The sequence below is a fragment of the Scatophagus argus genome, chromosome 7 (assembly GCF_020382885.2).
Source record: "Scatophagus argus isolate fScaArg1 chromosome 7, fScaArg1.pri, whole genome shotgun sequence".
Lineage (NCBI taxonomy): Eukaryota > Metazoa > Chordata > Actinopteri > Scatophagidae > Scatophagus > Scatophagus argus.
Window position 1 is genome coordinate 5,588,365 of NC_058499.1, and position 224,100 is coordinate 5,812,464.

At 41.6% G+C, this 224,100-nt stretch overlaps 10 protein-coding genes and 2 long non-coding RNA genes across 28 annotated transcripts; 10 read left to right on the top strand and 2 right to left on the bottom strand.

Annotated features, from left to right (window-relative positions):
• Nucleotides 1-14,450: 14,450 nt before the first annotated feature.
• Nucleotides 14,451-23,139, top strand: hmg20a (high mobility group 20A). Of its 4 annotated transcripts, none has more exons than XM_046395001.1 (9): nt 14,451-14,590; nt 16,724-16,813; nt 16,937-17,146; nt 18,139-18,271; nt 19,394-19,431; nt 20,597-20,672; nt 20,951-21,166; nt 22,297-22,429; nt 22,652-23,139. In XM_046395001.1, the coding sequence occupies exons 2-9, from the start codon at nt 16,748-16,750 to the stop codon at nt 22,653-22,655; spliced, it is 876 nt and encodes a 291-aa protein (XP_046250957.1). In that variant the 5' UTR covers nt 14,451-14,590; nt 16,724-16,747; the 3' UTR covers nt 22,656-23,139. The 4 variants fall into 4 exon arrangements, with proteins under 4 accessions (XP_046250957.1, XP_046250961.1, XP_046250960.1 ...); XM_046395004.1 differs by having other exon boundaries at nt 14,473-14,590; nt 16,737-16,813; XM_046395003.1 differs by having other exon boundaries at nt 14,506-14,590; nt 16,701-16,813.
• A 6,402-nt stretch (nt 23,140-29,541) lies between these two features.
• Nucleotides 29,542-124,495, top strand: peak1 (pseudopodium-enriched atypical kinase 1). 2 transcript variants are annotated; one of them, XM_046392965.1, is made up of 7 exons: nt 29,542-29,743; nt 49,359-49,468; nt 79,121-79,197; nt 98,661-102,172; nt 110,215-110,462; nt 115,853-116,670; nt 120,192-124,495. In XM_046392965.1, the coding sequence occupies exons 4-7, from the start codon at nt 98,796-98,798 to the stop codon at nt 121,632-121,634; spliced, it is 5,886 nt and encodes a 1,961-aa protein (XP_046248921.1). In that variant the 5' UTR covers nt 29,542-29,743; nt 49,359-49,468; nt 79,121-79,197; nt 98,661-98,795; the 3' UTR covers nt 121,635-124,495. The 2 variants fall into 2 exon arrangements, with proteins under 2 accessions (XP_046248921.1, XP_046248922.1); XM_046392966.1 differs by lacking the exon at nt 79,121-79,197.
• A 1,833-nt stretch (nt 124,496-126,328) lies between these two features.
• Nucleotides 126,329-148,791, top strand: syt12 (synaptotagmin XII). 2 transcript variants are annotated; one of them, XM_046395082.1, is made up of 8 exons: nt 126,329-127,365; nt 137,015-137,075; nt 137,830-138,023; nt 139,098-139,502; nt 143,151-143,366; nt 144,272-144,392; nt 144,827-144,960; nt 146,059-148,791. In XM_046395082.1, the coding sequence occupies exons 2-8, from the start codon at nt 137,030-137,032 to the stop codon at nt 146,230-146,232; spliced, it is 1,290 nt and encodes a 429-aa protein (XP_046251038.1). In that variant the 5' UTR covers nt 126,329-127,365; nt 137,015-137,029; the 3' UTR covers nt 146,233-148,791. The 2 variants fall into 2 exon arrangements, with proteins under 2 accessions (XP_046251038.1, XP_046251039.1); XM_046395083.1 differs by lacking the exon at nt 126,329-127,365 and adding an exon at nt 134,043-136,152.
• Nucleotides 148,792-149,404: 613 nt separating this feature from the next.
• cat (catalase) lies at nt 149,405-161,810 on the top strand. The gene is made up of 13 exons (XM_046393192.1): nt 149,405-149,562; nt 150,748-150,919; nt 151,714-151,824; nt 153,708-153,838; nt 154,144-154,248; nt 154,514-154,639; nt 154,744-154,935; nt 155,719-155,871; nt 156,350-156,488; nt 157,288-157,418; nt 158,397-158,504; nt 159,905-159,988; nt 160,308-161,810. Exons 1-13 carry the CDS (start codon nt 149,497-149,499, stop codon nt 160,371-160,373), a joined length of 1,584 nt encoding a protein of 527 aa, XP_046249148.1. The 5' UTR covers nt 149,405-149,496; the 3' UTR covers nt 160,374-161,810.
• Nucleotides 153,016-153,575, bottom strand: LOC124061419. The gene is made up of 2 exons (XR_006843753.1): nt 153,252-153,575; nt 153,016-153,074 (listed from the first exon to the last, which is right to left on the bottom strand). It is a non-coding gene; the product is annotated as an uncharacterized LOC124061419 (long non-coding RNA).
• Nucleotides 161,811-162,590: 780 nt separating the features above from the next.
• LOC124061417 (dispanin subfamily A member 2b-like) lies at nt 162,591-163,953 on the top strand. Its single transcript, XM_046393199.1, has 2 exons — nt 162,591-162,923; nt 163,591-163,953. The coding sequence occupies exons 1-2, from the start codon at nt 162,711-162,713 to the stop codon at nt 163,783-163,785; spliced, it is 408 nt and encodes a 135-aa protein (XP_046249155.1). The 5' UTR covers nt 162,591-162,710; the 3' UTR covers nt 163,786-163,953.
• A 2,567-nt stretch (nt 163,954-166,520) lies between these two features.
• On the top strand, nt 166,521-171,374 carry LOC124061415 (dispanin subfamily A member 2b-like). 2 transcript variants are annotated; one of them, XM_046393197.1, is made up of 2 exons: nt 166,521-167,285; nt 171,294-171,374. In XM_046393197.1, the coding sequence occupies exons 1-2, from the start codon at nt 167,073-167,075 to the stop codon at nt 171,357-171,359; spliced, it is 279 nt and encodes a 92-aa protein (XP_046249153.1). In that variant the 5' UTR covers nt 166,521-167,072; the 3' UTR covers nt 171,360-171,374. The 2 variants fall into 2 exon arrangements, with proteins under 2 accessions (XP_046249153.1, XP_046249152.1); XM_046393196.1 differs by lacking the exon at nt 171,294-171,374 and adding an exon at nt 167,835-168,219 and having other exon boundaries at nt 166,533-167,285.
• Nucleotides 168,680-169,932, top strand: LOC124061416 (dispanin subfamily A member 2b-like). Its single transcript, XM_046393198.1, has 2 exons — nt 168,680-169,056; nt 169,605-169,932. The coding sequence occupies exons 1-2, from the start codon at nt 168,844-168,846 to the stop codon at nt 169,800-169,802; spliced, it is 411 nt and encodes a 136-aa protein (XP_046249154.1). The 5' UTR covers nt 168,680-168,843; the 3' UTR covers nt 169,803-169,932.
• A 16-nt stretch (nt 171,375-171,390) lies between the features above and the next one.
• On the top strand, nt 171,391-176,762 carry LOC124061413. Of its 11 annotated transcripts, XR_006843744.1 has the most exons (5): nt 171,392-172,353; nt 173,767-173,859; nt 173,982-174,092; nt 174,226-174,502; nt 174,729-175,098. XR_006843744.1 is itself a non-coding variant. In XM_046393194.1 (4 exons), exons 1-4 carry the CDS (start codon nt 171,635-171,637, stop codon nt 174,974-174,976), a joined length of 534 nt encoding a protein of 177 aa, XP_046249150.1. In that variant the 5' UTR covers nt 171,394-171,634; the 3' UTR covers nt 174,977-175,098. The 11 variants fall into 11 exon arrangements, 2 of the variants coding, with proteins under 2 accessions (XP_046249150.1, XP_046249149.1); XR_006843745.1 differs by adding an exon at nt 175,863-176,762 and having other exon boundaries at nt 171,391-172,353; nt 173,767-174,502; nt 174,729-175,340; XR_006843747.1 differs by having other exon boundaries at nt 171,391-171,690; nt 172,227-172,353; nt 173,767-174,502.
• A 1,877-nt stretch (nt 176,763-178,639) lies between these two features.
• LOC124061418 lies at nt 178,640-183,013 on the bottom strand. Its single transcript, XR_006843752.1, has 7 exons — nt 182,926-183,013; nt 179,914-180,120; nt 179,681-179,756; nt 179,350-179,580; nt 179,162-179,247; nt 179,021-179,061; nt 178,640-178,873 (listed from the first exon to the last, which is right to left on the bottom strand). It is a non-coding gene; the product is annotated as an uncharacterized LOC124061418 (long non-coding RNA).
• Nucleotides 183,014-185,043: 2,030 nt separating this feature from the next.
• Nucleotides 185,044-188,365, top strand: LOC124061421 (interferon-induced transmembrane protein 5-like). Its single transcript, XM_046393200.1, has 2 exons — nt 185,044-185,457; nt 187,071-188,365. The coding sequence occupies exons 1-2, from the start codon at nt 185,251-185,253 to the stop codon at nt 187,290-187,292; spliced, it is 429 nt and encodes a 142-aa protein (XP_046249156.1). The 5' UTR covers nt 185,044-185,250; the 3' UTR covers nt 187,293-188,365.
• A 4,351-nt stretch (nt 188,366-192,716) lies between these two features.
• Nucleotides 192,717-203,048, top strand: LOC124062101 (uncharacterized oxidoreductase YjmC-like). The gene is made up of 11 exons (XM_046394612.1): nt 192,717-192,950; nt 197,373-197,521; nt 197,801-197,989; nt 198,441-198,502; nt 198,674-198,727; nt 198,822-198,920; nt 200,003-200,138; nt 200,596-200,714; nt 201,506-201,601; nt 201,758-201,868; nt 202,401-203,048. Exons 1-11 carry the CDS (start codon nt 192,943-192,945, stop codon nt 202,464-202,466), a joined length of 1,089 nt encoding a protein of 362 aa, XP_046250568.1. The 5' UTR covers nt 192,717-192,942; the 3' UTR covers nt 202,467-203,048.
• The last annotated feature ends 21,052 nt before the right edge of the window (nt 203,049-224,100 follow it).

Sequence of the window (224,100 nt, forward strand, 5' to 3'; positions counted from 1 at the left end):
AATGAACTGCTGTAGTTTTAATGTAATCGGTTTTACCTTGATCAAATGAATTCTCAAAGTCCAAAAGACTTAATTCGAGCATGTTCCCAATGTCATACAAGAAGCAAGTGTGTCCCATGCGTCCTCCAGGCTCGCCCGTCCACTTTCACCAAACTGAGAGCACCTTGTGGACTGAAGTAGGGCAAGCATGTAGGCCTGAGGCACAGGAAGAAATGGAAAAGAGCAGCCCAGTTGCATATTGGACTGGGCACATAATGTAGCTGGTCTGACCGAGTCCCGGAGGAAACGTCCCTTAATTAGCCTTCTTCATGTTAGCCTGTGCCAGCACCTGAAGAAAAGGCAGGGAAGAAAAGGCTTCTGTGGGGTTTCAGAGGTGCTGGCAGAGATTTTATCTGTAGGGCCGTCCTGTGACTCCATTTGTGTTGGCTGGCAATATCCTCCACCCCCTGATTTATTGTTCCTCTGGATGAAGTGGATTTCCTCATCAGGTTCCGACTATATGCGTGCACGGTAAAGGACCAGATAGTCAACACTTTGTGTGTCTGTGTATTCGAGCACAGGTAAATGCTTGCATCACCCGTGCTTGTGTGCGTGTGTGTCATCACTGTGTGGGTGTGTTGTGTATGTTTGTGTTGAGGCTGTGAGTTGCTGTCAGTAGTCATCCCATATGGGGGAAAAAGCCAACTGATTTGCCTCCTGCTCTCCAATGTTTGATCCCACTGCTTGCTCAGCCGTGAGCTTGTTTGGTAACCTTTGACACGCCAATGATAGGACCATATTGACGAGAGGCTACGCATGACAGGTGTTTACAGAGAGGAAAGAGTTGAACATGAACACACGCACATACTCATGAAAAACTCATGTACATCCATCTAATATATAACCTGCAGAGCTCATTTGTGCATTATTTTTTGCCTTGTCCGTGGCGAAAGCTGGGGCTGCTCCTGCATCCGTCGGGAGCGGAACACAACATCTTCAGTTCCAGTTCATCCAAACACTCCTCTCCAGGCCACCACCTTGATTAGAGCACAATCCAAGATCCTGTAGAGAGAAAAGAAGAGGGAGGAGGGAGGCATCTGAGTGATATCAAAAGACTGACTGTTGTACTTGTTACATACACACCGAAGCATCTGTCTCTCTCGCTTCCTGCGTGCCCTTAAAGAACCCTGGACGTCCAGAGTGCACAAGTCCGGTCCTATTCGCCACCTTTCATTCTGTCAAGTGGCAACCCCTCTTTTTTAATGACCCTCATGCTGTGTTTCCACTTCTTTGAAAAGTTAAATCCGGCTCCCCTCACGCACTGTCAGCTAGTCCCTGGCTGTGATAATTGAAGCCCCTCATCTTTGGAGATGGGCTAATTTGCTGTCTTTGTGCCATTTGTTCTTTTCCCTTTTCAGGGCATTATTCGCTCCACCTGCCATACTTCAGAATTCCTTGATGTTCCACAGCCCTCACTGCCCTTCATCTGGACAGCTCTGACAGTGATGTGCCACCACTACTGTCACCTACTGCCCTCTGCTGGCTGCCTCATGTACCACATTGATTTGCAACACCACCAGAGTCTCGCTATGAAAAGGAGATTAAATGTAATGGTTGATTTAGCAGTAATAGTTTGGCTTTCACTCGGTTGTAATCTTTAATTCCACCAACTTGTAAGTTTGTAGCTGTGCTTCCTTATTGACTACCCTGTGAGTAACAAAAAAAAATCATTTGGCAGAGGATTCTCAAGGGGACAGTGGCTTCCGATGTAGCAAGTGTCATTCTCACACAGCTTGTGGTGGTTTATCATCCATCATTGGCACATTTCTCTGTGCTGGATGAGTAGGCATTCTCGTTGAGTGTAAGTTTGCTTTTCCAACACAAAAGTCCCAGAATGAACAACTTGTGTCCCGTCAAGATCTCAAGCTCTATAAACTTCAAAATAGCATGCAAAAACAATTAAATACCATCATTTGAATACTGCATCGCGCAGGTGGTTCACCCCATGTTTGAGTCCACTGCAGTAATTTCCAGTGTCGCGTGTCACCATTTTGAGAACAAGACTCTTAAAATAGCTCCAACCATTTTGGACTTGGCTACAGTCAGTGAAGGGGAGGATGTGCTGCAGCTGGCAAAAAGGTTTCCAACAGTGACTATTGAGCCTCCCCGGGTATGTGTGTGCACACATACACACTTGTAGGCAAGGACAACACACACAGACACACTTATCCTCACAACTTGGCAGGCCTGCCCACAGACCTGGCCAGGGAATGCAGGCCAGAGAATGACTTTGCTTCTCTGTGTCAGCAGTGGCCCCCCCAGCACAGAGGTGGGGGATGAAGGAAGGACTGCTGCTACCCCTTGCTTGAGTGCTACTAATAAGAACAGGAAGCCCAGATAAAGGGCGCTCTTTCATGCTGTACCCACAGCACATAATGAGGCCTGGCATCTGATGGATTACCCAGACTTATTTCGTAAAGGCTGCCTCATTTTTCCCATCGCCCTCCGCTACCCTCGACTCTCCCAGTCAGTTGAACAAAGGCCAGGCTTTTTAGTGCCCTAATGCTTTCATCGCACAGCCATCACGTGTGTCTGGACTTTGTATCTCCCGCTCATTAATTGTTCAGCGATAAGTCTGACATGATTTCCTCGGAGCTACAGAAGCAATTGTGAGAGTGCTTGATGACGATACTGGACATAACAGCCCACTTTAGTCAAAATAATGAGCAGCCATACGTTGCAAACAAATGTCATGTAAAGCCAATGCTCTCACTTGGAAGATCTTTTAAATAACTCTTGCCAGAAGATGATGAGACAGATCTGGAGCCTTGAGGCCTTAATTCAACAAAGAGGAACGTCAGTCACTATAAAAATTCAAAGTGACCTCTCTGCAAGCTGTGCTCCACGAGCTTCTGTGTCTCAATCTTTCAGTGAACATTGCTTTTTTTAGCTCCTGCAATATTCAAAAGCCTACAATATTTGGACCTACAATACTAATTTAGACATGTCTAAACTACATGTGGCCACTTGATTTATCAATATGGACTCACTTCATTGTAAAGCTGGTGTTGTCCTGAGCTTATGGGATTTTTTTTGTGTTTGTTTTTGGGAGCTAATGTTGGTATTGGTCCTTTAAGTTGGATAAGACTTTGTTCCAAAGCTGGATTTTTAGTTATCTGTGGCATTACTTATGCCAATGTGATTTTGAAGGAATGGAACCCATTCATGAATTCAAGTTTGACTCTCTATGGCCTTCTTCCAGTCTAGTCCTGTGGTTGTTTGCTTCTTTCAGGAGATGCAAAATGTGTTCATTGAATTCAAGTGATTACCGTACTTACAGTCCTGCAATAACAGACTGTTTTTAGTCCATTGAGGGCAGTAGAATAAATAAGCTTTGAACACAACATTGACATGACCTTTAAAGTTGATATGGTGAACTTTTAGCCCACAATTGCTTACTTACTTACTTTCACATCCAGCAGTTACAGAACAACATTTTCATTAATCTGCTGGAGTCATTAGATGGTTTTAAATCCAATATTCAGTCTCTTTTAGCTCTAGTTTTGGTCTCAACCAAACAGGTAAGGTGGGTTTTTCGGTTTCTTTTTTTCTTTTTTTTTGTTTTTGGCTGTCTACAGCAGCCAAAAACAATGCTCTGAGAATGGTGAGATGCACCCACACACTGAAGGTGCAGGACAGACAGTTGAACAATAAACTGAAACTTGCTGTAAAGCTAATAAGCTGAGGGGAGCTGCTGGAGCTGCTGATGATTCACTGTAGATTCATCATGAATGATCCTTTTCACATCTTTTTTTTTACATTGTTTATAAATTGTGATTATAAAAATATTGATTATAGCTGCTTTAAGCAGATCTGATGAATGAATGAGGGAATTTTGGTGATGTTGTGGTTTTTGTTGGATACTTCTACCCACAGAACCACCCAGCGGCTTTGGGATGACTGTTTAGTCTGAAGGAAGTCTGTCTTTCAGTCACTTCTGAGGCTTACATGAAAATATTTTGGAGTGTACAAGAGTTTTATTCATGAGCCACATATTCACAGGAAGTAGTTTTATGTTTGGCTGGATGGTAGAAAAGAGTGCTCACGCCATGAATCATCGTCATTAGTAATTCACTGTAAAAGAGGCTTTCTAAAAGAAACAATTACTTAAGATCCTCAAAGAGGCTGTTTGATAGACGAAATGCCTGTGAAGGACTGCTCACCTCTGAAACGCTTCTCTGATCAGCAGGAAGTGAAACACCAAGGACAAACAGGATGGGTCCTTGGACTGCTTTTGCAACCACGTTTGTTCTGTGCGCTTGTGTGTGAATGTGTCTTTTTGTGTTTGTGCGTGTGTTTGTGGACTATTGAAGTCGACTCTGTGTTCTCTCCCTGGTGCTTCCTGGTCCTCAGCCAAAGCCAGAGCTCTGTAACAGGAGATAAAGCTCGTCTGTTACGAAGACAGGAAGAAATGGAGCTTGGCTCTTTGGAGAGGGCCACTCACAGCTGTATTTACATCATTTCGGAGGGGTGCTCGGCCACACTAAACTCGTGTGCGCTCATCAGTGACGTGTTGTGTCTGCACGAGGGGAGCTGTGGTTTGTTTAGAGAGCCCTCCCTATAGGCCTAAACAAAAAAAAAAGAGGATCTGGCTTTTAATTGCAGGGGTAATTAATCGCCTGACTTGCTAATTAAATTGCGTCTTCAACCAGCCTGCCTAACACCATGACTGCACAAAGCCAACATTCAAGCAAGGCATGAAGTGGAAGACTTTGCTGCAGGCAAAAAGAGAAGGAGGGAGGGATAAACACAAGAGATGTAAGGGGAGGACAAAACACATGCATACGGTTAGTCCATATGATTCTCAGACATAAACCAGTAGTGTGCGGAAATATCAGTACTTCCAATTCTTCCAAGATTTCTGTTCTAGGATGCATTTATTTATTAAAATATTGATATGTAAGCTTAGTAGTTTGGAGTAAATGTGTATTTTATCATCAACAGGAACTCAGTGGAAGGTAAACGATAAACAAACAATACCTGGTGACAGGAACGCCGTCTCCTCATGTTATTTAAACCCATCCCTTTCACTTGACTGGAATTTCTTTATGATCACAGCAGGCTGCGTTTACTTGAGTGTGATGTTTCCTGCATATCTTGATGTGATTTACGATATCGCTGTCTCAAGACACAGCTGATAAGACTGTCATCACAAGAACTGACCATAACAAAGATCCTATTGACCGCACACGGACATACAGCATGTCCAGATACATCACAGTGTGAACATAAAGGAAGATTATGAACTGGTAAAGGAGTCAGGATGCAGCTGCTGTAATGCCAAAGGTTACTGATGTGGAGGGTGTTCACATGCTCCAGTAAGGCTGAAGAAAGGCCGCACAGTGGGACACTGCTGGACAGTGGACATGCGTTTTAAAGGAAAATTTAGTCCACTTTAGGCCAATTACTTTTATTATGCAGTCTTGGTTTCCACACATAAAACCTCATTTTCAGTTTTCCTCATGTTTATACTGAATGAAATATTGTCCTTTAGCTGTTTTTGCAACTAAGCTGTTTTAGTTCACCTGCACTAGCATTTTCAAGTAAAAGAGGTAGTTGTTTTCAGTGAAAAAGATTTCAAAAGCGTTTGCAACCCACCCTGCACCGAGCAGCATAAACACAAAGCTGGCATCTATTTTCTTGTGGAGCATTTAGCCACTAAAGAGCCAGATATTTCCCTCGGGAGTTGGTGGTAACCAGACAGAGCAAAAAGAAGCTTTATTGTATTGGACTTATGAATCTTATGGCCAGAAGTGCAACTAATTTAAATCCTCCAGGTCCACATAAAGCACCTAAACTAGTATGAACAATTCTGCTTTTGTTGCAGCAAGCTGTGCACTCTCACATGATGGTAAAAAGCAAGTTCATCACAAGCGTAAAAGTCGGTGTTTGAGATGTGCTCCAGTGCTGCTGGAGCCGATGAACTACAAATGCACACACTGTATACTCACATGTGGTTTGGCTTTGCATCAGTGTCACATGTATTTCACCAGCTTTGTTGTGTGACCAGGTTATCCAGTAGGAAAAAAAAAAAACATGTCTTGCTGTCCTACACCCATCATGTGCATTAAAGGACATGATGGACATGTTCAGCTATTCCCTGAAGGCACAAGTATGTTTGCCTTTGCTGCAGGGGTACAAATACATATAACGCTGCAAAGTGCAGATACATGTATGACAAAAGTAGAAAGCTGGTGACCTTCCCGATGTCCCATAACCAACCTGTCCATCACTGTCTCCCGAGGGAGAGGAGTGAGTGAGGACATCCACAGGTTACAAAACACCTATTTGCACGGCTGCATATCGAGGCTGTGACAATTCCCCTGATGTGCTCACATCCCATCACGCAGGAAACGGTTGGCTGTAACAGTTCAGGTTGTGTTGTTCAACATAATGCACACATGAATAAACACCAATGCAAAATGCATCAGAAATGTAATCGTGTCTTTGATCCAACATGACATCCATGACTGGAATTTGTCACAGCCACAATAAGCAGCTTGTTGCTGCACAGTTAAAAAAATATGTTTCTCCAGTAACATCATGAATTTATTAAACTAAAGCTGTTTCACGCTAGTCCATTTACATGAGATGCTGCTTGTGTAATTAAGCTGAAATACAATGATTGAAGGTAACTCACTGAATTTTAACAGTGGTGTTATATCTTACCTTTGTCCAGCTTGTATCAACGACGAAAACAAAAACATAGTGACATGCCTTCTGTCAGCTCATTTTATGTCACGATATATTTAACATAAAAAATTACATAATATTATACACTAATGAGCTTTGTCCCCTCACTTAAATTCTCCACTGTCAGCTCATCTTTTTTTCAGCCCACCAGGTTTGAAAGTCAAACAGCAGTTACACTGAATTTATTTGTCACGTTTACATTGTTGATGACCTGTCGGTGTTAGCATTGAGCAGTTTTAACCTTGCCACTAGCTTCTTAATATCTAGATAGATCCTGAATGGAACAGCATTTCATCTCCAAGATTAGTTTTTTTTTTTTGTTTTTTTTTTAGGTGTAAATCGACACCAGCTAGACATAAGCGGCATAAGAGTCCCCTTTTACATTTTATCATAACTCAGTGGTCCTGCGTTACAAAATCTCAGCACTGATTTATAGTTTTTAGAAATGTGGGACTATGCTCAACAAAAGCTGCATGTCCAGCCAATGTCACGAGTGTGGTCAGGATGAAGTTAAGAGGCTGTGTGTTGTGGGGGATCCCCACGTCAACATCTAGTTTCAGGGTTTATTATTTCACATCAGTGTGTGCTGACATCGGGCGTATTCCACAATTCATTTGTGGTTTCTGTAATTACAACACATCAAACGTGGGATTATTATAATTATTATACACCATGCATGCTGAAGGGGAAACTGGGAGATTCATAAAGGCCCGATCAGGATCCGGGATGTTGCCCTGTGTTCTCCTTTGTTTTCCCTTCCGTAGTGTTTTGGTTTCGTCACCCGTTTTTCTGTGTTGTCTGTTATTGTATGTGTGTGTCTGGATCTGGGCATGGTGACCTACTTTCTCTTCCCACAAACTCACCTCCCCAGCTGCTTCTCATCGCCTCCCATCAACTCCAACCCAAGCCACTCTCCGCCACATCACACAGTCACCTTAGTGGTGACTACATTTCAGGTTAGTGTTTAGTTTACATTCTCTAAGCTTTCTTATCTCTGAGAGTGATTCTGATTTCGCTGTGCTTCACCTGCATACCTCACACTTTCCCTGGATCAACCTGCCTCCCTGGATCTCCATGTCAGCCACACGTATGCCCTCTGGACCCCTGGATCTTCTGCTACAATTCATTCTACCAGCTAAGAAATCTGAACACGATATTGAGCAGTTTGTGTGTAGTAAAACCTGTTATGCTTTTATTCCCATCTCTGAGTCGTGTGTGTCTATAAGTCATACATTGTGGCCCAGCAGTTCATTTTCCACCACGGCTCCCCCTGAATGTTAATAAGTCCGTGGCTCTGGGAATATCTGTGTTGTCATTTTCTGACTTTCTAAAGCTAAATTCCTGCACTTGGCCTGTTTTTGTACAGTAAATAAGGAATTTCAGAAGTTATTTTCCTGTCTTCAGCTTCCCGCTTTTAAAGATGCAGCATATGGACAAGCAAAGAGTATTGCATTCTTTTGTACATTTTGTGGGTTGTTCTTTTTCTTTCTTTTCACCATAACCCAATGCAAAGTGTTGAATTAAAAGCTGCATAATCCCTCTGACTAAGGCACAAGACCATCCTCCACAAAGTCAATACAGTGTGTGTCTGAATAGAGTGCATTCATCAGTGTGCGTTGCTATTGCCCTGTGGTTCATTCAGTGAGATTTTCTTACTTATTGATTTTCTTTTGTCCATTATCTGCCAGGCGGTGCGACGAAATGATAAACGTGACATGGCTGTGGAGAAGCGCTGTCATTCTGTATGAATTTAGATAAGACATTTAAAGCTCAGTGCTGAAGCATCATACATCAAATTATTATCCATTTTCAGCTCCGGTTGCCTCTTTAGCCGTTTACAAAGGGCAGTCTAGTCGCTTTCAAGACATCATTTGAAATCTGGGTTGCTTCACATTAAAAGGGTCATCTGGTTTATTGAATACGCCTCTGTTGTGTGTGCGTGTGTCGTGTGAAAACGTGTGCTGCCAATAATATACATGTCTTTAAAGCTAGCTTAGTGTTGCGCCGCAGCTCTTTTCATAAAAGTCACGTGCAAGAATGAACTCTGTGTAAATCATCAGTGCTGGAAAGAGATTCAACATGTATCATGTTCACTAATTTACAGAATTCTGTTTTCAGATGTCTTCTGTTACATTTTTATCTTCTTTATTTGGACAAAGTACGAATTGCACTTTGTTTATTCTTGGCGTTGTGTCTGAATACCGAGAAGCTCTCTGCTTCTGCTTTCCTTACAACTGTGTGGCTCTTCTTGTGCAGCATCTCTGTTGAACTTTTGCACCTGTTTCAAATGCTAATTTTATTGCAGTGGTGATTAGCAGGGCGTCCTTCTTGACTCAAGATTCTGATGCTTCTGTATTGTTCATCATGTAAGAAATACACACAAAACAAGATCCTTAGCGAGCTGCGAAATAACGCGCATCATACGGGGCAGTGAATCAGGGCAAATTTGCATTTCAAACAGCAACGTCTTCATAACATTAAAGGCCAAGTGACAGCAGATAGGTAGGTGTAGAACCACACAAAGTGATTTGTGCACGTTGGTATGCACATTGGTAGACTTGTGAAGGGTTTTGAGTGCAGAGGATTCAGTGAGATTCACACAGGGTCCTGCAGTAGCTGCTGATAATTTGATGTGGACCACAAAACCACAGATCTTTAATTATTATGAATTATTTAAAATGAATTATTTAATTGCTTTAAAAGAAATAAACAACATTTTGGGATATGCGCTTATTTTCTGTCAGAAAATGAGAAAATCGATACCACTCATGTTTGTGTGTTTAGTTCAGGGCTGGACTATTGGAGGGCAACTAGCATAGCTTAGCATAAAGGCAGGAAACAGCTAGCCTGGCTGTCTGCCTGTAAATGAATAATAAAAATGTGATGTTGTTGAGGTTTTAGGTAGTGGTGTATGTGCTGTAACTTTCAAAAAGACTCCAGAAAGTCATGGCTTTTGTGGATCATCAACTGACTGAAGAGAGATGTAGTTTTTGAAGTTTGGAGTCTGCCAGGCTGGCTTTTTCCCCCGTAGTGTCAGTTGTTATGCTAAGCTAGGCTAATCCACCCATCCCACCCCTCCCCCTGTCCAATACTACCTTCATACGCACAGACATGAAAATTAATATCAATTTCATTTCACTCTTGGGAAGTGAATAAGCATGTTTCCCTAAATTTAGAACTGTCCCTATAAGAGGAAGAAAAATAACAAAATAACAAAATGTTTTTCATTACATAATGCAACCTAGTATTTGCATTCTACAGAAAACCAAGTCATTTAGGATTCATGTGAAATGTCAACATAAAGTCAGAGGTTATTGTTCCACTGGGTGAAAGGAACCTTCTTCTGTGGGCTCCTCAATAAATCCAAGCTACGTGAGCTGAAAGAGGGACAAAACTGTCCTGATGAAAAGGGATCTGGGGATGATAATGATAATGACAGTTGTGAGACATTTTAGCTTTATGCACCGCTAGAAGTATCTGAACCTTTTTTTCCAGGTCGTATAACTGATTATGTTCAACCAGAGAAAAGGTACTAATCATTGAAATCGCCTGGCACAGTTTTCGATTGGAATTAAATCCTGTTTAATTGTCCCGGTGCAGCACATGACTGCCCATCCCTGCCACAGTGACGGCTCTTGGAAAAGATGAGAAAAATGCTCCACGTTGTGTTTTTCCAGTGAGGATAAAATCTACCCACATTCATCCGTCTCCATCCTATTCTTATTTTCAACAATGCATCATTTTGATTCTCCAGGTTAGCTTCCTAAGCCTAATTAGATGGTTGCCTAGCAACAGGATGATGCAACAGTCCCTGTGCCCTTGTTTTCTGTGATATTAGCAAAGCTCATAGCTGTGCTTTGAGAAGCAAGAGACACTTGAGCTTACTAATGTCCTACCATATTCACCATCATACACTAATCCAGCAGGTATGTTGATTAGGCCATTAGCTTAGCTAATGAGTGCACATGTTGATGTGCTTGTTTTCAAACAACACACAGTGATATTAATATTAACTACCTGTATTAAGCATAAGGGCATGAAAGGGCTGCATCCAATTTATTCTCATTAATATCCAAACGTATACAACAAGATTCTAAAAATCAGTTGTGCTCTATATTGCATGACTGTGGTGCAAGTGTGATCTTTATTTCATGTGGTATTTGTTCCACCTGTACAGGTACGAGAGTACGTCTGGCTCTGGTGTTGTGGAACACACTGGGTTGTTTGCTGATGAAAAAGTTCATTTTCTGTTCATCATCAGGCATTTGAATGTTGTGTCTGTTTATATCTTAATTTCATTTAAATGCTTGATCCATAAAATAGAAAAAGGAAATTCTCCCAGAATAGCAACAAAATAGCAGTTATGACACAGTTGTATTATGTAGCTTTAATTTCAGTGAAGGATGGTATTATTTTTAGAGAGATGATGATCCACTGATTCACTAACTTGACCACCTTTTTTCACCCGACTGGCACTCCGTGTGACATTATCACCGTGGATATCCTGAGGCGTAAGGAGGGCTCGATGCGTGCAGTGTGGGTGTCACAGTGAAGCCACTTTCCAGGCCACACAGGCCAAATGGCAAGGACATATGAGGGCCAGTAGCTGGAAACCTTTCTCCTCTCAGGCTCGGACCACATGATTCGACGTGACTTGACAGGTGGGTAATGGTACAGGGGACAGCTGGATGCTGTGCCCCGCAGGCCTGCTGGGATCTGAAGAGTCTCCAGTTCAGAGCTGATTGAACCTAGCTCGCCGTTCCCTGGGCTTTGTTTGCTGTGCCGCTGCCCACAATGCAGTGACCACTAATGCTGAATGACAAACAGCGAAAAATGAAAAAAAAAAGAGTAAAGACCGAGCCAGACATGTTTCTGCTGGGAGTTGAACAGTTGGCCTGCATCATTTGTGTGTTCCAAGTCAGCCAATTAGTGACAAACATGAATCCACAGACAGTGTGACCTCTTATTAATTCATGACTGTTGGAGAATTAGAATATAAGACGCCCGCTCTTAGAGATTACCATATCATAGGCACATGCTTTTTCTCTGTTCACCTCAGCTAAGAATTATAATCATAATTTGTGCACCTGTTATTGTAATTGTTAGCAAATCTCCATGGGGGGGGGCAAACTTTAATTTCAGGCTAGGTTACATTGTGGTGATATTTTTGGCAAACAATTTTACAGAGCAGCTTCAGTTAAGTCTATCACAGATTTTTCTTTGAGTCACATAAAAGCGCCAAATGTCACGTTTTGTTGGGGGCTCCTGTGGACTAGCTAATTTGCACTAATGTTCCCAGTGTTACAGGGAGAATCTCAAAAGTCTGACATGTTGGCTTTTCTGCTGACGGCAGCCTCTGAATGCAGTGCAGTCACAGGACATTTGACTAACGGCTGTTCCTGCGCTTTTTTTTAAACTGGGGGGACAAGATCACTTACTATAATTAACTATAACTGAAGTAAATGCAATAGAGCTAGACAACATGGGATGTGGGAATGTGAATAAACCAAACAAGGAAACCATCCATTTTCTATACCGCTTATCCGTCAGGGTCGCGGGGGAGCTGCAGGGGAGCTACGGGGGAAAGGCGGGGTTCACCCTGGACTGGTCGCCAGTCAATCGCAGGGCCAACACACAAAGACAGACAACCACACACTCTCACACCTTGGGGCAATTTAAAGTAGCCCATTAACCTAATGTGCATGTTTTTGGTATTGTGGGAGGAAGCCGGAGTACCCGGAGAAAACCCACGCAGGCACAGGGAGAACATGCAAACTCCACATAGAAGGGCCCAGACCGGGATTCGAACCTGGAACCCTCTTGCTATGAGGCGACAGTGCTAACCACTGCACCACCATGCATTTATTTTACCATAAATTATCATAGTTGATTTGTGTTATACATTTTGTGACAGCCTCACACGCATTGTCAGCTTGTACAAACGTTAACATCAGACTGATGATTCGTAGCGTTTAGATGTGGGATGGTTTTCCTAAACCTCACTGCCTCGTGGCCGAGTCATCACAGGTTCATGTTGTGCAGCCCCACAACAGTTGTTCCAGTGGAGATTCAAGGGTTTTCAAAGATACTAAATATATCAGGCTGCGTTTTGGATAAATGTCTGTAAAATGAGCCATACAACATTTGACACAATACATAGGATCTGACAGAATGAGGAGGCCATCAATACATGCAGTGTTTGTACTAGTTGATATTGTGTGTCACTGTCAGACAATATTCAATAAGAATTTTTCCTCAATGTAAGGGGAAACAGAAAGATACTTTGGGCTTTAATCACATAAATTGTGATTGTCTGTTGTCAGATCTTGTGTGCTGATACCGGAAGCTTTGATCTCTTGATATTTTCTCCTGAAACTTTGGAAATCTTTGGGAAGATGTCTCTTGTGTCCCCAGCGATTGATTTGATTATCTACAAGACATGGAAAATTTGAGGAGCGTTCCTTGTTTGTGATTTTATTTTCTGAACTCTGGATGTACCTGACCTGTGTATAATGAGCCTGAGAATTGGGTTGGATTAACTCTGGATAACTGTGATGAGATTGCAATCAGAGTTTCAATTAGACTGCAGCTACAGTGAGGTTACTCCCGCCTGGGTGTTGATTTGATCTGTTAATTTGGAATTAGAGTATTAGTCTTCTCACTCTCACTTTCTATCTCTCGGGTTAGGGGAGGTTTTCTGAGCTGAGACCTTCATTATTAATCCTGTGTATTCTGTCCACAAAAGGACAGTAATGTGTTACTGAATTATCTGTTTGAAGAGGCTGTATTAGCCCACCGAGACAAGGCTGCGCTGAAAGGGACGGATTTCACAAACAGAAGAGCAGAGTTTGTGTGTTTGTCTCAAAATGAATACAACTGTTTATCGATGCATGTGGGATACTCAGTGCAATATGATGATCTGATTGTTCACTGAAGTTGATCGTACCCCAGGGTTGCCAGCACTCTAAATTGTGCTCTTATTGAGCTGTGTGTGTGTGTGTGTGTGTGTGTGGCAGTGGCAGAGCTCAAACACTCGCTCACAGAGAGAGGAGAGGAAATAAGAGATGGTGGCAGCATTACAAGATGCAGCTGCTACATAGGCAAGGATGCCCTAGAAACTAAGAGAAGATTGAAAGCTAGCCAGCACTGCATCATTTTGTGTGAGTGACCTCCAAAAGTCCACAGCAGATGAAAGAATTCCTCATCCATTTACTGCTTCTTACAGCCCTGATCCGTAGCCTACTTTTATGTCTGATAAATAAAGCCTAAAATTTCTCAAGGGAGTCAACTCTGAAAATCCTTTACATCAAATTGAGATGTGTGATATGTAAAATCAACAGTAGGGGGAAGCAACGTCCCAAAAGACATTCGTCTACGTACACGAAGAAAACGGTGACCGGTAAGGAAGGGAACAGAATTAGACTGTCTAGAGCAGTTTGCTATGATGGAGATTCAGTTATTCTGGCTTTTCTTTCAGTTGATTTTCGTTGACGCTTAAAATTTCAAAATAAAGTATCTTCTTTTGTAATAATACTAGATCTGGCCTGTGTCTGCTTTATGTCTGTTGTGTATGTGACCTGAAATCTAACAATGTAGTTACAGTCAACATATAACATGTCTTATCTCTTTACAGTTTGATTCAGAATTTATATATATATATTTCAACAATATTCCTAAACCGTACAAACTACAAAAACAAATGCGATAAAAAGATATTAAAACATAGCAGTCTCCCGCTGGGTCAGTCTGGTGTTATGCTGGTCTATCTAGCATGATTCTATAGACTGGCTGCTGTATTGTTTTGATTAGGAAAATCATTTAGACTCGAAGATTACAGCTACGGATTACGTTATCAAGGGTTAGTGTCTATTGTATGGTTTTACTACATTTATATATTGTTAGATATTTCTTTTTTCGTTGATGTTTCAAAACGTATATGGCGAATCAGCGTAAACTAACGCAGGACGTTACCTTCCCGTCTGCTTGCTAACAGCTTCCTAACGGAGTGCTAACGCTAGCAACCAGCACAGCTAGCTAGGTATTGGCGTACCGTTTCACCGTTTCTGTTATTGATAAGTTCAGTAGTTCGTTGATTGATAAGAGTAAGGTTACTCGCCTTGAGTGAACTGACACTCAGCGGTCGTACAGCACGAGTTTATGGTGTTGTAAACCGCATTTCGTGTACCGCTGCTGCCAACGTTAGCGTTAGCATGTGCGAGTGAGCAGAAGGCTAGCTAGTAACAGTGCAGTTTGCCAGCTGGCTATACGTTATATCTGAATTTTGTCAATATATGAGTTGAACGTTACATTTAAGAAGCCCATATGAATGTGATCCTCACTGGCCAATGTGACGATATTTGAACAGGCTGACCAGGGGACATGTTTACATTCATGTAGCTTGACGTTAACATTGATTTTAGCCGACGCTTCCAGCAGTTCTGACTGGGGGGGTCATACAGAGGTGTTGTCTGCCACATATTGATATAATGTTATTTACGAAGAGCAGAAAAAAACCTCAGTGTTAACAGAACGGCCTACTGTGACATTTGATGCTATTTATTTATTGGGAGGGGGGCAGTAAAAATACAGGAACAATCCAGTTCTAATTCTGTTTTGGCCTTGGTTCCTTTGTAGCGTGTTTAGTCTTTTCTTGGATTGACGATGTTTGTTATAATGAACAGTAGTCACACACCATTCACACAAAATGGTGTTGTAGACGTTTCAAAAGGTGAGTGCAAAAACATGTGTAAAAACATAAAGTATGAAACATCACACTTTGTCGTCCATAGTGTCGTATTGTTCTCCCCAGGTAAAACCCCATGCCATTTATTATCGACCCGTGCATTTTGTGCCTTCCTCCAGCAGAGGGCAGTGTAACACAGCCCTTACTTCTTATGTTCAGAAAGAAGAATGCTGAGAACAATCCTTACACTCTTTGTTCGTTGTTGAGTGTTAATATTCAGTATTTTCAAGTCCTACCCGCAAGCTCCTTCAAGTGAAGTTTTTTGCTTGCTAGGATGGTCTTCACAGATTAGGTTTCACACAGACCCCGCTCCTCGCGTTTGGAAGCCTCACTAGAAACTGTCTTCAGGCATCACAGAAATGTTTGAGAGAACATGTCTGCCCCCCACATACTCTCTTCCCATATGAGCTTTTTTTTGGTGTTGACTGGATTGGATTGTGGACTGGATTATTACCCTGTGACTTTTTCCGTAGTATTCAGGAGCACCTACATCCGGGATATCGAGACTCACTGTCTGTGTAGAGGGAATTTAGGAGGTATCAAAGGTTAAAACACAGTGTTCAGAGCTCATATATTTTAAAAGTAGTTTTTAGTTTCAAGAGTCAGAAATATTGCAGTTCCATGGTTGGATTTAACACTAATAAACAGACAGTGATACTTGGACCATAAAGTTTTAGTTTAAGAGCAGAAGTTAATCTAAAGAATATTTTCTTCCCCAGTAGGCCTTATATCATTTTGGCATTCTCTTATCTCTATTTACAAGGCAGTACCATAAGACGACTTCCTCCTGTTGAAAATAGGCTGCATTAGCGTCTGAGGAGTGGGGATGGTGTGTGTTTTGTTTTTATTCATTTGCGCAATAGTGATTGATAGCAGCAAGACATTTCTATTAGAGGAAATGTGGCCGGCCAAGAGGAGGTTTGGAGCCAAGAATGGGAGGAGTTTGGTCGAAAAGCTGAAAAGGCGATACTGATGCATTAGGAGCAGTCTGCTGTCTATTTCCTGGCTGGGCAGCATCCCTTGTGACAATGCTTCATACCCCAGTCCAACCATGTGTCAAAATGCTTAATCCACCTTCATCAGACAGCAATGTGTGTTCCCATTGCGTGTTTTTTTTTTTTACCTCAGGCTCCCTCAGATTATTCACTGGCCTTTCCAGATCATATATTGATACCAGTTGGGTGTGTATCTCTTAATGTACTGGCATGACATTTCCTATTCTCAGCATCTCCAACTGGTTTCCTTCAGGTTTCCCCTGTAGTCAGCAAAGTGATGGAGGAGCAGACTGGCTCTCCTGGAGCCAACACCGAAAACAATGGCCAGAGAAACGGAGATGAGGTAAGAGCAGAACGCGCAGATTTTTCATTTATCCCGTTCAGTTTCCAAGAATGTGCTGCTAGTGTATGTTATGGGACACTGCTACCTGAATCTTCAAAACATGTGTTTTTGTTATCTTTGCAGAAGCCCCGACGTGGCAGCTGGACCAAGGGGAGGAAGAGGAAGAAGCCAATGAAGGACAGCAATGCGCCCAAGGCCCCCCTGACAGGCTACGTTCGCTTCATGAACGACAGACGGGAACAGCTACGGGCAGAGCGTCCAGACGTTCCCTTTCCAGAGATTACAAGGATGCTGGGCAATGAATGGAGCAAGCTGCCCCCCGAGGAAAAGCAGGTCAGTGAAGAAGTTTCAGACAGGATTACACATGGAGCTTAGAACTTTAAGAAAAAAAAATGTGCTAAAGTTCTGCGTTTCTTTTCTTTCCAGTTTGTATGTTTTTTTTTTTGTTTAATATGACTTGCGTAATGCTTAAAATTCCATCTAAATATTATCTAAATTAATGCAGCAATAGTGAATAACAAGGGTAGAGCAGTGGAAGAAAATAAACAGACCACAGCCAGGAGAGTTCAGCCGACTCTGGTCTGTCTGTGGTGGATTTTTAATTGCCATTACTTTTGGCTTTCAGTACTTGCACCAACGGTTCCCCTAAGGATGGGACTAAAATATTCATTTGCAGCTTGCCAACACTTAAGACTATACCCAGCCAGAATTAACACTCTGTCAAACAAGCAGAGACTTTTATGTAATCTTTCAAGGGAGTGTAGGAACAGAAGCCTGTCCAGAGTGTCAGTGTTGTGGAGCTGACACACATACTTACTCATGACTGTGTCTGGGATTGTGCTTCAACCAACAAAAACCATGATTTCATGATAAGGTAGAATATTAATGGAATCATAATTACTTTCCTCTTCTTTTAATATCAAGTTCATGTGACAGAAATCATATCACATTTATGATCTGAGTACTCTTGCCCACCCCTAATATGTACCATGTCATTCTTTTACAGTTTAAAGCTAAGACAGACAGGCTAGTTTCTCGGGACAAGGTCTTTGCATGAAGATGATTTTATTATTCCTTTAATCCCTAAAGTAATTATTTTAAAAGATGCATTATTCATTCCAACCCTTGAGTGAATGTGGGTTATTAATATTGGATATTACTGATTTTTGTCCTTTGAAAGGAACTAATCCTGATTAGGAATAATTACACCCACTCATCGTGCCATCTCACCCACAATCCTCCTTCAAATGCCAAATCTCATTTTCCTTTTTTTTTTTTGGCTGAGTAGTCCTTGCTCTTCTCACCTTTCTTTCTTCTCCCTGCAGCGATACTTGGATGAGGCAGAGCGAGATAAGGAGCGATACATGCGGGAGCTGGAGAAGTACCAGAAGACAGAAGCCTACAAACATTTCACCAGGAAGGTCCAGGAGAAGCAGAAGGGCAAGCGGCACAGGGGAGGTGAGATCTGCTTAGAAAAGCAGCAGGGTGACAAGATGAAATCAACCACGAAAAGTCTGGCAGTCAGAAAACTCATTTTGATGTACTACTTTTTTATGTTTGGTGAACTGCTGTCTGGAAACTTGTTTAGAAGCTTTTGTGTTGTTAATTTCACTTGAAACAGGATGTCAGTGTATATACACTATATATAGACAAAGGTATTGGGACACCTAACATTACACCAGCAGGAACCGTAATGGCGTCACATTCTAAACACACAGACAGCTTTGCAGCTCTAACAGCTTCCACTCTTCTGTGAAGGCTTTCCACAACATGTTGGAGTGTTTCTGTGGGAATTTGTGCCCATTCATGCAGTAGAGCATTTGTGAGTTCACACACTGATGTTGGACCAAAAGGTCTGGCTCACAATCTCCGTTCCAGTTCATCCCAAAGGTGTTGGATGGGGTTGAGGTCAGGACTCTGTCCAACCATGTCTTTATGGAGCTTTGCTTTGTGCACTGGGACACAGTCATGCTGGCCTTCAACAAACTGTTGCCACAAAGTTAGCATAGCATTGTCCAAAATGTCTTGTTATGCTAAGATTTCCCTTCACTGGAAGTGAGGGGCCGAGCCCAAAACCTGAACAACAGCCCCATTAAGATGTCTGTCTGGATACTTTTGTCTATGTAGTAACAAAAGGAAAACACAGGCAGTCATTTGAATATATTCGATTATTGGGTTTAGGAATTCAGAACTCTTTGTTTGCTTTGCTCAGTCAATGGAAATTTGGCGAGGAAAGGGGATACTTTTCAAGTTCGAAACAGTAGTCCAGGTTATGAGTTCATGGCGAGGCCAAGGAGCCGTTCCCGTGCTCACACAACACATGGTCTACATTAATTGTCCCTATTATGTTACTGTGGATTAATCTCAACATCAAAAGTAGCTCTGACTTGGCAAAGCATTCTGAGAAATGTCAGACATGCTCCACTAAAGCAGCTTTGTTTCAGCTGATTCACAGCAGAGAGTGCAGAGAAAGGATTTTCTGGGGGGGTTTGGTTTGATTTCTTGTATCACGTCATGCTTTGCTGGGGAAAACATGAATAATCTGCTGACTTCTTTCTTTACTCTTTCCTTCCTTTGCAGATGGTGGGCATCAGGTCGCCAATGAGGCTCTTCACGAGGTCAGCAACTTTTTCCTGCCCTATCAGACTCACAGTCTCTTCCCTTAAGAAAGTAAATACCAAAAAATTAGTGATGAAACCCTCTTCTAACTAGTTGGACAAAATTGTATTTGCATCACATCAGTTCTCATCCAGACAAAGAAAGCACAAGGTCTTGTTTGTTACTTCGGCAGTGAGATGTCAGGTAAAGAGAAAAGGGACAGTGGAAGTCACTAGCAAATTATGGTATTTATGCAGTCAGCGTTCATTTCAGGCACAATCGCATGCAGTGTTGTTACAACCGGAAATGGTGTGACGCCCTGCCAGCACACCACGTTCTTGTGTTCAGGCGAATAAATAGAAATAAGCTCCAATTCTCGTTTTGTCTGTCAAAACGAAGCTAAGAAAAACTCATCCTTGGTTTTTATCATTTTACATCAAAAACTTAATAAGCAAACTTGTGCAAAAATCTGAATTTGTCGTCCTTCGTGACTTCGTGTTATCATCGTTGACGTCTGTTTTTTGCTATTCTGTGTCTGTTTTGTGCTCACCCAGGAGCTTAAATCTGTTGTGTTTGCCCTCCACTTGCACATTACATGCTCATTGTTGCATGTCTAAGCTGGGTCAGTCTGCTGTGGTGCTGTTTGTGATCCAAGCACGTGGCTTCTAATAAGTGTGTAATTCGTTTTTGTGAAGTTCTATACGTAATTAAGAGATTTCCTTTGTAAGCCTTAGAGTATACTCCTGAAGGGTTATGGCCAAGGTGACTTCCTGGGAATTTGCGTTCCTGTGGGAATACCAGTGTTTCTCCTGTGGATTGAAAGGACACAGGACTCAGCATGGATTTCATTATGTTATGAAATGAGAAATGTTGATGCATTCTTTAGGATGAAGGAATATGCAAGTGAAGCTTGCACTGTTGTGAAGTACATTTTTATTGCAAATGTACTGCTGACCATTTCAAAGCCTTTGATATCTTAGCGGCACTACTGATGAAATTAGTTCTCCTTCCTCATTTCTTAAACTGCATCACTGTATTCCTCCTGTGGCCAGGTTTGAAATCAATTACCCGCCCACCTACTGCACAGCTAGATAAATGACCACCTCTCGCTGGCAGCCTGCGTGGCCAAATGTTTCCGCTGTTCAGCTCATCTTCTTCCCTCTTGCTGTCTTTTGTTGTCAACAGAAAGATGCAGAAGGGAAGGACAGAACTGTGTTCGACATACCGATCTTCACAGAGGAGTTTCTCAACCACAGCAAAGGTAAAGAGCTTGAACGCCATCTCATTGAGAAATACTTTTTTAAACCTCCATTTGTCTAAGTGTTTCTAAACGTGTTCTTCTGCTACCTCAAGAGAACGTGGTGTGATAGTGCTCTATCATCCCAGAATAGATCCACAGTCTGCTGAACTTAGTGAACCCCTAAACTTCTCTGAGCAAATCAAAAATTAATGATGGCACCAACTGCTTCATCATCTCTCCGGGCTTCTTCTCTGATCCACTGTTTCGGTTTCTCGTTGTGTTTGTGTTTCCCTCAACAGCACGTGAAGCCGAGATGCGGCAGCTGCGTAAGACCAACATGGAGTATGAGGAGCGTAACGCAGCACTGCAGAAACATGTGGAGAGCATGCGAGGGGCAGTGGAGAGGCTGGAAGGCGACGTGATGCAAGAGAGAGGACGCAACGGTCTGCTCCACCAACACCTGGAGACGCTGCGCCAGGCGCTCACCTCCAGCTTCTCCTCCGTACCTCTGCCAAGTGAGAAGCTCTGTCTTTTTGTCAGTAATAATCCCAGTTCCAGACACACATCAAAAAGTCCATATAGCAAGTGAATTCCTCTAAAAATCTGGACCTGCAAGTCAGACTGTGAAGCCCTCTTAATTTTAACGCAGTTTAAATTGAAGGAATGTGGTCCCTCGTTGTTCATGCTTGTTTTAAACGCATACAGAACCTACACTGAGCTCACACACACAGGCTTTCTCCTGCAGTTTCAGTTTCTTGCTTGTACAGCGAAGACATGGACTCTGAAAACAGCGCAAATCGACACAACGGCGTTCGAATTATTTCATATGAGCTTGACCCTGAAAGATGATTGCAGAATAATCACGGTTACAGATGACTTTACTGGTTCTGTCATAATAAACATACTTTATGTAACATGCTTAAGATGCTACGCTCACATTGTCATGGCACACATTTGAACTGCAACTCTCCTGCTCCCAGCCTTTCTGTTAGACCCAGTCTGGTGACGCCCTCTGATGATGCGTGAAGCAGAAACAGGTGGTGGCTGGTGTTGTTGTGTTCATTGATATTCTGATTGTTCATGTCACCTAGTCTTAGTATTTAGCGCTCATCCCTGTCATTGCTTTCACCCTAATGGTGCAGCCTGTGGACTGACATATTTGGCCGCTAGTAAAATTTAAACTTCAAAGGTTTGTGCAAGGATGATAGAACGTCAACGTTACACCGTGTTGCAGACAGATAGGGAAGATAAAGTTCAGATAAATCCACTTTTTGATCCCCGAAGTTTCTAATAATAAACTCCGAGCCCTCCTCCCGCTTGTGAACGAACGGCTCAGTGTCAGAGCACAATCCAGTTGTTTATTCCTCAAGAAGCCCCAGCTCTGCCAGCTGCCTCCGACCCTCCCCACACAACACTCTGCAAAGCCCCACTAGATGCAGCCCTTTCGCGCAACTCCAGCTGAATATTTTCAACATGTGCTGATATATTTTGTACATGTAACTGGCCACAACTTCATATTTGTTGTGAACACAAGAGAATCGTTTTGGGAATAATTTCACTTGACAGGCTGCTTACTGAAGTACAGTAAGTACAGTGAACTTAAGAAATGTTAAAGTGCTGACATCACATACCTGTTGTCGTACAGCCAGTGGAGAGACGCCCTCGCTCGACACCATTGACTCCTACATGAAGAAGCTCCACAGCATCATCGTCAGTAACCCCCAAGAACACGAGAATCTCATCAACACTGTGAGAGACGTGGTCAACCGTTTGGACAGGTGAGAGCAGCTTTGCTTGGATGCCTTATGGATGACTTCAGTAGACTTTAGAATAGCAACTAATGGCTTCCTAATCCTTAGTCCTTCCTTTGAAGAACAAATTAATCAGGTTAATTAGCAGTTTCACCTCAAGGTCCAGTCGTTCAACAGGTTGTTTAACTGTTTCAGCAGTATTTGATTCTGTTTTTGTTTCATTTATGTCTTTTGCTGCCTTTCCCCCAGATAATTGGATGGATTGCGATTCACAGTGACGTTGAGTAGATGCTGCTCCCTGACGGTGAATCTTCCTGTCGCTCTGTCGCCCCACTTAGTTTTAAAACATCTTTTATTTGTCTGCTAAGGTGATGTAGGTGAAGGTAATGTAGCGTCTCATGTTTATTTATTACTTTTTACATATTTTTAAAATCCTGTTCAAACTTTATTAATGCGGCTGTACTTTGTTTTATAAAATGATCAGATGAGAAAACAAGATGGTTTTCTGTCATTCATTGCTCCCGTTCTGTCTTCACTGTCCGTTATAGCAGCTGCTTCCACAACAATATCAACTATGTTCTGATCAAAGAAAAAATGTGTCAGTGGGTTTGTATTTACCGTATCCAAAAGATGTTGTTGCGCAGACTTTCTTTTTTAATGCTCTGTCAAAGGAAAACTTTTTTTTTCCCCCTGCGTGAACAAGTGTTTGTGTTTTCAATAAACGTATTTCCATCATGTGAGTTTGTTTGGATGGCTTCATGACATGTTGGGAATATATTTGTACTGAAATGAAAATCAAAGGGTAGATACACCAGGCACTGCTGCCCTAGATTTCTTATTTCTCATCCAATTCAGGTAATCTTTCTCAAAGTTAGCGTAGCTTGTATAACAACCACACTGTTAAATGTCTTGGATGGAGTGTTTAAATTTTGCAAAATGAATATTAATACAGAAATTCCAACTATTTGGAAAAAAGGGGGCAGCCGTGAGGTTGGAGAATGCGGCTGATCTGAAGGTTGCTGGTTCGATTCCCCCACCGACGGGCAGGAAAAATTTGAGTGTGGTGGAGTGATAATGTCCTCACCCCCGGCTGATGAGCCCTTGAGCCAGGCACTTAACCCCCAATATATGCTCCCCGGGCGCTTGATGCAGCCCACTGCTCCTGTGTGTTTCACTGCATGTTGCATGTTACATGTGTGTGTGTTTCAATCAGTGATGGGTTAAATGCAGAGAAGAAATTTCCCAGCTTGGGATTAATAAAGTAACTTAAATTAAAAATTTAAAAAATTAAAATAAAATGCTGCATATCAATGTCTGTTATCTGTCACACTAGGATAGCTGTTGACTTGTTTCAGTATATCATATACAACTCTGCAGCTAATCTTCTGTAATCAATCAGCACCTAAGCTTATGGACTTAGAGTAGATCTGGAGTCAGAAAGATTTGGATGAAGTTAATTGAGCAGCTTAGTTCTAATTTAGTGAAACACGGGAGAAAGTGACAAATTACTTTGCACTCTGTGGCTCACTCAAAGCCCCCGAGCTGCAGATACGTTGGAGTGTAAATTCATATTTATACTCCAAGTTTCTTGGAAATATGAATTATATTCCCAATTTGTATGATCAGGAGTTTGCCAACTGGCCTGGATACAAACTATCACGTTGCTCACAGAGTACTGTATTTGTTTCTCACTTGATGTTATGAGCTCTTCCTGTTTCCACTCACTGATGCCCTTTTCCTTTTTGCCAGCTGAGACTTCCTGTTCACAATGGCTGCATGTGTTACATTCAACAATATCCCTAACAGATGTTGTGTTCCCACAGGAGAGTATGCTAGATGAGACAGGGAACTAATAATACACAATAGCTGACTGCTGCGGCGCTGATTATATCTGCAGACATTGGGGGAATCCATTCATCTCTTTTACTTGCACCTCACAAAGGTTCAGCCCCTCCTGTGCCATGTGATGCGGTGTGCAGAGATCTTTGGCAATTCAGTTTTTGAGTTTTGTGGTAATCTGTCCGACAGATGTTGCAGCCTATCACTCAAATCCAGAAATGTCTCATTGACATTATATAAGTCTGTTCTAAATTTTGCGCCAGTCTTGTTGATGTTGAGTCGTTTGTGAAAAAACTGATCCATCTGTGGCAGAGGGTCATGAGAGTTCATCCACTGGGCACAGTGAATATCTGTACCAATTTTCACGTGATGGTTGTTGAGATATTTCACCAAAAAATGTCTTCCTCATGTGGCGGTAAAAGGAAATGCCAGAATCACCAAAGTAATTATAATTCATCCTCTGTGGACCGTGTCTGTACAAAAAGTGCTGCTGACTTGGCTAAGGAATGATAGAAAAGAACAAAAGGAAATCCTAGCTTGGGGCCAGCCTTCTGGCTTTATGTTAGACGATCTATGGGACATAAACTACATTCAGGGGAGCTTGTGTGACCACTGGTGTACTCGCTACCTTATTAGAGTTGTTTACCTTTTAACTTCTGGGATCATCTTTCACATGTTCACTGCTCAGTGTGTGCAGACGGCCCCAATGCTCATTTGTGTAATGAGCTCAAAGTCTTTTTTTAGCTTTGATGTCTCCCAGAGCTGTGAATTTATTCATTTTTTTTCTTTTTTTAAAAACTTGGAAAAGTGAGGGCAGGGGTTGAAACGCTTGGTCAAGAACGACGGCTCTTACGTTGTTATCACATTTTACTTTGAATTTTACTCCTGACGTTGCCCGCCTTTCACCCGCCTCCAAGTAGCCAGTCCCTCTGGGATATCGAGAAACTCCGTAAATCTGTTTTAAGACATAAGAGAATAACTGCAACAGAAACGCAGCATTGCGGTGTCCTAGTCCCTCGTGATGTCCCTCAGCTTGCCCTCTTCTCACGTCAAGTCTTTGTCCGCACAAAGAAAAGACCGACTGGAATAGAAACGGTCCCTTCCTACTCAGCCTCGCCGTGTCTTCATCTTTGGCCAGTTTTCTGCCCGTGGAGTGGTGGGTCGACATTGGAAGAGAGGAGCGAGCTCCAGCAGAGAGCCACAGATCCTGGACCAGAGGAGGGAGGGAGTGACTCAGAGCAGAGAGGATGAGTCAGGCGTCATGTGCTGAATTGGCACTCAACGGTCTCAGTGTCCTCAGTGGTTGCTTTTAGCACTGTTATGGTCAAAATGAGCTACCTTTTGTTTGTGTATTGGTGCATGGTCAAAGCCGCCTGCAGTCTGGCTTTGCTTTGTGTGGGCCAATAAACATTTCAGGAAATCTTATGTGTCATCTGCAGTCAAATGCGACAGTGATAGATTTTTTAAAAATGTTTTCTGATGCCGTCCCTCCTTATTTAATCAATAAAGTATTCAGACTAGTGAGTCATTACTGAATTTCCCTGTCGACTTTGTGGAAACCGTTTCTTTCTGAGTATTGGATTATCTATTATTCAACCCCTGTTCAGTTGATAACATTTCCTCTCCGAACAGACTCAGAGGAGAAATGTGGCTTCAGAGGAATAGTTCTTATGATTCTCTGTTGATTTTCCAAACAGAACGTTAAGGTCAGACAACAGTCAGCCGCAGAGCAGCCTCCCTGCAGCTGGTGTCTTGCTTGTATTCTGTGGTTTGCTTAAAGATACAGGACGCACACTTGCTGTAACAAAGGCTTAAACCCATGTCTGCTTCATGAATGCTATCATGGAAAAAAAATTGAAAGTGAAGTATGAAAGGAAAGGGAAAATCAGTTATTACAAGTTTCCTTCAAATGCAACCAAAGCTTTATATGCTACAGTAGGTAGAAATGGTGTTTGTGATAGACTGAGAGTGATGTGGGATGTGATGTTTTGCTGACTGCTCTTCACATCGAGACTTTTGTGTAAGCTCTGGCTTCTTCTTCTGCTTCCATAATAGGAAGAAAAGTAATTTTCTTACATCATCGGGGGCAATGTCCTCATTTCAACTCTGCTGCTGATATGAGTCAGTTCAAACTTTGTTGCGTCTGCTCCAGACGACCCTGACTCATGCCACCTTTCCCAGATCTTTAGGACTGAGCTCCAGCTAAGAAGCCTAAACAGTGTTTTGCGATAATGTGCACTCTACTGATAATATCGTAAAGAAGAAGGACATTTTTACGTGGTGGTGTTTCTTGGATTATCTCCGCTGTTTGTAACTTGCTTGCATCAATGACCTTTTGAAATAGGGAGTGACTTCATTGTAAAAATTGTTTTTCACAGCATTTCAGGCTCAGATTTTCATTATTTGCTGTAGCCAGTGTTCCACTCTGTTTAATTTTCTTGAAAGTTCATTTTCCTCAAAGTGTTGGATATTGATTACTTTGAAAAGCGCTGTGACACATTTGATAATTAAACCTAATGCTAAAGGAAAACACAGTCATACTGCATGCTTTACAAAAAACTCTTGCCTTGTGCACGTTGATTTATTTATTGACTTCTCTTTCTATTATTTCAAAATGAAGTGGCCGTACACAGAAAAATTTGTGAGGGCACTGAAAATCATCTTGTTGCTACCACAGTGAAGGAACTCACTGGACATAAAACATCTCAAAATAATGCTAATAGCTACACAGATTAGCCACCGCGTTAAAACCGCCTGCTTAATATGTTGTAGGTCCTCTTTGTGCTGCCAAAACAGTTCAGACCAGTCAGGGGAGGGGACACAGGACCTGTGGGGGGATTTGGTGGTCACTGGCATCAGAATGTTGGATCCTTTGGGTCCTGTACACTCAGGGTGGAGACTCATGGTGGCAGGCCTCACCTGGTGGGAGTGTGGATTTGGCTTATTCCGGTGCATCCCATGGATTCTCGATCAGGGTGGGATCAGGGCAGTCTGCAGGCTGTCCTTGTGGTCCTTGAGACATTCCTGAGCTGTTTTCAAAATGTGACCGTGAGTATTGTCCAGGTGGGGGGAGGCTGCTGCCGACAGTAAGAGCCATTGCCATCGGGAGGTGTAGAAGAAAGCCAAGGCTTCCCCTCACAACACTGCATTGTAAACAGATGACTGATGTCATTCACTTCACCTGTCAGTGGTTTTAATGTTGTGGCTGATTGGTGCCATGTCAAGCTAAAAATGTGTCTGAAACCATGATCGTGATTTGTCATAAAAATGACTTTTTAGCCCTGCGATTGACTGGTGACCAGTCCAGGGTGAACCCCGCCTCTCGCCCGTAGTCAGCTGGGATAGGCTCCAGCCCCCCGTGACCCTGACGGATAAGCGCTATAGAAAATGGACGGATGGATGTCTTTTTAATCAAAAGACTTTACTGACTTTACCTTGACTTTACTAACAACTTCATCCCCTTAATACCCCTAAACATTAAGCCTTGCAAATAAGGCAAATCTACACGCCTTAAAATAAGCACTTTAGAATTGCGGTTAGTCTCACCGTCTCCTCTACCTTCTCAAGACAAGCTTGATTTCTGCTGCAGCTGAGGGATGCATGACACGAAACCCAGAGAGACATCTCAAAAGTATGCAGCAATACCCCTCTAACTTCTATTTATTCAGCTTGAGTAGGAGAGAATTACTCTTTTAAAAAGCAAAAGAGGAAAAACCCGAGTCATCCTTCCTTTTGGTGATCCATCATCTGCTCCATCTCCCCCCACCCACCCTGCCCTGGAAAATCCTTGGCCTCAATGCCAGGGAATGGGGCGAGGAGGAGGAGGAAACAATGTTTGGAATTTGTAAAAAACTTGAGTCATTCCCACATGTCAACCTCTGGCTCAGCTCCTCCTCCTCTTCCTCCTCCTCTTCCCAAACGTATGTTGCCTTCAGGTTCTCCTCACGAGGTCATTCATCCAAGTTCTATAGTTATAAAATGTCACTTGTTCAAATTAGCTATTGCTGCTGCTGCTGCCTGAAACATACAATTAATTGCCTTCTTTACCAGAGGTTTACTCAAGGAAAAGACTCCTCTTTGAAGGAAATGTCAAAACTTCTACAAACTGGGTGCAAATAAATAAATAGATAAATAAACAAAAAACCTGAATGTATGATTAATCACATAAACTGTTGGTACCCTAAATTAAACATCCTCACAGTTATTTTACACTCGTTACTAGCCCCGATTGTCAAGTGAACTTGGTTTTAATTATGGAGAGAATATTTCCAACTGCGCTTGAAGGCAGCAGGAGAGGAGGGGATTTCCTCTCCGGCGGTCATTATCCATTATGAGAAGCGTCACCTCAGTAAAAAAAACCCAAAAACAAACAAACACTCTGCACTCAACGCTTTTCAATAACCGTAACATACTCACAGTCACTGTGATCACTTTGTGATGAAGAGCTGTCTGCTTCCTCCTGATGTCAGCTGTCTTTTCCAAACAAATTTTTTTTTTGTCATCAGTGAATGAGGCTTTTCGGACAGTGTGATGACAAATGTCAGAGTCCCTGTAACCATTTGTAATATATTACGACACGCGGTCTTACATGTGCAGATCACAATCATTTCCCGGTATAATTAGATGGTTAAAGCATGTTAATCAAACATTAAAGAGAATATTAATATTCTTCTTATTGACTTACACACATATTGATGACGAATTGGTGAAGCCTTGATCGCATTAATTGAACCTTTGTTTTAGGAGATATTTGCCATGAATAAACAGATATTATGATTTTGTGAATCAGTGCGACACAGTTAAGTCAGTCTCCACTTTCTGGCTCCTTCTGAGTCTGCGCATTAACTGATTGTAATCAGACAGTGGAGGACGAAGTAGATCCTTAATCCCACTTAAATAAAAGAAGCAACCCTGTGAAAATACTCAACTACGAATGAAAATCCTGCAAATCCTGTTGTGTCAGGTAGAAGTAGTTGCAGTAGAGGTATCTGTCAGTTGCCTATTTTTCACTCATATATGATGATATTTTGTAATGCACAAGTAAATGTACTTAGTCACATTGCAACACTGTAATCGACCAGTTAATGTTTGTTTTTTTTAATTCGAATAGCTGCAGGAGAGGAAATTGAAAACCCTTGTCTCATAACGTGATGAAATAGTATAGTGTTTTACCTGAAACACAACACAGAAACAGGTTGAACTGTGCAGGCTTTTTTCCTTTTTTTTCCTGTCTCGTAAATTGCGCGTTCACGCCGCTCTCCCGGCCTGCCCAGTATCCCAGTGCACTCGCTCCCGCGCCGGGTTTGTGGAAAAAACTGCAGCGGCTGTTACCGGAGCCACGCAGTGAGGAGCTGAGTGCGAAAAATCACTGGCTCTGGCGAGAGTTGAGCCACACACACTCGGGTTTTTAGTTATTCGTGCCGAGGACGACCTTGTCAAAGCCGGGATTTACTGCTGCCGAGAAGTGGTTGAGTCGACGGGGGGATTTTCGGCGCCCGAAAGGTATGGAAAAGTTAGCTAAGGGCTCCTTTTTTCCCTAAATTGAAAGTGTCTCAGCCACAAGTCTCGTCAGGTTCCTTGCTAAGTTCCAGTTTGTACACACGGAGAATGTCGTGTCTTTACCAACAGGCTAACGGTTGTGTGAGTTACGTTGGCGCTAAATGTAAAACGTGTGCAGTTCGCGTCCGGTGATGCGGAGGCGTCGGAGAAGTTTGTTAGCCGTTTGTTTCGTTCCGGCGACCTGAATGAGGGCTAATTACCGACTGCGTGCTGACTTCTCGGTAACGTTGCGCCCTAACTAGCCGCTGCTGTCACAACTTGAGTGACGGCTAACATACCGGGGAGCAGCTCGGGTTTGTTCAGAAATGTGATGCTGCTTGGGTTTTTGTTTGGTTTTGCCCAAAAGTTAGTTTAGTGTACGCCTGGTTTGGAAACGAGCCCACAGCAAAAGACAGCGTCTCAGTGTTTACGAAATGGGACCAAAACAGGGGTCCGGCATGGACCACCAGCGGTCGCATTGGAAGAAGCAGTGGGAGATGATTTTATTTGAGGCTAAACTCACCACCCGAGACGTTAAGGGATGAGTTGGATGACGAGGACGTTTTACTGTTAGCAGCATTGTTACCCTCCTACCTGCGGAACAGACGTTTAGCCTACTGCTGTACGAAGTTATTGGCCTGTACGACAACAATAAAACAGATTCTTTCAGCACACTGTCAGCAAGTTGCAGTCTTTGATGTAACACCTACATGCTGTGCCCCTTAGAGTTATATTGATCTGCTATGAATAATTAAATGGATAAATTCCTGTCCTGATGATTATACTATTTGATTGGCGTTATTGTGAATTGAGTCTTTATTTAAAGCTGTAAAGTGAGTGTATTCCTGGAATTTTCTCCACCCTGTGTGTAAACAGGTGTAGGGGATTGTCATGTCTTTTATTCCTTTTCCATCAAGGACCTGTCTTCGACTTGTGGTTCCTAACATTAGACTGACTGATGTATGAAATCTTTTTTGCAAAACACTCATCACCTATATTTTATCCATGACAAATCATTTGCATGAGGCCAAAAACCCAAATAGCACACTCCACATTTGCATTTCTGCTGAAACTCTAAATAACTTTAATTTTTTTTGCAATAATTAGTACTGAACCCTTCTGTTTATCTGAGGAATTCTGTTTGTGAAAGTGAAACACTCTTCAGTTTCAGTGTCAAAAGTTCAGGCTGGTGAAAAGTGAAGTGCGTTGCTGCAGTAAGGCTCAGGCAGGCACTGTGCTTTTTCTTGATAAATGAGATGTTCTTTGTGCGTTCACGTGGGACCATCAGTTCTTGTTTTTACTTGCTTCTTGTGCTTGTTTTGATTAGCACTCGTGCATTGACGATGTCAACAAAGGCGTCTGGCATTGTTACTTAGTCACCTGTTTAAAGCAGATGGGGAGGTGGATTTGCAGAGATTTCAGATTTGCCCTCTGATAAGGGCTCTGCGGATGCCTGCCCCCAGAGTGTGTGGGATAAATATTTTTTGAATTATTTCCTACGTTTCTGAATTGTGAGCATACCTGACATTCCTCGCGGGGGAACAACAGGAAGATATTGTTTCGTGGTGATCTCAATCTTTCATTTCACAGGATTGCAAGAGGGTCTGTGATCCACATTGACAGATAAAGCCTGACAGTTGTGGGATGTACGCCTAAACGATAAGAACACTTTCTGACAGACGTTCAGCTGTGGTATTGATCCACACTATTAGATGAGATGACATAAATGTGACATAAATTACCTTTTCAGTCACAGTAGGCTCTTTTTGTGTTGTAAAGGAATGTCACTGATGACTCACTGGCCTCGGGGCATATTGTGAAATGGTAGTGCAGTGAAACATGCAAAATCTGTCCCTTCTCTGTGAGCTGGAACGAAAGTTGCTTCTGTTTGCCAGAAAAATCAGTCGCCCAGGAATTCACCTGAGCTGAGGTTAATTAGTATTTGTTTAGCAAAAAGGTTGCAGTAATTGTTTAGGGAGGAAATTTAAGTGTCATGTATGGGCGAAACCATTGACTGTATGAGCATGTATGCCTTGATACTTGTGCAAAATGTGAAGCCAAAACATCTTGATTGTCTCCTGTTGGCTGGCTGAAGTGTAGGTCTCAAATCCCGCCTTTGTTACCAGATCCAAAATCAGTCAAACTGAAAACCGAAAGTACATGTCCATCTACATGTATGTCAGTAAAAGCAGTCAAGAATAATAAACCCTGTGCTGGTTTGCCTCTGTAAAACAAACAAAAGATAAAATACTCTATTAAACTTTATAAGCAAGTGCTGCATGCTTAAACATCATTTTGCAGTAAATCTGAAAGCACTGAACATATACTGTTTTACTTTATATCTGTCAGCTCATAGATTTCCAGTGAGCATCTTGAGGCATAATAGTATTTTAGGATGAAAACACAGAATTGCACACTCTAGGCCACTTCAGATTTGTGAAATCATGCATTGTTCTTCTAAATTAAATTGCAAAAAGCTTTACTGTTTTTGTTTTAATTACTAGAAGAAAATGTGTTCCAGAAATAAGGGAACATTCAGCACAATGATGCACTTCACATCCTAACATGATCACAGTTATGCTTTTATTATTATTAATATTATCTCTTTGTTTTTTTTTTTTACTGGTATCACACAGTAAGGCCAAATGACACATACTTAACCTGGGATTAAAAGCATTTCGTTTGTTGGCCAGTATGAACCCAGTGACATAAACAATATGTGCACAACAAGCACAATGTGCAGGCTCTGAAACAGATATGTGAAGGAAATGTCATGTGACACCATGACCCCTGACCTTTCCCCCTTGCCCTGAGCCAGGACTTGAGCTAGGTAACAGGTGTGACCCAGAGGTTAAGGAGCAAACACACACACACACACACACTGCCCAGTGATTGGCCTATTAAAAATGTATAATTAAAGTGGTTAGTGATTAGGATCAGTGTCTGAAGTTCAGCACAGCACACCAGCATAACTTTTTCATCTCCCAAATTGAGGTCTTCAGGTTAACAAAGTTCAGTCCCACTTCACTCTGTCCAAATGTCACAGTCTTTGTGATAGACGGCATTGTTCTCATTACACACCATCACAGATGTGGCTGTGCAGCTGCCCCTTGAATAAAACACTTCAGGTTTTATAAGGTCAGTGGGGCCTGATAAAGTGCACTTTGTGCTGGAAGCCATATGTAAAAAAAACTAACGCCCTGCCTGCAATCAAGGCAGAGCTGGAGCCCAGTTGTGTTTTGTTTTGGGTGTCTGGTCTTCATATAATTCGTTTTGGCAGCTCCGGGTCGTGGCTTATGCTGAGTACATTTTGCAGCTATCAGGCAATAACATTGCATCTACCAAAAGTCAGTGCAGTGTTATCTGAGTCATTCAGGTGGGAAGATGTCAGAGCAAATTAAAGTAATCCTCTGCACTCCAGAAGTCACCCAGATGACTGATGAAACATTTTTCAGTTTCACAATGTGTTGAAATCCAGTTTTTATGAATGAGAAACATTATCCAGTAATCGAGTTACATTTCTTCATGAAACCAAACATTTTTTGAGGGTTTAACGACTGATTATGCAGTCTTATCAGTCCTCTTGCTTGATTGCACATTGCATGATATCAGTGTTCTACCAGGCCGACCGAGCGTCATCAGTGTTATGAGTCATTTTTGTATCAGTCTTCGATCTGTGACTTGTTGCAAGGTGTTGGATAATAAAGGTGACTGTGACTCTGTGATCTTATATCAAACCAGAAGGCATCTACTCCTGTCAGTGTATTTGATTTGTGTGAGAGAGAAAGAGAGACAATCACCAGTGTCGCACCAGCAACCTGGTGTGTTGTTGTTGTTTTGAGTACAGGTGGTTAAACATGCATTAATGCAGCTTTAATAAGTTTTACAGATTTGTTCCTGTAGTATGCATGTTTCCATATAAACAGCGAAATTGCAATGTACAGTGATGCATTAAATATGAATATTTTTTTATGTTTTATCTTTGGGATTTACTTGTATGTGGTCTAATGAATCAAAAATGAATTATTGATCATCAGAAAATGATTTGCAAATACTAGCGCCTCTAAAATGTGCAGTATTGTCTTAGTTTTCTGTTTCCACGCCAATGAGTCACCGTTTCAATAGAGCTGATGAATTTCAAACAGTTTAAAATGTTTGACCTTTTAAGGAGTGTTGAGTTTGTAAACATTTGTGATTATCTGTGAAACTCAATGATGTGTAGCTTCACTGATAAGCTATTAGCTGAGGTGTTGACCTTGAGAATGCAAGTGTAATGAGCTATTAGCTAACTTGAGGTTTACAAGATAGTATATGTGCATATGAACGCTGTAAAATTAATCAAAAGCTATTTATGATAAGTGCAGTCCAAAAGCAGTTATTGTAGTTTTTCATTAATGAGTTAGAATGCAGTATTGTGATAAGCCTCTCCACCACAGCAGTTTTGCTTTGCACACATATGAGGACTCTTAGATCTTACATGATCACCTTCATGACTTAACTCTGGCTAAAAGCTCTATGCTGCTGCGCATCCCGAATCAAACTTTGTCCTTTCACCAATGCGTGTGAATTCAAAGTGTCTCCTTGTCACAGACCAGGCAGAGTTCAGCTATTCAGCATACCTCAAAACAACTTGATGGGCTAAAGATGTTGGATTCAGTGATTTAATGGTGTCAGAGATTCTCCTTTTGAACTGAACAGTGGGTGTGGGATAGACTACTCCCACCACCACCACCACCATCATCATCAGGTCCATAAAACAAAGGGTGAGCCAGTGGTGATGTAAGACCTTTTCATTGTTGATTCTTCCAGACCTCTCACCTGCGTCCCCGCTTGTAAAAAACACTGCAGTGTGATTGATGTGAGTCATGTCAGGCATTACATTGGCTGTTACTTTTGGCCATCAGTTGAGCCTTACAGACGATGACCGAATATACTGCAAGTGCTCCACCATTTTTTGTCAAATGACCTGATGTGGTACATCTGTCTTAGCCACTTCAAGGGCTTTGGAGACCATCCTCAATCCTGGTTCTAACAGCACTTAGATGGGTTTAGATTGAATATTTCTGATGGAACGCTGTGGTCCTTGGCCATAGGCAAAATCAGCTCTCTCATTTTATTCAAACCTCTCATAACAGCATTAATGATTAAAGCCTGGACACATTTGTGTTCTTTGCATGCGGTTGTTCATGCACTCTGGCCTCAGGTAGACTCTCTGACCCTGAAACCAAAATCTTCATCTGGAGATTCCCTCAAGAGTCTGTTTGTGCTGTGTTGCATTCCAGGTTTGATGTGTTCTGTTGTTTCTCAGGCTTCCACTTACTAATACAGCAGTGCACTGGGAATAATGAGTGATATTGTGGCAGTAGCCCCCTCAGTAGTACTCAAGAGATTCAAAGGGCTTGACACACACACACACACACACACACACACACACAGACACACGCACACACAGACACAGACACACACACACACACAAACACACACACACACACACACACAAAAAAAAACAGTAGGCAGGTTTTCCTCACTACTGTCGCCAAGTGCTTACCCATTGGAGAATGCTGGACCTCTGTATATTTGAGAGTATGGTCTAGACCTGCTCTGTATTTGGAAAGTGTCATGAGATAATTTTTGTTGTGACTTGTTGCCAAATCACAATAAAATGATGTTGAATATATACAAATAATAATGAAAATAATGATGATGAATATATCCGAATAAAATGCACTTGCACAAATTTATCTCGAGTGAAGGCAGCAATGGGAGTGGCTCAGATGGCTCTTATACACATTATTTTTTGGACTCTGTTTAATCTTATATGAATTTTGCTCAGTTTTGAGTGTTTTCTGCGTTGATTCTTACTTTTAGACTTTTAGACTCACTAACATGCCCACGGGGCCATCCAGGCTATCAACACAAAAACCAGGGAAGCTCAGATTTCTAAACGCAAACTGGCAGGGTGATGTCATTCTTTGTTCTGGATGTCGTTACTCCACCAAGTAGTTTGTTGATATAGTTTGCTTTTATTTTAATATTCAAAATGTTCTGTATTTAAGCTTAAGCTTTAAGCTTTCCTGCAATTTGCCTGAAGTGTAGATTGTGGACCACTTCGAGACTGATACTTTTCTAAAATCCTCAGATCTCCTTCTGAGAGAGTGTTACAGTTATTGTTATAAATCTTGAAGACTAAACTACATGTAGCCATAGAAAACATAGTTACAGCCCAACAAATCTTCATCTCATTATCATGTAAAATGTTCAGTGAAATGTTTTTCCTTGTGCGAAACAGTAGAAAATTGTGACAATGACTGGCATAAATTGGCAGCAGGACTTATGCTTACTTAGTTGTGCAACTTAGCAAAAGTTAGCCAGACTTCTCCCCATCTAGAGTATAAAATCAACTTGGCACTAAAACCTAAAACAAAATTCTTATGTGACAGCACCACGGTTCCTCAGGCATTGTTTTCATTGATTTGTGGAGACTTGATCTCAAAGTCTCAAAGCAACAACAAGAAATATGTCACGCAATAATTTTGATAATGTGGCCTAATTTTTCTACCATTTAGTGCTATTGACTTGAAGTAATATTACTGTAAATCTTGAACAGCGAGTTCTCAGGAGATTAATCTGTACTTTTTTATTACCATAAAATGTAGAAACTGTGACTGAATAAAACATTCTTTCTTAGAGTTTTGCAATCCGAGCTTCTAAAACCTCCCTCAGTCTGAGAACTAACACAGCTTACAGCCTGAGGCTGGAATGAGAGATGGCCAATAAAGACCTAACAATATGTGGTGGGAGATCAAAATCCAGCTGAATCCAGCTTCCAATTTCATTTAGGAGCAAAATGCCTTCAGGCTTGACACCACAGTTCTTCTGCATTTCTGGTGATTAAATCTGGGTGTGAATGGGGTAAAGCAAATAACTAAGAAATACAAATAAAATTCAGCGTCGGCCCTGCGAATAAAGTGACATGCAGTCACATGCATTTGAGCTCACTTGCATTTAACATTTCCAGTCCTGTCATCATGTGTCTGTGGAGCAGGTGGAAAATATCCTCTGCATCAGGAGTGTTTCTACAGTAAGACTTTTGATCTCGGAGAGTGTCTGCACCAGTCGGACTGTGTGGCCACTGCTCTCAGGCATTTTCCTTGAATGATAGCCTGACTATCGAAGACTAAATTACACTGGAAATGTCACCAAACAGGGAAACAGAAACTGTCCTGACAAGCCCGTCCAAAGAGAAATGATTTTCTCTCCAACATCTTGGGTATGCTTTTATTGTGAATATTTTAACTGTGTGCGGTGTACTTGTTTCTGTGTTGAATTTTGGATTAGAGTTTCAAGCAGTGTAAATCTTTAAAAAAAAATCCCATGAACTGCCCTGATACTGTATTGAACTCCATATATGGAAAGATAATCCTCCCTTGTGCGATCTGTGGTGATCTGTCTTCACAGGCATTTGTGTGAGTTAGGACAAGGCCTCTGATTGGTTGTGCGTATGGTGAGGCCAAAACAATTTTGGCTTATTCAGATGTGTTGAGAGCACACATGGGGTACTTGTTTTTGGCCAAGTTTTGACCTCACAAACTCTCCTGGACTCAGCCTGCATCTTAAAATAACATGCTACGTGTTGTGCGAAGTCTCTCAGACATACCTTGCTGCTGTTGGACTTGTTTGCCATGGTGAACCTGAGCTCTGTCTGCTATTGGAGATTACAAGGATGGGGGCCACTTACATGCCTCAATACTATCTTGTACATTAATCTGAAGCTCTTTGGGATGAAGTATGGTGGGTTTTTGGAGTTGGGTAGTAGAAGTATGTTGTTTGCTGTATATGAAACACAGCCCTCAGTGACACAGCTAGGTAATATTTTATAAACTGTTTTATTGGAGCTTGAATCTGCAGTTTCCTTTATTTGTGTGGAGTATTCTATATGGTCTAAATATTCATTATGTTCCTTGATTAGCATTTTTACAAAGCTCACTGGAATATCGAAGTCTCATAAATTACAGATGAGATGGATGGAGGTGGTGGGTGTGGTGCCTCTCTGCAAATCCACGCTTATTAAGGGCTCTTCCTGACACTGCAAGTGTATGAAACCTTCCTCCACTGTTCTCAATTCTAAACTAGGTCATCGTGACTCACTCATTCCCATCCAAATGTGAGATTTGGAATGTGAAACCCTCTGCTTCTTATCTCTTCTTACAATAAGTCCACTTGTCTTTTTTATAGTTTCTAATCTTGTCCTAATTCAGTGATAGACGGGGACGACTTTAATACCTCTGTGCATTTGACCTATCAGGAACGTCTTGTTAAGGGTTGTCTTGAACCACAGTAGTTGACAAAGTAAATGCTCCCAGTGTCGTGTGGCTGCTATCTGATCACAGTTTTATTACCACAACACATAGACCAAGCAAAATGTAATGACATATGACCCCAAATTTAACTTCATGTATACTGTAAGACAATGTTGGCACTCTTAAATTTTTATCAGAAATAGTAGTCCTTTCTTTGAATTGAGACAGTGCAGTAATTAGGTCACCAAAAGCCATCGCAGGCTGACAGGAAGTTTTCCTTTGTCTGTTCACTGAACAGAAGACTACTGTTGTGCATTGGTTGTCTTCTTTAACTCATGAGGAGCAGTGATCACGGAGAGGCGGCTTTGCTAGATGTGTGGTGCTTAAAAGCAAAACTTGCAAATGGACGGTGGGTGTATTGCCGGAGGGGTGTGTCTGTTGAAAATATCTGAAGGAATTCTCCACTACTACTTTAATCTGCTCACCTTGCGTTTCCCCTTATGCTCTGTGTCCACCTGTGGTCTCTCACTGCACACACACACACACACACACACACACACACACTCACTCACTGGCTTACCATGCTCCACCTCTTTGTGCTTCTCTCTCACTGTATGTGTCTGCTCTTTTAACTTTCTTTGTCAGCAACATGTTTTATAAAGTTGCCTAAGTTGCATTTTGGATTTTTTCACACGTGATTCCATTTTCAGTCCAGCTCAACAGCTGGTGAACCACATGTGAGGAGGCTTGTCGTTGATCACATCACAAACCATCCATCCATCTTCTTCCGCTTTATCCGGGACCGGGTCGCGGGGGCAGCAGCTTGAGCAGGGATACCCAGACTTCCCTCTCCCCAGACACTTCCTCCAGCTCTTCCGGGTGGACCCCAAGGCGTTCCCAGGCCAGCTGAGTGACATAGTCCCTCCAGCGTGTCCTGGGTCTTCCTCGGGGCCTCCTCCCGGTGGGGCATGCCCGGAACACCTCCCCGGGAAGGCGTCCAGGGGGCATTCGGAACAAATGCCCGAGCCACCTCAACTGGCTCCTTTCGATGTGGAGGAGCAGCGGCTCTACTCCGAGCTCCTCCCGGGTGACAGAGCTCCTCACCCTATCTCTAAGGGAGCGCCCCGCCACCCTGCGGAGAAAGCTCATTTCAGCCGCTTGTATCCGAGATCTCGTTCTTTCGGTCATGACCCAAAGTTCATGACCATAGGTGAGGGTAGGAACGTAGATTGACTGGTAAATTGAGAGCTTCACCTTGCGGCTCAGCTCTCTCTTCACCACGACGGGCCGGTACAACGACCCCATTACTGCTGTCGCTGCACCAATCCGCCTGTCAATCTCACGCTCCCATCTTCCCTCACTCGTGAACAAGACCCCGAGATACTTAAACTCCTCCACTTGAGGCAGGAACTCTCCTCCAACCTGAAGGGGACAGACCACCTTTTTCCGGTCGAGAACCATGGCCTCGGATTTAGAGGTGCTGATTCTCATCCCAGCTGCTTCGCACTCGGCTGCGAACCTCCCCAGCGCACGCTGAAGGTCCTGGCCTGAAGAAGCCAACAGGACAACATCATCCGCAAAAAGCAGAGATGAAATCCTGTGGTTCCCAAACCAGACACCCTCCGGCCCCTGGCTGCGCCTAGAAATCCTGTCCATAAAAATAATGAACAGGACCGGTGACAAAGGGCAGCCCTGCCGGAGGCCAGTATGCACTGGGAACAGGTCCGACTTACTGCCGGCAATGCGGACCAAGCTCCTGCTCCGAGAGTACAGAGACCGCACAGCCCTTAGCAAAGGACCCCGGACCCGATACTCCCAGAGCACCTCCCACAGGATGCCACGGGGAACACGGTCGAATGCCTTCTCCAAGTCCACAAAACACATGTGGACCGGTTGGGCAAACTCCCATGAACCCTCAAGCACCCTGCGGAGGGTATAGAGCTGGTCCAGTGTTCCACGACCAGGACGAAAACCGCATTGTTCCTCTTGGATCCGAGGTTCGACTATCGGCCGGATTCTCCTCTCCAGTACCCTGGCATAGACTTTCCCGGGGAGGCTGAGGAGTGTGATCCCTCTGTAATTGGAGCACACCCTCCGGTCCCCCTTCTTAAAAAGAGGGACCACCACCCCAGTCTGCCAGTCCAAGGGCACTGTCCCTGACTGCCATGCGATGTTGCAGAGTCGTGTCAGCCAAGACAGCCCCACAACATCCAGAGCCTTAAGGTACCCAGGACGAATCTCATCCACACCCGGAGCTCTGCCACCGAGGAGCTTCCCAACTACCTCAGTGACTTCAGCTTGGGCAATGTATGGACCCGCCTCAAGGTCCTCAGCCTCTGCTTCCATAACGGAAGACACGTCAGCAGGATTGAGGAGGTCCTCGAAGTATTCCTTCCACCTTCCGACAATATCCCCAGTCGAAGTCAGCAGCTCCCCACTTCCACTGTAAACAGTATTAGCAGGGCACTGCTTCCCCCTCCTGAGGCGCCGGATGGTTTGCCAGAATTTCCTCGAGGCCGACCAATAGTCCTCCTCCATGGCCTCCCCAAACTCTTCCCAGACCCGAGTTTTTGCTTCCGCAACCGCTCGGGCTGTCGCACGCTTGGCCCTCCGATACCCGTCAGCTGCCTCAGGAGTCCCACAAGCCAACCATGCTCGATAGGACTCCTTCTTCAGCCTGACGGCATCCCTTACTTCCGGTGTCCACCACCGGGTTCGGGGATTGCCGCCACGACAGGCACCAGAGACCTTACGGCCACAGCTCCGAGCAGCAGCTTCCACAATGGAGGTGGAAAACATGGTCCACTCGGACTCAATGTCCCCAGCCTCCCTCGGAATCTGGTCAAAGTTCTCCCGGAGGTGTGAGTTGAAAACCCCTCTGACGGAGGGTTCCGCCAGACGTTCCCAGCAGACCCTCACAACACGTTTGGGTCTGCCAAGTCTGTCCGGCTTCCTCCTCCACCAGCGGATCCAACTCACCACCAGGTGGTGATCGGTGGACAGCTCAGCCCCTCTCTTCACCCGAGTGTCCAAGACATATGGCCGAAGGCCAGATGACACAACCACAAAGTCGATCATTGACCTCCGGCCCAGGGTGTCCTGGTGCCATGTGCACCGATGGACATCCTTATGCTTGAACATAGTGTTCGTTATGGACAAACTGTGACTAGCACAGAAGTCCAACAACAGAACACCACTCGGATTCAGATCAGGGAGGCCGTTCCTCCCAATCACGCCCCTCCAGGTATCACTGTCGTCTCCCACGTGGGCATTGAAGTCCCCCAGTAGAACTATGGCGTCCCCGGTCGGAGCACATTCCAGTACCCTTCCCAGGGACTCCAAGAAAGCCGGGTACTCTGCACTGCTGTTTGGCCCATAGGCCGAAACAACAGTGAGAGACCTATCCCCAACCTAAAGGCGTAGGGAAACGACTCTCTCGTTCACCGGGGAGAACTCCAACACATGGCGGCTAAGCTGGGGGGCTATGAGCAAGCCCACACCAGCTCGCCGCCTCACACCATGGGCAACTCCAGAGTAGAAGAGAGTCCAGCCTTTCTCCAGGAGTTGGGTTCCAGAGCCCAGGCTGTGCGTGGAAGTGAGCCCGACTATCTCTAGCCGGTACCGCTCAATTTCCTGCACAAGCTCGGGCTCTTTCCCCCCCAGTGAGGTGACATTCCATGTCCCCATAGCTAGAGTTTTTGTCCGGGGTTTGGGTCGCCGGGATCCCCGTCCACAGCTGCCGCCCAAACCACATTGCACCGGCCCCTTCTGAACCCTCTCGCGGGTGGTGGGCCTACGAGAGAGCGGGCCCACGTCGCTTCTTCGGGCTGTACCCGACCGGGTCCCGTGGGCGGAGACCCGGCCACCAGACGCTCGCCTGCGAGCCCCAACCCCAGGCCTGGCTCCAGGGTGAGGCCCCGGTAACGCCAATCCGGGCGACGTACACGTCCTTGCTGTTTTTTCTTTCATCTGGGGCTTCTGAACCGCTCTTTGTCTGACCTGTCACCTAGAACCTGTTTGCCTTGGGAGACCCTACCAGGGGCTTAAGCCCCCGACAACATAGCCCCTAGGATCACTCAGGTACTCAAACCCCTCCACCACGTTAAGGTGGCGGTTCAAGGAGGAGATCACATCATCACAAACATGATGAACATCACAAACCGAAACAATCAAATCCAACCTGGTGCCGAATGACTTTGCATTTACAAGCTTAAAATAACAGCCCATGTTGGCCTGTACTTAGCAGGAAAGGTTGCATGAAAACTGGTACATTTACATGAGGGAGCACGTTCAACTGTCCACTAGTTATTCCATTGCGAGTGGCGTCATTCTCTCAGACAGATAAAACAGTCAATGTAAAAAGAAAAATGCAAAAATGAGTCGCTAAATCAGCTTTGGCTTCCCTAAATGTACCAACTGCAGCCTGCCTGTGAAAAAAAGTCTGTTTGTAGAAAACATTGAGTATAAACTGAGAGAAAAGTAAAGGCTGGGCAGCCATAGCAAAAAATTTACAGGCAAACGCAGAACAGTTAGACCTTACAGTATTTGTCACTTTTGCCTTTATGCAACATTCACTGTGAAAATGCATTCACACCTCACGACTTGTACACAAACAACATCGGCTGCCTGACCTTGCCTGACACAGTAAGACTCTTTTCTGCAAGTAATCCTGTTGGTATCGCTCAAATTAAATTTGCAGACTCACCTCATTTCCATGTCACCCAGCTGAGTGAGGACACATCTCAGATTACCTGTTCAACTCTAGACCCTCCTGTTCGTTGCTGCCTCACGCACACACTCAGCCACACAGCCCATCCATGTTGTTATCTCATTAACAATATTAGTGCACGGTGACTCTCCCCGCCCGCCCACCCCACCCGTCGTGTAAGTGGTTGCTATTTGGTGTGTGACAGGATTTAGATGACATAAAGATCAGAACAACAACAGTACACACACTCCCATTCCTTCAGGCCGTGGCCCACACCCGGGCCCATACCACAGCTATATCAGACTGACTGGCTGACAGGGGCTCCCGGATGGTCATTTGCAGGGGGTGAGACAAGAGTGACGTCTCCGTCTGAGAATGGTCTGAAAGAGAGCATGTAGCCTGCTGGTGAAAAAAGGAACAGAAGTCCTTATTCTGACCGAAAAAGCAAGTTTGTGCATTTGGTGTTTGAACTGACTGCTTGCTTGTTAAACTTCCTTGTGCATGAGTGTATCATTATGATGGCAGGTGGGTGTCTTGCCTAGATATTGGCATTCAGCCAGATCTGGGCCATGGGAGGAAGAAGAAGAGGAGGAGTTGGAAGCGCCGTGATCCAAGGGACTGTTGACTGACAGGAACAGTGGCTGTGCACAAACTGGCCAATGAGCAAGACTCTGGCAAACGGGACTGGAGCACAACAAGCGCCAGTATTCAGTTAATTTTATACGTCTGGGCTCAATTCTGGGACAGCTCATTGCAAGATCAAAGAGAAAATGTGATGTTTAAACATGAGAATTGGTTTCTCCCTTCTGGTACTGGTAATGCACATTAAAGTACAGTAAAAATGTTGATAGTGAGTTTGCTTTGCTGAAGAAGACAAGATGCAAATGGAGAATATATATACATGTGTTTATTCTGGCCTGTATTCTTTCCCCTGTGCGGGCACATCTTCTTCCCTCTGGGCGAGTGCTGGAGTAGAACACCTGCACCAACACGTGACAGGGACTCTGCAAAGATCAGAGGAAACTCTTTCCATGTTTTGCTTTTTTTCTTTTCATGTCGGAAAAAGTAAGGTAGGATGGAAAAAGAACCCGAGAGAGAACTGAAATAGGGAGGAAGATCCAATTTCTTACACTGTGAGGGGTCCCCTCGTGTGCTATCATTTCTGTTTAATGTGCCATTGAAAATGTGAAAGGAGCTCAGTTGTTGTGGAATAAAAAAAATTGTGACTTAAGATGTTCCAGAGCACTTAAAGAGACTCAGGGTCCTTGTGAACTGCTGTTTTCAGCTGGCTTGTTTATTTAATATTTATGGTTAAGTGTAAGTTAAGAAACCCATTTGGACAAGATTCATTTAGCTAGGGATCATTTTATTGTTGTATAAACAGGTCAGTGTGTCATGTAATGCATGGTTTCATAAAGTTGAAAGGCATAAGTCCTTGGACAATAGATTTTTCAATTAAAAACTATTAACTTATTATAATTCAATTTAAGTGTCACAGATATATAAAAATAATGGTTCAACCTAAGTTAGTTTGCTAATTATTTAGGTCTGTCCCTTGTGCAGCAGCATTAGGTGCTTTCAGACACAACATAACAATGGCACCACTGCTGTCTGAAGCCCGTTATTTCTATTAGCACTGCTGCTTCTTGCTGCTTTGAGCAAAGCGGCACATGGTGCCCAGCACACCACTCGGCACACTTGCTTTGTGACTGCGTTGAAGCCAACAGCTCAAATTGCAATGTGTCTGAAAGACCCATTATTCAGTCAACCATTTGGATCCACATGCTCGATACAGTATATACAGTACCAGTTCTCTCCTTTTATTTAAAAGCTATCTCATGAGTCCTGTTAAATCACAGTCAGTCAATCAAGACATGTTCATTTCCTTATACTGTATAAGCAAGAATTAGGCTTGGTGTGAGAGCATGACAGAAAGGAGGACATGCATGTCAATTAGTTTGACTTTCTTTTCACAGTTTTGTACAGCAAAGGGCATACTAATAACAAATAGAGCAAATATACTGAACATAAAATGAGGTGAGCGACTGTGTCTCACATGCGTGTATGTATGGTTCTATATGACAAAACATTAAATTTGTTCTCTGTTGTTTCTTAGTCACCATCTGGTGAGTTTCTCAAGAAAAGAACCAGTTTTTTAAGGATGTCGTGATTAGCATTCAGCCAAAATAAAATGGTAGGTAGTTGTCATTATGTAAGTACAAGGGGCTCCACTCTGCCCAAAGCTGAAAGGAAGGTCAAACATACTAAAGCGTTTAATTTCGAAGCAGCGGGCTTCTGTGTTTATTTCAGCATTCCTGTGCATTGCACATTTCAAAGGGTCTGCATGCTGAATTTCCTCGATTGACACGTGATGTACTTCTTTTATTCAGTTCAAACAGGCATCCATCAAACTGCCTCTTCTCATCCACAGGTTTTGGCTGTCATAGTGATTCCATGTGTTGTGTCCCTTCATGTGTGCATGTCTGTGCTATCTACAATTCACATACATGCCCACCTCCTGTGTGTGATGGGCTATTAACTTGTCACTCAAAGCTTTGTGGTGAATAAAAATTATACACCCACAGTTGTCAAAATGGTGTTTTGGTGTTGTAAAAAATAAAATAATAATTAAAAAAAACGATGAACATAAAAGCAGTAGAGAATTACATGTAATACAAGTGTCAAAATACAAAATTTACATCCACCTTTGCATAGTGAGCTGCTTCTCAATATTAGTGTTTATTTTACCTGTTGAATGTAAATATTACAAAATTGTTATTGGCTGTGTGAGGTGATGCCAGCGCTGCAGGGACCTCCACTATGAGTTCTGCTAAACTGCTAAGTGGCTGGAGTTTTTGAATCCCATTATTGACTGCACCTCTGAAATGGGTCTTTCACAGATCTAAGACATATTGCACTGGGGTTTCCTGCAAAAAAACTCTGTTACAAAGCACAGCGCAACTCTTTTGCTGCCACTGTAATGATCGAAATGTGAGACAAGGAGCTTGGAAGAAAATGATCTTAATTAGCTTTAGAACAGCCTGTAGTGTGGATTCCATTCTGTTTATACATAGATACTCCATATGCAGACAACATCACGCCTAAGGGTAGCAATAAAACTGCAACATTATGGCCATGCACAAGTTAATAGACTTCTCCAGGGAGCACGAGTTTGGTCCTGAGTGATGTCTTTAAGCCTCCCTACTGAGTTTATACCACTCCATGTTTTATCTGACTTGCTCCAAGTGGAGACAGTTTTAATGGTCAGTCTGTTTTTCTGTCGAGACCAGTTCGGTGTTTTCTTTATACCAAGTGTAGAGCTTGGTGGGTCTGACAATCTGTAATTAGTGCCAACCATAAACAACCGGAATCCCACTGAGCACTGCCACGGGTGGCTGCCCTCACCACGACAATCTGGAGTTTCCCTTTTGTCCTGGGATGTGTCTGATGTAGAGCCAGCTGCTTGCCCTGTGAGTTCCACAGTGGGCCTACCGTATGGAGAGTGGGGGGGCGGGGGCTGAGAGGAGGAACATGGATGTAGAAAATAAAGATTTATACTATAGCAAGAGTGCTCTGTCTTGTGATACTAAAAAAAACAAAAAAGTCTTGTTAAGGAAACTGTATCCAGCACATGTCCGAGTCCTTTCCTGTCTTCTTGCAGAATCATATTTAAATATAGAGTCTGATACCATCTAAATGTGATGCAAGTCCTCAGCTCTTGGATCAGCACTGATGCTTTTTCTGCCCTGGCTCCAAGATGCACAATAATGACATCATGTCTAATGTACTACAGGGTAACTCTCCACTCCCTACCTCATTTGTCTCTTTGTCTTCTTCTGCAAGTATTATATCCGCTCAGTCACTTGTCACAGCCTTCCCAAGCCTCAAGATGTTTGAATCATGACATAATCCCTTTTACCATGGAGACGGAGTGGCTGGATTATGTTGGGTTAGTCTGGAATTGACTTGTTTTTTGTCTTTTGTTGATGCTGCCAGATATTTTTCAGATGGTGGTCCAATTGTTTTGGTTCATAAACCCCACAGCAAATTATTTATAATTAGCAGTCTTTCATATAGTACTAAAATGTATCATATAAGTTCATCATATCATAGAGAAAATATTGCAAATTCTTTCCTTGCAGACCAACTGCTTTTCTTTTTATCTTAACTGCCCAACTTTCCAGGCCCTCGTAAAGGTCACGGTGAGCTCTCGGTTTTTGTTGTTATGGGAACAGGGTCTTGGCCTGAAGTCATGCTCCATGGACCATTGCAAACAGTCAGCCAGCCATCCTGTGGCCTCCCAGCCCACTTAGTCTGGACGAACAACCAATTGAGGTACATGGCTAAGAAGTGGACACATCTAAAAGAAAGTCTGGTGAATATCAATGGGCACAGTGTTCCTTTCTGGTTATCTGCACAGAATTTTGTGTTGTTCACCACAAAAACAGAAGCAGTTTTAACAATTGTATCTTGCATCTATCTGACAGTTTTCTTCCATCGCTGTCTTGGTTGTTATAAGTTAGCGTGTAATTGTCTTTTAAACCTTCACTTGACCTGCATGTTTCCAGAAGTATACAATAATGGCATATGTGGCTTCAGGGCTAATATCATGTAAAATCTTCTGTTGAGGTTCTGTTGATCTTGGCATGTTTCCTTCTCATAGAGATCTGATAGTCCTAGCATGAGCTGAAGATCAAAAGCCCATTGTGTATGTGTGTGTGTGTTGTCCAAGGTTCATGTCATGAAAATCTCGGTTCTCAGATGCTCGGTTTTGGTCTCAGAGTGATCATTTCCCAAACTTTATGCATGGAAGTTGTCCATAGTGGGATCATAATAGCAGCTTGTAAATCAACGTTGCCTGTGGAGACATTATTATGCAAGAAGAGCTTAACACGTGGCTTCAAACTGCAGTAGTGCTGCTGGGATGCCATAAAACAGTTTGCATCACAGTAGCAATAGCCTGACGTTCTCCGCTCAGTATCAGTCCTGATTGCCATTGCTTAACTGCCATAAAGGCACATATGGGACTGTTTAGTTATCTGCCTACGTAAAAATACTGTCGTGCACTGTCAGTCAGAGCCAGAGGAAGTTGTCACGGTTGACACCGAGAGTATGGTGAGCCTAGGAGAGAATTTGCTGGACAGTACTCATACTTAAATTTTTAGACTTAGAGTGCAGTTCAAATTAAAAGTGTTGTTTCTTTCATTGGGATGTATAGTACAGTTTTCCCTTGTACTTTATCTTGCACTATGTCACAGCGTCGCTCTCTGTGTCTGATTGCTCTTTATTAACCCTTTTACTCTTACTAATTCAAGAGTCCAAATCTCATTTTAATACAAGATCATGCTTTCATCATTGCACAATAAACACATTCACAAAATGTATGGGTACTCACCCGAATAAGGACATGAGCACAACTCACACCTGCATGTGTTCACACAAACATTCTTTTCACTTCCCCCAACCTCTCCCCACAGCCAATATTAGTGTTGGATTATACATTAAAGCGTCAGTCGTGTTTAGCAAGTGGAGCCTCTTAAAAAATAAAAAGGCTTTCAGTGTAAACAGACTCCCCAGCTCTAAAACCCTTGGCTCTAATAGTTCAGAGCCACTAGCTGTGCTCTACACTAACAATTCCTTATATAGCTTGGTTTCTTGCATGAGCAGACTACAGTATAAAGAGGGCAAAACCAGAATGCCATGCCTGCAGGGATGAATTTAGGGCAGGGGAGTGGTTCATGTTTAATTTCTGTTGACTCAAAGCTTCTAATGAAAATTGGGAGGTGACAGCGTTGTGGAGACTTTGAAATGGTTTGTGAGTCTGCTGGCATTATTAATGCACAGTGCCTTTTTGGCTGGGTCATATGAATGTTTATGAAGATTATGGCACATCAGTTGGCACCGCAAGCAGAGCTTGGTGCCTTGCAGAGAGCCATTTCCCATAAAAAAAAAATTATTTTTAACTCGATGTTGCACTGCTAGACCTGTTATTAAATACTTAAAAGATAATGTGAGATAATGTTTCTGTTGAAAAGGAGGAGAGCTCTCTTTGTTTTCTGACTTTTTGCCTTGGTCACATATTATGTACTGAAGCTGTTCCTAACAAAGCAGGCTACTTTTGGTTTCTTTCTACTTAATCCACCTCAGCTTGATACAAAAAGGTGCTAACTGGCCTCAAAGCCTTACAGGTAGTTTTCTTTTTAATAACGATAAACGAACACTTCACTATCCCAGTCCCTTTGGTCATGTGGAGGTCATCTTCAGCCATGAAATGTGTTTGTCCGTGTCAGTTCTCATGCAAATACCACAACTCTATCTGTTGTGTTTTTAGATCCACCTAAACAAGTAGTTGGAACGTTTGTATGTACTATATGCATTATAAACTGTTCTGTGCTTCTCTTGAGTAAAATGTTCACACAGAAAAAGGTTGTTAGTATATTCTTTCCAAACAAATATCCATTAATTGTATTTAGCCTGTATCTGTGATTTCTCAGGAGTGCGAGGTTACAAGCAGCACTTGATGGTGACATTAAGCTGACATCTGCGCTCTTGTCTCTTGCCTTATCTTCAGGAAAATTGGTTGGGGCCTTTGACTACCCTGTGGCTTTGTCTGAACGAGAGAGTTCTGGTGCTCTCAGAACGACAATCTTGAAGACAACAGGGAGTCGCATAGCCTGACAGGTAAGCAGAGTCAGAGCTTTGTTTTTTTGTGTATATAGTCTTTCTGTACATGACAGTAGTTCTGTCAGTTTTTAATTTGCAGGGAGATTTGTTACATTAAACTAAGCACTCCTAATTTCTCTCCAAGCTACCGTACACCACAAAAGACAGTGTTGTTTTATACCACTTTATGTGCTGCAGAGGTTTTCCTTTTTTTCTTTCTTTAAAAGCTTGGGCTGTGTTGGCCTGTAAAGGCCATTGAGGAAACACTGCAGCACCACATGGTAATATAACATCACATATTTAAAGTACAACCACCTGCAACATCACCACCAAGAGGGCAAGGATAAAGGCATTCTTGACTGAAAAATCTTTTTTAAAATTGTTTGCTCTTCACAAACAGGCTGGTTTTAGTGTGTTATTCATTCTAATAGCTTTGACTTCACATATTTGAAGCAGGCTTACATTCTACTCCAGGGAGACCAGAAGGTCATATTGTATCTTTAAGTTTCTGCCGATGCAGTCTAAGCTGATATTTGTTAGTTCTTTGCCTTTGTGCCTGCCCCACTATAAATCTTCCTTTTTGTGACTTGTGTTCTCATGCTTTGGCACCGAAGGCCAAACACAAAGCAGTCAGATTTGTCAAAGTGTTTAACAACCTCACCCTGTTAACTTTGCTCTTGTGGTAGTGGATGTGTGTCTCTCTCTAACTTAGTGTAGCTAAGATAGATAGATGCATGCATGCATACTTTATTGATCCCCAGGGAATTCGATATCACAGACGCATCAGACAGGACAAGAAGGAAAAGACAAGACAAAAAACACATGGCAGCATGCTATAAAGTATTTAAGGTATAAAGTACTAAAATACAAAGTTTGAAGAAGTATAAAAGATAGAATATATCAAAATTTAGAACAATACTAGAATAAAAAAATAAGACCATTTGTATTTGAGCACTGGGAGGCCCTAAAATGTGTCATGTTGTGTCGTTGTCGTGTCTATGACTGAAGCGAGGGAGAGGTCATAAACATGTCTAGGTTTGAATGCCCCAGTACCACAATGATAAGATGTGTAATTTTGGGTGTAATCTAAGTGTTAGTCAATGAAACAATGTTTCTTTAGTATACACCTCACCTTCTCTTGCTGGGAAATGATTTCATCTTTTCTGACTTCACAACCAAGGTATTTCAAAATTGTAGCTTCACGTCTCCTACAAAAGCTCAGCAGCTATTTCTGGCAATGTTTTGTTTTTGTTCTGTTTTGGTAGTTATTACCACCTCTACTTTGATGACTGAGACTGCTGTGTTGTGTTGTCTCAGTAAGTCCCTCTGCATTTAATGCCAACGTGGTTGTCATTTCACATTCTCACTACATATTTTCCATTCCTTTTCTCCTCCTCCCCCTGACACATTTGATCTGTCTGGTTTGTTGTTGTGTCTTGCAAACATACTGTGCCCTTTTGCTACAAGGAGAAAGTTTCAGCAGTAGATGTCAGCTGGATTTTCCTTTGTTTTTAGTACTGAAAGTGATCATGTGTAGTATACAATACATACAGTAGCACCTCTTTGTGTTTATTTCTGTGTAAATATTTATGTATGCTGTATATGCTTTGATTTATTTCTGTTTTTTAGGGTATTCAGGTTTAATTTTTAATTTTTATGGATGTTTTGAATGTTCTTCGTGTATGAAAATGGTTGTGTAAAAGAATAACGGTTTCAGTGACTTTCAGAAGTTTTAAAAGTGCTGAATCCATTAATGATTGAGATTTATGATGGTATGATGGTGTTATTTTGTTGCTATGGTTTTTTTCCACTAAAATATTGAAAATGAAATGATAACTAACTATAGTAGTTCAGTGTTTCAACATGTAAAAGTTTAGGTTATCGGTGCACTGCGATCCAGCAATTGTGCCAGTGTCATGTGCCCTATGAGGTCTTTGATGATTCCAAGGTCTAATTAGTGCCATAGTAAAATCCACCATTTGTCTTTAGATGGACTTTGAAATGGCTTGAGCATAATTGGTCTTGCCAGCTCTTTGACTGAGGTCTGGTCAAGCACCACACATTGCATGTTCACAGGGTCCCTTTGATAGACCCTGCGCTATCCAGTCTCATGGAGTATCAGAGGGATCTTTACAGGGGAGATAATTTGACTGGGTTGTCTTTGCCTTAATTATCTTCTAAATGCTGATTCATTGATAGTGAGAGCAGTAACTTGAATGTGCTCAAGAGGATGTAAGAATGTGGCATCCACATTTCTCCTTGGTTTCCTCTGGGGAACATAATTACTGTGTTTTGGGATGGGGGGAACTGCGGTGCCTTGGGTAGTAATTACCCACAAACATATGATAGCAGCAGAGTTAAAGTCATAGCTGGATTGTCAAAGTCATCATGCGCTGTAGTGCAACGATATTCATTGATGCTTTCTCGTCGAGATTCCATAAAGTAAGCTAAAATTCAAAATGGAAAATATAAGTGTCAATTGACATGTTCAACGATTCAACGTGAAGAGCAGCAAAAATGTAATATATATGCAGTCCATCACTGGTGTCAGTATTGCTACAGTACAGTTTAAGAAAAGGAGAAAATGGTACAGTTGATTTAAAGTTCAGTAAGATAAAGTATGATTTTGGACGACATGCGCAAAATGTATTCCAAGTGGTGAAAGTCTTCAAAATGTCCCTCCAGTGAACATATTTATATATCACACACACTAATCTCATCTGAACATGCTTAAGGAGATAATTCATTAATTTGTCAATTCATTAAGCCCATTAACATCTGTGGCATGTGCAGAAATTGGGGTGCATTTTTGGACTTTTGATACTCGCTGTGCAGCTACGCAGTCGTTACATGCTTCCATCGGTGTTTCCAAAAGTCACTCAACTAGTTAAATTTCCATGTGAGATGCTTATGACTAAAGACAATGAGATTTCATCAGTGTCAGTTGTTATAAATGGTAGAATATCAGCTATGGCTTCAAATAAAACCGGAAAAATTTGTTGTTCACTTGATGTGTTGTGTTTGCATGTCTGTGGCTTTACTACGGAAGCCAAGTGCAGCATTCTAGGTCCCCATGGAGTTTCTAGCCACTTTGAAAGTCAGTGCATATTGACTGGCAGTTTGTATGTATAGATCCGTCAAGATTACACTCTGTTGACTCATGGAAGCTCTTTAAGTTACTCTGCTTATTGATTGCTGCATTTCCCCGCCGTGATTGTCCTCAATAAATGGATTAGGATGTGCCCTGTGCTTTTTGCCTCTAGAGTTACCACTTCAACGGTGCTCACTAAAAGTGCCCTTGCCATCTTTCTCCAACAGTAAACAATGCAAAGTTTTCCCATTAGGTCCCCATTGATAGGGTTTTAAATCAATTAAGCCACAGAATGTATCTAACTTCCAGGAAATGTAGTATGAAAGTGGAAAGAGATATACATTGGATGACGGTCTGTCCTTGGAGCCCATTGTGTCAGTCAAGCCAAGGTCAGCAGAAATCAATAAATGACTGGGTGTTTGAAACATGTATTCCCATCACTCTCCTCTTTTGCACCACCCTCTCATTCCCTGACTTTCCCTGAAGGCTGCACTAAGTGGACTGTGGATACCAGCAGCTGTTGGAGTTCTCATCAGTGTACCTCAGAGAGTGAAAGTGAAATTCACTGAGGGAGTAAGAGAAATCTGAAACATCAATACCGAATGATCTGTGGGTCAGCTGTCTGCTTTAGTTTTTTTATCCCTTAGTCAGAGGGATAATCAACGTCACCTACAAGTTCATTGCAATTTTATATACGATTTTGTTCTGTTTTTTTCAGTCTCAGTTCAGGTCAGGTTATAGATATGGATCCTCTGTGGGCTAAAATCCTGAGCTAAGCAGACGCAGAACAACTTACTGAAAGATTACTTTAGTACACATTAGCAGTTGATTGGAGTTGCTCTTGTTGAATTTTGATTTATATTCCCTTAACAAATGAAGAGTTTGATTTTTTTTTTAAAAAAAAAGTCTTCTCTCCTTCATCCTAAGAACATTGACTACATTTTTGAATATTTTTCTTGCTTTCTCTTGCCACCAAAAAGCTGATGGAACAATGTTGAAGTGGTAAAATGTCATCAGTTTGACGTGACGAACCTTCTAGGTCCAATGGTAGTCTTAGTAGATTTAAGCAGGCTGTTCAAAATGGTTTGTGAAGGGTGGGTTGCAGTCTCCCCTAAATTCCACGAAGCTGTGACCCCCGTCCCCTCCACGCTGTGTGCTATAGTTATCCCAGGCCTGTTTCAACTTAGTTATGGCAGGAATGTGCCATTGCATGAGAAGAGGTCATTGCTCCTCATGGCCTGCCATGGCTCTTCCAAAATCCTTAGTCAAGGCTGCCAAGATATGGCCATGCTTTCCCACGCACACAGCTACCCATCCCATTCATCAAAGAAGAATGTTGATATTTATTATGCAGGGAATTTAACTTTATTTTTTCTGCTATTGAGAGGAAATATCAATGTTATCCTTTTCTTTGAAGCTCTACTTACTCATGCAGCCTGGTTTCTAAATAAACATTTGCTCCAGTTTATTGTTCTCATAAATGAATAACTTGTTTTCACTTCAAATCAGCCTTAGATTTTTTGTGGTCACGCTGTTTTATGTTATATTATTTTACAAGAGGAAAAGCTCCAGAGATGGCAGTGTTCATCGATCGCCTGATCCACTTTGGTTCCTTGGGTTCAGACTTTAAGATCCTGACACCTATCAGATGGTTTGAGATGAAATTTATAATGGATATTCAAGGACCCTGGAGGATACATTCTGATGAGTTTCCTTTCAGCAGGTCAAAGTTTTCACTTATCCTATCAAATATCTCAACTTTTACTACATGGATTGGCAGAAATTATCCATGGCACCCAGTCAACCTCACAGAGCTCCTAGCATGGCAGCTTAGTCTCATAATAATTCTTGAGCTGTGGCTCACATAGAGCTCTACACAGAGCTCTCCCCCCAAAATGCCACCAAATCCTCCCTAATGTATTGCACTGCAGCCTCAACATGTTACGTCATTTAAGATGCTTTCCCACATCCATCTTAACCCATAAATGTGGTGGCAATTTTCTGTGTCTCCCATCATGTGGGATTAGAAGCTGGGGTCAATTTACTGTACAAGATGCTGTGAGTAATTATCCAGCACAGGATATTCCCAGTAAATCTTAAATCATTGGCCCCTGTGGGAACAAAAGCCACAGTCATAGGCAAAGAAAGGGATCAGTCAGTTTGGAGGCAAATTGGAATTCTGTCAAAATTATATTATCTTGATTACTCTGTGTTTCTGAAGTGCAGTGATTGATAATCACTGTAATGATAACAGCCAGTAAAATCACACTGTAGGTTCAGCTACAGTAGCTGGTAGTTTTTGCCCTCTTCGACTTGGTGAATGGTTGTTTCCATGGGTTGCTTGAACATAGACTTTCTCTTATTATAATGACACTGAATGCAATTCTATCATGGACATTGCTTGTTTCACTCTGTCTGCCAACCGCAAATCGGCACTTAAGGGTCTTGAAGGGGGGAACTCCCTGACTTTTGAAAACAGATCTGGTTACTTCAAATTGTATCATGTAATCGGTGTTAAAGATTTATTGGCTACTTGTCTGGCCAAAGACTTTCAACTTGATCTGCTTCAGGCCCTTTAGTGTGACCACCTATTGTTTCCCATTTTCTCTGCCTGGCTCTATAAACAAGCTGAAGTGTCAGCTGTTCAGACTCTGCACCTCCTGTGTGGGTTGTGTATCTGTCTGTACATCACCTGACCACTAAAACTTAAACTTGTATTCTGGCTGTACAGCCATGATGTCTGAGTGTGTCTGACAGAGGAATATTATAGTGTAAGGGTATAATATATTTTTAATAATAATAATAATATATAGTAATAATTTAATATAATATATATAATATAATAATAATTAATAATATATAATTTTGTACATTTAGACTTTGCACATTTACTTCAGTGTTTTTTTTCCACTATTATGCTTCAATTTATGTAACATTATTTGCAACATGAGGGAATTTTTACCTTTTTTTAATTGCCTTAATAATGCTGCAGTTGCTGTAGGCGTGTTTCAGGGCTTAATCTGTTGAATTCAATCTAAAATCTCTATCTTATACTCTCGGGACCTTTGAAAATTTTTTGGTCGCCTTTGACAAATACAAACTTTGGAGTTGATGGAAAACAATTGGAAAAGTTTCACCTAATGATTTCAACATCGTTGATGAACAGACAGCTTGACAGGGTCTTTCACTTACCACCAGATTTGTGTGCACACAGGCATGCACACACAAAGTAATACATAATTGATGTAACTCAGTATTGAAGGTGATGTGCAAGCCCAGATAAGGAAATGATAGAACATTGCCTGCAAGGGATTTATCATCCTGTCAATCACATTATAACTGAAACTAGAACCTTAACACATATTATGCTGCACTGGCTTTATCGACAACCCAGGCGCTATCCAATGAATGTGATGGCTGAAACTGTATGATCCTATTTCACTGGAAGCAGGCTCAGGGCTTTGTAAAAAATTGGTGTATAATGTCATGTAAACTTTTGCCTCCCGGAAGACAACTTTCTTTAAAGAAAGGTGGAGGAGGTGGTTGGTTTAAATAAACGGAGCCTCCTGCCTTCAGAGTTAGTTATTGTATAATCCCTCTGTCTCATTCTGATTAAGCCTTAAAAAATTCTGTGTATAAATCCTGACCATTGTCAGTCCTTTCTTGTTGTGACTCTACAACTGGCCAAACCCTCTGCATCCCACCCTGTAATGCATGTTTTTTCAGCTGTGTTTACATGCCAGCTCCCTGAAACTGAAGGGTGGGGTGAATGCCTTCCTCTGTAGCAGACTTCTGACATCTGTCAGGACTCAACTTCATTCATGTTTCTGTTTAGCTGTTACATGACACATAAAGCAAGCTGCTTGACAGAGTTTAGAAGTATTTAAATCAGTAAAATATGTCTGGTCATTATTTAAGGAAAAACCAAAAAGGTTCAACCTCTGTTGAATTAAAAGAAAGAAAAAAAAAAGTTTTTCAGTACAGTACAGTAATGAATTTCCACCTCATAGCTTAAATCTTGAAGGGACAGTCTCGTAATTGCTGTTTATCATCTAAATAATAGATAATAATAGCTGAGATAGATTTATAGTACCTCATTATTTTGTAAACGAAGCTGGACGTTAATGTATTACTCAACCCTGCCTAAAAAATTGAGTTTGGTGGATAAATAAAAATTGGAAAGGCAATAAAGATATACTCATAATGTTCACCTTCCCCTTTCCATACAAGCATATTTTCTCCATAGCAAATAATACACACTAGTCAGTGAGTTGGCAGGGAAGGAAAGCATCTGCATGCATTATTGATGAGTATGAAAATTGAGCCTCTGAGCTAATAGGTCTGTGGCGTACAGCACATTTTGTACTCTTGATCTATGAGAGTTCACTCCTTGGCTCTCACCCCACACTCCTGCTGTTATTGATCATTTGTGCTCTAATTCGGCCAGTCTCATTCTGAATAATGTGCATTCTGTATGCATGTAATGTACTCAAGCCATGACCTGGGAAATATAGATTTTGTAGGAGAAGGTAATATGTAGCGATAGATCACCTCAGAGGGTCAGGCAACCCTCGCAGTGATGTCAGTATGGTCACCTTTCCTTCCATCTTTTAATATGGCATAAAAAAATTCTATAAAACTATATGTAGACATATATTTTTAGTAGTTTGAAATCTCCCTAAAGGTTGCACTCAATCCCTGGAATCATGCATAGGTTTACACATGTGATTTTTAACTTGTTTAAGCAAGCAAGTAAGTTAGCACTCTAGTTCACAGGCTTCTGTGGACCGGCAGCAATTAGTCGGTCACTGTTTGTTTTCAGCTTTGTTGGATATGAAGTTAAACTTAAAAAGAACTTTTGCATAGGTTGTATTGTAAAAATAAATTATGCATCATTATTATTCTTTCAAAATATTCCTTTTAGTTTGTGCAGTATGAAGGGGTGAAAGAACACCTGTGTTAGAGAGCAACAGAATACAGATTGTTAGTGGTGTTTGATTTAACTTTAAACGTCAGTCTTGTGTGCAATACAAATTACTTAGGTAAAATTTGGAATATCAGTTGAATGCATGCAATGCATTTGTTGAAAATGTTTCTACATTGGAGTTGCACTATAAACCAGTCACACAGTATCTGATTACAGTGACTGAAAGAGGAACCAGAAGAATAGCACATAAGATAAAGTCAATTCATCAGTCGTCTTTTAATACAACCATTTAGTTCAAGCCATCATGACGTGACTGGCTGTTTTTATAATGAAGACAGACAGTGTTGGAAAATGAGTGTACCTCTGACAAAGGCAGAAACCACATGAGGGCTCAAACTGCTAATGCCATCAAGATGTTAACACTGAGCTATGTCACTGAGGAAGAATGAGGGATGATTAAGACAGACTTATTACCCAGGGAGAAGTGTACCTTCTTTGTTTCTGTTCTCATACCATGAGGTAACGTTACAAAATCAGTCTCATTAGGATTAAAGCTTTGTGTGTAAGTTATTGTGATTGCAGTTGTCATTCAAAAAGAACGTTTCTGCTGTCAGTGATGTCTTGTATGACCTCATTGTGGCTCAGTCAGCGTGAGAATAAACGAAATCTTTATTTCCCAACATGCACAGTCTAGTGATGCCTTAGTTTGCCCATTTGAGTTCAAATTCTCAGGCCTATTACTTTAAGGTCTGTAATTGCAGTTCTTTCCGTGATATTGTCATGTTTAAGTGAATAGCCAGAGTCAGAAGAATTTAAATGAACTAAAATATATTTTGAACCTGTGTCAGTTGAGGAATACAAACAATGAAAAAGGCTGCAGCTCGTAATCACATATCCCTGTGGAGCCCTGAGAGAAAGTTGAGCCCAAAGAATGCTTTTCTTGTCTTGAGGGATGACTTATCTGCAAAAATATTACGTGAACTTAGTTCTGCATCTCATAAAAGCTGAGATTATGATTTTTCCTTGCAGTGTCACAAGGTAATAACTTTCTGTCCATGGATTGATAGTCTGTCCCTTTTCTTTGGAAACTTTGTGTGTTACCCCTTGCCAGAAGGCCCTCAGAGCCAAATCTGTCTACGGATGCCAAATGGCCAAAATTAAATTCGATTTTAGAGAGCTTGGCAGGGGTACAGGAAAAAGTGGAAACTATTTTAGGAGAGAAAAGTGGGGCAGAGTTAGAAATTGAACAGAAATATAATATCTCTCTCAATATCCTATCAAGGTGAAACTTAGTGTCAAGTAAGGTAAGTCTGAGAAGCAGTATTAAATCCACTACAGGGGTTTTTTGTTTGAGAAAGTCTGAATGTGACCCAATCTACACATTATAAAATTAATTCAAACCATCCAAGTGTAAGATCATATCATTAAAAAAAAAAAAAACTGTTGTCACACCCTCCACCCCACCAAAATACCTCGGTTTCCCCTCCCGCTACTGAACTAGTCAGGAAGTGCATACCTCATGGAGCGAAGGAGAACAGAAGAGAACGAACACTGGGAGACTATGATCATCAAAAACGTTTGTGCTATTTAATTTTGGGAATATCACGGATAAAAGGGTGTGAGGGCCATCTGGTGTGCCGTCATGCACTTCTGTGGAAACTAAAGGAATATCCAGAGGCAGTGAATTCATCACATCCTCTTATATATCAGTTTCCAGATAAATTCTGGAAATGGCAGTTCACATATCATCACTGTGTTTTTCATCTTGTCCTCAGAAATGCACACATTTACATTTGGCCACCTGGTTGTTTTGTTGCTCAAGGAAATGAAACATGTTTGAGGATCATTAGTTGCAGTTTTACACTGCAGTTTGCAGCAGCAGCCTTGTTTCTTCAACTACTCAGAATCTCTGACTAATGCTACAGCATGGCACATAGCTTGCTAAGAAGACACGGCAGTCACAGTTTTTGCATTATTTTCCTTACTTTTGTCAGGATTATTTTTCAGCACTAAATATTTAGTCTATACCTGTAACTCACATCTATCTTAAAACCTGATTCATCCTAAAATCACACTCAAATCTGGTGTATTACTGGTTTTAAAAAAAAGTCTGATTCTCATTCTAAATGTTGTTGGTCTCGTGTAACATGATGGACTGCACTGGTTTAAGCTCATCATGACATTTCAGAGAATAAAATTCACCGCAGCCCAGAGCTGCATTGTTATGAATCCCCAAACCCTGTCAAGTTGCAATGTGATACGTCTCTTAAAGCCTTCGTCGGCTGATCCATGGTTCTGGTGTTGTGGTGTCCTGTTGGTGCATGTCTTCCACAAGCTCAGCTGTTGATGGAATGCAAGGCTGGTGGAGTTGAAATATTTCTCAGCAGACTGGCATAGATATGCAACATTAGAGTGCACCACTTCAGGCCAGAGCAAAGCATTGAAGCATGTCTACAGGGTCTTTAATAAGCTTCCCAAAACAGAATTTGCACTGTGTTGGAAGCTGCGATAACAGTGCTTCACATGTGTAAATGGAGGATTGGCACAATTATAGGGAACTTGAATAACAGGGGTTCGATTCAGAATCAATTCTCAATTCTAGATGATTATTGATTCACTAGAAAGAATAAAAACGGCACTAGATAGAAATGCCTCAAGTGACAGCCGCGGCATTATGTTTTCAGGTCGTCTGTCCATCCGTTCATCCCATTCTCACGAACACCATATATCAGGAACACCTTGAGGGAATTTCTTCAAATTTGGCATGAACTTCCACTTGGAGTCCAGGATGTACTGATCAGACTTTGGTGGTCAAGGTCACTGTGACCTTGAAGTGATGACATTTTGTAACCAGAACAACATCATCTTTCTGTGAAGGAAGTTTCTCAGACTTCTATATTGTCTCACTGCACATACGTTATGTAAAAGAATCTGCCAGTGTCTTCCTTTGCAAACTAGTCTTTAGCAAGGCCTCCGTGCTAAAGAAAATACATACATGCAATTTCATTTTCCACACGGCTTATTAAATTGTATCTACAGTGCTTCACAAATCCAGTTTTCATGGTGATCTACAGTGGAGCTACCATGACTTTCCTCATTTTTGGGTAGCTGGTGAATATTACGAATTACACATCAAAGGGCTAATTTGGGCCTGACAGTCTATAAATAGAACTGAGCGACACAAGGCTATAACATGCAGCAAGGATTGCCTTTGCTCACTGTTCTAATGACTTCATTTCTATGCATTAGGGGAGCAGCACTGATGGATTTTGATGTCTTGCTGAGCCTTATGATGACTCAAGTCATCACATCAAGAGCACTCATTGTGAGGGTAGAAGTATTTTGCTTCAAGACAGCCCTGTGCCTTTACAAGTACTTCGAAATTGATATAATGACTTTCACAGACAGTCTCCAGATTTTTCTCTTCCACTTAACAGAATAACTATGCATTGTTATTTAAATGAAAAAGGCAGACCCATCTTTCTGACATCCTATCCAGAACTCAAGCTGATAGTTGAGATTATTCAGTGTATTCTTATTTCTAATGTATTTTTTAGCTTGAAATTCGGACCTGCAAACCACTTTCTTAATAATAAAAAAATGTCACTGGCATAAACACGTAGATCTTGTGGCATATGAGCTGAATCAAAACGCTTATTGTTTTCCCCAGCATTGACATGTAGCTCTTCAGAAAATTCCCCAGCGTTTTCTTTCCAGATCACAACTTCATGTTGTGTCTAATACGTGTGTTAATGGATGTTGAGTGATATGGCCTGTGTGTTGCACTGAAGTTACAGAGATTCACGACTAGTCATCCTGGCATTCAGCAGAGAGAAATACTCAACTCAGAAAAAGTGAAAAGAAACACAAGGACACCAATGTAAAAGTTGCGAGGACAAGCATTTGTTATCCCCTTTTCTTTGACAGGAAGCGGGTGGAATGATGCTCTTAAACCTAATTCAGTTGAGCTTAGCTACACAGTGTTGCTCAGTATGGTGGATGAGTGGATGAGGATTATGCCTTTTGCAGAGTACCTGCAACAGCTGTAATGAACAACATGTATATTTTCCCTCTTTTAACACAACAGCGTGCACGAGAGTGTTTCATTTACATGTTGAAAATGTTTAAGTGATCCCCTTAGAAGGATTCACTTTCAGAAATATCACCTTTTTGTCTAATTTTTTTAAAGATGTGTGCACCGTATTATTGGATAGGTTTTTCCCTTTTCTTCTTTTTGGATATCATCCATCCTGCAATCTATAGTGGAGACAGATGGGAGAGAGAGTCTCGTCTTAATGGCTTTTGCCATTCTTTGTATTCTCTCAGTGCATCTCCGCCTCTTTCTGTCTCTCTCTGTTTCTCTCTCTCTCCCTCTCTGTCTTTATTTCTCAGAGGATCCTTCACAGGTTTTTTTTTTTCATGAATATAGTCCAAGACAGGCCCTCAGAAACCTGCGGCAATCAACCTGGAGCAGGAAGCCAACACAAGGAGGCTATACGGAGGGCATTATTCTGTACTTAATAGTCATGACACACTTCTGTCTTTCTTGTCACCCCTCCCTCTACTTCTGTTCATCTCCCCTAACTGCTGTTGATAGGAACTCATTGCTTTTGCTTGGGGTATTCGTTTCTCTCTCCAGACAGAGTATTCGATTCCATTAAATGCAGTGCCAGAGATTTCTTTTGACATGTTTACAGCTTGTAGAGAAACAGAGTGCTCAACTAATGTGCAAAAATGAGAAATTCTGTGGTGAGTAGAAAATCTTCAGATGATGAGAGTTGTTATACTTTGAACATAAGGAGGATTTGAAGTTTGTAATGAGGTGATTTCTCAAATGTGTATATTTAATGTCTACTAAATGGCATATGTTTATAGTCAGCATAGTCTTATCAAGAAGCACCCTGCTAATTTTGTTATGTGAAGGCGAGTTAGTAGCCAGAAACAAGCCCATTAGTGACACAAAAACAAAAAGTAGAGACTTTCTGTTATATGACTATTTTGGTATAAACATTTACCTGCCAGTGTGGTGGACAGCCTTGCCAGAGTTACTCACCAAATGAGAAATTACATTTCCTTGAATGCTCTTCTTCTACTCAAACCTATAGCCCTATAATGGAAAAGTAAAAACTCATAGCAGTGTCATGTATCAGATTCATCAGTAATAGCTGATTGTACAGTATTCCTGTAGAGTATTTCACGAAAATCATCTCATATCAGTAGTATTATATGACACATTATTAGCACAAAAAAATAGGTAACTGAAAACAAAATGTGTGTGTGTGTCAATCACTCACATGTCTAAAAACAGACACAGCAGTTGAAACTGGAAAAGCTCAAACTTAATGTCGTCTCACTTGTGAAGGCAGATGAAGTTGTGATTTAAAATAGATTATGAGAAGTGGAACTTTGACAGTCTGTTCATGTGTAAAATGTAAGTAAGTCTTTGTTTCATAGTGCGTGTTGGTTATGCAGAATAGAAGGCACATTTAAAAGTCAGTAACACACATGCAAAAAAATTCCCCTACTGTGAAAAACCTCGTGTATATTCTGATGATGATGGAACAAGCTGTGTAGTAATGTGTTCTGATTGTGAGATGTAAACACGCTGATCTGAAGCGGATGAACTGCTGACAGGATAAAGGATGAAAGTGACAGTATCAAGACCTGTAAAATCAGTCCTTACAAACTGATAAAGGATTACAGATCAAATCTGGACCCGTATGCAGGAATCAGAACTAAAGCATGCCAGGCAGGATGGCGATAGCACACTGTGTTGATTCTGGTCTTCTGGTGATACTGGTACTGTGCTCTTGACCACTCACAGATTTCTTCTGTGTAGCTGTAGGATTGTTTGTATGATTCGCATTCAGCCAAACTGTTGTTAATCTCGCTCTGACTGAATAATTCCAGCTTATTTTTCTTGTTTATATTACATTTTTTAGCTATCATAATATCTCATCTTTATGTAGATGAAAGGAAACTGAGCTTACACTGCCTACCCTGGTTTCATTTTTGTACGTTTGTGTATTTCACATCATTTTTGCTGTCATAGAGATGAATCTTGAGGCTGGACAAGGAAAAACTAAAGTGCACTGCATAACAATGATTTCAACAAATTTACATTTTTTGGAGGCTGATGTTCCTAAACAGTTAGGTACTATTTTATGCTTGAGAGTCAGCTCTTGATACTTCACCTGGATGTAATAAGACTTGAATAAGAAAGAGAAACACTTGGCCTCACTAAATTTGTCATCGTGCAGTATATTGGAAAATGAATTACGATCAAGTGTGTGAATGAAAAACATCACTTTGTGTCAAAGTGCAGACTGACACTGTGAATGAATTGCTTTGCTTTATCCCCAAATTAAGCAACCTCTAATGAGGCTCAGTTGGTATTACTATGAAATGTCACTTCTGTTGACACGATGCAGGTGTGACAGTCAAATTTAATTTAATTAGCGGTGCTCCTGTGGCCAAATGAGGCAGAGATATATCACATTGGTTCCTAAGGTAACGGTTGCATGGTGCTCTCCAGTATTTCAGCCATACATTTGTATTGCTTGCTGCCTCAGTCCGCCTATAAATTCACAAGCATATAAAGAACTAGTTTTATAAATCTTTCATCGACATTGCTGCTTTTCTTTTTCTGCTTTTTTAGCAAAATTACAGATTACTGAGATGTTTAATTGCATTCACCTGATCTATACAAAGTTGTGATTTGTTTGCAGAAATTAGTTCAATATACAGCCAAGTTAAAAAAAGCCTTCCTGTTTTGTTCTTCAGCTTCCAAATGATTTTGAATAAAGAATCCCCTAAATTTTAGGTTATTAAAGTACACATGGTAGCTTAATGTAAGGAGGCAACACAAGGGAGAGGGAAGATAGGGTACAAAACATGTCTAATATCTGGACTTCGTGGTCCCCTCATTTTCTCATAGGGCAGTTGCCCTTTTAAAGGATGAGTTTTTTAGCTTTTCCACATGTGTGCATACTTGAACTATTTTGAACTATGTTTGTGTTTCATCAGTCTCACCACTTTATATTCTCTCCTTGGTATCAGATAAGCCTTCCTTCTTTTTCATGACATGATGCCTTCCTCTGGTTCAGCGAAATATGTTAAGACTTATCTGTTGTGATTGCTCTGAGATGCTGGCCTTTGCCCTTAAAGTAGGAGGGATTCTGTGAGTTTGTCAGTTACTTTTTAATAAGATCAAAAAGCCATCTGAAATATTCATTTTAAATCATTTCCATCATCTTGTAGAGTTAAATTACATTGTCAATGATTTATAATGGTGACACACATGTAATATGTATATACTAAAAATGATTCGCACTCCCTCAGATGTATCTCATCATCAACATTGTTTAAGACATGAATGGCTTTAAATTTGCATTTTATTCTACAGCTGTAGTGTATTATTAAAAAGATTATTAAAAACAGTTAAAGGAAGAATGTAAATGATACCATAAAATGAAGGTGGGAGTTGTAATACCATGAAGTTGTTATTCCTATAGTCAAGCATAGTTCAGTTACTATTTCTTTACAAGAACACCTCGCTTGACAGCAAACAAGACTCAAACTTTGAATATCACTAGACTGTAACATCCACAACATGTAGCTTCTTGAATATGCAAACACGACAGCCGTGACACCTCTTTTTCTCTTTTTGCTAGTTTTCTCTTATTCATGAGCACACTCCATATTTGTTTGTGTTACATTTTCAGGCTTACCTCTTATTTTCCTCCAAGTCGTCTCTTTTTTTTTGTTCCCTCTGTGCCTTCAGCTCATTCGGACACATTTGGTAGCCCAGTCTGCACAGGCTGGAGTGACTCCATTCACATCTGTCACAGGACTTTATTAGCATTTGAGACATTTCTAATTTTTGTCTTGCTTTCAGTCTAAGTTAACTGTAACCGTATATATTTATCCAACCTGAGGGATGATGTGTCTGTTCAAGGAAAATAAAGAACATTAATAACATGTGAAGTTATACTTAGACAATTATGTTTATTGTTATTTCATTTATTTGTGTTTCTTGATTTTGACTAGACCTTATTTAAGATGAGGTCAGGGTGTGTTTTTAGGCATGCTAACAGTTTTAGCGGACCTGTTTTTAGAATTTAAATATATTTACAATTCAGTTTTAAAGCTGAGTGAGTTTGCCATTTGCCCTTTTGGTTCAAGTGCACCTCTCAAACCGTTCACAGATGCTGTCTTGTTTGAATCATGTGAATGCTGTGCATACTGTCCTTTATAATCTTATCCTGGAGTTCTTCATCCTCCCCTTGGTCTAACAAACCAGTCACCCACTCAGTGAACTGCCTCTTATCTGTTATGGTCATGGTGATGTACAGCATGTGGCTGGTACACAGTGGCTGTGCATGTCAGCAACCTTTTAGCTTGATTGCAAGACTTAACACACAAGTCCATGCTCACCACTTACGGGAAATACAAACCAGTGTACATCACATTTATTAACTGTCTTGAGGCTCTTACACACTCTTGTCAAGAACCAAATTCCAATTTTGAAGCATATTTTCAACTAAGCCATGGTGCTTTTAGCGATTATATATTGTGTTTTTGCAGCATATATGTATATGTGTCTGTACATTCACTGATGAGAATCTGTTAATGGACAGAGACTTACAGCGGGTTATACAACAAGCTTATTATAGTAAATAGTTTTGCTCGAGGAAAGATATTTTCACAGGACACACTGCTGCTGTTTATGCCTTTCCATGCCGTTATCTTGGATTGTATATCTTCATTTTGTTTTTCTAAATTGCCCAAATAATATTTCAGTTTTTACTTTGATTTCCATGAATGTGATGTGGCTCAGAGAGTCTTCCTAGTCAAAGATTCCAACTGCAAAGTTTACAGAAGGTGTGAATGCATAAATCTGGAAAGTAATTGTAATATCATAAAAGCCCCAGGGTAAATGGATTTACCTTAGAATAATTTAGACAGCTTCTCATTTCTGCCCGTATTACTTGCAGAGCTCTAGCACTCCAACACTGCATAGAGAGGCTGAAAACAATCCAGTGCTTTGCCATTATCACTTTCAGTCACCCAGCTCCCCAAGCTCAACCTCACTGACGCAGAAGCCCTTTCATATGCTTTGATCCTGTTAATAATTATTTGCCATGCAGCCGAAGAAGGAGGGCAGATTGAAAAAGCACCAGAATGCTATTCACTGATAATGGCAATGAGAGAGGGAGCATAAGTCTTGGAACATTTTGTGGAAGGAGTTTCACCAACCCTATTTTGTCCATTTCCACTAAATATGACAAAGCAGAGAATGGCCTCAGTGCCTCATCTGAAACTGTCGGTATACGCCAAAAGGCAACAATCCTGCCCTAGATAAAGAATAGTTGAATTTATAGTCGAAATAGTCAAAAAAAGGTGAGGTTACAGTGAAGTTACTGATATTATAATGCATCACTCACTGTCCTTCTCCTTTCCATCATTTATTTTCTTCTGTTGATGATGTCTTTTTGATGAATTCTGAGTGCCTTATCTCCTCCCTGCTGTCCTTTGCTGTTGGAAAATTTTCTCTCCCGGATGGGCGCCTTATCTGGCATTTCCCTGAATGGGCTCAGACCATCCCTACTGGTCTGCTGGCAAGGTCGGAAAAGGAAAGCATTGGCTGGGGGGCGAAAGCGAGCCAAGGAGCTCAATGGCTTCTTCATCCTCCTCTTTCCACTGGGGTTGAAGATAGATTACTATGACATTCTTACATTTCTCCATAGATACTGGAGCTCATATTGGCCTCTTGTTGGCTGCTGGGGCCATGATCAGAAAGCGAAAATGGTTGTCAGGTTTCCAATGAGAGGCATGAAGCTTGCTGTTTGATGTAGGAATTTGCTTGGGAAAACATGTAAAGTATAACAAAGAGCTTAACTATCACCCGTAGCCAGACATTTGAAGGTGTTTTCTCCACTCAGACAATCCGCATACCACAAAACCTCCTAACCACCAATGCAGCGTTGACTGACAGGATCGTAATGCAGTAGGACACAGTAATTGCAACTGTGACAGCACCTCACACCTCATTGGTTCATGAAACTTGTGAAACTTTCATCTGAGCTGCGGTACATGCCGCGTGTCCCTTCAGTTTATGACGAGAACAACCCCCCCCCCCCCCCCCCCCCCCCCCCCCCCCCACTTAGTTCACAGTAATTTAAATCATTGATTGATAGCCTAATCTTGTTTCTACTTTAATAATGCTGTTAAAATGGACTTTTACGATCCCTGAGCTCAATAAGAAAATTGATTTATTGAGATTGTCTGTAAATTACCATTTAGAAAGAAGAGTGGACCAAGACTCCCATCCTTACTTTATCGCTGCAGAGACAACATGTAAAAGGAGGTCATTTTGGTGCCAAAGCCGTAATTGCCTCCCACCTGCAGGTAGGGCAGCTGATGGTGAAGGACAGAGGGATATATATGATCCTCTTATAGTCCTCATCACTCGAAGATGGGAAAATAAAAATGGGAGTGAGGGATTGTCTCTCTGATAAACAGAGGATGACGAAGTGGGTGATGTGCTAACGTGCGTGAGGACGGTGATGAAAAACAGCTGTTAGGTGAGGATTCAATGGTGTTTGTGTGTGAATGCACGCTTGACAGCAATATTTATGCACGGAGAAGCACCTCACATACAAACAGCTCACATTTACAGATGAAAGGCAGTAAACCTTAATGGCAGGTTGGCCATACATAATGGTGTCTAACCACAGGCACTTTTCTTGGAAGCCGTCTGATATTAAGTGTGGTCACAGCCTGTTTGTAACTGTTGACTCATAGGATTTAAATGTCTCTGAAGATTCAGAGCTCACTGTACATTAGACAGTAAACAGATAGTATGCAGTAGCCCCCAGAAACAGTTCTTTATGAGCAATTGAGCATTTCAGGTTTCTTGTGAATGAAATGTACTTTAAAAAATTTCTTTAATATCCTTTCTTTTAGACCTGTTTCACCCTGCGTGTTTCGCAGTGAGCGGTTTGTCTTTTTCTTACTGCACTCTACCCCACCATCACTTAGAGTGATCACATCAGTAACATTTTCAAGGAGCTGTGCTTAATCTGATCCCTGAGATAGAGGAGCGTGAGAGACCACAAAGTCGTTCAGTGTTATTTTAATCCATCTCCCTTGGATCTCATGCTGGTGTTGGCTATCTGTTTTTCATGAGGACATTCAGATAGATAATTACTGGCAACCCAATGGCTTGACTTCTCCCCATGTCCCTCCTTTACTTTTATCCTACTGACTTCCCATGCCTGACTTCATCCTTCCTTTCACTGTTCTCCACACCGTCCTCCCCAGAGATCATCCTCAGAAGCTAATGGTCTAAGAAATGGCAAGGTAGGGTTTTGGTTGGCTTCCTCCTTTTGCTCTGTATCAGTTTTCATTTTCTTGTCTTTTCTTACATTTGTAGCGTATTTGCGACAAGATGAAGAACCTGCCATAAAGTGCACATTTCACTGATTCTCATGAACATCGTCGCTCGTCATAAAAATGCCCGCAGTTAATGCTGCACTCTTGCTTTTTAATGAACTACCTACCAGCCTTATTCTCTCTTTAAAGCCAGTGCCCTTGAGGGTCCTTGGACTAATTCCACCCCACAGTGCCCTGTTTTTATTCTGAATCTAGACCCTGGCCCTTGAGTGTAGAAGACATATGGTCCAGATGTCAGCACAGATGATGGGGCCACATAGACCACACCACATCATCTGCCCACTTCACTGACATCTGTATGTATAGAATCGGCCTCTTTAAGCTAATTTAGTACCGCTGGGCTGCTGAGACTAAACACTTAAAAAAGCTGGTAGTCATTAAGTGTCTCTATACTCATCAATGGAAATACTGCATAAAAACTGAGAGGCCCTCAGCACAAATACCTCAGATTTGTTTTGGTTGTAAAACAGTCACTCATAGTGCCCAGCTAATTTCTTGTAAGTCTAGCAAGAGTGAGTAACTGTGGAGGCAGCCTGAGAAACTAGGTATATTATATGTGGACACTGATGGTTTTGTTTAGGTTTGGCTGTTTTAGACAGACTCGTGTTGACAGCCATATTGATGGTATTGCATCCTCTCAAAGCTGTTTGAGTTGGCAGGGAATGCTGCAGTAATTACTACTGATTGCGGTGACATAGATGTCATTCACACATGGGAAACAGTTGCTTTAGGCACATAGTTTCACGCAGAATCAGAATCAAAATCTGATCTGTTGATTTTGTTGTCTTTAAGTCAGAAAGATTCACTGGAAGTATTGTATCTTTTTGTTTCTAATGCGTAGTGATTAACATTTTTCAACTTTGTTACATTACTCTGCTGCATTTCTTAGTAGCTATACTACTGAGCATGTATCCCTTCATGATAAAGCATTTTGTTTTTAGTGTCGTCAGTTTACTTAGTTGTCAGACCACAGCTGTTCCAATAAGACCAAAGGAGTTTATTTGATAACATAGTTATTGCAGTGATTTGATAATCACTTTCCTTGACCTAGAAACTCAGTTTCTAGCAGAAACATGTATTTATGACAGGAAAACAGTAAGTGGGCCATTAACTTTGAAGGCACGAACAAGGCCGGTGAGGCTAATGTACTTAAGGCTACACTTTTGCAAGGGAATAAATTAAATTCACTTTGCTTTGAGTAACAGCACTGCTGTGTTTAACCAATGCAAGTTTTTTATCTCTGTCTGGGAAAGTAGGCTATCCTCAATAAGAGCATTTTAGCTACTAATTAAATTTTTTCATGGCAGACATTTTAGCATGCCACAGCATGTCATTGTAACATTGAAGACGACTGCATTCCCTTTAGGTGTGTTAGTTCCATGGTCCTGGTTTCGTGCATGCTGGTTCGCTGGCGTGGCTCGCTGAGACATTTAATGGAACTGAGCTGTTGTTATTGAGACCTGTACCTGTACCTTTCCTGCTCTAAAAAATCAAAACGTTTGCTCCGAAAAAGATCCATTCAGATCCAGAGTCAGCGTTCTACTGTTAAACAAAATATTCGCAGTGGTTACATAAGCTGACTACACTTACACTAGCCTACATAATTATGCGACTGCAGATGTGGGTTTGATGCTTTTCCCCATTTTTTCATGTTGTTTCATAAATAAACATGGACAACCCTGTGAAAAATATTACTTCATCAGGGGATTTGAGGGGAGCCCATAAAACCAGGAATTATAAAACCATCAATTGATTAAAAAAGTGTGGTGCAGACTTGCAGCAGCGAGAAAGAGAGACGGAGAGAAAATATAGACAGAAGTGTCAGTGTGATATAAAAACCTTCTCTGAAGCCTAATGTTACTCTATAGTCTCTTAAGATTGTTATCTTAATGTAAGCTTTTCTGTATCATGTAGTTTAAAAACCACCACATCATTCAGTAAACACTGGTTCTGCTTTGAAATTATTATGGCCAATACTGGTTGTGGATATGTAAAGTGATATGTTGATTTGTTTTTGAGAATGGCCAAATGCTGCACCAGTTTAAATGTTGCAGCTGCATGGAATTGTGGGATGGCGTGATTGCCTAATCATTTGGATGGACTGGTGTGCTCCATGCCAAAGGAGATAGGAAAGGAAGCTTTGAAGCAATTTTCCTTGGCATTTAGAGAATTCAGACAGCGCTTATCATGGCTGCCACTTAACTACTTCGGGGTCATTTCACTCAGAACCTTTCTATAGCTGTTTGACAGTAACCACTATTACTTGGCAGATCCCCAGAAAAATGAAAATCCTGCCCTTTTGCCTACTCATTTTCTTCACTGGTGCATGCCCTGTACTTGGATAGTAGTTTTTTTTTTCCACTGTCTACACACACTCATTTTACAAACCATTAGGTTACTGAAACCTCTGCTACATTTGCACGAAGCAGAGCAGAGTTGCTTCTACTTACGTCCATATCTATGGGAGGTTGACAGCTCCTCGATCCTGCTCCTGCCTGCAAAATGCATCGTTAAGAGGCATCGTGATACTGATAGGTCTCACTGGGAATTCATTCCTACCGGGAGAATTCAGCTCTCAGCCCTCTTTCTCTCATTTCTTCTCTTATTTCATTCTCTTTCTGTTCACCATGAGAAGCTCTGAATGAGCCTGGATGACGTGACTGTTGAAGTGAGTTGGTCAGACATGGAGACTTAACACAACAGGCACTGCTGAAGAGAAGTGAAAGGCCAGGTCTATGTCTTTTTTTCCCTCTCATAATCTTTTCCTACTTTTTCCCTTTTTTATTTTTGTTCCTGGACTAACTTTTACTCTACCGTTCTCCCTTCCTCTGTCTCTTTTCTGTAATGTTTTTGCTTCCTCATCATGAACCACTTTCATGCTTGTTCCCTCCCCCTCTCATGTAGTGCTCAAGCTCTTCCTCCCTCCCTCCCTGTCTCTCATTCATGCACTAGCTCCACATGGACTACGTTTGTCATGTGGCTCTCTCTGCCACTCGCCTGCCTGGCCACTGTTGGGATACGTGCCGCTGCTTTGTAAGTAGCTAGCCACGTTTTTTCTCTCACTCTCTCTCTTTTTCCGACTCTTTGAGGCTCCAGCAACTGTTGCTGTCTGCTCACTGTGGCAGCAGCTTGTCTTGCATACTGACAGGCTCAGACACAGATGGAGGGGATGATCACACAGGACTTAAGGGATCCACAGAGAAAAGGTTGTGCATAGGGACAGATTAGATGAAGTCAAATTGGAGAAGTGGAGGAGATGAAGTCACAAGACAGAATATGCATTGTTATTTTATCTCCTGTCTGGAGTGTCAAGTTCTCGGAGAAGGAACTTGGGGCACGACTCCCCTCTAATTAAACAAGATGCGTGTCTTTGGACAGGCAGGCTCACATTAATGAGAAGTCGGAATAGCTGCACATTTTCAGTGTTTTGAGACAGCAGTCGGTGTGTGTCATTGGTCAGTAATACTCAGCCTACTCATACACTTAGATGTATTTTATCTGTATCATTTTATCTGTTTGTGTAAGTTAACCTTTTCAAGACAAACATCAGTGTTTATATTTTGTTGTCCTCTTCAGTCCTCGAGTTTAATATGACATTGTAGCAGTTTGTGCTTCTTTTTCTTTTTCTTGTTGATACTGAATTTGTAAATGGTGTATGGGTTTGCTGTGATTCTCCCCTCTGCATTCTCAGCACAGTCTTTTACTGTCTGCATAGAAATTCCATGCACTTTAAAAGTATTTTTAACTGACTGTAATTGTGAAACCTGTGAGTGCAAAGAGAGAAATGCACGATGAGATTGAGATCAGCAGCGATGTATTTGGTGAAGCTTTTACTCATTGTTTTGCTCAGATGTAAAGGAAGATAGTACATGCTCTACAGTGCCTTGTACTACAGTCAATACAACTTGGATTGTGGCTTATCTGTGACTATTTTTGCTATGTGTATATTGGATAATCTCACCCTTCCTCCAACACACTTTTTTCCAATGAGCTCAAAGCAGGAAGAGATGTTTTTTGGGGTTTTTTTGTTTGATGATTTTGTGTTGTTTAAAGTCCATCAGTGTTTTCATCAACGCAGAGTTGTAGTTGTCAGTTCTGTCTTAATTTAAGTCTATTCATGTATTTCAGTGGAATTAGAATTTGTGATTCAACCTTACATTGACTTGTAGGTGAATTAAAAGCATTTGTCGATGTAGTCAGAGGAAGAGCTTGTTTAATGTTTTTCTGGATGGTTATTGTTCTTAGTCTGGCAAAATCCATACAGCTGTCAAATTTAGAACCATCAAATCAGTAGACATGTTTGTTTGAGTCCTGTACCTGAAGCAGTTGGAGTTGGTGTCATGTTTTTGTTTTGTTTTTTTACCTTGGTGCATGTTTGTCTGTGGTCTCTTTTTCAGATAGTGAAATGTTTTACTGCAAGCTAAAAAAAATGAAATAAATAAAGATAAAAAAAAAACATCCAGGCAGACTTTCAAGCTTAGGTGTTGATTGGCGTGTCTCTACATCTTTCCTCGTTTCCCATTTCGCCCTCCTGGGAGAACTGAGGGCAGGTGACAGAATAAATCGACTGGGAAAACAAACGATTTGGAAGCTGTCAAGTTTCTACTCAAAGGCAGTCTTTATTTGAAGTAAACCAAAGTTAGAAAAATATATCACCGTGCAAGTCTCTCACAAGTAGGAGGCTTGTTTTCTGTTTTGTCCACTCCAACTCACCTATATTTGTTATCTTCACCAAGTCTGTTGCAGAATATGCGTAGCAGCTGTGGTTTGGAGATTCTTGTGGATTCAAGGATGATGGCCAGGAAGGACAAAGTGTGTGCATATTTGTTAAGATGCCAATAGGGCTGATGTGTGTGTTCAGTGTTAAGCTGATAGTGACAATTTCCTTGTCTCTGTGGCGTCCACTCTTCCACTAAGCTTAGGATTTTCAGTGATGATTTATCTGTGGTCTTCCACTGAGCCCTGTTGTTGTGTAAACGCTTCCTGTGTTTCTCTGTAGTCAACCACAGACTTATAGGCCTATTACATCCAACACACCATATTTAAGAAAAACACAGGTCTTACATCACAGGACAGACCTGCGTTGCAATTTGATGGAGGATGATGATCAAAGTTTTGTTTTGTACTTCAGATCTAGTGTTTTGTGATGTTTTCTTAATAAACCAGGTACATTATGTGCCCTGGATGATACAGAACTGCTGAAATGCCCCTAAGAACGACAAATGAGTTGACGGTTGACATCATGTTGTGTAAATACCTCAGAGAGTAACCTCCAAACAACATGTGCAATCATCATCAGCTTAGCGACTGTAGTCAGTTGGTATGTTTTGCTTTACAGCCATGTATGTGATTGATGGATTTTAGATTCATTATACAATAATACTGATTTCAGGTAGATGTGATGTGCATTCAAGATTACATTACTGCATCAAACACAGGTATTAATTTTGAATTCTGTTTTTTGTGTTTCCGGTCTAGTTTCTATATATATTTTTTTCTTTTTGTTTTTACTTGTCTTGCTACTTTTGCATTGGCTTCATTGTGAGCTACAGTGGTATGAAAAAGTTTGGGCACCCCTGATCATTTTCAGGATTTTCCTTTATAAATCATTGGTTGTTCGGATCAGCAATTTCAGTTAAATATATCATATAGCAGACAAACACAGTGATATTTCAGAAGTGAAATGAAGTTTATAGGATTAACAGAAAGTGTGCAACAATTACTTAAACAACATTAGGCAGGTGCATAAATTTGGGCACCACAACAGAAAAATGACATCAATATTTCGTAGATCCTCCTTTTGCAGAAATAACAGCCTCTAAACGCTTCCTATAGCTTCCAATGAGGGTCTGGAGTCTGGTTGAAGGTATTTTTGACCATTCTTCTTTACAAAAAATCTCCAGTTCAGTCAGGTTTGATGGTTTCCGAGCATGGACAGCCCGCTTTAAATCACACCACAGATTTTCAATAATGTTCAGGTCTGGGGACTGAGATGGCCATTCCAGAACGTTGTAGTTGTTCCTCTGCATGAATGGCTTTGTAGAGTTTGAGCAGTGTTTGGGGTCGTTGTCTTGTTGAAGTATCCAGCCCCGGCGCAACTTCAACTTTGTCACTGATTCTTGAACATTGTTGGCAAGAATCTGCTGATACTGACTGGAATCCATGCGACCTTCAACTTTTACAAGATTGCCAGTACCTGCACTGGCCACACAGCCCCACAGCATGATGGAACCACCACCAAATTTTACTGTGGGTAGCAAGTGTTTGTCTTGGAATGCTGTGTTCTTCTTCCGCCATGCATACCGCCCCTTGTTATGTCCAAATAACTCAATTTTACATGCATCAGTCCACAGCACCTTATTCCAAAAGGAAGCTGGCTTGTCCAAATGTGCTTTAGCATACCTCAAGCGACTCTGTTTGTGGCATGTGCGTAGAAAAGGCTTCCGCCGCATTACTCTCCCATACAGCATCTCCTTGTGCAAAGTGCGCTGAATAGTTGAACGATGCACAGTGACACCATCTGCAGCAAGATCATGTTGTAGGTCTTTGGAGCTGGTCTGTGGGTTGAGTTTGACCGTTCTCACCATTCCTCGCCTCTGCTTATCAGAGATTTTTCTTGGCCTGCCACTCCGGGCCTTAACTAGGACTGTGCCTGTGGTCTTCCATTTCCTCACTATGTTCCTCACAGTGGAAACTGACAGCTTAAATCTCTGAGCCAGCTTTTTGTATCCTTCCCCTAAACCATGATGTTGGACAATCTCTGTTTTCAGGTCATTTGAGAGTTGTTTTGAGGCTCCCATGTTGCCACTCCTCAGAGAAGATGCAAAAGGGAGAACAACTTGTTACTGGCCACCTGAAATACCCTTTCTCATGATCGGATTCACCTGTGTATGTAGGTCAAGGGTCAATGAGCTTACCAAACAAACTTTGTGTTCCAATAATTAGTGCTAAAGGTACTCAAATCAATAAAACAACAAGGGTGCCCAAATTTATGCACCTGCCTAATGTTGTTTAAGTAATTATTGCACACTTTCTGTTAATCCTATAAACTTCATTTCACTTCTGAAATATCACTGTGTTTGTCTGCTATATGATATATTTAACTGAAATTGCTGATCCGAACAACCAATGATTTATAAAGGAAAATCCTGAAAATGATCAGGGGTGCCCAAACTTTTTCATACCACTGTATATGCTCAGCCTCCAATATTAATGGCAGTAAGTCGAGAAATTTTGCTCACAGACTCTTGTGATGGACCGAGGAAGGTAAAGGTGGTCTGGGAGTCAGGTGAAAACCTTCTGTATATCTATAGTGAGCTTTCCTGCTGGGCAACAATAAACCTTATTTGATAACAACTACAAAGACGCCAGCAAAACAGTGATGATTATTCCCATAATGCATCAAGCAGAAACCATCAAAATGATATGAACATTTTCAGAAGTAGCTAGAGAATTAGATAAAAACTAAACTAGCATTTTTTTTTATTATTTTATTTTTACAGGATAAAGTTCAGCGTCCATTTTACCCAGTTCAGAGTCAATGAGCACCTTGTGGCCTTTCAGTAAACCATTTGTCCAAAAGCTCCTTTAATGCTTTCATTTAATTGTAAAATATAGTAGGAAGCTTGAATCACCCTCATATACTGATATTAAACACAACTTGCAGGCAACAGCCGCAGCAGCAAACAGTACATTTATTTTCAAGCTACTCAGTCACACTTTGAAAAAGAAGCACTCAGACAGTCAATTAAAAGCCTGTTACTGCCGAGTGTGCCAGTCGAAACTCAAACTGTTATTAGGGTGTCAAAACAGCAACACACACTCATAGTGTCGCAGGTTCTCAGAGGAGACAAACCAATAGTATACCAGAGCTGTGAGTCCTGTGGAAGGGAATTTACAGGTAGCAGGTAGAATATGGGAACCAGCTGTTGTTTACTCCGTAGGTGGGAGGGACTGTGGTCACTGAAGTTCAGACAGGGACATGTTTGCCATCAATGGCACCTGCAAACGCCACACTTTAATTTTAAGTCTGCTGAAATGTGCCAAACAAACAGTGTCGGACTAATACTATGGCAGCCTGTGAAGGGGAATACCACAACACAGAGTGGTGGAAAGCTAAAGCTTTGATAACTGTGTTTATGCCTGCAAGGTTGCCACTTTAAAAGTTTAAAATCTAGGCACATTAAATGAACAAAAAGCAGTTTATATTCAGTCATTGTTTTATATTCACTGGTTTTATTGGGCAGCTTGCTAGTATGTATGGCCCTTGAACTGTGTGTGAGGGCAGTGCTGGATGTGATTGAGTCTTAACAGTCTGGGGCATTCATATTGACCCCTCAGCTGTTCTGCATGGCACACATCACACAGCTAGGTCCCTGTTATCTGGGTAAATACCCAGAACCGCAACTTGTTCACGTCAAAGAGCTATTGCCTGCCTTAAATCTGAAGCTGTGACCTGTTAAAGGGACATTTACATTTCTTTGTCCTGGTCAAACAATTGTTTGGGCACTCTTCGAGTTAAATTTAAATGTGCAGAAGCCTGTTACTGAAACCTTGAGTGTGCAGGCCTGTTGTTCCTCCTGCATACAAAGACAAAAAATACATACAGTGCATTCAGCAACAAAAAAAAAGAAAGAAAAGCACCACCTTGAAGATTTGGTGATCATTAGGAAAAGCAGAAATTAGTTGTTGCAAACTCAATCAGAATTATCAACAGTCAGGAGTGTTTTAAATCTTCACATTAGACACACATGAACAACAGTGGTTTTTAAAACAGATTGCATTTATTTACATTTATCTGCTCTCCACATTCCCATTTTCTCATTTTTTTCCTATTCTCAAGCAAATAAATTGGCTCAAGGAAAAAAATAAATAAATAAATAAACAAGCCTCTGGAGATGACGATGTCTATTTTTATACCCCAACAAGAAGCATCGTCTTCAAATAAACGAATTAATGCAGAACGATCTTTAAAATGTAATCCCTAACATGAGGGGATGGTTTTGCATTATTGTTTTCCTTGGTTGCATGGCAACACTCATTGAGCCACCTATTTTGAGCAAATGGAGCAAAAGGAAGATTGAATTCACAAATGGACTGAGCATTTTCAATGCATTGACATAAAATATGTCCTCCCTTCACTGTGGCTGGCATTAAATCCACCAACTGGATTAGGAGAACTGCTACTCTACAGTTTATTTTCAGCACACAGGATAAAAGGATGACATGATAGATGTTTGCTTCTACTCAGTAGAACACTGTGCATAAATTTAAGAATGGAAAAACGTGATCTATAGTGACCTGAGTGTAAAAATAAAGACATACCGTCTGCACATAACTGCAGATTTGTGAAGCTCTGAACCATCCAGACTTCATTTGCTGTCATCACGCTTCGCTGTGATTGACTCAGCAAGGATAAGACCAGTGATGTGACTTACTTGAGAATGTATTTATAAAATATATCATTTATAAAATGAGAATCACAAGTGTCATACAGCTTGTATTAAAACTCAAACCACCCAAGGTCACTACAAAATAAAATCAAATAAAATAACTGCAAACATTTCATTGTGTCTTGTGTTTTGGGTTCAGATGCAAAATATGCTGCTGTTTTTTTTTTATTTTAATGATGCTACTTTTGTTGAGCAGCTCATTAGACTTTTATTTTCTTCATTCCAGACCCGCTTCTGCTTGCAGTAGTTCACCCTGTGGAACAGCACTTTTAGAGAATGTACATTATTAAATTAAATGAACTATAAACTGCAAATTTTCCTACACTTGTTAACTTGCTGCATTCGCCTCGCATTGTATGGCAAGCAGAAAACAAATATGATTTGTAAATAGTATTTGTCTTACTGAAGCTGAAGTTGTGTCCACTGTTGTCTTGGCCTCTAACACAATAAAGCACTCCTATTTTTAGATGAATTTTCTTGGGTGTTAAATGCACCAATGAATCTGATGTCTGTTTTGTAACACCATGCTGGAACAATGACAGGCTCTGAAAATGAGCTGCGATGTTAACAGCTCTGCCTCAGGCAAACTAACAAAATGCTCTTTCTTCTACTCTCCCTCATTTCTGTTTTACTTACTCGGTTTCCCTCTCCATCGCCCTGCCTCTTCGTTCCTCCTCTCATGCACTCTGTTTATCCCTCTGTCTGACTTTCTGTGCCTGTTTCTGTTGTTCTGCCATCTGTAGGTTCCAGACGTAGGTGCTTTCTGCTTCACAAACTGGGACTTCATGGCTGCCAGTGCTGCTGCTTGATTCATTGCACTGTGAGTTCACTCCTGTTTGTGTGTGTGTGTGTGTGTGTGTGTGTGTGTGTGTGTGTGCGTGTGTGCGTGTGTTGATCTGTTCGTCCATCTGTGTTTTTCTTATTTTCTCTTGTTGTTTAGTCAATCTATACTACGTGCTCACAGAAATTAATGACATGTCAGACCTTTGGTTTGTCCTCTGCAGTAGCTGCCTCTCCCTGACTTTACTTGTGGTATTGTTTTGAATTCCAAAGATATATTTTTGGAACTCAAAAACTTGAAGCCAAGACAGTCTGGTTGCTCCCAATGGAACAGAGTCGTGCTGTGATTAGTCTCTCATGCTGTGTTCATTATTATGTTGATCCCACTCCCTGTATTGCTCTAGCACATTTTGGTGGTTAGTATCTAGAAAAATTACCGTGATACCAATACCGCTATAGTACTTAGTTTAATATAATTTTTCCTCTAAATCATTTCATGTGAATGTAAGCATTCTGTATACCGTTATACCTATACCTGTATAGGTGTGTAATATATTATTTTGGTTGTGTTTTCTCGTGTTATAAACAGCCAACTTTGTCAAATATACCGCAGCTTGCTTCATCTTTGGCTGCCAGCAAAGCCATACAAATACTCATTTTTTTTCTGGGTACAACAGGGAACAAATGCAGGTGCCGTTTGACATAAAAAGTTTTGATCTTACTTGTCATCGCTGTCAGTACCTTTAAAGGTGTCAAGGACCAACACCCAGCCACATCAGTATGGCAGTGGTCATTTGATAGTAACTGTTTATTTTAGATATGTCAACTTTTTTAAAAGCTTTTGTTGGCGACTTACATCGACATGCACTTATTGTCTTGCTAATGATCTCTGTTTCCGTATGCCTCAGTGGCAGCTGGGTAAAAAGCAGCCATCTGTGTTGTTGTGTCTCAGCAGGTTTGGGTCTGTTTGTATGTGCTCAGCCTCCACAGCGCTCGCTGCAGATGTTGACGTCTGTGTGTAGTGACAATAGGAACTTTATGTGCTGTGCTTGACCTTTAACAAAGGGACACCAGACAACCTTCTTCTCTTAAGTTTTGACTGAAACATTTGCTTTTCTTTGTTTCTTTGTATTTGAGACCTTGAATACAGACACACTTGGGTTGAAAAAAAAAAACATTATGTGATTTTTCTTCATAAATCAAACAACTTTATTTGGAAGGATGATTAGTAACAGGTTTCCTTCTACAAGGGAAAGAAAGACTTTACTATAGTTACAAGGAAAGTGCAGTTCTTCTAGTTTGGCCATTATTTGCAGAAACCTCATTTAGATTTGAAACCATAGCAAAATAAGTGTAGATACTGAGGGGTGAGTTAAATTTATGATGATAATTCTTAAGAGTTCTTGGAAATACTAAAGTGACAAAACTTTGCATGTGATTGCACATGTCCATTGTGATATTAATGCTTAAACTGCATATTTTTCATCTCTCCACTGTGCCAAGATAAAAAAAAATATTGCATGTAGTAAGTAACAAACACTGGCTGGCAGCAAAACTCCCCCATCACAACCAGGAAGTGTGAGAAATCCTTTTATTTCTTCTTCGTTTCTGTTTTAATGATACCCATCAGGCTTGATTTCACACGCACACACACACACACACACCAGCTCAAATGGTTTGGGGCTAGTTGAAGGAAGCGAGGAGGATGAAATGCTTGTTCAGGGAAAGGCAGAGGCACTGTACCTTGTGTGAGCTCCTGCACAAAGCATACATAGGCTCTCAGTTTCAAAGCTTTCGACCCACAGCTGCTCGCCTTCGTCCCTTGCGCGTTTCACCTGGAAGCGTCAGTGGCGTAGGCTGGCATTAGCGTTATCCTGCTGCCTCTGTCTTCTCCTGTGTGCATTAGTTTCTGCTGCTGTCGGTTTGTTTTGCACTTGGCAGTTGAGAGCAGGGAGGTGTTGTGTTCAGTGTAACTGGATGATGGTGGTATTGTTTGCCAAGCTCTTGGTGCCAGCAGTCGTTTCTTGGCCTACACCTCACATCATCATCCTCAAAGCCTCTAAGAGAAACAATTGCTCACATTGCAAAAATGACATTTTTTGTGTCTGTCCAGCATTGGTTACAAAAAAATATTTTAAACAAGGTTGGGCTTGTAGGGGATTTATTGTTATTTTTGTTGCGATTATTGTCATTTTTAGATGGCGAGCTACCTGGATTCGGTCTCTTCTCTTTCTTCTGTGTATTGCAGGAGTAAAGCCTGCTTTCCTGTGTCACGATGCAGGTCAGCTGTTATCGTTCTTCTACCACTATTGTTGTATAATGTTAATCTTTGATATAAAGCCGAAGCTCATTATGAAATACGACGATTTTATGACCTCCTTTACCTTCTCGTATTGATTTTTTTTTCCCCCATCAAAGTCTGTCACATTTTGGAATAAAAACCCTGATTTCACAGAGCGCAGTAAGACAGCTGTGAATGTTTTTCAAGCTGGTGCCAGGTTTCTGGATTAGCGCAGCCGTTCTCCAGAGAGCACAGTTAGCAGGCAGAGGAACAGACAAAACCATGGTTAAATCATTAGTGAAATAAGCCTGTCCCTTATTACCATCAACCTAATACAGTCCAGCACCACTATGGGAAAAAGGAGTGAATTTCTACACTCACAGAAACACTGCCTCTTTTTATTGGTGGTAATTGGGGATTGTTATCAAATCTGTTCCCTCTTCTCATTTCTCCTCGAGTTTAGCTCTGTGTCAGAAACAGACGACCGTTCTTTGTAGAAAGTAGGACGAGTTTCTCTACCAGCTTTGGTTTTGTCTCGGGGCTGGTTCTGTCCTCCTATATGTTCTTCCTATATATTCTGCTTCTCATGCATATATTCCAGAAAGACTAATTAAGGCCTGGGTAGGCTGGTGTTGAATGGACAAAAATGCTGAGTGTCAGATGTAATTGTGTCTTTGTCCGTATTACATGTTCACATTTACGCAAGCTCTTTATTTCTTCTTATCTTGTATATTGGCATTGTAAAAGAGTGTAAATGCTCACAGAAACATCAAGCTTGTTTAGTTGTGTGTTTGATAGCAGGGAGGATGATCGTTTCAGGAGAAAGGCATCATGAGCTCTCCGGTCATCACAAACCTGCCCCTGGCTAATCACTCTGTCAGTTTAACACCAGAGTGCTCAGAGTGTGAGTGAGACTGAATGAGCGTACAGTGTGTGGGTGCGTGAAAGAGATTATATGCGTGTAGGTAAGAGACAAAAATTAGGAAACTATAAAAAGAAGAAAATTTCAGGATGACGTGCTTGTTATTTTTGCATTCATACAGACCTGCTGCAGTTGTGTTCACTTAGCAGTGACTGAAGATGTTTCAGATGGTTTTTTTCTGCCTTTCCAGCCTTGTGTTACATGTTAACATGAGTTAATGAACACGCTCAAAGAAAGGTGGCTCATGTTTGACCAGGACAAGCAAAATGCCTGCTGGCTTTTGCACTGAGAAGACTCCACATATCTTTTACCACCCTCCTCCTGGCTGTTTTCTTTGTGGTTTATGTTAAAGGCTTCTTTTTATGTGCTCTCCATAGTTTTTCTACCACTGGGGATTTCTAGGGTGGTGTTACTAAGGGATTAGAAGCTACAATAACATGGACTTTGCACATGACTTTGAACAGTCGAGATGTTTTTCCTTTACACAAATGGCTTTCCAAAAGCTAAAAAGCACAGAAACCAAGTGATGATATCATGTTGCACATTTTAACCTGCCCCAGTGACGAGGACTTTGCGAACACCGAGGCTGCACACACACTGACTTTTCTGTAGTACAAGGAACACTCTGTTCCTGTTCCAAATTTATGTGATCAGGTAGAACTTATGCACAGTTTAGTTTACATAAATATGCAATAATTTTGTGTTCAGTGGAGTTGGATGTTGGAGTTGGAGTTGGCCTGAAGTCAGTCAGGCAAGTTGAAATAGAGTATAAATAGTGTAATACTGATGTTTAGCAAGGCAAGTCTAAAATAAATCTCTGCTCTAAAATGAGCAGTAACACTGCTGTGGAGCTCCAGTATGTATTGTATTACGTGTAGTATATTGGAATGCAGTCACAGTACAGTATATATCTTTAGACTGAACACCATGTATTATACATTTATTTTTATATAAGCAGTTCCTGCTACAACTCCAGCTTCCCTCAAACACTCTTTTATGCACTTTCAACGTTTTATGTAAGGAAAAAACGGTAGCACCTTTTAAAAATACTGTTAAATTTGTTGCGTATTCTTAGCTGAGGTGTTATGATACCCAACAGCTTTACGCGTGTTATGTAATTAATTTCACTTTGAGTAGGCATCACATTTTCCAAATGACCAACATTTATTTTTGGAATGAAACTACATCTCGTTTGTGCATGCATGCGTACGTGTGTGCGTGTGCACATCCATGAATCTGTGTGTTGTTTTGTGTGTATATTGAACTCCCACACATCTGGCTGTGTCTGCTCTGCCACTTTACTGATGTTTGTCTGGAGGCCAGCGGGTTGGCCTCCCCAGAGACCTGTACTGGCTCTTTCCCAGGCCAGACAGCAACAACTCTCCCAGAGTTTGCACAATACCAAACACTGCGCAGGAATGTTGCTTTCTTTTTTCTCTTTTCTTTTTTTAGTTTTGCTCTTGCTCGCTCTCTCCTCTGTCACTGACTTTCTGCTGTTGTCGTTCTGTCTTTGTCCCTTTCCATCAACCTTTAACACCTGAATATGTTCACCCCAGTCGACCCAGTCTGTGCTTTGAGCCGTGTCTGCCCATAGTGTAATTGAAAACCAGTCAAATTATATTCTTTTTGTAATGTAATAGTTTAATAATTTAAATGACATTGTAGCACTCTTTAACCCTTTTGCATAAAGTATGTTCAGAAACTGCGCATTGAGCCTTCGGGCTGCTGAGAGGTAAATAACCTCAACAGATTGGACACTTTGGGTCTTACTCAGTGCCTTTCTGACTGCTTTTTATTCTGATTCACGTAATATAAAGATTGGACGACAGAGATGAGGTTGATATTTCTGCCTATGTGCATTTTGATCACAGATGATGTCTGGGATACGAATTTGAGATTTACAGCTACATAAAAACGAATCAGGTCATGTATTGCAGATTTTTCAAAGGGCTTAAAATTGTGATCGCCATTGTTAGTGTCGAAACTAAACTGCATCCTGCCATTATGTGACGTTGTTGAACATCTGAGACTGACAGTTGAGACTGTCAAGGGCTAATGACTGAACATTACTGCTGCAGTGAGCATCATGTTTTGACGGTATCACCTGGCTTTTCGCTGGCTGTTCGACTCCATTCTGTCAGTTAATCAGCTATTTGAGGTGAGCTTGTAATGAGGCTGCTTGGTTGTCACATTACTCAACGCTGCCTGTCAACACGGCTGCTGAAAGGCCCTGTACACTCCATGTATGCAGTTTGTTTACTTTAGGCTTGAAGAAACTAAAGAGGAGGCCTGACAAACTTTGCAGCTAAATGTGCGCTCAGGTTGCACGCAACTGAATTCGCCCCCTCCATATCCTTATGGTTTCACATGGCAGTGAAAACACTAGTAATGAAACAAAAAGGAGTTTTGATTACACACCACAAGTATTCTTTCTGCAGTTTATATGATAGATTGCACAAGGAATACAGCCTCAAAACAATATCTGCACGCCCACCATTCTTTTACATTTAGCTCCCACAAGTGAAAAGCTCAGACAAATGAAGCAGCTGTCTTTTTTTTTTTTTTCCCCAAGCATAAAATTGGCGATAGTGTTTCACTGGCAAGAGGAGAAACTACAGCGGGGGCTTGAAGCTGATCAACTGTGATCAACTTACATGCAAGCATTCCCTGTTGACACTGAGATTACAGGCATTCGTATGTCTGACAACATTCCACAGTCTCTCCCTTATCCCAAACACAGGAATGCCAAGAACGAGTTTTTGTTCTGTAGTTCATCTTCATCGTGTGTTCCATACACATCGAGCACTCTGTCAAAGGCTTTGTGACTGTCCGTTGAACTTGACTCTGAAGAGAAGACTCCTTGTAGACTAAAGCGCACACAACAATTCGTTCACACACACACGACACAGAGCTGTCTAACCACTTAGTGCATCACAGTGGGTCCAGTCCATTACACACAGCCCATCTTGTGTTTCATTAATATGGATGAGCTCTTGATGCAGCTTGAACACTCCAAAGGCCAACCCACAACAAAAACCATTTCTGAAGCGTTTTTACGTCCATCTTATGTATTCATTGCATGGTATCAATTTTTTCATATCGACAGCCGCTGCATATTTATGGTGTGCAGCGTAATAATACTCTGGAGTTTCGAGGGAGCTGTTTGCTGCACTAAAATGTAATTTTGCAAACACAAATGTGACATGACTGTGCTGATAGATGTTTCTTTGTTTCACGTGCGTTGAGTCGTACCATAATGTAAGCCAGCGTGTTTTTCTGGTGATTGCATTTTAAAAGCGGGTCCTCCTAAATATGACAACACATAAATGCTATTACATGTATATGTAACGCACTTAGTCTTTCTTTCTGTTTCATGCAGGCTTTGGATGGATGGCTCTTGCACAGCACTGATGTGTTGTTTACAGGGGATTCAGGATTTGAACTTGTAAAGCTGTTTGTGTTTTATTGCTTCTTATACACAAGATGTGTTTTTTTTCTTCCAAATTTATATTTACCATCCATCATCTGCAGTTAACTGTGATGAGACTGTCCCTACGATCATTACTAACATATCTGGACTTGTACACCAGGTCCTATACTGTAGTATGCAAGAGTACATTAAACCAGAAGGTGGTTCTGAAGACTTTTGTGCCACTATTCACAACTGAGACCGAGCTGAGTCCTCTGTGGCTCCTTTCGTTTGTCTGGCTTTCTTGGTGGTCTGTGTGTTGTCAGCACACTGACTTGTTTGGATTGTAAAAGTAACGCTCAGGGGAAATTCTGTAGATTACGTACCATGTCACTCACTGATACTCATTTGTTGGTACATAACTCTCATCGTAAAGTCTGTAGTCAGAGCTTTGTTTTAACTTGGCTCTGTCTGAGTTGTGAATGTTTTATTTTCCAGACACTTTCTTTTCCCTCTGCAGCATTTGGTGCCCATCACATAAACTTTAATGCTATGATTCACACATCAGTATGTAACCAAATTAGCCAACTCAAGGCACATGAATCTTCTCGGCTAATGAATGTTAATTGCAAACTGGCTGCTTCTAATGGTTGGCTTTTTATCTGTTCTGTGAAGCTTATCGTTTTAATTGGATTCACTCTTCTCTGTGAGAATCCATCTTCTATTTCACTGGCCTTGGTCCAGTCAATACTTGTGAACATGAGCATCTTGCTCATAAAGATAGAAAACAAGCAACAATGACTCGCATTGCCACCATGGACCTCCTCTGTTTGCTATTAGCTAGAGGCTGACAGTTGTAGACACAAAAGAGATTCACTTTATAGTGGGCTTTATATCTGACTTTCAGCACTTGCCCCAAGTCTCAATCTGGGTTCTCTGTAGGATCAGCCCCTTGGCCTTGCCTTCATGTTTCCAGCCAGATTAAAACTCTTTGTTTTAGTTACAGGGCTCACATACATTTCTGTGTCCTCTCAGCTTTCATTCTGTCTGTCTTAATAAAATTTTATTTTAAACAGAATGTTTTTTTCAGTCCGTTAGATCTGCACTTTGCTATGAATTTAGAGAACATGTTTTATGTCAGCTGACTAGATGATTTTACTCAAAACAGAAGTTCGGTTGGGCAGTTAATGAGTCATACTGGTGGAAAATCTCCTTAAAGCTGCGGTGACATACTGTACAGTCACTTTGACAGAATGCGCACAGAAGCTGAAATTTTGTGAAAAATAGGAATTATGAGAACAAGTCAGCTGTGACTTGGAGTAACTGTGCTCCTGAAATTGAAATTGGTCGGCATGTGCCAGCGCTCAAGTACATATACACATTCAAACACACATTCACACCCATGACTCCAGAAGATTGTCATATTGGTAATGTTATTTCATAAAGTTTGCTGAAATGAGACTTCTCTTAAGCTTGTGCAGAGCTTGAATAGCAAGGGGAGATGTTTGAAGGTCATCACTGGATGAGCTGAGAAAATCTGAGGAAAGGAGGCAAATAAGCACCGTCTGCACTTCATTTGCTGCCGTCAGTGTTCTACAGTTGTACTGTATGTACCTCCAACTGTGTATGTTTAAGATAATTCATAATCAGTGTTTCTTTTCCACAGTTGAAAACGCCCAAACTTAAAGGGATCCTTTTCAAAAATATTTGTTTGTCAAAGAAAATAAAAGGTCAGAAAGACTCTTTTGTCCAAAACAGTATGCATTGTTCTTCCCTCATAGCATCATCTCACACACACACACACACACACACACACACTGGGAGCGACTTGGGGTTTACTGTCTGGCCCAAGAACCTTTCAGCATGTGGCCAGGAGGAGTTCAGGACTGACCCTCCAACCTTCAGATTAATGGCCAATCTGCCAATTGGCACTTGTTTATTTTTTTTTTTACATTTGTATCCTATATAATCACAAACAAAGATGTTGTGTATTTCTCAACATGTTTTTGTTCTGCAAGTAAAGTATTCCCTCTAGGGAAATGAAGAACAACAAAAAAACAGTACCAAATAAAAAGTACAAAGTTTGACCAGACCATAGATCGCATGCATACCAAGTGACTGACGCATCACTAACGACAATGCATTGTGTGTTTATTGACCCATTTTACTTTTATCCCAGGAAATCTTGAAGGTCTTTATGATGGTTTATTCTTTAAAGAACTTGTGGTTGAAGAGAGTGGCTTAGCGTTGCCTTAACAAACAACATCCATTTTTCTCCCACCGCCCGCCTTCTCTCTCTGCGGTTTCATTCCGATTTCATATCTGCTCTTGTCTATCCCACTGCCACGGCTGTCTTATCATTCAAGCCCTCTGCCATAAAGCGGCAGAAAATCCCATATCCCATCTCCTCATGGCTTCGGCTTTCAGCCTCAGTTATTCCACTATTATGTACCAGGCTCAGTGAGCTCCCACTCCCTCTCTGTGAACGTGCTCTGGATGGGAAATGAGCCTACATCCTCAGCATGCTGACTTTTCTCAGGGGAAAAGCATTTCCTCTCTGTGGAGAGGTGAGTGTGGTTGAACCTGATTTGAAATCTCTACGTGAGCTTTCTGTCTGGTTTTGACACCTCACTTCTTTACATCTCAGTGTCTCCATCTCTTATTCCTTTTGATGGGCGCCGTTTTCTTTCTTTGTCATCTCTTTTTTTTGGCCTGTTTCACTCGCACAGTGTGTGTCTCAGCACCTCTTATTAAGCTTTTGTCTCCCACATGTGCTCGTAGCTCCCCTCTGCGAGCATCATACTTCAGTGTCACCCGAAATTTACATGCTATGCATACGCTTGACACAAACATGATGTGCACCTTTACATTTGTGGAGGTGGCAGTTCTTGTCTTTTGTTTTCAGCTGCTTTGTGTTTTGCCCATGAACCACTAAGCTTCCTGTTATGTTGGAATCGAAAATCGAGTCACTGTTCAGATGTCATTAGAGTTACAGCTGTATTTTTTATTATAGTTGGCCTTTGATGTTTACACTGGAAGCAGTTGTGAAACTGTAAAGACATTTGATGAATCACAACATATTTATTGACAATGAAAAAAATCAGAAATGTCAAAGTTATTGTAGGATTGCCAGTGAATGAACAACATTAAGTCCCCACAGGAAGCCAAGGCAGAGTCTTGAATAACAGGGTCATTGACATTAAAAACTACACCATAGAAAAAAGTATTGGGACACACCTCTTTATAATTGAATACAGGTGTGGCATGGGAATACTATGTATGTCTATGTATTTAGCATGCAATGCCATTAAAGTCCCTGTCAGTGTAATGGGTGGTGTCCCAGTACTTTTGTCTATAAAACCACTATACCAGTCTAAATAAATAAACAAATCTTCCAACTCCAAATCCAAATTCCTCAAATAATACAGAGCCTGAACAAAAAAGATAAAGCTTTCTGACTGGATGTGAACCCAAACAGAATCCATCACCATCAACAGAACCACAACTTAATTTAATACACCTCAACCACTAACAATAATAATAATAATAATAATGATGCCATTATAATCAAGGTAAATAAAGAGCTGATTATACTACAAAACCAGATTTGGATGGAAACCTTGTCTGGTCTCACTCACATTTAGACATTATTTTCATGCATTCTTTAATCCCTTCATTCCTGCAGTCACGTGTTCCCGTTACTCAGCACCCAAGCACACACTGACATATTCACCTAGGGATACCGTTATCGATTTCCCTTCTGTCCATCTACCCTGTGAAACAGCCTGATGCTGGTCTGTCTGAGTCTGGATCAGTTTAACCAGGTGAAAACGGAGTTGGAGTGGTGCTTCTCCCCTCTGGCTGAACTGTACTGGTTGCTAAATGCGCAGTGACATCTCTGCTTCTGTCTCTGATGGGTCCCGAATGCTTTATCTCCCTGAGAGTGAGTATTTCACTGGCATGTCAGTTCGCTGAGCTGTAACTGATGGGAGAAGTGATGAGCGAGACCATGGGTGTGTAGGATGAATGAAAAATGCACAATATAGAAAAAGATATCCAGACACACCTTTTTATGGGGCTGTTCTTCAGGGGTTGGGCTCGGCCTCTCACTTCCACTGAAGGAAAATCTTAATGCTTCAGCATACCAAGACATTTTGGACAATGCTATGTTTCCAACTTTGTGGCAACAGTTTGGGGAAGGACCTTTTCTATTCCAGCATAACTGTGTCCCAGTACACAAAGCAAAGCTCCATAAGGTCATGGTTGGATGAGTTTGGTGTGGAAGAACTTGACCTCAACCCCATCCAACACCTTTGAGATGACCTTTTGGTCTAACATCAGTGTCTGACCTCACAAATGCTCTACTGCATGAATGGGCAAAAATTCCCACAGAAACACTAAAAATCTTGTGGAAAGCCTTAGACTTAGACTTTCTTTATTTGTCATTTGGATTTTCATCACAAACGAAATTTCGGTACAGTGGCTCAAGCATAGCAGGAATTACCGACATATTCTTTATAAAAGAAAAAGTAAAAAATATAATATATACACAAATAAATATGCAGTAAAAAGTACTTGAAAGTGAGGTAGTTTGTATAAAAGTCAGTCAGCATATATACATATGTAATTATTATTGCACAGTGAGTATTTGTAATAAATAGTACTTTTGTGGATGTACAGAATATAAATATATTGCACAGTAAATAAATGGGCTGTAGAGTTAAGTAGTCTTATGGCCTTCACAGAAGAGTGGGAGCTGTTAAAGCTGCAAAGCTGTCTGTGTATTGTTGGTGTAATGATCAGGTGCCCCAACACTTTTGTCCATATAGTGTGCAAGGTATGAGGTTTAAAAAAAATAGGCTTTTGATATTCAGACTTCTCTTGGTGTTACACGGTTCTGTGTAAAACTAGGGATTAAAGCAAAGACTCTTGATGTTGACTCTTTTCTTAAAAATTTGTGGATTGTGCTGAAAGTTTATGTTAAAGAGTGAAATGTGATTTTGCGAGAGAATGTTTTGTCTGCTGTTAAAATTGTGTAAAACTGTCAGTTAGAACATGTGTTCCAGTTTAACTGGAGGACTCAGTTGAAAGGCCATACTGGGGGTAAAAAGATTTTTTCTGATTTACCCTCTTATTTATTTCCTTTTTGACGGTTGGAGGGAGTAAACACATTCACAGTCTTAGCCGCTCTGAGAGGTTGTCTTTCTCATCTGTTCTCCTATTGCACACTGATTACATTCACCCTATTGCAAATATCAGGGCTGGTTCACTGCATACTAAACTGATTCCTTGAATTATTTCTTCATTTTTAAAGTCGTGCACAGAGGGAAATGTTTTATGCATAAGTCTCACAAGGGTAACTTTCAGTAAATAAAGTTCTTCCCCACCACTCGAGTTATTCCTGTCTCAGTACAAGTCTGGGTCTCACTTGGCAGTCCTGTGGGGCTGGTGTCTTTGTGGTTGTGGCACCCAGCAGCAGGTGCTGTGTGATATCTCGTCTGGCACTAAACCAGACAGTGTTTGCTGCTATCAGATCAGGAGCAGATGGTCGCAGATTGAGGGCCAACGCTGCATCTCATCTGAATGGCTAACTCTGCACCAGCAAGTGAAGTCACAGAAAAGACCAACGAAAACCAGCTCCGATACCTCCCATCATATCTGTCTTTGTTTTGAATGAGGCAAAGCTTTGTTGGTTTGTGTGGTGTTTGTCATCTGTGTTACTGGTTTGTTGTTTTCAGATTTGTCACTGAGAAAAAGCTGCAAGTGGCACCGCTGGATTTGCAGTGTATTAGAGGAAATTGTGTGAGCTGGGTTTTTTGTGTGTTGTGCACACTCAGCAAGCCAGCAGCCTCAGTTGTCTTACGGCTGTCAGATCTCTTTACATCTGCTTGTGGCCGACACACAGATCAGAGTCAGCGCAGCACAGATGGGAACGATCATTTCCACTTAAAACACAAATAAACAAAACTTAAAACAGCAAAATAAACAGTTGCAGGTGCCTTTTTTATGACTGCATGCCATTTGAAACATGCAATCTGAATATGACACTTTGGGCTCTCAATTGACTTATTTGTTATCAATTGTGGCCTTTTATCTTTCAAACAATCCATTTATGAAGAAACTGGCAAATTATTTAACACTGAAAATATTTGTAAGTTGCAGCAGTAATTAAATCACCACGAGTAAATCTTTCAGTATAGCAAATCTCAGTCTGCTAATTAATTGATATGTTTGTGTGTGTGCATGAAAGGCAGGTGCCTCGACACATTAACTGCACACTTGTGCTGAAGTTGCTTGTGAATAGTTCCAAAAATCATTACAGTTTATGGATGGACTGATCTGCGTTAATATGGCGCTTTTAACCGAGGCGCTTTCTGATTTGTCTCTAGTTCACCCAGTCACACCTACACCCAAACACAAATGGCAGCATGCTGTCTATTAAGACGATGGCCTAACCATTCTGAGCAATTTAAAGTTCAGTGTTTTGTTCAAGGACACTTTGACTCAAAGAATCAAACCATGTTATGTGACCACAGGAAAACAGCAAAGCAGTTTACTGACTGAACATGAGCACAAATAAATGATTTGTGTGTGAAATGTGTTTCAGTTTGTTTTCAGGGTCTAGGCAGATTTATATTCAGAGAAAGCCAAATGATGTGTTTCTAGGTGTCCTTGTGGACAAGCAGATGGCCATGTTCTTATTCCTGTTTGTCAAGGCTTGATGTTATTTACTGTATTTGCTCTCTTTTGTCCACTGCCTGCCAGTGTCCATATGGGATGGAACTGCATGCAAAAGTTACACTACAGAAAATGAATGAAAAGTTCCCAAGTGATGACTTGTTTTTGGTGTTGACAGTATTAAAGTTTGAGGGCGGGTGTTTTTTTTGCTGACCGATGCTCAGCAAAAGGGTTTTATCCTTGATTTGTGTGTGGTCACCCTCTAGTTTGGGTCTAGGAGGTGGTTGTTTGCAAAATTTAAGTCTGACAGTCAAGTCGTGTTTGCAGCGAAGAGGGACAGAGGGAAGAGGGGAGACTGATTTACATATCTCAGAGGAGAGTGCTAAAGTGAGAGAAAGCCTGAGGAAGAACAGCCTGAATGTAAGCTGAGTGGGAAGGAACAAGGAGACTGAGAGAGAAGAGAGTGCAAAATTTTGAGCCAGAGGGGAAAAGACAAACAACAAAGAACATTTGAAAGACGAAGAATAGAACAGAGCGAAGCCGAGTTGAGAAAGAAGAGTCTTAGTAAACAGAGAGAAATAGTTAAGTGTGAGAGGAGGAGAGGAGGACAGACTTGGGGGCAGCTGAGGAAAACAACAGGGATATTGAGTCCAGCCTCTGCAACAGTGCAACTGTAACCTCACCTTTCACAGCTGCACCGCTGGACAGAAAGAATGAGATCCATCTCGAAGTAAAGACTTGGCACGTTGTGTTGTTGCATGCTTTTCACGTTTAAGTCTTTCTCAAACTCAACACAGAGCCGAAGTCTCCAAGGTGACCACTTGTAGAATTCCTCCACTCTAAATCTCTGGTAGTGTGAAGTAAGTTCCTCTTAATAATGTTTTCCTCATGTATTCGTTTAAGTAGAATTTAGATTTAGATCTTAAGATTCACATTTATTGAGAAATATGAGGGAAAAGAAAAACATGCACTTGACTTTCTAACACGCTGTGCAGCACAGACCCAGATTAATCATGTAGTAATTGAAAGAGATTAACGCATTTGTAAAGTGATGAAAAATGCTTCCCACTCATTTGTATGATCTTTGTATGTTAATCATTCACAAGTAGTGTTTGTCTTGAGGCAAATGTCTCAATAATGTATTTCAACTATTGACCACATTCACATTCATTGAAAGGCACTTGTAAGACATTTTCAAGAAAGATGCAGCCAGTAAACACAACACATATGGATCCCATTGTAAACAGTTGTAAATTTTGGGGAACACTAAACTGAAATTCTTGCATTCGATCTTGATTGGAACTGGCAGGAAATCTAAACCCGTCCGGTCCCCAACAGATAGATAACAATATCAGTAAGCGTAATAAAGTGTGCTGCCAGGTGGTCTCTGTCAGTGTAATCTGCAAAACAGTATGTTGACACGTGTAATTGACCATTTACAAAACAAAATAACGTCAGCGCAGATGGACGCAGTGTTAAACAGAGTGAACAAATACTGTGCTGATCCACAGGCTCTGTGACTGGTTTCAGCTCCACACTCCAGCTTACATTTCCTAATGAAATATTTGACGAACTAGAAGGTCTACATACTTCCAAGAGATTTCTGGATCTTTATCAGGCCTACTTTGTTAAATGGCATAAAAACACTGCAATCAAACTGCTGCCATAACCTGATTATTGCACATTATTGCACAGTAGAAAGTACTGTCACCCGTCCCTGTCTTAAGGCAGCCGTGGCCTAGAGGTTGGAGAAGCGGCTTGTGATCGGAGGGTCACTGGCCACTGGTTCGATTCCCCCACCGGACAAGCAGGAAAAATTTGGGTGTGGTGGAGTGATTAATGTGAAAAATGCTCCCCCCCTCCATCAGCTGGCTGATGTGCCCTTGAGCAAGGCACTTAACCACCCAATATGCTCCCTGGGTGCTTGATGCAGCCGACTGCTCCTGTGTGTTTCACTGCATGTAATTTGCCGGGTGTTGCATGTGTGTGTTCAACTAAGGATGGGATAAATGCAGAAGACGAATTCAGTGTGTGTATCTAAAAATATACTTACTGTCAATAAAGCTGATTCTTCTTCTAGAAGACAAATCTGGCACCAAAAAAAATAAAAGAAAATATTGCCACAACTCACCCTGCTACGGAAATGTAGTGTGTACATCGGCTTAGGATATTGATGTCTCTGTGTTTATAGTGTGCTCTCTCTCTCACTGAACACAAATTAATCTATCTTTGATGGAGAGCAGTCGTTCCTTTACCTCAGTCATCCGTCTACATCAGTCTACTACACGACAGATCCATTTAAATTATCAACACTAATGCCTCGGCCTCATCAGATATGCATGATAAGTAAGTCAGTGGTGAACAGAAATGAGACTGGGAAGAATAACAAAGCGGACAGCAGTAAGAAAGTTGAACCAGTGTAGTCAAATTGCAGCCTGCTTGTTTTCATGCATTTCTTCATTTTCAAGAACCAACATGCAATGTAAAATTATTATTATTATTATTATTGATTTTTCAAGTTATTATATTTGACAGTTGAGCCAGGGGTAAGGACTGGGCAGAGATCTGAAGGAGGATATGTAAAACTTTTGTTTTCCAGTAACCCCTCCGTGCCTTGTGTCTTATTCCTGCTATGTATCCCTCTTATCAAAGATGCAGCAGAGAAACAGTGTGGACGCATGCAAAGACTAAACAAAAGAGTATTATAGATCTCAAGAAAAAGACAAACCTTATGGTATTGTCTGAGTGTGTGTTGGTGAAACATTTTTGATGTTTATGCAACACACCCCGTGTGTAGTACTGAAAATGTTTTGTGTGTGTATTGAAAGCAGTTCACTGTATTGTAATTCATCATATTCACAACTGTGTTGTGTAATATTTGTTACATAATGATAGTAACACAAAAATAGCAGTCCATTATTTGGCTGATGGCCACTTATATTGCAGTGAGTTATAACCAGAGATACAATCATTTTCATGTTCAAAAATGGAAAAGACGGTTATATAAGCAAGAGGAATTGCTTGTTTCAGAGAGTCCCCGTGTCCCACTGGCTCTGTGGTGTTTGGAGTTATCATATTTTAATGATGGGCCCCACACAGTGAGCTGTGTGAACTGAAAGTGTCAGAGTCCATGGTTAAGAAAAATACTGTTTGGCAGATTGTTGGTGACCCTGGGGCTTCACTGTCGTCCCAGATTAAATGTTGTAGGGTCTTGTCAGTAGCAACGTGGCACTACTGTTTGCCCTCAGCTTAATGAGAAACTGAAATATAAGTACATTTTTCTTGCTAGTGTCATATTAGCCCCCACTGTGAATGGAAGAAGAAATGAAATCAAAACAATAGAATTTTAATGGTGGCTGGGGGAGCAGTAAAATATGCTGTCACATCCACCACTTGGGATTTCTGTGGGAGGAAAAGTGTATGTGACATATAGTGGATATCAGATATTTCTTGATTCTGGGAAGCGTGATCAGAAAGACAAAGGCATGAAAAACTGAATTATCTTATTAGAATTCAGCCTGGGAGCTGCTTTTCATAATTCCATCTAGCTGCTTTGAAGAAAGTAAACACAATAAGGAGGCTTTATCTTGATTTCAAAAGAAAACTGTTCCCTCAGCCTCCCCTTCCGCTATCTGTCGGGAGGGGAGGGGGTGGGGGGGGTGTATTACAATGAAAGTCTGTCTGAAGATGTCATAAAAGCAATTCAGCCTTTTCTCAATACAAAAAAATTAAAATATCCATGATGATGCCACTTGTTTTATGCCTTCCTCTGCTGTCTTCTCATTTGAAATATATTTGTACAACAGCTGCATCACAGCTGTGCAAAACGGTCTTAAATTTGTCTTGTGTTTCGATGAGAACGGGGCATGGAGGTGAGAAAATGACTCTGAATGATGTTGTTTAGCAAAGTACTGACTTCGTTCCATATTTAGAAAGACATAGTGGATTCAGTGGTAGATTTTTCTTTCTTCTCATGATATTTTGAAAGCCTGCCACAAAACTTTCTGATGCTTACATGTCATCATGGGCAGGTTTTGAATAATACTGTTTGAATTACAGTCTTGGTTTCCTCTGAGGATGCAGGCTTTGTGGCATAGCAGGATAAATCCGCCCCACCCACCCACGCATCATGGCTTGGTCAGCAAAGTTTGATTCAAGAGTTCCTGCTTCATTGTGTCTGGCTCTGGGCAGGTACTGGGTGTTGTCATGGTAGCATCCTTCCATACAGGATCTGACACCCATGACCTTGTTAGATGGATGAGAACAGGGATTCACACGCCCCTGTCGATATCAGCCAATGAGTCATAGCCCTCAATTTATGTGATGAAATGCAGGTTTGAGTCACCCATAAAAGGACAGAATCATCACACATGCTGTGGCACAAAGGCTCTTCATATGACACTATGTCAAAAATGTCTGTCATTTCATATTATGCGCAGTCTTCTTTTTTGGTGTGTCATAAATCACACTCATCACACTCTTTTTGGCATTTTTTTTTGTGTTTGTTTGTTTTTTGTCTTTTTTTTTTTTTTTGTCGTTTGGACAGCATTGTGCGTTCTCACAGACAGTATGGATTCAGGACATTTACGTGAAGGCAACACATGGAGGAGAGTGAACAGGGTAAATCTGAACGGGAAGAACAAAACAAGGAGCTCATACCCAAAAGACTTGGTTTGTGTTTGAAAAGCCTGACATGGACCAGTAAACCGTTTGTTATACTTGAAGTGTTTTCTTCTTACCTTTTTATATTTTATACATTAATAGGAGTAAGTACTTTTTTATGGTCGAACAATTATATGTAATGATAGTATATAATTCCAAATGTAATAAGAAATAAGCCTTTCAGTATGGTTATTTTATGTAAATTATTGCTTACTGCTGTATTTGAATTCCTCCTTTCTTTGAATATCTGTTGATAAGAGAATTTACAACTGTATTTACACGTAGATTGAATAGTAAATTAACTGTTGCACCCGCATAATGTTATCCAAAGGTTGATAAATTGGGAATGATTTAATATAGGGTACTTTTGCATTGCGTAATTAAAAAAAACAAAACAAACAAAAATAAATAAATAAAAGGATGTGGTTTCCTGGTGCCACATAGTGTGACCTGGCAGGCCAAAAAAAACAGGATGTGTCTGATATGTATGCTGGTGCTGATAAATTGAGACCAAGCTTGGGTGCAGGTTTTAAAAGGTCAGTCTTTGTTTTCTTACAAAGGCTGAATGGTGTGAGATTTTAAACCTGTTTCTTTTATTTGTAGGGTGATTTGCTCCATTAACAAAAGAAATATTACATATATTATTTAGTTGCCATTTAAAACCATTTTTTATGTCATACGTCTATATTGATAGCTGACAGCTTAGTACCTGTATGTTGTGCAGTAGAAGAAGTTAATGTTTTATTGTTGTTTGGCAATGCACTCATAGACCGTTGAAAGTTGAAAAGAAAGAATGACTACAGGCCAACTTTCAGATTGAAGCTAGCTAAGGAAAATCTGCCGTGTGACCTAAACTTGTCTTTTTTAACTGCAGTTGTGTATAAAAAGTACAGGACAAGTTGCACTTTTTATTCGGTTTGGATGTGAGCATGGGAATAGTACTTAAATTTCAAGTCTAATTTGCTAGAATATAAAGCCAAACTTCATAATATGAACCTGAAAATCTCTGCTTCCGTGCCATTTGTCAGACTTCAGTTCATGTGAGGTCAGCTGAAGCACTTTTGATTTCCATTTTCCATGTAACTGATCTAGTTCGAAGGATTTAGGACATTGAGGTTTTTACTCAATAACAATATCAGTACATTTATCTCACCTAAGCCTGGTTGAACCGACCAACAACAACACAGCACAGCAATTCAGAAATAAGCTCTCTTAATCTCTCTTCTGTTCGGCCCCTCTGCTTTTTGAGTCTTACATGACCAGTTAAGGGTTAGGAGGAGACAGATGACTGCCTCTTTGGATAGGTTTGCTGCTAAGTAGTGAAAGTTTGCCACCTAATGGAGACAATGCAACACTGCCTTCATTCTCTGAGTCACCCAGCTTGTTTTCCAGTTTCATTCTTTCTGCCCTAATTTCTTTACTTTAAGAAATCTTTGTGTGTGATGAGTGCTGTTAAGTCAAATGTTTTGAATTGACATTAGATTATAAGATTAGATTCGATAAATAACAGTGATTGCTTTCGTAAATTGTAAATGCCTTTCTCTTTTTCAGGTCCAGTGACCCCCACAACTGAGTCTTGAATAGTGATCATCATTGGTGTACTACAATCAGTACCTGTGAGCCATAGCTTCATGGAGGGGTTTCCTGTCCACTGACCCAGCAGGCTGCCTTACTGGATCAGCAGCCATGTCTGCCTGCAGCACCTTCACCGAGCACGTGTGGAAACCAGGCGAGTGCAAGAACTGCTTTAAACCTAAGAGTCTGCACTGTCTGGCTCAAAGTGGTGGAAGGACGCCTCCTTCTGAGCAGAGGCCTCCAACAACTCAGCCACAGAATCCGCCCCCTACTGGGGCGAGAGCCAACCCTACCCTTACCAACAACTCTCAGAGGGTTGGCAGCGGGTCTGCTCGCTCAGGACATTTCCGTCCACCGGTGGCTAAGAAGCCAACCATTGCTGTCAAACCCACTATGATGCTGCCCTGCTCCTCTGTGGGACTGGATTCAGATGGCAACCTGCAGCGACCACCCAATGTGATAGAACAGGGCAAAACATCAGCCTTTACGATCTGGAATCGCAATGGGCTGAACCAAAAGAGACCTGGTGGGCCCAGCAACAATAACGAAGGTGAGGATGCGAGTGAAGAGATTGAAGGTTATGAGCAACTTAGCCCAAGGACCCCTAGTGGAAACAATAACAACAGTGGACTGACAGATGTCCTAAAGGAGATTGCTGGGTTAGGCCCTGGTCTTAGCCCCACGCCCCTTTCTGGTTCCAAGGACTTATTTTGGGGACGAATCAGTAGCTCATATCGGCGGTCGTTGGAAAGAGGTCTTCCAGCCTCAAGCTGTCTGGCCATGGGAGGCAGCAGTAGTGGTGGTGGCAATGCTCAGAAACAGGTATTCCTTAACGATAGCAGTGAGATCATCAGCACAGAGGGAGGTCGCTTTTGCTATCCAGAGTTTTCCAGTGAAGGTGAAGATGATGAGGAGGATGAGGAGGAAGAGACTGAAAGAGATGATGATGAACATGAGAGCTGGGATGAAAGTGATGAAGAGTTACTAGCCATGGAGATACGTATGCGAGGCCAACCACGATTTGCAAATTTTCGTGCTGCTACATTATCTCCTGTGCCCTTTGCTGCAGGGAAAAAATGGAATACCGTGCCACTTCGCAACCGCTCACTACAGCGGATTTGTGCTGTGGACTACGATGATAGCTATGATGAGATCTTGAATGGATACCCTTCCCCTTCCATGGATTCCAATGGAGCTCTGCTTCCATATGGGTCCCATGACATGCAAGGTAGTGGTTTCCTATCAAATTCAGAATCTGTCACCTCTCCAGAATCATCATCTTCGCTACCAGAGGATTCTCGAACAACATCCAGCAGTGGGAGCAGTGCTCCCTCTGGTCTTCGAAATGGTTTACAATCACCCACATCTCCTAAGGCACCTGTCATCTGCACTTCCCCTAAAAAAGAGCCTATCCAGAGAGCACTGAGTCCACTTAAGGTGACTGAAACACACAAGGCTGTACTGGCCATTAGATTAGAAGATCAGGATGGCCGAGAAGGGATGCCAATGCCCCAGGCCCTTCCAGGTCAACCAGTCACTATCAGTTTTAGTCCCACAGAGGAGCAAGCTAAACCGTACCGTGTGGTGAATTTAGAAAAATCTCTGATCTGTAAGCCTTACACTGTAGTGGATGTGTCAGCATCCATGGCCAACAAAGAAGAACAAAGTCCAGACTCTACTCCAAAACCAAAAAACCTGTCAATGCCTTCAAGCCCTACATCATTCTGTAGCACTCCTTTAGGTCAGCCCCTGTCTCCAACCTCTCCTGTGTCTTCATCTTCTCCTGTGATGCTAACATCGCCCACATCTGTAGCCGTGTCAGGGGCCTCCCGAAAGAAATCAGGAAGCATACGATACCAAGAAGTGTGGACATCAAGCACAAGCCCTCGCCAAAAGATACCTAAAGTGGATCTAGGAGTGGGAAGTAATCCAGGCCCCTCCATTCCTACTCAACACTGCAGCCACAAGTCAGCTCCCACTTCTCCCATTGCTGGGCTGTCTTCCTCCCGAACTGTACCTGTGAAATCCCCAAATTTATCAGAGATCAAGTTTAATAGTTTCAATAATGCAGGCATGCCTCCTTTTCCCATAATTATTCGAGATGAGCCAACCTATGCCCGCAGCTCCAAGAATGCTGTAAAGGTACCTATTGTTATCAATCCAAGTGCATATGACAACCTAGCTGTGTACAAAAGCTTCTTGGGACTCAGTGGGGAACTGCAACAGCCAAAAGGGGTAGGTAGTAGAGTTGCCAGCCATACTTATGAAGAGATTGGATCCTCTGAGAGTGTCCAGTCCTCCTCAACAGATAAAACTATCTCTGGTAGAGGCACATCAGAGAGAGCTTCTTTTGAAGAGACAAAAGCTCCAGCTGAAGCAGTTTCAAAAGCACCACATTTACAATCTAGAACCACTATAGACTCTTGCACTGTGACAAGCACTGTGATGAGCTCCACAGTTGGGGCCCTCTCTCCCACTACAACAAATCCCCCTGCCATTCTTGCCATTACTGCAAACCTACCTAAAACTAGCCCTACTGCCAATGCTGTTACTCACACCTGCAAGACAAGTGGAGAAGCTACATGTAGTAAAGATGTTAATACAGACTTAGCTTCTTCTGCTGGGACAGCTGTAAGCCATAAGGAGGAAGCCAGTGCTGTGCTTTTACAGATTGTGGCCTCCATTCATCCTCCCCAGTCTCCTCCAGAGTCTCCTTCAGCAAAATCCAAAACCTTTAATTCTGAGGAGCTGTATGCACTCCCACCTGATGCTATGGAGGAGACTCTCACCCGACCCAAGTCTCTCTTTTCCACAACTGATGGCTGTCTTTCCAAGCCCAAGAAGGACACACCCTCAAAAGTTTTGTCTAAATCTCAGAGTGCTTCTGCTGCTGTCCCACTCTCCAGTCCCCGATCAGAACCCAATGCCCCCTTCCCCCCTCCTAGATCTACGTCTTCCCCTTATCACGCTTCTAACATCCTCCAGAGGCACTTTGGCAACTGGGCCAGGAGTTCTGCCTCCAGTTCTCCTGTACGACCCAGTGAAGGTGAAGCAAGTCCAGGTGGAGAGGGGAGACGTGTTTCAGCAGATAGCTCCAAACCCAAACGCTGGATCTCCTTTAAGAGCTTTTTTCGTCGGCGGAAAGATGAGGATGAGCAGAGAGAGAGAGTCGAGAGAGAGAAGGAGAAAGGCAAGCTGGTTGGGCTTGATGGAACAGTCATTCACATGCTTCCACCACCACCAATCCAACAACATCACTGGTTCACCGAAGCCAAGCCAGAGGATCCCACCCAGAAGCCAACCATCATCTTCACCTACAAACCAGAAAGTGGCAGTAACACTGCTGATGGAGAAAGTGAACTGCACATAGAAGAGTCCAAGGAAAAAGCACTCCTGACACCTGAGAGCAAGGAACCCAGACCTTTGAGTCCAGGGCGAATACCAACTTCACAAACCACTGGATGTGATCTCATCAACAAAGACTTCAGGTATTTGTTTTCCAAGTTTTATTCACTGTTCTGACAAAACTATAGTCAACAGTTACCAGAGTAAAGCATGTCATAGTGAGGTTTCTGTTTAAAATTGGGGTTTGCCCAGTTCATAGTATTTGACATCAATGTGGTTTCAGTTTTTCATCAGCATAGTGAGATTTATTTGTACAAAACAAAAGAACCTAAACTAAACTAAACCTGCTGCAGGCAGGGGGGTAGTTTCAAGCATCAAGGCTCAAGGAACTTTTATTGTCAAACCAGCTCACATTTACATGCTTATGGTACAAAATTACCAAAATTACAAAATTTTTTGTTCACTGTTCTGACAAAACTATAGTCAACAGTTACCAGAGTAAAGCATGTCATAGTGAGGTTTCTGTTTAAAATTGGGGTTTGCCCAGTTCATAGTATTTGACATCAATGTGGTTTCAGTTTTTCATCAGCATAGTGAGATTTATTTGTACAAAACAAAAGAACCTAAACTAAACTAAACCTGCTGCAGGCAGGGGGGTAGTTTCAAGCATCAAGGCTCAAGGAACTTTTATTGTCAAACCAGCTCACATTTACATGCTTATGGTACAAAATTACCAAAATTACAAAATTTTTTGAATAAAAAATAGAAATATAAGCTAAGTAAAAATAGAATATATAAGCTAAGGACAAATACAATATAAAAAACTAAACATTCTGAGACAAAGAAATAAATAAAGAAGCCGGTTTTAGAAATATGCAGGACATGGCTAGTGTTCAGCAGTCTGACAGCTTCAGGGAAGAAGCTGTTTCTGAGCCTGGTGGTCTTGCTCCGGATGCTCCTCAGCCGCCTGCCTGAGGGAAGGGGTTTCAAAAGTCCGTGTGCAGGATGGGTGGAGTCCTTCATGATACTGAGGGCCCTCCCCCTGCATCGTGCTGTATTGAGGTCTGAGGTAGTGGGGAGTTTAGTTTAGTTTGTGGCCCTTAGACAGACTGAAGTTATGTTGCTTTTTGAAGTCCTATACCAGAAAACTAGTGAATGACACTATGAGCTGTAAGGTGAATATTGCTTTTACAGAGTTTTTATGCTGCCTTTTACTTTAAGACATGTGGCAGTCTTAAAGACACAATTGTCCTACATGACTCTTGCTGATCTAATGGATTGTTTTGCATGCAGTGCCCGTATTACCATTACCCACATGCATTCCCATCAGAGAATTCATGGGACCCAGCTTAAAATTAAGATCCTCAACCCTTGCCAGCTTCTCCTGCAAAGTGCCAGGGGTCCTTCTCCCCCATCATACAGAACCTCATCACAGATTCTAGAGTTGTTTGATCTTAATTTGGCATGTCTTCTCTCTCGCTCGCTCAGTCGACTGCTTGGGCTGTACTGGGTATGTAGTCTCCTCCCTAATGTCATCCATTACCTCAACAGCAGGCTATGTGCTCAGCAGTTCTCCCTTCAGGAGGAGATCTCAGTGTGTTGCAAGTCATCCAACAGCAGTGGGTCCAACCTTTATTAATAAACACTTTAGATGGTGTATTCTCTTTAGCTTCTCCAACTGCATCAAAGCCTCACTGTCACACAAATACAAACATCAACGTGACAATGTTTTCACTGTATGCTTGCATTATAATTCACAATTTGTCTTTGACTTGCTGTTGCCCATTCTGTTTCATTTCCTGGGATAAGTTTCCTGCAGAGTGAGTAATGGTGTGAGATAAAGATAACCCAAATGTATTTTCTCTTCTTAATTATAATGTAATTTGTGTGCCCACACATGCTCAAAGATGTTATTGAGTCAAGCGGATGCTGCTGTGGCCACACAAAAGCTCTGAAAGCACTGCTAATAAAATGTACTAATTACTAATCATTTTGAAGTTGGGCACTGAAAAGATTGCAATTTTTTGTGTTAATCTATGTTTTAGCACAGTTTTTAACGGGTGAGTGTATGCTGATAGAATGCAAATACATTTTAACTTCAGATCCACCAAACACACAGTTTTATTTAAAATTAAAACCTTTGTACTTTATTTAAAGCAAAACATGCCCCAAACCCCACCTCAAGCCCCAAGCTCTACAGTAGGTGTTTCAACAGTGAATCGTCTGACTCATCTGATGTAAGTTACGTCAAACATGCGATATCTGTGCAAACTGACTAATTAAAATGTTTTACAAAAGTCGCATCACCAACATTATTAATAGGAATAATAGTGTTGAGCTGTTAAGCTTGCAGATGCCACACCTACAAACAGAATAGTTTGGGCGCAACTTTTTCTGCTGTTTGTGTTTATCATCTCACCTGCTGTGTCATATTTTGTCTTCTACCTTACACTGTCCTTATCTGTTTTTTTCTCTGCTCTTTGTATCCCTACCACTCCCATATTATCCACATCTTCTGGGTTTTTTCAAGGTACTTGACCCCCCCCCCATCACTTTCTTTGTTTCATTTAATTATTGCTCCTCTTTTATGCCTTCCTTCAACATTTTCCCCCTCTGAATATATATATATATATAATATTTCTATCCTCCATACTGTCATGAGCTTGGCCCCATTCTGTCTTTTCTAGCTTTGCTGTTTTTTCTTTGCTCCTCAAGCTTCAGCTCTAGTCATCTTTTCTTTTCTTAGAGAAGTTCCTGTCTCTTAGCTCACTTCATAACAAGTGGTACAGGAATCAAGTATGCAACCGGTTTTCTATTAATATGGGATGTCTTTGGTAATGTGCTAAAATTGGATATATGATGGTGTACTGTATGTATTTGAGAGTAACCACTGTGATACGATTTGTTGCTGAAATCTACAAGTCATTAGTGAGAGCTTAGTTGATGTTTTCACTCACTTCAGAGGATGTTTTTTCCCACATCCTTGAAACTAAGATGATAATGTCAAGGGAAATAAATAGTCAGCAGTGAAGATGAAATGATACAGCATCACTCATACTAAATACTTCCTGTTTTTCTTGAGTAACACCCATCTAGGTTGTTTTTGGTTTGCAGAGGTATATGCTATATGTCTGCCTTCTTTCAAATATTTCAACAGGGGTGGCATTTTGGTTGTGCTGCTTAAAGTTAACTTTTTTTAACTTTAAGTTTGTGCTGCTTAAAGTTAAAAAAAAATGCATTTGAAAAATTCAAGAGCAAGTATGATCTGGTTACTGAGGATAATCCACAAACCCTTTTGTGAGCAGTTTCCTGTAGGAACTGTTTTCTTTCTACCGAGCTACTCCTTGTCACCGTGCAGTAGGAAACTTACATGTACTCATGTGAGGGAGTGCTTGTTACAGGGCGGGATGTGAACATTAATGGTGTCGTCCTTGGCTGAGCTGTAACGTTTGTTGGATTAGTGAGGTAGCCTCTCATCCATGTACTCTTTTTGTCTGCATGATGACACAGAAAGAAAATAGTTAGAAACCTCTCACAGTTTTTTTTTTGCTTCGTTGTATGAGACACATGCTCATACTGTCTAGCCATAAATGTATAAACCTGCATGAAATTGTACTTTAAGCAGACCAGATTTGATACATGACACTGAAACACTTACAAGGATCTCACCTTTGGCCCAGTCTACCCTTATTTTGTTTGCACCTGTCTTCTTTTTAGACCCCGCCGTTTACAGCATTCACTGTGAGCTTGTCAATTAGTAACTATTTTACTCACTTGTTGTGTTGGCAGTAGGTTACAGTGTTACTCCACTGTCTGTCTGATGTTTATCTCAGGCATAAGCACAAGGTTCAGAGTTGACCCAAAATCAGGAAATAACGTCTCCTTCTGTGCCTAGGCGTCCTTTGGTGTTGTGTAAGAAGATGTGACAAAGTCTGCAGAAATAATGTGCTGGTGGAATGTGAATAAATGCCTTACATTGCTTTGGTAGCACATGTTAAAGTGAAAGGAAGCTTGTTCTTAAACAGCTAGCTTGTTTGTTTTTAAATGCAAGGTCTCGCCTGTATGCTTTTGTTTTCCTTTCAAATTTCTTCTCCAGTACTTCTGCAAAGTACTGGAGCTTTAAAGCCTTTAGGAAAAGCTAGCAACTAAAACAACATCAGCCAATGCATTTACTATTTACTAAATGCTTGCTATTGAAAATATCTCTTCAAAATACATTTTTATTGCTGACAAATGGTAATTTACCTTGCACACACATACCAATAGCTTTGGTGAAAGGACCTTAAAATCCTGAACTGTCCCTGGGTAAACAGACCAGTACACATGAACTGGTCACACAGGTCATTCTACAGACCATTGGCGGATGAGGGGTTAACCCTGCAGGGCTGGTTTTTGTTCTTTTTTTTTTTTTTTACTGGAAGTAGTTTTATTGGCTCACATGGGCGTGCTCTTCTGTGCTGGCAAACACTCATTACCTGAGGCAGGTAAGAACATTCACATTCAAAGAGGGAGAAGCACAAGACGACAAGAGGAGAACATAAGCAGGGAAAGACTTTTGGATCCTTCGCAAGTAGCCAGTCTGCAATCACTGCTCTACCTAGAATGTGAATTCAGCTTTTCCTCGTTTTCAAGGTTTCCAGATGGGAAGCTGTGTGAGTCAGTATAGTGGGTAAGAACTGAAACCCGTTTCTTTCATTCACTTCTGTAAATATGTGCAACCATCCAGACCTTTAGAAGTCACTTTGACTTATTAAAGAGGAGAAGTTTTTATAGATTTTGCTATGTGTGTTTTGGATTAGAGTTTGTTCATTTCTCACAGTAGAGATCCGAGGCACTGTGAAATGCACTGCGGCAGCTTCATGCTGTCTGAACAAGTCAGATCCTGACACTGAATCGTGTTTCAACCTTAAAGGTATTTATTGTGTCAAGGGCCTCTCAAGGTGTGTATCCACACAGGATATTTTGTCCATAACAGGATTATGTGCTGGAGATTATCTTAATTGTGATTTAATGCTCTTTTTGCAGCTTATTGACTACTAATACTTCTTTTTGTTTTGTTTTCAGTAGGATTAATGTTAGTCGTGTCCTTGTGTAAGAACAGTAAGTCCAGTTAGTTAAAACCAGAACCACGTAATGAACCTCTGTTCACGTAGATAGAACAGGGAAGAATGAAAGAGGAAACTGCATATCTCAGGCCACCCACACTTGTTTTTTTATGCTAAATTGTCTGCATTTTATTATAGCACACTGTATTATACGCTGTTTAATTTGTAATTATACTCAGTCTCTATGCCTCCATCCTTTCACAGTTTACTTACTCTTTGTTTTATAGTTGGCTCTCAATACTGTGATGGGCCTTTTATATCAACTGTCTACTGCTGGCAAGAGCTAAAGTAATGCACTGTGGCAGCTCAGAGGTTATTGATCAACCCTCTTTAAAGGAGACACAGAGGGCTTATGGTCTACAAAGACAGATCATAAATGTGTCAGATGTGATGCTTTCATCAGACACCGAGCCCCAGGGCAGAGACAGACACATGAGCAAGGGCTGTTGAGTTTTCGTCGAGTGCTCAGTTTTCTGGCACATCATGGTCAAAACATAGAGACTGTAGCTGTGTCCAAAATGTTTTCAGATTACCTTCTATTGTAACTGATCTATATTCTGACTATATCAGGAGTCAGTTTTGATTTGAGAAATGTTTAGAAAAAACTTGACTCAGTGGTTCTTTCTGCATCACACCCTGTCAGAACCACACACAAGTGCCTAAAATGATTACTAAGACAAAAACAAACTATAATCAAGGCACACCGGGACGTTTTAGCACTTGATTTTACACTCTTAATCGCCGGCTGTGAATAACTGGCCAGCCTGTTGGTGACAGAAGAATTTCAGTTCATTTAGTTAGTGCAGTGGATGCTGTAAAAACTACAGGTCCCAAACACTGAAATGTTGAAATGTTGCCTCTTGAGCTTTACATTTTCCTGGCAGGGACATTTCCCTGTGATCACATTAATCATTAGTCATATTAGCAACATGTGTAGTCACAACTACAGTCAAAGGAAATGACACGTCTGGTTCACGACAATGAAAACATTAGTGCCAACCTGCCCCACCCACGATAACACCCCTGTCTATGAAACCAGCTCTATAAACTCTATGTGACCTTTTTTTTTATTATAATTTTAAAGATTTTGTTTTATTATTTAGCTAAAGGACAGTAAATGTGAACAGATAAAGATGATTTAAACTCAAAACTGCAGTGCTGGAGTACTAAAACAAAAAGCCACCACAACAAGCCTGTGATATTTAGAACAGGATTCAGGGCCAGCCACTTACACAAGAGGCAGGTAGCTAACATTTTCAGTATTGCAATGGGGGATCAAATCTACAGTAGTGTAGAATGTCACCCAACCTGGGTGGTCACAACACAGGTGGCCTGAGGCTGTAGTGTCCCACGCAGGTCACATTGAAAGGCCAAGACTGAACTGTTATCAGATCAGAGTGTGATAACCGAGTGGCTTTGAGTTTCTCATTTACTGTGATCAGAGACTGATCCCGGATGACTTTTGATGAAATACCTGCTGTTAAAGTTGTTTTCAGGATGTAGCAGTGAGACACAGTCACCGAAGTGACTGAAGACAAATTAGGTCGTGACTTGTAGTTCACTTTAATAAAAATGAAAGGTTTTATTCAACAAAATGCTCCCTTTCAGCTGCAGCAACCAGTTGTCGTATATGACTTTACATCCCGCATACGTCTGTTTCATCGTTTTATTTTGTCACGTCTGCATAGGCTCTGTGAACTGCTCTGATGACTGGACCGTATAACAATTTGACTCTGCTATCGGCTATTGGTAAATAAGCAGCTTTTTTAAAAGGAATGTTTGAATTGAAAAATGAAAAGCACTTGTAGTCTGTGTTTAAGCAATATATTTACTATTATTTTATGTGCTTGCGTTTGCATCCTCCTGCTCATGTACAAGACAAACAACAGTGTCACACGCCATGAAAAACTGCTCTGTAGTGCTACTAGTTGTCAGAAACATTACATGATGCTGTTAAATTCCAACTGGTTTCTGACCATGTTAGCCATGTCAGAAAAGATTTTGTTTTTTACAGTGCGATGATATAGTAATGCACACAGGCCTCTTGGGCAATTGTTGCCCTGTCACTTCTTTAAGAAGACACACATGTGGTGGATCGCCTGTCCAACTTGCATCTCTGATGGTGAGCTACAGTATATGACAAGCCTCTCCCCAGGGCTTTCACACTGTGATTGGAGTCACTGTGCAATCTCAAGTCTTGAGCGATAACGCAGTCTGAGTAACTGTGAGATATGACCCAGATTTCCACTCTCGGGACATAATGAAGGATATGGCATCCTGTTGTTATGGGGAACATTATGTGTTCATCTGCTGTAAATCATTCTGAACAGCAGCTTTACAACAGAGACATAAAACGCAACAAATCAGGCCTTGTGGTTCATAATTCCACACTCCGTTAAAAATGTCTGTCAACAGATGAGGAGATTTCAACTTTGCTTGTTAAGCTTCAGCGTTATAGAAACATAACATCCGCCACCATATCACCAACAACCTTTTGATCCCTCTGCTTCGGCCCTAAAATAATACCATCCTGCTGTTACAGAAGGATTTTCAAAATATATTATCACATACCGTTTTGACCTGCTTTGCCTTTTTCTTCCGCTTTCCCTCAGGCAACTCGTGTGTACTTTCATATGAAACACATCAGGCTTCAAAAGCCCCCCACTTAACGACTGTGTTGACTCTAATTTAACACGCAGACTGATTTGAGTGAGTGAAAAAAAGCTGACCAGATCAAAATATTTTTGCTTTGTGTTTTGTTCATATCCTTTGATGTCAGATACGGTTGACAGACAGATTGAAGCCCTTATCAAAAGCAGCTCGTTTATCACATACAATCACTACTGTCTCCACAATAGAGCTCAGTATCGTCATTCTTCTCTGTTCTGACTTGTTTTGCAGATATTTTCATGCAGAATTAAACCTTATCATCAACAGAGTAATGAACAATCTCAAAGCAGTGGGGAAATTATTATCATAGATTACAAAGGAAAGAAAACTAATTTAATTAAACTGTTGATGGAGCTAGTATTCCACATTTTCATAACTAAACGAAGCATGCGGCTCTGTGTCATCTGCAGCCAGGTACCAGTCAGTGCCAGCAATACCAGGGATCGGGAGCTGACTGGTGCCGCCTCCCTGCCTGCCAAAGTGAATCTGGGGCTGGTGCATGGGGAGGGCGAGGAGGGCCATGCCAACCAGGTTTCCACACCAGCTTCAGCCAGCGAGGGCAGCGCCAGCCTTGGAGATCCAGAGGAGGACGGAAATCACTCCCATCACTCCCACTCGACCGCCTCCAGCCAGTGCAGTGCCACATACAGCAACCTTGGTAAGAGCTGTGCATCTGTGTGTGTTTGTGCTGTAAATGGCTGACGTGAAGCTTATAACGTGTACTTAACTGTGCTGTGAGGGTAAGTGAGTGTACGACGGAAGTCTGGATGTGATAAATGCCATTCCTCTACACATTAACTGATTTACGACTGGATTTTGTTTTGTAATGGTCCAAAATTAATTTGTTTCCTTCTGCAGGGTTTTCTGTTATTTACCAAACATGGTCCTCTTGCTGCTTCTGTTCAGCATTGAAAGAGTAACAGAAGTCATTGGAAGAATATTTCCAAAATGTGTCAGCCCTCAGTGTCTGCACTTTACTTCACTCCTAAACAGCTGAATTTACTTTTCTTCAGCATCAGCACACCTCCACATGTGACAAGGCATAATTTATTCCCTGCTAAAACAGCTGGGGCTCAAAATCTCAACACATTTTGTCACCCACAGGCTGCAACTCAGAATTTAAAATAACTTTAATAATTTTACTTCAGCTAGAGGTGCAAATCTTTGCCCTGATGTTAGTTGCCCGTTTTTAGAGCTGTTTCTGTCCCCATTGGGCCCCATATGCTGTAGTGCCTTTGTTGGACGTGCAGAAATGTACAGAGTAGATCACTCGCTCTGATAAAGAACTGACCCTTGTGCTTTCGTCCTGTGCTTTTTGTTCCTCTGTGTCTCGTTGCCTTTGTCCCCTGCTCTTGGTGTTTTTCTGAAAGCCACGTTTGAAATGATTGGGCTACACTAATAACATGTATTATACTCTCTCTGCTCTCTCTGAATTCATAATTGTCTGATCTGACGCTGCAGTATTTGAGTCCAGCTTGAACAAGCTGTGAACGTCTCTGGCACCTCCGCAGCCCGAATGAGATTACTCCACCGGTTGTAGTACACAAATTCAATCTCTTGTGGCAAATAAAAATTGCTTCCAGTAGGAATTTAAAAATGAGCTGTCGAACCTGAAATTTTCTGTTTAAATGGACACAGTGAGTCGAGTCAGGGGAGCAAAGGCACAGAGAAGATAATTCAGGAAATAGAAACAGACGAGTCTGGGTTGTAATTGTGTTTTCTGTTTTTGTTATCTTATTCTTAATGTCACTGATATGTCAGTGTCAGTCAGAAGCTCAGGAATGGTGTACATAATGGATAAAAAAAAGTCAGATTTTTTTTTTATTTATTTATTTTTTTAAAGGTTGCTTTTTTTTGGTAAAAGCATGATATCAGACAATCCTTAAAAGGCACAAGCCCATCTGTAAATCCTTCGCATTACACTGCTGCAGACTGCAACATTACATCTCCATTTTGGAGCCTGTTTGTGACCAGTTGACGGTGGACTTCTCATCATTACACACTAGACAGTCTGTTGGCGGTGGAACACTGAGCACGTCAAAAGCAGACCTTTTCAGCAGCAGCATTAGGAAGAGAGAGGTTGGCACTTAAAACATGAAGCTCTCTGTGTGTGGGAAATGATCTCGCTGGGATTAAGTGCTATGTGAAACAAGAAGATGTAGAAACACAAAGTGGTAGGATGGAGAGTGCAGGTTTTTGGAGTAGATGCACTGCTGAGATGCTTAACTGTGTCCTTGCACATCTGCTTGTGTGAGGTTTTAAAGGTGTGTAGGTTTTACATTCTTGTTCAAGGATTCATCAGATGCAAAAGTGTTTGTTTTTGTTTGCCATCGTTGCACTAATTTGTTGGGGGTTTTATATACAAGGGTACGTGTAAACAGTGTATCCTGGTTGTCCGCTTGTGAAGCTCAGAAGGCACACTGGCTCAGTGGGCTGATATGTTGTGAATGTCTAAAAAGCTCCCTGGATGACGCATGGTGAGCTGCCTGCAGCCTGATTTTTACTCTTCTGCATGCTGCTAATAAGGAACGAGGCAGAAAGTGCGTGTTTGCTTGCCTTCAAACATTTTGCAGTGCAGTACATCATGTTTGTTTGGAAGAGCGTGTGTGGCGAGATTAATGTCACAGCGCTGAGTGTGAAGCCTGCACCTCTATCTTGTTTTACTTGTCAGAATTGCAGAAATAGAACTAATTGGTCGCCGCACTCTCTTGCTGTCCACTTTCGGCTCCAGTAATACTCCCTGTTCACACATTTTAGTGGAGAATCACATTCACCTAGCGAGCATAAGTGTCTCTCTCTCTCTCTCTCTCTCTCTGGTTATATATACACAGTATGCACACACTTGTGTTTTAATCAGAGCATCAGGCAGTAGGAGGCAGAGCGCTCGCTGTCTCACTCAGTGAGAAATCTCCAGCACTGGTGGGAGTGTTGAGCCTGCCTGTTGGCTCCAGAGGCTCTGCACTGACTCTCAGAGATGGAAGCAAAGAAAGACGTGTCACTCTGCCTCCCTGCGCAGCTGCTGCACCGCGTTTACCTAAAAACTTTGAGGCATTAGTGGAATTGAGGTAGGCTTGTTTTTCTTGCTTTTCCTCCCTCATCTCTCAGCATTCCTCATCTTTTTTGTTTGTATCTGCGTCATCAGGTGTCTCCTGCTCACACCTTCGCCTCTTTGTGTTTCTCTTTATCTGTCATTCCTCTCACTTTCGCCACCTTAAGCCACCCACTTCGCTGCTCACTTCATTCCTCCCCTCAGTTCCTCTTCATTCTGCCCACCTCCTCTTGTTACAGGCTTTTATTGCAGCACAGTGGTTGAACACTAATCACACTGCTACGGCAACAAGTTCCTTCATCTCCACACAAACAAATACTGGTCTCCAGAGCTGTGCGTGGAATGCTTTAGTATGGCGTTTTCATAGCCAGTCATCTCCAGTCTGCGAGGGGATGACTTAAATATTAATTTTGTGTCGTGTGTGAATTGTAGTTTCAGTTTATATTCAAAGAAAGGAAATCATTAATCCAACTCTGCCAGAGAACGTGTGTCACGAGGCATTTTCACCACAACTGCCTTGGTAACTTCTCATGTTTGTATGTGCTTGTTTGATTTTTCATGTTGATGATGTGACAGTTTGCTTGTATTTGCTGATACACAGATTTGGATTGAGGAAATGGAAAACAGCCGCAAAATTGCTGTTTCACCTTAGGTTCTGTGTTGAAGAGGAGAGACAAAATTAGCTGTTTAATCCTGACCAGATTTTGGAGGGTTTGGGATTTTCTGCTGTTTTAATCACCTGCAGGTGGAAACAGATCAAATGACTTTTGGTTCAGAAGCAGTTTGTTTTAAATTACAATAAAATAACTTGGTATTAATGGATTTCAGTCACTGTGCAACACTTTTAAGGAACACTTTCAAAAACCTAAACTCACCTGTTTTGGAATTTTAGTTTTACTATGCACCTGTCACACTGTGCTCTGTTACACTGTTTGTTTAACTGAACAGTTCATCCAGAATTACCAGGCACAGATAAGAATGCAGATAACATTTAAAACTATAAAGGTCTTTTAAATAATGACTGAGAAAGCACACACAAAATAAATAAATTTTGTACTGAAGTACTTTTTTAATTCTTTATCAGGCAAAAGAAGACATTTTAAGACAAAAAAATTGTCTTGGCCTTTTTTTTCCACTGTGTTTAGACATTTTGTAGATTAATAGATCAGTCAAAAAAATAATTGGCATATTGAACAACTTGAATGTGAATTCTGATTAGCCGCAATCCTGATTTTATTATGTTTTTTTTTTTTGTAAGATAATATATTCAAATCAGCCATTTGGTTTCTGTAATCCCTCCATTATAATACTACATATTCTTGTTTTTGAAATGCCAGCCACAGACTGAGTCAGTCTTATGTAATTTAGTTAAATCACAACAACATTGCTGCAAAAGCAGATCCCCATGACTGGACGATGGAGATGGTTGTTTTCTTGGATGGATTACTTCAGAGTGGTGGAGGAACACATTAAATAGACCCGTTCCAGGGAGGATTAACCAAGACTCATTTACTTTATCCTGACTGCTCTTTCTTAAGGCTTCTTCTCCTTTCCTAAGACGATGGCAGCATGACGCACACGTGAGGAGTTGCTCATAGCATTGAACAAGAATTTGCAATCAGCAGCATTTGTACGGTGCAAAGACAGCAACAACGGTTGGTTCGAACCAGTTCCTTTACCTTAGGGAACTGCAAAGGTTATTTGGCAAAATAATATGACAATGAAAGACGTCATCTTATAACACTCAGTAGCCTCTCATCTTGATCTTCCAGGAAATTGGAGTGTTCCCTGGTGAGTTGAAAGGAGGGTCATCCGTGACCTTGTACAGCCTCTCAGTTAAAACCGTTTCATTCCCACCATGAGAGCGGCGCGACTCCTTTGTTCTTTTCATCTTATCAGACACATGTCTTTGACTCGTTTGTCTCTGTGGTTCTCAACCTCAGAGAAGGAAGGAAGAGGAAGTCCAATCAACCCCTCAACCCTCCAGTTTGCCTCCCACCTCCGTCCCACAAAATAAGGTCACTTCAAGCCACCGATGAATGTGCTCTCCACTGCCTCTGTAAGCCTCACTGCAGGGCAGAGCTACAGATTGAGCCGGGCAGCTGGGTGGTTGGAGGTACGACTTGTGCCCAGCTGTCCTGCCCTCTCGCTTCAGTTTGCCTCAGGGACACCACTTCCCTCACGTGCCACAGCAGATAAAACCTCGTGTCAGCCTCTCGACTTCATGAGAGGCAGCAAGCCAGTGGGCGGCTGGAAATGCCATGTGGGAGAAACGAGAATCTCAAGGGGATGATTGTGATGAAAGAGTGCAGCATAATTTCTATTTCAGGTTTCATTTTTATCCCTCTCAGCGTTTAGGAATTGCAACTGGATCTTTATGAAAGTCGCATTCAGTAAATCACATTTGATATGTGTTTTTTATGTTGCTTTATCCCTTCTATCAGATCACCAGAACTGGTCTTAACAGCCAAAATCACAAAAAAGATCTTTCAAGTGTGGAATCATTTGGGTTTTGTTTTTTTTTTTACAGCAATTGATATTGTGCCCACAGTAAAATAAATAAAAGATAAAAGAATGAACCAGAACTGTTATCCAAACAGCAACAAGTGGCTAATCGTCAGAAAGATGAACTAAACAACTGATTTGCTCTTTCATTTATTAGGTATGAACAGATTACAGAGGGCCAAGCGTGGTTGATGTATCCAAATGCTCTAGTGAAGTAAAAGTAGCAGTTGAAAAACAGCATGTTGCATCTTATCACATCCATATTATATTTAGTTACTTCATTGCATGCAAGCAATATTTCTATATTGTAGTTTGTGGATGTGGAACTTTTTTAAAAAAAGTAACACTTTTACAGTTTAAATAAAGTCCAAAGCTGTTTTTCTGCCTGCTGTTAGCACTATGTTCTTCACCCAAGTTTATACAGTTAAATGATGTAAGCACTTTGGTTGATTTTTATTCATGCAGTACACCTTGTAATCTTTCTTGTCTTCCAGGTCAATCCAGAGCCAACATGATCCCACTGAAACAGCCACGGAACATCAAAGCATCTAACGACACCTTGGCCTCCATCGACCTGGACGGACTTTCCGACCTGCCAGCCCCAAAGGCCACACCACCGCCGCTACCTAAGAAGGTTGTTCCTCGCTCAAACACTGAACCCAGTCTTGGAGGCAAAGATCCAGCCCAGGGAGCCCTAAGACCTCGGGCTGAGGCCAAACCTGGAGGTACCAACTTGAGTGTGGCCAACCCTCTATATGATCTGGACTCCACCTGGGAGACGGCCAGTCAGAGCTCTTCTCTCAGCTCAGAGCCTCATCGAGCTCACGACCACGAGAGCGGTGACTCCCTGGAGAGACCAGCTGCCATGACTGCCAGCAAGGGCCGCCCAGCCATCAGTGTATCCTCCCTAGTTGCTCAGTCCTCATCAGCTGCCCCCAGTGTGACCACTGGCAGAGAGAGGAGGGTCTACCCCAGTACAGAGTCTTTGGCAGGAAGGGTTCGGACAACGGGTCGAGGAGCTGCTGCGGGAGGTGGAGGCTCCAAACCCCAGAGACCTGCTCTTTACAGGGGGTTAGACAGCTGGGACGAAGTGGTGGGAAGGATCCGGGGGCTCCACACGGACACACTGCGGAAGCTGGCAGCAAAGTGTGAGGACCGTTTTATGGCTGGTCAGAAGGATCACTTGAGATTTGGCACTGACAGCTGGTCCCACTTCAGGCTGACCACCGGGAAACCCTGCTGTGAGGCGGGGGACGCTGTGTACTACACCGCCTCGTATGCCAAGGACCCATTGGTGAATTATGCCATTAAGGTGAGGTGTCTGGTTCTGGTAATAGATCACTTTGTTCTGCCAAATGAAAACATGGGGTTTGATGCATAGTTCGTGCTGTTTGCTCGTGGCCAGATGAAGGCTATTAAAACATGCTGCCTCTTGTTTTGATTAATTGAAGTCCCTAAAGTTTACTTAAATCGATCACATTTGACCTTTGCAGTCTCATGCTTACTTCTGGGGCCAGGTTTAATATATTTAACGTGGCGAGATCTGTCTCTTCATTTAAAAATACTTCTTGAGGCTCTTGGAAATTATCATTCATTACTTTTTTAAGTATTCATATTAGCAGATGAATCAGTTATGAAAGTGATTGTTAGTTGCATCCCTAGTCTGCTAAATCCATGTGAAATCTTGAAATCTGTCTGTTGTATCATTTTATTCCTTAAATTGATTGAGAAAATCCAGTTGGGATCTAAAAAGGTCTTAACTTGGTCCTATTTGTATGAAGTGATACTTTAATATATTATATTAATATTTGAAATACTCAAACTGTATATGACCCTGAAGCATATACTAACTTAAGCTAGTTTTTCCCCCCACCTTCCAGGCAAAGTATTTAAAGTCTTCACTGAGGAGGGTTTATACTGTATGCTTTTGCCAAATATTGCGACAAGCTTCTTATTTTCAGCATTTTGTTAGTTTGAATTCATTAGCGTGTGTTTGTTTGTTTGCTTGTTTGATTTTGAGTCATTGCTTTGCATTCTCCCTGCATCAGAAAAGACTCAGATAAAGCTGGGGTGTGGAGGCTGCTGTCCTTGCACTGGATTTATTAAATTCTTGTGATTCGTTTTTGTGTTGAGGAATCTCGTCAGCCGAGGTGGCGCAGGAAGTTTGCGCTGAAATATTGGCACTTGAAAACTTGGTGCCTTTAGGGCACAACCTTAAGCAATAAAACCTGTGTCTGCATGCATTAGGGTTTTTTATATATATATTTATATAATTGTATGAGGGTGGCAGTTCTGTCAGCTTGTGGCGCAGAGTGTGTGTGATATGTGGGAGAAAGAAAAAGAGAAGTGGTGGTGGTGGGAGCTGGGGGCAGAGAAGAGTTATGAAGCTAAATACAAAGCAGATATGGATGAAGGTTGCATTATTCACAGGATATGAAACTCTCTGCTGGCCACAGCACTTCAAAGCTTTGCCTTCGTATTAACAGCAGGCTCAAGAGAAAGTCTTGTTTTTTTTCATGATGCTCATCCATAAATAAGGCAACCAGGAAGGAGCAGAATGAGTAACCGAACCCAAACAGGCCCAATTAAACTTTTCCCAGCTCTCCATATTAATGTGGCCCAGTTGTGCGTCTGCCTTCCTTAACCCCAGAAAGTGGAGTTGATCCTGTTGCAAATGAGATTTTACATGGTGTGTTATTTTTAATGTGCTTCTAATTATTCATAATGCACCTTGAGCATGTCTGCGTGAGTTCTTGATTCTCTGAGGAATTCAGCGAGTGAGTCTGTGCGCTTTAAAGCTTTAAAGTATCTCCTAAGTGTCATCATTTAGGAAACAAGAGGGAACGATAAATTAAACTGACTGTTCACTTGACAGTTTGTGCTACAGCCAACAAAATCCCAACACCTGGCATCCAAACAGTGAAAATATGTCCTGAAAGAATGATTGGTATGCAGCTTTAGTGTCGGAGGCAACACAGTCTGTTGAATGTGCACAGCAGTTACACCGTGCATTTAAAAAGAATTCACTGCTGCACACATCTGATGTCTGTGCATAAATTATGTCAAACACGGCTGAGGTTAAAGTCACCTTTAATAGAAGTAATAAAGTGAACTGATTGAGGTTGCAGCAGTAGAAATAGAGACACAGTTTTATTGTACACTTGTTCATGTTCATGCTGACTGAGGTCAAAAAGACAAGTTTTGACAGGACAGCCGAAGAGGAGGGTGATAATTCAGTGTTAACACGTGCTGACTCATAGCTGACTCCTGCTGTAGAAATATTATGATTGTGTCATGTATTAAAAATCAGCTGTCCTAAATAAGATTTTTTGTTTTACACCTGTGAAGAGCTTTGTCTCATGTTAAACATAACTGTGGAATGCAGTTCATTACATTACACGTCTGGGTAATTTTTCAATACTTTATGAGATTTCAGGATTCATACTGGCTCATTTGGCAGAGTAGGTCAGTCAGTAATCATAGGGTTAGTGGTTTGATTCCTGGCTCCCAGTGTGGGGGTTTGCAAGAGACAAAAGTGTCAGTTTATTTTATTTTAATTTATTTTTTTTCTTTGTTTGTTTGTTTTCCTAAGATGATCTGCCGTAAAGGGTCTGCATTCCTAATGACTTCGAATAAACTCCATTAATATGAGAACGTACAACCATAGTTTCATCTAAAAACACCTCAGTAGTGCAGCATGAACTTCTGTCTCTTTGTGGGTGTTTGAGTGGATGTTGTGACGTCTGCACAGGCTGATCGGACCCTCGGCTGGGCTTCTCTTCTCTGGGCTGTGATCAAAGTGTAGGAAGGAAGAGGAGCTGCAGAGGCTGGAACTGAGCTTTAATGGACAGCGATGCCGTGACAGCCTGGACTCTTGCTCTCCACTTCTCACCACTTTATGTTTCATTGACTCCGGAGCTGCAATGCTCGAGAGAAACAGAGCGCGACGGAGAGTTTTGAAACAGAAAACACCTTTAATCTTAGAGTTCTCCTGAGCATTCATTTTTCAAAGTGGTGTATTTTGTTCCTGTGGTTGCAGAAGGTTGCTGTTCGTTAAGAGTCCCTCGTGGCAGTTTCTGTCGCTGGTCTGAGTTTATTTTACTTCATTAAAATTATTAGCAGTCCCTTGATATTCAACAAAGGAAGATTTAGAGGATTTTTTTTTCTAAGGTATAAACATGAGCATTCATCATAAATTTCGACCATGTTAAAATGCGAAAGTAGTTTTTCCAGCTGTGTCAAGAGGCCAGTAAACTTCATCAGAGGTGTTTGTCATGTGAAGCCACAGTTCAGACCCTGCAGAGACAAAGTTCAAACTTAACTTTCTAGCTCTGGTTTTTATTTCTTCACACAACTACTTCTGTCACTTCTCATGTGATCAGCAAAGTCTGTAACACCATGAATGTTTGCCAGGAGAGACTCTTTGAAAGTTCTTAAAACCGGTTGGCTTTTTGGCAAACGCCACTCAGACAGGAGTAAATGGAGCATTTGTTGATGAAATTGCATGCGGGACTGACTCATAATAAAATAAAATACCCATGCGCATAGCAATAAAGGACATTGACAAGATGTGGCTCTTCTGCTCACAACGGTGGAGCTCTATGGCACAGAAGAATAAGACTCTGGATACACAGACAGTACTGATTATTAGGATCTATTCATTGACGTTTCATTGGATTTGTTGACAGTAAGAAAAGCACAGAATATCACCAGACTTTCACAGCAGTATTAATAATTTGGAATACAAATAGTGTCATTATGAGAGGTTTCTCAGCTCAAAAACAAACCCTGCGCTGATGTTAACATTCTCTGTCTTGTCTTTACTTTCTCCAGATCTGTCGGAGCAAAGTGAAGGAGACCCAGCAGCAGTTTTTCCACAGCCTAGCAGTGAGACAGAGCCTGGCCGTGAACTTCAACATCCAGCAAGACTGTGGACACTTCCTGGCTGATGTCCCCACCCGCCTGCTGCCCTGGGAAGAGGGAGCAGATGAGGAGGAGGAAGAGGGCGAAGAGGAAGATGGAAATGGGCTGAAGGAGAAAGGGATTAAGACCGAAACCAAGACGACGGATTCCAAAGCTTCAAATGGTAAATTAGATGAAACCCCCGCAGCAGGCCACATGAATACCGCTGGCCGCTTAAAGAGTCGAGTGGTGGTCATCACACGCGAGGTGCCGTTCCAGACGGTGGCTGACTTTGTCCGAGAAGGCGTGGCACGACACACTCATAACCCGGAGCTGTACGAGCGCCAGGTGTGTCTCCTGCTGCTGCAGCTGTGCTCCGGCCTGGAGCACATGAAACCTTACCACGTGACCCACTGTGACCTGCGAATGGAAAACCTGCTGCTGGTCCACTGCCAACCTGGCAACCCCTGGAATTTGGATGTTCTTGAGCCCAATAATAACAGCAGTAGCAGTAGCAGCAGCAGTTCTGGTGCAACCTCTGCCAGTGCTGCTGCTGCTGCCGCCGCCAACGCCACCTGCCCCGCCCGCCTCATCATCAGTAACTTCTCCCAAGCAAAACAGAAGAGCACTCTCATGGTCACCGACCCTGGTACGCTGCGTGACCAGTCCCGCCTGGCACCCGAAATTGTCACAGCGACTCAGTACCGCAAGTGTGACGAGTTCCAGACTGGGATTCTCATCTATGAGATGCTGCATCGGCCCAACCCGTTCGAGGAGACGCCGGAGCTGAAGGAGCGGGAGTACACCTGGGCGGACCTGCCGCCACTGCCTATCAGATCCCTCTATTCACACGGTCTGCAGCAGCTGGCCAGGTTACTGCTCACCGTCAACCCGTCTGAAAGGATCCGCATGTCCGAGGCCCGGGCCTGCCTGCAGTGTTTGCTATGGGGCCCTCGTGAGGACTTGTTCCAAGCACTGGGCTGCAGCAGCACAGGCCCCATCTCAGGGGCCACTGCCAGCCAGCGCGAGGCCACCCTGCAGAACTGGCTGGACCTGAAACGGACACTGATGATGATCAAGTTCGCGGAGCGCTCGCTGGACACGGCTTGTGGCGTGAGCCTGGAGGACTGGCTGTGCTGCCAGTATCTCGCGTTTGCCACCACAGACAGCCTGAGCCGAGTGGTGCACATCCTGCAGCAGCCGCAGCCGCATCCACATCCACAGCCCCAGAACCAGAACCAGAGCCAGAGCCAGAGCCAGAGCCAGAGCCAGAGCCAGAGCCAGAGCCAGAGCCAGCCGACCCACGCAGCTCAGAACCAAACTCAAACGCATCAAGCACACACCCTCCACCTAACTCAGTCGCAGCCACTCTGAGTTCCTCTACCCAGCTGTTACTATGGCAACAGATCCAACATCCCCTGTGTGGTCCCTTTGCCGATGCTAATGTGTGACGTAAGCTAATAGTCAGCTTTGTTGTTGCAGCAGCCTAGTGCTCACCTAAAGCGAAACAGCTGGTTGTGCAACGTCTGTGTTTTCTGTCTGGACAAATCAATCCACAGAGTGAGAGGCTGTGTTCCCATCAAACAGGCAAGGCTTCATGATCAGCAAGATGGTTAAGAGTCCAGCAAATGAAGTGGCTGTCTCACATTGTTCTCAAATCCAGTCCAGATTTACCAGGATGTGTGAGGGAATTTTAGAGTTTTAGGGGTTTTTTTCAACCGAAGCTCTGCAATGCTACAGAATCGGAATAACTAGTGTATTAGATATAGTTTGCATGGCCGATGTCTCCAAGATTGGTTTGAAGTGTTGTCAAAAGGAATAAATTTGCAATTTTATGGTATTACACATTAATATTCAACTGGAAAGTTTCATCAGACATCTAAAGATATACCAAAGTTTGAATCTCTCAAAGTACTCCGTTTCTGCAAAGAAAACTCGAGAAAGACAGATTGAGATTTGAAATCAACGAAGGCCAAAAGGACAAGCTGAAGGGAATGAACAGTCAAACAATCTTCCAAACCAACTGGATGGGTTTTGTTTTTTAATCTAGACTGATCCAAAAGTGAAATATGTTTTACCACTGAAGCCAAAGATCAAGTTTTTACCAGAGATGTTTGATCGCAAAGTGTAGTCAGACATGATGACAGTAGCCAGATTTATTATTGGTTAGTCCCGTCCCGTCCTATCCTGATGTTTTTGTACACCTGAGACCCACTTCAAATCCGTGTCAGATGTCAAAGCCAGTCAGAAGTGGACGCTAACAAAAGTAAAATGCTTTTGTATCGTACCACGCTTAACGCTTATGCACAGATCTTTGAGGGATGCAATGAACGCTTGCAGTTTTCGGAGCAGAGTTTACAGTTTTTAAATGCTTTGACGTTAAACTGGGACACGTTGACCCTGACCGGTTTGGATTTTTGTCGGAGTTATGTGCAATTAGTACCTTTGTCTGTTACTTCCTGGACGTAACAGTTTCTGAACATTTCTACGACATTGTGCAGTCTTTTATTAATCCTCTCTTCCATTAGTTTTGTGGCACATAAACTGATGCATTTCAGTTAAATCCTGCAGTTTAAGAAGCAAAGTTAAGTTCCGTGTGAAGAGCATCTTCACAGAGGATGGGAGACAGGGATGTTTCAGGGACTGCAAAAAGTTCTTCTTTGTCTACTGTGTTGTTTTTGTCAAGTTGTTTTCGAACGGTTCTGCGTTACGGATGACATTTGCACATTCAGTGTGAACGTTGGGGCTCCTCGACGGAGGCTGAGGACGCGATGATGCAGGACAGACTGAGAGAAGTTCCTGTGGATTTGAGGAACTGGATTTGAGTTGTTTTTGCAGCGTGTGGAATGTAATAGTTTGCCTGGGGCTGAAATGGACGTTTGGACCTGGTCTCATCTGCTTCAGAAACACACTCATCTTCCAACTGAACCACTTTGTTTCACACACAAACTCGTCGTGTAAAAAACCGACAACCACAGCCTTGAAGAGAAACTCAACCACTGAGACTTGCTTCCATTCCTCGCGCCTCGTTTCTCGTCCGCTTTGTTGTTATCCAGCTGATGGGACAGTTGATCCTGCGTTGATGCTCGCTGCTTTTCACTCAACGGATTTCTTCTGCTTTAATGAAATGAGCTCTGTCTTATTGATCAGCATCTACCAGCCTGGAGTCGAGTGGAAGCAACACATGTACACAAGCCTCAGCTTCTCCATAAAAAAACCATGAGAAACTGTTAATATTGAGTTTTATGCACATGGGTTTATTTGTGGTTGTGATGATCCAACACCCCTGATAAAAACATCTTAAACTCAGAACCAAGCAGTACTCGTTGTACTTTTGTACAGAATGTTCCCTTGATATGAATCCTGGTGGACGATGTTTTCAGACTGACACTGCAAAAAGGCTTTTCAAAAGTTTACTTTACTTCTGCTCTGGTTAAGTTTGTGTTTGGGTGGCGGTGGGGTGGGGTGGGGGTGTGCTATTGGGATCAGGATCCTGTGATGGTTTTTACTGCAGATGTACAATACAAGACTTAATGGTCCATGGAGAGCGAGTGAGACAAAGCAGGTGTGAGTTTATCGCTGCGTTTAAAGGGTTTGTGTACTAAAGGAATGTGTGTGGACAGCACTGGTGGCTGTCCTTGTGTCCAGAGATTTAAGCCTTTATATAGTATATATAGTATAAATATATATATATATATATATATATATATATAACCTTTATCTATTTTAATCCACACACTATTTTGTCGAGTACAGAGCACCTCTATTTCTGTCTTTAGAGAGTCTAAACATCATTTCTTCATTTTTAAAGCTTTACTTGACTTTCTTCAGACTTGCTTGTTTTTTAGGGGTTCGGGTGAGTAGCTGTCACTATCAGCCTCCTGAACAAAGGATGAAAACATCTTTTAATCTTCAAGCTACATGATGAGGAGCATCAATGTACAGCGTTTTAGCCCTCTGGTAAAGTTAAGTTGATAAACCACTTTGAAAATGGACGTTTTTAACCCATCGTTCATCAGCCACGCCGCCCACAGCGTGTTTTCTTTATTCTCTCTCTTTGCTCCCTTTGCTCTTTCTCATTGTTAATTGCCACTGAATGGAGGAAAAAAACTAAACAGAAGCTCTCTAAGGCTTTCTGTTCATATGTGTACAGTTTGTCTCCTGGCGTGCCGCCGTTTATTGTTGATCAAGTTAACCAACAGTAACAGAACAATAAATATATGTTTTTATATATATACATTTCGTGCTGCTGTGTTATTGATGTTGTGTTTTCTCGACTTTTACCCTCCGGAACAGAAGAACTGAAACTGATATCTGTGACTGGACAGATTGTAAAAGGGAGGATCTCAAAGTTTCAGCTAATGTTACTGCACTGATTTTATGGCTTTTTTTTTTACATCTATTTCACTGCCTCTCAAGTGTTTTATTACGTACTAGAGTTAGATTTGCAGGATCAAGAGCAGTTTCCTGTCATCTTTGACCTGGACTGATGCTACTTTGTCACTTTTTTGTGCAAATAGGAGCCGTCGTTAAGCCTTGGGCTGCTAATGTGCCTCTAAATTATTTACAGTGACCATACTAAAACTGGAAACATATTCATCTTCCCAGGGGGTTGGGACATAAACCAAATCACTGATTTTTTTTTTTTTTTTGCACACCGCCTGTCCCTTTGCTGGTGTGTCTCAGAGGAGCTCATGTCTCTAAGATAAAGAGATTCTCACTGTGCTCTCAGAGTCAAGAGTTATCTCGTTATTACTTAAATGTCATGTGGGAGATGTTTGTGTCTGCGAGGCTCTGTGGATATTTATAAGAATATTAGATTTAGATTCCAAATTTAAAGGCACGCTCTCTGATTTAGTCGTAGGGCTCATGAGCGAGCGCAAAATTCAGATGAGAAGATAATTGACTTAATTGAATCATTGTTGTGTACTTTCACTTCTGATTCCGGTTACTGAAATTTCATGTTCATCTAAAAGTGACTGTTTGGATTTGATGAATTTTTCCAACAGTATGAGTCATGCACAGCCTCTGGAATGCGGGTGTTGTGTACATTTCTTGTACTGGAACATAAAACATTCGCCTGCGGTACAGCACGTCCACCACCAGATGGCGACGTTCAAAAGGCAAAGAAAAACCAGAGAGCACCACTCTCCTGCTGCTGAGCTGCTTTTAGGAGCTGATCATTGGAGTGTTTACTTGTATTGAAGCCACATTCACTTCAGTGTAGCTGAAAGAAAAGTGAAAACACGCTTTACGAGTCGTGCAGGACAAATCTGAAAGCCTCACAGGGATTTGCTTTTGATGAAACTCGAGCTTGAACCATAAAGATGAGATGATCCTGCCTAGACTGAGATTATATTCTTATCTGACTCCCTACGTCTCACACAGCCGTCTCTCCTCCTGTGGAGGAAATCTAAGTGCACTGAGACTATTGGGATGCTCTGTTACTGTGTTCCTGCGATAATTAATTCTAGATTTACTGCATTTCGTTGTTGCATGTGAGGATCAGAGCATCGTATCTGCTGTAAATGTGTCTCACTGTTTACTGTGTCTGTCTGAGCCTCATCTGCACAGGTAAGGAGAAACATCTCGATTAACATGTAGGCACTGTGCTTCTCTTCCAGGACCCAACACTAACCTGCCATGAGTGTTTCTCACCAGCCGTAATCCTCACATTCATCAGTTTGGATCCAGAGTGATGCTCCACTGGGTTTATTACTGGTATTGTGAGTCATTACTTAATCAATAATCCAGTTGAATGAGGTCAAAGTGGGGGTCAGGAGCCCCCCCACAGTCAGATGAATTTTCCTTTGCTGCCTGAAACGAACTTTTGAAGATGGGCTATTGGTGAAAGTCTTTCCACGTGTTTCCCACGTGGTTAAATGAAGGTATAATCAGGCATTTAATATGCAACACTGTGTTTCATAAGCAGCTTAACAAAGCAGAAATATTTACTGATATGCTGGATAGTGTGAAAGAGCTTCCAGTGTGCATTAGAATTTAAAACTAATGGCTTTATTCATGCCTAATAAATCATTTACGAATGCTTTAAAGATCAGTAATTATTAAAAAAAACAGCTAAATTGTGAAGTTGTGAGAAAACCTTTTGTTTATCACATAACTCGCTTTGCCTGTACTGATCTACAAAGCAATAGGAAGAGTTTCATTAACATGAATGCATCTGTGAAGTGTTGTTAGAAGGTGGCACCTTTGATTGTAACCTCTGGCGTTTTGGCTTCGTACTGCACGGCAGGTGTGATTCAAAAGATTCATTCGAGTCTTCTTTCGCTGGTTTCCCCGCGTCAGGATCAATAAGGAGTGTTTTGTTTTTGCGATCTGCGGCCCACCTGCAGCTACACGTCGTTATGCAACTTCACACTGAATCATCCACAACAGCTGAGATGATGATGATGATGAAGAGGAGGAGGAGGAAGTTTGATCTTGGGACAGAACTGTGGGTCAGGAGGCTTTTGTCGCTTTGAGGATGAACTGAAAAGTTTGGGTGTCCCTGAAACACGCTGGCGCGCCTCCCAGACAAGCCGACCCCCCGTGCGTCCGTTGCATAACACCGCGCCGTGTGTGTGTGTGCGCGCGCGCGCAGCTCCGTATTTCCCTGCTGCTGTGGACCCCTGGGGGAGGTGGTGGTCGTCGTCTTTATTGAGCGGCCCGGCGGTGGTGGAAGTTTCGCTGCAGGGGTGGGACTTTGTTCCTGCAGTCGATCGGTCGGGGTTGAGCTGCGGCTCACGCAGAAATGCCTCTGGCAGCAGCTTTCCACACTACAGCAAGCAGCAGCGCAACCACACGGACAGCACCGAGTGGAAGATAAACCGTCCCCCCCTCCTCCTCCTCCCTCCTGCTCCTCCTCCTCCTGTTCTTCTTCCTCTCCATCCTCCAGCTGGCCGCGTCTGAAAGCGCTGAAACGGGAGGAGAGTGAACGCCGTTTCCTTCCCCTCCTCCACCCCCCCGGGATACACAGGCCGGACCGGCACTGGTGTCATTGGATGGAGAGAGGCGCCTGAAGAAGGGAGAGCGGTGGAGTTGCTCTACCGTCCTCCTCCTCCTCCACCTCCTCCTGCTTCCCTACTGCACCAAAAGAAAACTCCGGGTAAGAAATGCGTGCTCAGTCAAGCCATTCGTCCATAAGCCGCTGCGCTCCTGCACTCCTGTGTTGTGCACGACACGCAACACGCATCATGGCGAGACGTGGGACTTGCATGCGTATTTGTCTCCCTCTGCTCTTTCTGTTGACAGTGAGGGGATTAATTTGGAGCGTGAGGCATTAGCCGCGCTTGTGAATGCGTCTTAGCAGACGGGATGGCAGGCTCTCCTGGCACGGCTCTCCTCTCTTTTCTCTCAGTCGACCCAAATATCGATTCGCATTGCAGGTCGATCTGAACCAGGAGCTGTCGGTGGCTCCCGGGGCTTACAGGACTCATAACAAATGGCAACCCGAGCGGCGGGAGCTGTCCATTCAGCACCACTCTGCTCAACTCCATCCGGAAACTGTGGCCTGGTAAAAACTTAGTGCGGGTCTGCCGAGCAGCTGTGGGGATGTGGTGTGAAGGAGGACAGGTGAAAGTCGGGTATTGGTTCGCAGAATGGAGTCTGTTACTCTGACTGAAGTGTTGGACTCAGGGGTTTCAGGACTCAGAGTGTAGTTTTCCTCAGACTAAGGAGTGCACGCAGGTATTTGAGGCTAATTTGTTACACAGTTGAAAGTTGACCCAACTGTAAGTTTAATTTTCAGTTCCTAATCAATACCAATTTCAAGTCTGGTACCAACACCAGAATCATACTTTTCCCCCACAGAAGTTAAATCGTGGAACACGTGATCAGAGAACGATGAAGATCGAGAGAATGAGCTTTCAACACCGTCTTTTGTTTCTTACTATGTCACTGTACTTTTTTACATAGTTGACACTGGAGAGCTGACAGGAAATGAAAAGAGAGACAAAGATTGTTGCTTTAACCCTCTAGACAAAGGCGCTCCTGCCTTTCGCTTTTCTAATAACATTTTTGGATAGTTTTACCATTTTAGGCATCTATTCAAATGGCACAGTTGGAAAAGATAGCATCACTGTGCTTCCATATGCAACCTGCGACAAGGTGTCACGATTGCACAGGCCGGAAAGGTTGGGGATCAGCGTCTCCCGGATGAAGATGAAATGAGGGGTGTCAGTCCCATAAAGCCATGCAAATAACAGAAGATCTGCTGCTTGGTGTGTGCTTGCTCGCTCCTTCCTCCTCCTGCCTTTGAAGCTTTCAGAGGCTTTAGACTGGAGTCAGCTGTGTTTCCGTTGGCTGTCCGTCCCTCTGATGCTGTCGCGGTTTTACAGCTTCTCCCTGAAGCTTCCCATACGTTCTTTATCTTTTGGCTTCTTTTCTGTGTTCCCTTTAAAAGACAAAAGTTGTCATTACCTGGAAAGCTTGTCTCCTCAATTAACAGTTAAAGGATGAGTAGAGCCAGAGCTGTGATTTTCAAACAGTGAAGCGTATTCAGGATCCAGGAGGACGCTCACTTGATTAACACCCACCTTTAGATGCTTTTAAAACTAAGATGCTTTTAAGAAAAATTCAGAAAAATTCAATCTTGTTAACACGATCTCACACTTTCACACCCTCCCTCATATTTGAGTGTGTTACCGTAGCTTTCCAGTGATGCTGGAGGTCTGCATGAAGTGTGTGTGTGTGTGTGTGTGTGTGTCATTCGGACTCTCGCCTCCTCCCTGCCAGCCTGAAATACAACCTGCTCAGAATTCAATTCCTCCACCAGCACTTGTAATCATCTCAGCCATTCGTTCAGCACCATCTCTATTTTTCGCTGGCTGTCATGGGCTTTCCCTGCTTCGACACACACACACACACACACACACACACACACACACACACACAGGCACACAACACCCCACCTTCCCCTCCCTGTGCTCATGTTGAACTCCTCAGAAGAAAAGTGTTATTACATTAAGAAAACTGGGAGATGAACGGTAGGGACACTTGGGTCTACTGTAACACCTCCAGGCCCACTGCCATTATCAAAATGCTCTTTCCAAAGATTGAACAGTGGCCTACACCCTAATGCATCACCGCTGATATTTCCAGAATAAATCATGTAATGGATTGCTTCGATTTGCGGTGAATGTGGTCACAGCAGTTTGCCGTCAGATGCAGCTGCAGCTTAAGGCTTAAGTTGAGGAGTGAGACGTCGCAGGATGAATCACTTTTATGAGACTGAGACTCTCAGTTTTCAGGAATTGAACTGTGTTGACGTATAAAACTTGCAGCTCTGTTGACAAAACACATCTGTACTTTAAAATGTAGCGTGAGCTGGTTAGCTTAGCTTAGCATAAAGACTGGAAACAGCCTGACTCTGTAGCGGCCAATCAACACATTATATCTTTGGTTGTTTGATGTGTAGCAATTACAAAGTGTAAAAAAATCACAATTTATCTTATTATTTTTATTTCTGAGGGCCGACATTACGCTGAATTATGGTCTGGCTCATGCAAGCACCCAAATTTGTTTTCTTTTCCTGCACGTCCGTATTAGTGACTGGCAAGTAAAATGTAAATATGACTTGTGATGATCCAATAATGATGTGAACGTGTTAATATGCCACCATGTTTAAAACTAGCTAAAAATATCATACGCAGTACAGGCACAACACACATTTCACACAGTTTGCGTCAGATTAATCCAAATGGAAAAGTTCCTCTGTTGTTTCTGCCAGCATTAAAATTCTTTGAAAATTTGAGACTGAGGTTTAGCACAGCATCTCCGCTACCTGCTGCTGTTGGGTTATCAGCTGGTGGAGGTCGCTGCCTGCGCTCTATTTAGGCCCGTTTCTCTGCCATTGAAGTGGGACATCTGCACTGCCAAAGTGAGCACAGCCAGCGCTTAGCTTAGCGAGCTAGGCTATGTAGCTTCTCTCTTCCTAAGAGACGTCGATCTAAATTTGCTTTACAAAAAAAAATAAACAAAGGTCTGCAGGTTTATTGCTAAAAGTATGATTTAACTTACAAAGAAGTGAGGATGCAGAGTAAAAAGAAAAAGAAAAACTGTTCCTGTCCAAATACCTTTGGAACTGACTGCAGTTAATCAATAGGTAATCAATAAAGCTAAGGCTTGGCTTCAAATCACTGCTCTTCCCCACTGTCTCATTACTGAGAGTGAAGAAACCTTTTTCCAAAAACATTAAGTTGGGTCTTACAGACGTTTCTGTCGCACTAAGTGCTTTTCCTGTCCTGTTTTAGCCAAAATGTGAGGTTGTTAATCTAATAGGTGGTAGTTAGCACGCTGGTGCGGCGTAATGGTCACATGATTTAGCTTTTTGGCCATAACATCAGCGTTCCAGACTAAGACTTCGAGATAAAAAAAAAATATATAAAAGACACATCGACAGCATTGGAAAAAGTCCATTCAGGTGTGGAAATGAGTAGGACACACTCAGCAACTTCTTTAATTACCTCGAATTGGTCGAAGTGGGATGCGTCCATGTGTGTGTGAAGCCATGGTTGAGCTCATTCTGGATGATAATGCGTGTTTCTGTGCATTTTAGACGACAAAAACATTACTTTATGAAATTATGCTGTGGTTAAGTCACCTGAGCGAGTCCTGTGTGTCCGTTTGTGTCATTTTGTTGTGTTCGTACAGTTTTGTCCTCTCTGTATGTTACAGAGCTTTTCTCTGTTTCCTGCCAAAGGAGAAGGAGAGGAAAAGCTTAAAATCCAGATCTTTTGAGACAAATCAAATTCTTGTTGTGAGAGTTGTTTGAGTGGCTCTCGACTGAGACGGAGCCCAAACAATTCCCCACTTGCTGTTACACCTTTTCCATTCATTTCGTTTGGAGTTAAACTGACTTGCGTGGATCAGCTTTAACTGAGGAGACTCAAGTCTTTATCTCTGTTAGTTTCTTGGTTGTGTGAAAACGCAAAGATGTTATGGTGGCCGTGCGTAATCAAATCAAAATCTCTTTCTTGTTTGCTAATTCGTGTCAGATGTGTGCATCAATTAGAGCTTCTGAGACGTATTTCTGCTGCATGTTTGCTTTTCAGTGAAATATCTCTGAAGTGTCTGTGCCCAAGTACAGTTTCTCAACACGGTTGTAAACTCTTAGTCTGTTTAAACCGTCTTTGCAGACTTCGAGGTGCAGTATTGTTGTGTTAGCAGCATTTAGACGTTTAGGGTTTGTAGTTTCAACCCTGGGAGGTTGAGCTGATTGGCTGCAGACAGCAGGTTCTTCCCGTCTCTGCTGGCGCCGCCGGTGACATGTCAAAGCTGGCGCCAACCGGCGTGATGCTACTTTTACGTAACCATGCACCAAATGAGCTGCCTAAGCCAGAAGGTGTAGCTGTCGTGCAAAGGCCAGACATGTAAAGAGGCAGGGCAGAGAGACAGACGAGTTGCTTTGCTGCCTGTACAGACTGCTGTGCAGTGTTACATCTGGCCATTCGGGCCGAGCGCGGCGCTGAGGCAGTTCATTTGATTATGAGTCACTCGGAGAGATTTAAAGCAAAGTTGATTGATCAGTTGTTGGGAGAGCAAGCGAGAAGGAGTCAGAGGAGAGCAACTGACAGGCCTGTGATTCCTCCCTCCTTCTTCTTCTGCTTCTCTTCCCAGCTTCCTGTGTGTCTTATTTCTCTTTCTACAGACATGTTCAACTCTTCTTTATTTTCTTCCATCTTGTCTTTCTATTATATCATCCATGTCTCTGTCTTCATCCAACATCTCTTTTTTCTCCTTTTCTTTCCCTCTATACTTCTGTTCGTGAGTGAGTGTGTGTGTGTGTTGACATAAATCAGTGTGTCTGTTCTTATCGATCAGACCTGTTTTAACATGCGGCTCCATTAGAGGGAATTTCTTGTTTTCTTTCTTTCTTGCTGTTAGCAGCAAACTGCAGCAGCTTCGGCATATTTACATCCAGTGCAGGATGTGCTTCTCTCTGAGCGGGTGGGTTTCCTGTTGTGCCAGAGCTGCTTCAGTTGGAGGAAAAAGCTGCCTCGTAGTGTCTTGTTTTTTCCCTGGAGTCACCTTGGCTTTTATTAGCAAACCCTACAGCAGATCGCAGAGAAACCAAATAAATAAAGAAGCTTTTTATACACACGTTTTGTGCAGCTGAGTGAAAGGCAACATCTGAGTTAAAAAATAAACCTATAGCTCAGTTAGAGTGAACGTGACAACGACTGCATTAATATTTGTCGTACTACTATGACATAACTTCCTCATGACTGGAAGATAAACTAGCATGAGCCGATTATTAGCCATTTTTGTCTCCAAAGTTAAAGAGCCAGGATCACCAATTCCAACACCCACCACAACCCAGCACTGGTTGACCTAAAAAAAAAATGTGCAAACGAGCTGTTGCCATGAGGAAAAGGTGAGCTCGTCATGTTATGCCAGCAGAAAGAGATCAGGTGGTTTGTCTTGTAAGGGGAGAATCTTTTACTTAGATAAAGAGGTCATCGGATACGACCAAAAATAGAAAGTATGAAAGAGGGGATTTTTATCAGCGTGTTTAAAAGCAGGATGAAACTTCAGATTAAGAGTTAGAGGTGCAAAAGCTGCCTGATCATGAAGAGGTGTGGGGAGGCCCACTCTTTCAATGCCTCTCAGATTTCACTGAGGTGCAAACAGATCTTTTGATAAAGCAAAATGTTTGAGTTCTGTACAGAGAAGAGATTCTGTACAACCCGTAGGCTTATTGGCTAACAAGGTTTTAAACATAAGGTAAAGAAAACTGTTCCAAGGCAAGCCTCCACCTGCCCACTTAATGCATCAGTTGCTTCATCTCATTTTTCAGACGCCCAAAGCGATTATACAGCCTCCTCTACAGAGATCGGAAAGATGATACTGTGTTCTATTTAAATAGCTGTGATACTGTATCTGTGAAAGGCCAGTATTGGAGGAGTAGATCTGATATATCCAGGTGGATGTCAGCCAACATTCCTGCAGTTTTCAAAGTCTTCTCAGTAACTTAAGCCAACCGGTCTGTGATATTAACCTGACTTTACAGTCTGTGCTGCAGAAGAAAAATATTTGTTTGTTTTGACATTTCATTAGGCAAGAGGGTTCCAGGTTCGAATCCCGGTCTGGGCCCTTCTATGTGGAGTTTGCATGTTCTCCCTGTGCCTGCGTGGGTTTTCTCCGGGTGCTCCGGCTTCCTCCCACAATACCAAAAACATGCACATTAGGTTAATTGGCTACTCTAAATTGCCCCTAGGTGAGAGTGTGAGAGTGTGTGGTTGTTTGTCTTTGTGTGTTGGCCCTGCGATTGACTGGCGACCAGTTCAGGGTGTACCCCGCCTCTCGCCCGTAGTCAGCTGGGATAGGCTCCAGCCCCCCGTGACCCTGATGGATAAGCGGTATAGAAAATGGATGGATCGATGGACATTTCATTAATGATAAGCACACGTGACTGTTAAGTCTCACTTTTCCTTTGTGATGACGTTTCCTGTGGCAGCCTCATTACTGTTGTGGAAAACTGAATTTCACCAGTTCTTAACACTTATCACAGCCAGTTTGGAAAGTCGTCATTGTGACAAGATATTCATTTCATGCGTATCTTCTTAATTAAACCATCCTCCACACAACTACTCTCTGCATGCACCAAAGGAAGACCGTCTTTCTGGGGCTTCATGAGGGATGTTACCAGACTAAGGAGTCCCTGCAGCAGTGGCGAGATAAATCTAAAGACGACATGTGGGCATGAAGATGACACATCAGTGGAAAAGCTTTTATGCAAATCGTTACCTTTCCTTTCACAGCCTTGTGCTAATGAGCTGTCAGCCACAGGAGCCATCTTGCCAACTTTGCACTACTCTTTTCATTTGCACAATACCACTGTAAATATTGTTGTCATTCCTGACATTGTTTATATATATATATTTATTCTGGTAGTTCTTATATTTCTTATATTTATATAGTGCTGTTCTATATTTATAGTAGTTAGTATTGGTTTTTGGGCTTATACCACTACCAGGGAAACTAATTTCGTTCCACCTCATGTTTCTACATGTGTGAAATGACAGTGAAGCTCCTTGAATCCTTGAAAGTCTCCAGTCTGAATGGACATAAAGTACTGCATCACCTGATGACTGTTGATATAACGAAAATAAGACGTCATTGCTTTAATGCAAAAGGTCAGATTTAGCCTGATCTCCATGTTGTTTTCCTCCTCTTGCAGCTGGAATCCCTCTGCCTGTGTTCCTTTTCCGTCCTGTCTCTCCCTGTTTATCACACAGTTTTTAGCATCCTCGTACCATCTTCCTTGTAGCGCTGTCTACACACATCTGGTTAGATTTTATGGTGCAGATGGTGACAGCTGAAAACAGGATAACAAACAGCCAAGGTCTCAAATTTGGTTACATTCTTCTCTGCCAAAGTCTGTGTGCATGGAAGTCCGGGAAACACTTCTGTGGTCTGCACATGAGTGAATACGAATGGGTGGTTATTTTCTGTCATACTTGTGCGGACCTTCAGACCGGACGGTGGATCAAACAGGCAGCAGAGCTCTGGGCTCTGGTGTTTGGACTTGTGTTATATTGCAGAAAAAACATTTCATTTCCTTGGACTAATTTGGTAATTTGGTTTTCTGAATTTGCTGGGAGTAGTGAGTCGTACCAGGGGTACTTGTTAGAGGGCAGAGGGTCTGTGGTCGGCAGGGGCAGATGGAAAGATTGTGCTGTCTCTCGTTTTTAAAAGAATAGAATTTATGATTCAGTAATAAACATGTGCACCCACCAACAGTCAGTTGCCAGTTTGTTAGGTACATCAACCCAACACCACATGAAATTAAGGGATATTCATTCTCTACATTTAAGTCCTCCCTGGCGCAGTGCCAACTACACCTGATCTGGTGCCTTGGTCAGTAGAACTGGTGGGAGAATTTACTGAATATATGTGCTTTTTGTGGGGGGAGAACATGCAAACTCCCCACAGCAAGGTCCTGCCCAAGTCAGGATTCAAACCCTCTGCTAACCACTAGGCTGGTACCAGAGGATAATTGTGCACTTTCAACGAATCAGATGACTTCCAGTCCCTCACATCTACTGGCGCTGAACTCAAAATAACAGTCTTTACAGAACTACAGTGAGTGTGTGCCTTCTTGTTTTCACACGTATTTCTATTTCAGGCAAACTGGACTTCATTGTTAGCATCCTGCCTCCTTAAGCCCACTGAGACACCAGAGCTCCCACGCTGCTCATTGTTATTTACTAAATGTGTCTGTTACATTCTCTCTCGCTCTCCCCATCCTCCATCCTCCATCCTCCCTCCTCTTCCTTTGCTTCCTCTGGACCTCCTCTACACTCATATGTTACCTTAAGCCAAGACAAGCGGATCTGAATGACGCTGGGCCGAGTTTGGAGGGGTGGGGGGGCGTGCGGCGCTCAGAGCTTCCCTCCCACTGCCAGAGATTCCCCCATGCTTTGCTAATGGCATATCAGCAGCTGTCAGTAGACCCTGCACTGCGTCAGCCACTTTAATTGGCCTGCATGGCTGTGGTCTGCAAAGCGCTCAGCAGAATTGAGTCAACACCCCCCTCAAATCCCCCTCGAGCCTTTTTCTATATCATTAGTGTAATGCTCCTGTTTCCTCCAAGCCACTGAGATATGGGGAGATTCCAACAAGCGGGGGAGTGGGGGGGGGGATGAGGATGAGGAATGAGTCACACGCCAGCACCCATCTTTTTTTTTTTTTTTTTTTTTTTGCAGTTTGCAGAGGAAGAGAAGGTCGAAGGAATAAATGCTCTCTTTTGTATCTTTAAAGAACAACCCATTCTGTAATGAAAGAGCCATGAAAACTGAATTGATTCTTCTTGTAAACTAATCAGACCCAACAGCTGCACGCTCTGTGCAGTGAATGTACGATCAGAGAGTTCACCCACAAGCCTTACACGGTAAGCAGAACCGGGGGCGAGTTACTATTTGTCTATTCACAGTAAATAATAGTACGTCTTTCACATGTACAATACCTTTCATCTACACTGTAAAATCAGACCACAGAGGGCCCCAAAATCCAGTTTCTTCTTTCACAGTCTTTGCAGCATCAGTCAATGCAGCTGAAATCTACCGACAAACACGCTGTGTCTGGAAGACAACATACTGTGTTATCATTATATGAGTTTGTAGAGATTTATTTTACTCAATCCCATCCTTCTTTCACCTTCAACATGAAGTGCAGTAAACATGGCCAGATGGGAGAGTATTTTCATTAGACAAATTAAAGCAGCACTAATGTTTTCAGACACTTAAAATGTTTTCCCAATTTGCGCCTGTTGTGCTCAAGCACTCTGACATCCCTTGTTTTGCACATATGTTGTTGTGCATGTTCCTCATCGTGTTCACGCGTATGAAGCAGCAGTGGATGGCAGGAGTCATTAGGTTGCTGTGGGACAATTTGCTCTGTGGCCCAAGGCAGGTTCATTCGGCCATTTTTACTCTGATTCATGCTGAAGGCAAAAGAATTATAATCAAATTTTTAGAATCTTGTTACTGATACTAACTATGAAATTGTTGTTTAGTTACAGAATTATGATTTTTTTCCCTCAGTTGAATATGCAGTAAATTTGTGGGGAAAATAACCCAACTCTACATGATGAACCAAACTGCCATTTTGAATGAATTCTTGGGTTTCTTTTCGTGTAGTTTGTTCTTAGATCAAGTCTGGCAGCAGCTCAGGGTGTGAGACTTTATAACATTATGGCGTCTGACATGAAAAGCTACTTGAACAGATTGGGTTTTTTTTGTTTTTCTTTTCAGGCTGGCTGCAGCACCATGTCTTCGGCTCAGAGTGGGGATATCTCAGGCTACCATCTGAGTGGTGAGTGGACAACGTTGGTCACAGACTGTTTCATCGTATTCCTTTACAAATTCTTCCTGCATGGGGATCCTTTTGTGGATTAATGCTTGACAGCTGCAGTTTTTATCCGCCTTGTTGTAAATGTATGTGAGCGACAGAGAGACTGTAGATTTTCATTCAGGGTGTGCACTGGTGTGCCTGCTCTCAGGTCTACTTGACAGCCGATGACACGTTTATACAAAAGCTTTACAACACCTCCGGCCTCATCTCCTGCTAAAGGCTATCAATGCTACGAAACACTTTCGCTTGCCCTATAATTGGCTTATCTGTTGTGTTAAAGAGAGGCGATAAAGCTGTCAAAGTCCTCCCACCAAAGCAGTTCGTCTTGAGAAAGCCAACACGGGCTCATAATCCCCCTCGAAAATGAAACATGAGATGTTCTGACGTTTGATTCAGAGCGGCGTTTCAATTCTGTTTGCCACGTTTCATCCTAAAACTCTTATCTGATTCACATCAAACTTTATGCATCCTCTCCAAGTCTCCCAAAGTCAGTCCGTCGCTCGGTGCTGAATGACGTGGCTTGAAGCAGTGGCTGTCACTGCTCAAAGACTTGTACTGGTCTTACAATAAAAAGCCTTTCTATACTCTCCTGTCCTGGGTGCCTCCCAAACTTCCTCCAGTGATCAAACTCCTCTGCCAAACATTAATTACTGACAACTAAGAGGCTAAACTTGGAAGTAAGGATATATTTAAACATTTCTCTTTTCGGTTTCAGTGGTACGAAACCCACCTGGCTGGGAGGTGGGGATCTACCTGGTGGGTTTCTTTGTGCTACTTGGAGTGGCTGGACTCAACATCTGGAAGCTGTGGAAATCTGGAACCTTCCCCGCGCCGTCCCCCTTCCCCAACTTTGACTATCGATACCTGCAAGAAAAATATGGAACGTCCTTCTCCGAAGTCAGGCAAAAGGTACTTTTACATTCACAGTCAGAATCGCTAGATATCAGCATTGTTCACAAAATAAATGGTTCTCAAAAAGGATGGGGAGGTGACATAACAAGTGCAGTCATCTCTGAGATCTGGGACCATGCTGGCATTACTACAGTCAAGTTCTGCAGATCAAGTAATTTAATAGATCACCTTTGTTTTCTCCTCCAAATAAGTTTGGCTAACTTGATCACCTGACTACTTGTGTTTCTTGCTCATCAAACTTCGTCTTAGCAATCTTACCTTCCAGTTCACCAAAATCTGCAGCTCCTCTCAGCTTTGCCAGGTTTTGTAGTGAGTTTCAGCACATTTGTTCAGCATCTGCCTCAAACTTTATCATTTTGAATCTCATACTGTTGTTTTCAGCCACAGGAGGCAGCTGTTTTCAGCCCAAAAAAACCCCACAAAATACCGTAAAAAACCTACTGTACCCTACCTGCCAAGCACCAAGCAGCGTACAGACACAATTATCAACCATAGCAGATGAACATAGTGAAGTAATTAGTGGATAAAAGGCCATATATTTCCACTAGGAGATGGTGGGGGCCAAAACAGAGCTAAAAGGAAGTGAATATTGTATGTTATAGGTAAAGAACAGCTGCAAACATCAGTCATACAGTCATATGTCACTGCCGTTACTATAAATGTTGTTAGAAATTTGCTTTGATTAGCTTTCAGTGCAGGACAGACAGGACAACATAAGACACAGGATACTAACAGGACCATTGTATAAATCAAATCCAGTTGTGGACATTAGAGATATCGTGAAGTTTCATGCCACATTCCCTCCTTTTTGGGAGCATTTAGTTTTTGTAGGTTTGCTTGCTAATCCCATATAAAACTTACTATAATAGATTTTGTGGTTTTGTCATCAAATACATGACAATTACATGCAAGAGTAAAGAGCAAAGAAAACCCTTAAAATCCATGCAGACTAGTGACGAACAAACTCTTTGGTTGTACTGCTTTCTGACACAGGACTGAGAGCTGAGCTCATCCTGTAGTTATCAGTACTTTTTAAATGTTCTTGATCCCTTTCATAACTCCTGCCTCAAGAGAGTGGCTGCCAACAATCACAGGAGAACCTCCACCACCTCCAGCCGCAAACCCAGCCTGGCCCTTGGTGACACCCCAGACGGTTTCAGAGACCTGGGCCACCTGGAGCTGATGAGCAGGGAGCTGGACCCGACCGGCATGGCCCAGCTGAACCGATCCATCTCCACTGACTCACTCAGCTCCATCTCCTCCATCGCTAACAACTTCGGCCACGACTTCACGGTTGGCCAGCTGGAGGTGACGCTTGAGTTTGAGCCTTCCAGGCATCCAGGCCAAGGCACCGGAATGCTCCACATCACTCTGCACCAGGGCAAAGACTTGCTGGAGAAGGAGGAGGGAGACTTCCCAGGCTGCTTCATCAGAGTCTCTCTGGGGCCAGAGGAGCTCAATGTTGGAGTCACAAGGGTGAGGAAACTGTCACGTTCTTGTCTTTTTTGTGCTTATATGAGTATGGTAAGATGTAAATGAAGGGATAACATGTGGTTCTTCTCAACATGTTCACTCCAGGACCTGTTTCATGTTTGATTCGGACATGCTAGGATGCACCAGGTGAACTGGCTTGCGTATTTCCGAATGGTAAAGTGATTGATGCATTAGAGTTACAGGTTATTTAAGCAGAGTTTAGGGAACTGATCACTTAAATGTACCCTGTAGTGTTTTTGACCTCTCATGCATGGACCTGCAGGTGGCGCCGGTGGTGTCACGCTTTTTCACTGACCTTCAGGTGGTGCTAACTGACACACAGAAATGCACCAGAATAAAGGCAGTAGTGAGGAAAACTGCTTCCAAGTTAATGTTGCTGTAAAAAAAGCAGGTTTCAGAGTGTTAAATTAACACTTGTGCTAGAGCTTAAGGTTGCAGCACAGTGTATTGCTGCTATCAAGAGTAAAGTGGCTGTTACAAGGCTAAAATGATTGTTTTGTCGTACTAACAGTCCAAAACTCGCAGGTTTTAAGTTCACAGTGATAGAAATCTCAGAAAATAGCAAGTCCTCATGTGAGCCCTGTAGAATGTGTCTGTAAATGCTAACACATGTGAAAACAGAGCTAAACTTACTGTGATGTTTAGTTAAGACAATGCAGGGTTTTTGGTTTTTTTTAGCGTTTCAAACTTGTGATCGATAAAGATGCAGAAGTTCCTCGTTAGCTGCCATTATCATACAAAAAGGGGACGGGAGACATTCAGCATAACAGCCACTAGATTACTAACAGAGCGGAGAATCAAGACTGAAGGGGGGGACAAAATGAAAGGAAGCGCTTCACAGATGGTTAATTAGCAGTTTAAGACATGAGGACTGAAGCTGAGCAAAGGACGGAAGATAAAAGTCACTCCTGACGTTGTGGGAGAGCACTGAAGGCCGTGGCGTCTGAAGGCTTCTTGAACAAGGTGGGAGGGGGGGGCAGCTTGGCTCACTCGAAGCTGAGCTGATGATTTTAGCCCTGGCTGAATTTTAGACTGAGACAATGATTCATCCCACAGGGTGAAAGGCTTGATCCTGCAGCCTGACAAGCCAGTCGTTTCCTGTCTGACCGAAGAGCTCATTTCATTTACTTGAGTGGCGAGCCCGCTGGGAGCTGGACGTAGTCAGGAGAGGTTGATTTCACATCTTTTACCTTCATCAGGAGGAGGTGTGATTGACTTTTAAGGTCACTCACTTTGAACTATAACCTGTGACCTGCGTTTACCTGCAGTTTATGTTACAATGATGATGAGTCGTGGCATCATATTCTTTTTTTACAGTGAGGTTTGTAAAAACCCTTATGATAGGAAGTGATTCCTTTTCAGTTCAGTCAGTTTAAAATGATGATGATGATGCAAGTCACCATATTTGTAAAGGAAGTGGATATTAGATGATAGTGTTGAGTGACGTGACAATCTATAACGTGAGACATTATAAACCAATAGAATATCAAAACACTACCCTGTTAATATCTCCGAAAACAAACCCACGAATAAGACACTGTAATAAAGTACATACTGTAGGGTTTTTTTGGTACTTAATTTTCCAGATTACTGAAAAAAAAACCCAGATATTTTTATACTTTTTCCATAAACTCTTTCCTCAGGAAATGTATTATATCATGATATAACATTTGAACTATTGTTATATAGGATTCATTCCCATTATTCTATTAGAAAATTTTATTTTCTTATTTTATTTAAATTCTGTTCTCTTTTTTGGAGGGGGGGTTGTTTGTTTTTTTCAGTTTCACCTTTCTTTTAAAAACGTAATTATTTGTTTTGTTTTTTCTCTGTAGTCTGTAATTGTCTATTGTTATTATTTCTTCTGTGAGGCATTTTGTAAAATATTTTTGCTGTAGCCTATAAATGCTATACTGAGTTTCTGTCTCATAATTGTGACTTATTCTCACAGCCTTAAAATTTTGTCTCGCTGCTGTTTTTTTTCTTCCTTTTCCTCACAGAAACGTGTTGTTTGTTGCTTTTTCCTTGACATTCTCCGCTGAAACGATGTCGTAAAGAGCTTGAGTCTAATGCGGTGTGACCGTCCTGACAGGACGAGAACAGAACAACATTCCTCCATCTGCTCCACCTGCCACTCGCCTCCTGCTCTCACTGACATTTTGCCAGAAATTCGCCAAAATTCCTGCTTGGCTGTGAGTCATCAGCCATCAGTGCAGGCTTGCCCTCACACGAGCATGTTGTTAAGTTGCATTAATACACTCGTTGTTGGGTGTAATAATCGTGGATGGGGCAGCTTTAGTTGCCTGTTTAGTGTCGAGGAGCGGTGAAGAGCAATGGAAATGCTGACATCAGCTCCTCTCGTCCTGATGGTCAAGGCAGCCTCCGTCAGACAGGAAACGACTGGCTTGTCAGGCTGCAGGATCAAGCCTTTCAGTCTGTGGGATGAATCACTGTCTCAGTCTAAAATTCAGCCAGGGCTAACATTTCTTTGCTGTCACTGCTTCCTGCTTTTGTTTTGCTTGTAATAATGTGTATGCCATCTTCTCTCGCTCCCCCCGTCTATGGTAGCTCATCCACACAGACGCCTCATGCATCCTTCTGAGTTTTTCTTTTTTTTTTTGTTTTGAAATCACCTCGTTTTCACCACACACATCACCGTTGTGATGAGCTCACATTGTGGATGGAGTGCAGGGCTGGCAGGGACATAATGCCTGCTTTGGATGCTTTATGTCTCTGTGTAGACATTTACACAGCGGCAGCAGCGAGGCCTTTTCTGGATTCTGCAGGTGTTGGATGATTATGAGGCCATCCAGCTGCTTGATATGAGACACAATTCAAGGTCGGAATCACAGCTGGATTTGTACACCCTGTGCTCTCAATTCACCATTCATTTATTGTGCAGAGAGTTGCTGATTTATCAAAAACAACTCCTGCTGACCTTGCACAAAGATGCTTTTGTTTGTGTCTCTGTATTTGTGTGAAGGTTACAGTGTTTATTTCAGAGATGTTTAGCCGGAATATTCCTCACTGTATTCACACCTCAGAGAGAAGCACTGGTGTGGAGACCGGGCTTATTATTAAATCCGCTCTCCTCTGCACATTTACTAGTTGCCTGGTAACTTCCGACTGCTTTGTAAACCACCGCTTCACGCTGTAGCATCTGCTGGCCTGGAATCAGCCCCGGCCACAAGTAGGGGAAGTGCTGGTGACTTTGGCTTTGGCAGCTGAGTCTCTCACTCACCAAACTGTCCTCGTCATTGCAAAAGCCATCAGTGCCGCCAAGAAAATAAACTGAACAAGTGAAGGAATATTCCACAGTGTGAAAAGTATGAACTATGTGCTCTTAAAATAATGCATGTTCTCAACAATGCAGACACCAGATGCTTATTAGGTAACGTGGAGAGTCCTCTCTGCAGAGACTCACAGATGTTACGGCCCACACTGCATCTTTACTTGTGAGGCCTTGTGACTGATTGTGTTTATTTGATTTATCTTACAATCAGTGCGTGTTGTGCAGAATGTTTTTGTAGCTCTGTGTTTATTTGTGCCGTAGCAACGATAAGCCGTCATCTTACTGAAAGCTGGCACAAAGTAAATTCCTACATTTCAAATATCTTCTGCACCCCACAGGTCCAGACGAATGCATTCACCGTGATTTTTGACGAGCGCTACTCCATCCCCGTGGACTTGCCCACGCTGGAGGAGTACAGCCTGCGTTTCGCCGCTTTCGGCATCGATGCTGACGAAAGAAACATCAGCGCCGGGGTGGCAGATCTCAAGCTGTCAGACCTGGACCTGACCATCAGACCATTCAACGCCTGGCTCTACCTTCAGGACGTCAATAAGGTGAGTTACAATACATTAACATGTCATGGGGTACAGCTTCTTATCATACAATGCTATAAAGACAAATAATGCTCGAATAAACTCTACAGATTTTAATTTACTAGTATGACGTGCAGTGTTTCTTACAATAAACTGAATACTGAGGACCCCTGCTGGACATTCAGCAAAACTACATGTCATATTTAATAAACAAATCAAGTGGACTATTTCAAGATTATCTGATAAAATACATTGTTATTAATGGAGCCAGATGTAATGCAGACAAATTTAATTGTTGTTTGCAGTTCCCATGGCAACAAAGTTGATGCTATTTGCTATTTTACCTGTTAACTCTCATTCATCGCATTCATCTCATTCAAGTTAAACTGTTGGCAAACAGACTTGAACCGCAGACGTTTTAAAAATCCTGTCTTTCATAGTTTTAGAATGCTTTAATTAAGTGACATTTCAATTTCGAACTTCTTTATTGACTTTATTTTGTCAGTATATTTTTTTACATACACCGAAATTCTTTCTCTGCATTTAACCCATCACTGAATGAACACACACATGCAACATGCAGTGAAACACACAGGAGCAGTGGGCTGCCATATCAGGTGCCATATCAGGTGCCCAGGAGCATTTGGGGGGGGGTTAAGTGCCTTGCTCAAGTGCACATCAGCTGTCTAATAGAGGGGGGGAGCATTAATCAATAACTCCCTCACACCCAAAATTTTCCTGCCAGTCCTGGGTGGAATCGAACCAGCAACCCTCCGGTCACAAGCCGCTTCTCAGACCTCTGATTTAAAAATTGATCTAAAAAGTATTTAAAGTTAAAACCACCCACAGTGGATGTAGGAGCTCTGGAGAGCTGTGTGGATGGATGTTTTTGACATAGTCGGCCATGCTGTGGTCCCACTCCCCAGGCTGTGGATGCAGTAGGGGAGATCCTGTTGTCTCTCAGCTATTTGCCAACAGCAGAGCGTCTCACAGTGGTCGTGGCCAAGTGCAAGAACCTGGTGTGGACCAACAGCAAGACCACTGCAGGTCAGAGACATTTGTATGTTTTTACTGTGGTGTGTATTTTATGTGGAAATGTGTCATTGCACCAAAGAGAAAAAGAGAACACAATAAGAACTGACGCAGTAACAACAGACTCTTAATGTCAACTCCCAGGTGATGCGTTTATTCTCATAAAGAAGGCAGATGGGACTTAAATGACTTGTTCATCATGTTAAATTTCCATTTCTGTGCGACGCTAACGTTGTGCCGATAAAGGTCACCGACTGAAACGCAGATATTATCCTCCACAGAGCTAATTGTGCGTGCAGGACTGTGCTTCTAAGTGATTACTGTTTAATGAGGAATTTATTGCATGCTCTGTGAATGCGAGTGGAGGTGTGTGTGTTAGTGCACATGTAGATTGTGGTTTAGAAACCAGTAACACAATCATAATTTTGTTCCCTCATTCTTGTTATCAGACCCGTTTGTCAAAGTGTATCTCCTGCAAGACGGCAGGAAGATCAGCAAGAAGAAAACTTCAACCAAAAGGGACGACACAAACCCCATCTTCAATGAAGCCATGATCTTCTCTGTGCCGTCCATCGTCCTGCAGGTGACACTTCGGGCTGTGGTTTAAATTACTAAAGCAACAAAAAGCAAAAATCTCAAGTAAACTGATTACTTATGATGTGTTTGCCACGAATGTAGTCTTCAAAAGTCAATCCTTTCTCCCTCAAAAAAAGAAGAGATTATGTATCTCAAGGAAGGTCCCGGTTCAGTACAGATTGGGTATTTAGGGTAAGTACAACTAAATCAGCATGGATGCAGAAGAAACAACAAGACTCAGAGTTTGCATCGACATCGGTGGCTCTGTGAGACTAAACATCTGTGCTTTAAGATAAAAGCTGTTGTCAGCTAACATGCTAATGTGAAGCAGGCATAATGTTTACCAAGTTCACCAAATTAGTATAGTGTGCTAACATGGTAAGATTTGCCGATTAACTTCAACAGAAAGGGGACCTGAAACTCATTAATTTTGCAGGTATGGCCTGACAAATTAAACTTTTGACCTGATGAAGTCAGAGGATCATCAAGGTACTGAGAATTCATCCTTAATGGGACACAGATGTCTGTACCAAATGTCATGGCATGTTATTCAGTAGCTTTCCAGACATTTCATTCAAAACCACAAAAGTCAGCTGCATAGTGACTCACAGTGAAAGTCAGAGGATCGCCGAAGTCCTAAGGATTCATCCTATGGGCCCTTGAATGCCTGCACAAAATTTCATGGTGATCCATCCAGTACAGGTGAGATATTTCAATATTCAGGAATGAAACGGTGGGACAACTGACAGACTAACATTTCTATCTCTAGAGCTACATAGAAATAAAATTACCGGAACATCGCTGATCATTAAAATCTTCCTGCGATAACTCAATATGCCTCTTGAAAGCGTGGATCAGTCGATCGAATGTTTTAAAGGCCAACGATGCTCTTATATTTGCTGTTTACAAAATGAGACAAACAGTAATGAAATTAAATGTGAGTAATTGTGGGACGGGGTTAAAATGCCAAAAACAATAAAAAAAAAAATAGCAAATGCTGTTATCATAGATGTTCTTTTAGCTTATCTGGAAGGACGCTGCTGTAAAGGAGACGCTGAGTCATGCTCACACAGCAGCTTGTGTAACCGTGTTATGCTGTTTGCAGGAACTGTCCCTAAGGGTGACCGTCGCCGAGACAACAGACGACGGCCGAGGCGAGAACCTGGGTCATGTAATCATCGGCCCGGAGGCCAGCGGGATGGGGATCACCCACTGGAACCAGATGCTGGCCACTCTGAGGAAGCCCGTGTCCATGTGGCACCCTCTGCGCAGAGTCTAGGATCCTGTTTTGAGTTAAACACTTGTTTTCTCACGTTCTTTTCACCTCTCTCTTTATTTGGTGCCAATCTGTTACTTTGTTTAAGTAAGATAAGAGCTGTGCTGGCGAGTAACAAATTGGTGTGAACACCTTATCTTAGTACATGAGGGAGGAATCTGAAAAGCCAGTGTTTGACCCTGAACGGCGTGTGTCATTGATCCCTAGATCAATTATACATTGAAATCCTGTCTTTAGTATTTGGCTTCATTCTGCCTGCATTATAGGTGAGGGTGGCATTTAGGAAGACGCAGTGCATGTTATGGTGGCCCTGAGAGATCGACATACTGCAGCTTAAAGCAGAAACAGACGACTTTCAGCTCCCCCCTGCTTTTCCAGATGATATTATTGTTGGCGCCATTGTCATAAAGAGAACTGGATCACTTTCCATTTTCCTCAGAGTAGCAACTACCAACAGAGGACAAAAGCAGGAATTTATGCATTCATTTAGCCTGTAATGGAGACATGAAAGCAGTTAGAGATGGTGCCAGGCTGCCAGTCTGGTTTCATTTTTCCTGGAGATGTCATGCCCGGTGCTTTGTTTAAGCAAGGTTTCTAAACGCTGATGTTGCCAGTACTCTACAGCCATTACACTGTACAGTCAGCCTTTACTTCAAAATGATAATGATAAGAAGTAAGAAAACCTACCAATCTCACAACACAAAACAAAGTGAGTAAACACAACCAAATACCACAAACACCATGGAAAGACTCAAAATCAATAAAACTATGAGCAAAACTGTAAGATTTTTTAAGTGGGACCACAAGTTTGCATTGCATAGCTTTTTAGTGTCCCCGTAACAAACAGCTTCTGTTGTCATGTGTGCAACTTGCAGCATTTTGGTTGTGATTTCTCACTTCACAGTCTTTTTGTCTCAGTGCTTCACGTGTTTTCAAATCGGTGAAGATGTTTTGTGTTTTGTCGTTTGCATGTCTTCTGTTGTTGCAGTGTGTCCTCTCAGGGCCACCGTATCAAATCCAAAATTGCCCGCATTGCATACTGAAAGTAAATTGCATATTAATCTCTTCCTCCTGGCTTAAAAACTTGGGCCAAATCCTGATTCCCCATCACGGTAACAGCAAAGGAAACATGAATATGTGGATACCTTTTCCCTCCTAAGCCATCTTGATCAGAAATTTCAGTTTGCCTTTAAAGTGAGTTTTAATTAACAAAAGCAGCCCAGCCTTTGAAGGCCTCTCAGTCTTTGCATGGTGCCTACTGGTTGTCCCTGTTTTAGCTGTTTAGAGAACGACTGACTGGGCGGAGGGGTGAAATCACTTCTCTATCAGGAAAACGCTCATTTATCTTTTCAAACCAGTCACTGATTGTGTTGACGTGATTGAATTCATAGTGGATTCAGAGCCGAGTTGAATTAGCTCTGTTGGATTTGCTTGTGTAATTTGTTCATGGTGAGACTGACAGATAATAGAGGTTTTGGTATGTTTGGTATTTATTGTGCTTTTGAAAAAAAAAAAGAAAAGAAAAAGAAAAATCCAGGTACTCTTATCCAGGTGAAATAATTGTAATTTGTAGCAGTTGTTACAGGGTGGCAAAATCAGATGTAATTAGCATATAAATATCATATTACATTGTTCTATTTTTGCCATGATTAATGCAATACAACTTGCAATGCATATATTTAACAGTGTAAATATTGTACTGGAACATTTTTCTCGTTACTATTTTTTCCTCTAAATTCTCTGTGCAAATCATGTTTTTCATAGTATTACACTTTCATAACACCAACGTTGTTGCTGATCAATTAATTGTTATCAAAACACCTCTGGGAATTTAACTTGTGATGTTAAGAATACTAACCCTTTTAAATGGGTTTACTTTGGCTCCTTTTGTGTTAAAGGAAGCACCTTGATATTCTGAATTAATCTGTCATTGTCACGCTCGTTTGGCTTCTGTTGTTAAGATACCTGCGAACTTTTCATAAATACTGAAGGTGTTCCAGGTTGAAACCAAGAGGAGCCACTTTGCAACCTGAAGCCTGATTGATAATATTGCTAAAAAAAATTTGTTTTGTTTTGGTTTGGTTTTTTTTTTTCAGTTTAAGTGAAGATAATGTGACATGGTTTGTGAAAAGTCAGAATGTCAAGGTGACTTTTTATCTTTCTGAGATATTCTTTACAACATTGTGCAATAGTGCTGTTTTGTTGTATCTTTTGAATGTGAATTATCATGTGAAATACCTGCTAACTTTAAAAGCATCGTCAGCCTTATGCATTTTTTTTTCTCTTCAAGCAGAACACACTCTACATTTTCGGTCAAATTCTGACCGTATTCCTCAACCCACTTCAGTCCCAAAACAACCCACTCATGGTCGTATGCTACATAATATTTCCTACTGTGCCAAATAACAAAGCAATATTTTCATTTACAATCAGCATTTGATTTAACAAAAGCTGTAGCCTACATTTGACCATGCATGAAATTATTTAGCACTTGATGTGAATGTGCCTCAAGAATACAGTGTATTGTGTGAATGCTGTTTGAAATAAAAGCAATTCAACGACTATTCCTGTATCTTATTGGAGAGGAATTGCTGGAATCTGAGAAGAGGAAAAAGGTAAGATGTCTCACACTTTCCCTTATTTCTGGATACCACAAAAGTCACCTTAAAGTACACAAGTGGAAAAAGAAAATGCCACCAAAGACACCAACATCTCTGCATGTCAGCTGATTTTGTTTGGGAATATGCAGCCCTGAGGCACAATATCACAGGCAGCTTAATCTGACCTCAGATTATGACCTCAGTACTATACGATGACTATATGATGGCCTCAGTACTATAATATAGTTAACATAGATAATGTAGTCTAGAGTCTGATTTAAACACAAAATTATGACGGTGACTATCCCGCGCTGCATCAGTTTAGTCATTTAAAATGTAGTACGCAACACGATTGAGGATGTGTGAAGTGTAAGTATTCTGTGATTTACTGTTTTGCAGCAGAGGTAAAGAATTAGAGGTACGAATTTACCGAGTCATACTTGAGAGTTTTGCGAACTGAAGATAGGTACTGCCTCCTCTTATCAAAGTAGGTCAGTTCCCCCCTCTCAGCCAATCAGAAGAGAGGGGCACGGGAGGGGGGCGGGGCCGCAATGAGTAAAGTCCGGGAAGAATTTTGCAGGCGCTGGAATAAAGCGATAACGCTTTATTGCGCAGCATCGTCCGTCCATTGTGCAGACCAAACGTCCAGTAGCGCTGACCTGCCGAGATGGCTGACAACAGAGATAAAACTACTGATCAAATGAAAACATGGAAGGAGGCCAGAGGCTCTCAGGTCTGTAGATGCCCTGCATTTAATCAAGTGTTTTTGGTGCACAGCGCTGCTTGACTCGGAACAAATGGGTGAGAGGTCGTGCAGGGTAACCAGCTAACGTTAACGGCTAAAGCTAGCTTGTCGGGTGGGCTAATGTTCAGCACCGGAGCCTGACGTATTAATAAACGATTTCGAAGTTTTTAAATATTGAGGAGTGTTATCATGCAGGCTCGTTGGTATACTTGCCACAAGTCGTTTGCTATCGTTACATGCTAAAGAAATAAATTATAATGTTAAGCTAGCAAAGCAGTTCACTCAGTGGCGTTAACCACCACCCGTTTCTCTTATTTTTTTCTTCAGTAACAAAATAAATACGCAAACAGCTTTTGTGTACTTAAAGATATAAAGTAGGTCATTGCACGGAGACCTCTCTGTGGTTGAACTTCACCCGTGTGAGTTGCATAACAAGAGCCCCCACAGAGCAAACAATTGCTATCACATTGCTATCCATATTACAGTCCACAGTTTTCCATCCAGTACATGTTTGGATTTTGTTCTTTCAGAACAGCTGTGCAGCCTTAAAGGAAAGTCTCAGAGATGTTATTAAGCTCACGTTAAGCAGAGTGCACCTACAGCTGTGAAAATAATGAGAAGGGAATGATTTCATTTTGGTGGTCCCGGTTTTTAATATCAGAGGTGCAACTCTGCAAGCATTTGTGTCATTCCATTCTCAGAAATATTCATGTTGCTGCTTGCTTTCAGTTTTTCAAAACTATCAAATTATCTGTTGGTCGCCTCATCTCTTGTGCTCACTAGAGTTGCTTGCAAGAGCAATAATTTTACTGAGGAAACAGTCTGGTAGAAGTGAATCAAATACTGGCTCGTTCTGACCTCTCAGAATGGAATCATTTGTGTTTTCTTTTCAGATTAAATATTTTCGGGCTCTGTCAGCTTTCTTGAAAGAAGAAGACCTCTGATGGCTCTCTGATGTTCATTTTTTCACCTTTATGTTATTCATGAAATAATCAACAAATTTATCAAAAAATATTATCATAAATATATAATATAATACTAGCCGTCTTGCAGAACTTAATTGTTTGTAACATGATTTCAAATGTAGATTGCGATGCATGCACAGACAAAGCGCTTCGTAGTTGTCCTAACTTGATTATGTCTGTTTGTCTGTCTGGACTCTGTTTGCAACAGAGGACGGACATACTGACCACAGGGGCTGGCCACCCCATCGGAGACAAGCTGAACCTGCAGACTGCAGGACACAGGGGCCCCCTGTTGGTCCAAGATGTTGTCTTCACAGATGAGATGGCCCACTTTGACCGTGAGCGAATCCCAGAGAGGGTGGTGCATGCCAAAGGGGCAGGTGAGTGTTCGGGGGTCAGTGATCAGTCTCTGCTGTGTATCTGATTGTGCGTCACCTCTGCGTTATCTGTACCGTTTTCACACTGCACATTGGAATTTTGTATTTTGATCATTTTATTATTGCCAAAAGAATGTTGTTGTTCCTCAGTAAAGAGTAGAAAGCAGTCAAAGTATCCCAAACTGTAAAAAGTATTATTTAGGTTTTCCTTAAAGGAGGAATTCATCCCAAAATCAGAAATACATGCCTTGCTGCCTTCTGTCCAGTGCGTGGTGATATAACACTGAACTAATTTGAGCAATCGGCTGCAAATATGTGACCCGAACATGTTTAAGGTGATATGATTGTGTAAACCAAACAAAGATACAGGTTACAAGATACTACATACAACATACAAGATAGGTTTATTTGCCACACACACAATCATACACGGTACACTGTGCAGTGAAATTCTTTTTGTCCCTGCTACCAAAAAATGGGTAAGTAAAATTAAATGTTGTAAAATAGAAACATTATAGAAATAATAAAAATAAAAAATGTGAAAATGTGCAGTATTTACATGTACAGTACAGTATTTACATCTAGTGCAGGTGGGAGTAGGATTGTCCAGATTAACGCTCACTGTTGAGCAGACGGATGGCCTGGAGGAAGAAGCTTTTCCTCGTCCTCTCCGTGTTGGTTCTCAGGCAGCGGAACCGACGGCCTGATGGCAACAGGGAGAGGAGTGAGTGTCCGGGGTGATGGACGCGTCACCATGTCACCAGCCATGTCTTATTATTTTGCATCCATGATTTCAGGGGCGTTTGGCTACTTTGAGGTGACTCATGACATCAGTCGCTACTGCAAGGCCAGGGTGTTCGAGCACGTCGGCAAGAGTACACCTATCGCCATCCGCTTCTCCACTGTGGGTAAGAAAAACCGTGTCAGGTTTTCATATATGATTCATACCATGTCGTTGTTTACACAGTGGGTTTTATGTCCTCACACAGTGTCATGTTTAGACTAAGAATAAGTTTTCAGAAAAACAAGGGAGAAAGCAGAAATTAGCTGAGAATTATGCAAGTCCCTAAATGTTAAAAGAGGAAAATCAGAAATGTTTTTGGTTTTTTTGTTGGTTTTATTTTTCATCTTAAAATTTATATTACTTAGACTTGTGTTGGAAAAAATCGATTCTCTGATTCTGAATCGCTTCTCGTTGATTATTTTCTAAAGATCAATTCTTACGTCCAAAGATCGATTTTTTTTTTTAAACTTTTTTTTAAAATACATTTTCCCCCGGCGAACTTTAATCCCACTAGTCGCATAATCGAATTCATGCTCCTGCGTAGTATGAAGATATCAAAACAATGAACGTGACGTCGGACACTAGCGATAACGTTAGCCAAGCCCCGGTTTTGAAAACGCCCCAAACGTTCAAAGCTGCTATCTGGCGCCACTTCGGGTTCAGAAACGTCAAAGAGAAAGATAAGCTTGTCGAAAGCATAGCAATTAGCGATTAGATACCCAGCCTTAGTATTACTGATTGCTTTAATAAAGCAGGCACTATTCCGGATTGATAAGATATTAGCTTAATACACTGATGCTCGTGTGGTGTGTTTACTTCATGCCTGCCTTTACCTCATTGTGCTGCCCAGTAAAACTTTTATTTGAATGAACGCCAATGGAGACTCGCTGACTTATGAGAATACATGTGTCAATTATAAAATATGGTGTGATGACACTTTGAGAGCACTGTAACATTGTTATGTGGAAATATGATAATTAGACAGGTCACTTTTATAGTTGCTGGTTGCTTGGTACTGCAGTGGTTATCTCAGCTCAGCAGGTGGGTTGTCCCTCAAGCATTTTAGTTTGGCTCTGTCACTGGTTTGTGTGCTTAATGAGATTAGTGTGAGTGGCACCAGAAGATGCTTGGTGTCGCTCACACTTACACCAACACTTGCGTTTTGGAAACTCCGATCACAAATACAACAACTCCCAACTGGTTTCAATGAATATGTTTCAGAATGACTTGAATGATAGTCAAAAGAGTTGCCAAATATTTTCTGTGGGTCAGCTAATCTGTAGCATACCCTCCGAAAGATGGTGAGAGACTCGACTGATGGTTTTAAAGGTTTATTGCCGATCCATAAACCAGCTCTATGAACCAACGTGAGAACTGACAAACAAACAAAAAACAAACAAAACGATCACATCTCCGTTTCCACCTCTGTCCACAATAAACGGTTAACATTCACAATACGTTTCAATCAAAGAGTTTACATATAAAGTGTATATACATGTATAACAAATAATTAGTTACTTCAGAAATAATTAAAAATCAACACACACCAACCTTGTGCCTCCTCGGGGGGTTGCAATAATCAATTTAGATGTTGTGTCGTTTCTGTTTTGCTGTCTTAAAAAATTTTCTCCTGTAACTTACTTTTCTCGTTTGCCGTTAATTCCTTTCTATCCCAACAGTTTTTTGGTTTCCCCGGCAACGCCACACAAGGAGTCAGTGCGATGTAGTGATTTTCAAAATAAAATCTCCCTATTTACAAAACAACCGTTAACTCAATAACGGGCGTAACATATAATTACATTTTTTACATACATACATACATTACACACACAAAACAAGAAACAACAAATACAGAACAAAAGAAATGGGTTTGCTACATAATCAGTTAATCAACCAATCACTCAGACTCTAATTTACTTTGAATTAAAAACAATGGTTCTATGGTGTTTGTGGTATTCTGACATATTATTTTCCTGATTTTTTTTTTATTATTATTATTATTTTCAGCTGGTGAATCAGGATCAGCCGACACTGTGCGAGACCCCCGGGGCTTCGCAGTCAAGTTTTATACTGAAGATGGCAACTGGGACCTGACAGGCAACAACACCCCCATTTTCTTCATCAGGGACGCCATGCTGGTGAGTGGGTGTACTGTAGGTTTTGTATAGTCATGAAAGGTTTGAGAGAGACGTTTTCTCTCAAACATGCGAATAAATGCAGGGACAGACTGTTCCACCAGTGATAAGCCATTACAAAACCTGCAGTTGAATATATCACAGCAACAAACACAAATGAAGATCAAACCTGTATATCATACTGCAGCACAGTACGTTTAATAGCAAACTTTTTGTGTACGTCAGCCAAGTGTATACATTACATAAACTTAGTAATACTTTATAATACATAATACATTACACTGACCTGCCCTCTTTACCCCACGCAGTTCCCGTCTTTCATCCACTCCCAGAAGCGCAATCCCCAAACCCACATGAAAGACCCCGACATGGTGTGGGACTTCTGGAGCCTCAGGCCTGAGAGTCTGCATCAGGTAGCTGCTGCTGAGTCTGAGGCTGTTGTTGAATACAGGTTGTAGTCGAATGTTTCCAAAAAAAAAAAAAAAAAGTACTTGGATGCTGCCATTTGACATGACCCTTTAATGAAAATTAACAAAGTATTCTTAAGTAATGTAGTCTTGCAGTGTACTGATGCGCTTTCATTATTTTGCAATGTATTTATACTTGCAGCAGTTGGCACGGAAAACTTTGCAGGACTTGTCAATGTCGCATGTCTTCTGTCCCGTTTCTGCTGTACAGGTGTCTTTCTTGTTCAGTGATCGAGGTTTGCCTGACGGCTACCGTCACATGAACGGCTACGGCTCTCACACCTTCAAACTGGTCAATGCTGACGGTGAGCGGGTCTACTGCAAGTTCCACTACAAGGTCTGTCTGAGCCCGGTTTCAGCTTTATAGATTCCCCTCCTGGGATTTCGGCATTGCTCGGTTATGTCATGTCATGTCCTGTGCACATGTTTTTTTTTTCTTAGACCGATCAAGGAATAAAGAACCTGACAGTCGAGGAAGCAGAACACCTGGCTTCCACCGACCCAGATTATGCCATTGGAGACTTGTTTAACGCCATTGCCAACGGCAACTACCCGTCCTGGACCTTCTACATCCAGGTCATGACCTTTGAGCAGGCCGAGAAGTTCCAGTTCAACCCCTTCGATCTTACCAAGGTACCACATCCCCGCACAGCAGTTTTAGAAATAGCTTCAGATACACATTATAACCTGCTGCAGGATAGTTAAAACATTTACATTATCATTCACGGCATTGTTAGCAGCTCTTAATGGAGTATCAAGTAGCACCCATTGGGTTGAATGAGGACGAGTCCTATTTCTGTTGAAGTGAGTCATTGATGAGAAACTATCTGTAATAAGGGTTACAGAAATTGTTAAGACAAAAGCTTATTTTTTAATTTTATTACATTCTTACAGATGTGAATGCCATTATCCATCGATGAACAGAAAAGTAATGTAAAATATATTTGTTGACTAAACTTTAATGGCTGATTATTCACTGATTTGGAGACCCCTGAAAGTTGATGCCAACCTTGAGAAACATTTTTCTCACTGGTGAAGACCAAAATCACAGAAAGTTTACCATTAAATTATACAGGCATTTAGTTAAGTGTAGTTTAATTCCATATTTTATGAGCTGATAGAAAAGCAGTTTATTGATGGATTGCACAACCCTGGAGCAGCTGTAAAATTTGCTTTGGAGTTTGATCATCACTTCTTGGTTAATGAAAGCAGTAAATGTTCAAATCAGATGTTTCAGTGGCCTCTTTACAGGGTTACATTAGATTAATTGCTTTCAGTGTTTATACAGATATAAAATGAGGTGATGTTAAGAAAGGCCTTATGTACGTGACAAATCTGTGCGTCCGTGGACATGTTGTCATGCCCATCCAGCAGTGGACGACTGCATTTCTCAGCTAATGTCATTTTCTTATTCAGGTGTGGTCACATAAAGAATACCCTTTGATCCCCGTGGGCAAAATGGTGCTGAACAGGAACCCGAGCAACTACTTTGCAGAGGTGGAGCAGCTGGCCTTTGACCCCAGCAACATGCCCCCGGGCATCGAGCCGAGCCCCGACAAGATGCTGCAGGTAACACCACAACAGATTTTCTCTTGACATTAATTCATGTGTTATCAGCCCTGTGATTGACCAGCGATCAGACCTCACGTCTTGACTATAGCTGAGATAGGCTTCAGGCCAGCCACCCCACCCGTGACCCTGTACCAATAAAGCAAGTATAGAAAATGGGTGGATGCTACATCTGAACAAGTGCCACACATTCAGTCTATAATGATGAACAAAAGACAGACAAAGATGATTTTCAAAGATGACAGGAAATAATTTAAAAGTACAAATAATTAGTTAAAACATGAATAAATAGAAAGAGCTTATGAGGTATTGCATCTGGTTATTTGGAGATTCCCAAGTTGTTGATGTTTTCACTTTCTTCCAGCAAAAAAAGCTGGAAGAGAATGCTTGTAAGTGAATGTCTCAAAACACGCTTAGTGTGAACTCCCTCTCTGACCGTCCCTACAGCGTAATGATGCTCTGTCTGGTCTTTTTCTAGGGTCGTCTCTTCTCCTACCCAGATACACATCGACACAGGCTGGGTGCCAACTACCTGCAGATCCCCGTCAACTGCCCCTTCAGAGCCCGCGTGGCCAACTACCAGCGCGATGGTCCGATGTGCATGTCTGACAACCAAGGTAAATAAAACTCCATCCAGTATGTCGGCTTTTTGCGTTACTTTGTGCATTCTTAACTCTCTAAGCAGTTATTCTCATGTAATCTGTAGAATTCTGTGGTTTTACTTTTCACAAATTCACACTATTCAGTATTGTAGTACTGAAACAAAGCACACCTCTACTAGCAGTATAAAAGGTTTTCCAAACTTTTAGACAAGAAAACTTCAAAACTTGGGGACAAAAACGCTGTTTTACACAACAGTTGGCATATTTAATGTGTGTGGCTATGGTTTAGGCCATCATCTAATTAGTCCAAGATAGTAGGATGGATGGATAGATAGATTACGTTGAATATGGTCACCAAAGCTTTTTTTGAACAAATATTAGTTATAACTGTAGTGAGCTTGTATCAGACTAACTGCTCACAGTCTTAGATGAAAAGCATAGTTCCACAAATTTTCAAATCTGTCTTAAAGCAGTAGTCAGGTGACAATCTCAATCTGTTTCACTGTGAATTCACATGTAATTTACATGTAAATTTACACTGAAAGATGTTTTTCTTGTAATCATTCCTCCTGTTCAGACTGGCCAGGAAAAGATGCTTTTGTTCCAAAATTTTACACTGAAAAGACAGTAACTTTTGAAAGATACAGATCTGAAACTGTGAAATTTTGCTTTTAATTCTTCCATTCAAATGCAATACCAAGGGTTGGCCAACAGATGTCACCATTTGGACTGTGTCAGTCGTGTGTGATTCAGTACTTCAGCTTCCCCATCACTCCAACCCAACTCAGCAGTGTTTGGTCTGTCCGGCCTCTAGGTGGCGCTCCAAACTACTATCCCAACAGCTTCAGTGCCCCCGAGACCCAGCCCCGGTTTATGGAGTCCAAGTTCAAGGTGTCTCCAGATGTGGCACGTTACAACAGTGCAGATGAAGATAATGTCACACAGGTAAAGACGATCAAGCCATTTGTGCCCACAGGAGATAAATAAGTAGCTAATTAAAAAAAATAAAAATTATTTAAACAATTTTTCTATAAATTAAAGGGTTGTACATCTCACAAGGTTGTTCACAACAGCATCATCCATTTGGAAACGTGCAGTGTGTTTCAATATGGGGACAGCTGTATAATATAAGTTTTTACTTATCAGAAGAAGATGTGACTTAAAGTTAAACAAACCGAGCTAAATGGTTCAAAATGGTCTGGAGTGTGTATCTTGTTATACGTCCTGTGAGAGAAGGCTTCACCCTGAACCGTTTCAGTTATTACAGTCATCTTTTTTTTATTTGTTTTTGTCATTGATTCATTCTGTCGGTGTCATTCTGTTGCTGTGAAAGCTTATTTCAGTTCAGTATTAGTCTAAAGCTGCAGTAATCAATATTTTTATGTCTGCACCGTAACAAATATCAACTGGTGTGTGACAGTGTTGCTGAGTATTGGACCCACAGTGAATTATCATCCAACCCTGCAGTTTCCCTTAGCTAGAAAAAGAAATTGGACTTCCTTGATATGATGTTGTGGTGTTGTGGTGTTGTGGTATTGTATCAGGTGCAAAAATATTCTGTGCTGTTCTCAGTAAGCAGTAACTCTGTTTAACCCATTGTACACCTAGCACTGTGAAATGTTAGCAACTAATCTGATTTATATTATGTTTAAGGTTGTTCTGTTGCCCCAAGTGACCAGTAAAATCAGTTAATGCTGCTTTTGATGAAGATTTATGATCTTCATTAAGTCGATTTCTTTGCTGCGTTTAGAAAGACAGTAATGCAGTTAACGTTATTTAAATGGGGTCACAGATTGTGTAATGTTCTTCTTTTTTTATTTAAACTGCAATTTCTGAAAAGTGTGACTTTAGCTAAATGCACTTAGCTTTGAATGGATTGACTTTGACCAAGTTGTCAAATGTGATTTGTTTGTTTTATTGCAGGTTCGTGCCTTCTACACCCAGGTGCTGAATGAGGAGGAGCGCCAAAGACTTTGCCAGAACATGGCAGGGGCCCTGAAGGGAGCCCAGATCTTCATCCAGAAACGCATAGTGAGTCCACATCTCCTTACATTGTCCACGCAGTGGACGCAATAGAACCTGTGGTGTTTATAAGTGAATGACCGAAGTCTTTTGTTAAAACTGGATATCCACTCTTTCAATCGAGGTATTTAGATTTACACATTAATTGCACAATTTAAACACAGTCATCCTGTATATATTATCCATATTTATTTTACTTATTTTATTTTGTTTTACCATATTCTATTTTATTTTATTTTATTCTACTATTATATGTTACTCGTTACATTCTATGTATGCACCAATCACCAAGACAAATTCCTAGTAATGTGAAACCTCTTCACTTACAGTGGCAATAAAGATGTTTCTGATTCTGATTTAGTTGCGTGTAATCCGAACGTGCTGCTCAGTTACAACCACAGGATGTAGTTAGTTGTGCACCAAATGTGGTTACGTGCACTGTAGTTTCAGAGTGTTTTGCATACACTGAAAATGTTAGTGGTGGTAGCTAAACGAATCTTTATTTGTATTTGGTCCTACTCTCAGTACAGTGGAGTGTTTTTGTTTTTTTTTGGCATTTAAGATCGATCTTTCTTTCTTTCTTTGTCTCTTTCTTTCTTCTTTCCTTCCTTTTCATTTGACTTTAAGTCCCTAACTGAGTAGGAGAAAGCTTTAAGACATACACTCATTAAACTGGTCAATGCACTGAATCCATTTTTTCAAGTCGTCCAGGAAAAGTGATAGGTAAAGTTTCAGTATTGTCTATGTCATTCTGATAGAAAATGTTGCCGTTGTGCTCAATATGACACAGTGCTGTAGCCTCTTGTGGAGCTTAAATAAGTGACAGTGCTTTAATACAAATGTAATAACAGAATTCTTCAAATTCGGACCAAATTGGATGGGTTAGCATGTGTGTTGGTCCATTATGGTATCACACAGAGAACATTTTAAGGGTTCTTTTTGCTCATTTCAGTTCATTTACTTCCACTTTCTTCCATTACTCCCTCGCCCACAGTAACAGTCAACAACAACCCACAACCCTCTGGCTTGATGCAGAAATGGATAAAGGTTGTTCTTTATTTTGCGCTGCGGTCAGGACATTTAGTTTCACTTTACCCTGAAAGAGCCACCAGTTTTCAGAAGCTTCCTCAACCAGTTTGAAAACATGAAGCTGGATATTGAGCCACATTTTGATTGACGGTGTCCAAACAACATGACGCTGTCATTTGACTGTTGCTTAATCCTTACTGGTGCACAGAAGACATCACCCTCTTGACTTCAAACGAGGGAGAAGACCACAGGGGAGCAAAGAAATGCAGAAATCTCTCATTAGAAACGCCTCAAACCTTGGCAGACACCTACAGTAAGAAGGTGATTGAGAAAATATGTTCTCAGGACCTTTAGGTCTCATTGTGTGCTTCTTCATGCAGGTCGAGAACTTGAAGGCTGTGCATCCAGACTATGGAAACAGGGTCCAGACCCTTCTCGAAAAGTACAATGAGGAGGCGAAGAAGGTAAAAATCACCCAGTGTAGTGTATTATTAAGGTTTGGTACAGATTTTCATTTCCCCCAGAAGTATTTATTTCTTTATTCATTTGATAGATGGATAAATAGATAGATACTAAATTCGAGTCAAAATACAGGTTTCCAATTCTCCATTTTCCAGTAGGTGTTGTTTTCCAGGGGAGGAATTAATTAACCTTTGCAGAAAATTTTGATGTAACTCCATGCGAGACACTGAGTTTATTGTTCAATCTGCTGGGCAAATTGTGTGCAGTTAATAGCTAATACCATCTTCCTCCATCTGTCCCTCCCACTTTATCTTTTTTTAGAAGACAAATGTGCGTGTTTACAGCCGTGCAGGAGCCTCAGCCATCACTGCGTCCTCCAAGATGTGATGCATGAGTTTCCAGTGGGGGGGCAACCCCCTCGTCCACTGAAGAGCAGACACCCCAATGATCAGCTGCTACTACCAGTAACAAGATTGAACTTAAGCTTTCCAATGATCATCAGTGATGAGACTGAAATTCTAACCTTGTAGTGTGCGTGTTGTGGTCCGTTTATTTTTAACTCGGACAATCTAAGTGGTTGATTTTGGTGGGTTTTTTTTTTTTCAAATATTCACAAAGCTAGCCATGTTCAGGAGGCTATTGAGCTCTGATAAATAAGCCTGCGAGGTTAATTTGTGTTGAATGAACTGCAGCTTTGAAAAGATTCACCAGGATTTGTTTGTTTTTTACAAATGAACACATATACCACCGCGGTGTCTAAGGTCAACTGATGCCTGGTTATGCCAAAAACATGACTTTGACCACATGGAGCCTTAAAAGCAATTTAAAATAATTTTATTTGCATTTTGAATAGAATACATTGAATGGATTGACCTCAATGTCTGTTAAGTGCTGTGATGGGTGATTATTGTTTCCAATTCCAATTCCCCAGGCCATGTGTGCACCGCCAAGCTGAGATGATCCGACCCTTTTGTTGATGTGAAAATAAAACCAGCTACAGCTTCAAAACTTCAAATCAAACCCAAATGTGTACAAAAAACTATTGTCACTTCTGACATATACTGTGTAAATCTTGAATGTGGCTTTGTGTTAGTAAAATACCTTAATTTTTTATGCAGGATTGATCGCCTTGTGGCTTTGCTAGTATTCGCCAATATCTTTGGCAGTCATCAGATTTGACTGGCTTTTCTTATGTTTTACTGAACCACCGATAATTTGAATGCATTACAAACAATAATAATGAAAACAGTAACAGCAAGGGCTACTATTATTCATTTCCTTGTGGATGTCTCTGTATCTTATCAGACAATTGATTCATGAAGAGGAAGTTTGAAGATGAGCAAATATTTTTAGTACAGCTAAACCTTCATTGTGCCTTTTGTGAACTCAATATATAAAATCCAGGTTACATAAACCTTAAACAACATATTGTTTTAGACTCACCAGAGCCGCTGTTGTGTTGGTCACTTTCATCGTGGTAAGATGCTCGAGAGATCGTCAACAGGATGCAAACAATCAAATGCATCACCATCCAAAATGAACTGTCGATGTGACCTGCTGTTGTTGTATTTGTAACTTCTAAAATGTTCTTGATCATAATGTAAATGATTTTTTTTTTTGAATATTCAAGGTGTAAACCTCTTTCAGATGTTTCTTTAGTGCCTGTATTTAATCTGTACTCAATGCTTATCGGCAGCTTTCTTTGGTCTTTTCATTTAAAGCGTGTTTGCATCTTCATGCATCTGATAACACAGTTTGTGACGATAAACTGAAATGCACTCAGGCTGATTGCACATTAAAATAAAATGCTTTTGTTCAGTTTGATCGAATGGCAGCAGAACAAATGTAATCTGACTTCTGTTTGGTAAACCACTGAACATGTGTTTGCTTGCATCCTTCAGCAGTTACCTGATGGACGGCACAACCAGGTGTCAGCCACTGAACTACTGAGTTCAGCTCTCGTCTCTTTCACCACACGTATCCAGATGTTCATAAGAAAATTAAGGCTAAGGCTGTGTCCCGTGTTCACTCTACATACTGATTCTACACACGATTTGTGCTGCTATCCCATTCATTTCATGTTCCTTTTTTTTCATTGTACATTAATTGTTTTGGCAGGAAAAAGTTTGATCAAGTTGGAGCAGAATGTAGCTGTGATGGAGCTTCTTGCTGTGACTGCAAGACCTTATCCGTTCAGCATTTGTATTAGCCAAGGAGGGACAAGACATTACTGTCTTGTCAGCCTCTGCTTCACTAACGTGTGTCGAGTGTCCACACTGATATCAGCCCATCCACGTTCGGGCTCTTTGATCCACATTGTACTCTTACTCGAAAACATCACTGATACAATTCAAAAGGACACCTACTTCCTACATGCCCTTTTTAAAAATACGTGATCTGCAGCCTGGCTGGTTTTTGGAAGTTAATTTCCCAAAAAATTGAGGAAAATTTAAACTACTGTTTGATTGACATATTGTTAAAAACTCCATATTTTTTAATCTTAAAAAATGTAAAAAAAGCCAAAATCATCAACATTGGTTTCCTGTGGAAACAAAGACGTCTTGTGCTGCTGCCCAAACCCCTTCAAAAGGAAACCAACACTCACAGACTCCTTCAAAAGGAAATCAACACTCACAGACTCCTTCAAAAGAAAACCAACGCTCACAGTTGCACTTGAGTTCTTGCACAGCTTTCTGCAGCTACACTCCAGCTGAGTTGAGAGGGATGGATCCTGTAGGTTACCCAGCTGAGGTTGTTCCATTGCAGGGGAGGCCTGAAGGGATCCCTGGACAGCCTGGAGGAGCTGCAGCAGTTCAGTACACCACTGTGCACATCAGCTCTGAGCCCCCCCAGGACCACATCGTCTGGTCCCTCTGCTGCTTCGTCTACTCAAACTGCTGCTGCCTCGGACTGGCGGCTCTCATCTTCTCTGTCAAGGTGAGTGTTGGTGCGACTGCTCAGACTAGCATATGAAATACATCATTCAAGTGCAAATCTTCTGTTACTGTCTTTTATAAAACTGAAAAAAGAAAAAGAATTAGCAACATCTTGTAATCCCATATAGTAGTTCTTGAAAATGCCACACAGGGATAATTAAAAATAATATCCCTGTGTGTATTATCCCTAAAAATAAAAAAAAGTCTTCACAATAAAAACAAGTTTTACCAATTTTTTAAGGTAAGAAAATCATTTGGAGGTGGAGATGGGGAATGAGGAATATTTTCATCTAAGATTGCAGATATAAATAAAAATACTATTTAACTAATAAGACACATTTAAAAAAAAAAAATTTTAAAAAGTGAGATCAAAGAGCATTGTTGAAGATAAATTCAGAGATTTAAAATATATACATATATATATATACATACATATATATATGTGTGTGTATGTATATATATATGCATAATTTAGGGGAGGAAAAGGACAGCATACAGAAGATGTAAAAACAATCACAAAGTGAATCTCAAGCCTTTGTAGGAAATTTTGAGATTGGTCCTATTCTCATTATTCCCCAAATAATGAGAATAAAATAGAATAGCATATATAGCAATAGCATAATCAGTCACTTTTAAATCCAACAAACAATATGTTTGGGTCCTCACAGGCCAGAGACCGGAAGATGGTTGGAGACCTGGAAGGTGCCCGTCACTACGGCTCCACTGCCCGCTGCCTCAACATCTGGGCCACAGTCCTGGCTTCCCTCATGTTTCTCATTCTCATTATAATTATTGTTGAGATTGTGAAGATTATTAACCTCCACAGAACATACACCAGAACCCCATATTACCCTTGGAAATGAGTTTAGAAAAGGACAGAGTTGTCTGCTGCTGTGGCTTGGTGATACCGCTGTTTCTCTGCTTTATGCTTGTGGCATATTTTGTACCTTTTCTTTAAATACAGTTTTACTTGTATCTTAAAGCAAAAAAGATATGCATTTATAACTCATTAAATAGATTTCCTGTCTGCAGGGCTTGTGTCTCAGTATTTGCTTTAGGAAGACAACGTTTAATTTGTCAGAAAATGAAATAAATTATTGTTCTGTTTCACAACTCCTAAAAACGTGCTCGTGCATGTGCCAGCTAATATAAACACGATCCAGCTGTGAGGTAATGGTGCCAACCAAATGCAGTCTGGTCACAGCTGTGAATGTGCTTTATTACACTGAGTGGTACAAGTCGAGAAAAAGGTCTGCCATGTTCTTTCACCATTTTAATGTAGATACCGACACAAGGTCAGCACACTGTTAGAGCTTCTCCTCTGCACAGACACTAGTTATGGGGTATGTGGTTATGTGTGTGGAGGGACGGTAGCAGGTGTCGTGTGCACTCAGAGCCGAGGCTCAAGGCCACAAAACATTAAATTCTAAATTTTAAGTGCATCTAATTGTTCAGAAAAAAATCTTCTCTCAAAGTCCAGCAAAATCATCAACAGGAGACAGGATTCTGAGCAGCAAAGACTTTAATGTCAACAAAAAGGAGAAGCGTTCACAATATACGCTGAGTACACATGAAGGGCTCTGAATAAAATGGGGCTTGAGGCTTCACCTTATATACCTTAGGGTCTGGACCTTTCCACGCCTGTTGTCCATCCCTTTACCGTCTTTATTTTTACCCCATTAAGTCATCTTCTTGCCCTGGGTGTGATGGGGACTTTCCCACTGGCCTCATTTTTGATTTATCTTGCGCCTATTCCTTGGCTGTTTCAGGGGTTTTTCCATTTATTTATTTATTTATTAATTACTTCTTAAACACATTTAGCCTAAGTTACTGCAGGCCTCAGACACCATTATTTCTAGGCCTCTTTGTATGATATTGTTTTAAAAAGAATTGTTTTATGCAAGATTACAATAAGATGTTCTTTTCAGGCTTACAGTGATTATAATGAGGTTACATAAACAGTGTTTTACTACCATAGACAGTGTTTCACTATCATAAACAGTTCACAACTACACAGTTTTTACCTTCCATAGCTTACAGGCCCTTAAACAGTTGTACCTTTTTAATACAGCTGTATCTTGCTTTTCTTTCAATCATAATCAGAACATAACATGACTATTTCATGCTATCATGTGGGATTGCATACTACTACTTCAGTTCATCACAACTTACTTAGAAGTTATACCATCAAGCCTAAAAAAATTGCAGTTCATAATGAAGTGACTAATGCTAAAATTATACTGTATGTAATGCTGAATACAGTACTGCACATAAACAACTGAAGTAAGTCACTGAAAAAAAGATGTCGGGTTTGAATTCATTTTGCCTTTTGCTTGTTGGTTGATTTTTGTGTTCTTCAACAGTTTCAGCTGTTCCTGCCTCATAGATGTGGAATTCAGGCTTTGACGTGTGTCTCTGCTGCCTCCATTTTGCTTTTGAGGTGCTGACTCATTCAAACAGTAGACAGCTCCGGAGTTAACTGCTTATTTTGGATGTTCTGATGAAATACAAATGGCCAAACACAAAACAAGGTGACAAGAATAGAAATTCACAAGTAAGAAGCTGTTTTGCAATGTTTCACTGTTGCAATTTGTAATTTATAACTCATACAAACATGTAAATTTCAGTATTTCACAAGAAGTAACATTTTTTAAAGTTAGACCTACATAAAGTTATGCCATTGTTCTGATACTCAGTTAGTCTAGTTTATGTCCAATAAATACGATAGACATTTTATTTGTCATATTTACTGTTACAGCCTAGATAAGATAAGGTACTTCGGTATGCAAACCCACAATCATAATTTAATGTGGTATCTTATATAGTAAAAACAAATCTGGTATTTGTAAGAAAAAAAAAGCAAACCGAGTGAAAGTTCAGCACAATAGGATGATTTATATCGAGGCTACAGAAAGGGCCAGAGCCGCCTCAACTTTCTGAGGCGGCTGAGGTCCTTCAACATCTGCAGGACGATGCTGAGGATGTTCTAGGAGTCGGTGGTGTCCAGTGCCATCACATATGTTGTTGCCTGCTGGGGCAGCTGCCTGAGGGTGAGGGACACTAACAGACTCAACAGAATCATTAAGAAGGTCAGCCATGTTGTGGGAGAGGAACTGGACTCTCTGACAGTGGTGTCTGAGAGGAGGATGTTGTCCAAAATAAGAACTATACTGGACTTTCCCTCTCACCCTCTCCACAATGTGCTGATCGGCTACAGGAGCTCATTCGGCAACAGACTCATACTGCCACGATGCACCACAGGGCGACACAGGAAATCATTCCTGCCTGTCGCCATCAAACTGTTAAACTCAGCACTGTGACGGACACACTCACTCACTTTATATATACAATGTATATATTGGATTTTTACACATGTACATACCTGTATTTTTAAATTTTCTTAAAAAATTTGAATACATTGTAAATACCTGTACTTTGAGATTTTAGTTTTTGTTTATCCTATTTTTATACTCCGCACTTTTCTCCTTTCTTGGTCGAGAATACTGCATGTGCAATGTCTGTAAGAACAAGAATTTCCCTTCAGGGATAAATAAAGGAATTCTGATTCTGATTCTGATAAACCGCAGCGGCAGATGCAGTATGTACATGTTATATATCTACGGTTCTCAAGATCAAATGTGAAATGGAGATGTTGCCAGATTACCAGCAGATTCAAAGTAAAATTCACCAGTTGTAATCTGGGACCACCTTCATTGTCTGCTACAAGTATCACCTCTACCCCCCTACACTCTTCTGCCCCTTTGTTGGGAAAAATGTTGAGAAATTTTCAGAGCGAAAAAGACAACCAATGTAACCTTACATGACTGACGTTCTTGCAGGGCTTGTCTGTTTAGTGGTTGTATTAGCCAAGAGGGGGGAGGGGATGTTATCTTACCAACTTCTGTTTTGTAACGTGTTAGCAACCAGTATGCTCATGTAATGATTCCAAACCAATATGCAACACACGTGTGGTCCGTTTGATTTTGCCCCACTGACTTCCTGGGAGAAAAAAGAAGTTCTGTGCTGATGCCCAAACCCCTTCAAAAGGCACCAACACTCACAGACTCCTTCAAAAGGAAACCAAAGCTCACAGTTGCACTTGAGTTCTTGCACAGTTTTCTGCGGCTAAACTCCAGCTGAGCTGAGAGGGATGAATCCTGTAGGTTACCCAGCTGAGGTTGTTCCATTGCAGAGGAGACCTGAAGGGATCCCTGGACAGCCTGGAGGAGCTGCAGCAGTTCAGTACACCGCTGTGCACATCAGCTCCGAGCCCCCCCAGGACCACATCATCTGGTCCCTCTGCTGCTTCCTCTACTCAAACCCCTGCTGCCTCGGACTGGCGGCTCTCATCTTCTCTGTCAAGGTGAGTGTTGGTGCGACTGCTCAGACTAGCATATGAAATACATCATTCAAGTGCAAATCTTCTGTTACTGTCTTTTATAAAACTGAAATAAAAGGATTAGCAACATGTTGTAATCCCTTAAAGCAGTTCTTGAAAATGCCACACAGAGATAATGGAAAAAGATTGAAGTCTTACCAATTTTTTTCAGGTAAGAAAATTATTTGGAGGTGGAGATGGGGAATGAGGAATATTCTCATCTAAGATAGCAGATATTATAAATAAAAGTACTGTTTAACTAATTAGACACATTTAAAAAAATAAAAAAAATGAGATAACAAGAGCATCAAAGAGCATTCTTGAAGATGAATTCAGAGATAAAAAAATATGCATAATATAGGGGAGTAAAGGGACAGCATACAGAAGATGTAAAAACAATCACAAAGTGAATCTCAAGCCTTTGTAGGAAATTTTGAGATTGGTTCTATTCTCATTATTCCCCAAATTTCCTTTGAGGTCAAGTGTAATCAGTCACTTTTAAATTAAACAAACAATATGTTTGGGTCCTCACAGGCCAGAGACCGGAAGATGGTTGGAGACCTGGAAGGTGCCCGTCGCTACGGCTCCAGTGCCCGCTGCCTCAACATCTGGGCCACAGTCCTGGCTTCCCTGATGTTTCTTATTGTCAGCATTATAATTATTGTTGTGATTGTGCAGGCAGTTAAGTTCAACAGAACATATATCACAACCCAAAATTACCGTTGGAATTGAAAGTGAATTTAGAAAAGGACAGATTTGTCTGCTGCTGTGGCTTGGTGACACCTCTGTTTCTCTGCTTTATGCTTGTGGCATATTTTGTACCTTTTTTTAAAATACAGTTTTACTTGTAACTTTAAGCAAAAAAGATATGCATTTTTAAGTATAACTCATTAAATAGATTTCCTGTCTGCAAGTATCATCTCTAGCCCCCTACATTCTTCTGCCCCTTTGTTTGGGTGAGAAATTTTCAGAGCGATAAAGACAACCAATGTAACCTTACATGACTGACGTTCTTGTCTGTTTTTTGGGGCAGTCATGGATCAGCGGTTAGGGTATCGGACCCGTAACCGGTGGGTTGCTGGTTCGATTCCCCGCCCTGGTGTCCATGGCTGAGGTACCCTTGAGCAAGGTACCTAACCCCCACTGCTCCCCGGGCGCTGCACGCGGTCGCCCACTGCCCCGGGTTTGCTGTGTGTGTGTGCACGTCACTTGGGTGGGTTAAATGCAGAGCACAAATTTCGTTGGAGTGAGTTCCCTCCAATGACAAAATATGTCACTTTCACTTTCGTGGTTGTATTAGCCAAGAGCGGTTATCTTACCAACTTCTGTTTTTTAACGTGTTAGCAACCAGTATGCTCATGTAATGATTACAAACCAATATGCAACACGTGTGGTCAGTTTGATTTTGCCCCATTGACTTCCTGTGAGGAAAAAGAAGTTTTGTGCTGCTGCCCAAACCCCTTCAAAAGGAAACCAAAGCTCATAGTAGCACTTGAGTTCTTGCACAGCTTTCTGCAGCTACACTCCAGCTGAGTTGAGAGGGATGAATCCTGTAGGTTACCCAGCTGAGGCTGTTCCATTGCAGGGGAGGCCTGAAGGGATCCCTGGACAGCCTGGAGGAGCTGCAGCAGTTCAGTACACCGCTGTGCACATCAGCTCCGAGCCCCCCCAGGACCACATCGTCTGGTCCCTCTGCTGCTTCCTCTACTCAAACCCCTGCTGCCTCGGACTGGCGGCTCTCATCTTCTCGGTCAAGGTGAGTGTTGGTTCGACTGCTCAGACTAGCATATGAAATACATCATTCAAGTGCAAATCTTCTGTTACTGTCTTTTATAAAACTGAAATAAAAGGATTAGCAACATGTTGTAATCCCTTAAAACAGTTCTTGAAAAGGCCACACAGGGATAATGGAAAAAGATTGAAGTCTTACCAATTTTTTTCAGGTAAGAAAATTATTTGGAGGTGGAGATGGGGAATGAGGAATATTCTCATCTAAGATAGCAGATATTATAAATAAAAGTACTGTTTAACTAATTAGACACATTTAAAAAAATAAAAAAAATGAGATAACAAGAGCATCAAAGAGCATTCTTGAAGATGAATTCAGAGATAAAAAAATATGCATAATATAGGGGAGGAAAGGGACAGCATACAGAAGATGTAAAAACAATCACAAAGTGAATCTCAAGCCTTTGTAGGAAATTTTGAGATTGGTTCTATTCTCATTATTCCCCAAATTTCCTTTGAGGTCAAGTGTAATCAGTCACTTTTAAATTAAACAAACAATATGTTTGGTCCTCACAGGCCAGAGACCGGAAGATGGTTGGAGACCTGGAAGGTGCCCGTCGCTACGGCTCCAGTGCCCGCTGCCTCAACATCTGGGCCACAGTCCTGGCTTCCCTGATGTTTCTTATTGTCAGCATTATAATTATTGTTGTGATTGTGCAGGCAATTAAGTTCAACAGAACATATATCACAACCCAAAATTACCGTTGGAATTGAAAGTGAATTTAGAAAAGGACAGATTTGTCTGCTGCTGTGGCTTGGTGACACCTCTGTTTCTCTGCTTTATGCTTGTGGCATATTTTGTACCTTTTTTTAAAATACAGTTTTACTTGTAACTTTAAGCAAAGAAGATATGCATTTTTAAGTATAACTCATTAAATAGATTTCCTGTCTGCAAGTATCATCTCTAGCCCCCTACATTCTTCTGCCCCTTTGTTTGGGTGAGAAATTTTCAGAGCGATAAAGACAACCAATGTAACCTTACATGACTGACGTTCTTGTCTGTTTTTTGGGGCAGTCATGGATCAGCGGTTAGGGTATCGGACCCGTAACCGGTGGGTTGCTGGTTCGATTCCCCGCCCTGGTGTCCATGGCTGAGGTACCCTTGAGCAAGGTACCTAACCCCCACTGCTCCCCGGGCGCTGCACGCGGTCGCCCACTGCCCCGGGTTTGCTGTGTGTGTGTGCACGTCACTTGGGTGGGTTAAATGCAGAGCACAAATTTCGTTGGAGTGAGTTCCCTCCAATGACAAAATATGTCACTTTCACTTTCGTGGTTGTATTAGCCAAGAGCGGTTATCTTACCAACTTCTGTTTTTTAACGTGTTAGCAACCAGTATGCTCATGTAATGATTACAAACCAATATGCAACACATGTGTGGTCAGTTTGATTTTGCCCCATTGACTTCCTGTGAGGAAAAAGAAGTTTTGTGCTGCTGCCCAAACCCCTTCAAAAGGAAACCAAAGCTCATAGTAGCACTTGAGTTCTTGCACAGCTTTCTGCAGCTACACTCCAGCTGAGTTGAGAGGGATGAATCCTGTAGGTTACCCAGCTGAGGTTGTTCCATTGCAGGGGAGGCCTGAAGGGATCCCTGGACAGCCTGGAGGAGCTGCAGCAGTTCAGTACACCGCTGTGCACATCAGCTCTGAGCCCCCCCAGGACCACATCATCTGGTCCCTCTGCTGCTTCGTCTACTCAAACTGCTGCTGCCTCGGACTGGCGGCTCTCATCTTCTCGGTCAAGGTGAGTGTTGGTGCGACTGCTCAGACTAGCATATGAAATACATCATTCAAGTGCAAATCTTCTATTACTGTCTCTTGTGAAATTAAAAGCAGTTTTAAGATTATCTCGAAAGGCCAATTTCTTTGCAGACAATGAGACACAACCCGTGCCAGGACCAGTAAAAGAATTATTTAGAGAACAAATGGATGACAAGCAAAATAAGATTTGTTTATTTATTTCCTTATTTATTTTTTCAATAATATTAGACAGAGACAAGTAAACAGATATCTCACTCTACAAGTAAGTTATGAAAAACATTAATAAGACAAATGAGGCAAAAAATGTTCTTGATCATGAAAAGTCGGACTTATCAAAAGCATTTGCAGGAGATAGTGAGAGATTATGGCAGTTTAAGTTCTCCAGCATACTCGGTCACTTTTAAATCCAATAGTCACCTTCAAAATCAATATGCTTGGGTCCTCACAGGCCAGAGACCGGAAGATGATTGGAGACCTTGATGGTGGCCGTCACTACGCCTCCACTGCCCGCTAAGGCAACCATCAAAAAGATGTGTGCGTGATTCTAACCATTTGTATTGATAATGCTGTCACATGCGTGTGTCTGAGAAATTGTTCGGGTTAGGATTGTTTTTATGTGAGTACAAACATAAAACCTGTGAGTGCAAAGTCTTGTGAATACAACTCTTAACTGTAAGACTACGAATTCAGATTTGTGGGTACGAGTCGAAAAGGCGTTGAAATGACGTCACTGAGGTCACAGGCAGGTCACAGGGGAAAGTAATCGAACCGCGATTTTCCCAACTGCGCATGTTCCAAATTCAAAGATGGCTGACGACAGCGAACCGGGCGACTCAGCATCACAGGTAAAGTCAATAACGTGTGTATCAAGTATTTGTTTCATGAAATTGTACTGTTTTAAAATAATATACAGTTGTTGGACTTACAGACTTACTGCTTTAGCTTGTAAGGTAACGACATGCGGGCCGACCACGCTAAGTTAGTGATAGCATTACTAGCGTAAGAAGTTAGCTTGTGCTAATTAATTAGCAAAGACCTGCAAAATATGAAATAGTTAATTTAACTGAATTCTCCTCTGTGCTCCTCTGATCAGACCGGCGTCCCTGGCCACAGTGTGTTATACTTAACTTCTGTTTACAGAAATAACAGAGTGTAGGAAAGGGGAATGGTGTCAGTGTTGGTCAGTGGAGGTGGATGGGTGGCACCTGGACAGGTTGCAGCAGAGGGGGGCAGGGCAGTCAAACCCGTTGAAGAAGTTGTTTAACTGGTTAGCCCACATTGGCTCCCTCTCTTGGAGCTGTATCCAGTGATGGTCTTCATGCCATCCCACACCTCTCTGGTGCTGTTCAGCTGCAGTTTCTGCTCCACTTTCCTTCTGTAGGTGTCCTTAGCCTCTTTCGGCTGGACTTTGAGGAGCCTTTGTATGTGACTCAGCTCCACCTGATCACCATCCTTGAAGGCTCTCTTCTTTTGGTTGAGGAGGTCCTTGATGTTGCTGGTAACCCAAGGTTTGTTGTTGGAGAAGCAGCGTACAGTTCTGGTAGGGGCCACAACATCCATGCAAAAGTTCATGTAGTCAGCTATGCAGCTGATGACACCCTCAGTGTCCTCCCCATGTGAGTTCTGCAGTACTTTCCAGTCAGTAGACTGAAAACAGTCCCTCAGTGCCTCCCCTGCCTCATTAGACCACTTCCTGAAAGAGCGAGTGATGCCAGAGCAGGATGAGGTTGTTGATTTCCCCAGTGGTGGTAGAGGAATGGCAGCGTACGCATCCCTTACATTTGCATACAGCGTGTCAATAGTCCTGTTTCCTCTGGTGGGACAGTCCACATACTGGAAGAAAGCAGACAGTGAAGAGTCCAGAGATAAACGTTAAGGCTTCAGGCAGGAGGCGAAGGAGGAGGTACAGGAGGCGCAGGGAATAAACATTTTAAAACGTTGCATCAGAATCAGAATTCCTTTATTTATCCCGGAAGGGAAATTCTTTTTAAAAAACATGACAACATGTGGAAACTCCCTGGACAAGTAATATGGACGTAGTCCGACGGCACACAGTTCCACATCCGGGCTGCAGATGCGCTCCTTCATTGTGATGTGAGCTGGATTACACCACCGGTTATTAACTTTGTGCTTACCGCTAGCAGCGCAGTCTCTGTCCGCACGGGCCGTATGGAAGCCCGTTACCGTCGTATTGTCGTCGGGAATATCCCGGTGCAGCCTCAGTAAAGCACATCAAACTGCACTCCCGGTATCCCCCCTGACTCTGCGACAGTGCCGTCCAACTTATTCCCGAGTGACCTCACATTTCCCATGACGATAGAAGGGAGACACGGCTCAAACTAAAGCCTCCCTCCTCCTCCGTAGCTTTTTATTTCCCCTGCGTCCTCTGTGAGTCTTGATCCAGCATTCAGCAGGGACTACTCTCGGTGTTTTCCCTGGAGCGGTGGCCGGCTTCAGGTCCATCAGCTGATCCCGAGTGTAAACAATGCGGGCAGCGAGGAGTTGCATCGCCGCTGTAGTTCAGCGATGACCAAGAACACCGAAAGGACCCACAACTTTCCTGGTGTGTGGTGGGTAGAAAGATAACAGAAAGTAAAAAAAGTCGCGTAGTATAATAAAAACAGTAGAAAACACTGAAGAAGGTCGGGAGCGTCTGTAACAGGCTGCACACGTATCGACGCATGCGCACTGTATATTCAGAACTTTACAAAACATTTTGTTAATTCTGATCAATTTCCATGACTGTAGATACCCTGTATCCAGAGAATACATATGCTTACTCAGAAACAAGGGACGTAGTGCAGATTTACCGCTGTTTCTATGACTCCTGAAAATTTGAGATCAATGATGATTATATATGCAGTTTTAGGCCTTGATATTTTGCCTCTGCAGAATCAAACACCGTTTGTCTTTCTATACAGATTTTCTATCTGGAACCAGCAACAATTAGCCGTTCAAACATTGCTCATTCATTTTTTCTGAAGGCAGTGGGAAAAGTATGGCTGGCCTTCCAGGTAAACAATGATATAAACTTGGGCTATGGTTTTCCATGCCCTGATTACTCATTTCATTAATGTTCGATTGAATATTTTGTTGTGATGAATATGGCAGAACATTTCTCCCATGTAATTTCAAGGGTCAGCGGTGATGAGGGTGTTGAAAATGTCTCGATTGCTGAAACCATGTTCACTGTTAAAGGCACTGGAAGAGGGAGCTTCATAGCTGGGCGGAGTGTACATAATCAGAGGTTACAATAATAATTCACATAATTTACTGTATGTCAGTAGTAAAATGTAAACTGGGAAATTATTGTTGTAAAGTATTTTCAGTCAGTCAATTTTTATTGTTTTTCAGCTGATCAAGTTCTGTTTCTGATCTAGAATCGAGCGCCTGTGGCGAGATGTCTGGACCAGCGTGACACACCTTTACTGTGAAGCTCTTCACAGTCTGGAGGAAGATGGCCTGTTGCATCTGGCAGATGCTGTTCATCTGTTTTGTGCCCACTATGTTTTCCTGCCGTGTCTGGCAGACGCCCTTCACACCTTCACAGAAGGCTGGGACAACCATCATTTACGGACTGAAGGTGGACTCTCCCCAAACCAGCTCTGGGTTTTGGGTCACATGAAGAACCCTTGTGACCCAAACAAAGATTTGCAGGTTTGTTGAAACTCTTTGTTGTTAAAATATTTTTAAATCATTAGCCTCATAGCTTAATTGCCTAAGTCATATTTTGGCTAAATTGTGATATGTACCTCGTTCTACTCCCCTAACACTGCTGAATCACTGTGCACCATAGTGCTAAAAACCTTAAAATATGACTTAGACAGGCTAACAAATACTGTTTTATACAAAATAATATTAAAAAGAATTTTTTTTTTCCCAGAGCATGGAGCTATTTGGAACTGACTGGGAGATGTCTGATGCTGTGCATGAGGAACCATATGAAGTTCAAGTCCAGGAAACTGAGTGCCCCCTTGAATCCGTACATTGTGGAAACTGTACAGTCCATGATAAATCCATTGGCATCATCAGAATCATTTGGCAGAGACATTTACATAACAATGGTTCAGTGTATTGAAAGTCTAAGTGCAGCACAAGAAATGCCTGAGATGTAACAAGACTTTAACATGAGACAGGAGTCCCAAACATTTTTATTGAAAAACATTTTGAACTTTCCCATGAAATTTCCATTACAATCATCAGAATTAAATTTGTGAAAACCAAAAATTACTGTGGGTACCCTGAAGAGTAACTACTAACTAATAAACTAACTAATTTTGGAGTAAACCATCATTAACAGAAAAACAATGGTTTTCTGAGTACAAAAAAAAGTTGACTGAAACAGGAAGTTGTCACATAAAAATTACAAAAGAATAAAACATGATTACACATGTCGCAGTGACTTTGTTGTTTTCCTTTAGACTTCAGTGTTTTCAGGTGAGCTGAGGGGAACGTGACTGTACGACTGCAAGCACTTACAGCTGGAAAACAAACGGTGTGTTGTGTGTCACAATCATGGTGGAATTTCATATATGTGACAAAGTCCTTCATTTCGCTTGGCAGAACAGGCTTGTGTCTTCCACTGCATGATGCGTCCCACAGTCAGGCCTTCTGGGGTAACACTGTTGTTGCTGGGGACCTTTTGTTCTTAGTGAAGAGATTAACACAATGTTAGTCTGAATTGAAAATAATACAGTTTAGTTTTCAAGTTGATAAATTCCCTTACATAAACACAATATACACAAATCATATTGACCCTTTTGAGTATAAGAACATTTGATAAAGCAAAAACTACATAGAGACCCACCGACAACAAGAAGGACAATAACAGGAAGAAGAAGGACATTGTTATTCCCTATGTGTCAGGAGTATCAGAGAAACTACGCAAAATCTTTAATAACCATGACCACACTTAGACAGAAACTGGTCCACCCTAAGGACAAAATTCCCAGGGACAAGCAAAACAACATCATATATGGTGCCCAGTGCCATGAAGAATGTTCTGATCTGTACACAGGGGAAACCAAACAACCACTTCACAGAAGAATGGCACAGCACAAGACTCAGCAGTTCACCTACACCTCAAAGAAAAGGGACACTCTTTGAGGACAACAACGTTCACATTTTAGACAGAGAGGACAGGTGGTATGAAAGAGGAGTCAAGGAAGCATCTATGCTAAGTTGGAAAACCCTCCTTTAACAGAGGTGGTGGACTCAGACATCATCTTTCTTCCACTTACAACCCAGTGCTGCCTTCCATTCCCAGGAAGTTTCATTCCAAACCCCATGATTCCAGCAAGAACAACAGGGTCGTTACCCTGTCCCAGCACAGCGCCCTCTGCAGGCTCATAGTCGTTAGACACACTTGGCACTGACAGCCAGACATACACAGATAAATATCAAAGACACTTAGATACTTTGTGAGTTTCACACAGACTCACCCACAAAGGTCCTCTACCACATATAAACCTGTTTCCTCAGCAAACTATTTTAGAACTGGTGAAGCTGCTTGGAGGAGCAGAGAAACGTCTTCAAGAAAACTCTACAAGTCACCAGACACCGTGCTTCAACCCTTCTGAATGAAAATGACCTGGATGACTGAGAATCTTCATCGACTTGTGACTGGATCACAGGCATTATGTTGTCACATTATGTTGACACCTCCAGTCATTGTCAATATAACTATGCAAGTCATCCATCTGTAAGGCTAAGTCTACTTTCATGATGCTGTGTTATTCTAGACATCACAATATTATATGTCATCAATTATATTCATTTTAAATAGTGACATCAAGTTTCCAAAAACGCTTAGGTTTCATGGGTTAGAATCTAGTTTGAATCAATTAACCATTTACACTGCACTGTGTACAATGAACTGCAGGGTAGCAGAAAAAAATAACCTCTTAATTACCCTACCTTGGCTAAAACATACCAGAATCCTCAATTTCCTGAAGGTAGTCCTGGAGAAAGTTCATGATGTTTACTTCCTTTTGGTGCTTGGCAGAACCAATCTCACTGAAGGCAGGGTGGCTCCTCTCCAGGACGAAGTCTGCATCTGCCTTTAAGAAGAAGGAGTTCTTGCAAAAGACATTCATGCTTAAGTAAAGGCAGTCTAAAACTAATAATATACCTCATCATCTTCCCCTGGAACAAACAGTGGTAGGCAGAAGTCTTGATGGGTCTTCATGAGTTTGGGTAGGTCATACAGTTGCAGGACTTTTCTGAGCTTTTCGAGCATCAGGATGACTCTCATGGTGGAGTGAAGTACAACAGATCTAATGGACAAAATGTTTCACCAGAAGACTATACTTTAGTAGCAAACATATTAAATGTACAGGAAAAAACAACTTAACAGAACTACTTAAAAATTATTATTATTTGGTGACATGTAAAGAAGCTTAAAAGCACAGCTTTGCATGAAACCAATGTCATGTTACTCATAATTTATGCTTTAGACATGGCCAAACAAGTAGTCTAATTCACGTCACAAATTCTTGTACATTACACCCTTGTCTTAATGAAAACCAACATACCTCTTTTTTTTCCCATAAACACAATTCTGGTGTATCCACAGGTCACAATATCATCAACCAGGTCACTGATGTTGTCATTACCGACGCTGTTTATCTGAGAACAGAGTAGGTGTCGGGTGAAATTAAGTTGCACTGTATCACAGTTCTCTACAGACAACAAACCCCAAAAGTAATTGTGCAAGCCACATCATAATGAGGTTAATGCAATTACTGACTTTAATAAAAGTTTACCCTCTCAGTAAGCTGTGACAGCTCGAAATCTGTTACATCTCTGGTAGACACTTGTATGCTGTCAGAGTCATTGGAGCAGAGATATCTGAAGCACCACTCGCGCATGAAGTTGGGGCGAGGTCCGCCTTGTGCCAGGCTAGCTGCCATGATCTCTCCTACACTCCTAAGCAAAACAACACAACAGTGTATAAACTGCCCGAATATATTTGCAATGATAAAAGACGGGTTTACGTAGTATTGCAGGAAATTCAAAAGGTCTCTTCTGTCTCTGTTTTTTTTCCCAATTAGCATTTGAGCCCACTATACCACCAGAAGCCCCCTGTTGACAATGTGTCAAGTTAGTCTGATTTGATAAATATGGACAAACAGGAAGGAGAGGAATTATACACCCATCAGTCCAATAAAAATATATACCCAGTGTGTCTTTTCCTCTTGTTCTCAATTATCTTTTATCCTGCACCTGGCCTTGGTAAAGATTTGATGTACACAATTGTTCTCTTATTGTGAAATTAACTAAAGACAAACATTTGCACCTGTGAGGTATTCACTGCTAAGGGCACCAGTATCGATGCCTGCCTCGCCTAAGAATGTGACCTTAAGTCTACATTCGGGCGATGTCTTCTTCTGCCGTTGCCACTGTTGCATGCCTCGGCTGAAGAGGTCAGACACACAGATGGAAAATGTTTTTGCTTCGTTAACTTGACAAGCGATCCAATCCAAGATTTCTTCAGAACTGGAATTAAAAACAAAAGATAAAAAAATTGAACATAAACAGAACAAAACAACACCAATATGTATTTTCTGAATGCTTTATTTACTTCATTTAATTCATTTCTTGTCCAACATCAAGCATTTGAATAAAAAACAAAATTAGACAAGGTTATACTGTCTGTATAATTTCATAGCTGTTTACTACAATGATTCCAGGTGGTTGTTAGGGTGTGTCATGGTACAGCAATTGCCAAACCTCCAATACTGGAGAAATTCTAAGGAGTGAGAACAGACCTCACGCAAACAATAAAAGCAAAATTTGTCACAGACATACCACCTTTTTGGATTACCACATTTCATCACACTCTAATACATGATGAAGCTTTTTAACAAAAAAAAAAGACGATACTTAAATATCGCTTTATAGTGTATATTATCCAGATAACATAATTTACCACCATGATTACCTAATGTACAATATTACCATTGAAAGGTCTGGATTTGACTGACTGGTATTGATCCACTTGACTCATGGCCGTCATTATCTGAAGGTCTACACACATAAAGAAAACAGCTTGTCATAACCACTTGCATACATATAACATTTTGCAAGGCAATGCATTGCATTCTCCTTATATGTAATTTGTCAAATGAACATAGGAATACATTTAAAAAGTGACACTGACATCATTTATATTACCGTAATCCGTATGTGGCTGCATGGACTTCAATGAAGTCAACCTGAAATGCATTGTTGCACACAGGACACTCTGCTGTCTTAAAACAGAATTCACGAGGCAGGTGAATAAAACCTTACATTATTCCACAGATCTTAACTTACCAGAAAGGCACAAACAATTTCATCTGGTCTCACTGGTTGCAAATGGAATCTGGGAATTCATCTTCATGTCCTGTGTTGCAGTTTTCCTGGGGGTGAAAAACAAAAATAATACATAGGTGTTCAAAGCATCTAATTTTTCAATATAAACAGCTGTGAAATAATGGCTAAAAAATTAAGTTTTGACATACCTCTTCAGTGTAATAGCACAAATCTACAAGTTCTGTCTTGCATTCCCTGATGTGTACTGGAAGTGGAACCATTTTCTTGCAGGTTGTACACTTGGCTTTGAGCAAGTTCTTTGAGTAAAGGAGAACTGTACAATGTGTATTTTCCATTCCCGCTCACTGCTTTTAGCTGCTGGCCAGTGTATCCATGTAGACCTGGAGAGATAACAACCAAGCTCCGCCGCCCCCTCCCACCTAAAATTGAAAAATTATAGATACGAAACAAATCTGAATATACAAACTGCTCTTACAGAGAGTATTTTGAAGTAATATTAATCCACATCCGTCTACATACCCGTGGACTTGTGCAGCATCCAGCCACCATAGATATTTCTCAGCCTCGGATATGCACTCACAAGCAAATCTGAAAACTTAAAGAGACAAAAGTATGGTTAAAGCTTTATAGCAAAGACTTATGTTTATGAACTACTGTGATTAATTAAATCATGCATGAAGATGAATTCTAAAATGAGTGTTTTTCTCTTCAAACATGACTTCACACAAGGCAGTAAATGAATGTTAGCACACCTCTGAATGTGTCATGTTTTCAGATATGGTTAGTGAGCGTTTTCCAAGGCCAGTCAGCATGAATGGCAGTTCCTCTCCTCCTGGTGGTGTCTTCTTATATTGTTTGTCAAGGAGAAATAGCTCACCAAAAAACTCTTCCCAGATTCTTTTGTCCTATGTGGCGCAAAACGCCTTTTGCCTCCTTCTGAAAAAAATCCTGGAAAAGACCTAAAAAGATAGCATAACATTATTCTCATCTTGTATATCCCATCAACAAAAAACAACCTAACGCAGAAGATGTCTAAACTCTCAATTAATATGTTAGCTTAAATTTGTTACATTTGTCTTTTGCAATAATTTACATCCTGACACACAATAATCTAAGACAAATGATCAGCGTATCCTACCGCTGCACGCCCGTAGCAGCCTGCCTGCTAGGCGCGCTTGCTCAAGTCTTGCACGTTATAAATGTGCCACAAAGGTCAACCAATCAGAGAACTTGAATGGCGAAAACCTGTGATTGGCTGCTTCTGCTCCAATCACATCGCAGCATCCACATGGGAAGTGTTACTCCCTAGAGTTTTAGAAGACCACAAGATGAACCAGGAAAAGTCTTAGAAACTGAATTTCACTCTACAGTCTGGGGGCTAAACAATCTTTACATCGTTAAAAGTAACGAGTCTTGTTAAGCTAACAGCAAAAAAGACGCGGCTATGTATACAGCACTGTTGAGAATCCATTTGACCCATTTCAGAGGACTTCCGGGTATTTTTCTCTTTATCCGTAACGTTGAATAACACCACGGAGGCAGCCATGTTGCCATTCTGTTGACGTAAAGCGAGTACTCTACTGGTGTAGCACGATGACGTGTCGAGCTCTGGAGGAGCTACTTCTGCGTTAAATGCCTCGACAAACAGAATCGACTGGATTTTTAGCGACTGACTTTTTGCTGTTAGCTTAACAAGACTCGTTACCTTGCGATCTAGTAAAACTCTGGGACTTGAAACAGCACGTGATCTCGCAACGCATTGTGGGCCGCGGTCGCCATTTTTGCGGGCAATAGTTTTTTGTTTACAGCACTTCGCGTTAGATACGGTGCTACGAGAGAGAGAGAGAGGGGGGATGGAAAAATGAACCATACCGAGGCAAGCTGGACCCTGTCCCAAAGGCTCGGTTCCTCGAAAAAATTAGTAAAATCAATGGAATCGATCCTTATGAGCACGTGCAGTGATATTTATCTGGGTTTGCACATTGTATTTTCATTTGTTACCTCATTTGCAGTGTTATTTATCTGTTTGTACACATTACTTTGCTGTTGGCACCTTATTTGCACTGTTTCTGGAACTTTAACAGTGTCACTGCACTGCACAAGAACGTTTGTAATAAACTGAAAAGACTTTAAAACAAGAAGTGTTTGAGTAAATGGCATGATCTCACAGAGGACTTCTTATGGCTCAATTAAAGTAGTTGGATTATAGTTTCATATATTGCCACTGAACTACAATATTTATTATCACCATCAGACTCTTTATAAAGTGCAGGCCCGGTGTTTGTCGCCATATGAGCAAGTAACCGGTGAGGAGATTTTCCTGTGCCTGACATATCAATGACATGTTAAGGATAAATAGAAATAAGCAGAGGAAGATTAACAGCCATTCATTTTATTTTCAGAAAACCACAAAAACTGAAAATACATGAATAAGCGTACAGTCTGATTTTTTCCCTCAATTCACTGTTTCTCAGTCACTATCTGGTACCGCAGGGCCTTGTTGTTTAATGACAATACTGGGAGACATATTACTTAAAGCACAGCACACAGTCACAATCTTGTCAATGAAGGAAAATTCCTCACCCTCAAGTGGAACCAGCAGTCTCATTGGTATGGTGCACTGAAGTATGTGATACTTGTTACCAAACATAACAATTTCCACGTGGACCCTCAGGTGAGCCGCGTCTCCTCCACAGATCTTGAGCCCATTTGAGAACGTCCTCTTGCGAAGCCTGGGGTTTTCACTTCGGCACACATTAGTCCAACTTCAACACCGATGTAAAATCCACGGTCTGCCAGAACCAAATCTCCCGGTAACCGTTTATTGAGGATGCCACGCTGCTCGGTCAGCTGCTCGTCGCTTACACGCCCTCCCCGCCCGCCCTTTAGAAATGAACGATCTCAGCCCATCGTTTTTTCTTACCGAAGCGATCATGTGAACGATTGCGGCAGTTAACGACACAGCACGTTTGCGCCAAGTTTTAATCTGTTAAAACAACAGGACACAAGAGTAGCGCCTCTAGCTTCTCGGTTGCCTGGAAAACCCACAATGCATTGCGATCTCCCCACCCCACTACGTTACGTTTCGAGCTCCATGGCAAAACGTCCCACGTGGATGTTGCTATGTGATTGGAGCAGAAGCAGCCAATCACAGGTTTTCGCCACCCAAATTCTCTGATTGGTTGACCTTTGTGGCACGTTTGCACGATTTTGATTTTTCCTCAAAATACAAGTTGTGTGCTTGCAAAATGTATTTTTGTGCGCTCAAAATTTCCCGTGCGCGCTCAGAATTGTAGCATAATTATAATTCCACAGAAGTAAACCAGGCAATAATCTCTTGTTTATGACAAAGACTACACAAATATATACATTGTAACATCCGATACGATAAATAATGTTGTCCACCGCTCCATGGATTGATTTCTCTCCGGCTGCTTTAAAAAAACAAATGTTACATGGCCGAGAGGAGGCCATGCGATGGACAGATTTATACGCTACATGACATAATTAAATCGAAAAAAGTTGTGTTTTGATCAACATGAGGTCTCAAATTCACTATTTCATATTTTGCCGGTCAGTGGTAATCAATTAGCACAAGCCAACTTCTTACGCTAGTAATGCTATCACTAACTTAGCGTGGTCGGCCCGCATGTCGTTACCTTACAAGCTAAAGCAGTAAGTCTGTAAGTCCAACAACTGTATATTATTTTAAAACAGTACAATTTCATGAAACAAATACTTGACACACACGTTATTGACTTTACCTGTGATGCTGAGTCGCCCGGTTCGCTTTCGTCAGCCATCTTTGGATTTGGAGCATGCGCAGTTGGGAAAATCGCGGTTCGATTGCTTTGACCTCAGTGACGTCTTTCAACACCTTTCGACTCGTACCCACAAATCTGAATTCGCAGTCGTAGCAATTTAGAGTTGTATTCTAATTATCTAACTAATTATCATTAGTTCATATAGATTTCAGCTCTGCATTCAGAGGATGAAGTTGTGTCTAGTGTCCCTTTCCTCTGCCCAATGGCTTCATTGGCTACAGTCACCTTTCAGGTTCTTCTGTTCCCAAAGGCAACGGAGGAGGTCCTGGGGAACCTGGTTTTCCTGCCCTTCCTAGACCAGACTTTCTGAGTATAAAAGGTGAAAAAAGCTGGTGTCACTGACTTCACCACAGTGTTATTCCAAGAACACTTCTGACCAGACTTGTGTCATGCTGAATTGCATTACCTTTCATTTTTTTTGGATGATGCCTTTGCCCAGAGGAACTTAGGTTTAGCGCCTTTAAGTACAGAAGTCCAATGTTAAGAGTCTCTGTGTTTCTTTGAAAGTTTTATGTCACTTAACACTCTGTTGAGATGCTACACTTTGCAAATAGTTGTATTCTTTGTCATTAGATTTCTGTATTATCTACAGTCGTTTGTGTCTGCACTGCCTCTGCGCATTTAATATGTTCATGTTAAAATAAGATAAGATAAAATAATCCTTTATTAGTCCCATAATTGGGAAATTACAAAGATCAAATTGAGATCTCTATGGATGCTGGGGAAACTGTAGACTTTCTAAATTCTCTAAATGACCAGCAGAGGCCATTGTTGTTCTACATTTCAATATATCTGCTACAGTTTGAGACGGTTCAAACTGTAGCAGAACTCATTTTAAACTTAAGAAGATCATTCACTTTTTTGTATTTAAAGGGTTTATTTCTTTTTCTTTTACTATGTGATCCATTCTGTGATGTCAGATGTAATGCTAAACATTCCAAAACTGAGCTGTGAAAACTCCCCACTTACATGAAATCTCAGCCTTCACATCCAGGATGTTCATGTCAGCAGTAATGTTGTCTCCATGTCAACATCAAAAATGCTGTAAGTATGAAGCCAGAAAAGTTTGTTTCCATGTCTTGCCAGGGTCATTCCCCACTGCTCTGACGTGGAAATCTGTATGAATATGAGTAATGCATTTTGTCCACTTTTACAAGGCACTAAACTGGGGATGGATGCTCAGTGGCCCCCACCATCACACTGTGGTTGTGCTTGGAAACTCCAGTGTGACTAACTGAATGAATCTGAAGTTCTTGAACCAATCCTTTCCTGCGGAAACAAAGAATTCTATAAAAATAAAGCCATTTGTAACCTTATTGTCTTGCACTCAGCCCTCTAAATTAAAATTTGTCATTTCCATAGTGAACATTTTGATTATTTGTAACAACAGAGATGCTGATATGTTCTGAAACTAAGATTACCATGAAAGATTTTTTGATGAAACCATACATCATTTTGCTCATAAAATGTCAAAAAAAAAGATCATTATTATCATGTCTCAGAGCTCAGTGTGACGCTTGAAAAGATTTGTTTTGTCTGACCAGTAGTCCAAAACCCAATGATATTCTCTGAACTATTGAACCATCATCAGGCATCATCATCAATCCTCACATCTGAGAAGCTGGAACCAGAGAAGGTTCAAAAAGTTGTCAATCGATTACAGCGTGTTCAGGCTGGATGACTTCTGGCCAGAACTTTTATTTTAGGTCTTGTAACTAAACTCAAAGAATCATCATAGATTTTACAAATGTGTGGTAAATTGTGACCTTGTTGCGCCCACTCTGTCCTTTTTAAAGGTCACATCACAGACTCAGCCCTCAAGGCCTCCAGCAGACAGCAGTGCAGATGAACTCCTCTTCAACAGCTTAAAATCTTTCAAAGAGGAGAACTCTGTCTCCAGTGTCATCTGCTACCGCCGCCCAACTCAACCACCTGACCCACACCACTAGATTCTCCGAAAGTTGAGGTGATGGACGCTTTGGTGGAAGAGACTTTGGGCTGCTTCCATGTGTCTATTTACTGTCTCTTTCTCTGTCTTCTCTTTCATGCAGTGTTCTGTCTCTCTGTGTCTCTATTTTAGTCTCTCCTAGGCCTGACCACATAATGATAGACCTTTAGTATATTAAAGGACCCTGCCCAAGCGCCACCTCCCTCTTTGGTGGCCCTTATAAGCCTCTCACATGGAGGTGGGGGGGCATTACTCTCCATGCACAGACATCCTGACGGTTAGCTATAGTTTGGGTATCTCCTGTGTAAGCGCTAACCATGGACAACCATTCGTACAACTTCCCCTCAGATTGCACCCCGCTCACCAACTGTAAGTCTGCCCGTAAGCCGGCTGGATCCACCGTGATTAACATGGGCAACGCTGGCAAGAATGCTCCCCGGGACTATCTAGTCTGGTCACTGTGCAACACCTTGTATGTTAATTTCTGCTGCCTGGGATTCATGGCTCTCATCTACTCCATCAAGGTGAGATCTTGTGCACTTTTTTTTTCTTTTGTGCCACTCTTGAAGTTTGTATTTGGATCATTTTCATGAAACATGCAACATCCAAGAAATTAACTGAAGTATCAAAAGGAAGAAGATTGGATGCTACTTGACTGTTTTATCTTTAGCAGAGACTGAAGTATTCTTTGTTTCTTTGAATCCGACAACAGAAAGGTTGAACCATTGCTCACTGTCATGTTAAAATTGTTTTGTTTTACGCTGTTCTATTAACTCTAACAGTCATTGGGTGAGAAAAGAGAATAGGAAAAAGAATAAGGTGCAACTTAACTTGCAACAAGAACACTTGTCTGATGATGAAGTCTTTCGTAATCCCACTTTGGCAGAAATAGACAAAAGGTGTGCCGAGCTGGCAGTGGGCAGGTTGTGGCTTATGCTACATCAGGAAGTGTACACATGAATGCCAGCAGTGCAATATACTTTCCAAAACAACAAGAAAGACTTAGTCATTACTTCTTTTCCAAAGTAACGGAGCAGTGTGAGACTTGTACAACAGGTAGAGTGATAAAAAAAGAAGAAAAAAAACAACAACATTAAAAGTATGAAATGTTTTGCTTTGTAAATGCTGTGTGAGGAAAACCTTTGTTGTAAAATGGGAGGAAAAAACAATAAATTTCAATTAGTGCAAAACCTGATATTTTCTCTGGTCAGATGGTGCACATAGTAAAAAGTTGGTGTGCTCTTTTTACCACAGGAATGGGGCTGTGCGGAAACACAAACACACACACACACACACACACACACACACACACACACACACACACACACAAAGCTTGTCTCAACGATCCGAAAAATTTCATGTTGTAGATTGTTCATGTGTAACTTATTTTTCTTTCTTAGTACATGAATAAAACCACCTGAATCTAAATCTGAATCTGAAATGTACAAAAATGGGATCACTTACCAACTGCGAGTCTACCTGAACCAAAAGGTTTCTGACAAACCCACCACAAAAGGGTGTGTGTGCCCTTTATTTTTTTATAAGTCTGCATAGGGTGCAGCACTGAATCACAGGGCCAGCACTGGCTTAGCACTCAAATTAAAGACAGTGACTGGCTGCTTGTCTGAGTTAAAAATGGCGTAATTGGCATCTTCCTAATGAGCGAGTACTCATGGGAAATTAGAGAGTGCTCGGGAAAGCCTGGCTTGTCCGTTCCAACGTATACTCACTTAGAAGCAGCTCAAGGATTTCATATCACTACGCCCTTGCACAACCTTGAATCTGCGCTCTATTTGGAAAAACTATGAATTATGGGACAAAAAAAACCCAAAACAAAACAAAACAAAAAACCCTGAACATTATAATATGCCTGTTTGCCCTTCTGCTCTTGCTATTTACATTATTCTTGGGAGTAGATACTAACTAAGCATTTTTGTTTTTTATGTATATAAGTTAAGTTTAGAAATATTTATCTGGACCATCCAGTAGAGACAAAGCATCTATGTGAAGCCGTTATGAAAGTGATTCTAGTGATTATCTAGCGATTATAGTGATTCTAGTGGTTCTCCATTTCTGTATCAGATTATACTAACTTCAGTGGCTGCATGTAACAATGTGTTTGTATGCGTCTGTGTAGGCCAGGGACCAGAAGACTCAGGGCAACCTGCAGCTGGCTCAGGAGTGTTCAGACAAGGCCAAGTGGTACAACATCCTGGCAGCCGGCTGGAACCTGCTGATTCCACTTCTGGCCCTCGTCCTGCTCGTCCTCCTGCTTGTCCACCTGGGCTCGTCCCAGGGGTCCTTTGATTTCATCGGAGAGGACGGCTTCCAAAACTTCATGAAGCTGTTCAGTTGGTAGATGGTGGAGTAGGGGGAGAAATAACAATAAATAAGAATAATAATAATGTTAATATCAATAAAAAACAGAACTGATCAGTCTAAAACTCAACCCATTCGCACTAACCAGGAGAGGGTGTTTGATTGGATTCAGCAGATGAGGACTGGCATCAGAATTTTAGCCAGTCTAAGCCAAGCGATAAAGCTCTCCTTTACACGGAGGTCAGGCCTTGTGCTCAGCTTCCCACCTAAAATCTGCTCAGCACTGAAATAATCCTAATTGGTGATAAAGAAAAGTAAGCCTTGATTTGTGTATTACGTAAACGTCCTCCTTGGGACGCATCAGTACCAGTGCTGCTATCAGATATTCAGCCAATAAAAGACAGTAACTGAGAGTTACACACAAACAAATCAGGATAAAACAGAATACTTCTGGACCAGTGATGTGACACTCATGACGCAGGGTTCATGTTCAGTAAAAGCAACACAACGGTTTAATACTTAGAGCCAACTCTATCAGAATTTGTACTGTGATTACTGTGGGGCATCATTACCAGTGCATCCCTTATTCTTATGTCAGTATTAGAGGGGGTTCGGCTTACACCTGCCAGTCTCTCAAACACAGTCAAGATGTCGATCAAAGACTGAACAGTCTAAAATGGAAAAGAGGGGAAAGACTAGCAGCTGAGTAGAGGATGAGAGACTGGGCATGTGTCTAGTCTGGGTCATTTTTCTTGTTATTTATTGTATTTATGTGGAATGGAAATTTTGATGACAGCTGAAATTATGTCTAGTCAGGGTAGAAAGAGGAGAAAGCAGAGAGTCAGCGGACTGTGGAGCCAAAGTGTGAATCACAACGATGAGAATCCACATGACTAAGGACAACCAACATTCACCTCCCACTGAAAGTCACTTATTTTTCTTCGTTAAGCATTTTATTGCTGTAACAGCATCTGTTTTTTTTTGTCATTATTCGTGTATTTTAATTAATATTTGTTTTAAGTGTTTTAATTTTACATCATCTTATTGCTGACCTCTTGTGAGCAAGCTAAATAAACCAGATACTGTTAACTCAGTATTAGAGTGAAAAGAAAATCAGCCTTCATTTTCCCCTTCACATAATACTTTTTACCTAATTTATCAAAAATCTCCTAACAGTTTTCAGGATTTTTTTCACATCTCCTGTCAGTGAATGAACACAGTCCGTTTTTACTTGTTTCTTCTTTCTGCTGCTGCACCTGCACCCATTTGGAAAATGATCATTTTGGCCATCATAGGTTTAAATCAGGGGTAACAGAGAACTGAGGGAAAGGGCGAGGCATGTTTTTTCTTTTCCTTTTCATTCCAGCTGTTAGCCTGCTGCTGTACCACATACAGAACATCCCGTTTTAGTAAACTGTATAAGCGTGCCCTTATAAGTTGTAAGGCAGGGCCGCCCTTGGCAGACCACTACAGAGGAGCCAGGAGCAGCGTGGAGGCCTGGAGTGGGACGAGATGGCTCATTTCCACTCAGTCTGCTCGACGTCTGAGGAATCATTACAGATTAAATGGCACATGTTCTTGGAACGGCTTGTTGTTTCATATTAGCCCTTTGCTAGCTGGTTAGCGCCTAAGGAAACTCTGCAGCCAATGTATGGATATCTTTTTTCAGTTCTGCTAAACATTTGAAACACTGCAGGGTTTCACCTTTAGGATCCAAGCAGCATACATCCTCAAAAGTTCGGGTTTTCAAAAACACCAAATATGGTTTGCTAAATCCCACAGAAATCTGTGTAAAATAATGCTCCATAAAATCATTTGATGTGATGCTGAATTGGACGAATTAATTTCATTATGATTATTATTATCCTTAAAATAAGGAGCAGAACGAGTACGCACAGATACAACATTTAATGACTCCTAAAATGTTCTTGCCAGTAATGTTTTTGAGTGGTGTGCCAACATTGCGGCGCCTTCAAAGACTTATTCCTTTTAGTTGTCATGTACAGACAATAAAGAAACACAACTGTAGGATTGAACTGCAAGAAAAATTAGCTTTGACTGACAGCTTGTGTTAGTTACTCATAAAGTATGCAGTGACAAGTGTTTGTAATTACGTTATGTTATTTGAAATACACACACTGAGATTCCCTTGGGCAATACAGAGACTGAATCCACATGTCCTACAGCTCTCTGAGGCTCCATTTGTCCTCCTGTTCCCCATCCCTTGCCTTTGATGAATTGGTGTCTCCGGACCTCCCACCCTCTGAACTCCCATCATATTAACAGCCTCTCCTTTGCTACACAACTTTATTTATATGCACCCAAATCACAGCCTTTAGCTTCCAACTTTCTATTTTTTTCCTGTGGTCAGAGAGAAATGCTTACAGATGTCTGAGCCACGCAGAATTACAGGCTAGCAAGCAGCCCTGCAGAGGAAGGACGCTAACTTGTCGTTGCGCCTCCTGGGAGCTGGTCGTTACAGCTGAGGCTCAGCGAAGCAGGAGGAACACATGTAGAAAGAACACATACACTGTAAAAGTCATATCTAACTTTCACCCTAACCTAAACTTAATCCTGAACAGGAGTTTTAGTTCTACTAAGACTAAAGATAATGTAACATGTTATTCTTCCAACACTAACCTAAATTTGGGTCTAAAGTCTGAAAACAACTTTTGGTATTAGTACAACGTCCTCAGTTTTTTACCATCTTCCTGACTGATCACACATAGTTCTTATTAGTATAATCGGACTAAATGCACATTAGAGGTATTTTTTGGGGAACTAAACCAGTTAAAAGTAAATTTCTGTCCCAGTTTTGAAAGGCTCCAAAAATGACAATCAACTCTATAATATCAAGCTTCCTGCCTCAGCTGAGGGTAGCTGCTGTATAAAATAAAAATAACGTGCGCTTCCTTTTGCATTTATACCTTTCACCTACCTTTAAAATCTACAACCTAACAAAATGTCTAGAAGCCCCTAGAGACTGAAAAATGCATAGGACCCCACAGACCAGCACAGGACAGAACATACTGCTAATTTTCTCATAGCTTCACCAGTAATGTCTGTTGGCTCAACAATCTGTATCTTGTGTGCAAAACTGAAAGTGCAAGCAAGATGGTGCAGTAGTGCAACAGGAAAACTCACGGGGTATCCAAGGTTGGAAAGGGTTCATGTTTGGTGCATTTCATTGTCAACTACATGTTCGATTTTGCTTTTTTCAAGAACATGCAAAGCAAATTTTAAGGCCAAATAACCGAGTAAAACCCAGACACATACACACGATGCGTGTCCATGATGCATGTATGTACAAACACGTGCATACAAGTATTTGTACACTTAAATGGACTGTACAAACACACATTAGTGTACACTGTATTCCTTCCTGACACATAAATGGTGGCAATCTGTAGGCCTGTAAGCTTTAGTTTGAAGAGTCTCTGTTTCGACATGTGAATAGTTACAACAGTGGATTATTTATGAAACCCAGTGTATTTATGTGTTTTATATCAGGTAGGTGCAGTCTTTCATATCATTTTGCAGTTTACTTCCACGTAAATTGCTCAACAACCTGGGTACACAGATCTCCAGGGCCAGCCGTTATAAGCTGCATGTCTGAACAAGCACTGCGATGGCTCTTGGGGACTTGGGGATCAGGTTCCAGCAGAAGTTGCTCCAGGGATCTTCTGTCACTGCTGATACTCTCTCAGCTCGCTTTTGTTGTACAAAAAGACACAACGTCTAGATCTGTTTGTTTTGTTTCTTTGTTTGTTTTTGACTGTACAACGAGTTATCTACAATAAAAACAGGAGGTGACTACAGTCATCCAAAGTCTCCTGTTGGTGAAGCTGAATTTTGATTTTAACATCATCAGTGAGAAGGTTGAAAGTGTTTCAGTACTAATTTTCTCGCAGTGTCCCTGAAATAGTAGAACTCCTTGTGGAATTTGATTCTGGTTCTGATCTCGATTAAGTGTTTTAGTAGTCAAACTGGTCTCGGTTGTCTCTGTTGCAAGGCCAAGTTAAGCCCATGGAAAAAGGCACACTTTTTGCACACTTTGCTATTTTCAGAGTTTTATTTATGAGGTTAAAGCAGGTTAAAGTATAAACTGTTCCATAACCTTTTGAGGTATTTTGTTAACTGTAGATGAGGCTGCAGCGTCTTATCTCCTTTCTGTCTCCTAAATTATGGGACAGCAAAGATGATAAAATCAAAGCAGGAAGTCGGTTCATTCACTCCCACATTAAAGCAGCTTTGGTGCCAAATTTGAGCTCTTGCAAGACTTCCAAACGTTGAGATTCATGACACTGCTACTATGTGGACAAAGCGTCGTGTGTAGCTGAGGTTATGTACTGTTTGTTTGCAGTTGCCACGCTCCCACGTCCTGTGAGGGCCTGACCCCTGGTGGCCTGCTGGATTTCAGAAAAGGACTCGAAGGAATTCCTTAGTCCATGAAGCCTTTTTTGACTGGAAAACAACCACTACATGTCATTTCTCTGAGTACATTTTGATGGTAACACTGTTGTATTTTTACTTAAGTAAAGTTTTCAATGCAGGACTTTTGTAACAGAGTATTTCTACAGTGTAATATTGCTACTCTTGCTGCATTGCTGCATGGCCGGCCGTAGGAAAAAGATCTAGGTACTACTTCCACCACTGGTGTGCACACCAGCCTTCATCCATCTCTGGCCAACTTCAGCATCAAGCGAAATGTAGCCAGGTAGCAAATTTAAGAAAATAAGTAGGGAAGTAAATTAAGGGAAGTTAAATTATTAGCTGTAAAGAACAAGAAAACAAAAGTATATTCAACTGAAGTTTAATTCTCAGAACACATTTATTCATTGGTGTTCAGTTTCAAGCTCAGTTCAACTGTTTCGTGTTTCTTTGCTCCTCCTGCTGCCCTTGTGCAAGACAAAAGTATTCAGTTTGCTCCTTGGAAAAAAAACAAGCAAGCAACTCCCACATTCAGTATTATTACGGGAAGTACCTCACAGGACCGCGCTGAACCACAAGAGGGAGCAATATGTCTTTCTTCTGTGCCTCCCCTCTATTGTTTTTCATGAAACTGACTACACCTTAGCTTGAGGGCCTATGGCTCCGCTCTTTACATGCACCCGTGACTTTGGATCCTTCTCAGACTGCATGGCTGACTGAAAGGACTCCTAACTACAAATATAGGTTTTTCTCAGAGATTGTGCAGCCAGCATCTCTTGTTAGACGTTTGTATGTATTTATTTGTTTAAGTATGGAAAATCCTTGTTGTGTTACAGCAACATCATTCACCCAATCAAAAAGCTGAGCAGCCTATGGATGAACTGAACTGAAGCAGATGTTCTCATATTTTTGAAAGGGGGCGTTACCCGCCAGTGCAACATCTGCACCCCACAGGTCGCCTTGTGCTGCAGCAGCGACATGTGAAGGTTGCGCAACGCATCGAGCCTTATACGACGTTGCCACGCCAGTACAGGCCCCGAGTGTAGGCGCGCAGAACCTCCTCCTTCAAAGCCTGTCCTCCAACACGCCCACAGAGATAGACAGGACGCCTGATAGACTTGAAAGCGCGCTGGGCGTTTCCAAATTTTGCTGCGCTAGAAGATCAAGTTGGGTGAACCTTCGTGGACCAACGACGCCAGAAGATCTCCAGCACCACAGCCGTCCATCGACCCAGAGGAGCACCAAGCAGGACAGTCAACATGAGCAGGTAAGGACCCGGTCTGCTCTCCAATTAAAGGAGATTAAAGCGCAGTTTCCGTATTATTGCGCTGCACGACAGGACAGGTTACTGAATCCAAGAACTTTTTGCTGATTTCTTGACTGACATTAATGGAAAGTGAGAACATTTACCTTTCTGAGATCTGACCCGCTGAAGCCTCTGTGATCTGCCTGAAAGGCTGCAGTGTGGTGATCGTGTTGCCCAAGTTTCTGTCGACTGCAGATAGACGGATCTTCACTCACTTAGCATTAAGTGTGCGTGGTTGTCAGCAATGAACGTTACAAAAGGGAAGTGAAAGAAGTTGATATGTGCCTCTTGAAAACAATACAACAATAATGCACATTATTGCACTCCTGCTTTGAGACATTTGTTCATTATCACTGCCAGCCTGAACCAGCAGCAAAAGCCTGCTTTATGCAAAACTGAAAGGCCCTGCTGTATGACGAGAACATCGTGTTCACATGGACGTTTCATGTGCCCATTTTAACTTTCAGGGAACAATGAAACCTATTCAAGCTGCAGATATTTTAAGTTATCAAGAGTCTCCTGTTCCTCCACTGACCAAGTCTTATTGCATCCCATCACATTTGTTTAAATTCAGTTCTCAGTTCTGCGAACACATATTGAAACCAACTAACAAAACAATTTAAACCTCTCAAACAGGAGCAGCAGTCTGCACAGTCTGTTTATTACGATGGCTCGAGTCCAGTCTTCGGTTTGCATTTTGAAAGCGTGTTATGTTGTCATGCTGACCCATCTAACTGATTACATATTTTTCAGTAAACATCAAACCAGTAAGGGCACAGTTACATGCCCTCATGCACACATTCAAGAGCCTTTTCAAAGTCATTTCCTCCTTTACTTGACATGATTTGTGATTTAACTTCTCAGTCTTAGCCATATAAGATTTTGGAGAAGTTTGTGAATGCATCAAGACCTAAAGCTGTCAAGTAGATCTGTTTCCATTGTACTTTTCAGTTGTTTGTCCCACAGTGTGGGTTGGCCCCTTTTGGGACACACACATGTCCCATTATGCTTGTAACATGAACCAGTAAAGGAAGCACAGGCATCCTCTCTGACCCTGTGCTGCATGCTTTGTTCAAAGACAATTCAATCAAAGCCAGATTGCTATATGCTGCATTGTTTTTTTGAAAACTGTATCCACTGCATTTAAAGGAGGAATGGATAGTGGCAATGTTTTAAGCTATGTTAGAAATACCACACATAATACATTTACTGTAAACAGTGCCTAAACTAACAGCCTGCAGGCCCTCAGTGTGACCTTGGAACATAGTGACAGTCACTGACAAGGACTTCCTTTGTACCAACTGTCCGCAAGGCATCACATGTCCTTTATGAAGCCCTGATCCAGGTTTTCCCGTATCCTCGACTCCAGGACAAAAAAAAAAATTATATTCTTTAGGATTTTTTTCTCTTTCTTACATAAGATGTTGCATAAGTTTCAGCTGGGACCTCCTTCATATCTTCATGTCCTAAATGGGCTCCGTTCTGGATTTCATTAGGGCTGCTGTCAGCCCCCTACTCCCAACCGAAGTCCAGCCTCCCTACAGATGTTATTGCTCTTACCTCTGCGAATGCCAGAGGTCAGACTCTTATGGTTCGAGTGTGTTAACATAAGGAGGGAGATCTGCAGGAGAACAGTAACTGGGGTAAAGGTCTAAAGCTACGAGAGAAACTAACATCTGACCCTAACAGTCCAGATTCTCTAAAAGTTTGGAAATGGGAAACATATTCTACAACAAATGTCAGTATTGTTTGTGATTGGGAGGTTTGTCCTATAACGCTGCTAAAATGAAAACAGCATTAATGAACTACGAAAGCATGAATTACATGCAAAGCTCAGTGATTTCCTGACGTGATGTTTGTTAGTGAGCTCTCAAATTGTGGCTCGACCTCCTGGCAACACGTCAAATCCTGTGATGGAGCGCAACACTTTAAAGGAATAGTTTGACATTTTTTTTGGTGAGAGTTCGATGAGAAGATTGATACCACTTTCACATCTGTATAGTAAATATGCAGCTGGAGCCAGCGGTCAGTTAGCATAGCTTAGTTTAGCTTATATTACCTTAGCGTAGATACTGGAAGCACAAGTATGTAGAAATGAATGTTTACTGATTTAGCAAATTATATGATAATATGGTTAATTTTTGTTTTCACATCTCAGTTTTTGTGAGGACTAAACAAACAACATCTAACGTGTGGATTACCGACTACGTCACAATGCTAGAAGGCTTGTTAGGGCACAGATGTGCTAGTGTTGCTAGATTAAAGCAGATTTTTGGTTTCAGTTAGTGGTGGTGGGACGAGTCGTGAGCTGTAGTTGTACACAGTGTCCTTTTTAAACTCCTGTTTGTGCCACGGTTTCATTATGCAGGTGGCATCTTGATTAACAGCTGGAGAGTTTCAAGAATTTCCCTCCAGGGATTAATAAAGGAATTCTGATTCTGATTCTGATTCTGAGTAAATGAATTCAAAAATGTTATTCAGCTCAAGAATTTCACAAGTTGCTTTTGAGATCTAAGTCACATGTGTGAATGTGTGAGTTGCCTGTCTCACAGTCACATACTAGAAACTATAACCAGTCACTACTAAAGTCTACGAAACTCTTGCAGGTGCATTAAATTTAATGACTTGTGTCAGTTTCTGGTTTTTTTTTAGCAAAGCTGTTTGTACACAACACAGTGGGTTTTTATGTTTTTTGTTTTTTGATAGGAACTGACAATCATCCAATCACCATTCAGGGGCAGCTCGCCCACATCCCACATCTGGATCCAATTATGGCACATTCCAAAACGAGCAACTTCTCTTAAATGCTGAACACCACAAAGTACAATGAGGGGAAACGATGGAAGGAGTATAGAATGAGAAAGAAGAGAGGAAGTTGAACATAACGTGTTAAAACATTTAAGACTAGGAAACACTCAGTTTTTTTGAAAAGCATTTTGCAGTTAACTAGTTTTTCTTTTGGGGGTTTTCATTTGGTTTCATTGATATTATACTAACCCTGCACACAAAAAACAAACGTCTAAACTTGTTTTTTTTATCCTACATGTTTATTAAAATTGTATTATTTTGTCATTGTGATCTTTACTTGTTGTTTGGTGGAGTAAATAAACAGTTTTTAAATATCTATACTGTGTGCCAGAGCAGTGATGTAACAATTTGCATCTGGAGCTGATAGAAGGACCACATGCTGTTCATTTAGTCAAGCATGTGACGTGTTTCATATTTGTGTTGGAACTGGAAAGGAACAATTTGATTACATTATTTTTTTTTTTGGCCTAAAAAGTTTTATCTTTGGCCTAAAAAGTTTTATCTTAGATGACTTGTTGCTGTATGATTACAGCAGTTTTCTTAGGGTTTTTGTGCAGATGACTTTTAAGTGTGACTAAAATCGACACGGTGACACCACTGTGGAGAGAGACAAGCAGTTTTTCTGGAACATGATGCCCTGCAAGTTCTTATATTCGCACAGCTCATCGTTGCTTTCTAAAGATTACGGTTTGTTTCCGTCAAACTTTTTCTGCTGCAGTTGTCTTGTAGTAACAACTTAATACTACCAGCGCAGCTTTACTGTCATGACCCACGTCATCTCTATGGTTACAGGTTGTGCAATCGCTGTTGAAAAGTTGGACTTCAGACTTTGAATCCGCACGGCGCTGTCCCTCTCGTTCAAATCCCTTAAAACACGGGCCAAAAAAAGTGGGACTTTGGTGTCGGGCTGTCTGTTCTGTTCTTGTATGAGCAAAAGAACGTCAGCCGAGAAATGACTGTGTTGACTTAATTGATTTAGTTTTTCTTTGAGTTGTCCAAGTCAAATTTGATTTGCATCTCTGGAATGGATATCAGACACACATTAGGGAAGAAAATGGAGCGTACAACTTGTTGTCATGCCCATTAAAAACTAAAACACCATTTGGCTTTATCGTTTGACTGCACCGTGGGTCATACGCTGAGTGCAGATGACATTTATTTACAAAACCAAACATTTCATACCTGAGGGTTAGCTTTTCAACATCATATTGCCTCACAAATTTCCTTGTAAAAATGTAATGTTTTTAGGATACAACTATGCACTACTTGTTTCATTTGCTCTATTCCTTCATTTGCACAATTCTGCAATACTGCTGTAAATAATGTTGCCATCTGGTCCCTGTTCACTGGTTATATCTTTTTATTCTGGTTGTTTTTATATTTATATTGTGTTGTTTTTATATTTATAGCATTACTATTTGTAGGTTATTGGGCTTATACTGGGACCAGGGAAACTAATTTCGTTCCACCTGATGTTTCTACATGTGTGAAATGACAATAAAGCTCCTTGAATCCTTGAATCCTTGAATACAAATCATCAATAAAATATAATAATAACATTTCCACCCTGTGCAGATGTCTGATTACTAAGGCGGAGGTGCAAGGCTTCATCGAGAGGTGTATGATGGCCGTGGGCACCAAGCCACATCATGCTCGCAGCCTGGCCGAGGTGCTGGTCGAGGGGGACCACAGAGGCCACTACAGCCATGGACTCAACAGGATGGGTGAGTGGATCACTTTATCTGCATATTTGATTTACAGGCGGCAGTACAATTGTGTCAGGAAAGAAGAAAAAAAGTTGTGCGCTCTGATGTATACACAGAATTCATCTGAAAAAAGAAAAATGTCCAGCTAATGAGGTACTTTTATAAGTGTGTGTGAAAAACAAATCTTTTACTCATCCAGTCATTTTTCATCAGAAAGCCTTCAACTCTTTGATTGGCATGCTTTTGTGTCTGTGTTTCCATCTAGCTTGTCCTTGCTGTTGTTATATTTTTTAACAGACATGTACGTAAAGGACATCCAGACGGGAATCTGTGCCAAAGACGGTGAGCCGGTGGTGGAGAAGGAGAGTGCAGCCACAGCACTGGTGGATGGGAAGAACCTCCTGGGTCCTGTGGTGGGAAACTTCTGCATGAATCTGGCCATTAAGAAAGCCAAAGAAGTCGGTATTGGCTGGGTGGTGGCACACGGTGAGTCCTGTTTTCTTCAAACCCCAAAAGAAAAGACATCCGTCAGCAGGAGTGTGTGTACATAACTACATTATGGAAGTCATAATCAGCATTTAAGTGCATCCTGCCAGACACAGCTGGACTTTTTCTTTTTTTTTAATAACTGGCCTGATGGAAAAACATGTTAACTTATTTCTTGTGAAGTGATGTGTCACACTTACATGCTCAGGTGGCAGATTCTGGTCTGTTTTTTTAATTTTTTCAGACAACAGGCATTCAGACACAGGATAATATTCACTGTTTAATGATTACTAAAGTGCTCATATAACAGGCAATTGAGTGTGTGTGTGTGCAGTTCACTTACAAGGGAGAAAAGGACCAACAAAAGAGGTTTTGGCAGTAAAATCCAGTGCTGTTCATGAATTGCCATTGCTATTCAGATATTTTCAGTATGACACATTTGTTTTTTTAGGTTCCAACCATTATGGTATTGCTGGATATTACTCCTTGCAAGCTCTGAAGGAAAACATGATTGTGAGTGAAACGTTTATCTGCCTGTCAACTCATTTAAAATAATTGCACTATTAGTAATAGGAATATTTTTGAATAAATGTGTTCATTATAAATGCAATTTCAGCTAAATGTCCTTCATTTAGTAATGGAGGTCCATGCACTGTTTCCCTAACGATTATCTGACCACCACAGGGCATGTCATTTACCAACACGTCCCCACTGGTGGTTCCCACACGTGGTAAAGAGGTACATTTATTAATTATTCTACAGAATAAACTGTACTTTGTGCCATAAGCGACTTTTGGGTCTCGTTCTAATACTGCGAACCTGCTGTTTGTAGTGCACTTTGGGCACCAATCCCATCAGTGTGGCGGCTCCGGCTAAAGACGGAGACAGCTTTGTTCTGGACATGGCCACATCAGCTGTAGCCCTTGGAAAGGTAAGATCGGGTGTGAAATGATCAGCAGTGCCTCACATACGGATCATAACCTCCTCAGTACCAAGCGATACTGTCTGCACCAGTGGAGTCTGACCTGAGCTGTTTATTTTAACGTTATATGTTTAGTGGGTGGTGTACCAGCATTAAAACTGTGTTGGAGTTTTGCTCCACTGAACTTCAGACACTCTCAGATGCAGACTGTTTTATTTACTTAGGGAGTTTGCAGCTTTCATCCTGAACCACAACACTATCATCAAGAAAGCACACCAGAGGCTTTTCTTTGGAAGACAGCTGAATCAATGTGGTCTCTCCGGGGATGATATGGTGCAGTGTTTAGTAGCAGCGGAGAACATTCTCACCTACACAATAACTGTGTCAGTGTCATTTGGACAAAATGGTGCATACTGAATCTAGAATTACTGAATGTGATCTCCCACCCCCAGCAGAAATCTATAAGGCTATATTACAGACGACGAGCCCTAAGGCTACCTCTCACCCACCGAGCAACCTTTTGCTCCCTTCCCTCAAAAGACTAAGAGGCATCAAGACCAGAACATCCAGTTTGTTGATCATTGTATATCCTGATGTTGTCTGCCTCTTTAGCACACCAAACATAGCACTGCATAGACTCTGCAGTTTAAATAATAGTGCAATAGGACGGATGTTCTTGAAGTACTTGAAGCACTTCATCTTGCAGGTGTTATGTGTTGCTGCTGGTTTCCCTACAGGTGTTCGATGTATGGTGTTTATCCACTGTGTTGGATTTTATTTTATCCTGTTGATTATTCTAAAGCTATCAGTTTTATACTTCTTTAATGTATTATAAACCACTGAATGTATAAGGATTAATTCTTTATAGCTCGCTCAGAATCATTTATTGAAGTACTTGTGTTTAAACAGGCAAACAAGTTTACACTAATTTAAATCTTACAGTGCGTGGGTCCAGACGTTACAATGCTCTCACTCTACTCCACTACAGTTTTATAGTATAATGTGCATTTGTCAAATAGTTTGTTAATGTCGCTTTGAAAATCAACATATTTTAAGTCTGCCTAATGATAATCAATGATTTATGTGTGCAGGTGGAGCTCCATGAGCGCCGTGGTGACCCCATCCCTGAGGGCTGGGGCTGTGACTCCCAGGGCAAGCTGGTCACCGACCCTAAGAGAGTTCTGAGTGGAGGAGGGCTGGTACCCATCGGCGGCAGCGAAGCCACAGGTCAGAAACCAGCACATGCAAGTTTGCATGTCCTTGAAATGTGGCGTCATGCTGTTGTGTCTGTGGTTACGTTTTAGACATTTTGCTAACATTCAGAAAAATTTGCCCAGCAGTAACAGAGATTTTCTAGTTTTCTGACAAACTGAGCGTCAGTCAGTGTGCAGCATCTACACAAAAGATGATATGGGCTTTCATTTACGAAAAAATCTACTACAGACTAAAAATTACAGACCAGCCCTTATCAGAAGTTTACCTTGTTGTCAAAGCACTTAGTTTGACAAGAGTTTGTCTTGCACTAAAACATTTTCTTCCATCCAACGTTCCAGTATACTTATTTGCACATTCAGTTTATAGTATATATATAATATAAAGTACATTTGTTGCATTCATTCTTCATACATGAAACAGCTGACGCATGTTTATGTGTGTGTTGTGATGTCTGTGTTGCTGCCCTCAGGAGGGTACAAAGGCTATGGACTGGGAATGATGGTTGAAGTATTTTGTGGTATCTTGGCGGGTGCCCAGTACAGCAATAAAATCCGCACTTGGAAAGTAACAGACCGTGTTGCCAACCTGGTATGTTATTTTTCTTTTTTTTCCCACTCTGTTTGTTTTTCCTGGCTTGTGTTGTGTTAAAGAGGACATGCTAACCCCATTTAAACATTGTGTCGCTTGGTTTCATAATCGTTGTGGCTGTTAGTGACATTGCATGTTAAAAGTTAGACTGCTTGTCTTCGGACAGACTGGCTGAGAAATAGGTTGACTTGCTTCTCGTGAAGTCCTAAACTTAATTGCACATGTTCTTACATGTTGCAGAGCAACATTTATCCATGTCAAGGTGGACAGAACTTTTGTTGCTTTGCAGTTGCATCACTACAGTCATCATGAAGGAGGTTCAGTCAGGAAATGTCTGCCAAAAGTAAAAATGAAAGCCACTGGTTAATGCAGACATGTTAAAGTGACTAAACCTCCACTAACTGCAGCCTCTTGACTGAGCTGTTGCTCTGAACAAAAGGCTCACGATGACCATTTAACTTAACAGCAGCATGATTTAGGAAAATTGTCCACACTGATGATAAAATACAATTCTTGACCAGATGGTTCAATCAAATCAGCGATTAACTGGACAGAAACAAAGATAGTAAAATAATCAAACACAGCAGAGAGAAACATGACGGGTGAATTTTTTTTGTGCGTGTGCCAGGTTTTACATGTTGAAATAGGGTCTTTGACGGCCACTGTTATCTAAAAGATAAGCGCAGTCGATGAGTCCAGCAGAAGCCACGCTATAGACACGCTATAGCTGTCTTTACTGTTTGTGTCACGTCAGCTCACAGTGTCGTGAACATCTGTTTCTGTGTTGTCAGGGTCAATGTTTTGTGGCGATCAACCCAGAGAACTTCGCTCCCGGGTTCAACGACAGGATGTCGGACCTGCTGTCCATCCATAGGGGAATGGACCCTGTGAGTGGACCCTGCTGCTACATTGTTGACATGGACAGTAATTTAGGGGGCAAATATGTAGATGATGTCCAATGACTGCAACCCCTCAATCTTCTGATTTCAAAAAAAAAAAATGAATTAAAGCCAGTTTATTGCTGCTGCTGCTGTTTGTCCTAGGCTGACCCAGACTCTCCGGTTTTGGCTGCTGGAGATCCAGAGAGGATGAACATGAAGAAGTGTGAGGAGATGGGCGGGATCCCCTACCACATAAATGTTGTCAACTACATGGTAAGAGCTGCAAAGAAAAAAACAAACAAACAAAAACTAAGAACTAAGCTAAAAATGAACCAGTTCTGTTCAGTTCATCAGCTGATGTTGTTACTGAGGAAATGAGGGAGCAGATCTGATGTATTTTCTTGTAAGTTCTTAAAGCAATAGTTTGACATTTTGGGTGATATGCTTATTCACTTTTTGACTGCTTTTATGTATGTAACTTATATATGAAGCTACAACCAGCAGTTGGGTAGCTTAACTTCACATGAAGACCAGAAAAAGGGGGAAACAACTTGCCTGATGTTGTCCCCAAAGTTACCAAAATCAACCAACCAGCACCTTTAATGCTCACCAACTTATGTTACCTCTTGCTTGTTGAATACGTTCCATAAAAAACAACAAGAGTGTGCTGTCGACCTTCTCATCTAACTCTCAGCAAGAAAGCAAATAATATGTTTCCCAAAATGTTCAGCTGTTGTTTCTTTTAAGGAAAAAAGCCTTTGAGATTGAGCTAACGTGACTCCATATTTGCATTTTATTTTCGCAGAATGAATGTGCTACAAGAATTGGTGTCAGCCCACTTCTGCCATGTGATAAACTGATCTCCGTTTAGTCGGTCCAGTCAGCATTTCAGCAATGGAAATCTGGCACTTCTGCTCACGCTGAAGTTCACATTGAACAACTTGGGAATGCAACTCTTCTTATGCACATCATATTGACAGTCATATAACTTCAAACAAGTTTATTACCAAAAATATATTTTTAATAGACCCCTTGAAACATGTTTTTATGTTTTATTTTTTTGTCTAAGGATACTGCATCCAAGTGTAAATATATCTGATGGCGAAATGCGAATGTTCATTGAAGTCGTAGCCTAATGGCTGATGGCGGAATGTGAATGAGCTAACAAAGTTTCAGCGGTGCTGTTGAAAGATGAGCTGAAGTTACTGTGGTTAGTTTGTTCTGACTGTGAGCCATTTTGTTTTGTCCAGTTATAATGCAGTGCAATGTCGTAACTGTACGGCGGTCGCTACGGCACGACAAAAATCTAACTCTGTTTAAGTGTGAGAAGCATCTTAAATTGACCATGAGAATGTTTTTCTACATTTATAAGGTTCAAACCATCTTTTACCTCTTAGGTTATTAAAAAAACACCATTATGTGCCTTATTCAATAAAAGCCATATAAAGCAAAACTTGCCTTTTTATTATTATTTTATTTTTAATTCAAATGTCTGCTGTGATTTGGTATTTTAAAGACATACATTAGGCAGTCATGTGTTGCTGTTTTTTCACCTTTGTGCTTTATTTTTATGTCCGTCTACAAAACAAGCACCCTCAGGTATTTGAACCACCAGATGGCATCGTAAGAAACATTTTTAATTTAAAGTCAGTTCGGGGTCAAATATGCAGTAAAAAAATAGGCCTTCTCCCAGCCATAATATTACATGAATTGGAAAAACTAACAGTATTATATATTATAACTACTATTATACAGTATTATATCACTGCATCAAATAAAGTAAGTAGTGGACTGCTTTGTTACTGAATGTAACTTGCTAAAAATCGGTATACTCATTTTGTATTTTAATCCAAACTTAAATAGCTTAAAATATCCATCGGTGCCCAGCTTAGCTGATAACTGTTTGTACCAATCAAAATGCATTCATCCTTTAAACATGTATAATATACGTATTTTTTTAATAACTCACAATATCATATGAAAGGAGTTACACTTACACAAATATAAAGATGGAGTTGTGCAATGGAGTGTATTAAAATCTCATGCACTTTCATGATAAATTCAACCTCCCTGTCCTGAGGAAAATGCATATATTACAAGTTGCACGTAAGATTGTTGACCACTAGATGGAGACATAATCTGAATAAACTCCAGTGTTTACTCATGAACCCTGCCATGAGTTTGTGTACACATTTCATTTGTTCTGTGACGTTGGTATTGGCGATTTGCATGTTATTTTAACATGTACCTTTTGTTATTGTTTTAAAGGGCACAAAGTGTTACAGCCACTATATAAATAGTATTTGAACAGAAGTTAACACTTCAAAACACCATAATACTTTTCTTTATGATTACCATCCACAGCAGAAATAAGGTAAGTGTGCAGCAAAACCACTGTTCCCAGCAAAAAGCAAATGCAGTAAAATAAAGAAGAAAATAATAAGTGAATACATAAATGAATATACAAATGACAATAAACACACTGGTAACTATTTAATAGTTGCTTAAGCTTCATGTGCCATCTTATGTTTTTATTAATGGACAACACCTCCCACCCTCTTGCACTACACTTCCACCCTGCACTACTTCACCTTTGGACTACCTCCAGAACCATATTTATTTTATTTTACTTATTTTATTTTGTTTTACCTTATTCTATTTTATTCTGCTATTATATGTTACTCTTTCTTATGTTCTATGTTTGCACCAATCACCAAGACAAATTACTAGTAATGTGAAACCTCTTCACTTACAATGGCAATAAACACCTTTCTGATTCTGATTCTGATTCTGACCTTCTGCATCAGACAGTGGAGGCTCTGAGCAGCTCCTTCAGAGGCAGACTGCTACACCCTCAGTGTAGGAAGGAGCTACAGCAGGTCCTTCATTCCCACTGCTGTTAGACTGTATAATTCAATGGTCTAGTCCTCTTTTCCTCCCTTATGAGGACTTGTATATAGCTGTATGTTGTTAATTTATTTTACCTCTATATTTTTTGTAACAGTTTTTGCACACTTTTTGCTTTTTGCACTCTTTTTCTGTTCTTGTGAGCTGCCACGACAAGTGAATTTCCCCACTGTGGGATCAATAAAGTTCATCTTATTTTATCTTATCTTAATAAACTGCCTATGTTTTCTCTATGTGGTTAAAATAAGTTTACAGCAGGAGCAGCGCTGATGGATCGGCCTCTTCCAGAGCCACAAAGGAGAAGGGGGACTGGGCAGTGACAGATGCCCAGATCAGGACCTTAATCTCCCATGCCAAAAGTCCTGGCACTGGGCCCCGGACCCTGGATGTCCCGTTAACACTCGGCCGGCCGCAGACAAAAGAAGAGAAATCAACAAATCAATGGGCTTTCAGCTCCATCAGGGGAAGGAGGTGGGGGAGTAAGTGAGTACTGGGCTGGGCTGGGCTTGATCTGCTAGTGGGTATGGAGGGGATGCATGGAGATTAGGTGGGGCTGAGGGGGTAGGAGGCTGTGTGCAGGGTGGAGGGCTCCGCCGAGTCCAAGGATTAAGGGGCCGACTCAAACACTCGTTATAGGGGGCAGACCTGGAGGTGTGTGTGTGTGCATGGATGGATAGATGGATTTTGGAGGCCTAATCTGTCTTGGCCTTGGCCCGATGCCCTTGTGCAGCTTAGATGGGGCCCCCAAGAGCCCCAAGAGCAGGGCCGTTGGCTAGGATTAGGCAGATTCAAACAGGTGTTTTCTTTTGTGGTGCTGAGGGGGATCTGTCCATCACTCACTGAACGAGCGAATCATGAAGTCAGCGACTATTACTGATGGGCCAAGTGAAGCCAAAAGGGCACGGCATGTGTGTGTATGAGTGTGTGTGGGTCAGTGTTTGTTATCAGACTTGAGGACGCTACTGGCTTCTTAGTGAGTGTGGTGGTGTACCTTCCATGAACCAGGGCGCAGGAAGCACGTGGTAACTAAGCTGGTGCTAAACTGCGAGATGATTTACAAAGACAAACACTCTTTTCAGCAGCCTGATGCAGCTGATCAGTCGTTTTTTTTGGCTGTGGAGCTGCAGGGATCCACTGTGAAGGAGATTAGTGTAGCTGCTACTGGAGAGCACAAGAGGACACTTTCACACTGTAGGAGGATCAGATCAGAAGAGCTTAGAAGTCACAGAGCTTGTCACAAACCTCTTTAGCTAAGATTTAGAAATACACACTCGTACTACACAGAGAGAATCTATACACTGCTGAAGGATTTGAGGACATAAAGCTTAGACAGAGAGAATGGAGATCAGTGGAATTTCATTTGAGATGTTCAGCTGAACTTTATCTCACTGATGGAAAGTGTTCACAGTGAGGTCCGTGAATTAGGGTGAAGGGGTATTTTTGGAAATCAACATAATACAATAGATCTTTATTATCCGTCTTAGTGGCAATTTGACCACATCTCAGCCATCAAACACTTTGGAAACACAAAGATGGGACATCGGATATAATTGTAAAACAAAAAGAATAACACAAGGCATAAATGTTGCTAAACAGTGTGGTTTTATACAACATAATTTCAAAATAAAGCTGCAATTGTCAGTTCATGCTCACTGACACTGCTTAGGGAAGGCGTTTATTACGTATGTGCTGATGGACAGGAGGGAGGGGTGGAGAGTGATGGACGGAGTAGGAGGAGGGCTAGAAAGGCTCTGCTGCTCCCCTGCTGGGTCTTTAATGAAGTGGAGCGACTTCCTGGTTTGTTCATCCCAGCTGTTGCCCCTCCAAAGCCAAGATATTTGGCCTTGGCTCTTTGTCCTGCTTTGGGCTGCCATACCTACAAATGATCGAGCGAACACGTAAAAATAAAAGCAAAGCATCTGGTGTCTTGTTCTCTCCAACTGCTTGGGAATGCAAACGTCTCCCCATCTGTTGCCCCCCCTCACTCGGGTTTGGGACTGGCGTTGATTATGCTGGCCAAATATCCAAATATCCATGAAGATTTTGGGGACTGAACCCAAGAATATTGACATACTGGAATATTGCATAAATGCCTGCCTATAGAACATCTTTGTCCCTCCTTCTCTTTTTCTCTCTTTATCAGTTTAAAAAGTATATTATTATATTATATTTGTATCTTTTATATTAACAACACCAAAAAGAATATTAATATTTTATTTATAACTTTTTGATCATATCATCGATGAAAAACAGGACTCCACACCCTGACATACAAACCCAACACCAACTGGTGCTAAAAGTGAAAATACAAAATAACATAAACATCAATAGAGAATGCGGTGGGGAAAAAAAGAAGAGAAACACACACAGACACACAAATCCACATTATTATAAAGGTCATACTCACTACTGTAGATATTGTTCAGGAATAGTTTCCTGTGCAAAAATCGACTTAAGATGTCCATAAAATCTTTACTGAACGTCGATTTTGATCTGATGAAACAGTGGTTTGTTTCCATGACTACCGTACATTAATTCTGTAAAAGATGAGTTAAATGCCATGTTTGCTTTGAGGATCCTGAGAGGAGAAATGAGCAGGCACCAATCCCAGGCAGTCCTGAACAGGTGCAACTTTGACACAAACGACTCAGCTCTAACCTTGTGCAGAAGCAGCGTCCTCATCTTCCGTTTTTTTCCAAAACAACACAAAGTGACATCTTCTGGTGTCTGCTGCTGCCGACCGCAACATCTGGCTTCTTCTCACCTACGCAAAACTGTCACGCAGCTAATTGCGTGAGGAAACTACTTACGAGTCTGGACTCTATGTGTGAAGTCTGCCCTCTTGTAAACCAGGTGGTTGGTGGCTGCACTGAAATAAGCGGAGAACAAATAAAAGTGGGACAGGACGATGGCAACCAAAGCTCTCTTTGCTCCATCCTTTTCTCATTTGGTGGCCAGCGGATTTAATTTCCTCTGTGTGGTTTGCACACCTCCGGATGGCGCAGGCCACCAGCTTCCAGCTCTTGCACTCACTTGTCAACAGACAGCTGAGGTGTTGGATGTCTTTTGTCTGTCTGTGAGGTCCTAATGACACTTTAACAGCTGTCCCCATGTGTTTTCCGCTCTGTATATTCCTGCATTGTTTTCATTCTGTCACTTTCCCTTCCTTTCTTGTCGTCAACTACATTTGGTGCTTTTTTTTCTCTTCACGTTGCAATTAGATAAATACTCTATTTTTGATAAAAGAATTTGTGTACCCGCTCTTTCTTCCTTCACTGAATGAAAACAGTTTATTGTAGTTTTGAATGGAGAATTTTAACATCAGTATAGTTTAAAGACATTAGCTTAATTTTATCTATTTCAACTGTCGGCACTTTCACCAAGAGGATGACGCCCATAAAAGTTTGAAAAGTCAGCAGCATCAGACAATCATCAGCCAAGCCTGCAACTGGAAAAGAGCTACGTCTTTTAGTGAGTGATTCATCACACTCGCAGTGGAGTTGTCATGTACCAGTGTGGTTGAAACAAGATGCCTGCTTTGCTCTGTGTTGCTGCAGCTGGTCAGTTTTGGTGCAAGTTCTGCCACGTCTCTCACAGATATCCTCACAAGCTGCTGTCACATACGGGCAGAGTTCAACTGACACTTCCTGTGAACAGTCAGCTCCTGTGGGTCGTGGAGATTTTGTCGCTTGCCGGTGCTAAAGCCAATCCCATCCCAGAGTCGTGGGAAGTGACATCTGAGTCCTGAAACAGAAGCGTCACAGAGCAGCAGGACTTCACCTCTCGCCCTGAAGACGGCTAACGGGATCCTGCAGTGTCCTGTTATCAGGTGACGGGTGAGACACGAGGAAACAAAAAAGTCAGAGTGAGACTTCTGTTACTGTAATTATCACTCAGCAAATTTCTCACCTTCAGCAGCAGCAGCAGCCTTGAACGAGCTGTGCTGACGGCGGAAGAAGAGAAGAGAAGAGAAGGTTTTTCGGTTTTAAAATCCCTTCATTAAACCTTTACAGGGAGACAGACATCACTGTGAGAAGAACTAAACCAAGAGGATATGTTCTCTCGAAAGTAACAACACAATCAGCAATGACAGACTTAAAAACTTAAACAGTAACTCTCCATTTCTCTCCAAAGAACATAAAACATCCCCAACAGCTCAGAGAAAGTCTGCAAATAGTCCACCATTTGATAGCACGATTACTCCAGCTGGACCTTCAGTGGTCCTTCCAGTACTCGCACTGGCTCTACACTGCCGGCACCCTGAGCTCGGTTTCTCCAGGCGCATGTATTGTCTTTTTCTTTGCACTGTAGTTTGAAAAGAACAAGAAAAAAGAAAAAGACGCCCCAAGACCTTGAAACCTCTTTAAAAGAGATTAACAAGTTGGGTCAGCCGGGGACACTGAACAAACAAAGTGTTCCAGGGTCTCAGTTTGTTGACGATATAAACACTTTCCCCCAGTTCAGGTGTGCTCTGTATCTGTTCGTAGCTACTGCTCCATGCACAAGCCTCTGCTGGAGGTCTGCTGTACGCTTTTCAATGGGCAGTTTGTACAGAGAGCGCCAGAAGAAGAAGAAGAAGAAGAAGATAAGAGAAGCTTAAAAGTAAATGTACACGGTGATATTCTCTTTCTGTGTTTTTTTTTTTCTTTTGGTCTTTAAAATATATCAATGAAAATGAATGAAATGAATGACTCAAGTGTGGACTTTTAATATGTGGAAGTGGATCAGTGAGATAACTTCAAAGCATGAGAAGCTTTTGATCACTGACACCGGACCAAACAAAGAGTCAGATTGCCGCCCCTTCCTGTTCAGTGACAGCCATTTTGCTTTTGGCTTTGATGTCTGCAGACTTCTTCTCCCCGCAGTAAAGGTGCTGCATGCACCATTGTGATCTGGTTTATTTCTCCCCTCTGGGCAATCGAAGCCTTCCTTTACAGTACAGAAGATTAGTGTTCTGGGTCCAGGCAAGAAACCAACCCCAAACACATTTTCAAAGGTAACCCCCAACACACACACACACACACACACACACACACACACACATTGGATGTTCTGCTCCATCAGACCAGTTGCCGCCCACTTTATAACCAGACGTCAGAGGGCTTCTGATGTGTGACAACAATAACAGGTGACAGGTGATGGAGGGAGGGTTGAGGACAGCAGCTCACCTTTCTCAGTGGTCGGTCACTCAGTTGTTTTAAAAGCTTCCAGGCCAGAGCCCGGGGCCACTGTGATGGATGGCTGCAGCTGAGACGATCCCGGTCGGGGGAAACTGATCTAATGAAGGCCCAGTGAGGGCTCAACCTGACCCCGAGGACGCCTCGACCCCCGACAGCCTTCCCTGAATTCGCAGTATGTTGCATTTACTCACTAAAAAATAGGACTGGAGTAACGTTTGAGTTTGCTGGACAGCTAATGGGCCTTTTATTAGATATCAGATATTTGTTAGTCAGCATTTACTGCCACTGATATGACAGAGGCTGCTGCCCAGTTTCAGAGATGTAAACAGAAAAAATAAAAGAAAAAAAACACCTGCTCTACATTTTAATCACTGATAATGATATCTATATTAATATTTATATATTTTGTATATAAATCCCTCCACTGTCACGCACCCCAGTTTTTCTAGCCCAGACCTCTGAATTCAAATGTCCCATTTTTCAGTGGTCAGAATAGAACAATAACTTTAAAAACACAATGAAAGAAAAATGAAACAAGTGAAAAAGTTTGATTGAAGTGATTAGAGCAGCTAAAAAGAATTAAATTAGCTTTGGGTGGTTTTGCATCACATAATAGCTGAACTACTATTTCATGTAGCAGTTCAACTATTATTATTTAGATTCTTCTTTAAGCTCTGAAAATTTTTATTATTGTTGTGTGAAATTGGGGGAAAACTGATTTAGAAAAAAACCCCGGCGGTCCTGTTCAGTTACTGGATTAAATTAGATGAATGAATTAGCTGCCTATGATGAGTATATACTGCATGAAGAGTGACTTTGTAGTCTAATCTCCAAAACTACATGCAGTTTTGAAGTACTTGGACCTTATTTCCATTCACCCTTTGTTTCACAGGGGATGGCTGCACATTTCCAGTCACTGAGTGGATTTAGAGGCAGTGATTTTGGAAATAAAATGAGATTACAGAGTCATTTTGATGTACTCTTTTCATTACATTAAATCAGATGGTAATTTCATTCATAGTTTCATTACGTGAAGTAATTTCATTTAGTGTCAGCTGGACGGACGGTCGTGTCAACAGCTCTGACCCTCAGTCCCATCCATTATCCATATGGGGCCCCCACCTCCCTCTGTCACTCTCAGTCTCTCCGTCTCTCTCTCTCACACACACACACACACACAAACACACACTCTGCTTGGTTGTCTGACCAATTACCCCCCTCACCCCCCGTCTCACACACACACACACACATACATTAACACGCACATTAAGCAACACAGAGTCCTCCAATTACATCATCCAAGCCTCTAGTCTAATTCTGACACACAGATCTTATTGTGTACTAAAGCACTCAGCACAGTTTATTTTTTCTATGAATCCCCTGCGTATTATATACACAAATGTGTATCTTATTTAATCTAATACTAATACTATTTAATACTGATAAAGGTAAACACTACCACAAAACCCTGTATGTTTATACTGTATGTACATGCAGATGTGCAGACAACATTTATTTAACATTTTAACATTTTATTTAACAAATGAAATATCATGTTAATGCAGATAAGAAAATGTGTGGAAACGAGCGCAGGCTTTGTGGGTCTTTTTGCTTATCAGTTCATCTGGTTGCTGTTTCACAATTCATTAAGTGTAACTGCTCTTTTTGCACAGTTATGATTACAGTCTCTCTCTGTCTCTGCTCCTCCCTTCACTCATTTTTGTGTGTGATAATTTAAAACACATACAACACACATACAGATGATTTGGTTGATAGGATTATATTTTTATTTTCCAGAATTTCTATAGATATCATAATCTTTTGCCCAAGTGTGCTGGGCCATGTAACCCTGTAACAAAAATAAAGTTATTCAGTATCACCTTATTCAAGTATGTAAGAATAAATATTAGAATAAATTTAATTACAAGAATAAAAGTGGAAAGTAGATGTGCTCATTACCCAAGCAAGAGGCTGTCAGATAGGAGCGTATGCATGTGTTTGAGTGTGTCACAGGCGAGACGTGAAAACAACATCAACGGTCACCAAATCTCTTTAAAGTTAAATAAAAGTTCAAACAAATCAGGCGGTCAGACAAGCATCGCGTTTCTGCACTCTGATGGATTTGTCTTGATACTTCAGGTCTGCTTATCCAGCTGTGCTAATGGACTCATTAAGTGTAACTAACGTGAACATGACCAGTGCCAAGGTCAGGCTGAGGAATGTGTAACTCCTTTTACAAACATAATCTACTCTTTCTATCCAGCGTTCAATTTTTGTAATCCTAAAGGGAAGCAAACTCAAGATAGCCGAGAGGCGTAGGACTCGTTCCTAATTAGTTTCACATGCTGTTAATGTGCTCACTTGATTTTAGACACAATCTTGCAGTGTGTATTTTGCTGTATTTATGTAACATGTGAGCTGTCTGGCCTACATATGGCTTGATGGCAGAGCGAGGGACTTTGGCACATACAGCCTACATTCATATGGAGCTAATGTGTACCCGACACTAACCTTTGATCTAACTGATAAGTGACAGTCTGAGCAAATATATTTATTGTACACTGACACCTTACACTTCAGTTGAGTGAACTTAGTGTTTGTGAAAAAAAAAAACTGTAGGCGAGTTTTTAGGTGAACAAAAGAAGACTTAAACTGTGTCCATTGTTCACTACTAATTGATACTCAGTTCTTCACTCTGTTGTGTTCATCGAACAATAGACTGTGTCACAGACATATTCTACACACCTGACCATTACACCAACAGGGACTTTAATAAGATAAGATAAGATAAGATAAGATAATCCTTTATTAGGCCCATAACTGGAAAATTACAATGTTATAATGACACTGTATCTTAAACACACAGACAGCTTTGCAACCATAACAGCTTCCACTCTTCTGTGAAGGCTTTCCACAACATGTTGGAGTGTTTCTGTGAGGATTTGTGCCCATTCATGCAGTGGAGCATTTGTGAGGTCACACACTGATGTTGGACCAAAAGGCCTGGCTCACAATCTCTGTTCCAGTTCACCCCAAAGGTGTTGGATGGGGTTGAGGTCAGGACTCTGTGTGGGCCAGTCAAGTTCTTCCACACCAAACTCATCCAACCATGTCTTTATGGAGCTTTGCTTTGTGCACTGGGGCACAGTCATGCTGGAATAGAAAAGGGCCTTCAACAAACTGTTGCCACAAAGTTGTCCAAAATGTCTTGTTATGCTGAAGCATTAAGATTTCCCTTCACTGGAAGTGAGGGATCGAGCCCAACACCTGGAAGACTGTCCCATAAAGAAGTGTGTCTGGATACTTCTGTCCGTATAGCGTGTAAGTAAGGCAGTACTGCTCTCACTGAATGAGGGTAAACAGAAATCCAGTGATCATCATTATAGCTCTTTATCAAATCAAACTCCATGCAGAAAATGGGACTGGAAGAAGCAGCACCACAGCTGGACGGCTGTCTGTGTGGACACACACACACTGGTGTGAGCTACAGCAGCTAAGCGTTGCATGTCCTGTCTGTCAAGACTTAGTTGGACAATACACTGAACAACCTAGTTTGTTTGAAAAATGCTGAGGCCTTTAATCTGGAGCCACACAGTAACTTGTGTTCATGTAAATGCACTGATCCACGGGCCGGTCTAAGTCGAGACATAAAAGTTTTGTACGTATGGTGTGTGTGTGAGCCAGCGGTCAGAGGTCAAAGAGGAGACAGTCCATTTCCAGGCATGTTTTGTCTGGGCAAGTTTTAGTCTGGAGCAGTGGAAACTGGGGGTTGGGGATGTTCAGAGAATGTCAGCTGGTTCATACAGTATGACGACGATGACACTGCATCACCTCCTCAGCCAGCCATCGCTGTGAGGAAGTCCCTGGTCTGATTGGAGCGATCGTCAGGACAGCTGGTCCCTGGGCAGCTGCACGGCTGCGGGGTGGCTGGGAAAGAGCTCGTCCCCGGCAAACCCAGGAGGGGCTTCTGCATCTGCTCAGCTGTCGACCCACCCACCCCCACCTCTCTTCCTTCATACCCCCCGAGGTCCCCCGCACTCCGTCAGCTGAGACCAGCAGGAGAGACAGCTGGCCGGTGCTGTCGGGGGAGAGAGGAGGGTGAGGGTGTGTTTATGTGTGCGTATTGAGGTGGGTGGGGGTAAGCAAGCAGCAATGACATCACTCTCAAAGTGATCCATTTAAACACATGCACACATTTGCGTCCATTGTTTTGATCCTGTTGGGTGTTTGCATCAGATACCTTCATTTTGGCTTGCAGAAAAATCTGAGAATTTTTTTTTTACTTAACTTGTTATCAGCAAATCTAATGGAAAAACAAAACTGAGAATTAACTGATCCTACTAAGGGACAATTCTTGGTTGCCACATTCAGTGCATGGCCCAGACCTCCAAAAATGTATAATCACGTGAGGGCTTTGGATACTGTTTGCATGTACAGACAGACGCACACACACGCACACACATACCATTTCTTTCCTTTTCTTGTGTGAGCCCTTGTGATGTCGTCATGTCGTTTTGCACTGCACACTTGTGGAAGGTGTACACAGACCCCCGACCGCAGTGTGAAAGTCTGCAGCTGTTCCTGTCTGTGTGGGAGCTGACGTATGAACAAAGCATCACGAGTGTCCAAAGACCACTTTAGCTCCTCTAGAGCTCCATTGTTGTCCAAAAACTATTAAAAGCACATCAGTGAACCACATTGTTGCACTAGGTGACATATTGCTAATATGGTGTATGTGTATGTGTTAAACCACCCCTCAAAATGGTCTGTTTACTCCTGTTTGATGAAAGCTCCCTGCCTTCCCTGTTGTTTTAGAAAACTGTCTAAACTACATAATTTAAGATCCGTTCGTAAAGATTTTTGTCTGCAGTGACAACCCGTTGGCTCGGGGTTTCCACGTCTTCACATTTGTCTATTCTACAGCTCTGACATCCGAGAGCAGATATATAAAAAATATAAAATGAATTATATCTCCAGCTTTAGTTTTTTTTACATTTTTTTTCATCTTTAATATAAATGGTCTTGTCTATAATCAAGTCATGATGATGAATTTGTTTGATTTGTGCAAATCTAAAAATGTGCCAGTTATTTTTTTTTCCTCTGGTATTCTGCACAGTATGTACACCAGTGTTCAGGGAAAGTTTTGGCATCCACATCTTTGTCTCCACATGCCAGTCCAGGACATGGATCTGCAGTAACGGACTATAATAAGCAGTCGTAGCAGAGGATGGACAGGGTGTGGGGGAGGGGTGGAGGGGGTGCTGAGTGTGTTTGGGGGATGGGAGCAGTCTGGGATGTTAAAATGCTGCCGAAGTCGGAGTGGAGGAGGGAGGTGGATGTAGTAGAAAGCAGAGTTCCTTTGTCCTCCTAAAGTCTGGCCGTTCAGCGGTCGGGGGACAAATGTCGGTCCAGGAGAGGCTGATGTCACGCTCAGCGCGGCTGATTATTGAAGACCGCCACAAGCACAAACATTTCAGAGTGTTAAAATATTGATTAGATGTTTGAGAATATATTCGATAATCTCTTTTTTATTCACATTTGTAAAGAAATTGTAATGAATGCTGGTCAGGTTTAAGGAAAAGTTTAATAACTGTTGCCACCTGGTGAGTTCCTGTTCACATGTTGAGTCCTCCTGCATATTTGGTAAATGATTTAAACAAACAGATGACGAAGTGAAGTGAAAAGTGAATTCATTTAGAGCTAAAAGTCAATACATTTGTGGATGAAAAGAAAAGTGATTAGTCGCCTTCCATATAAAAATGCATGCATATAATTGTAAACTGATATCTGTGGACTCTGGATGTTGTTTAGGACAAAACAAGGAATTTGAACATTAAAAGCTCAGTGCATCCAGTGGGCATTTTTCTCAATTCTTTTGACATTTAATAGACAAACCAAACAGTCAAGCAAATAATACGCACAGTCTACTTAATGTTGAAAATAATCACAGGTTGCAGCCTTAACCAAAACCACCACATGCCCTCCATTAGCATTAGTTTGGTTTTAATATTCAGGTCTGTAAGTTTTTACTATGATAAATAGGAGAAAACACACAGCTTAGGTACTCAGCTTCATCATGTCCTCAGGGTTAAAAAATAAAACCTTTGCTTTGGGAAGAGTTGAGGATGAGAAGAGAGGAGGAGGAGGTGGAGGAGGAGGAGGTGGAGGATGGGGGCTATACATATCCATCTGTCTGCTAAATAAAGCGCAATCGGTTCATCTCCACTGTTATTCAGCTACGGTTTCATCTAAGTGGTCACGGCCCATCTGCTCTGAGCAGTAAAGGTCGCTGGTGACCATTGATCCCTTATTGATTCCGTGAATTGCTTAATGACCACCAAGGTCAATTAATTAACCATTTGCTGGGTGTTTTAATTGCCCTGGGCTAATTTGAGTCTGCTGATTAATTCTCCTTCCCTGACAGTGGAAATGGACCTCACTGTTAATGGTGGGATTAAGAGGACAACAATGGATGACAGATGACCGACAGAACCCTGAGTGGCTTTGGAAAGCCGTGCTGAAGTTTGTATTGTACATTTTAATGAGCGTATTGTGTTACTGGACTCGATGAACTGACCATATTGCCGTAATTTATTCTGGACTGCCACTGAAACATATTGAACAATTTATTGTTGTTTTTGGGAGGTCAACCTTGTCAAAGAACAAAGACTGAGAGCATGTAAGGTTTAATATTCATATCACAGAGGCGTGAGACTAAAACTATTTATTCATACACTCAATAAGCAAATCACAACAACAACAAAAGCTGGGTAAGAAATTCTAGTTTCTTTCACCCCATTTTCCTGGCTTTGGCTGTTTCCATTATTGAACATAATAAAATTATACTGAAGTAAAGGCAGAGATCTGGAATGCAGACCTCTGGGGAGGCAGGGGACCCCAGCTGTGAGAGGACCTGGCAGGTGAGGATCTGCTACAGTGAGGTGCGTCGCTTGCTTTGGTGGACTTTTATGACCCAAGAACTTTATTTACCCTGTAAAGCCCAAACCATTAAATAACTGATAGAATGATTCCAATTATTTGAACTTGGAGCCTTTATTGGTCCCTCTGAACAAACAAAAAAAAATTTCAAATATCATATCTGTGCACTGCATGTATCTGATTGTATTGTATCAGGTTTTTCAGGGAAAAACATATTTCACTACTCATGTGGAGGGCTGAAAAACTCATGTATCAAATATGATACGTTTGGCGTTATAGGGTTAACAACATTAATGATAACAGCTGCATTCATTTAAAACTTAATAACATTTGCAGAGCTTTCCCGCACATGACTTTAAGTTACGAGAGCATTCAGACTGAAAGCAGCTCTGCATTAAAACAGCACAAGGGGCTGAGTTATAGATCAGTAGATCTGAAGACTGATTAGATGTCAAAATACTGTGGAGGTTTTACTACGGAAGGACCTTAATCAAACCTCTCTTGTGTTGTCAAGAATTTGATTTTAGAAAATTTTCTTCATGTGCATCTGAACTCAAGAAATATATACATTATATATGTTATATACATTATATTAGCAACAAGCTAATTCTTAACAGCACCATTTAATGCTAATGAAGGCTTAGCCTTAGTAACACCTCATTAAAGGGGAAAATTCTAACATTAACCAGATCGTCTGGAGCAGTTTGTTTGGAGGTAAAACCAAAGGTGAGTGTACCTGAAATGTAATATAACCTAATGTGTGTGGGGCAAAGCTGAGCAAGGATGAATCTGAAAACTGTGTTTACAACATGCATCTCTTCTGAAAAACAGCTTTGGCTAACCTGAGGTTAAATCCAGGAGGCTGTTTGAAATGGTCTTGGCTCACATTTCCTGCATGTCTTAAGTCACCTTTAGTGAGTCCTGTTACTGGTGACAGTAAGACCAAAGCTGCAATAATCCAGATTTATCTTTAAAGCAACATAAATTATGATCTTATAAAATGTATGAGGACTCGTGAAAATGAAACGAGCTGAAAGATGCTGAGGGGGCTCCTTGCTTGTTTCTCAAAGTCCACAGTTTTCCCCTGAAGTCCCGTTAATGAGACTTTGTTTTTTCCAGTCCTCACACCAACATAGGGGGCTTCATTATAATCCATGACAAACACACACATAGACAGAAGCTCATCCTCATTTCCACCTCACACACTGTCTCTCCCCTCCCTCACTGTGTCAGGTGTCGGTTCTTTCCTGTCGACCGCTGTTTAATCTCAGTGTTTGGTGACGCTGGTGTCACTTTGCGTTTGTTATCAAACACAGGACTCCACTATCAGCCCCCCCGGCCAGCGAGAAAGTTTCACAGTCGGCATGAGTGTGTGCATGAGACATGTCAAGATAAAATCAGTAAGCTTAATCATTTTCTGACTTGGAGCAGAGCTAATCAGTGTTTCCTGTGTTTGATTAAAGACAGATTCTGTCTGTGTTGAATGGTGTATCTGTGTTGGAAACCTTTTTATTATGCCTCATTACTCTCCCACTAAAACATCTCACCACTATATTCCACGAGGACAATTTCCTTTTCACGTTTAGCAACTATTTTGTGGATACTTGGACTTTTATGTCGTCTTCATGCAAGAAATAAATCATTACTGTCACAGTTAAAAACCCGAGTTGTTTACTTAACTGCTGTGATCATTTTGCATGGCAGTCACCCACAATAATCAATAGACAGTGTCGTGTATTAATCACTATGAACAGCAGGAGGCGATGTTGACCTGTTAGAGGGTTTTGCTTGCGTTAAACCCTCCCGTCTCCCTCCAACACAGCATGCACTTCATGTTACTCTTTCCACAGTGTTATTGTTTATATCTTGTTACTATCCATCCAGTCAAAAGCTCAGGATTTCATACGTGTTGTGAGATACGTGTGTACGGAAACACAGAATAACAGATGACAGCGAGAGGAGGAGGACTTGACAGAAACCTGCTTAACCTCATCATATTTGTGATGGATGATGAATGTTTAGAACTTTTTTTTGTTTGTTTTTTTACTGTTCATATTTCAACATGAATAAGAAGGGACGGGAACAGGCTGAATTTTACCAATTTTACCAATATACTCTGGAAAACTTCATCCTGGTGACTGGAGATCTCAGCATCATTTTCCATTTAGCCTGCTCTGTTCCAACATGTGTGAACGGGATATGCACATACACACACAGACACAGGCCGACCTCAGTCTAACAGCCCACCTCTGGTCGGCCACACCCGTGTTGGAGAGAACTGCCTCTTTGTCTGTGTGTGTGTGTGTGTTTGTATGTGGACTGTGAGTGTATGTGCTTGCATGGATTGTGTGTGGATGAGTATCGGTGAAAGGCCACTCTGTGTAAAATGGTGACTGTGCAGCTTTGGTAGCACTTTTCATACCCGATGTGAAGGTAATGGGGTTCATTTCCTGAAGTGTGTGTGTGCGTGTGTGTGCGTGTGTGTGTGTGTGAGGATTTTTTTTGCCCCATCTCTTTAAAGAAGGCTTGTGTTAGAATTACGATAGAGTCGGGTTTTAAAGTTAAAGTTAGGCAGGCAGTTGTTGTGATGGTTGTCATTTGAGTTGAGCAGTGTAAGTTGATGTGTATTATTTTTGTTATGCAGTTCAGTGTCTTTAGATGATTCCAGCTGGAGCTCATCTTGACTGGCTCCTGTACTAAACAGCTGCAAAAATCCCTGGCTCAAATGAGATAAAAGTAACAAATAATCCCGATAGAATTCCCTTGAAAGATCTGCAAATTATCAGTTCAAGTTGCTCTGCTATTAAAATTAGATTACCAATAGATTACCTACTAATGAACTGGAACCAGTTTATCTTAGCCAAAGCTGTTTCAAGCTTTACCAAAACAATGTTGGGTTCTTATTCTGAGCTGAGGAATTATTGAAAATCACCAAAACTGGGGGAAAAAATGATTAACTTCCTTATGGACTATTGACACCAGAGGGGGGCAGTAGAGGTCCATTTCCTCCTTGTTATGGTCAAAGTTGTTTGTGGGGAAAAATCTGTGTTTTCTGTCACTCACTCACACACACACACACACACTGATTGCCCATCTGGTTATCTGTGACATGAGGGACAGAAAGTGTTTGAGAGAGAAATCTTAAAAATCTCACCACTGTTCTTTAACAGTGAGTGTGTGTGTGTGTGAGTGTGTGTGTCACAATAACCTAGGAGGTCAATCATTTCTCTGCCCTTCCACCTATTGTTCTCATCTGAGGTAAAGTAAACAAACAAACAAAAAAAATCTTCATTTCTTCATTGAACAATAATACATGAGTGTGTGTGTGTGTGTGTGTGTGTGTGTTCACCAGATGCAGATTTCTGAGGGAGCTGCTGCTTCACAGATTTGTGCACTTAATGAGTTGAGGGTCAAATTCTTCTTATTATTATGCCACTGCTTCACTAATGGCACACGTAAGCAAAAACCAGCAGCACTGTGTGTGTGTGTGTGTGCGTGTGTATGTGTGTGTGTGTGTGCTGGAGGAAGATAGTGAGAAAAGAATGAGTAAGTTTGGAAAGAATAGATAAAAGGGTTGAAAGAAGGCAAAGACAAAACGCGAGTAAAAGCTGAGAGTGAAAGTAGCCCTGAGGCTGCTGTTACTTAAGAAAATGATGAATATGTTTCAAGGCTGCGGGGTGTGGCCAGGTGAAGCAACCTGAGGCCCATGATGATCGCCCATGGAGATAAGACCAGGAGGGTATTTTACCTGTGGACAAGCATTTGAAACACGTCACTTTACGAGAAAAACTGAGACCTGGTTGAGGTAAACAACACACACACACACACACACACACACACACACACACACACACACACACACCAACGTCCATATGACGTGACCTCTTTGACCTAGAGCTTATTAACCACACCTGTTAGAAGAACTGTGTGTGTATTAAAGGTTGCAGCCCAGACAGGATCTAAACACAGATGATTTTCTGACTGAGTCCTTGTTGACATTTGCTTTGCTGAACTCCTCCCACCGAAGACAAAAGACAAGTAATGTTTGTTACTCATTCTCCCTTTCTGCCCACTACTTCCTCGTGTATATACTTTTTATATTTTGTGTGAAAAATTATTTGCTAATTTTGTATGCTTCCTTGTATTGCAACCCTGGCACAACAATTTCGTGCAGGATCAATAAAGTTCTTATCTACTTTCACCTTCTTTGGAAATTGTGAAAGCAGTTCCAGGTTGCCAATCATAATACGTGACCTACAGGCTGGTGTCAAAGTTTGCATCGAAAAGTTATTTTATTAAAGTCAGTCTAGCCAAAATTAGGTAATATCTCTGCAAATACATTTTTAAAAGTTCATCTTGCAGTCACTACCTCAGATCACAAAGAAGTCCTCCAAGTTAAAAGACGATGTACCTCATTTGTAAGTGCCTTTCTCTGGCGTTACAAATCACCGCTGAAAAGAAACTGATCTTACATCTGAGATGAAGAATTGACAAAACTGAAGCTGCAGAACTTGACATGTCCTGACATTGGCCAGTCTCCAAAAATACAGGATCCTGGATACTGGAAATACTGGATAACACAACCAGTTAGACCCTCCCTACTCAGACCGTCCTCCCATGAAGAATGACACGGTCACTCATTTCAGCAAGTGTCGCCGTGTGTTCATGCTCAGGTGACAGAGGAGGATCAGAGATTATTTTAGGATAAGCAATGAGCAGACTGAAAACTATACCCTGTAACTGTAACTATACATGATGTGCAGACCAGCTGAAACAGCAGGTCATACATGCTACAGTGTCCCATTGAGAAGAAGTGCGTATGGGAACATTCAGATGTGAATATGAGGTCCCTGACAATCTCATCATACACCACTGGACTAATACCTGACTTTTAAATAATTAGTTTACTCTGTTAAGTGATAGTGAAAGTACTCATATCAATACTTGGTCTTAGCAAGTACCCGAAGTGTAATCAGACTTGACAAAACTCCTCTGAAACTGACCTTCATGTCCAAAATAAGTCAAGTTCGCCCATCGCTGTTACGCTGTGTTTTACGCTGTGAGTAAGGCCGCTTAATGGCGGCTTGTCTTGATATACAAAAAAATATGCGATTAAAAGGATGTGAATAATGCCACAAGCATGAAACAGAGAGGCGTTTCCTCTGCTGAAGAAGGCTTCTCTTCAACCGTGACAATCACAATCATAGCATCATTGACCAAGGCGCCATTCGAGCGTGCGAACGTGTGAATCAGGGTTGTGCTGAAAAAGAAAATGTTTACGCCCTTCCTAGGAAACTTCCTACAAAACACAGTGTTTAAGGATAACCTCCCTCCCAGTCGTTAACATGATGTACTGTCTGTGTGGGATGTGCAAACCATCTTGTTTCAGCCACAGCACGCCTGGGGAGCAGTGGGATCCTGACGTCTTTACATCACAACAGTGACTGGGAGTTTACTACATGGCATACAATATATTTGTCATAAGTTAGCTTTAATTACAGATGAACTGTTTTTGAAAGCCCATATGTACTCCACTCGGCTGTGTTGTACAGTGAATTATTGCTGCTTTTTGGTTCACTACTTGTTTTGTTTTGTAGCCTCATATTTTCCTTGTTTCCACATGGGAATAACTTTAGGTTTCTGCAAATCATCAGCCACTAACTCACCCAGGAAGCTGAGAAGCAGAACTTCGTTGTAACCACCTTGTGATAACAGGCAATAAATCAGAAGCTTGTTTGACAGTGAGCCATTGTTTCGCTTTGATAATTGGCTAAGAGAGTGCGTAATGGTTTTCTTGTTCTCTAGTGAAATTATCATCCAGTATGGTGGGTGATACCAAACATATCCTCAATGTAAAACAGAAACTTAACAATCCATCCATTTTCCACCACTTATCCACCACTTATTATTAGGTCTCTGACTAAGCAGACTAAGCAAGGCAGCCCGGATACCCAACCCACTAACCTAACCAAGTCTTCCAGCTTTTCTTGGTGGATCCTGCAGAGCCTACAGGCTAAAGAGGACTTGTTGTCCTACCAGTGTGTTCTGAGACTTCCCTGTGGTCTCCTCCTCCTCCAAAGGGATCCGAGAGGCATCCAAATCAGGTGTACAAACCATCCCAGCTGGCTCTTTTCAACACTAAGAAGCAAAAGGTAAGCATACCCAACTGTTTCTGTAAGAACAAGAATTTCCCTTCAGGGATAAATAAAGGAATTCTGATTCTGATTCTGATTTTGATTCTGATATATCTTTTATTCTGATTGTTTATATCTTTATTCTGGTTGGGTTTTTTTAGATTTATATAGTGAAATGGGAAATGTGTGAAATGACAATAAAGTTCCTTGAATCCTTGAATCCTTGAATTACTCTTGAGTGGGAAAGGGTACAACTGGCATTCATTCCTGGGTGAAATGAGTCTGCTCTCCAGCACTTATTGGTTCCAGTTATGTTATCAGTGCATAAAGTCAAGTCAAGTCCAATCCAAATATATTATTGTATAATTGTTATATAAGATTGAACTTAACGCAGGTATTATTTTATGCTAAATTACCATAGTAAACTGTGAATGGCACTTAATGCACAAAATCTGAGGACTCGTCTCTGATTTACGAGTCCAAATGCAGTTAATGCACAAGTCCAAGTCCAAGTCAATATTGCTCAAGTCTGAGTCAAGCCACAAGTCCTTAAAATCAGGGCTCAAGTCGAATTTGAGTTCGAGTCCTGGATTCGAGAACTACAACAATCCTGCTGTTTGTTCACTTCTGCATCATGCAGATGTTTTTGTTTCTTCACTGTTATCATGTCAGTGTTTGTCTTCTTGAGAGCAGCCACCCAGATCTCACCTACTGTGGCCAGTCTCTTACCTCAACACTCATGAATGATACTAAAACACACAGAGATGTTGTGGATACCACAATGGACACATGCAATGCACACAGAGGCACATGCTGTATGCAGTATGAAATAAGCCACCCATCTTTCTTCTTTCCTGCCAAGCTGTCACTGTTCTCAGTGCACCTGCGTTGGCATCGGGCTACATGGCCGATCCCCGACCGCCACGCTGCCTGGCAGGGTGCACGAAGACCTTGCTGACATCACGCCCTCCTGCCACATCCGCATGGGCCCGGTGCCACTTTGCCACCCCCCTTTGCTGAATGGCCCGCTCTATGAGGGCTTTCATGTCTAGTGGGCCATGTCATGGGTTTAGCTATGAGTTCATTTCCCAGGCCGGGATCCAGGGGATGTTTAATTTGGCCCCAGGGCTCTAATCATTTCACTGAAGTGGAGGTGACGGCGACGTGTTTATACACTGCTCATTTGGAGGAAGTGTGTGGACTCTGAATGCACATGTATTTGCCGAGGGAGCTAATATGCATGTGATCCGAGGAGTCTGCACACTTTTAAAAACCTGCGGTAAAGCTGTTATTAGCTGTGTGAAAGAGACAAACAGGAGAGGTGTTGTGTTTCTTTAAGTTAGTT

What these genes read in the sequence shown, in the direction of transcription:
- hmg20a (XM_046395001.1), top strand. Translation starts at nt 16,748, where the DNA reads ATGGAGGAGCAGACTGGCTCTCCTGGAGCCAACACCGAAAACAATGGC. An exon ending in GCCAGAGAAACGGAGATGAG is followed by an intron (nt 16,814 to 16,936) that starts GTAAGAGCAGAA and finishes TTATCTTTGCAG; the next exon opens with AAGCCCCGACGTGGCAGCTG. An exon ending in GTTTCTCAACCACAGCAAAG is followed by an intron (nt 20,673 to 20,950) that starts GTAAAGAGCTTG and finishes TTCCCTCAACAG; the next exon opens with CACGTGAAGCCGAGATGCGG.
- peak1 (XM_046392965.1), top strand. Translation starts at nt 98,796, where the DNA reads ATGTCTGCCTGCAGCACCTTCACCGAGCACGTGTGGAAACCAGGCGAG. An exon ending in CTCATCAACAAAGACTTCAG is followed by an intron (nt 102,173 to 110,214) that starts GTATTTGTTTTC and finishes TGTCATCTGCAG; the next exon opens with CCAGGTACCAGTCAGTGCCA. An exon ending in TGGTGAATTATGCCATTAAG is followed by an intron (nt 116,671 to 120,191) that starts GTGAGGTGTCTG and finishes TACTTTCTCCAG; the next exon opens with ATCTGTCGGAGCAAAGTGAA.
- syt12 (XM_046395082.1), top strand. Translation starts at nt 137,030, where the DNA reads ATGTCTTCGGCTCAGAGTGGGGATATCTCAGGCTACCATCTGAGTG. An exon ending in TCTCCGAAGTCAGGCAAAAG is followed by an intron (nt 138,024 to 139,097) that starts GTACTTTTACAT and finishes TCCTGCCTCAAG; the next exon opens with AGAGTGGCTGCCAACAATCA. An exon ending in TCAATGTTGGAGTCACAAGG is followed by an intron (nt 139,503 to 143,150) that starts GTGAGGAAACTG and finishes TGCACCCCACAG; the next exon opens with GTCCAGACGAATGCATTCAC.
- cat (XM_046393192.1), top strand. Translation starts at nt 149,497, where the DNA reads ATGGCTGACAACAGAGATAAAACTACTGATCAAATGAAAACATGGAAG. An exon ending in TCTTCATCCAGAAACGCATA is followed by an intron (nt 158,505 to 159,904) that starts GTGAGTCCACAT and finishes TTCTTCATGCAG; the next exon opens with GTCGAGAACTTGAAGGCTGT. An exon ending in ACAATGAGGAGGCGAAGAAG is followed by an intron (nt 159,989 to 160,307) that starts GTAAAAATCACC and finishes ATCTTTTTTTAG; the next exon opens with AAGACAAATGTGCGTGTTTA.
- LOC124061417 (XM_046393199.1), top strand. Translation starts at nt 162,711, where the DNA reads ATGGATCCTGTAGGTTACCCAGCTGAGGTTGTTCCATTGCAGGGGAGG. An exon ending in CTCTCATCTTCTCTGTCAAG is followed by an intron (nt 162,924 to 163,590) that starts GTGAGTGTTGGT and finishes GGGTCCTCACAG; the next exon opens with GCCAGAGACCGGAAGATGGT.
- LOC124061415 (XM_046393196.1), top strand. Translation starts at nt 167,073, where the DNA reads ATGAATCCTGTAGGTTACCCAGCTGAGGTTGTTCCATTGCAGAGGAGA. An exon ending in CTCTCATCTTCTCTGTCAAG is followed by an intron (nt 167,286 to 167,834) that starts GTGAGTGTTGGT and finishes GGGTCCTCACAG; the next exon opens with GCCAGAGACCGGAAGATGGT.
- LOC124061416 (XM_046393198.1), top strand. Translation starts at nt 168,844, where the DNA reads ATGAATCCTGTAGGTTACCCAGCTGAGGCTGTTCCATTGCAGGGGAGG. An exon ending in CTCTCATCTTCTCGGTCAAG is followed by an intron (nt 169,057 to 169,604) that starts GTGAGTGTTGGT and finishes TGGTCCTCACAG; the next exon opens with GCCAGAGACCGGAAGATGGT.
- LOC124061413 (XM_046393193.1), top strand. Translation starts at nt 173,944, where the DNA reads ATGAATATGGCAGAACATTTCTCCCATGTAATTTCAAGGGTCAGCGGT. An exon ending in CGGAGTGTACATAATCAGAG is followed by an intron (nt 174,093 to 174,225) that starts GTTACAATAATA and finishes TTTCTGATCTAG; the next exon opens with AATCGAGCGCCTGTGGCGAG. An exon ending in ACCCAAACAAAGATTTGCAG is followed by an intron (nt 174,503 to 174,728) that starts GTTTGTTGAAAC and finishes TTTTTTTCCCAG; the next exon opens with AGCATGGAGCTATTTGGAAC.
- LOC124061421 (XM_046393200.1), top strand. Translation starts at nt 185,251, where the DNA reads ATGGACAACCATTCGTACAACTTCCCCTCAGATTGCACCCCGCTCACC. An exon ending in CTCTCATCTACTCCATCAAG is followed by an intron (nt 185,458 to 187,070) that starts GTGAGATCTTGT and finishes GCGTCTGTGTAG; the next exon opens with GCCAGGGACCAGAAGACTCA.
- LOC124062101 (XM_046394612.1), top strand. An exon ending in TTCCCACACGTGGTAAAGAG is followed by an intron (nt 198,728 to 198,821) that starts GTACATTTATTA and finishes TGCTGTTTGTAG; the next exon opens with TGCACTTTGGGCACCAATCC. An exon ending in CGGCGGCAGCGAAGCCACAG is followed by an intron (nt 200,139 to 200,595) that starts GTCAGAAACCAG and finishes TGCTGCCCTCAG; the next exon opens with GAGGGTACAAAGGCTATGGA.